Source organism: Pelophylax lessonae, assembly GCF_965119305.1.
Source record: "Pelophylax lessonae genome assembly, chromosome: 5".
Classification (NCBI taxonomy): Eukaryota; Metazoa; Chordata; class Amphibia; order Anura; family Ranidae; genus Pelophylax; species Pelophylax lessonae.
In genome coordinates, this window is record NC_138772.1 from 340,319,720 (window position 1) to 340,608,077 (window position 288,358).

General features: G+C 44.2%; 2 protein-coding genes across 2 annotated transcripts; both read right to left on the minus strand.

The window, feature by feature from the left end:
- Positions 1-5,870: 5,870 nt before the first annotated feature.
- On the minus strand, positions 5,871-160,476 carry DTNBP1 (dystrobrevin binding protein 1). Its single transcript, XM_082258421.1, has 4 exons — positions 160,190-160,476; positions 65,060-65,215; positions 55,598-55,741; positions 5,871-6,738 (listed from the first exon to the last, which is right to left on the minus strand). Exons 1-4 carry the CDS (start codon positions 160,230-160,232, stop codon positions 6,482-6,484), a joined length of 600 nt encoding a protein of 199 aa, XP_082114547.1. The 5' UTR covers positions 160,233-160,476; the 3' UTR covers positions 5,871-6,481.
- Positions 160,477-208,822: 48,346 nt separating this feature from the next.
- On the minus strand, positions 208,823-269,784 carry LOC309556516 (dysbindin-like; the record flags this gene model as incomplete). The annotated part of the gene is made up of 6 exons (XM_082258964.1): positions 269,624-269,784; positions 253,231-253,284; positions 253,041-253,091; positions 245,261-245,321; positions 234,160-234,292; positions 208,823-208,974 (listed from the first exon to the last, which is right to left on the minus strand). The coding sequence occupies exons 1-6, from the start codon at positions 269,677-269,679 to the stop codon at positions 208,823-208,825; spliced, it is 507 nt and encodes a 168-aa protein (XP_082115090.1). The 5' UTR covers positions 269,680-269,784.
- Between the last annotated feature and the right edge of the window lie 18,574 nt (positions 269,785-288,358).

The window sequence follows — 288,358 nt, forward strand, 5'->3', positions numbered from 1 at the left end:
TCAACCAGAATGAAGGTAGCTCAATTTGAGCTGGAAACCGGCGAGTCCACTACAGATGGAGTCCACCTGTAACATATCCTCATAAGAATACCGCAAGCAAAAAACGCTTAGCAACCACTGCGTTTTGGACAATCACACTGTTTTGTGACAATGTTGTCAGGGTAAACAGAAAGAGGAACACCTTTGCCACTTTGGAGGGCCTGTGGGTGGCAAAAGTGCCTCCGATGTGGCATTAGCCACATCCTCCATTTTTAAAGTTTCATGCACTGACAAAAACAGTGCATCCACCACCCCATACTTAAGCGTGGCTAGAGGAGCAGAGGAATCATCCTGAGCACTCAGGGTGCGTGGACGCAGACCCAGTGGGGTCCCTATACACTAAGCTCACCCCGAAAAACATAATCAGGGGAGGCCGCCGACTGCGATCTGGCAAAGGAGACACAGGCCAATTGCCCTCCATCGAGGACATAAGACATAGACCCCTAAAAGAGGGCTGCCCGCCGTGACACGGAATCGCAGGCAGGGTACCCTCCCTAAAACAGGGCAGGCGTCCCACACAATAATGGCGGCAAGGCTGTCATTAAAAAAAATGAAGTGTCCCCACAACACTTTCCCTTCCAAGGGAGGAGCCAAGCTGACCACATGGCCTAGCAGGCCGCAAAGCAAAGAAATTTTTGTGGAGGCCCAGCCGCAATTGCATGGATCCTCAGCCTGGCAGGTGCCCAAAAGAAGAGTGGGGGCTTCAGCTACACACACTGAGGCCAACGCCTAGTAGGCCGCAGCCTAAATTTCAAAGGCACCCAGTCGCTAGGACACGAGCCCCAGCGGAGCCAACCCCCCAGGGATAGCGGAGGGGAAGGCGGATGCCCAAAGAAGAGGCAGTGGCATAAGCCACCCTCACAGGGGCCGCCTCACAGTTTTCAGAGAGTAGGCCGTGTGAGGCATGTACCTGCGGATGTTAAAACATCCACTCCCCCAGCCCAACAACCACCGCAGGTAGCCCAGAGGACATCCCTGCCTTAGTCACCAACCCCCAGGGTGGCAGGGAACCCTGCTCAACCCCCCCCCCCCGTTGCGCCCCTGAAAAATTCGGTCATCAGCAACTTCAACCAACCCCCCCTTCAGAGCATGTGGTGGCAACAGCCAGCTCATAACCTCACCCAGGGAAGGGAGAGGGGTGTGTGGGGGCACAAAGTCCTAGAGTGACCGAAATTTTAGAGGGGCTGGGGGGGGGAGCATGGGAACCCGGAGGTCTGACCATCCCAGAAGGGGCCCACGTCCACCCCAAAACCCTCTGGGGGTAGTGGGGAGGGACAGCTACCTACCACACCAGGAACAGGGTGGGTTCCGGACAGGACACCGCTCCATTGTAATGTGGGTACCGTCGGCCAAGGAGGAGACATTGCGACTCAGGCCGAAGCCAGTTTGTATGTGCCTTCCTGAGACCTTTAACTCGCAGGTCAGCCGCCGTCCAGTGGGGCTATGTCGCAGCTGACCTAGCACGAAGTTGCGGTCTGGGTGTGCTCGCTGGCCGAACTGGGGCATCCCTAAAGATCTATATTATCCAGTTAGTTGCCCAGTCCAGCACTTGATTGTAGCTCTCACAGGAAAAAAATAATAAAAATAGGAAAATATTCCATGTAAAAATAAAAAATTGCAAGGACCTGATATCCCAGCAAGGAACTAGGTCCTTACTCCTGACTAGGTAGAAAAAAACAGAATACCTATCTGGAAGTGGGAGTATACTCCCAGGGACTGCCCCATAGGCATGTTCAAGCTTTTTCTCTGCCTAGTCCCCTACTCCTGTAGGGGGAAGTATAACCCTACAGTCAAGAAGATGAAGAGCTGTGTCCATCAATGAACAAAAGAGAAAGGTTATTTACACTAATATGGTCTGTTCTATACATTCTCTATATAATAAGATATTTCATGGAAGACGAACATGGGTCAATTTATTACTGACGCCCTTCTGAAAATGCCAGTTACTCAGTTATGCTGACCTATTGACTACAGTATATTCTGAGTCACTGGCCAAGATCAGGTATTCAGGTCAGGCATTTTTAATTAATTTTCTGCACTTGTTCTAAGTCAGTAGTAATAGTAATGCGGCGCTAATCCTATTAATGAAGTCCCAGATAACAACTAAATAAAGCAGTCCTTCAGTGTCCACTTCAAAAAGAAAGTGTAGAAAGCCACAGCCCCGGAGAACCGCCACCAAGCACACTAATCACACCGCCTCTTACCAAATATGGATGACCCCCATTACAGAGATCTGGTATGGCCAAATGTTTAAGAGCAGAGAGCGATCCTCCTACAGATGATACAGGGCTCACAGGTTCAACCGTATAGAGGCTCATAAAATAAAAAGCAAGACACTCCTCATAGCGCAGACTGCATATAACTTTTTAATTGCACGCATGGTTAAAAGCACTTACAGTATTGTAAAACATGATAAGCATCTTAGCTGGTGATAAGCGTTCCTCTCCGTGCAGCGCTGTGTGTCGAAAACTGCTGTTTTTTGGGCGGTTTTCGACACACATCGCTGCACGGAGAGGAACGCTTATCACCAGCTAAGATGCTTATCATGTTTTACAATACTGTAAGTGCTTTTAACCATGCGTGCAATTAAAAAGTTATATGCAGTCTGCGCTATGAGGAGTGTCTTGCTTTTTATTTTATGAGCCTCTATACGGTTGAACCTGTGAGCCCTGTATCATCTGGAGGAGGATCGCTCTCTGCTCTTAAACATTTGGCCATACCAGATCTCTGTAATGGGGGTCATCCATATTTGGTAAGAGGCGGTGTGATTAGTGTGCTTGGTGGCGGTTCTCTGGGCCTGTGGCTTTCTACACCTTCTTTTTGAAGTGGACACTGAAGGACTGCTTTATTTAGTTGTTATCTGGGACTTCATTAATAGGATTAGCGCTGCATTACTATTACTATTTGCTTGGATCTGTATATTATTCCAGATTTGTGTGGCTGCTTTCCGTTTTTAGTCATTTTAATTGTATTTTATGTGTTTTAGTGCAGCAATACTGTTACATGTTCTAAGTCAGTGACTGCAAAGAATTGAAGCAGATGATCATTGTCACTGCCAAACATAGTATTTTCAGATAGAGGTAAATAATGGCCGCTCTCATGCTTTAAGGACAGGTCTCCTTTAATTACTGTATGTGACTTTTCCTCATGTCATTGCTGAGCAGGGATGAACCAGCAAAACACAAAATAGCTGATTTCCCTTGAACTCCTCTTTCAGCTCTATGGAGCCTGTGCTGTTACGGTTTGGTGACCTGAAACAGAAGTACAAAGATAAGATCTAACTTTTTTTTCATGACCAAATGCTTGTTTTGTCCGTGGCTCAAAAGCATTAAAGTCACACACAGCTAGGCAGTTCGCATCTTCAAAAAAGGGTCAGCAATGGCAGCCCACAGTCTTTAAAACATCTAATCATGTGCATGAAAGTTTTTTTTACTCCAATCCCCTGTTCATGATCTGTGCTCAGCAGAGTTTTTTTTTTTCACTTGTTAGAAAGACAACCACTTGTGTTTATTATTTTTTCAAGAAACAATCATTCAAGCATATGCGTTTCATAAGTAGATTTTGGCAAAATGGATAACCATATATAAATATATCACTTAATATTGGAAATTCTGAACACAAATGAAAACACTCAATAGAACTATACTCACCTCCACGTCAGTGATGCAACATCCACAAGCTCCCACGCTGAAGCGGACATCATCTACCCAGTTTCATTCAGGATCTTTGGTCATCTTGATTGGCCGGTCCTGGATAACTTAACTCACATGCATACGTATGGCAGTTCATGTATCCAAAACCTGGCAGAAAGATTGAATATTGCAAACAGGATGATAAGGCTTCATGTACACTACAACTGCTAAACTGAATTTTAGGAGCAGTTGGGCATTTTTTCAGCAGCCCCTGAACTCTCCTCTGTTATCTTATGTGTACATGTACACTCAGTAGTTTGGAGGCAGTTGAGGTTACAGGAATTTTTTTGGAAAGCAGAAAAATTGCATTCAATCCTGTAGTTTACCTGCATTTCAAACGCCATATGCTTGTAACCGCGTTTATGAGCGTTTGTGTTTATAAGCGTTTTTAAAAGGGGAAAAAAAATTCTGATAATTTTTGACCATATAAAAATGTTGAAAGAACACAAATTTCAGCACATGCTGTTGCCTGCGTCAATGGATGAGTCCAGTAGTGATGAACTCTGATCCTCTCATGCAATTTTCCACGTCTTTGGAGCCTCAGCAAAATCAGGAGCATTTCCTTAGTGCCGGTTCACATTAGTGCGATGACAGAGATCGCATGTAATTCGGAGCGCACTGCTCCTAAAATTACATGCGATGTCTGTGCGGTGCAAATTCAGCCAAACAGTTTGTATAGCTGAATACGCACCGCAATCGCATTAAAAGACACACAGGACCCTTTTTTTGGTCCGCAGCAGAATCGGATCGCATGGTTATTCACACTAGCGCGATCCTATTCTGTGCGAACTTACAGATCGCACTGCGATATGCGATCTTATCTGGGGGTGTCGTTAACTTTTAATTGACACCCCCAGTGTATCACATATGGCAGTGTGAACTGCCAGGGGTGCGGATGCGATGCAGGAACACGCTGTATATTCGCAGCGTTCCCGCATCGCACAAATGTGAACCGGCACTTATACATGCTCATGATGGGTTCCATAGTGAAAACACAGAAAAAAAGGACCGCTATCTACAAGTGCATCTGCTGTTGCTGCTCTCTTTTCTCACAGAATGGCTGAAATAGTTAAAATTTTAAATATTTTTCATGCATTAGTGGACATTTGGGAGGATCTTTAAAAAAACACTTTTAACCTCAAACGCTCATAACTGCTGCTAAACTCCAAAAACGTGGTATGTAAAAGCTGTAAAATGGACATTTTTCACCGTCAGTTTCCAGGGTTCTGAAAAGGTTTTTTTAACCGCTATAGTAAAGCTGTCCATACACTAACCGAATTTTAGCCAATACCCGTGGATGGTTCTGGGGTCACATACCACTTAACAAAAGTAGATTTTTTCAGAAGCCTTTGTAGAAGAAGTTAGTCTGAAACACTCAGCCGAACAGTAATTGCACCCCATCAGATTACAACACTGGTATTCAACAGCCAAACAGTGATTGCACCCCATCAGATGAAAACACTGGTATTCAGCAGCCAGACAGTGATTGCACCCTATCAGATGAAAACACTGGTATTCAGCAGCCAGACAGTGATTGCACCCACTCAGATGAAAACACTGGTATTCAACAGCCGAACAGTGATTGCACCCCATCAGATGAAAACACTGGTATTCAGCAGCCAAACAGTGATTGCACCCGATCAGATGAAAACACTGGTATTCAGCAGCCAAACAGTGATTGCACCCTATCAGATGAAAACACTGGTATTCAGCAGCCAAACAGTGATTGCACCCTATCAGATGAAAACACTGGTATTCAGCAGCCAAACAGTGATTGCACCCTATCAGATGAAAACACTGGTATTCAGCAGCAGAATACAATAGTCAGCAGCTTACATTCCTCTATCTATGCTTGATTGCCATGAATGTGGGAATCAAAGGATTTTAATATGGCCAGCAGTCCAATAGACACCAGAGCTGTCACTTATTTACAAATTTGTGTAAAGAAAAAAGTATTCAAATTAATTTCTATGTTAAAATCCGTGACATACAACAAGGTGAGGGGGTACAAGGGACAGTAAAGAGATAAAAAAAAAAGGAGTGAGACTTCCGCTGAGCTTTCATCATCTGATTTGTGCTCTGATGGTAGCACACTGTAGATTCTGATTTGTGATCGATTTAGAATAGAATAGGCCAGGATTTGTGGTATGAAATTTTATTCATCAAGGAAAAGTACACAGTAATTGGCACAGGAAAAATCTAATACTGATTTAATGAAGTGGAAATTTTCCTCAGGCTTACATCCCTGATATTCATTACAAAACTGAATTCCCATGTGCCCTCTCTCAGAAGACGTTTATCTTCCGAGGTAAATGAAACACTATCTGAGTACATACGGCGTCACAAATAATTATCTATTGACTGTAGTTATATATTTGGATTCATTTCCAATTGTGCAAATCCACAATTTCTGCGCCCGATGGCACTTGGCCATATTGCTAAGTATTGAATTCAGCCTTCAGTAGACAGCAGTACAACATTTCCCTTGTAATCTAAGCAAACACCTGCACTGCTGGAACAGTACATAGACAGATCTGCCTGCCTAGAGAGATTCAGTTGTCACCGCCGCCTCCTTTCTACACAGCTAGCTTTATTTCAAACACTCTTATCCTCATAAAATGACCCCAATACACAATCGTTTGTGTAAATCAGTAAAGGGAACCTTTGAACTGTATGTGAGCAGGTGTTTGGACTTTAGGGATGTATTAGTATAGGCTAGCTTTTGTTTCCAGAAAACACTGAGATGCTTTTCATGCTGTGTGCGAATCACTTTCATCACTGGCATCAGAATGGGTTTTTACAATATGGCTAACATTTAGAAGTACAGAGTCCACATGGACGTCCTCCTCATCTGATTGGATAACCGGTGACTCCTCTCCATCTTCACTGTTTTCCTGACTGGCTGAATCAGTGCACGTGGAGGATAGCGAGGACAGTTTCTGTCGAAGCTCTGCTTGGCTGGGGACCTGAAGAGTGATTTCATTGTGGCAGGAATCAAAATCAGGGCCTTCAACATGAGGAGAGAGCACAAAAGAGGGGTTGTTAAAAAATTAATTTAGAAGGTTTAATTAAAGTCTGTTATAATGCTATATGTAATGGCTCATTCACACTGCCTGTAAAACACTCCATTTCCATCTTGCACTGCAACAATGTATAAATGTACAGTAAAGGTCCCCTATAGGATATTATTATTTCAGGCACTTATATAGTGACATCAATTTATGCAGCGCATTACACATATATTGTACATTGACATCAGTCCCTGCCCTCAAGGAGCTTACAATCTAAGGTCCCTAAAGCTGGATACTCACTATACAAATTTTCTTTAGATTTTTTCCTTTAGACTTAGCAAAACCATATAATATGAGGTCAGACCTAAACACTTTCAATTTGTATGCAATCAGGCAGGCCCTTGCACTACATAGTTAAGGGTAAATCTAATGGAAATCTACCAACAAAAGTCGTATAGTATGTATCCAGCTTTACTCACATTCATACATACACATTCTAGAGACAACCTACCAGCATGTCTTTTGAGTGTGGGAGGAAACTGGAATATCCAGGGGAAACCCATGCAGGCACAAGGAGAACATGCAAACTCCAGGCAGGTTGCACCATGGTTGGGATTTAAACCAACAACCCAAGTGCTGCTAGGTGAAAGTGCTAACCACTTAACCACTGTGCTGCCCTGTGTGTACCAAGGTCATATAAAGGAAGCTCACTAATAACAGCAGGTTAGTGTGTACCCTGACTTAAGCAGGGTATACGCTGACCAAAAATCGTCCAGTTCAGCAAAAAACAGAAAATGTAGGTCAGTGTGTATTGCCGACTGTTCAACAGAAGCCGGTCTAACACCTGGATTCTGTTGAACAGTTCTGCTTGAAAACCAGCATTTGATCAGTGCTTTCAGCCAATTGCTGCAGCTCTGATTTGTGTATTCTGACATTGGGGAGTCCATGCGGATGCAGAGAGATCTCTGCATCCACATAATTTGTTTTAATGTGAGTATTTGTCAGTTTATTCTTTTTGTTCAACCCAGTGGTTGAACAAAATAACAATTGAACGTGTCTGCACTGCTTTACTTCCCTCCAACTTCCACCCATGGATTTCTAGATAAAAAGTGTATGAACAGAACAGTCTTTTCCATCTGGGTTTGATGTATAGCCCATTACATGTGTTTAATGAGAGACACCTTTACTGCATAAAGCTCTCATTCTAGTTTACTTGCTGCAGGTGCTCAACTGTCAGTGAAGAATGTGTAAAGTGAGGTTTTAACAAGCTTTCCTATAGCCCCGAGCTGGATTATTTGTGATAACATTATCCAGTTTATTTGCTGTAATATATTGCTGTATGTTGCAATACACAGTCAATGAACTATTAAACTGTAGACAAACATATATACCTCAATACCACCAAATATGTGCAGCACTATTTTCACATGTATAATAAAGTGCTAAAAGTACTATATATGTGAAAACAGCGCCGCACATATTTGGTGGTATTGACATTTAGATTACCCTTCACAGGGTAATCATAGAGCAGGCAGATATAAGGATACATACACCATAGCACAGGGTTTTATTGTTTTTATAAACAAAAATATAAACACCTTTTAATATGAGAAATTCTTTTTGAGACCTTAAGAGCCGCATCTTCCACTCATTTTTGGTGGTCCAAATGCCACCCTTAAAGACAGCTAAAAAGATCTCTGGTGTCACTTTGACCAATGGCTTAGGCTCTATGCAGGCACCAATAATAAATAGGAGGTCAATCAGTGACATCTAGAGGAACCCTAGGGTTCCACAGAATGCTGATGCCATCCTCATTCACCTTACCAATTGCTCAGTGTCAGCTACTCCTCTATCAATCTCTCCCCTGGCTTCCGCTCACCCAACAAATTATATTCAAAATACTAACTACAAAGCCATCCACAATTTAGCCCCCAGCTACATCACTAGCCTAGTCTCAAAATACCAACGTAATCATTCTCTTCATTCCTCCCAAGACCTCCTGCTCTTTAGCTCCCTCGCCATCTCCTCCCATGGTCGCCGCCAGGATTTTTCTAGAATCCTATGGAAGGCTCCAATTCGTTTGATTACCTCCTACTCTATTAGCTTTTAGCAGATCCCTGAAAACCCTCCTCTTCAGAGAAGCCTATCCTACCTACACCTAACAACCGTACCATTTTCTCTATCAGCTAATCCCCCCACAGCTATTACCTTTTGTTTTACTTAACCCTCCTTCTTAGATTGTAAACTTTAACGAGCATGGCCCTCTAAATTCTCCTGTATTGAATTGTATTGTAACTGTACTGTCTGCCCTCATGTTGTAAAGCGCTGCGCAAACTGTTGGCGCTGAATCAATCCTGTATAATAATAATTGGCTTAGAGTGTTGCTCTGATTTAAAGGTTAAGTTCACTTTTGGAGCATGTTACACTCATTTAGGATGTAACATACTCCTGCACCTCCTCTCCCCCCACCTTTCAATAACTTTCTAATATGTTATTATTATAACTAGTGCATATGTGGTAGGTTGTTTTAACTGAATGTTGCAGCACCACTTGTGTGTGGAAAAAAATAGCTCTCTACTTGATACATTTTCCAGAAAAAGAATTCCACTTCCTCAGTAGTAAAAATTAGGTGATATTCTATATTAGAAGAGCATACTACATTATAAACCGCATACATGAAGAGTTTCATATGAGGATGGGGGTCGAATTCTATAGGTGTCCAACTTTTAAAGCTCCTTTTAGGGTGCAGACACAGTCCCTTATGAGTTCTGTACTTGCACAGGAACCCCTACGATGCTGCCCCATGGCATCCTCTGCCGTTCATTATAATAGTATGTGCCCATACATGGCTTTGGTTTCTATGTATTCATGCTACAGGATCTACAGTATCTCACAAAAGTGAGTACACCCCTCACATTTTTTGTTTTTTGCCAAGCATGTCTACAGGCCTAAACCATATTGAGCATCTGTGGGGCATCTTCAAACGGAAGGTGGAGGAGCGCAAGGTTTCTAACATCCACCAGCTCTGTGATGTCCTCATGGAGGAGTGGAAGAGGACTCCAGTGGCAACCTGTGAAGCTCTGGTGAACTCCATGCCTAAGATTGTTAAGGCAGTGCTGGAAAATAATGGTGGCCACACAAAATATTAACACTTTGGGCCCAATTTGGGCATGTTCACTTAGGGGTGTGCTCACTTTTGTTGCCATTAAAGGCTGTGTGCTATTTTGAGGGGACAGCAAATTTACACTGTTATGCAAGCTGTACACTCACTACTTTACATTGTAGCAAAGTGTCATTTCTTCAGTGTTGTCATATGAAAAGACATAAAAAAACATTTACAAAAATGTGAGGGGTGTGCTCACTTTTGTGAGATACTGTATATGATAGGATCTATGACAGCATCACATGCTGTGGCTTACGAACACCGCCATGATGGAACAGACCAGTTATAAGGAGGGATGAATAGAAAGCTCAATCACTCTTGGGGCTCCAAGAGGTGAGTGCCATATGAACAGCTTTGAGATTTCCTAACTGGTTGCTTGAGGTCAGTTTGGCTCTGAGCTTACTAGGTACAGTGCCTTGCGAAAGTATTAGGCCCCCTTGAACTTTGCGACCTTTTGCCACATTTCAGGCTTCAAACAAAGATATAAAACTAATTTTTTTGTGAAGAATCAACAACAAGTGGGACACAATCATGAAGTGGAACGAAATTTATTGAGCTGAAAGTTTAGAGGGACGGCCAGGTCTTCATAGATTTACAGTGGTCTGATACTCCTTCCATTTCAATATTATCGCTTGCACAGTGCTCCTTGGGATGTTTAAAGCTTGGGAAATCTTTTTGTATCCAAATCCAGCTTTAAACTTCTCCACAACAGTATCTCTGACCTGCCTGGTGTGTTCCTTGTTCTTCATGATGCTCTCTGCGCTTTAAACAGACCTCTGAGACTATCACAGTGCAGGTGCATTTATACAGAGACTTGTTTACACACAGGTGGATTCTATTTATCATCATTAGTCATTTAGGTCAACATTGGATCATTCAGAGATCCTCACTGAACTTCTGGAGAGAGTTTGCTGCACTGAAAGTAAAGGGGCTGAATAATTTTGCACACCCAATCTTTCAGTTTTTTATTTGTTAAAAAAGTTTGAAATATCCAATAAATTTCGTTCCACTTCATGATTGTGTCCCACTTGTTGTTGATTCTTCACAAAAAATTACAGTTTTATATCTTTATGTTTGAAGCCTGAAATGTGGCAAAAGGTTGCAAAGTTCAAGGGGGCCGAATACTTTCGCAAGGCACTGTATTTCCTATCAGTAATTTAATTTACATGGGTGCAAGATCTGTGTTGTTTAAGGCCCCTTTCACATGGGGCAGATTCGTTTTGACAGACTGCTTGTTCAGTGGGGATCGCTCCATTGATCCCTGCTAAGCAGGCGGATGACAGGTCTGTCTCCGCTTACTGAGGAGAGACCTGTCAGATGGGGAGATCAGATGAAAACGGATAGCCTGTCTGTTTTCAACCGATCTGACCTGAATAGCTAGAATAGCTAGCTTGTTTTCAGCGGATCTTGTCGGATCAGATGCCAGGCGGATGTCAGTGGACACATGTTCACAGAAATCCGCCTCCACATAGAAGACAATGGGTGGCCCAATCGGGTCCACCTGAAAAACAGACAGGCAGACCCGATCGGTCAGACCGTGTGAAAGGGGCCTTAGATGTGGGTGGAGTGATTCATCTATTAATCTATTATTCTGGGAATTTAACTGCAATACTTTTGGTTGCTTTTTGGTCTATCTGTTGTCTGGCTGTTATCAGGTGAGTGAATCATTTAAGCAATAGCAATAAGATACTAAATATCCTAAAAGAGATAGGTTTCTGGGATTTTGTGCATACTGAACTTCAGCAGGTACTGATAGTTATTATATAATGGACATGACCATCTCAGCATAAAATCATACTATGAAAATGCCCTCTTTCTCTGACCCTTGGAAATTTGACAAATACTAATATATATATATATATATATATATATATATATATACACACACACACACACACACACAGCGGGTAAAATAAGTATTTAACATGCTGCAATTTTTCTAGGTAAATATATTGACATAACATTTTCACCACGTCGGTAACAAACCATGCAATCCATACATACATAGAAACAAAAACAAATACGTTCAGAAATTAAGTTATGTGTAATAAAATGGAATGACACAGGAAAAAAGTATTGAACACATGAAGAAAGGGAGGTGTAAAAAAGTAATGGAAAGCCAAGACACCAGCTGAAATCTGTCCGTAATTAGAAAGCAATCCTGCCCCTTGTCAGTGCAAAGTAATATCAGCTGTTTCAGGCTGGGTTTACACTTGTGATTCGCACCACATTATTGTGCAGATCACATAAGATGTTTGTGCGATTTCAGCCATACAAACTGTATAGCTAAAATCACATCACATTCGCACCAAAATGGTGCAGGACCCTTCTTTTGGTCCGCACTAGAATTGGATTGAATGTGTGTTCACAACTATGCTATCCTATTTCTGCACCATTTCACAGTTGGCACTGCAAAACCGATCTGGGGGTGTCATTAACTTTACATTGACACCCCCAGGGGTTTGCAGATCACAGTGTGAATCAGTGTGCGATTCAGGAACTGGCACTGAATTGCAGGATTTCCCACATCGGATCAGTGTGAACCGGCTCACTCGCAACTGATGGCCTATAAAAAAATAATAATGTCTCATTAACAAGGTGTCAAACAAACATCTCATAATGGGTAAAAGCAAAGAGCTCTCTAAAGACCTCCATAGCCTTATTTTTGCAAAGCATACTGATGGCATTGGTTACACTAGGATTTCCAAACTTCTGAATGTTCCAGTGAGCACTGTTGGGGCCATAATCTGAATGTGGAAGGAACATCATTTCACCATAAACCGAACACGACCAGGTGCTCCTCGCAAGACTTCTGACCGATGAGTGAAAATACTTATCAGAAGAGTTGTCCAAGAGCCAAAGACCACTTGTGGAGAGCTAGGACCTGCAATTAGCAGGTACAATTGTTTCAAAGAAAAACAATAAGTAATGCACTCAACCTCCATGGCCTGTATGCATGCTCACCATGCAAGACTCCATTGCTGAAGAAAAAGCATGTTGAAGCTCATTTAAGGTTTGCTACACAACATTTAGACAAGCCTGCGAAATACTGGAAGAATATAGTCTGGTCAGATGAGACCAAAATTTAACTCTTTGGATGCCATAATATACACCATGTTTGGAGGCCAAATAGCACTGCACGTCAGCCTAACAACACCATACGAACAGTGAAGTTTGGAAGTGGGAACATCATGGTGTGAGGCTGTTTTTCAGCATATGGTACTGGCAAACTTCATTTTATTAAAATGAGGGTGAAAAAAAATGTATCAGGAAATCTTTGATAAAAATCTGCTGCTATCGACCAGTATGATGAAGATAAAACGATGGTGGGAATTTCAGCAAGACCATGATCCCCAACCAGCCAAGGAACCTCTTGTTTCAAAGAAACAAAATAAAGCTGCTAGAATGGCCCAGCCAATCACCTGACTTGAATCCAATAGAAAATCTATGGAAAGAACTAAAGTTTAAGAGTTCATAGAAGAGGCCCACGAAACCTTCAAGATTTGAAGTGCATGCGACTAGTTTCTCCATACAGGAGGCGTCCTGAAGCTGTCATTATATAAATGTGAGAAAACTTTCTGCGCTATCCCTGTGTATAAACCACCTATTACTCAACTCTATATACTATAGGAAGCAGCTAGCACCACCATGCATCCAACTACTTGTACAAAATGCAAGAAATATGTATGGTCACAAAAAAGTGCAGCGCTCTCCTTCAATAAAGTGCATATATAAATATGAAAACAGTGTAAAAATCATCTATATATAAAAAATATACATGAGTCCATCTTTTCTTTTAAATATATATACAGTTCATTAATAAATGATTCAATGTCTGTGAAAAAAGTGCAGTCCCATACACCAGAAACTCTTCAGTAAATGCCTCTGATCACCACAGTGCCCTTCAGCCAACCTATGGGTGCCTTCTCAACTGCTTGAATGGACGTCACTAATTAAAAGAGGTCTATATGCGCTTTGCAATGTTATAAGTGTCACCGCTCCCGTGTTAATCATATAGGAGGCAAGAGGAAAGAACAATAGTTCAAGTTGCTACTAAAGTATTTATTTCATATAAAAATCCACTCACATTTCAGAAGTAAAAAAACAGGCATTTCACAATACAATCCTCAGCATACACAGCTCCACCTAGTCCCAGCGTAGTTACATCACCGCCCACCTCCTGTGTAGCGCCCAATGGGCTTTCTCAAAGGTTCAGGCTATAGTGGACTGCATCACGCTTCCTGTTTTTATGCAGCCCAGTTCCCATTGTCACTGCCAAACAGCTGCGGCCATGATACCGGAGCCTCACAGGTCTTATTAAACTAGATACAAGCTATCCGGGCAGACCATATACCTATATTTAATATCCTAGAAGCTGATAACCTTACTGCTAATATCTAAAACGCAGTGTCTGTAACGATATGTTCCTCTATCACATGCTCTGTATATATAATGTGTGTACTAGTTCCATCTAGTGGTTACATATTAAATAGTGTATAGCCCCATGTACTCCATATATACCTCACATCGTTTCTAAATGAAGCATAGAAAGATAAAAATGTAATATATATTTTTCGTTATTTTTTTTGTTTTTCTATGCTTCATTTAAAATTTAGCTATGTGATGCAGTCTACTAGCCTGAACCTTTGGGACTGGGTGGGACTAGGTGGAGCTGTGTATGCCGAGGATTGTATTGTGAAACGTTTTTTTCCTTCTGAAATGTGAGTGGATTTCTATAATACTTTTTATTAGCAATTTGCACTATGGTTCTTTCCTCTTGCCCCCTTTATAACCGACATCACGATGAGAGCTACGGATTTGGAGTGGACAGCCACGCCACTTATAACACTGCAAAGCGCATATAGACCTCCTTTAAATAGTGAGGTCCATTCAAGCAGGTGAGAAGACACCCATAGGTGGGGTCAAGGGAACTGTGGTGATCAGAGGCAATTACTGAAGAGTTTATGGTGTATGGAACTGCACTTTTTTTCACGAACATTGAATCATTTAAAAATGGACTGTATATATATTTTAAAGAAAAGATGGACTCATGTAAATTATATATAGATTATTTTTACACAGTTTTCCGATATTTATTCATGCACTATAATTTAAATGCACTTTTTTTGTGACTGAAGCTGTCATTACCAACAAAAGATTTTGTACAAGTATTAAATACATTTCAGTTAGCGTGTTCAATATTTTTTCCTGTGTCATTCCATTTTATTACACATAACTTAATTTTTGAACTTATTTGTTTTAGTCTCTTTGTATGTATGGATTGCATGGGTTGTTACTGACAAGTGATGAAAATTGAATGTCAATAGCACCTCTAGAAATAGATTTACCGTGTGTGTGTGTATGTGTGTGCGTGTGCATTTTTCTTATAGCAGTTTCCTGGCAATACATTATACTCTACGGCTTTTAATCCATATTAGTGATGTCCACCTCCATATGTTCCTCTTTGGCACTGTCCCAGTGCTTGCCCCTGAATAAAAATGCATGTAGACTGTAATTATATATTATAATATTGTTCATATTGAATCTTACCTGTATGCTCTTTATAATGTAGTGGCATTCAATTTGACAACTTTAAAATATTCTCAATCTCAAAAAACAGTTCCTGATTTCTGCACAAATCACTTTTTAATGTTAATGATCTTCAAGTCATAAAAATTAATAAAGCTAGTTAAAGTCTAATTATAGACTTGTATAATAAAACAAAAATATTTTTGCGCTAGACCCAAGTGATGTCATGAATTGCTACAACTGGGATGGATCCTCCAATGCCAGGAGATGCCATTTTTTTGGGAAACGCATCAAGTGGAGTGCACGTGTGACGCCATTCGGGCTGGCAGGAAAGGTGACACTGCGGCTGACTTTCATTACTGCTCGTGTTTCTATGCCTCTATGTAAGTGCAATTCTTTTTATCTAATAAATTGGTCAAGCTGATTTACGCTATGAGGCTTCTTTCTCTCTGTTCATATTACAAACATGCTCCTGTGGTGAGCGAATCTTACCCAAAGAATGGGTTACGCTGCAGTGAGAGGGCCGTGAAGACACAATCACTGGGAAGCATTTGCCGTGGAGATTGATTGCAGGCTGTGTTTGATCTCGTAATGGAGATCGATTCAGTTTGGTAGGAGGCCATTTCTCCACTTGGTAGCATGTTTTAATATGGTGTTTAATCATGATAGGCTTCATTTGAATATAACCACATATGCTTGATTGAGATATTGTTTGTATATTAATTTGGATCTTTTTGTCATATATATTTGCACAGCACATTAGCACTTGCACTTTCTTTGCATGGTTTTAAATATTTTTATAGTTATTTACACCATTTTATTAAGATTTAAAAGGAACAGTGCACCGTTTTTGCATTTATTAAAGACTTGGCTGAAGCAGGTAAGCTTCGTAATGGCAAAGTGTGTGAAGAATATCTAGTAACCTAATAACCATTGAAGCCAAACCCGTTTAGTAGCTGCTGATTATATCTGTAATCGGTATTTTTGCCCATTTATATATGCAAACAAAATGTTTCATGCATGTTTGTGGGACATCTTGCTTTAGCCAACATCACAAAAAGACAAAACAGCATGTGTCTATTCAAAGTAAAGACAACTAAAAGGTGTGAAATGGTAGGGGCAAGGAATTATAAAATAGAAACATTCCAAAGCACTTAGCCCTGTGAACCTAAAAAATAAACTGAAATGAAAACCTTGGCAATGACTTTCTCATGAATTCTCAAACAGTGAAAACTGTATTTTTATTGAAATATTAGAAACAGATATTAGGAATATGTTGCCATCTACAAGAGCCGAGTGTTGGGGTAATTTCTGTATTCTATTAAATGCATCTCCCATTTTGCATATTTGTAGTTGGTTTTAAACTGATTTTGCAGTTGTGCTGTTTAGGGTGTATACATATTTAAGGTGTGCAGCAAATTGTGGTGGCCTCCAGGAAAGCTTACTCAAAAATAATAGCTGATATATATGGCACTATGTGGGTGCTGCCAATGGAGACCATGATGTTTGTAAGTTTACAATGGTGCACAGCTTTCCATATATTTAAAAAAAAAAAAAAAACCCACCCCTGCCTTCAGTATTTCACTCTGTATTTCTTGTCTCCTCTCTTAGCAGCATTACCCTTCTACTGACTTTTGCCTCCCTGTCTAGGATCCCCTACATACTATACTTCTCCATCTCCAGTATCCTGCCAGGGAGAACGCAGCTTGCCAGTCGCAAATAGTCTTTTACTGACCTCATCACTGATAATACCCCTGACCAGTGCCTGCCCAATCACTATACCTTATAATGCAGTATTTATGTGCATACATTTTTCAGTTCATTACATTTTTTTTCTTTTGTTTCTACAGGAAGAATGCAAAGGGCGGAATAGTGGAAATGTTAACTAGGAATCAATACTTGTGGTCAATACTAAAAGACGTCACCCCCTGGTAAGGACAGTCGGTGTGGTGTGCCTGAACCGACGTAAGGGGGGTAGCCTGTAAATAAAGAGGGCACCCCCAAGGGAAAGAGGTAGAGAAAAAAGGGTGAAGGAGGGTGGGGTGACGATCCGAGGCAGCAGGCCGGTCAAGGGGAGGGGCGGCGCTATAAAGCCCGCTAGCTCCTCCCACAAATACCGGCCTGCGGCCGCACACTTGTGGTCAATACTAAAAGACGTCACCCCCTGGTAAGGACAGTCGGTGTGGTGTGCCTGAACCGACGTAAGGGGGGTAGCCTGTAAATAAAGAGGGCAAAAGAGTAAGCAAAACAACACACTTTATTCAAAATATCTAGGACACAAGCTTGCGAAAAGCCAATCTCAATTCCTTCTCTGGGTGCGGTATATACACTTGGAACGCGTCCGACTCCCACCTACCAAGCCTTTTAATGATATGGCCTGGCGTATTATTCCCTGAAGCAGCCGTAGCCGCTCCTATCCGGAAGGAATGGCCAGAGTGCGCTGCCGGGTCCCACCCCAGTCTGATGCAAAGAGAGCGTATGTAAAAAATGAATTTGGACGTAGTGAGGGGAACGTCCAGGAGCGCAAAGAGCGGTGCATGGCTGGGACTGCTCAGGGTCTGAGCCACGAAAATATCCAACACTCTGACCGGGCACCAAAGATTCCCAGACGGGTAAAACGGGATGGTAACGGGGTGGCCCACCTGCCTGGTCTTGGTGCTCTGCAGAGTCAAAACATAATGATCCCCCCATTTGACGAGATCTCGCTTGAGGAGACACAAACGCCCCTCAGCTGCGGAAGCTACCGAAAACTCCCCGGGTCTGAGAAAACCGTAGAAAGCCAGATACATTGCCGCTTTGACCACAGCATTCGTGTATGGCTCAAAGGGCGACGTGTCCAGTAAGTTGGAGAGGGCCCTGAATTTCTCTCCATCTATCGGCAGCCGCCTGATGGGGGAATGGTGATCCAACCTGCCAATGCCCTTCAGGAGGCTCTTCAGAGGATACGCCCGGAGGAAAGGCAAGGAGTTTGGATGGTGCGTCAGAATGTGGTGTTGAACACCCGCCAGATATAGTTTAATAGTACTGACAGATAGCTTGAGTTGGAGGTGGCAAAAAGCAGCGAAGGCGACCATGGTCTGCACTGACTGGTCATCCAACCCAAATTCCACTAAAAACCTTTGGAAGATGGCCAAGGCTCGGTCATAAGCCTTCCTGGTGTTGGATGACAGAGCCATGCGGGCCAACTCCCGTCCATGCGCCATGATGCGGGCTAGTCCAGGAGCAGATCCTTGAACTCCGGGGTCCGCGTGGGACATCTGTCGGCCGTCGGGTGGAGAGTGAAGAAAACCTGCAATTTGGAGCGGGAAAGAGCGTCAGCGGCTAAGTTGGTATGACCCGGAATGTGCTCACAGAAAAGAAAAAACTGGTAAGTGGCAGCTACCAAGGTCAGCCTGCGGACCAGCCTCATAATAGTCAGGGACGATGAACGGCCTTTGTTGATGATATCACAAGCAGCCATGTTATCACTGAAACATTTGACTGCCTTCCCTGACCAGTACCTACCCCAGGTGACAGCAGCTGCCACAATAGGGTATAATTCGAACAGCGCTGAGGTCTCCCGGAAAGCAGGTAAGGCTAGAGACTCAGCCGGCCAACTATCCCTGAACCATGAGTCCCCGAAGATGGCTGCGAACCCGGTACTGGCGGCCGCATCCGTCCAGAACACAGGGGACTGGGCAGAGATGGGCGGGATGAACATGGAGATACCGTTCCAGCTTTCCAGGAACTCAACCCACATACCTAGGTCCGCCCTGGCAGGGGGATCCAGGTGGGAGATGACACCCTCCGGAAGACCTGGCAACAGCCGCAGCAACCGAGAGATAAAGGACCTGCCCTGGGGGATGATACGCATGGCAAAATTTAATGACCCGATCAAGGACTGCAACTCCTTCCTGGAGAAAGTCCCTAGTTCCAGGAACCTGCCTACCACCCCACGAATACGTTCAAGTTTGTCCACAGGGAGGCTGGACTGCATGGAGACAGAATCCAGGGTAATCCCCAAGAAATCCAGCCTGGTGACCGGGCCGACCGTTTTGCCTGGTGACAGGGGAACCCCTAAGGTGGAAAATAAGGCCAAGGTACTATTTAGACTGACCGGCGTGCAGTTGCTATCCTCGACCAACAAAAAATCATCAAGGTAGTGCAACACCGAGGGGCACCTGGAGACATTCAGAAGGAGCCAGCAGAGCGTCTCAGCAAAGGTATCAAAAATCTTGGGGCTGCTTTTAGACCCAAAAGTCAGCCTGGAAGCGAAATAATATTTCTCCCTCCACTTAACACCGTGGATGTGCCATAAGGAGGGGTGAATAGGCAGCAGCTTGAAGGCATTGGCAATATCCGTTTTACTGAGCCAGGCAGCCCTGCCAGCCCCTAAAATGGCCTGGATGGCATTGTCCACGGTAGCATAGTGGAGTGAGAACTCGGCCGAAGGAATAAGGGAATTAAGGCTGGGGTTGGTGGAAGAATGAGGAGCCGACATGTCGATAATCAAGCGTTTTTTATTGGTGAATTTGCTCGTGGCAATACCGATCGGGTTGGTACGCCAAGAGGAGAAGGGGGGGGCCGGGAAGGGGCCTAACATGAACCCCTCCTGCACTTCCTTCTCAAGTAGAAGATCTACCGACTCCGGGTCCTCCGTGGCCGACAGTAAATTGGGACATTCCAGAGTCCCCGTGGGAAGAGACACCAGCCCCGTGTGGAACCCACCCAAGAACCCCTGAATCAGATACTCCACCAGGTGTGGAGACGGATGAGCCTGCAGGTAAAACTCCAGCACCTCGACCTTGACCCCGGTTAGTCATTGCTTAGGGTACATCTTGGATGGACACATGGATTTCGTGTGAGCCCTGAAACAGATGGAGCAGACATGGAGCAGCCTGCAAGCACTGAAGCTGCACGCCCCCCCATTGAAATTATTGCAAACCTGGGCTTTACCTAAGAACACTATGGGACGACCCAGCTTATCCCTAAGGCCACGCTGCTCTGACCTGCCAGCACCCCCCCCTGGGACCCCGGCCGGGGAGGATACAGCCTCCATGGGGCAAAGGCTGGCAGAATGTGAAGTGGAGGAGCATGTGGCACAGGAGGGAGGTGCCAAGCCTGCGAAGTGCCTGCAGAAGAGCTCGGTATCCAGTAGACTCCAATCCACACGAACATTGAATTGAGCCAAGGCTGCCGCCGCCTTGGCCGAGACCGACTTATGAAAGTCGAAGAAGGTAAAACCCCCGTATTTGTGCCCTAAATCCACTATCTTATGCAAGTAAAGATCTAACTCTTCCCGTCGCTGCGGGTAAACGGAACACAAAACGTCCCTGTAGATGCCGAAGGCCAGGACAAACTCGGGGATAGTGAGCTTCTTATTAAGCCTGGGGTCCCTGGCCTTCATGACTACGGACAAATCACCGTAATTGTAGACCTTACTTTCGACCATGTCCTGGGAGGCAATGAGGAGAGCCAATAGGTTGACATCCTTCCCCTCCAAGATATCCTTGCGGAGAGCCGCGGGGACCAAGTGGGCCGGGGTGATAATAGGAGAAACCGTGGAAGAAGGCAAGATGGGAACTGGGGGCCTACCCTGATCACTAGCGGGAACTGGGGTCGGGACCGGCAAGGAAGGAGGGGGACCCCCTTGAGCCGGACTGGCGTCCTCCAGCTTAGTCAGTCTATTGCCGATGGACTGTAGGGAAGATAGGATGGAGTCCAGGGTTCCTTGTATGGCAGACGAACAGCCCTGAGAGCTGGTGCCCAGTCCCGGATCTTCTGGATGTTCCATCATCAATCTGAACAGCTCCGCTTTCCTTGCAGTGGCCGGGAACGAGATACCCTTCTGGCGTAGGACCGCTAAGATCTTCGGAATAGTCCAAGACCCGTAAGAGCCCAGCGGAGAAGGAACCCGACGACCCCTGGGGGTACCGGACCTGACAGGGGTGCCGATCCTGGCTGGCGTGGAGGGGGAGGAAAATCCGTCTTCCAGGGTGGCTCCTTGAGGCCCGCTGTAGAAGGAAACAGAAAAAGTAGAACGCCCAAGACCGATTAACGACCGAAACGTATAGGAGAACCACTGGCTGGCTAGCTAGAGCCCAGAGGCGAAAAACTTAACTACCCCGTGACAGGTGAGGCCCTGCTAGATGCCAAGCGGCCGGAGAGAGGCTCTACCTATGATTTGGGCGAGGGGCGTGAGCCACTGACGTGGTGGCGGGAAAGATGGCCTCTCGGTGACAGTAAAAGAATCAAAACGTGTGGCCGTGACAGGTGAGGCCCTAACTATAAACCCCATGAGAAGGGTGGAGCGAGGCGCTAGCTTTGGTTTGGCCCGTGGGGCGAAATAATCTCCGACGAGATTGGGGGGTTGGCCTCGCGGGACCGGCTATGAAGGGGGGGGGGGACTAGGGCCAGCACCTGAAACCCTAACAGCCAGTAGACTAGCCCTACCAGGGAGGAGGGGGCAAAACATGACAGAACAACACAGCTGGAGAGCCACAACAGAGTAACGAGAAGGACAGACGACATGAAGAGCGGTAAGTGCACAGAGGTGATGAAGCCGTGACGGAGCACAGGAACCCAAAAACAACCGCAGGTGAATAACATGAGGAGTATACGGGCCTGAAGTGTACATAAAAGGGGGTGGCCACCGGGCAGCCAGACAAGGTGACTAAGAGTGTGGGGCCAAGTGACAGACCAGGTTTAAGTGTCTACGGGCGATGCCTAGAGAAGCGTCTGTGAAAATTAAATAAGCTGAGCCGTGAGGTACATGAAGGAACCTGAACCTGAAGTAGTACCTGGTGCCGGCATTGAAAGACATGGAGAGAACCTGAAGGGAAAAAAGGCAAACGGTCAAAAAAGGGGGGGGGGGGTGCGTGACCCCCCACTAGAGATACATACCTGTACCCGGAATGGAAAAAACCACACATACCCACAATGCAAAGAGACCCCCCCCACCAACCCTTAGGTACCAAAACCCCCCCCGCCCCCTCCCTCTGAAAAGGCCGGGCGACCCCCCCCCCAACCAAGGCAGCCATGGACAAGCAGGGACAAGCAGGGGAACAAGGGATGATGTACCCAACCTGACAGAGGCCGATAAGAGCAGGAGAACATAAAACAGGTAGCCGTGGCCTAGAAAGGCAGGCAGTGTGTGCAAGAGCCTGTGTACGGGGGTAGCCGTGGCCTTTCTGGAAGGCAGGCAGTGTGTGCATGAGCCTGTGTACAGGGGTAGCCGTGGCCTTCTGGAAGGCAGGCAGTGTGTGCAGGACTGAGTGTGAAAAAATAGCCGTGGCCCACAGAGGCAGGCAGTGTGTGCAGGAAGATGCCTCCTCCCCCCCTCCCCCCCCCATGATGACAAGTACCTGATCCCCTACTGAACAGCAGGAGAAGCAGCGGCGAAGCTGGTAGACACGGCAGAGAGGCTGGGCTGGATGGCAGCGGAGGGTGAGACACAGCACCGTCCGAGGTTGCTCAGGAACAGCCGAGATCCGCGCCACACGCAGCGCTTCCTGGTACAGCACCCGACCGGACGTCCGGTCCACGAGGAGGCGGTATTCGGCCGACGTCAGGTGATCACCCAGAACACCTGACCAAGCCGAGTGACGATCCGAGGCAGCAGGCCGGTCAAGGGGAGGGGCGGCGCTATAAAGCCCGCTAGCTCCTCCCACAAATACCGGCCTGCGGCCGCACACTTGTAATACCCAATTTCAGATCTGAGGACTTTGCTGCTTAATGACCAGGCCCTATTTTGCGATTCGGCACTGCGTAAATTTAACGGACAATATCGCGGTCGTACGATGCTGTACCCAAACGAAATTGACGTCCTTTTTTTTCCCCCACAAATAGAGCTTTCTTTTCATGGTATTTGATCACCTGTGCGATTTTGATTTTTTGCGCAATAAACAAAAAAATAGCGACAATTTTGAAAAAAAAAAAAATATATTTTTCATATTCTTTTATATAAAATTCTCAAAAAAAAAAGTAAAAATCAAAACTTAACATTTTAGGCCAATTTGTTTTCTGCTACTTTTTTTTGGTAAAAAAAAAAAAAAAAATCACAATAAGCGTATTTTTATTGGTTTGCCCAAAAGTTATTGCGTTTACTAACTACGGGAAAGATTTATGTCATTTTTTTTTTTTTTTACTAGTAATGGCGGCGATCTGCGATTTTTTGCGGGACTGCGACATTGGGGTGGACAGATCGGACCCCTAAATGACATTTTTGGGGGTACCAGTGACATTACTACAGTAATCAGTGCTAAAAATATGCACTGTTACTGTAATAATGACACTGGCAGGTAAGGGGTTAAATGTGACCCGAGGGGCGTGATTCTAAATGTGGGGGGGGCGTGGCTTGTGAAGTCATCACAGAGACATGTGATCCTATATAGCAGGATCACATGACGTCTGTGATCACGTCAGGGAGAAGTACGGACGGCTGTGTTTACATCAGCCGTCCGTCCTTCTCTGTCAGCGGAGGGAGATTGCCGGTGTCAGACGGCCATCGGAGCCGCCTGACACCTGCACTGGTGGCGCGCGCTCGCCCCCTAGCTCCTCCTAGGCGAGCACCGTACATGTACGGGGTCTTGCCTGGGAGAGCCGACCTGCCGCAGTACATCTGCGGCGGCTGGTCGGCAAGCGGTTAAATATGTTTCAGTTGGACAGACTGCATTGAGTAACACAAAAACCTCATTAACATACAATAAGCCATAAAATATCCCATTCCAGTATCCATTTAAAGCTACATGAAATCTGGAATACCAGAAGTCAGGACCTGGATCACTTGCTGGTGGCACTGTGGTTCCCAGAGCTGAAAAGTGTAGATCTGGTATCCGCCAGCAGGTGTCTTCCAATAGCTAGTAGATCCCAGTAGTCTCCACCTGATGCTGGCTGCTGGGAAGGTATACAATTCCTCCTCCAGCTGCCATCAACGCCTCACTCTTTTTTGCCTGTGTACCTTATACCTGGTTACTAATGTTCTGCTCCTGACCTGTTCCATCACCTGCATCCTGTACCCTACCTCCTCACCTGCTGCCCTTATTTCTGATCCACCTCCCTGGTTGTTCCTTGCATCTCCCTTCTTACCCTGTTTATCTGTTATCTTCCCTTCATTGTATATCTTGTAATACAGTTAGGTTGCTAGTTCGGTATTTTGTCACCTGGTTTACTGTTCACATATGCACTGCTCAACAAATATTATAGGAACACTTTTTAATCAGAGTATAGCATCAAGTCAAGTAAACTCCTGGGATATTGATCTGGTCAGTTAAGTAGCAGAGGGGGTTGTTAATCAGTTTCAGCTGCTTTGGTGTTAATGAAATTAACAGGTGCACTAGATGGGCAACAATGAGACAACCTCCAAAACAGGAATGGTTTTACAGATGAAGACTACTGACATTTTTGTCCCTACTCGTCTTTTCTGACTGTTTTCACTAGTTTTGCATTTGGCTAGGGTCAGTGTCACTACTGGTAGCATGAGGTGAAACCTGGACCCTATAGAGATTGCACTGGCAGTCCAAGTCCTCCAGGATGGCACATCAATACATGCCACTGCCAGAAGGTTAGCTGTGTCTCCCAGCTGAAGAGCATTGAGGAGATTCCAGGAGACAGGCAATTACTCTAGGAGAGCTAAACAGGGCAGTAGAAGGTCCTTAACCCATCAGCAGGACCGGTACCTGCCCTACAAAATAACCTCCAGCAGGCAACTGGTGTGAATGTCTCTGATCAAACAATCAGAAGCAGACTTTATGAGGGTGGCCCTGAGGGCACAACGTCCTCTAGTAGACCCTGTGCTCACTGCCCAGCAGTGTGGAGCTTGATTGGCATTTGCCATTGAAAACCAGAATTGGCAGGTCTGCCACTGGCACCCTGCACTTTTCACAGATGAGAGCAGGTTCACCCTGAGCACATGTGACAGATGTAAAAAGGTCTGGGGAAGCCATGGAGAACATTATGCTGCATGTAACATCATTCAGCATGACCGGTTTGGTGGTGGGTCAGTGATGTTCTGGGGAGGCATATCCATGGAGGGATGCACAGACCTCTACAGACTAGACAATGGCACCCTGACTGCCATTAGGTATCTGGATGAAATCGCTGGACCCATTGTCAGACCCTATGCTGGTGCAGTGGGTCCTTCCTGGTGCATGACAATGCCGGGCCACACGTGGCGAGAGTATGCAGCCAGTTCCTGGAGGATAAAGGAATTGATATCATTGAATGGCCCCCACGCTTGCCTGACCTAAATCCAATATAACACCTCTGGGACATTATGTTTCGGTCCATCTGATGCCACCAGGCTGCACACCTCAGTGTGTTGAGGTGCTCAGTAAAGCCCTGGTCTAGAACTGGGAGGCATTACCCCAGGACAGTGGTCCTAAACTCCGGTCCTCGGGCCCACTAACAGGCCAGATCTTAGGTATTACCTTGGGGAGATGCAGACTAGAATACTGCAATCACTGAGCAGCAAATTAGATCACCTGTGATGTAATTTAGTTATCTTGCAAACCTGGCTTGTTAGTGGGCCCCGAGGACTGGAGTTGAGGACCACTGCCCTAGGACACCACCTGTTTTATTAAGAGCATGCCCCAATGTTGTCAGGCATGCAAACAAGCATGTGGGGTAAAAATATATAATATATAAACTGCAGAGTACCATTTTTAGTTGCTGTAACGAAATTACAGCAAAGTGGACTATCTTGCTGCATCATTTTTCCACTTAGATTTTTAGGGAATCTTTGAATCCAGCCCTCTGTAGGTTGATCATTTTAATTTCCATCAAACTGTGTTGCGCCCTTTCGTTCCTAACACATTATCCAGTCCAAATAAGTATAGATATCCAGCATATTTTTCCCTATTGAGATCTAATGTGTTTTCAAAGCTTTCCTTTAATTTTTTTTGAGCAGTGTATTTTCACTCTTGCTGTGTATTCTGTTTTCTGGTGTTGGATGAGTTTTTGCTTCATCATTAATAAATCTTACTTTCATTCACAGTCTGGTTTTAGTTTCATTAACCACCTGCTGCCATTAGGATGTACCAATATGTCCTAGGGTGTCAGCGGTTATACAGGGGCCATGACTGCAGCTGCAGTCTTGACCCAGATATTTTTTTTATTTATTTTGAGCAGGTTATGCTCTTTACTGTAAAGGTGATCTAAACAGCTAAACAGCCACTGAATTACTTTTATATGTGGCGGAAGGTGGTCTTTCCCCCTCCCTCCACCTTCTACTGTTCTATCTGAGAACTCGGGAACGAAGCTGGCAGTTCTGCTGGCTGACTATAGAGAGGAGGGAGGAACTAACACTCCCCGATTGTCTCTGTGGTCTATGAAACCAAAAGCGACCAGGATTTTAACATATCCGTTTTTGTTTTTGATCTGATCAGATGTTTTTGAAGGCAGATGAGAGATCTGAGGTCTAAGACCACAGATGTCTCAATAAAGAGAACCTGTCACTGCCCATGCTATCACAAAGGATGTTGTTCAACATTCCCGCAGATGTGACCAGTGATTGTACCACACACATTAAATATCGCTACAAACATTATAGCGAAAACAATAACTCTAGCACCAGAGCTCCTGTTTAACTCTAAACTAGTAACCTGTAATGCTCCATTCACATACTGGCGTATTGGATCGCGGGCAGAACTGCCGCGATTCTGGCCACAATCCCGAATCATTGCAAATCGGGGGACGCCCCCGCGATTGCCGTGACTTGCCATGGCACCTCGAACGCGGTCCGGTTTTGCTACAATTGTCGCCTAACGAATCATGGTAAAAGGGGAGGGACCAGAGAAGGGGAGGATACAAGCTGCTCTGTGCAAAACCAACTGCACAGAGCAGGTAAGTAGAACATGTTTGTTATTTAAAAAAAAAAAAAAAACGAGCCTTTACAAAATCACTTTAAGATAACTGTAAATTTAGGTAAACTATGGAATTAGGATAACTGTGATATCCTAACATTGGCAAACTGCAAAAAAATGGGATTTTTGACTTACCGCAAGATCCATTTCTCTGATGTTCATTGACGGACACAGCTCCTGATCTTCATAACCATTGGGTAATACTGCCCCCTACAGGAGTAAAACACTAGGCAGAAAAAGAATCTGGCTATGCCTATTGGCAGTCCCAGGGGGTATACTCCCACTCTCTGCTATAGTTACTCAGCTTTGTTACAAGCAGTGTCAGAATTACAACTCCACAGAGGAGTGGGTGCTGTGTCCGTCAATGATCATCACAGAAATGGATTTTACAGTAAGTCAAAAATCCCATTTCCTCTTTCGTTCATTGAATGACACAGCTGAGGATCTTCATGACCATTGGGTCCTCCCAAACCAGTGTTAAACATGAGGGGTGGGAACAGCAAAAAAATTCCCAAGGCTAAACAGTAGCCAACTAGGCAACAGGAGCCCACCTGAAAAAAACAATACACCCTCAAAGAGGATCAGGTTCCCTTAACAGCAGCCTGCAAAACCTTGCGGCCAAAAGAAGCATCCGCAGATGCCAACACATCCATTTTTTAGAACTTTGTGAAAGTGTGCACCGACGACCAGGTGGCCGCCTTGCAAACCTGCGTCACTGACGCCTAATGACGGAAGGAACCTGACCCCTGATGGAATAGGCCTGAATAAACCGTCTGTCTGATCCATCTGGAAATGGTTGCAGAGGAAGCGGACAACCCTTTCCGAGGCCCATCCATGAGCACAAATAGTGAGTGACTTCCTAAAAGACTCCGTAGCTGCCAGGTACACCCTAATTGCCCAGACCACATCCAAGGCATTTTCCTTTGCATGTTTTGGCCTGGGACACAGGGAAGGCAATACAATGTCTTCATTCAATTGAAAACCAGAGACAACCTTTGGGAGGAACAAAGGACAGGGCCAAGAACCACCTTATCTCTGTGAATCACTAAGTAAGGTGAACGACAGGATAATGCTGCCAGTTCCGACACCCTACGCGCAGAGGTGATAGCCACCAAAAAAGCCACCGTCTGAGACAGATTAAGCAAGGGAATCTCCCGAAGATTCTCAAAGGGAGGCTTCTGGAGGACCGAAAGCACCAAATTGAGGTCCCAAGGCAGCAATGAAGACCGCACTGGAGGAACCAAATGTCGGACCCCATGAAGAATGGTATGCACCAGGGAGTGTGGCCAAGGGTCATTGGAAGAAGAGAGCCAAAGCCGACACCTGGCCCTTATGGTACTTAAGGCCAATTTCTGTTCAACCCCCTGTTGAAGGAAGGTAAAGATCCGAGCCACCAAGAAGGAGCGAGGATGAACCTCAAGAGACTCACAGCATGCAATGTGCGTCTTTAACGTACAATGGCAGATCTTCCTAGAAGCAGATTTCTTCGCTTTTAACAGCGTTGGAATCACCGACTCAGACAAAACCCTAACCTCTACTGTGCAAACATTCAACAGCCAAGCCGTCAATGCCAACGACTGTAAAGCTGGATGGAAGATTTGTCTTTAGGACAGCAGATTCTCCCTGAGAGGAAGCTTCCAAGGAACGTCTGCAACCAGCCGTACCAGATCGGCGTACCAAGCCTGGGGAGGCCAGTCCGGAGCCACTAAGATGACTGGAATCCCTTCTGCCTTGATCCTGCGTAGAAGTCTTGGCAGAAGCTTGGGAGGAAGGGAAGGCGTAAATCAGATGATACTGACCCCACGTGGCAACAGCGTGTATACGGCGTCCGCCAGAGGATCCCGTCACCGAGCCACAAACCTCTGCCCCATTCTGTTAAGCCGAGACACCAAACAGATTCATGATGAAACACCTCTAGATAAAAGGGATCACTCCCCTTGGTCCAACGCCTGCCAACACGTAATCCGCCTGCCAGTTTTCCACTGCAGGAATGTGTACGGCAGAGAGGGTTGGAACGAACCATTCTGCCTACCTTAGAATGACAGCTATCTCCAGAGCCGCCAGGACTTTTTGTGCCCCCTTGGTTATTGACATAAGTCACGGCCGTGGCATTGTCTGACTGAATGCGTACTGGACATCCCTGAAGACGATCCATCCAATAGTCCAGGCACAGTCTGATCCCTCAGGGTTCCAAGACATTGATCAGTAGTCTGGACTCTTCCAGTGTGCAGAGTAGCAGAATTTTTGCTGAGGACGCCTCCCCAAACGGACAGGCTGGCATCCGTGGTGACCACTTACCAATACAAGGGGAATAAAGATTTACCCAGCCGAAGTGCCGTAGAGCGAAGCCATCATATCAGGGACTTCATTTCCCAGCTCAGCAAACCTGCATCACTGATGCCTAATGACGGAAGGAACCTGACCCCTGATGGAATAGGCCTGAATAAACCGTCTGTCTGATCCATCTGGAAATGGTCGCAGAGGAAGCGGACAACCCTTTCCGAGGCCCTTCTTCATTTCTCAGCTCAGCCAGATCTGATTGTCCAGAGACTGTGGAGTCTGGTCCCATTTGGCCAGAATCTCCCTTTGCAGGGACCTCATTTGGAACTGCGCAAACGGAACCGCCTCAAAAGGTAGGCAGACACCATCAGGCCCAGCCCCTGCATTCAAGTCCGGAGGGATGACCATCTGCTGGACAGCAGGAGGCGAATTACAGCCTGCAATTTCTGGAGTTTGTCCAGAGGAAGGAGCACTCTTGCTAAGGCCGAGTGCAGAGTCAGACCCAGATAGTCCAGCTTTGTGGACAGAACCAGAGCAGACTTATGAAAATTCAGAATGCAGCCGAACTCCCTCAGAATTCTTATGGTGATTTCCAGATTTTCCACCAGAGCAGTAGGAGATTCTGCTCGCAGAAGGAGGTCATCCAAGTAGCCCAGTGCCGCGATCCCCCATTGGCGTAACAATGCTAACACGTGGGCTAACACTTTTGTGAAGACCTATGGAGCAGAGGCGAGACCAAAGAGTAACGCCACAAACTAATATTGCTCCTCTCCCATGGCAAAGCGGAGAAAGGGCTGGTGACCAGCACATATCGGAATGTGAAGGTAATCATCATTGATGTCGATAGAGGCAAGAAAATCCCCGATGCAGGGATACCACCATTGTGCGAATGGACTCCATCTTGAACTTCTGCACCCGCACAAAGTAGTTCAGCGCCTTGAGATCCAGGATTGGACGCACCTTTTCCTTCCTTCCTAGGAACTGTAAACAGGTTTGAGTAAAAATCCTGAAAACGTTCTGAAGTCAGAACCAGGACAATTGCCCCTTGAAGTAACAGGTCTTATAGCTGGACCGATTGACTTCGTGGACCCACTTTTCTTGTATCAGTGAAGTCCACAGCTGTGGAAACCAGCGAAGACGTCCCCCCACCCCGATACAGGTGAGGACGCTCCTTCATGCTGAAGGAGCCTTGTCTGCGGGTCTGGAGAAGCCCGCTCTCGGCTTGCCATACCAGGTTTGTTTGGATCCTCCAGAGGAGGCCCTGAAAGACTTCGAGCCCTTGTCAGTCGACGAAAGAACTTATGAGCCGAGAAGGAGGGCCCAGGTCTACGACAAGGTTCCTTGCCCTTAATAGCCTGCGAAAAAAAAGTACTTTTTCCCCCTGTGACACCTTTAATGAGGTCATCCAGGGTAGCCCCAAACAGGCGATCCCCTTAAAAGGAGAAATCAGTCAAGGCCTTTTAGAAGTCTGGTCTGCAGACCAGCATTTAAGCCAAAAGACACGCCGAAGGACCACTGCCAAAACAGAGCCGAGGCACTAGGGGTGCCGCATCCAAAGAGGCATCACAGATAAACTGCAGCCCCTGAACCAGCTGGTCAACCAGCTCAGCAAAGGCAGGGGGGAGCTGTTCTCCCTCCAGGTCATGGAGTTAAATCTTAGCCCACTCGGTCAAAGTTTGTGACACCAGGGCAATGGTGAATACCTGCCTCAGTGCCGAACCAGGTCGGAGTGTACATATTGCGGGCCACAGCCTCCGCCTTCCTTTCAGCCGGATCCTTAAAGGCCGGGGACTCTTCAACCGGAATCATGGTTGTTCAATCTGGAAACCGGAGGGTCCACCACCACCGGAGGAACAGTCCACTTCTTAATAAGGGACTCCTCATGGGGTAACACCTAGTGAATCGATTAGGGACCCCAAGGAGACGCTTTGGTCATCCCCACACTTTAGTGATAATTCTGTCAAAATAGGAGGGGAAAGAAACAACTTTGCCACTCTAGATGGCTTGTGAGTGCCAAAGGGAACACGCGCCTTCGTCTTTTAGGTCTCAGGCACAGATACAATCAGTGCTTCCACCAGCGCCTTTTCATGCGTGGTTGCAGATGTGGAGGAATCATCCTTACTATCTAAGGACTCACAGACCCAGCAGGGTGACCCACTTTCGCGGCGGCCGAATCAGATTCAGGATATGATGAGACAGATGAGGCAGGGGAAGATGGGGGGCGCTTTTTGCTGGCCCGTTGCCTGAAAGCCAATTCAAGCTGGAACACAAAAGACTCCAGGACCGCCGCTAGTGCATCGATGCATGGTTGGGACCCATAGAGGGGATCAGGTGGGGAGATGTTCTCCAAGACTCCATGAGTCACCCGGGGGACCCCACAAAAAGTGTAAAACACTGCAAAGGGACAACCCCCACCGTGCTGGCAGCACCACCTGGTCACCAGGCACAAAGCACCAAGGGATCCTCAGCAGAGAGGGAGGGATCCCCACCAGATTCCCCACCCAGCAGAAACAGGCACCTGCAGCCACCAGGATAATCTGCACTCCAGGTGCGGTGATCAGGAAGTGAAAAGAACCAGGAGTCAGCACCAGGGGATGAGGAGGGGCTCCCACCGCCAAAATCACCGCTCACAGGGTTCCACTGTCATGGCTGCCACTATTTTCAATGGCAAACCACCACAAAATGGCCACCTGACTACACAAACATGGCAGCTGTGTAAAGAACCACACAGGCTTCAGCAAAATGGCGGCCCTGCGTGGCACCATGAGGCTCCCAGGCACCCAGGAGGGATCCCTAGGTCTCAAAGGCAAGCCCAGGAAGGACAGGGGGTTCTGGCAGGAGCCCCCATCAGGTACAACCCCCCCGCACAGCCGATCGTCGGGTCACCGGCGACGCACCCCCCGGTCCCCATCGCCAGCATAGCGCCCTGCCCCCACCCCAAGTGGTGGACCAGACCATTCATACAGCCCCAGCATAAGTGGAGGGGGGTAGGATGGGGGGGGGCCAGATGAAGGGTGGTGCCTGACGGGAAGGAGGGGAACCCAGGGGCCCACGTCCACCCCAAAACCCTCCGTGGGAGAGGGGGGACAGCTACTCACCATACCAGGAACCAGGCGGGCACCGCTCCAGACAGAACCTGCTCTCGATCGAAATGGGGGACTGTCGGCCAGGAGAAACGCTGCGACTCAGACCGAGACCCGGTCGTATGCGACCTTGCGAGGTGTTTAACTCACAGACCAGCCCCCATCCGGTTGCATCCGACCTAGCACAGAGCTGAGGTCTGCGCGTGCTCGCTGGCCAGACTGGGGTGACCACTGGATCTCGATTATCCAGCTTGTCACCCAGTCCGGCAGTTGATTGCAGATCTTACAGGAAAAAAAGAGGAGAAAACATTTTCTTTTTAGATAGAAAATTGCCAGGACCAAAGATCCCAGCAAGGAACTAGGTCCTTACTCCTGACTAGGCAGAAAAAAAACTGAGTAACTATAGCAGAGAGGGAGTATACCCCCTGGGACTGCCCATAGGCGTAGCCAAATTCTTTTTTCTGCCTAATGTCCTACTCCTGTAGGGGGCAGTATAACCCAATGGTCATGAAGATCAGGAGCTGTATCCATCAATGAACGAAAGAGAAAATATGTTTTCCAACCCAGATTGTCTCCAAAAGAAAAAAAACAAGTGGGGAGAGGGTGCTGCCTAAAAACATCAAAGCATGACTGCACCATAAAGTAAATCTCATAACAGGAAGAAAAGGGGAGAGAAATGTATGACTTGATCCACAGCTCCCAACTTTGTGCATACATTTTAATTTGAAATTGAATAAAAAAATATATATATATCTGCTATGTTATAGTGATCATCTACATATGTAATTGTGCCTAAAAAGTACCTTTTGTCTGCAATTCCTTTTGAAAAACAGAATTGCATTTCCTGGTAAGAGTATGCATACAGCCTCAGGGCTGTATACCTGCAGCGTGAGAATGAAGGCTCTGCTGCCTATGACTGCCTAGTTTCAGTAGATGTGGAGTGATATTGGGGATGTCACTACTGCACTGCTCACTGTTCTCTTTGCTGGAGGCTCTAAAATGTGGAAGAAAAGTCTGCCTGTACCAAGATGGATGCCTTCACACAGACGTTATGCAGAACAAGGCATGTTATTCTATTAAGGATAAAAAATCAAATGGATGGGAATCACAGGCAATACTGGTGACTAGTCTTTTGCCCTCTGCCTACCTATTTTAGCACAGCGTCTGCAGTTTAGTTCCTCTTGGGCACATTTTTCTGCTCGTCACTGTATTTTAATTTGGGCATTTTGGTCTTGGGTAGCATTATCAGTGTGCATCAGCATTTATGTATGACTGTGGTTTCCGAACTGCGGCCCTTTGCTTGCTTTATCTGGCTCTCAAAGCATTATTCCTGGCACTCACAACAACAATAGGGCACTATTTCTTCCACTGACAACAAGAATGGGGCACTATTCCTACCAATGATACCATTGATAGGGTATAATTCCTTCCACTTACAACAAAATAGGGGCACTATTCCTCCCACGGATACAAACTATTTCCACCTGTGATACCAAACATTGGGCATGGTTTACTCCCACTGGGCACAGTCTGGCCCCCCTAAAGCCTGAGGAACAGTAAATTGACCCTTTTAGAAAGATTGGAGACCCCTTATGTATGCACGTCTGCTTGATCATTCTATTTTTAAATGCTCTTCTACTTACTAACTACCTAGTCTAAGTGGGTGGAGCTGGTTTGGGCCTTCAGTCAATGATGCTTAGATACTTGGCAGCAAGCAACATTCAAGAAATCAGGGGTTAGGGATAATAGTGCATGCAAGGGCAGAATCACTGGTTGCAGTAAGATCATGAAAAAGAAAAGAAAAGCAAGAGGACCATATGTATTTCCTTGTGTGCTGATGTCACCCTGGATTTACAGGACAGTTGGTAGTGTTTGCTCCCAGGCCAAACATTTTACACTCTTCCCTAATCATGCATGCATTGCACTCAGGGGGTCTTTTAAAAAGGTCAGTTTATTGAAAATACACTGATGAGCTGTATTAGTGGCTGTGTTTAAAACATTTTATTTAGCACTAAACAAAAAAAATCTCAGAATTTACTACAAACATTTCAACAATCTTTGATGGTTTCCAGTAAAAAAAAAAAAAAAAAAAAAGATAAAGCAAATGACATTATAGTTTTAGCTGTAGTACTCGGTCTATAGTTGTAGATGTCCAGGCAACTTCTGGTGACAAGTAACAGTTAGTTTGGCCCATTCATCACATTTCCTGCTCATATTGGGTCTAGCCATTGTCTTCAACATCAGGTGCCGATGCTCCACACAATTCTATTTTTGAAAGACACTTCCTACAAGCACAGCATAATTCCTGCCTTAAAAAATTATACCAAATATATAGTAACACACTTCCTACAAGTGAAGTCCAATTTCTGCCTGAGTAACGCACATAGCAGCTATAAACACTAAAAATAAAGTACATCTTCTAAAAACAAAGCACAAATCCAGCCTATTATTATACAGGATTAATATAGCGCCAACAGTTTGCACAATATGTTTATCTCAAATAAAACACATAATGTGTACTACTGTGCAAACATTTTAGGCAGGTGTGCAAAATTGCTGTATATTAAGAATGCTTTCAGCAATCGAGGTGTTTCTTTTTATCAATTAACAAAATGGAAAGTAAGTGAACAGAAGAAAAACCAAAATCAATATTTAGTGTGACCACCCTTTGCCTTCAAAACATCATCAATTCTTCTGGGTACACCTGCATGCAGTTTTTGAAGGAACATGGCAGGTAGAAATAAAGTAAAAAGTTCCAAACATATTGGAGAACTAACCACCGATCTTCTGTGGAGGTAGGCTGCCTCAAATCCTTCTATCTCTTCATGTAATCCCAGACAGACTCTATGATGAGATCAGGGCTCTGTGAGGGCAAAAGCATCACTTCCAGGACTCTGTTCTTTTTGTGCCATTTTCTGCACCCCAATTTCTCTGTTTTCATACATAGTTGAGTCACACAGCCTTTATTCCTCAGCATTGAGGACACCATTGATTCTGACCAAATCTCCAACTCCATTTCCAGATTTGTACTGCTCTGGAGCCCTTTGCAAACAAACTGACTCCTGCTACAGCCAAATATTTAAAATTTTTATTAATCAGTTCAGAACACCTGCTACCATTTTCCTGCACACTAGGTCCATCGAATTTTGCATAGTTGAATCACTTAGCCTTGTTTCCACGTTGTAGGTATGGCTTTTTGGCTGCAATTCTTACATGAAGATCACTTCTGGCCAGACTTCTCCGGAGAGTAGATGGGTGTACCTGGGTCTCACTCATTTTGCCAGTTCTGTGCTGATGGCACTGCTGGGCAACTTCTGATGTCGAAGGGAAGCTTGATGTGGCTTCCATCAGCTGCATTAAGTTTCCATGGCCAACCACTGCATCTATGGTCCTTAACATTGCCTGTTTCTTTGTGCTTCTTCAAAAGAGATTGAACAGCACATCATGAAACCCCAGTCTGTTGAAATCTTTGGTTGGGAGAGGCCTTGCCATATCGTTAGACCTGTGACGTGAAACTGTCTTCCACAACCTCACCTTAGTAGCAGAGTTTGGTTGTTCCTCGCCCAGTTTTAAGCCTCCTACACAGCAGTTTCTGTTTCCCTTAATGACTGTTTCAACCTACACGTGGGATGTACTGGTCATCCCCCAAGGGTTAGAATAGGGGAACATTACACAGCAAAATCTAATCCCAATATAAAACAACTTTCCGTAGCATTCCATCATTTTCCTGAAGTCCACGAGGGAAATATGAAGAGTTTTGAATTTTATGGTTTACAAAAAGTTGGGAAGCTTGTAAGAAGGGGGGACACCCACAGAAGGTTGTTGGATTGCAAGGCATGGTGGAAACACAGACTGAACACTCAAATCCCTCATGGACTGAATCAACGCCAACGCTGGGATCGCAGTAATTTTTCAGTTATGTGTATCCATTACGCCTTGTTCGTTTTGTTTATCTTTGTTGATACTCTTGGTACATTTTGTCTCTTTTAGTTGTAACAAATCTGTTACTTTGTATGTGAATACTACCTGAGATTCAGTATATACGTGAACGATTTTAATTTTCCACACCTGATAATTAGATTCCTGATTGCCGGGGGGGGGGTCTTTAACTGGTTGCCGACCACACATCGCTTTTTTACTGAGGGCGAGCGTGCGCCGGCACGCTCCCGCCCATCAGTGGGGAAGACGATGCAGGGGGTTTACAACAGCTGACTGTTCTTCTCCCTGGAATGATCACAGAGCCCCTGTGCTCCTTCTATATAGGATCACAGAGCCCCTGTGATCCTTCTATATAATATCACAGGTCTCTATGGTCATTCCACAAGCCACACCCCCCAACAGTTAGAAACACGCCCCTAGCTACACATTTAACCCCCTTGATCACCCACACTGTTAACCCCTTCCCTGCCAGTGTCATTATTACAGTAACAGTGCATATTTTTAGCACTGATTACTGTAGTAATGTCACTGGTCCCCCCAAAAGTGTCAAAAATGTCAGTCAGGGGTCTGATCTGTCCACCGCAATGTCGCAGTCCTGCAAAAAATCGCAGATCACCACCATTACTAGTAAAAAAAAAAAAAAAATGACATAAATCTTTCCCATAGTAGACGCGATAACTTTTGCGCAAGCCAATCAAAAAACTATTGCGATTTTTTTTTACCAAAAATATGTAGCAGGAAACAAATTTTAAATGTTAAAAAATTTTGATTTTTACATTTTTTTGGGGGGGGATGTTATATAGCAGAATGTGAAAAATAACGGAATTTTTGTAAAATCTTACCTGTAAAATTCCTTTCTCTGAGTCCTCCGACAGTCGCCGCCTCTTCATATTCGTCACTAATGGGGTTATTGACCTTTGCTCCGTAGGAGTAGCTAGGCAACAGAATATATTAATATCAAAGCTTTTAGCATATCCCACCCCCAGGGGGTGGTCCCCTCAGTCAATACCTCCCTGCTTCCTGCATAACAACTCAGTTTCAGTAGAATAGCAGTAGAGTACATAAACAAACCCCAAAAGAGGGGCGGGGGCGGCGACTGTCGGAGGACTCAGAGAAAGGAATTTTACAGGTAAGATTTTACAAAAATTCAGTTTTCTCTTACGCCCTCCGACAGTCGCCGCCTCTTCATATTCGTCACTAATGGGGACGTCCCAAAGCAGTGTAGACATGAGGGGTGGGAAAACAGCAGCCGCGCCTAAAGCAACGCAATACCCACATCAGAGAAAGGAACCTTACCAAAGTAAGAGAACCAACTGGGCAACAGGAAAAAACGTGCTCAACAGGAGCAACAACCCAGGAAAAAACAAGTAACCCAGGGGTAAAAACATCCCAACAGCCAAGGGCCCAAACAAGGGACCCTAAGGCACTGCCGCACTAAGAACTTTACGGCCAAAAGAAGCATCTGCCGATGCCTGAACATCCACTTTGTAAAATTTTGAGAAGGTGTGAACGGACGATCAAGTCGCCGCCTTACACACCTGGGCCACAGAAGCCCGATGATGACAGGCCCAAGACGTACTCAAAGATCTGATAGAGTGCGCCTTCACAGGCACGGGAGGAACCTTCCCCCTCAAAGCATAGGCCTGCTCAATGGTCTGTCTGATCCATTTGGCGATGGTAGAAGCCGACGCCGCCATGCCCTTCCGAGGTCCCTCATGAAGGACAAAGAGAGAATCAGACTTGCGAAAGGATTTAGTCGATGACAGGTAAACCCTGATCGCCCTAACAACATCCAAGGAATGTAAAGCCACCTCCTTCGGATGCTTAGGCTTCGCGCAAAGCGAAGGCAAGACAATGTCCTCATTGAGGTGAAATTCAGAGATCCTCTTCGGAAGAAAAGATGGGTTAGGTCGCAAGACCACCTTATCCAAGTGAATCACCAAATACGGAGACTTGCAGGACAAGGCCGCCAGCTCCGACACCCTGCGAGCCGAAGTGATCGCTACTAAGAAGGCAACCTTCTTAGGCAACAAAGACAACGAGATCTCCCTGATATTTTCAAAAGGAGCATGTTGCAACACGGACAGAACAAGGTTCAAATCCCATGGAGGCAAAGGCTCCCTCCTAGGAGGGACCAAATGTCGCACCCCTTGAACAAAAGGTGCTAACCAAAGAGTTAGACGCCACAGGACGTTGAAAAAGAATGGCCAGCGCAGAAATCTGACCCTTAATCGTGGCCAACGCCAAACGCTGGTCCACGCCCGTTTGAAGGAAAGCCAACACTCTCGACACCGAGTATGAGCGAGGGGAAAACCCCCTGGACTCACACCAGGCAAAATACGCCTTCCAAGTACGGTAGTAAATCTTCCCTGAAGAGGCCTTCCTGGCCTTCATCAAGGTGGGAATGACCTCAGGGGAGAGACCCCCTATCCTTCAGGACCTGGCTTTCAACAGCCAGGCCGTCAAAGCCAGCGACTGTAAAGCAGGATGGAATATCGGTCCTTGAGACAGAAGGTCTGCTCGAAGAGGCAGACGCCACAGAGCGTCGATCGCCAGATTCACGAGGTCTGCGTACCAAGACCGGCGAGGCCAGTCCGGTGCCACCAGAATCACCGTTTTCGGTTCCGAGGCCAACCTGCGAAGGAACCTGGACAGCAGCTGAATCGGTGGAAAGGCGTACATCAGGCGATACTGATGCCAGGGCGTCACTAACGTGTCTGAGGCGTCTGCCCAAGGATCGCGCGTCCTTGCCACGAACCTTTCCACCTTGTGGTTTAGACGAGACGCGAACAGGTCCACATCTGGGGACCCCCACTTCGCGCACAACATCTGGAAGACATTCGGGTGAAGGGACCATTCCCCCTGGTCCAGGGTCTGGCGGCTCAGATAATCCGCCTGCCAGTTTTCCACCCCCGGAATGTGAACTGCAGAGATCGCCGGGACGTGCGTCTCGGCCCAAGATAGAATTTTGGCTACTTCCCGAGCCGCCTGGGCACTCCTGGTGCCCCCTTGGTGGTTGATGTAGGCCACCACTGTGGCATTGTCCGTCTGCACCCGAACCGGACGGCCCTGATGCCTTTCCGTCCAACGCAGAAGACAGAGATTTATCGCTCGCAATTCCAGAATGTTGATCGGAAGGGAGGATTCCTCCTCCGACCAAGTTCCCTGTGCGGACAGAACACCACCCCAGCCCGACAGGCTGGCATCCGTGGTGATCACCGTCCACGACAAAGGACGAAAGGACTTGCCCCCCGACATCGCCGGGGACTGGAGCCACCACAAAAGACCCCTTCGGCTGAGATGGCTTAACGACAGCCGCAGATCTAGAGATTGCGGACGCCCGTCCCACTTGGCCAGGACCTCAGCTTGAAGCACCCGCGTGTGAAACTGGGCGAAGGGGGATCGCCTCGAAGGCCTAAACCATGAACCCCAGACACCTCATACACGTCCGGAGGGACAAGCACTGATTGTCCCTGAGGGACCTGACTTCGCACTGAAGTGTCCGAAGCTTGTCTTCCGGCAGGAAGACCTTCGTCCAGAATCATCCCCAGGTAGGGAAGACGAACCGACGGACACAACGTCGATTTTGGAAAATTTATCGTCCAACAGAATTCCTGCAGAGTCTGCATCGTGATGGACAGGCCCTGACTGGTCGCAGACCGAATCAGGATATCGTCCAGATACCCCAGGACAGAAATGCCCTGGGCCCTCAACAAGGCCAGAACCGGCGCAAGCACCTTGGCGAAAAACCCGCGGAGCCGAAGCGAGACCGAAGGGTAACGCCACGAATTGATAATGATCCTCCGCAATGGCAAATCGAAGGTACCTCTGGTGACCCTCGAAAATGGGGATGTGTAGGTACGAATCCTACAAGTCGATGGAGGCCATGAATTCCCCCGGAACCAGGGCAGCCACCACCGAGCGCAGGGATTCCATGCGAAACTTGCGAACCCGCACAAAGCGGTTCAGAGCTTTCAAGTCCAGAATCGGACGTACTTTGCCCTCCTTTCTGGGCACAGTGAACAGATTGGAATAGAACCCCCGAAATCTGTCCCGATGAGGCACCTGAACCACCACTCCCTGGGCCCGCAGGTCCCGCACCGCTAGGTGCAGATCCTGCAAGCGCTCCGGAGGCAGTTGAAGGTTTGAGGGGAAAAATCTGCCCGCCGGCCGAGAGAGAAACTCGATCTTGTATCCAGATCGAACGATTTCCTGAACCCACCTGTCCCGAACGCGGTCCAGCCAGGGTTGAAGAAAACCGAGCAAACGTCCCCCCACCCCAGAAACGGGTGAGGGCGCCCCTTCAGGCCGCATTGTTATGGGCAGCGGATCCGGACTGGCCGGACTTCTGCTTACCCGCCCACGGCTTCTTCTGGGAGCCTTGGCCTTTGAAGGGCTTGCCCTTATAGTGCGACCGAAAGGCACGAAAGGACCCCTGAGAGGGCCTAAATGAAGCATTCTTCTTACCACGAACAAACTTATTCTTGTGAGATTGGGGCAAGAGAGTGCTCTTACCCCCAGAAATACCCTTTATCAGAGTATCCAAAGAGTCGCCAAAAAGACGAGATCCCGCGTAGGGCAAATTAGCCAAAGTCTTGCGAGAAGATTGGTCAACAGACCAACATTTCAGCCATATCAGGCGATGGTTCAAGACCGCCACACTAGAAAGACGCGCAGCCAAAGGGACTAAATCTAAGTCCGCATCACACAAATACATGACACCCTGATGAATCTGATCCACCATAGCCAAAGTTGTCGGCGGGGCAGAGTCAGCCACCAGGGTGCGCCTGAGCACCTGCGTCCAATCCGCAATAGCCTGGGCTGCCATAATGGAAGCAAAAATAGGCTTCAGCATAGAACCAGCAACCGTATAAGTATGACGGGCCAGAGACTCCAATCTCCTGTCCGTAGGGTCCCGGAACACCGGGGTATCCTCAGCAGGGATCGCAGTTGATTTATTCAAAATCGCCACCGCGTGATCCACCTGAGGCGGTACACACCAACGCTCATCAGTAGCCGGTGAAAAGGGATAACGCAGCTTGAACCTACTCGGCACAGCAAAAGGCTTTTTTAAATTGCGCCATTGCTCATGAACCGCGCGCTGAAATTCCGTAGAGCAAGGAAAAACCTGCGATGTTTTGCGTTTTCTCTGCGTCCCATAAGAGGACATCAAAGCAGGAGGACATGGTTCATCCTGCAAATGCAGCGTTTGCTTGATAGAAGCAACCAACTCATCCATGAGTGCAAGCTTTTCAGACGAGCCAGGGGGAGAATTATCAACCCCTTCCACCTCAGCCTCCCCGTCAGACCCCACAAGGTCCAGGGATGAGTGAGACCCTGAGAAGGGCACTCCAGCCATAGCAGCCCCATCGCCCTCTGAATCAGAGGAAATAGACACCCTGGGCCGTTTTGTGGATCGATCAGCCACCAGCATCTGCACCTGAGCAGCTAAGTTAGCCACAATAGTAGCCAGATCAGCCCCCTCGGGGGAAGCAGCAGCCCCTTGGCCCCCCACCAGGGTGGGAGGAAACTTGCAATCCTGAGAATCCATGCCCCAGCAAAGTAATTAATAAAGGGTACTGCCCCTTTAAGATCGCGGCGAGCGCTGCCCACCGCACCCACTGAACACACTGACCCCCACAGGGACAAGAAACTGCAAGGAATACAGGAAAAAGGGAGATATAAAACCTGGAGAGCTCACACAGGCTGTTGCACCGATCGCTGTCCCAGAGGAAAAGTAAGTGATGCAAGACTGACCGCCCCTATGAAGCCTATGCAAGGCTACACAAACATGGCCGCTGGCTGAGGAAAAAAACCCTGGGCAAAGGGAACATGGCGCCGACATGTGGTGATCGATCGCCGCTCAAAATGGCGGCGTTTGGCGCCAAAAAACGCTGTGCAGTACCTCACAGGACCTGCCACCATAACTTTTGCCCCAGAAAAATGGCGGATCGCCGCACAGCATGCTGAAAATCTGACTGCTGCATATGACACCCAGCAGAGCGGGAGAGCCCCCCCTCACAGCCCACACACAGGCAGCAAGTGCACACAGGAGCTGACAGGGAACACAGCAGCCACACAGACATGCAGGGTCACACAGTCCCAGACTGACACCCAAAAAAGACAGGTCCCCACATAGAGTCGCACTTACCAGTCCGGATGGCGTGGGGAGCCTGCTCCAGCAACCAAACCGCAGTACTGAGGACAGGGAGTGTCGCAAGCCTGACGCAGTGGAGTTGCGGTACGAAACCGCAATGGCGTCCAGTGAGGTAGCCACCTCACCGATAGCATCCCTGCAGCGAACAGGGATGGGTCGTTCAATGTGCCAGGGCAAAACCTAAGCTGAACGCTCGATGGCAGGCTGGGAAGTCCCTTGCTCTGAGCCCTGGGATCCAGGGTGGCCAGACTGAGACCCAGCGTCGCACGATCATCTTCATCAGAAGAACTAACTAACGCTGAAAATAAACAGCTAAGTAGAAGAAAGAGAAAAAACTTCAAATAAAATCAAAAAAGAGAAAAGTGGCTGAGACTAAGAGCCCCAGCACAGGAACAGCCTGCATACTCCTGAGCTAGGCATATGAAACTGAGTTGGTATGCAGGAAGCAGGGAGGTATTGACTGAGGGGACCACCCCCTGGGGGTGGGATATGCTAAAAGCTTTGATATTAATATATTCTGTTGCCTAGCTACTCCTACGGAGCAAAGGTCAATAACCCCATTAGTGACGAATATGAAGAGGCGGCGACTGTCGGAGGACGTAAGAGAAATATATTTTTTCAAAATTGTCGCTATTTTTTTGTTTATACCGCAAAAAAAAAAAAAAAAAAAAAAAATTGCACAGGTGATCAAATACCACCAAAAGAAAGCTCTATTTGTGGAAAAAAAGGACATCAATATTTTTAGGTTCAGCATCGCACGATCGCGGAATTGTCAGTTAAAGTAACGCAGTGCCGAATTGCAAAATATGGTCCGGTCCAGAAGTGGTTAAATTGGATCTGTTAACCTCCCAGTGCTATGACTAATGCCCCATACACACGTGCAGATTATCTGCAGACTTTTGTCTGCAGACGTACCTTTTTTATGTAGTGCAAGGGCCTGCCGGATTGCATACAAATTGAAAGTGTTTAGGTTTGACCTCATATTATATGGTTTTGGTAAGTCTGCAGACAAAAGTCTGCAGATAATCTGCACGTGTGTATGGGGCATTAGGCCTGCATAGGGCAGAAACCTGTGAGCGTGGAGGTCAATATTTTTTTTAATCCTGTTTTAATAAGGCATTGCATGTAACTCTGGGAGCGGGTGACGGTACTATGTGTTTCCAAGTGTGCAAGTGTAAGAATTGATGATGGTTTGAAACCAAAGGGTAGTTAAATATTGATTTGATTTAGATTTTTCTTCTGTTCATTCACTTTACATTTTGAAAATGGATAAAGTAAACAATTAAAAAATATATTTATGAAAGCATTCTTACTCTACAGCATTTTTTTAAATCGGCCTAAAACTTTTGCACAGTACCATATATACACAGTAAAAATACATCTAAAAACACAGCACAACACCTGCCTATCTCATATAAAGCACATAGTAAGTGTGTATAGTAAGTATATATTGTAAAGTGTATATAGTAAACATACCAAGATAATTTCCTACAAGCACAGCCCAATTCCTGCCTGCCTACCCACTATAATACACACTGTCAACTCTTGCCTACAGTGGCTTAGTGGTTAGCACCTCTGTCCGGCAACACTAGAGTTGTTCGAAATTTGCATGTTCTTCCTGGACCTGCAAGAGTTTCCTCCAGGTACTCTGGTTTCCTCCCACACTGGTAGGTTAATTGGTTCCTGTCTAAATTGACTGTATGTGTATGTATAAATGTTTGTTAGAGGCCTTAGAGATTCTCAGGTCCCAGAGGGTAGGGACTGATGTGAATGTAATAACTGGATTTTTGTATTACCGTAAAATCCTTTTCTTTGATGTTCATTGACGGACACAGCTCCAGAATCTTCTTGACTATTGGGTTATGCTGCCCCCTACAGGAGTAGGACATTAGGCAGAAAAAAAGCTTTACCACGCCTATGGGGTAGTCCCAGAGGATAAATTCCCCCTCCTTGCTACAGGTACTCAGTTTTGTTGCAAGCAGTGTCAGAAGAAATATAACTCAACTCAGTAGAGGGGTGGGTGCTGTGTCCATCAGTGAACATCAGACAAAAGGATTTTATGGCGAGACACAAATCAAATTTTCTCTTTTGATCATTGACGGACACAGCTCCAGAATCTTCTTGACCATTGGGACATCCCAAAGCAGTGTCAAACATGAGGGGTGGGAAACGCAGCAGAAAAAAATTCCCAAAAGCTAAACCTAGCTAACCATGTAACATGGAGCTCAACCAGGAAAAACTGGAGCTTACATGAAAAACATACGCCCTCAATGAGGACTATTTCTCTCAAACAGCAGCCTGCAAAACCTTGCGGCCAAAAGCAGCATCCGCAGATGTCAACACGTCTACTTTGTAAAATTTTGTGAAAGTGTGCACAGACGACCAAGTGGCTGCCTTGCAAACCTGCACCACTGATGACCGAAATTCCTGCTGCCTCAACCCTTCGCAGAAGTCTCGGTAGAAGTTTTAGAGGGGGAAAGGCGTATATCAGACGACACTGGCCCCAGGGAGCCACCAGGGCGTCTGGCTAGAAGATCCCGTGACCTTGCCACAAACCTCTGCACCTTCCTATTGAGACGAGAGGCCAACTGATCCACCTCGGGAGTTCCCCAGCGGAGACACAGCTGATGAAACCCCCTGGATGAAGGGACTATTCCCCCTGGTCCAATGCCTGTCGACTGAGGTAATCCGCCTGCCAAATTTCCACCCCTGGAAAATGCACAGCAGAGAGGGCTGGAACAAACGTTCCGCCCACCTTAGAATGCCAGGTACTTACCAAGCCACTAGGACACTTTTTGTGCCCCCTTGGTAGTTGACATATGCCACGACTGTGGCATCGTCTGTTGAATTCGTACCGGGCACCCCTGAAGACGAACCGTCCAATGGACCAGACAAAGTCTGATTGCCTGAATTTCCATTATATTGATCGGTAGTCTGGATTCCTCCAGAGTTCAAACCCCCTGAGCAAAATCCGTGTCCAAGACACCTCCCCACCTGGACAGGCTGGCATCCGTGGTGACAACCGTCCAGTACAGGGGAAGGAAGGATTTTCCCCGTCAAAGCCACCAAATCAGGGACTCTCTCGTACCCCGACTCAAGAGAATCTGATTGTCTAGAGACTGTGGATTATTGTCCCACTTAGCAAGAATCTCTCTCTGCAGAAGTCTCGTGTGGAATTGTGCAAATGGAACCGCCTCGAAGGTAGACACTGTCAGGCCAAGCACCCGCATGCAAGTCCTGAGAGAAGATCGACTGCTGGACAACAGAAGTCGAATTGCATCCTGCATCTTCTGGAGCTTGTCCAGTGGAAGAAACACCCTGGCTGAGGCCAAGTGCGGTGTCAGACCCAGATAGTCCAACTTGGTGGACAGAACCAGATGTGGAAATTCAATGTCCAATCAAACTCCTGCAGAGTCCGCACAGTGACTTCTAGGTTGTCCCTTAGAGCAGTCAGAGACTCTACCCGCAGAAGATGATCATCCAAGTACCCCAGTACTGCAATCCCCCCCGTCGCAACAATGCTAACACCAGGGCCAACGCTTTTCGTGAATACCCGAGGAGCTGAGGCGAGACCAAAGGGTAATGCCACAAATTGATAATGCTCCACGCCCACGGCAAAGCAGAGGAAGCACTGATGCCTGACATATATCAGGATATAGAAGTAAGTGTCCTTGATATCGATAGAGGCCAGAAGATCCTCTTGATGAAGGGATGCCACTACCGTACGAATGGATTCCATCCAGGACTTCTGTACCCGCACAAAGCGGTTCAGGGCTTTGAAGTCCAGGATAGGATGATTATTGCCTTCTTTCCTGGGAACTGTTTGAATAAAATCCCCGAAAACGTTCTGAATTTGGAACCGGTACAATCACCCCTTGCAGTAGCAAATCTTGTACAGTGCCAAAGAGACCACGCAAGTGATCTGGGGACAAATGCAGGTTGGAAGGAAAAAAGGAACCACGTCTGCGACCAGACTCCTTGCCCCTGGAAGTCTGTGGGAGGAGAGTACTCTTCTGTACTCTGTAAGCCCCTTAATGATTTTGTCCAGGGAAGACCCAAACAGGCGATCCCCCACAATGGGGAGATCCGATAAGGCCTTCTTGGAAGCTTGGTCCGCAGACCTGCATTTCAGCCATATTATGCGCCGAAGGACCACTGCTGTCACAGACAGCCTAGAAAAGAAGGGAGCCGCATCCAGAGAGGCATCACAGATAAACTGCAACCCCTGGACCAACTGGTCCGCCAGCTCCGCAAAAGCAGGGGGAAGCTGTTCCCCCTCCAGATCCTGGTGCAAAAGCTTTGCCCACTCCGTCAAGGTCTGGGACACCAAGGCAATGGTGAACACCAGCCTAAGGACTGAACCGGCTACAGTAAACATGTGTCTCTACTCTTCTATCAAAAAGCCGGAGACTCCTCCACCGGAATTAGAGTGGATTCATTCAGCCTGGAAACCTGAGAATCCACCACAGGTGGGATTATCCCCTTTTTCAACAGGGGCTTTTCAAAGGGATACATTCTAGCGAAATGCTTAGGTACTGCCAAATTGTGTTTAGGGCAACCCCACTGGCTCGCAACAATTTTGTCAAAATAGGCCGGAAAAGGAAAAACCTTTGCCGCTTTTGAGGATTTTCGGGTACCGAAGGTGACCGGCGCCTCCGACGCAGCTACATTCTCCATTTTTAAAGTTTCCTGCACCAATACAATCAATGAATCCACCAGGGCTTTTTCATGCGCAGCTGTAGTAGAAGAGGAATCATCCTCACTATCTAAGCACTCAGGGTGCGTGGACGCAGACCCAGTAGGGCAACTCTTGCCCGCGGCAGCCAGATCAGACTCCGGATTTAAAGCAGACAAAGGAGGCAGGTGAAGGCGGCGGGCACTTTTTGCTGGTTCATTTATGCAGGACCTTATCAATCTTAGATACTAAGGACTCCAGGGCCGTCGCCAATGCAGACAGGGTGGACTGGGACCAAGAAAGGCCCCCCGCCTCTGAGAGGGGATCAGGTGGTGAAATGTGCTCCAGGGACTCCATGGTTAACCAGGAGAACCTCGCAGGCACAGATGAGAAAACACTGTTAAGTGACCCCCCCCCCCCCGCCGCCACGCTAGCGGCACCACAGGTCCTAGCACAACCAGCTTTAGCAGAGAGAGGGAGAGCAACGAGGCACCCACAGGAACTCACCACCCCCCCCCCCCCCCCGTCAGGCACAGAGCAGAATGCCAGATGCTGCACACCATGCTGTGATCAGAGAGAAAGAGGAAGTCCAGGAGACAGTACTAGAGGTCCAGCGCTGCAATCACCGCCCATAAGGCTCCAAAAACATGGCCGCCGCGCTATTCAATGGGAAACCACAAGAAAATGGCCACTGGACTCCACAAACATTGCTGCCGATATATACAGGCAGCCAGCCATCCACAACAAAATGGCGGCTCCACGTGGCTCCCGGGATCCACAGGGGACATTTTGACAGAAAAGGGATGCCCTGGCAGGAGCCCCCACCAGGACAACACCCCCTAAAAAAAATGTGCGTTCGGCTGCCAGCAGCGACGAGCCCCCCTGGCCCCCAAAGCCCACTCGACATACCCAAAACGAACCTGGACAGGTATGTGCACACCGTGGGGGGGGGGGGGAGCCAAGTGTGGGTAGATGGTCAACAGGGGTCCCTGACATAAGGGGGGGAGGCTGTGTGGGAAGGAGGGGGAACCCGAGGGGGTTCGACAATCCCAGGGAGGGACCCACTTCCACCCCAAAAGGCCATCAGGGAAAGAGGGGGGAAAACACTACTTACCATACCATGGAACTGGGTGGGCACTGCTCCAGGCAGACCACCACACCATCGGAATGGGGGTTCTGGGGGCCAGGAGGAACACTGCGACTCAGGCCGGGACCAGAATAACGCCCTCGTGAGACGTATAACTCGCAGGCCAGCCCCCAACCAGTGGGGCTATTTCGCAGCCGACCTAGCGTGGAGCTAAGGCCTGCACGCGCTTGCTGGTCGGACTGGGGAGACCATAACGATCTAGAATATGCAGTCCGTCTCCCAGTCCAGCAGTTGATTGTAGTTCTCACAGGAACAGAAAAAAATTTAAAGAGGAAAAAAATTCAGTTTAAAAAATGAAAAAAATTCTAGGACCAGAGATCCCAGCAAGGAACTAGATCCTTACCGATTAGGCAGAAAAAAAAAGTGCCAGTAGCAAGGAGGGGGGAGTATAACCCCTGGGACTGCCCCATAGGCGTGGTACAGTTTTTTTCCTGCCTAGTGTCCTACTCGTGTGGGGGCAACATAACCCAATGGCCAAGAAGATCGTGGAGCTGTGTCCGTCAATGAACAAAGAGAAATATATATATATATATATATATATATATATATATATATATATATATACTGTACACACATGCACACAGTATTTCACATAAGTGAGTACACTCTTCACATTTTTGTAAATATTTTATATCTTTTCATGTAACAATACTGAAGAAATGACACTTTGCTACAATGTAAAGTAGTGAGTGTACAGCTTGTATAACAGTGTACATTTGCTGTCCCCCCCTCAAAATAACTCAACACACAGCTATTATTGTCTAAACCGTTGGCAACAAAAGTGAGTACACCCCTAAGTGAATATGTCCAAATTGGGCCCAAAGTGTCAATATTTTGTGTGGCCACCATTATTTTCCAGCACTGCCTTAACCCTCTTGGGCATGGAGTTCACCAGAGTTTCACAGGTTGCCACTGGAGTCTTCTTCCACTCCTTCATGATGACATCACGAAGCTGGTTCGAGACCTTGCATTCCTCCTCCCCCTTCCGTTTGAGGATGTCCCACAGATGCTCAATAGGGTTTAAGTCTGGAGACATGCTTAGCCAGTCCATCACCTTTACCCTCAGCTTCTTTAGCAAGGCAGTGGCCGTCTTGGAGATGTGTTTGGGGTCATTATGTTGGAATACTGCCCTGTGGCCCAGTCTCTGAAGGGAGGGGAACATGCTCTGCTTTGGTATGTCACAGTACATGTTGACATTCATGGTTCCCTCATGGTTGCCTACTGTAGCACTCATGCAGCCCCAGACCATGACACTCCCACCACCATGCTTGATTGTAGGCAAGACACACTTGTCTTTGTACTCCTCACCTGGTTGCCGCCAACACACGCTTGACACCATCTGAACCAAATAAGTTTATCTTGGTCTCATCAGACTACAGGGCATGGTTCCAGTAATCCATGTCCTTAGTCTGCTTGTCTAAAGCAAACTGTTTGCGGGCTTTCTTGTGCATCATCTTTAGAAGAGGCTTCCTTCTGGGACGACAGCCATGCAGACCAATTTGATGCACTATACGGCCTATGGTCTGAGCACTGACAGGCTTACCCTCCACCCTTTCAACCTCTGCAGCAATGCTGGCAGCACTCATATGTCTATTTCCCAAAGACAACCTCTGGATAGGACGCTGAGCAAGTGCACTCAACGTCTTTGGTCGACCATGATGAGGCCTGTTCTGAGTGAAACCTGTTCTGTTAAACTGCTGTATGGTCTTGGCCACTGTGCTGCAGCTCAGTTTCAGGGTCCTGGCAATCTTGTAGCCAAGGCCATCTTTATGTAGAGCAACAATCCTTTTTTTCAGATCCTCAGAGTGCTTTGCCATGAGGTGCTATGTTGAAATTCCAGTGACCAGTATGAGAGAGCGAGAGCAATTACACCAAATTTAACACACCTGCTTCCCATTCACACCTGAGACCTTGTAACACTAACGAGTCACATGACACCGGGGAGGGAAAATGGCTAACTGGGTCCAATTTAGACATTTTCACTTAGGGATGTACTCACTTTTGTTGCCAGCGGTTTAGTTATTAATTGCTGTGTGTTGAGTATTTTGAGGGGACAGCACATTTACAATGCTGTACAAACTGTACACTCACTACATTGTAGCAAAGTGTAATTTCTTCAGTGTTGTCACATGAAAAGATATAAAAAAATATTTACAAAAATTTGAGGGGTGTACTCACTACTTTACATTGTAGCAAAGTGTAATTTCTTCAGTGTTGTCACATGAAAAGATATAATAAAATATTTACAAAAATTTGAGGGGTGTACTCACTTTTGTGAAATACTGTATATAACAATAGAAAACATACTAAATGTTTAAAGCAGTATTAAACCCAAAAGCAAACATTATATGGAGGTACTAAGAACTGTGCCATTTTAAAAAAGAAATAAGGTCATTTTGAAATGGATTGCAGCAACACATCTCAAAAAAGTTGGGGGCAAGGCCATGTTTACCACTGTGTAGCATCCCCTCTTCCTTTAACAACACCCTGTAAATGTCTGGGAACGGAGATCAGGTCCTGGAGTTTTGGGAGAGGAATGTTGCAATTCTTGCCCGATATTGGATTCTAACTGCTCAACAGTCCTGGGTCATCTTTGTCGTATTTCTCATTTCAAGATGCACCAAATATTTTCAATTGGTAAAAGGTCTGGCATGCAGGCAGACCAGTTAGGCACCCAGACTCCTCTACTATGAAGCTGTGCTGTTGTCATAGATGCAGATTAGCATTGTCCTGCTAAAATATACAAGGCATTTCCTGAAAAAGACATTGTCTGGATTGGAGCATATGCCACTTCAAGTTCATCGACAGACACAGCGCTCCATAAATCATAACTAGGACTAGGCAGAACAAAAAACCCCTGGCTATGCCCATAGGCCGTTCTCAGCTGGTGTACAACCCCCCTCTCTGCTCTAGGTAATCATTTTAGTAGCAAGCAGTATTAGAAGTATCAAAACTTCATAGAGGGGTGGGTGCTGTGTCCGTTGATGAACTCAGAGAAATAAACTGCAGCTCACGGACCAACCAGTCCGCTAAATCAACACAAGCAGCGGGGACCTGCTCACCCCCCCAGGCCCTGGCGCAAAAGCTTGGCCTATTCAGTTAGGGTCGGAGACACCAGGGCTGAGACGAAGACTGGCCCCAATGTCAAACTAGCCAAAGTAAACATTGCTGCGTGCCACAGCCCCTGCTTCTTGTCAGCCGGGTCCTTAAAGGACGGGGATTCCTCTACTGGGATCATGGTTGCTTTATTCAACCTGGAAACAGAAGTGTCCACCACTGGTGGACTAGCTTACTTTTTTAAAAGTGACTCCTCAAAAGGGTAACGTACAGCAAAACATTTGGGGACCACAAAGGGTAATTTTGGTTGTTCCCATTCCTTATAGGAAAACCTGTCAAAATAAGGCACATAAGAAGTACGAGTGTACGATGCGTCTTGTGCGTACCAAACGTCACAGCCACATCCGTGGCTACATCAGCCTCATCCTCCATTTTTAAAGTTTTATCACTACCAGCGCTTTTTCATTCACTGCTGCGATCACTATCGGATGATCAGGGGATGTAATATTAAATCCCCTAGGACGGGCCAAGTCCACGGCGGAATCAGGCTCAGAATCAGAAGAGACAGCATGAGCAGGGGAAGGCAGGGGATGCTTCCTCCTGGGCATTTGCCCACATGCCACTTCCACCTGGGACACTAAGGACTGCAAGGCTGCCGTCAGTGCAACCATGGGAAGCTGGGGTTCCCAGGGACCTGCCACCTCCATGAGGGGGTCAGTGGGGAAGATGAGACCCTGAGGCTCCATAAGGAAAGGAAGACCTTGCAGTACAAAAACGATCTTTTGACACCACTAAAAAATTCCCTCAAGGCTCAGGGTACCTATCAGCAGAGAGAGATAACAGGGACCCCCAAAGACTCACCCCACCGACCAGAGGAGCGCCAAGAATTCGAACCCAGCATCATCATGGACGCTATCCCTGTTCATATGTCCCAGGCACAGGAAGAGGAAACTAAGGAGGAAGAGGAGAAGCTTCGGCATCCCCACGAGGCTTCAATTGTTTCAAGCATCCCCCAGACTAAGGGAAAATGACCTTCATGACATTACCTGGCTAGACAAACATGGCCACCAACCGGAGACCAGCCAGACTAAGGGAAAATGGCCCCTTGCCATCATCCGACTACAGAAAAATGGCCGCCAACCGGAGTACAGCCAGACTAAGGGAAAATGGCCACTATCAGCTACAAACACTGAAGCATGCTACCAAGATATTACCTGCACCCTCTGCAACACTGCACCCTCTGCAAGGTGACCCCCCCTGAAGGTAGGACAAGTTTAAGGGAGACCCTGCTGTGCATTTTGCAGCATTCTCTGCACTGGGACCCCCCTGCATTATACCCACACAGGGCATGCACCTAGGGGTCTCTTACACTGGGACTCCTCCAGACTACCAGGGCGGGGGGCACACTATCACAGGACCCTTACAGAGTGGGGATAGCGGGGGAGACCCCAGAGATCTCTGCTGCATTCTCCACCCTGGGACCTCCACCAGACTCTAGGTTCAAACAGGGGGGAATGGGAGTGGGGGAAGCCCAGCTCAGTAAGGGATTTGAGGATGGGAGGAGGGAACCTTCAGGCAGGTCTGACCATCTCTGGAGGTTTCCCGCATCCACCCCAAAGAAAACCACCAAAAAGGGGAGAGGTGGGACTGTACTTCGCTTTCCATGGTGCGGGTAATGCTCCAGACAGAACTCCACGCCACTGAAGTAGGGAAGCCGTTGGCCAAGGGATCGCTGCGACTCAGACCCAAGCCCGGTCGTATGCTTCCCTGTAAGGCATTTAACTCGCGGGCCAGCCTCTGTCTGTGAGACTATGTAACGGCCGACCTAGCACGTAGCTGCGGTCTGCACGCACTTGCTGGCTGTTGATTGTAGATCTCTCTCTCTCTCTCTCTCTCTCTCTCTCTCTCTCTCGAGAAAACAAAAAAGATGTAAGAAAGGAGAAAATTGCTAGGACCAGAGATCCCACCCGGGAGCCTAGGTCCTTTCTCCTGACTAGATGGATGAAAACTGATTACCTAGAGCAGAGAAAGGGGTAATATACCAGCTGAGGACAGCCCATGGGCATAGCCAGGTGTTTTTAATTCTGCCTAGTCCTACTCCTGGAAGTGGCAATATAACCCACTAGTTATAATTTATGAAGCGCTGTGTCCGTCGATAAACGAAAGAGAAACCTGCATTTAACTTTCAGCACTGATGGTGCCTTTCCAGATGTGCAAGCTGCTCATTCCATAAATTCAGACGTACTAGTGTACCCCATACCCTTAGAGATGCAGGCATTTAAACGGAGTTCTGATAACGAGCTGGAAGGTCCCTCTCCTCTTTAGTCTGGAGGACACGGCGTCCATGGTTGCCAAAAAACAATGTAAAATTTTGACCACATGACAGTTTTCCACTTTGCAACAGACAATTTTAAACAAGCTTTGGCCCAGAGAAGACGGCAGTGTTTCTGGATCATGTTCAGATATGGCATCTTCTTTGCATGATAGAGCTTCTTTACCTTCCATTTTTGGATTGCATAGTGAACTGTGCTCACAGACAGTGATTTGTGGAACTATTCCTGATGCCATGCAGTGATGTCCATCACAGAATCATACCTGTTTTTAATGCAGTGCCATCTGAGGGATCCAGGATCGCAGGCATCCAATATTGCATTTTGGTCTTTTCCCTTGCACACAGAGATTTCTCTTGATTCCTGTAATCTTTTGATGAAATTATGTACTGTAGATGATGATATCTTTAAAGTTTTTGCAATTTTATGTGGAGGAACATTATGCTAAAATTGTTCAACGCAGATTTTCACAGTTAGTGAACCTCTGCCCATCTTTACTTCTGAGAAACTGACTTTCTGAGGGGCTCTTTTTATACCCAATCAGGTTGCTGACCTGTTGCCAATAAACTTAATTAGCTGGAAAATGTTCATCCAGTTCTTCCTTGTTAGTACCACTTACTTTGCCAGCTTTTTGTTGCCTTGTTCCAACTTTCTGAGACCCGCAGCTGCCATCAATTTCAAAATTACCTTATTTGTTTCTTAAAACGGTACATTTTCTCAGTTTAAACATTTTATATGTTTTTTATTTTCTATTATGAACAAAATATGGGTTTTTGAGATCTGCAAATCATTGCATTCGTTTTTTTATGTAGATTTTACACAGCATCTCAAGTTCAGAATTAGGGTTGTACATAAAACACACAGTAAAGCTGGCCATACACTAACAGATTTCTTTAATTTAGCCTGGGGGGCTGAACAAAAGAAATCTAACAGATACCCCTATTCAAAGGAGTGGATGGCCAAATGCCACCCCACCCATTGGGCTATTGTATTCTGGCAGCCAGAGAACTGGCTGTCAATATACCTGAACAGTACCTGTAGCCAACTGGCTGCTGCACCATTCAGCCAACACATTTCAGCCTGGCTCCTCTACTTAGTAAACCAAGGTGGCCACTTGGTTGTCAGCTTATGCATTCACCAAGTTTTATAAGTATAAGGTGGATCAGTGCATCAGTTTTAGACGTAAAGTTATGCAGGTGATGTTTTCTTGACCTGTATTGTTTCCTTTTAAGATGGTCAGTATGGATGTGGAAGTTTACAGAAAAAATCCTATTTTTCTAGTAGGGCATTTATATTTCAGATAGTACCACCAAGGAGTATTTTAGCCATCTTGAAATTTCCAGGTACCAGTCGATTTAGCTATGCATCAGGGTATGAACCCAAATATATATCACAGAACACATTGCAAGAGAAAATATTTCTAATGCTTTGAAAATCTTTGCAAATTCCCTGTTCCTTTTCCTAGGATCTGAGTTAGACTAATCCTTGCCAGTGAGTTGTTGGGAGAATGCATATAAAAATGGAAATCATGGCTGTAAACTGCTGCATAGCTTGGAAGATAAGGATCCGTCACCATACACTATATGTGTAACTTTGATAGACTGTATATACAATGTATTGTCATGAAAAATAAGTAGCTAAAGGTTTAGTATTACCTAACATCGGAGACAATACACTGCTGTCTTCTCCTCCAGAGTTTAAGAAGACATCTAGTGCTTCCTGGTCAGACATGTCCATTAGATCCATCTGCTCCAGCATGTCTACATTGACTTCCATGGAGGACATACTTCCAATAGGTTCTATATCAAAAACATTTAAGGACAACTTACTAAGGTTATCAAGATTACAGTGCACAAAATAAATGCTTCTGAGTCAGATATGTAAATGCTGTGCACATAGTCAGCTGGTGCTAAATTGCAATTCACATAGAATGATTCATAAAGAAAGATTACCCTTAGACAAAAAATGAAGGTCACACTGATCAGTAGATCCAGAATAATGGACTAAGTGCCGGTTCACACAAGATGCGGTGCAAATTTGCAGCGAATTCGCAACCTGTACATGCAAACTGATTGCGGAGTGTAAGTTAAAGACACCCCCCAATCAGTTTGCAAACCGTAGCGTGATTTGCAGGATCCGATCACGTGTGTAAACACCCATGCGATCCGATTCCAGTGCGGACAAAAAAAGGGTCCTGCACGAGTTTGGTTTGAATGCGATGCAAATTTAGCTATACAGTTTGTATTGCTGAATTCGCATTGCACAGACATTGCATGTGATCTGCACAGCAATGCGGTGTTGATCACATGCGATGTTTGGCATCACACTAGTGTGAACTGGCCCTAAAGTGGTAAACAGATTGCAACTTGGTCTCACTCCTACCAAGCCTTTATATTGTTACTTTAACATGTTAGTAGGCATCCTCCCTGACCAATAATTGGTGAAGATCAGGGATTATAAAGTCAATATTTCCACATGACTTCAACTGCCTTCATCGTTGGATCTACTGATCATTCTGACATGCGGTTTTCATTAAAGGTAACCACAGCTTATGCAATTATACTCATATGATCAGTCTGAAACATCCAGATTTGTGACAAGTTTACTTCATATGGCATTGCTGAAAAGGATGACTGATCATTCTGTGATTAGTTTAACAGTGTATTACATAGATCATTTGTTGGCAGTAGCAGGATTTAAATAAGGGGACAATTAAACATATTTAAGAAAAGGGAAATAATCCACGCTTAGGATAAAGATATTGATGTGGAAATTGGCTGCAGCCTACCTCTAAACTGTTCACAGAATGTACAGTAAAGGTATAGGGACAACAAGGAGGTAAGTGGTGCTGCCAAAAAAAGCAAAACGGGGACAAAAGTAGTACTAAATTGTCCACAACGTAGATAACCAATTCCGAGTGAACATACAGATGTTCAAGTGACCTTTAGGTAACATACATACTCAAATATTTAATACATATTATGCAGAATAAATAGCTGATAAAAGCAATTATACTGTTAGTTTAAAGTGCATATAAATGAAGTGACTAAAAAACCTCAGTGGTAAAATAAATGATATATCCAATATAATTGGTGTACCATGAAAAGTGAAAAAAAAAAACGGTTAAGGTGTAATAATAAAGTGCTACAGTGTCTGTATGTGCATAGGCTCTATACAGAGCAAACCACACAAAGAAAAAAGGCAAGTGTGGGTATATTATTATTATTATACAGGATTTATATAGCACCAACAGTTTGCGCAGCGCTTTACAATGTGGGGGAAGACAATAGTTACATTACAATTCGATACAGGAGGAATCGGAGGGCCCTGCTCGTTAGAGCTTACAATCTAGAAGGGAGGGTCAAGTGAAACAAAAGGCAGTAACCGAGGGGGATGGGCAGATGGAGAAAATGGAGGTAGAGTTGTTAGGTGTGGGTAGGATAGGCTTCTCTGAAAAGGAGGGTTTTCAGAGATCACCTAAAAGCTAATATAAAGGTCAAAAGGAAATATATAACAGTGCAGGGACAGGTGTGGGTATATAAAGATAAATTCCCCATATAAAAAATAACAGTGCTGGATATAAACTGATGGTGAAAAGAAATGCGATACCAAATCGCATAAGTGAGGGTATATAGAAATCTATACCCAAAGAAATAAATATCAGTGCAAGGACAAGTGTGGGTATTTGAAGTGAATACCCAAAGGGAATAAGTAACCGTGCTTCTTATAAATAATAAATGGTGAAAACAAATGCGATGCCAAGTCGCATATGTGGCAAAAGAGGTGAATATTCACAAAATTTACAAAAAATGTAATATAGTAACAGTCATAAGTGACGTGAGGGGTAATCCTCAAAGGAATATACTATAATAGTAGTCCCAAGCACAGAAGGTGCTTAAATGCAGGGTTGTAACTTGATGCAATTAATATTGGTATGTTAGTCCAAAAAAGGCAAAATAAAGGGCTTCGGTGCAGATTTTCACTCAGTGCCGCTTCCCAACATGGGTGACTGATGTGACCTTGGTGACTCTCCAAGTGTGGCCGGTGTGATGGGTCAAGGTGCTCCCCACACTCCCAGGACCGCACTTACCAGATGGGGGTACACCTACAGGGGTAATGGGCCTAGACTCCAAGTTGGATATGGCTCCTATATCGCTCACAGGTCCTTATTGGGTTCCTCTGGTTCTGGTGTCAGTAGAAGTCATATCACCCTTGTTTGGTTTGGGAATATCACTGGGGGTCTTTAAAGTGGATACTCTCAAATGGCCAGGTGTGTCCGGGTATATGTAAAAGGAAAGAGACTTCTATAGTGAAGTACCGTTTGAATAGTAAAAAGTCTAATAAAAAATTGTACTCGCATATACACAGTTAAAATCAGGCAATGAAAACAGCATAAGCCGGGGATATCAGCTGCGATCTGTCAGTTCCGGAACGCATAGCGTTCTGGGAGTGTGGGGAGCACCTTGACCCATCACACCGGCCACACTTGGAGAGTCATCAAGGTCACATCACCCATGTTGGGAAGCGGCACTGAGTGAAAATCTGCACCGGAGCACTTTATTTTGCCTTTTTTGGACTAACATACCAATATTAATTGCACCAAGTTACAACCCTGCATTTAAGCACCTTCTGTGCTTGGGACTACTATTATAGTATATTCCTTTGAGGATTACCCCTCACGTCACTTATGACTGTTACTATATTAAATTTTTTGTAAATTTTGTAAATATTCACCTCTTTTGCCACATATGTGACTTGGCATCGCATTTGTTTTCACCATTTATTATTTATAAGAAGCACGGTTACTTATTCCCTTTGGGTATTCTCTTCAAATAACCACACTTGTCCTTGCACTGATATTTATTTCTTTGGGTATAGATTTCTATATACCCTCACTTATGCGATTTGGTATCGCATTTTTTTTCCCACCATCAATTTATATCCAGCACTGTTCTTTATTATCTTGGGTATTTATCTTTATATACCCACACCTGTCCCTGCACTGTTATATATTTCCTTTTGACCTTTATATACCCACACTTGCCCTTTTTCTTTGTGTGGTTTTCTCTGTATAGAGCCTATGCACATACAGTCACTGTAGCACTTTATTATTACACCTTTACCGGTTTTTTTTCACTTTTCATGGTACACCAATTATATTGGATATATCAATTATTTTACCACTGAGGTTTTTTAGTCACTTCATTTATATGCACTTTAAACTACAAGTATAATTGCTTTTATCAGCTATTTATTCTGCATAATATGTATTGAATATTTTAGTATGTATGTTACCTAAAGGTCACTTGAATATCTGTATGTTCACTCGGAATTAATTATCTACGTTGTGGACAATTTAGTACTTCTTTTGTCCCCGTTTTGCTTTTTTTCGCAGCTCCACTTACCTCCTTGTTGTCCCTATATAATTAAATATATTTGTAGCATATAATGGTTCCACAAACTGCAGCATATTTAAAAATAAGAGGTTCATCATTATTTAATTGGAAGCAACAATTACTTTGAAGTGTAGATGAGTAAAATCCCCTCTTCCACCCAACAAGCTGTCCTCTTTACAGCTACCAATATACCTTTGATGCAATCACGCCGTGTGGTCTGCCCATGGCTAGAGAGTAGTTACAAGTCTTGCCTCTGGCATATTCTTTAGCATGTGCAATGTGAACATTATATGCTATGAGAGGGCCTGGTGCCTGTGCAAAGGGTACTACTTGGTGGAGAGTACTTAGAATTTGGAACCTATAAAAATTATCCAGGGTTTGGCAGGTCTGATCGCGTATCTGGTATAATTTTAAGCATTGCCAGTGGTGGGTCTTTTTGAAGAGGTAGTTCACACTCTTTAAAGTAAGACTTTGGCCTAATGTTAACAATTTAGGTGTCAAGTTAGAATTTTCTAACCTGCAGTAGAAAAAATTGGATTTTTGTACTTACCGCAAAATCCCTTTCTCTGAGTTTATCGACGGTCACAGCGCTCCATAAATCATAACTAGTGGGTTATATTGCCTCCTACAGGAAAAGGACTAGGAAGAACAAAAAACAGCTGGATACGCCCATGGGCCATCCTCAGCTGGTATAGAACAGCCCCCTCTGCTCTAGGTAATCAGTTTTGTAGCAAGCAGTATTAGAAGTATCAGAACTTCATGGAGGGGTGGGTGCTCTGTCCGCCGATGAACTCAGAGAAAGGGATTTTTACAGTAAGTACAAAAATCCCATTTTCTCTTTCGTTCATTGATGGACACAGAGCTCTATAAATCATAACTAGTGGGACATCCAAAAGCAGTGCCAAAAGGAAAATGAGGGGCGCGGAAAAAAAACCAAGGGCTGAACATAAGAGCCTTTAACCAGGACACAGGAGCCTTAACCGGGTCACAGGAGCCCCGTCTGAAAAATAAAGTTTTAAATAAAAAAAAAACACCCCTCAAGAGGGCACAGCCCCTCCTAAACAGCAGTCTGCAAAACTTTGCGGCCAAAAGAAGCATCCGCAGATGTCAAAGTATCCACCTTATAGAATTTTGTGAAGGTATGCACGGACGATCAAGTGGCCACCTTGCAAACTTGCGATATTGAAGCCTGATGACGGAAGGCCCAAGAAGCACTCAGCGTCTGAGTAGAATGCGCCGTGACAAGGAAAGGTGGAGCATGACCTTTAATGGAATAGGCCTGCGTCACCGTCTGTCTGATCCATCTGGAGAAGGTAGCCGAAGAAGCAGCCAGCCCTTTTCTTGGTCCATCCGTAACCACAAAAAGCGAGTCTGACCTCTAAAAAGACTCAGTAGCTGCCAGATACACCCGAATCGGACGAACCACATCCAAGGTAGCCAAGGCAAATTCCTTGGGATAAGCCAGCTTGGAACACAAGGAAGGCAACACAATGTCCTCATTCAAATGGAAGTCAGAGACAACTTTGGGCAGGAATGATGGACAGGGACAAAGAACCACTTTATCCCTATGAACCACTAAATAGGGACTGCGCAGGATAATGCCACCAATTCCGATACCCTACAGGCCGAGGTAATAGCCATCAAGAATGTCACCTTCTGGCATAATGTAGGCAAGGGAATCTCCCGAATATTCTCAAATGGAGGTTTCTGGGGAAAGGAAAGTACTAAATTTAAATCTAATGGCGGCAAAGGAGACCATACAGGTGGAGCCACATGTCGAACCCCCTGAATGATGGTACGAACTAATGAGTGCGTGGCTAGGGGTCGCTGAAAGAAGATTGCCAGGACAGACACCTAGCCCTTGATGGTACTCAAGGCCAACTTCTGATCAACGACCTGTTTAAGAAAGGTTAAGATCCGAGCCACAGAATAGGATCAAGGATGAGCACCAATAGACTCACACCAAGAAATGTACGCTTTCCACGTACAATGGTATATCTTACTGGAAGACTACTTCCTCGCCTTCCCCATAGTAGGGATCATTGATCCAGAAAAAACCTCTATCCCTCAGTAACTGTCTTTTAATAGCTAAGCCATTAAAACCAGTGACTGTAAAGCAGGATGGTAGATGACCCTTGGGACAATTGGTATTCTCTGAGAGGAAGCCCCCAAGGGACATTTATAGCCACCAGGATGACTGGAAGATCCTTTCTCGATTCCTCGCAGGAACAGCGGAAGAAGCCATAGATGAGGATGACCCTGTGACCTCGTCATGAACTTCGGTATCCTTCTGTGGAGCCGAACCTGCTAAAGGAGCTGCATGTAAGACTGTGTAAACAGAATAAACAGAACTGTCTTGAAGGTGGATACCACCAGACTCAGAACGTGTATGCAAAATGGGAGAGAGAACTATCTGTGTGACAGCAGCCAGTAAATCACGGCCTGTGGTCCCTGAAGTTTGTGCAGAGGAAGGACCACCCTGGTCAGAACTAGAAACAGACCTAAGTAAATAAATTCCCTGGACAGGGATAGGGGGGACCTTAGGTAGTTCAGACATCACCTGAACCTTGGAGGAATTAAATCAGCACAAGGAGACTCAGGACCTAAAAAACCTAAAAAAGGACAAGCTTTGTCCCCCTTTCTGGGTACCCTCAAAATAAACATTTCGCTGATCTTGACGATCACCAAAGAAGTCCACAGGGCCGGAAAACAGCGAAGATGTCCCCCCAACCCAATAATGGGTGAGGGCAGACCTTCATGCTGAAGGAGTCTTGTCTGCTGGTCCAGGGAAGCTAGCTCTAGGCTTACCCGACCAAGGTTGCTTGGAACCTCCAGGAGAAGATCTAAAAGATCTATTTCCCTTATTCTCCGTCCCAGAAGCACAAAATCCTTTTCTATGGGCTGAGAAGGAGGACCCCTGTCTGCGGCAAGGCTCCTTCCCTTTCCTTGACTTTGGCAGGAAGGTACTCTTATACCAGTGATACCCTTAATGATGTCATCCAGGGTAGCCCCAAACAAGTGATCGCCTTGAAAGGGCAGATCAATGAGAGCTTTTTTAGAGGCTTGGTGTGCAGACCAATTCTTTTTTAAATCAAGAGAAAGATTCATTGAAAAAAATCGCACACATATACAAACAGTGCAACGAGAACAGAAAAACAATAACAAGGTAAGGCACATAATATTTTACAGATCTCAGCCATCAATCAATTATGCAGTAGAAAGCAGAAAACAACCTGAACCTAAGATTGCAATACTAGAGAGTAATCATACATCAAAGAGCAAAGCATCTCCCCCAGACCAGACCACCAGAGGTGCACACCACCCCCGCAATTAAAGCAACAGACGGTCGAGGATCAGGTCCGTAGGAGCCATCCCCGGAGAACTCAGCCAGACTCCCCAAACTTTTTGGAACTTAGCCGGAGCACCCCTATGCAGGTAAATATATTTCTCCATGTGAAGGGCGGAGCCCAGTTGCTCCAAAGACCAATTCTTAAGCCACAGCACGCACCTAATCACCACCGCTGAAACAGAAAGTTTGGACAGCACAGGAGATGTATCCAAAGCTACATCACAAATAAACTGCAGCCCATGGACCAGCTGGTACGCTAAATCAACATAAGCAGTGGGGACCTGCTCAACCCCCAGGCCCTGGCACAAAAGCTTGACCCATTCAGTTAGGGTCTGAAACACCAGGGCTGAGGCAAAGACTGGCCGCAATGACGAACCAGCCAAAGTAACCATGCTGCATGCCACAGCCTCTGCTTTCTTGTCAGCTGGGCCCTTAAAGGACGAGGATTCCTCTACTGGGATCACAGTTGCTTTATTCAACCTGAAAACAGGAGGGTCCACCACTCGTGAACTAGTCCACTTTTTTAAAAGTGACTCCTCAAAAGGGTAACATACAGCAAAACGTTTGGGGACCACTAAGGGTAATTTTGGTTGTTCCCATTCCTTACAGGAAAATCTGTCAAAATAAGGCTCATAAGGAAACACCTTTGGAGTATGATGCGACTTGTACGCACCAAATGACACAGCCACATCCGTGGCTACATCAGCCACATCCTTTATTTTAAAGTCTCACACACTGCAGTGATAAGTGCGTCTTCATTTGCTGCTGCGACCATGGAGGAATAATCCTCACTATCAGTTGGGTCAGCGGGTGTGATATTAAATCCCCCTGGATGGGCCGCGTCCATGGCGGCATCAGGCTCAGAAACAGAGGAGACCTCCTGAGCAGGGGAAGGTGGGGGATGCTTCCTCCTGGGCCTTTGCCAACACAACACTTCCACCCGGGACACAAAGGACTGCAGGACAGCCATCAGTGCAATCATCAGTGCCACCTCCATGAGGGGTCAGTGGGGGAGATGTGACCCTGAGGCTCCATAAGGAAAGGAAGACCTTGCAGTACAAAAACAATCTTTTGGCACCACTAAAAAATCCCCTCAAGCATCATCATGGACGCTATCCTTGTTTATATGTCCTGGACACAGCAAGCGGAAACTAAAGAGGAAGAGGAGGAGTTTCGGCATCCCCACTAGGCTTCAGTTGTCACCAGCATCTCCAAGACTAAGGGAAAATGACCCCCGTGACATCATCCTGCTACACAAACATGGCCGCCAACTGGAGACCAGCCAGACTAAGGGAAAATGACCACCATCAGCTAAAAACACTGAAGCATGCTGCCAGGATCTCACCTGCACCCTCTGCAATGCTGCACCCTCTGCAAGGAAACCCCCCCCCCGAAGGTAGGACACACGTTTAGGGGAGACCCTGCTGTGCACTCTGCACTGGGACCCCACTGCACTACACCCACACTGCAAACAGCAGTTCATGCACTTAGGGGTCTCCCACACTGGAACCCCTCCAGACTACTAGGGCGGGACATACACTATCCCAGGACCCTTATAGAGTGGGGATAGCAGGGAGACCTCAGGGGTCTCTGTTGCATTTTCTACCCTGGGACCCCCACCAAACTCTAGGTTCAGACAGGGAGGAATGGGAGTGGGGAAGCCCAGCTCAGTGAGGGATTTAAGGATGGGAGGAGGGAACCTGCAGGCAGGTCTGACCGTCCCTGGAGTTTACCCACGTCCACCCCAAGGAAAACCTCCTAAAGGGGACAGGGGGGACTGTACATACCCTTCCATGGTGCGGGTAATGCTCCAGACAGAACTCCTAGCCACCGAAGTAGGGGTGCTGTTGGCCAAGGGATCACTGCGACTCAGACCCAAGCCCGGTCGCATGCGACCCTGCAAGACTTAACTCGTGAGCCAGCCTCTGTTCGTGAGGCTATGTTGTGGCCGACCTAGCAAGTAGTTTTGGTCTGCACGTGCTCGCTGGCTGGGATGGGCTGACCACTGGATCTAGATAATCTAGCCCGTCAATTGTAGATCTCCCAAGAGAAAACAAAAAAGATGTATGGAAGGAGAAAATTGCTAGGACCAGAGATTCAAGCCGGAAGCATAGGTCCTTACGCCTGACTAGACGGATTAAAATTGATTACATAGAGCAGAGAGGTGGTTATATACCAGCTGAGGATGGCCCATGGGCGTAGCCAGGTGTTTTTTGTTCTGCTAGTCCTACTCCTGGAGGAGGCAATATAACCCATTAGTTATGATTTATGGAGCGCTGTCTCCGTCGATGAATGAAAGAGTAATTCTGGCTACAACAGGAATCTATTTTTCTTACACCACCCCAAGAAGTCAAGAGGATTTAGTCACTTGCCTCGTCTCTCTGATATCTGTAGATACCCAGTAGACAGGTACTGCTCCATGTCCTGCTGAAAAGCCTCTTCAAAGAACTTCTGTCGTTCCTTTAGCTTCATCTGCTGGGCATATTCCATATCAAGGACTCTCTGTGCATGTTCTGAATCCAATTCAGCTAGGAGAAATACAAAGATTCTGAATGAATATGGTGCCTGAGAAAGCATGAAGACAACATCTGGCAAAGGACAGAAATTATACAGAGAAAAAAAACAGCTGATCTTTGGGATCTGTCTTACTGATTACATAATGGTTAGGACCATATTAGGCTATAAAGATTATGGCATGCTTTAGAGAAGGAGGAAATTCTTTATCAGTTTTCTATAACTACCAATCAGTGTAGACACATGATCAGGTCAGCACTTGCTGAATTGTGAAGTGTACATTGAACGATGCAAAAGGGGCACAAAACAAGAGAAATACAGCTTGTAAGCTTTGCTCAGTGACCTGTCACATTTCCTTCTTGCACACTGGGTTCCAGGCCAGCTGAATGCAAGGTTCTAATTTAAATGTAATGTGAAGGCACCAGCGGTAACTGGGGGGATTTAATTTTATGCTAATCTCTTCTGGCAGTGAAGTCCCTTATAGATTGCTTGGTCAAAGCAACCTCTATTGAGTATACAACAACTGAAAGAATCCAGCACTGCACATAGATTTCAGGCTTCATTTAGTAACATTATGCAGAGTGTAGTAACCAATACACCAACTTTTCAGTATGAACAAATACAATGCTACCAAATGGCATCATCGTAAAGGAAGGAAGAGTGTGTCTGTGTGATATATATATATATATATATATATATATATATATATATATATTATATATATATATATATATATATATATATATATATATATATATACGCACACACACATACATACACACAGTATCTCACAAAAGTGAGCACACCCCTCACATTTTTGTAAATATTTTATTATATCTTTTCATGTGAAAACACTGAAGAAATTACACTTTGCTACAATGTAAAGTAGTGAGTGTACAGCTTGTATAAAAGTGTAAATTTGCTGTTCCCTCAAAATAACTCAACACACAGCCATTAACCGGTTGCCGACCGCCGCACGACTATATACTGCGGCGGTCAGCCCCGGCCAGGCAGAGTGACGTATCGGTACGTCACTTGCCTGTCACTGACTTGCGAGCCAATTGCGGGCGGGCGCACGCCCGCCGTGGCTCGTTCACAGACAAGTCAGTGCGTGTGACCGGCGGACTCGATGTCCGCCAGTCACACTGCGATCGCTCCTGTGAAGGGAGAAAGACAGAGCGGCTTATGTAAACAAGCCGCCTGTCAGTTCTCCCTGTGTAAAAGTGAAGATCTGACCGTTCTACTATGTAGAACCGTGGATCTTTGCTTTTACACCAATAGCAATGTCCCTGCACAGTTAGAAACACGCCCCTAGGACACACTTAACCCCTCCCTGTCCAATAAAGTTAACCCCTTCCTTGCCAGTGTAATTTTTACAGTAACAGTGCATATTTTTAGCACTGATTACTGTAGTAATAGCACTGGTCCCCCCAAAAGTGTCAAAAATGTCAGTCAAGGGTCCGATCTGTCTGCCGCAATGTCACAGTACCGAAAAAAAAAAATCGCAGATCGCCGCCATTACACGTTAAAAAAAAAAACACCAAAAATGACAAAAATCTTTCCCTTTGTTAGTAAACGCGATAACGTTTGCGCAAACCAATCAAAATACGCTTTTTGCGATTTTTTTACCAAACATATGTAGCATAAAACAAATTGGCCGAAAATGTTAAAAAATTTTGATTTTTACATTTTTTTTGGGGGAATTTCATATAAAAAAATGTGAAAAATATTGTTATTTTTGCAAAATTTACGCTCTTTTTTTGTTTATAGCGCATGATCAAAAAATCGCACAGGTGATCAAATACCACCAAAAGAAAGCTCTGTTTGTGGGAAAAAAAGGACGTCAAATTCGTTTAGGTACAGCGTCGCACGACCGCGCAATTGTCCGTTAAAGTCATGCAGTAAAAAATCGCAAAAAAAACCCTGGTCTTTTAGCAGCCAAATCCTCCGGGGCTTAAGTGGTTTATGTCTAATTGCAACAATCACCCGAATTTATGGCGTGTATGTCAGATTTTTGATGTTGCCAGTATTTGATATTAAAAATCAATTCAATACATTATTTCGAGCTACTGCTGCTTAATATACCACAAGCATATGGCAGAAGCAGCAAGGGTGTGGTTCTATGAGGTTACCATTGTGGAGATCAGAGTCTCAAGTGAAGAAAAAAATAATGAGAGAAAATAAGAGATAACACATATTAACAGAGACAAAGGATCTCAGTGATGCATAACTATTTCATGTGAAATAATTACAACTGTACACCCATGCAATATTTATGTATGTATGTGAACTGTTAAAAAAAAAAAAAAAAGAATATGGTGAAATAGGGAACTTAAATACGGTATAACTCAAGCAGCTTACAAAATTGACCCTAAAGTCTGACACCATACAGTATCTGAAGGAGAATATAACATTCAATTTGTACTGTATAAAAGTCAATTTGACAAACGGATGATGAAATTACTCACCCCAAGGCCGGGGTCAGGCAGCGGTGCTTGGTAAGTTACATTCCCCTAATTACAAGTCTCTCACAGATTGCTTAGTCCCCAAACAGCACAGAAGGAATTAGACAGCACCTGGAGGAAGAGAAGTTTCTCCAATGACAGTGGAGGAAAGTGTGAGCCTTTTTCACACACACAAGTCCTCTTAGCAGAACACACTGCAGGAAATGAGTGCTCTGGGAATACATGTTTGACACCCGCGCTGTCATGTAGATTTATGTTGCCAACACAAAGGAAGCACACAGCAACAGACAAAGAATGCAGTGTGCTGATAAGAACATGACCAATAGCATGCACCACTGCCATCATCCTCAGCATAGTCCCATGACTTCAACAGTCACCCAGGAAGGTTTGTCTAAAAAAAAACGGCATTAAGAAATGCAAAATCCATAAAATGAGAAAGAAGCCTCACAAGGGCATATATAACTGCATACTTACTACACAGACCGTGTATTTATATTACTCTAATATTTATTATATGTCACAAAGCTTCGGGGCTACGTCTTCTAAGTCTAACAAGAACAAGCACTTATCAGTTGCAAAAGTTCTGTCTAGCAGCAATTAAAGCTTAAAGCAGAGCCAAAATGTGCAGGATTACTAGTTGGGCAAAACTTGTTTACTTTACACATTGGGGACTTTCTAAAACCATTCCATGCTATCCAATCACTGTCTTCAAATCATTTCCACCCAAAAGATATCTTAGTTACTGTTGGGCAATAAGGCATAGAATCAGCCTCTCCTAATATCTCTGAGAGGCCAAGGATCATTTCTAAATGGCCAAAATGGTGTCTATGGGGTCAATTCACTAAGAGGTAAACAACAGCGAATAAAATGTGGTAAAGTACAGCATGCGGTAACAATTGTGAAAGTGTTAAGTTCATTAAGAATTTTGAGTTAAATACTGAACGCGGCATTTGTTTGATTTAGCAGTTATTACCATATTATTTAATGCAGTCCCCTGACCCCTAGGCTGTTTTTTGACAAATAGCACATGTAAAACTGCCAGCAAAACCCTGGTGGTAATTATCGCATGCTTTTTTACTCTACGGTCCTTTTGTGAATTGGACTTAAGAACTGTTTATGCAATATTTACTGGCACATTTTTTTTCCCTGTAAATATTGCATAATATTTTTTTTTTTTGCGAATTGGACTTAATTTACCGCATGCAATAATTTATGCAAATGAGTAATCTGATACCCCTATCGCATGCGGTAAAGCTTTGTGAATTGACTCCTATATGATGAAGAATCCATACAAAAAATGAATCCTTTGGTTTGCAAAATTGAGAATTCTGCCAGTCATAGAAGCGCAATAGAATTATAATCATTTGGGGTTGATTTTAAAAAACTGGAGAGTGCAAAATCTGGTGCAGCTGTGCATAGAAACCAATTTTGCATTCTCCAGTTTTAGTAAATCAGCCCCACTGTGTGATTAATTTTGCTCTCAACCACGTAGACCTGAAATATATCCACGTTAGACTTTAGGCGAGGATGGCCTTTAAAACTTCAGCACTTGACTTCTGTTACTCGCCTCTTCAGGGCTTAACAATCATCTTTTCATGTCATTGCACTTTTTAATGTGTTAAAAATATTGGACTTTTATGCTAGATATTGTACTAGCAAAGGTGGACGTGTTCACAGTATGAAATTTATTTTAATGAGCAAGATACTGTTCATTTGTATAAGGAGGTAAAAGCAGCATCAAAAACGCGCCTTAAGCTGCGATTTTGCAAACGCTTTTGGGCACGCTTATATGAGTTTAGGCATGTTAGGCGCTTTGGCATTCATTTATTTATTTGGCCAGAATAATAATAATTTACTCTGTCTATTGAAATTAATGAACGCTAAAGAGTTTGCAGTGCCTAGCACTTAAGCGTGTTTAGATGCGATTACATCGGGTGTTTTTTCTACCAATATGCTGCATCTGGACACAATATCAGTGGGTTTTTTTCTTTGTCTCTAAACCTGTCTGCCTCTAAACACCCATGTGTGTATAGACACATATGTTAGCATTGAGGGGCGCTAAATGCCTGTAAAACAGAGGTTTTTGAGCTGCAGTGTGCATTAACCACTTGCCGACCGCTCACATTGAGCGTACTGCTGCAAAGTGGCTCGATTCCGCCCAGCGTTGTAAACCTACGTCGCTGGACTCCTCCCCTTGTGGGTGGCGTGCGCGCGCCGCCGGAGGCTCGCTTCTGCTGTATTCAGACACAGCGGGAGTCGGGCCAGGGGAGGAGAGGCGGTGATCACCGCTGCTCTTCCCCGATCGTCGGGGATCGAGTGAGGAAATCCGCCCGCTTGTGTAAACAAAGCGGGCGGATCTCCTATGTGACAGGCAGGGACAGATTACAGGATTCAGCATAGCTGAACCTGCGATCTGTGTCACACAATCCCCTCCCCCCCACACGTCAGTAAGCACCAGGCATACATTTAACCCCGTGATCACCAATAAAGTTAACCCCTTCCTTGCCAGTGTAATTTTTACAGTAACAGTGCATATTTTTATCACTGATTACTGTAGTAATATCACTGGTCCCCCCAAAAGTGTCAAAAATGTCAGTCAAGGGTCCAATCTGTCCACCGCAATGTCGCAGTCCCGCGAAAAAAAAGAAAAAAATCGCAGATCGCCGCCATTACTCGTTAAAAAAAAAAAAAAAAAAACAATAAAAATGACATAAATCTTTCCCATAGTTAGTAGCTGGGATAACTTTTGTGCAAACCAATCAAAATACGCTTATTGCGATTTTTTTTTACCAAACTTATGTAGCAGAAAACAAATTGGCCTAAAATATTAAAAAAAATTGATTTTTACATTTTTTGGGGGGTATTCATATAAAAAAATGTGAAAAATATTGTTATTTTTTCAAAATTGTCGCTCTTTTTTGTTTATAGCAAAGTAATATAAAAAGCAAAAATCGCACAGGTGATTAAATACCACCAAAAGAAAGCTCTATTTGTGGGGAAAAAAAGAACATACATTTAATTTGGGTACAGTGTCGCACGACCGTGCAATTGTCCGTTAAAGTAACACAGTGCCGAATTGCAAAATATGGCCTGGTCAGGAATGGGGTAAAATCTTCCAGTCTTAAAGCGGTTAAAAAATCGCTCATTGAGAATTATTTTGTTAAAGACATGTAGCTAAATACATCTTGGCCTAAATATATGACAAAAATTGAATATATTGGATATATTTTTACTGTCAAATTAGAAAAATATTGTTATTTTTTCAAAATTGTCACTCTTTTTATTATTATCGCAAAAAATGGAAAGCGCAGAGGTGATCAAATACCACCAAAAGGAAGCTCTGTTTGTGGGAAAAAAAGGACGTAAACTTTGTTTGGGTACGACGTTGCATGACCGCGCAATTGTCAGTTAAAGTCGCACAGTGCCAAGTTGCAAAAAGTGGCCTGGACGTAAAGCAGGAAAATCCTCCGGTCCTAAAGTGGTTAAGGCCTTAGACTGAGAGACAGATTTATTATCAGCTTAATTTATAAATCCCCCCCCCTCCCAACATGTCAATATAAAGAATGGCCCGACTATTTCTTTATTGAGTGCATCTTAAGAGAAATAGTTTATGTCTCTGATGTTTGCAGCACTACTGCAATAAAGGTGAAAGGGATTTCAGAGGTAAAGAAAAACGACTAGGATTCCGAAGATGAGGCCTAATTTGCACTAGAAATGTGCCTGGTCCTTTTAGTAAAATGCTTAGTGAATCTCCCTCACTATAATTTGCCCACCTCTTTCCTTTGAAATAAAAAGGTTGACAGCCTGAGCTTTATGCAGCTCTATGCTAATCACTAATAGGAAAGAAAGCCATTGTCATCATACAGCATTTCTAATCACCAAATTACTGATCTCTGCAAGCACCACTCCAGATGAATGAGACCTACTGAGGTCCTTATTGTAATAAATACATATATGTTCTCCTGTGATAACACTGAATAACTGTACCAGTGATTGCCATGGTAATTCACCTTCTGGAGCAGAAGTACTTTCCTTCATGAGTAATGCTATGTTAGAATCCCTGTTAGACACATGAATATAAATTTTGCATGAAAACAGGAGTGTTTAAGCACTACATCCTACATGTCAGTGGGCACCAAATAAATTAAAATAATCTATAAATATTAAAGCAGAACTTAACTCCCAACAGCATTTCTCCTCCCCAAGCAGAATTGAGGTATTTTTTTTTCCTACTTTTTAGCCCCCCTCCCCATGCTGCCATTCCAACCCAGCCCAGACTGACTTTTACCTGCACCTGAAGCCTCCTGGTATACCTACAGGTAAATAGTGCTAAAAACATGGGGGGGTTGGGGTAGTGGAGCACCGCTCTAGCTTTATTACTGGTGAAATCAATAAATATGGGCTAAAATAAAATCTAATCTTACTTTGATCCATGAAAAGAGTTAAAATTTAGCACATACCTTAAACACAGTGCTTTTGCATTTTTTTAATGATTGCACTGATCAATTGTGGCCAGGCAAGGTACAAAGTAAAGCAGGCGTCTGCCAGCATCGTCCTCCTAGAATCCCATATTTATCCATGTGTTTACACTAAAGAGTGATAGTCGCATTTAGCAGGTGCTTAGGTTTCATTCTCTTCTACAGGCGTTCTGCCTTTCATTCCTTACTGATTCTTTGCTAGTACACTTCAAAAGTTCTGGGCAGTAAGAGTACCTTCCACTAGTGATAATGGAATCTGCATTTCAGTGAATCTGCTACTGTGAAAGTGTCAAAACAAATGACGTTGGCCCAAGTATGTTGATTAGCAATCTCTCTATTTATATTCGCTGCCCAAAGCACCACAACAGGCCAAAAATCATGGATAAAGCATTTTCTGCAATGCACCAAGTTTGTGTGTTGTGCATACAATGCGGGAAAGGTGTGTTGAAGTGCCTTCAGAATGATTGCCACCACATTATGCCAATGTATGTTATCATATTGTAATGGTATGAGCAGCTGCTTTCTATTTCACCAACCCTGTAACAAATATGAAGTTCAGGAGTTCCGATTTACTAATGGCTTGCTTTAGGATCAATGAAGCAGAGATAGCCATTCATCTACCATATTTACAAGCAGATTGACATAGGTTGCCTTACATCTTCTTTAACATGCACGGTTTTCAATGCAAACACACATTAAAAAATCAAATCATTTATAAATCACAGATTAAAATGGTTACCTGTAAAACATAAGCTTTAAGGGTTTATTTTCCACCAGACACCAAACGTTAGCAATGCCGCTGTATGAATAGTGCTTGATACATCTGCACTGCTTGCTCCCAGCGGACACCACTGTGCGATCAATGAAGCTTGGTGTAAACAAGCCCTAAAGATGAACTTCAGGCAAACTTCTGAACACAGATAAAATACAGCTGCCAAAGTATTTGTAAGTGTCCATCCAATCCTGAGAGTTGCACAGCACAGCCTAGTCTTGAAGGGCAGGAGACCTAATTTTGCTGCAATTAAAGCAGAGCCAAACCCATCAATTAAACTTTTTCTCAAAACAGTTAAGCCTCATTCACATGGGCATACTTATTTGTACACCCCTGTGAAGGGCTGTCTTTTCCCGCACAGAATGCACAGAGGTGTTGTATGCAGCCAGTCCCAATATGTCTATTGGGTTGTGGCGGCTGAATGGACACAGATGCTTGTCACAAGTTGACAGTTGTGCATGTGTGAGTCCCTGGAAGTGTGCGTTTGGGGGCACACATACAACTGCGCAGCTGTGAAAATGGGTCCAGCATCTATGTCTATGCAGCCACTGCGGCTCAAAAGACTTGAATGGGTCTGCCTGCATGTGGATGCACAGAACAGCTGTGCACTCTGTGTGGGCAAAGACGCCCCTTTGCAGGGATGCACAAATAAGTATGCCTAGTGTAAATGAGGCTCACATTAAAGGCATGCTGTGAATGATAACGGTCACAGTTGCTTGTGCTCTAAACCAGTGGTCCTCAACCCTGGCCTACAGGGCCCACTAACAGGCCAGGTTTGCAAGAAAACTGAAATACATCCCAGGTGATATCATTTGCTGCTCAGTGATTGCAGTACTCTAGTCTGCATCTCCCCAAGGTAATACTTAAAATCTGGCCTGTTAGTGGGCCCTGAGGACCGGAGTTGAGGACCACTGCTCTAAACTGAACTATCAAGCCATCAAATGGCTGGTGTCCCAACTGATGTGCAATGCTATGGCAACTATAAATGAAACAGAAGGGTAGGAGGTTTTAGTTTAGCTTTAAGGAATAACTACAGGTCTACCTTTGAATGAATAGTGAAAGCAAAAACAGAAGACTGAAAAGTTCATGTCTCAGGCTCTCTTCTCCTTAGGCATGCGCACACCCTAATAACCTAGTTTGCATTAGCATTATCGCTCTGTGTAGCAGTGGGAAGATGGGAAAGATCTCCTGATTACCAACTCTGCCATGAGAGAAGTGCTTATGCACTTCTTTTACAGTGCCAGCAGGGAGATCAATGTGCCAGGGCCATGTATCTATCTATCTACACACGTGTGTTTGAGCTTTGGGGTGCACACCCTAATGCAATAGGCTGCGCACACCAATGCTCTACTCCTATCAGCACATTCTTTATATGGCAACAAAAAATACATTTAAAAGACATTTTTTAGGATTACAGAATTAAATTCTTTTGTGCCATTGCAGGAATTTAGCTATAGAAAAGTACTGTACTTTTTATATAGAAAACATCAACATTTTACAGGTCAGTGATAAATTTTATGACTTTTGGTTGTTTCGTTAAATCAATTTCATCTTCTAGTCTGCTTAGGGTTCTTTAATACACAGCGTGACCCACATTGCTAATGCCCCGACATCCTTCTACAGAACTGGCTGATACAAGCACTGCCTGTGGTCTTCAGACAATGCAAATCACCCGTCACTGCATTTCAGCATTAGGGGCCACAACGTCAGGTCATAAGCCACAGTCATAGAAAAATAAAAACAAAATTTCCCTTCTAGCTAAACAGAGCACTTGTACTTGCAGAAAAGAGAGCCATGAAAAACAGTGTAGCGTCCAAATGTGCTGAGTGCCATTTTCTCTTAACCGCTTTCCCATTCCAAATATAAATCTAACATTTCCTTTGAAAGTTAACCTTCACAATAGTAGTGATATTATTTCCTTCTGCCCTGAGTGAGCTGCTTCCTTTAAACAGAAAAGATGCTTTGCGATGTCTGTACTGCACAATGGTTCAGTAGCAACATAGCTATGCAATACATTACAAAAAGGCATACATCTTAAAGCAAACCACTGCAAAACCACGTACTATACTGCCCTTAGTGAACTGAAGATGAACTGATATGTCCAAGCAGAAAATTCAGGCAACCTGTCATTGCTGAACTCTCCTTATGAAAATACCTGGTATCATGATTCCAAAGCTTCCATAATTGCTCGGTCACTGACCTAGAACAAGTATACAGATTAGGATTCTGACTTTTCTCGTACCAAGTTAGCTGCATGTTTGTTGTGGATAAGTGATTAAAACTAGCCATTGTTTTGTTTTCTCTTGTTAAACCCCATCCACGCTAAAGAGCGAATGAAGGAATCTCCACTATTGGCTACAGTATTCAGGCAGCCATAGCACTGCACCTGCCTGAATACCCAAAACAGTAGCTGCATCTAAGGCTCCATGTACACGGGACGTTGTTAAAAGTCCCTTAGAATGCTGGAATTTTTAGGACGTTTGAAACGTCCGTTAGGTAGCGTTTGCACCCGCGTTTAGCGGGCGTTTGCGTTTAGAACCGTTCCTAGAGGTCAAAAAAATCATTCCCCTTTAAAATGGAAAACTGCGAACGCTAAACGTGGGTCATCGCGTTCGGTCGCGTTTTTGCGTTTGATACGCCGGAAAACACACGTTCGAACGCAAATAATTCCAAAAAACGTCCCTGAACTCAACTGCCTGCAAATGACCCTGTGTACATGGACAGATAAGATAACATGTAGGTGGGTTCAGGGGCTTCTGAAAAAAACGCCCAACTGCTCCTAAATGGCCATTTACAACGTCCCGTGTACATGGAGCCTTACAGGATGCAGTCAGCTTTTGGCTGTCAATTAGGGTCAGTTGATTTAGAAATTTAGGTTTGTCATGTCGGGTGGTGCTGACAGAGCCACCCATAGCTCAAATTTGGGCCAACTCAACAGGATCTGACTATGACCAGCTTAGGCAAGTATTATGATCAGAGAAAGCCAGGCAGCTTACATTTTCAGACAGAGGTAAACAATGCAAATGTTTATGCATTTTCAATGCTGATCATTGTGGCTCCTTGGTATTCCGGTGCTAATGTGCTGGAAAATGTTGTACCTAAAAATTTAGGGACTAGTAATGACAAGCCTGATCACAACGGATTGTAATCTTTAAAGTGGTTCTAATGGCAGAAGGTTTTTTTTATCGTAATGCATTCTATGCATTAAAGAAGAACTATAGGCAAAACATTTTTCATTTTGGATAGCGCAAGGGAGGGTTATAACTCCTGTCAGATTTTCTCCATCTGTGTCTCATTGCGGAGATTTCCCTTCACTTCCTGTCACATAGCCAAACAGGAAGTGAGAGCAAATCCCTGCAAATTAAAGGAAATTCCTTGGGGACCCCCAGCTCACCAGAATTAGTGTTCTCATTGGAAGATTTCCCCTTTATTACTTTTCTGGGGACAACTCAATATGTGGGATTTTCTTTTACTTTCACTTTTAATGATAATGGTAAATAGGCCAAATAGAGAGGGGGCATCTTCCTAACAGAGGCACAGACAGCAATAAAAACTGACAGGTGTTCTGATCCATCCCAGCACTATCCCAAAAAAAAAAAAAAAATGGATTTTTGTAAGAACTTACCGTAAAATCCTTTTCTCTTAAGCTCATTGACAGACGTAGTCTTCTTGATTCTCAAGAGCTGGGTTATGTTGTCTCCGCAGGAGTAGGACTAGGCAGAATGACAAAAACGTTCTGGCTCCACCCTAGGGGGCAGTCCCTGAGGGTATATCCTCCCTCTCTCTGCTACAGGGAATCAGTTCTGTTTAAAGCAGTACAGAGAATTTAACCCAACCCAACTCAATGATAGAGGGGCGGGTACTACGTCTGTCAATGAGCTTAAGAGAAAAGGATTTTACGGTAAGTTCTTACAAAAATCCATTTTTCTCTATCGCTCATTGACAGACGTAGTCTTCTTGATTCTCAAGAGCTGGGACATCCAGAAGCAGTGCCACAAATGAGGGGTGGGATTGACAAAATCAAATCCAATCTAGTAGGCCCAACCGGTGCCAAACTAGAAGTTTTAAAGGCTCATTATAAACAAAGAATGAGACTAAAAGAAAAAATTTTCCAACGGAAAAAAACCCTCGAGGTAGACCACTGGTCTCCTCAAATTGCGGCCTGCAAAACCTTGCGGCCAAATGAGGCATCAGACGATGCCATTACATCATTTTTATAATGTTTAGAGAAGGTATGCACCGACGACCAGGTAGCCGCCTTGCACACCTGGACCACTGACGCCTGATGGCGAAAGGCCCATGACGCACTAAGTGCCCGAGTGGAGTGCGCCTTAACAGGGAACGGGGGCTCCCGACCCTTAATAGAATAAGCCTGCACTACCGTCTGTCTGATCCATCTGGAAATGGTCGCGGCAGATGCCGGCAACCCCTTTTTGGGTCCATCTGGGATCACAAAAAGTGAATCCGTCTTGCGAAACGAGTCTGTCGTTTTCAAGTATACCCTGATCGCCCGGACCACATCCAAGGAGTGCAAAGCAAATTCCCGAGGATGACTGGGCTTAGGACACAGGGAAGGTAATACAATTTCTTCATTCAGATGAAATTCTGAAACCACTTTTGGTAGGAAGGATGGATTCGGACGAAGAACCACCTTATCTCTATGAACCACCAGATATGGTGAACGACAAGATAATGCGGCCAGCTCTGACACCCTGCGTGCAGAAGTAATAGCCACCAAGAAGGCCACCTTCTGGGACAACGTGGGTAGAGGAATCTCCCTAATATCTTCAAAGGGAGGTTTCTGAAGAACCGACAACACTAAATTAAGATCCCAGGGGGGTAACGGCGCGTGCACTGGCGGAGCCAGATGTCGCACCCCCTGGATGAAATTCCGCACCAAGGAATGAGTAGCCAAAGGCTTCTGAAAGAAGATGGCTAATGCTGAGACCTGACCCTTGATAGTACTCAAGGCCAGTTTCTGCTCAACCCCTTGTTGCAGAAAAGCCAATATTCGACTAATCGAATAAGACCGAGGACGGAACCCCAAAGGTTCACACCATGCAATGTAGGACTTCCATGTGCGATGATAAATCTTTCTGGAAGTCGCTTTCCTTGCTTCAACTAGAGTAGGAATAACTGAAGCTGACAAACCTTTGTCCTTCAGCACCTGGGTCTCAATAGCCAGGCCGTTAAAGCCAGCGATCGTAAAGCAGGATGGAAGATCGGTCCCTGAGACAGTAGATCCTCTCTGAGAGGAAGTCTCCATGGGACGTCCGCCACCAGTCTGACCATGTCGGCGTACCAAGCTCGACGAGGCCAGTCCGGAGCTACCAGGATTACTGGGATTCCTTCCTCCTCTACCCTGCGAAGAAGTCTTGGCAGTAACGCGAGAGGAGGGAAGGCATATATTAGCTGGTATTGCCCCCACGGGGCGATCAGTGCATCTGCGGCTTCTGCTAGAGGATCGCGGGAGCGAGCCACGAATCTCTGAACTTTCCTGTTGAATCGTGATGCCAACAGATCCACATCCGGGGTGCCCCACCGTAGGCACAACTGGTGGAAAACGTCTGGATGGAGGGACCATTCCCCCTGATCCAGGGTCTGACGGCTGAGATAATCTGCCTGCCAATTCTCCACCCCCGGAATGAATACCGCAGAGATTGCTGGAACAAATCGTTCCGCCCAGCGAAGAATGCAAGCCACTTCTTTGGCCGCTCGGACACTCTTGGTGCCCCCCTGATGATTGACATAAGCCACGGCCGTGGCATTGTCCGACTGGATCCGAACCGGGCTGCCCTGGAGCTGCTCGGTCCAGTGAATCAGACAAAGTCTGATCGCTCTCAGTTCCAATACATTTATCGGTAACCTGGATTCTTCCGGGGACCAAAGTCCCTGGACAGATAACTGACCAAGAATTCCTCCCCATCTGGATAGACTGGCATCCGTGGTCACTATCGTCCAATATATTGGCAGAAATGACTTTCCCTGGCTGAGCATTGGAGACCGAAGCCACCAAACCAGAGACTCTCTGGTCTGTTTGCTCAATCGTATCTGATTGTCCAGGGATTCCGGATTCCGATTCCATCTGAGAAGAATCTCTTGCTGAAGAATTCGGGTATGGGACTGGGCAAATGGGACTGCTTCGAATGAAGCCACCATCAACCCCAGAACCCTCATGCAAGTCCGAAGGGAAGACCAGCTGTTGGACAGTAACAACTGGACTGCTGATTGAATCTTTCGGAGTTTCCCTACCGGAAGAAAAACTCTTGTCCTGACTGTGTCTAGAATTAGACCCAGATATTCGAGCCTCTGGGTGGGAACCAGGAATGACTTTTGCTGGTTCACCAGCCACCCGAATTCCTGTAAAGAAATCATAGTAATTTCTATGTTTTGTAGCAAGGTCTGAGGAGACTCTGCATGAAGCAGAAGATCGTCTAGGTAACCTAGAATCGATATACCTCTTTGGCGCAGAAGTGCCAACATTGGGTCCAACACCTTTGTGAAGACCCGCGGAGCCGTGGCAAGACCGAAAGGTAACGCCACAAACTGATAGTGGTTCTCCTCTACGGAAAAGCGTAGAAAACGCTGATGTCCTGCGAAAATGGGAATGTGAAGATAGGCGTCCTTGATGTCTATGGACGCTAGGACATCCCCTGGATGCAGGAAGGCTGCTACCGTGCGAATGGACTCCATTCTGAATCTTCTTATGTTGACGAAAGAATTGAGTGCTCTTAAGTCCAGAATTGGACGCACTTTGCCCTCTTTCCTGGGTATTGTAAACAGGTTTGAATAAAACCCTTGAAACCGTTCTGTCCAAGGAACGTGGACTACCACTCCTTGTTGTAGTAAATCTGTGACTGCTCTCCGCAGATCTTCTAAACGATCTGCGGATAGTCGGATATTGGAAGGGAAGAATCGCGCCGGTGGGAGAGATCGAAACTCGATCTTGTACCCTGACCTTATGACTTCGCAAACCCATTTGTCCGGGATTCTGGAAAGCCATGGATCCGGGAACCGGCGAAGACGTCCCCCCACCCCAGTTACGGGTGGGGGCGCACCTTCAGGCTTTGGATGGTTTATCTTCAGGTCTGGAGGGGGCGGGCTTTTGCTTGCCCGACCAACGACCCCTGACGCCTCCTGTAGGAGCTTTGGAGGACTTAGTTTTTTCACCCACTGGACGAAAAAACCTCTTGTGAGCAGAAAAAGAAGGCCCTCGTCTTTGACGAGTTCCTCTACCTTTAAAATTTTGCGGTAAAAAGGTGCTTTTTCCACCGGTGAGATCCTTAATGATCTCATCTAAGTTGGCTCCAAATAGACGCTCTCCTGAAAAGGGGATATTAGCCAATGCTTTTTTGGAACCTTGGTCGGCTAACCAACCTTTTAGCCACAGTGTACGCCTGAGAACCACTGCTGAGACTGATGCTCGCGCCATTAATGGAGTGGCGTCTAACGCCGCATCACATACAAACTGTAACCCCTGTATCATTTGTTCCAACAAATCTGATACCGCCTGAGGGACTTCTTCTAAGTCCCGGCGTAACCACTTGGTCCATTCAGTTACAGCCTGCGAAACCAGACCAATAGCAATTATTGGTCTGAAAGCTGATCCAATCAAGGAAAACATGGTGCGAGACATAGCTTCTATCTTGCGATCCACTGGATCTTTAAAAGACGGAGCGTCTTCTAAAGGAATAACCGTGGCTTTATTCAATCTAGCAATAGGTGAATCCACCACAGGTGGTTCTGTCCATTTCTTAATCAGGGTTTCCTCAAACGGATAACGCCTGTCAATGCGTTTAGAAATATTAAAGGTGCGTTTTGGCAGACGCCATTCTTCTTCGATTGGATTGCCAAAACATTTGGGCAATGGAAAAACCTTCGCCACTTTGATGCGTTTTTTAGTCCCAAAAGGGATCTCAGTTTCAGCTATTTCTGATGGAATACCCTGTAACCTTAAGGTCTCTTGAACAGATACAATGAGTGCGTTTACCAACGCTTCCTCTCGGGCTATGGCGGATGCCGAAACATCCTCCTCACTGTCTGAAGAGACAGGACCCGAGACACCAATACCAGATGAAGTACCTGCAACTGCAGAAATAGGCTCAGAGTCTGAATCCGAAGTTTCAGATAATAAGGGGTTAGGCGGGGGTCGCTTTCTTGCGCCCTGTCCCTGACAAGCCACTTCCACCCGGGACACAAAAGTTTCCATAATAGCTGACAAAGATTCAATTGTCAATGGGGTGCTGGAGGATCCCGCAGACCCCTCGAGGGGATCCGGAGGAGATACATGAGTGGCAGGGTCCATGTTAATACAGGACACCTTTGCCAGCAAAAACAAAAAAACTTTTTTTTTTTTTTTTTTGTGTGTCTCCCCCTAGCGCAATAGCGCCCCTCAGAGTACCTGCTTCTCGATCCCAGAGAGAGAGAGAGGGACCCCCAAGGCTCACCAACCGATGCAGTGCAGTTTCCAACAAACTGCATTCAGCGTCTGTCTTACACAGACTGGAAGGAGCTGTTTGCTTTTTCCCGGGCAGAAGGCGTGGCTCCGCCCCCTGTGTACGCCTTCCGGCGTTCCCAGCCCTCCACGAGGTAGCTGGGCTCACAAAACATGGCCGCCCCCATAGAAGAGACATAAGACTCCAAAAACATGGCGGCCGGCGTGACCTGAGGACATACAGGCATTCGGTCTACGGCAAAATGGCGGCGGACCGCCGATATCGTCTTCCCAGCACATCCACCTGCACTCTGCTAAGAGGTGACATATGGATCTACAGAAATACACTGCACATAAGGTAGGATTATCCCTCCTATGTCTGCTGTAATGTTACAGTCTGCTGGGTAGAGTGTTAGCTCTTGAACCAAGTCCACTTCCCACAAACACATGCTGTATTACAAGGGGGACTTGTAAGTATCAGATATATACTGACCATATATGGAGGGGCCCATAATATATACTGCCTCATAATGAGGAAAAAAGGGAACGTTTACTCACCATACCGAACCAACAGGCACCCTCTCTTCACGATACCCTCTCCACCGGGGTGGGGGTTTATGGACGCCTCGACTCTCTGGTACCTGGCGTCCAAGCGAGACTTTTAACTCGCAAAGTCAGTCCCTTTACTGGGACTCTGTCGCGGCCGACTCAGCGCACTGGTCTGCACGCGCTTTTAGGCAGAAACCGGGGTGACCACTGGATTTCAACATCCAGCCCGTCGCCCGGCCCCGCATACTTACTTGAATATGTCGCGGCCGACCAAGCGCAATGCCATGGTCTGCACGCGCTCGTAGGCCGGCTGGGGTGACCACAAGTGTCGCCCAGTCCGGCATTTTTGCTTGAAGATCTCACAGGAAAAAAACACTGGAGAAAACTACCTAAAAAATGTCTTTTTCTTAAAGAAAAAAAGTCTTGCCAGGACCAAAAGATCCCAGCAAGGAACTTAGGTCCTTACTCCTGACTAGACAGAAAAAAACTGATTCCCTGTAGCAGAGAGAGGGAGGATATACCCTCAGGGACTGCCCCCTAGGGTGGAGCCAGAACGTTTTTGTCATTCTGCCTAGTCCTACTCCTGCGGAGACAACATAACCCAGCTCTTGAGAATCAAGAAGACTACGTCTGTCAATGAGCGATAGAGAAAATATGTTTTGCCTTTAGTTATACTTTAAGATAAAAAAAACCTTCTGTCTTTAGCAGCCCCCCCCCCCCCGAATACTTACCTGAGCCAATCCTGACCAGCGATGTTGCAAGGGAGACTCGGCTGTTCGGGACTCTCCCTCCTGATTGGCTGAGGCACACAGCCATTGGCGCTCGCTGTCAAAGTCACTGAGGCAATGAGGAGAGAGGGGGCGGGCTAGAGGAACCCTAGAGGAGGATCTGGGCGGCTCTGTGCAAAACCACCAGAGTATGTAAGTATGACATGTTTGACATTTAAAAAAACAAAAATAAATAAGACTTTATTATCACTTTAAGGAAGAATGTAAGAACATAAAATACATATAGTAAACAACCATTTTGAACATGGCTATAATGTTTTTTATTGTAACCCTAACAGTAATTTTTGAAGTCTGCATGAAAAGATTCCTGATTTGTCATAAAATAAAGGAAGGTCTAATGTATAAAAATTACCTTTAGGTCCTTTCACACGAGTAATGTGCTCGGTGGACTCTGCTTTGCTCAGTGGGGAATCGATCCACTGGCAGGCGGAGGACAGGTCCGTCTCCGCTCACTGTGCTGAGACAGACATGTCCCGCTCTCCTCTATGGGGAGATCAGATGCAAACAGACCACTTATCTGTTTTTATTCGATCCTCCAGACGGATGGAAAATAGGGTCACCATCTGTCTGTATTTGGTGGACAGGATCAGATAGTGGCACATAGTGGACATTGCACCGCTGACATCCGCCACTCCATAGGGGTGAAAGGAGGGTACAATCAGGCCTGCCTGACAAACTGACAGGCAGACCTGTTCGCAAAAGCCCATGTGAAAGGGCCTGAAGATTTCCCTTCACTGGAACTAAAGGGCCATGCCCAACCCCTGGAAAACAACCCCACACCAAAATCCCCCTCCGCCCAAATGAATGGTTAAACATTTCCATAGACACACTCCTCAACCTTGTGGACAGCCTTCCCAGAAGAGTTGAAACTGTTAAAACTGCAAAGGATGGGCCAACTCAATAATAAACCCTACCGACTAAGACTGGGATGCCATTGAAGTTATTGGCATGCCATTGGGATGCCATTGAAGTTATTGGCAAGTAAAGGCAAGTGTCCCAATACTTTTTGACAATATAGTTGTAAATTCAGACTGGTAGGCACATACTGCTTTTACTAATGCTATTACTTAGAATTACTAGCACTTTATTTTTAACCACTTTACATCTGCCTGCAGTAATATTACTGCGGCAGAGTGGCTCGTTATCGTCTGACGGCGTAGTACTACGTCGTCAGACACTCCCCTTCCTCGCCGGAGGCTCGCTCCCGCTGTTTTCAGTCACAGCGGGAGTCGGGCCAGGGGAAGAGCGGCGGCGATCGCCGCCGCTCTTCCCCGATCGTCGGGGGGGATCTAGTGTGGAGATCCGCCTGCTTGTGTAAACACAAGCGGGCAGATCTCCTAAGTGACAGGCAGGGTCAGATTGCAGGGTTCAGCATAGCTGAACCCTGGATCTGTCCTTGTGTCACTCAGTCACCTCCCCCCACACACGTCAGTTAGCACCAGGCATACATTAACCCCTCCCTCTCCAAAAAAATTAACCCCTTCCCTGCCAGTGTCATTTTTACAGTAACAGTGCATATGTATAGCACTGATTACTGCAGTAATGTCACTGGTACCCCCAAAAGTGTCAAAAATGTCAGTCAAGGGTCCGATCTGTCCACCGCAATGTCGCAGTCCCGCAAAAAAAAAAAAAACGCAGATCGCCGCCATTACGCGTTAAAAAAAAAAAAACACCAAAAATGACAGAAATCTTTCCCTTTGTTAGTAAACGCAATAACTTTTGCGCAAACCAATCAAAATACGCTTATTGTGAATTTTTTTACCAAACATAGGTAGCAGAAAACAAATTGGCCAAAAATGTAAAAAAATTTTGATTTTTACATTTTTTTTGGGGAATTTCATATAAAAAATGTGAAAAATATTGTTGTTTTTTCAAAATTTACGCTCTTTTTTTGTTTATAGCGCAAAAAGTAAAAATCGCACAGGTGATCAAATACCACCAAAAGAAAGCTCTGTTTGTGGGAAAAAAAGGACATAAATTTCGTTTGGGTATGGCGTCGCACAACTACGCAATTGTCAGTTAAAGTCGCACAGCGTCGAATCGCAAAAAGTGGCCTGGACGTAAGACAGCAAAATCCTCCGGTGGTAAAGTGGTTAAAACTGCAAAAACCAAATGTGCAAAACACACTGGGAATAACAATTACTATACAACTGCTAACTTTTACTGAGACCTGGATTTTCCATCAAGGAGTAGGAAATTTAGATGTGTGGCCAACTGCAGAGAATGTGACTTTATCAGACAAACATCCTCTACAGATATGGAGAATCCATGCTAGTGAGCAAATGCCTGCCAAACTGATCATTAGTGCCTTAATAAATATCTCCTAGTCTGTCAGAATCACGCACACTGCTGAGCAGGAAAAAAAAAAAAGACTGTATTTAATGATTTAAACAGCTATTTGCTTAAAATAAATATCCTGTTTTGAATTAGACCAGAATTATTTTAGAATAAAATGCTGATAATTCTCCTTCATAATTTTAAATACCTTTTACTCTACCAGGCCATGTAATATTTATTAGAGTCATTTAATGGATTCCCCCAGATCGTAGTGGTAAACAAATATTTCACTTCTGTCTAAATTACTGAGCACTTGACTGATAATCTGTTTTTAATATCATCCAAATATGGTGAGAGTGACCTTGCCGTGTGGACTGCCAAAGGAAACAGAGAAATCTTGTTGAGAAAATGATTGAAATCTTTATATTGAATGTGAAATGCTGTCAAACTGATTCTTTAACCCTGTGTCAGTGAGGAAATGGAATTAGCTCAAAGGCCAACCCAGAGATGTCGTCTTGCTTGTCCTATAAATAGAAATCCATAGAATGCAGCGTTGTCTGTTAACGATCACATAAAGATGGTGGGAATTGTCAGAAAATGGGAGTTTGGGTTGTAATTATTATGTGGACAGTTCAGTATTGCAGAGAGCTGCAGCTGTTCCACTCCAATTATGGTTGCTCATGTTTTCTCTTTTGCGTTATTTAGGGTTTCCATAATCTGATGGCTTGTGAGAGCAGCTACAAATTATATTTTATTTTTTCTCTGGAATGAGATATAAGAAAATCAAAAGTCCTGCAAAATATTACAATAGGCATATGTTATCATTTTAATTTCCTCTGTAATTATATTCAAAGTTAAGTCGCAGTATGTGATGCTGCAAAACAGTCTGCCTACTATTGAATTGTATTGTGTTTTTTTCAATGTAAAGTAATGAATGTGCCATGTACTAAAGACGTTTAGCCTCTGCATACAGAAAGGTTTCTTTGCAGTAAGGGCAAGTTTACATCATCGCATTGCAAAACGCACACATTACCACAATGCACACAGATAGAGCAGTAACCATTTTACCTGCGTTAGGGGACCATTCGTTGTAACCCAGCACACAGCAATACACAATTAAACTTGTTGTGGTGCTTGCATTACCAAAACACATCCAGGTACAAAAGAATTTAAATATACTTTTACAGGAACTGGTTCTAGCCACCTCTATAGATTGCTTTAAAAAAAGACAAAAGAATCCTGGCCATTATTATTTATAAGAATTAACACTGCAGATTGTTGATCTAAGGAGTATCCGATTATCCTCAGACAATCAGGAAAGATTTTTCTTTCCCTATTAGAGTAAATTGGACAATGCGTCTAAAGCCCCGTACACACGCGTCGAAAATTGGCAGGGAATTTTCAGGCAAAGTCCGATCTGCCGATTTTCGGCTTGTTAGTATGATGCTTCTGACAACCAACTCCGACTTTTCGGCCGAAAAAAATCTGGTGTGCAGACTATAAAATTTTTGTTGGCCGTCAACACAACGGCCGATTTTCATGCAGTCAGCACAGATTTCGACAGGGAAAAATCTGATGAGCAAGTCTGGGCATGCTCAGTGAAGAAAGAACACAAAGAAAACAAACCAGCACATGACATCACTTCTGAAGTAGAATTTTGTTGGCCGAGAAAATTTGTGTGCAGTCTAAACACATTCCAACCAACAAAACACAACTTGGACAAAAGTCGGACGATCGGTCGGCCGATAATCGTTGCGTGTGTATGAGGCTTTAGTTCTCATTTACACTTTGGGCTTGGCAGTGGACTCCTGTTAAAAGAATCTGCTGATTCCTGCGGCTGAAATCCCAGGTGACAGTGTACAGCTGCAGATGGGAAACCTGTGCAAAGCAATTACAGGCTGACAGGAACCACGGCTGTCCACTGCTATTCACATCTTAACATCCAGCGGTATCCAGCAGTTAGATACAGACAGATTGGGGATACAAAAACTGGAGAGTGCAAAATCTGGTGCAGCTGTGCATAGAAACTAATCAGCACCCAGGTTTTATTGTCAAAGCATAAAGTAATAATAAAGTCTCTTAAAAAACATTTCATACTTACCTGCTCTATGCAGCGGTTTTGCTGATCCTCCTCTTCTCATGTCCCCCACCAGAGCTCCTGGTCCCTCCCTCCTGCCTCCAGAGCAAGCAGCTTGCAATGGGGGCACCCAAGCAGGCTCGCTCCTGAGCTGCAGCTCTGCATGTCCATTCACACACAGAGCTGTGGCTCGGCCCCGCCCCCTCTATCTCCTGATCGGCTCAAAGGCTGTGATTGACAGCAGCGGGAGCCAATGGCTCGCCCTGCTGTCTCAGCCAAAGAGGAGGCAGAGTTCCCAGAGAGCTGAGGCACTCATGCACATTGCTGGATCGAGATGGGGCTCAGGAAAGTATTGGAGGGCTTCTGCAGACAGAATTTTTTGTTTTACCTTCATGCATAGAATGCATAAAGTAAAAAAACCTTGAGCCTTTAGTACCACTTTATTTGAGCAAGCTGAATTTAGAAGATGATTGGCTACCATGCACAGCTGCACCAGATTTTTCACTCTCCAGTTTTAGTAAATCAACCCCATTGTGCTTAGGACCCTAAATGCAGGTAGCTGTGTGTATACGGACAGTTGCGAATCCTGTCAGTCTTTCATTGTTTTTTTCAGGTTTCCCAGCTGCAGCTGTTCTAACATGTGATTCCAGCCACAGGAATCTTCATATTCTTGCTACAGTAATCCACTAAAGGCCCTAATCACAAATTGTGAATGAGGCCTAGGGGGTTTTGGCTTCCTCTAGATCAACTGCAGCTTTAGGATTCCTAATTTATTTAACCTGTGTAACATGCAGTTTTCATACTGCCAATAGCCAAATATGCCTGAATCTATTGCTGACAAGACACATCGTTTCCACCCATTTAATAAAAAAGATTGTTTGGTTTAAAATTATTTCACAACCATTTTAATCTTTTTCAAATGGTTCTGAGAAGTGAAATTAAGTTCTGGTGCGATGTGGGACACCCTGCGATTCAGAGCTGGTTCCCGCATTGCACTTGAATCGCACACTGGTTACACTGACATCTGCAAACCTCTGGGGATGTCAGTGTTAAGTTAATGACACCCCCAGATTGGTTCGCAGATCGCAGAGCTAACTGTCAAATGGTGGAAGAATCAAATTGCATAGGTGGGAACACCTATGCAATCCGATTCCAGTGTGGACTATAAAAAGGGTCCTGCACCATTTTGGTGCGAATGCAATGCGATTTCAGCCATACAGTTTGTATGGCTGAATTTGCATCGTACAGACGTCGTATGTGATCTGCACAGCATTGTGGTGTGAATCACATGCAATATCTGTGATCGCACAAGTGTGAACCCAGCCTAAAGGTGAATATAATCAAACTGGTTGGCAAATTATGACTATTTTAATGCAGATCATGTCAGAGGAGTCAATCAATTTTCTACACTTTCACAATACCCTTGCAATAACAACAAACCATTGTTTAAGTTATCTGATTGATTAAAACAATAAGATTGATAGGTTGATAGCATGAAAAAAAATCATGTATTTGTTGACGACATCAGGAAATAGCTAGGATCTCAAGCCTGCGTCTACAGTACTGATTGCTATATATGTGGAAGCACAATAGGGAGTGTTTTTCTGTTGATTCAGGAGCTGTAAACTGTCTATTCAGTACAGCCTTCAGCGAACAGAAGTGACAAGCATAACCTTTAGAGAAGCATTAACAAAACACTGTACTGTATTAGAATACAGCACCTGTCACACTGCAATAGCAAGCTGCAGACTTCCTGGTAAAATCATAGCTATCACTGCTCTATGAATAAAGGGTTATAAATGATATCACAGCCCTGGCCAGCTGAACACATGATACATGTAAGTACAACTCAAAATATTTCATTTCACAGTTTCAGAAAATATGCTGCTGTTTTCTGGTAGTAGTGAAGCTTTCCATCTGCTGTCAGCAATACAGAAAGTCGGCCTGAGTGCTTCTTCGCCATTCAGGAGAAGCCTTATATTTTTACAATGAATACAAGGCTTCCCCTGATTGGCAGAGTTGGAGAGGCAGGCAGATGATGTCACGATCTCCATCTCGGCCAATCACAGGAACCCTTGTATTCACTGATAAAATGACAAGGCTGCTTCTGAATGGCAGAGAAGCACTCAGCCTGACTCTCTTTAATACCTGGAGCAGACAGAAAGTTGCCCATACTGGTGCTGGGACACAGCTCCGCTTAATATGTAGCTAATGCTACTACAGCACACACACACACACACAGTGTGTTTTTTTATGGAAATAGTTCATTTAAGCCAAATTGGCCCAAATAAACTATTTAAAACCACTTGAGGACTGCCCGCCCTCAATGTACTGTGAACAGGTGATGCACACAGGCACATCAATGTACTCGTACATCGCTTTCTGCTTCCAGGTTTAGTGCAAGTGTATGAGCCCAGCCCCCCCAGCCCCCCAACCCCACCCCGCCGTCACCCGCTGTGGTTGTACACAGTGGGAGTCTGTCAGCAAGTCCTGGCCAATCATTCACTGCCGGGACCTGCTGATGGCAATGTACAATCCCAGTCCTGTGTTGACAATCAACACAGGGCTCTGTACAGAGGGAATAATCTCTTGTGTACAAAGATCTGTAGTAAAAAGCAGCACACATTACACATTGTTAGGCACACATTTACCCCTTGATTGCCCTAGATGTTAACCCCTTCCCAGCTAGTGTCATTAGTACAGTGACCGTGTATAGTATTAGCGCTAATTACTGTATGAGGTCAGTGTCAGCTAGGTCCTGTCCCAGCGTTAGTTTTAGATTGCCCGTCCCACTATCGCAGTCCCATTATAATTAACTGATCACCACCATTAGTAGTAGAAAAAAAAAAAAAAAAAATTCCAGTATATATACCGTAGCTTGTAAGGGCTATAACTTTCACACAAACCAATCAATATACATTTATTGAGATTTTCTTTTTTTAAAGACATGTAGCAGAATACTTTATGGCCAAAATGTATGAAGAAATTTGAAAAGTAAAAAAAAAAAAAATTATATATATATATATATATATATATATATATATATATATATATATATATATATATATATATATATATATATATATTTTTTTTTTTTTTTAATTTTAGTTCTTTTTTGTTTTGCAAAAAAAAAAAAAAAACCCAGTGGTGATCAAATACCACCAAAATAGCTTTATTTGCATTACAAAAATTATACAAATTTTGTTTGGGTACAGCGTTGCAATAACCAGTTAAAGTGGCACAATGCTAAATAGAAAAAAAATGGCCTGGTCATGAAAAGGGGTAAAATCTTTTGGAGATCAAGTGGGTAAAGTGCAGTTAAACCTGGGATTCTACTAAGTAAACTCCATGATTTGCCCTGCATGATCAACTTTTAATACAGTGTTAACCAAATTGTTTATTTAATACTTTATGGTGTATGTTTGGTCGTCTGAACTGTGTTTTTGCATGCATGTTTATGTCCTGTATTTCCAGAAAAAGTAAGTTTAGCAGAGCTCAATTAAACATACAATACATGACTTGCGCTACCATTCATCCGTATTGAATACTTGTGGTTGTGTGCCTAAGTACAGTTTCAGAGCAATGTGCTATTAGTGAACAATAGTTAATTAGTTACATAGTTATGGAAGCCTATTAAACCTAATCCCATGTGAGAAATCAGCCAGGATAGCTAGGACAGCTGGTACAGCCATCAGCATCAATAGCATGCAAACAGATCTGTGGAGCAGCCCAGTGCTGAATGTAAGCATTTTACAGCAGAGAAGATCCCCAGTGTACAGTAAGTTGACTATCTGGCAGGTGGCATAATATGATGCTGAACACAGGAGGAGAGGATTTCTTAAATGAGGTTTTGTGACATGACAATTTTCCAAATTACACCTAATTTTGGACTGTATGTCTCAATTTATATACAGAAAATATATATTTTAAAATTCGTACATATATACACTGAACAAAATTTTAAATGCATCACTTTTGTTTTTGCCCCAATTTTTCATGAGCTGAACTCAAAGATCGAAGACTTTTTCTATGTTTCTCTCAAATATTATTCACAAATCTGTCTATATCTGTGTTAGTAAGCACTTCTCCTTTGCCGAGATAATCCATCCACCTCACAGGTGTGGCATATCAAGATGCTGATTAGACAGCATGATTATTGCACAGGCTGGCCACAATAAAAGGCCACTCTAAAATGTGCAGTTTCACTGTATTGGGAGGGGGGGGGGGGGGGTCCGAAAATCAGTCAGTATCTGGTGTGAACACCATTTGCCTCACACAGTGCAACACATCTCCTTGGCATAGAGTTGATCAGGTTGCTGATTGTGGCCTGTAGAATGTTGGTCCACTCCTCTTCAATGGCTGTGCGAGGTTGCTGGATATTGGCAGGACCTGGAGCACGCTGTCGTACACGCCGATCCAGGGCATCCCAAACATGCTCAATGGGTGACATGTCCGGTGAGTATGCTGGCCATGCAAGAACTGGGATGTTTTCAGCTTCCAGGAATTGTGTACAGATCCTTGCAACATGGGGTCCTGCCTTATCATGCTGCAACATGAGGTGATGGTCATGGATGAATGGCACAACAATGAGCCTTAGGATCTCGTCATATCTTTGTGCATTCAAAATGCACCTGTGTTCCTTGTCCATAACATACTCCTGCCCATACCATAACCCCATCGCCACCATGGGCCACTAGATCCAAAACCTTGACATCAGCAAACCGCTCACCCACAAGACGCCATACACCCTGTCTGTCATCTGCCCTGTACAGTGAAAACCAGGATTCATCCGTTGAGAGAACACCTCCCCAAAGTGCCAGACACCATTGAATGCAAGCATTTTCCCACCCAAGTCGGTTACGATGACGAACTGCAGTCAGGTAGAGACCCCGACGAGGACGAGTCAGCATGCCAACTGCATGCTCACTCAAAAATTGTGACATCTGTGGCATTGCGCTGTGTAAAAAAACTGCACATTTAATGGCTTTTTATTGTGCCCACTATGAGGCACACCTGTGCAATAATCATACCACACCTGTGAGGTAGATGGATTATCTTGGCAAAGGAGAAGTGCTCACTAACAGATTTAGACAGATTTGTGAACAATATTTGAGAGAAATAGGCCTTTTGTGTACATCGAAAAAGTCTTTGATCTTTGAGTTCAGCTCAAGAAAAATGGGGGCAAAAACAAAAGTGTTGCATTTATAATTTTGTTCTATATATATATATATATATATATATATATATAGATGTTGCTAGTCACTAAAGGCCTTTTCACGCCTGTGCAGCTTACTGCAAAAAAAACCTATTTTAGGGTAAAAATCCAATTCATTCTTAGGTCATATTCACACCGGCAATTTCAGCTGCTGCAGCTTTGAGCGGCTAGGTGTGACCGCTGGGCCCCGACCCTTTTTTACTATAATGACTGGCTGCCAGCGGCTGCAGCTATTCATGACTGTCTGCATGGCCAGGGATTACCTGCGGTGATCGCTGAGGGACACAAACTCGGTTCAGCAACGATCACTGCAGGTAATCGCTGGCTATACCGAAAACTGCAAATAGCTGCGGTTGCCAGCGACCTGTCATTCTAGTGAACGGGTCAAGCAAGCTGCACCTAGCCACAGCAGGAATCAAAAGATTCCTTCCCGCTGCAATTTGCACTGGTCTAAATCTCCAGCATGAATATAGCCTTATGTGGCTAGTTTACATCTGGGCACTACAGAGAGTTAAAAAGCTTTGCAGCATTTTTGTGCATCTGCACACATTAAGCAGGACCATAAAAATGAATGGTGAATGCTCAAAAATTGCATTATACGGAAAACAAACAAGACCAAGCCTTGCTCTGACATGTTTCACTCAAAAGGGATTAATCCCTGTTGGGAGAAACATGGCAGAATGAGACATAGTCTGGGCAGACTGTTCTGTGATCTAGTTCTGGAATAATAAAGCTTTGTGTAGGTCATTAGAGTGCGGAAGACTTGTTTATTCATTTTATGTGGGAGCATTGATGAGCTGCATTAACCAATACTTGAACCCACTGGGATAGGTAGATTGTGGGCTTTCTGGGGCAGTTCCATTTGGTACGGTTTGTATTATGCAGGTTTGTGGAACTTAAAATATTTCTGTAGCATGGAAAGTTCTACTACTTCCTAATATTTCCCTTCTCCCTCCCTTAGCAGAATACATGAACAAAAACACTAACATAAAATGTGTGCAGTAATGCTGCACACATTTTATATCAGAAACCTGTGTTAATTCATTGGCATGTAAAGGCCCTAATAGAATAAAAAAGTATTATCTTTTTCAAGTATCAATGTTTTCAAGTCCTTGGAAACAAACAACATGACCAGTATAATCTTTCCACAAAACTGGATGTTTTGAGAGTTACTTCGAAGCTTATACTGTGCTTTTTATTTTTAGATTTTGATAGAATAGGAATGATTAAATCCTGTTTTTTTTTTTTTTTGCAATTGGTGTACTATTGAGAAGATTTCCTTCCCTAGCTTCCTGTCCTGGTGACACAATGGGAAGTTTAGATAGATCTCACTGCGTCTCCAATGAATGATTTCGCCTATGTTCCCCTGACAACTATAACCTATTGGATTTCCATCGCTTTCTGTCCTTCTGACAATGGTCATTAGGACAAATAGGTGTGTGAATCTCTCAAGTGGGAACACAGGCAGCTGTAATAACCAAACCACCTTGAGTTTTGGCCTATAACACTTGGTAGATGTGCCCGAAAGTCAAGAGATTCTGGATCCGTACCTACAATTTAATTTATTTGCTTACTGGTATTAACCTGACCAAGTCCCCACACCAAGCGTTACTTGGCCGCCCAGTGGATGGAGCTTTGGGGCCTACATAATTGCATTTATTTTATGGCAGCGGGAATCTCAATTGTTAGATCATGGAAATCCCCTAAGATAGACTTTGACCTCCTGAAGGCTAAAATGTCTTGGATCATGATCAGTGGACAAAATGCAAATATCTGAAAAAACTTGGGACTTAAATATATCCTAAAGCCTACTGAGGCAGTCAGGGGGCTAACCACCACTACCTTTCTGTGTCCTCTTTTCCGTATCTCCTGCTCTTTTAGCTCCTCTAACCGATCAGGAAGAGTTTTGGTTATGTGAGGACCGCCCTGGGTATTCCATGAAATAAGTAAGACAATTCTGTTAATGGACGTAATGATTTTGTGGTATTTTGGGCCCCATTAGGGTATTCCGTGCACCTAGATGACTCTTCATAGAAACGTTTAATGCACAAATCAGGGAAAGTTGTAATTGTTGTTAATCCTTCTGTATTGAAGCACCAGTCTGCATTTGTCTACAACCAACACCACTTTCTCATTTGATGCCTTGTTCTCTTTTCTTTTATTGTATTTTATATTTTCAATAAAAACAATTGGAAACTAGAAAAGTTGAGCTTTGGCTTCAGACAAAATTTAATAAAACATTGTTTTGTCAAACTTCAAGATGAAAATTGTATTGAATTATTTTGACTTTTGTTTTAGTCAGTGCATCCTGAGAGATTTTATAGCAGATAGATTCACTAGTCTTCAGGAACCTTTTTTCAACAAGGTAATTTATTCTTCATGTTTGTGTATCTACTTTCCAGGGCACCTCATTCAACACATAATAGATTTCTGTACACAGTGAGCTGCTTAGAACATCGGTCTACATAGACTTTCTCGGTGTAGGTAGAGAGAATGTGCAATAACCGTGAACCATTTGTAATAAAGTGTGCATATCTTCCCATAATTCCAGCAGTATCCATGACCACATATTAATAATGTGCTCAGTTCTATTTATTTTTTTCTGTGTGCATGTCCTTATGGCATACCATCAATCACATGCTGAACAAACACTACAGTCTGCGGCTCTGAAAGGTCTCTTAGCCATCAGGAATGAAAAACAGAGCTTGTCAAGGACAACCCCCTCCAGTCCTCCCAGGCCCACATTAAGCTAGACAACCTTCGAACAAAGCCATTTCACTCGAGAATATATTTGCTTTACACAGCCCTACCAACAAATGTTGAAATGTGACATGAGTACTGCAAGGGAATAAAGTGTTCCAAGAGAAAGGAATAATTAAATATTTGAACCATGCTGCACTCCCAGATTACCTTGGAGGGTTACCATCTCATGCTAGTACTACAGCATTGTTATTTTGAATTCAAAGGAATCTTCCTGGCATTTTCAGACAAGCCTCAGCAGGAACAATGAATAAGCCACTTAAAGTGATCGTAAAGTCTCTTTTTTTTTTTTAAACAAACATGTTATACTTACCTGCTCTGTGCAGTTGGTTTTGCCAAGAGCAGCCCAGATCCTCTTCTCAAGTCCCTCTTTGCTGCTCCTGGCCCCTCCTTCCTGTCAAGTGCCACCACAGCAAGAAGCTTGCTATGGGGGCAACAGAGCCAAGCTGCAGCTCCATGTGTCCATTCAGACACAGAGCTGCGGTTTGGCCCTGCCCCCTCTCTCTCCTGATTAGCTAACCGACTTTGATTGACAGCCATGGGAGCCAATGGTACTTCCTCTGGATTCATAGAAACATACTTTTGTTTGGGGATGTACAATCTCTTGTTAAAGTGTCTTTAAACCCGGACTATAAAAAACTCATTACATGCTATAAAACAGAGTATATCACAAAGCCACTAACGCATTTGTTTTGTGTAGAGTAAAATATACTTGGTTGATCCTGCCTTCAGCTGTCCCTCCCATCTTCTCTGTGTCTCCACTGCAGCCTGAGATTGTGTAGACCAGCTGGTTTCCTTTACTGAGCATGCTCAATTTCAGTTCCCTTCTAAACTCCAAACTTCCTCACTTTTCCTAACTGTGGAGCTCACATGAGTATAGAGCCACACGTGTGGGCCTATACACAGTGGTAAATGACAGAACCCTCCTCCTCCTCCATGTCCTCCTATTGCTAAACACTATGAAGGCAGGATATAGTATGCTGATTACATGCACAATAAAAAAATAAAACCTTAGTTTTAATAAAAATCAGTATTATATTTATCAAAATGTAATTGCGGATACCCATAAAGTTACCCATAAAGTAAAAAAATATTTGGATGTAGATTCCCTCTGAACAAAGTGAAGTCTAATGTCAATCATCTTTGACTCCACCTACACCATATTAATGCACAAAAAATATACATCTGATGTTCAATAAAGATTTATAGGGAGCTGTAAATTATTATTTGATATTTTAAATCTTAAAATTGAATTTCTCCTCTGAATCTGTGTTTTTTTTTTAGTCATGATAATGTGAGTGGCACATCACCAATCAGGGCTGGCCAGACACAGACTCACACTGCAGAGAGCATAGGTCAACACAGTAATAGTCTATTGCTATCACAGGGGATATTTATGTTCCCTCGGATAACAAAAAAAAAAAAAAATTGAAAGGGACAGTGTAAAAATAAATATAAAAACAAGTGCTTCGCTGAGTGTAAACAAATGAAACGTGCAAAATAAATGCATATAAATGCAAAGTGCAAATTGTTACATAGTTACATGTAAACAACATAAAGTGCCAAGTACAAATAGATGAATATGTGCAGAGAAAAGTCCAAAAAAGTATGTGCAAATAAGTCCAAAAAAAAAAAGCTAAAGATGTTCCGTTTTAATAGTTGCTTTGAGAGACCACTGATGTCCACTAAAGGAGTCACCAGGGTACATGCATCTACCAAATAAATTGTGAAAAGGGTGCGCAAACAAAAAAGATGGGGTTATCAGCTGCTACCGAACCTCCAAACTGGGTGGAGTTATGTGAAATGGAAAAAGAATAAGTTGCGCTTGATATGAAGCGTGTACTAACTAAAGTACACTCTAAAGATGTGTAAAAATAGAGACAAAAATAAACACAAATAAATAACCAGATGTGACATGTACAATGACATAAATAAAAAGTCTCTTGTGAAAAAGGGCGAGTGGCAAATGCAAGACTCACAAATAAAGTCCCAAAAACTGGTGCAGATAAATATTCTTAGTGTTGAAGTGCTCATAAACCAAGGCACAGATGCTGAATACACAGATCTCTCATATCCCCAAAATATGAAGGAGGAAGAGGTACCCTTACCAACTGACAGTTTGAGCATGCATGAAAGATGTCATGAACCCATGGAATACAGCAAGGAATCTTCAGACCAAAATCCTTCACCCAGTGCAAGAAATGTAAATGGACTCTTACCAGATGTCACATGAACAATCGCTTGGATGAAGGGTTAAAGATGGACTGTCAGTGGACGCCTTCGTAAGGGAAAACGCGTCGGGTGGAAAAGCCGCGCTATCACTACTTGCGGAACGCACTGCAGAGCGGCCGCGAACATCTGTCACCTGTCCAAATTTTTTCCATTCATGTAAGTGCGATTCCTTTAATAAATTCCTGATCAAGAAGATAATGCACTATTGCCTGCTTATATTTTCTTGTCATATGGGGAGCTATCCTGCGGGCACCTTTGGGAGGCTATTCTAAGGAAGAGGTCCCTATGCTCAATATAAATAGGCAGGATCGTTTAAGGAACACCAATTCCTAGACAGCGGGGGATTCTAGACGTCCATCTTTAACCCTTCATCCAAGCGATTGTTCATGTGACATCTGGTAAGAGTCCATTTACATTTCTTGCACTGGGTGAAGGATTTTGGTCTGAAGATTCCTTGCTGTATTCCATGGGTTCATAGTTACATAGTAGGTGAGGTTGAATAAAGACAATAGTCCATCCAGTTCAACCTGTATAGGTGTGTTTGGCCGTCATCTCGCATACCCCTGAATGGTCCGATTCTTGAGATGTACGTCTAAGAGTCTTTTGAAAGCCACCATACTTCCCACAGAAACCACCTCTTGTGGTAGAGAATTCCACAATCTTGTAGCCCTAACAGTAAAGAACCCCCCTCGTTGCCTGAGGTTAAAACGCTTCTCCTCTAATCGCATTGTATGCCCTTTAGTCCTCATGCAATCCTTCCGACTGAATAGCTTTTTTTCTATGCTGAGATCACCATTGAGATATTTATAAATTGCTATCATGTCCCTGCTCAGGCGTCTCTTCTCCAGGGAGAATAAATCAAGCGATTGCAAACGCTCTTCATAAATAATTAAGGTCCTCCAATGCCCTAATTAGTTTAGTTGCCCTTCTCTGGACTTTCTCCAGCTCCAACACATCCCTCCTGAGGACCGGCAACCAGAACTGGACAGAATACTCCAGATGTGGTCGGACCAGAGTTTTATAAAGTGGTAGGATTATAGTTTTATCTCTGGAATACATCCCTTTCTTTATGCATGCTAATATTCTGCCGGCTTTGGCAGCTGCCGCTTGACATTGCATGCTATTGCTTAGTCTATCCTCTACCAGGACTCCCAGATCTTTCTCCATTTTTGATTCCCCCAAAGGTTCCCCCCCTAAAGTGTATTGTGCTTTTAGTCCCCAAGTGCAAAACCTTACACTTCTCCACATTAAACCTCATTTGCCATGTCGTTGCCCACTCCGTTATTTTGTCCAGGTCATTCTGTAGGATATCTGCTTCATGCTGTGCAGTTATTGCCCTGCCCAATGTTGTGTCGTCTGCAAAAACTGATATAGAGCTACTTATCCCGTCCTCAATGCTATTTATGGATAAATTGAACAGGGTTGGTCCCAGGACTGAGCCTTGGGGGACTCCACTTACCACCTCAGACCAGTCTGAGTATGCGCTGTTTATTACCACCCTTTGGACACGCCCTTTTAGCCAGTTCCGTATCCAAGAGCAGACATTGCGGTCGATGCCTGCAGACCTTATTTTATAAATTAAGGTTCATGACATCTTTCATGCATGCTCAAACTGTCAGTTGGTAAGGGTACCTCTTCCTCCTTCATATTTTGGTGATATGAGAGATCTGTGTATTCAGCATCTGTGCCTTGGTTTATGAGCACTTCAACACTAAGAATATTTATCTTCACCAGTTTTTGGGACTTTATTTGGGAGTCTTGCATTTGCCACTCTCCCTTTTTCACAAGAGACTTATTATTTATGTCATTGTACATGTCACATCTGGTTATTTATTTGTGTTTATTTTTGTGGATATTTACACATCTTTAGAGTGTACTTTAGTTAGTACACGCTTCATATCAAGCACACCTTATTCTTTTTCCATTTTACATGCATCTACTACCCACAGGAGAGATTGAACATTTTGTCAAACGAGCATGAGAAGCAAAATGCCTACAGGCTAGTGGTCTATGCAGCAACTTTAGGAATCTGACACCAAGAATCTGAAAGGCAGATTCTCTCGCTTGACCATGAAGTCCAAAACTCATAAAAAATAAAATGCCTCCACATAGTCTCAAACCATCTCTGAGAAATGTATTTAAAAAGTAGAACATTGCATCAAATATGAAGTAACAGGTATATAGTCAAAGCATCACCAGGACATAGTATTCAAGGTATTCAAAAACACAATGACATGGAAAAGACTCCAACCAACGCATTTTGTCTGCTAAGACATCATATGGGGTATCTTAGTATTGGAATTAAACATTGCTAACTTTTTCCTTTTTGGATTTTTTTGCACATACCTTTCTCTCTGCACATATTTATGTATTGTTTACATATAACTATGTGACAATTTACGCTTCGTATTTATATGCATTTATTTTGCACCTATTTTTATATTTATCACTACACAATTTTCTGTCAGATTGTAGTGCAGCTGCCCATATTTTTTGACATAAGCGCAGTAATTTTATTCGAAATGTCAAGTGTGTAAAAATCATTTAAAAGATTTTTAAAAAAGTGCCCTCATCCCCCAGTTTAAAGGTGAACACATGTGTCAGTCCAGCATGCATGCAAACAGCGATCGCACCACACGTGTGAAATATGTGTAAATCTAATGTGGTAACTTGTAAAGGCGTTAAAGCCTCACCTATGGATACTAAAATGTACGTAGTTTGTCACCATTGCCCGAGCGTGCACAATTTTAAAGAGTGTCATGTTTGGTATCTATTTACTCAGTGTAACATCATATTTTATATTTTACCAAACAATTGGGTATTATATTGTGTTTTTGTGCATAAAAATGTAAAAAAAGTATATATATATATATATATATTTTAATTACAATAAAACTGGGTTTGAAATTGGCTGTGCAAATACCATGTGACATAAAAAAAATTGCAACACCCACCATTTTATGGTCTAGGTAATCTGCCTCAAATATATACTATTTGGGGGTTCTAAGTAACTTTCTAGCAAAAAATACTGATTTGTACAAGTAAAAAGTGTCAGAAAAGGCCCGACCCTTAAGTAGTTAAAGAGATTGTAAAGGCAAAAGTTTTTTTTATATATTTAAGCCACCTGTGTGCAGCAGCCCCCTTTAGCCCATCTCTATCCAGCGATGTTGCAGGAGTGTTTTAGCTGCCTGACAGCAGCGCGGCTGAATGGCTGGCGCTGCTGTCATTCAAGGTCAGTCAGCTAATCAGGAGAGAGAGGGGGCGGGGGCGGGTCACAGCTCAGTATCTTAATGGAAACAGGAAGCTGTGACTCAACTCGGGTGCCCCCACAGCAAGCGGTTTGCTGTGGGAGCACTCAACAGGAGGGAGGGGCCAGGAGCACAAACGAGGGACCTGAGAAGATGAGGATCCAGGCCACTATGTGCAAAACCACTGCACAGAGGTGCTAAGTATAACGTTTGTTAATTAAAAAAAAAAGAAAAAATACTTTAGAATCACTTTAAAGCTGACCTGAAGAAGGGCCTCGCCCCAAACGCGTTGTCAGGATAACAGATTGTAACAGCAAGCTTCCCCTGCTCTTTTCTCCCTCCACATCTGCGCTCCACCAGTGGTTTCAGCCTTCACCACCAGTGGCTCAAGCCTGGTTTTGGTCGGCTTTCCTCTGAGAGCCTGACGTCACGTCCAGCTCTCGTCCTGGTGCAAACTCACCACAGAGCTCAGGCCCTGACACAGACACACTTCTTGCCCTTACCATGGGCATCTTGTGACCTGGATCTCCCTCTCTGCGTTCTTCCCCCTGGACACTTTTTCTATCTTCATCTCTACAGCTATGACCATAGTGAGGCCACCTACACTGCTGTACAGACCTGGCTGGTAACATGCTCCCCGCAGCGAGCCTGGTTACCTCACTCCTTTGGAGTTTCATACCGAAGTCTGGAGGTTTCGGTTTTTAAGCTTGTTATTGTCCATATACTGTCTTCTGCTAACCTTTTTAATAAACAATTTCTACACATCAAAAATGGGGTTGCCCCATCCTTGACTTTGTGTGCGGTTACTGTCATCACCTTTTTGGGCTCATCTAGCCCTTAAATGTGATTATTTTTGGTTTGACTATATGGTTCAGCATCCATCCTGGTGCTTTAATCCCACACAGCTGCTTTTTGATCCCCACACGCCAACTGTTTTATAACACCGAAGGGGCACAGGTCCTGTGATTTGTGAGCACCTGAGTATTTTAGTGCTTTAAAAAGTTGCAACACCCACCATTTTATAGTCTAGGTACTCTGCTTAAAATGTATACTATTTGGGGGTTTTAAGTAACTTTCTAGTAAAAAGTGTCAGAAAAGGCCTGGCCTTCAAGTAGTTAAAGAGATTGTAAAGGCAAAAGGATTTTTTTATATTTAAACCACCTGTGTGCAGCAGCCCCCTTTAGCCCCTCTAAAACTTACTTGAGCCCTTACTCAGCTGCCCTGGACTCCCCTCCTCATTGGCTGAGACAGCAGCGCGGCGCGATTGGCTGCCGCTGCTGTCAATCAAGGTCAGTCAGCCAATCAGAAGAGAGGGGACGGGGCTGCGTCACAGCTTGGTATCTGAATGGACACAGGGAGCTGTGACTCGGCTTGGGTGCCCCCACAGCAAGCTGATTGCTGTGGGGGCACTCAACAGGAGGGAGGGGCCAGGAGCACCAAAGAGGGACCTGAGAAGAGGAGGATCCAGGCCACTGTACAAAACCAACTGCACAGAGGAGATAAGTATAACATGTTTTTTATTTTTAAAAAAAGAGACTTTACAATCACTTTAAAGCTCCACACATATGAGAACAATGAAACAAAGATAATCTACAAATGTAACAAAACCTATACTACACACATGCCCTATGCTGCTTTACACATAACAGCCCAAATACATACTTATTTTGGTCTAGTCAAGTGGAAGAGTGTTTGTACATAAACAATTCAAAACAAGAGCTTTCTGAAAAAAAAAAAAAAAAAAAAACTTTGATTTGGGAATGTTTAATACATTTAAATTACATGGAAATGTCTGGTATGAAAATAAGCAACTATAAAAAGTAAAAATGTTTAAGGCAGAAAATAAAATCTTGCAAATATGTACAGAAATTTTATACGGTTTACATTTAGAATGAAAACTTTGTTTCCTTTTTTTATTTATAGGTTTTATAGGGATAGAACTACACAAAGCTCTGTCCTGTTTATAAAGTTCCACGGTTGTCAGTGAAACATTGTGACCACGGCATGATAACACCCCCCATCCACTACCTTTGTAGTTTAGGGAGGGCACTAAAAAAAAAGGGCAATTTTTTAACACCTCTCTTAACCACAAGTCTAAACAAGCCCTAAGAGATCAGAAAAAAAGCAGCAGCTGAAGATTTTCATGCATGTCAGTATTCTTATAGTCATCCTGACCACACCATAATGTCTTACATGAATAAAGTCAGAAGCAGGTAATAAACTGTTATTAAAGGATGTAGCTATTTTGAACACTGCTCAATCCGCTACAATCTTTATTGCAATACTCTACCAAGTCAGCCATAAGGGTCATTTCACACGGGACGCTGGTCCTTTCCACTGATCCCCGCTGAGCAGGCAGATGACAGCTCTGTCTCCGCTCTGTGTGCAGCTGTCAGATCCCCGCTGTCCTCTATGGGGAGATCAGATGAGAACGGACCACCTGTCCGTTCTCATCCGATCCCATCCAATCCAATCCTCCAGACGGATGGAAAATAGGGTTTCCATCCATCCGGATTTCACAGACAGGATCGAATCGGAGAGCAGTGGGTGTCAGCGGACATGTCACCGCTGACACCCGCTGCCCCATAGGGATGCATGGAGCATCCGATCAGGTCCGCCTGAAAAACTGACAGGCGGATCGGATCGCCCATGCGAAAGGGGCCTTAGCCTAAAACCATTTCTAGGTTTATCCTGATTATCCAAACCAGATCAAGCTATCAAATACAGAAGCACTTTTTTTTTCTTTCTTTACAAGAGAACATAAGGTACACAGATGCTCAAACACAGGTTTATGAAAGTCTTTTGTTTTCATGTCCTCTTATTGTGCATATTATATGTACTGTTAGGTTACCTTAGATACAAAAACCTGTCAACAGAGAAACATGACAGCAGTTATCCGAACTTTATTCAGTTTTTTTCTAATTTTAGTATGTGTTCCGAGCATGTGACTCAAAGTACACAAGCCAGAGGATCAGAATAATTTTTCTGTCAACACAAGTTTACTTTAAGTAAGAAGTATGAAAAGATCTGCATTTTCTAGGCAGCCAATTCTGATTGCTAGCACTGAACACTTTCTTCTCAGGTAAGAAAGAAAGCGAAGTATATAGAAGCTTGAAAAAAGATGACAGGCAGCTGTCAAACATATAAAAACATATAAGAAACTTCTCAATACTAATAAAAGTGCTGCAGTAATAGTAATGTGATAATCGGGTCAATAAATTATTGTGCTCTCATATATTCACATACTATTGCAATATTATTCAAAATATTAAAGTAAAGTGCACCAATTCAACATTGCTATCAAGATATAACACAAAAAAGTGTTTCCTCCTGGGCGAGAGGAGGGGCTGACATGAACCAGAAGTGACGCGATAGGATGCCTGGTATTTGGTTTTACCTACGTGCTTTAAATCGTGTTTTGATGTTTTTTAATGCGAGTATACTGAATATGTGGGTGCTGCTTTTTAATAAAACACTATGGAAGTCCTGTATCTTTGCTTCTTCTACTGAATGCTATGCAGAATGACTGCATGAATAAATAGGCAAATCTAAAGGCGCCGCATTCCCATCCTGCGAAACAAGGCAAAGTGATCCTAAGAGAGACCCCTGTGGACAGGAGGATAAAGTGCTCCTAATCTGATGAATACTATAGATAGGAGTTTGATACTGTGGGTGTATCTAAGCCAGCAACTACCCCTTCCCCAAAATATATGCAGAAAAAACAAAAAAAATGTCCCAGGGGAATTTAAATTGGGTAGAGCTGTAAATTAGTACAGTGAGTAAAAAAGTACAGAAGTAATTAAATGTAGTATTTATTAATACATTTTATTTTTAAAAATACACAAAGAAATGTACAAAGTAGACAAAATAATCATACACTACATTAGCATAAAAAAATAATAATAATAAAATGGGAAACTGTTTTTATGCTAATGTATTCTATGATTATTTTGTCTACTTTGTACATTTCTTTGTGTATTTTTTTTTAAAAATGTATTAATAAATACTACCTTTTAATTAATTCTGTACTTTTTTACTCACTGTACTAATTTACAGCTCTACCCAAGGTATTTTATGGACTGCATTCACCCGAGGAAACACTTTACTGAGTTACATCTTGATAGCAATGTTTAAATTAGTGTTTGTTTATTATTTTGAATAATATTGCAATAGTATGTGGATATATGAGAGCGCAAAAATGTATTGATCCGATTATCACATTACTAGCAGCGCAGCAGTTTCAGGCCTCTTGCACACGATACTCCTGTTTTTACTTTTTTATCTTTTTTTTTTTTTTTGTATGTATTTTTCGCGCATATGAGCAGAAATGTATTCATGTTCTTGTTCTGCACATTTTGTAAATGGCCATTTGCGCACATTTTGTGCGCAATCGCCCGTATTTGCACGCATGAGGTGTAAATTACTGACCAAAAATGCAGATTTTTCTATTTTGTTTTTACTGAAGAATGCACGGCGCTTCTGTACGCGTCTGTGTGCATAGGCACATTACAATTAATGGGCTGTATTTTAGTTCAGTAAAAAAAAAGCTGTACTGAGCTTTTTCCAGCTGCAATGTGCAAGAGGCCTTATTAGAATTGAGCATCATTGTATTTGTGGGAACACAAATTGGTGCTTGTGGCAAGCTTTGAATAATTGTTTTTATTTTTTACTTATTTTGACCTTGCAAATTCACATTAAGATTTATTGTTGGGAGTTATTTGAGGTCACATAGCAGATTTGGTAGCGCAAGAGTACTTGCACTGTTCACATATAAAAAAAACTGTACTCAACTGAAATGTAATGTAGGTATTTTCAAGTCCACATTAAATTGATAAAAAAAACCATAACAAACATTTATTGCAGCTCACAAATTCTTAGATGTGGTGACATCATTCTTTTTTATAGGTTTTTTCTTTTATTTTCTTTCACCTGACAATCTAACCAGTAACATTGTTCCTGTCTTAGGTTGCCCCACTCTGGGTAGGGAAGCAAAATAGCCACTTTTGGACAGCACTGTCTGGGAAGAGGGTAGTGTTCAATAAACTAGCAGATTTAGGCCTCAAACACACTGGGGCTTTATAACGTGGTTTTTCAGGTGCGTTAAGGTGTGTCAGGCACTTGGGAGTTTAATAATTTCATTGGCCAGAATATGAATTCATTCTGGTCACTCGAAATTACAAAACACTCAAGAGCTAAATGTGCCTAGCGTTTAAGAACGCCAGAGTTTTCATGCTCAAAAGCTCCTCTCCTGAACACACATGTGATGGGTTTTTTTCTGCCTCTAAACTCCCATGCCACTTAACTCCTGTAAATGCATATAGTTTGCATGGTTACATAGGTTAACATAGAGGGGAGATTAGAGGCAGAGGAAACTCAAACGCCTGTAAAAGCAGCATTTTTTGCATAGGGATGGATTTCACAAACAAATTAAAGCCACAATCCAGCTACCAGTTTTTAAGCAGCAACAGCAACAGCTTTGTTTCTTTTTGGGATGAAGGTTTTAAATGAATAAAAGATAATCATTGTCAACACCCCTGTCAGTGGTAAATGGCTTGTCTCAACTGTCCAACTGCTCCCTTATGCTAGACAGCTTGGACTCTTAAAGGAAGTTGAAAAACAACAGAGTTACTGGCTGGATCAACAGGTGAAAATAAAAAGAAAACAAACTAAAAAAAGAAAACTAATACAGGTCATCAAATCTAAGAATTGGTAAGCTGCAATATGCTACATTTTTGTTTTTGTGTTTAATACTTCAGCAAATAGCGCCAAATCCTCTAGCTGCCAAACAAACATCCAGGAGGCTCAGTGAACTGTACGTCAATTAATGTTATTACAGCCAGATGGCTCAGATTTGAGTAAGTGAAAAAACTGCAGGCTGCTTATTTTAAAAGGTAAAGAAAGACTGTCACAATATTAAGATTTTGTCTTGATTATCTAGTTACAGTTTCCTGAGTCAACTATCTTGATAATCTACGGTTTCCTGTGTTAACCCTCTTGAAGTGCTACCGTTCTAGTAAGCTACAGATACATTGTAAACGCATAGGTTTCAGAGAAATATTTTCACATATCCGGTGGGTTGATTGCATATAAGCCACAACAAACACAATTCTATGAAGAATGCCAACATTGAAAGCAGTTTCATTTTTTTTTTTTTTTACGTTTAGGTGGGAGTTGGGCAGGGTAGAATCTTCCCCAAGGTTTTTATCCACATTCAGGCCTGTTTCACACCTATGCATTTTTTTGAGCGCATTTTCAGTTTTGCAGAAACCCACTAAAATCCATGTAACTTGGTTTCCTATGGGTCACATTCACATCTGTACTTTTCTTTGGAAAGGGCTAGGGACTTTTTTCTGGTTTTTGGTTTCACAGACTTCAATGGATCAAAACGTGTATTAAAAAACACAAATTGCACCTGGAATATGCAATCTGCATAGGTGTGAACCAGGCCTCAGGCCGTATCTGTGCTTTCTAGGTCCCCATTTGGAATTCATTTTCTTTATATTCCATTAGAAAACCCATATTGGGATGGGATGGACAGAAGGATGTGTTAAAGCATGTTTTCAACGCTACAGTTTCAACTGTTTAACCAGTTACCGACCACCCTATAGCACACTAACTGTGTTATGCAGAACCACGTATACGAGGGGAGGCCAATAAGTTCTTACCCTCACTATGATCTAGATGTGCTAGGGATCTAAAATTTTGCAGGTTTATAGGTGGATGTCTTAGTAATATGCATGCCAATTTGTAGGTCGTTGTGAATTATAGTTAGAGCCAAAAGAAATGGGTTCTCAGGTTACGGACACCTTTCCAAAAACAGCGAGTGGGATGTGCCCAAAGCATTTTGGACCTGTACCACAAAGATGAGGGCTTTTAAACAAGTTTGGTGACCATTGATGAAAGCTTGGTATATCTACATGATCCAGAGATTAAGGAAATGAGTAAAACATGGAAACATGCTTCATCACCCATCCCCAAAAAGGCTAAGGTGCAACCTTGCTAGATGAATGTCATGTCGTTAGCTGGTTTTCCTCCAAATCTGCCTACTTCTACGCAGATGGTATTAAAGGTCTGCTCCACAGACGTGAGATGTGTCTAATCATAGGAGGTGGATATGAACAGAAGAAGAGTCAGTGGACTACATTTCAGATCCCTATATCATATGCCCGCTATAAGTCGTTGATCGATGCCATTACAAGTAAAAAAAATTAAAATAAAATCCATAAATATATCCATTTTTCCATAAATATATTGGGGAAACCATTCAATATACACTTATAGGGATTTTTTTACCAACAATGTGTAGCAGAATACATGTTGGCCTACATTAATGAAGAAATTTGATTTTTCGTTCAATTAGTTTTTAATTGAAAGTTTTTGTTTGTAAAAAATCAGAAAGTAGAAATACAATTAGGTAGCAAGAAAATAAAAATACAACAATATATCCTTAAATAGAAATTTGATTTTTCAAATATTTTTATTTGATGCGTTTTATAGCAGAAAGTAAAAAATATTTTTTCAAAATTGTCGATAGTTTTTGGTTTATTTATCAAAAAATAAACTCAGAGGTGATCAAATACCACCATAAAAAAAAAGCTATACATGTGGAAAAAAAGACAAAAAGTATATTTGGGTATAGTGTCACATGACCAAGCAACTGTCAGTTAACCACTTACCGCATATCAACGTACTGATACGTCGGTACACTTTGCGGGTTTATACCGGGATGATGCCTCTAGTTAGAGGCATCATCCTGGTACCGTGGTTTGAAGCCGACGGTCGGCTTTCCGTCGGTAACGACCGATGCGGCTCGGGAGCCGCTCGATGGTTACCCGGGGGGGCGGGAGGGGACGTCCCCCCCCCTCCCGCCGCCTTCCGTGGCTTTGCCCGGGGCTCCGTCCGCCGGCTGGATGGAGTCCCGATGAATGCCGGAAACGGCTTAGATCGGGGCTCCGATGACGTAACCCGGAGGCGGCGTCCATGGCGTCACTTCCGGGTTACTGTGCTGCAAAAGGCGGCAAATTTAAAAAACGGCTGTATGCAAAAATGCCGTTTTCGGCGTTTTGCATACAGGGAAGTGTAGTGGAGGGGTCTAGGGTATGTAAGTCATGTAAGTTATCGTGTGGTCGCCAGAGCGTGCGCAATAATTTAAAAAAAAGAGCTACACTCTACCTCTAAACTGGTAACTGTTAAATAAATTTAAAGCGTCGCAGATTGAGATCTCTATTGACCGTAGTTTGTCGCCATCCCACGGGGGGGCGCAATTTTAAACCGTAACATGTTGGGTATCTATTTACTCGGTGTGACATCATCTTTCACAATATACAAAAAAAATGGGCTAACTTTACTGTTTAGTATTTTTTAAATGCAGTGAAATGTGATTTTTCAATTTTTTTACAAAAAAATGGCGTTTTAAAGACCGCTGCGCAAATACCGCTTGACAAAAAGTTTTGCAATGACCGACATTTTATTCTCCAGAGTCTTTGCTAAAAAAATATACATAATGTTTGGGGGTTCTAAGTAGTTTTCTAGGAAAAAATACTGCTTTTAACTTGTAAACAAAAAGTGTCCGAAATAGGGCTGGGGCTTAGGTGGTTAAAGTAACTCAGTGCCGTATAGCAAAAAATAGCCTCATCCAGAAGGGGGGGGGGGGTATGTCAAGTGGTTAAAATATTTGTAAGTAGGGTCAAGAGCAAAATTAGGAATCAAACCTTGCCCACTTTAACACAGAACATGAAAAAAAATGAAAATAAAGATTTGAGTGGTGTTTAAAAAAAAAAACAAAAAACCCTTATCTGAGATCAAATGTAACACAGGTATATAGGAAAGATGGCAGTTGCTGCAGAGACTCTGCATTATACATGATTGTCATAGTCCGCTGCTTGAGAACCAGACTACATGCAGCCTTTTCAATAGAATTCTTTTAGTGTACATTGGTAAAATGCAGGATAATGCTGCAGAATGACAGTAAACACATGCTGTCAGGTGAAATCATAGCATACATTTGTGTCTAATCTCTGAAACAAATTATTTACTTCATTTCTGTACCAATACAACATTTCTACAACTGTAAAATGATAGTCTAAGGCCTTATTTAATTTTAATTCCTAATGGTCACACTGAAAGACTAAGAAGACTACATGCAGCCAAAATACACTATTTTGGCAAGTTTGCCAGTCTCTCTGTTGTCTGATCTTATGGAGATCATAGTTATCTCACAATGAATGACTAATAATGGAATATCTTAAGTTTTGCTTCCTACGTTAAATTGTAGTTGAACGTCATGAAGAAGTACTACCTCAGGCAAAGCAGTGAACTCCAAAAAAGCCTCATTCTGGCCAGTTTACAAATTTTATCATTTGAAGGATGCAATGCTATGTAGGTCTGTCAAACCATATATGCGTCTAAACTTAAAATAGACTCTAAATAGGCAACAGATGTAATGCCTAATGGATTTCTAACTGTGCTCTGGATTTCCTCCAGAAGTCCTGAGGGAACTTCAGCCACAGTAGCACAAAAGAGTCATTCAGTCTAATTGCAGTTTTGTAACTTCTAAAAATTCTCAACCTTCAAAAGAGACATCCCTGAGAGGAATCTATCAGAGGATAAAATATATTTAGCAAGATATAAACTTAACATTCTTGGAATTAACATGCAATAAAAAGAACATTCATTAGAACCTAATATTTCAGTCATTGGGAAAACATGGACAGGAACAGTGCTGTGATTTAGCACTGACATATAGAAACACATTGGATCCAGATTCCAGGGGAAGAGGAGTTTTTACGGTTAAAGAAATAAGCCAGACCACCGGGCATCCTAGATGCCAAGATAAATCTCCAATACAGGCTTGTTGGCTGAAACTTGGTCTACCCCCCCTTGGGCATACATGTGGATGCTGCGTCCAATTTTGAGCATTTGAGAACACCTAGTGGGACCTTTGAGTCCATTGATCCTTTCATTTTCTAATTATAAAAGGGGTGTAATCCAAAATTCTTTACAATATATGGATAGATTATGTACTATGAATGGATAATGGGCCCATATGAGATACTTAGAACCCTGTCTATGTTTGGAGGATGAATGAGGTGTTTCCATAACAAGGCGCCCTTATACACTTATGCTCTAATGATCTTTTCTAGTAAGGGTTTCCCTTGATGTTCCAGCTCCCGCCCAGGGATCTATTGTGCTGGTGTTACTCTGTGCTGAGATGAGTGCTGTATGTTTTCTTCTTAGCCCCGATGAAACAAAATCTTGGCGCATAAAGAACTGCTTTATTAGCATTCATTCTTTGGTGTATGCACATATACAGTGAACTCTATATGCACTATTATTGTTTTTAATTTTCCAGATGCATACATATTGTATTAATTTTTTAAACATTTGTTCTCTAATAAGTTGTATGATTTTATAGTATAAATGGTTTTCTCCTTGTGTGACCTGTAGAGTCCGAAAATCTTCTTGCTCTTCATTCATATATACAGACACACACACACACACACAGAGTATCTCACAAAAGTGAGTACACCTCTAACATTTTTATAAATATCTTATTTTATCTTTTCATGTGACAACACTGAAGAAATGACACTTTGCTACAATGTAAAGTAGTGAGTGTACAGCTTAAATAATAGTGTAAATTTGCTGTCCCCTCAAAATAACTCAACACACAGCCATTAATGTCTAAACCGCTGGCAACAAAAGTGAGTACATCCCTAAGTCAAAATTTCCAAATTGGGCTCAAAGTGTCAATATTTTGTGTGGCCACCATTATTTTTCCAGCACTGCCTTAACCCTTTTGGGCATGGAGTTCACCAGAGCTTCACAGGTTGGCACTGGGGTCCTCTTCCACTCCTCCATGACATCATGGAGCTGGTTGATGTTAGAGACCTTGCAAATTCTCCACCTTCCGTTTGAGGATGCCCCACAGATGCTCAATAGGGTTTAGGTCTGGAGACATGCGTGGCCAGTTCATAACCTTTACCCTCAGCTTCTTTAGCAAGCAGAGGTTGTCTTGGAATACTGCCCTGTGGCCCAGTCTATGAAGCGAGGGGATCATGCTCTGCTTCAGTATGTCACAGTGCATGTTGGCATTCATGATTTTCTCAATGAACTGTAGCTCCCCAGTGCCGGCAGCACTCATGCAGCCCCAGACCATGCCACCGTGCTTGACTGTAGGCAAGACACACTTGTCTTTGTACTCCTCACCTGGTTGCCGCCACACATGCTTGACACCATCTGAACCAAATACGTTTATCTTGGTCTCATCAGACCACAGGTCATGGTTCCAGTTCTTCAATAATACAGTGATCAGTGCTAAAAATATGCACTGTCACTGTACTAATGACACTGGCTGGAAAAGGGTTAAATATCTAGGATGATGTTTTGGTGTACTGTGTGTGGTGCTTTTACTATGGGAAGTAATGGATTTTTTGTAAAGAAAGTCCATTACTTCCCTGCTGACAAGACAGGGCTCTGCCTTGTTTACATAGGTAGGGCTCTGTCCTGTGTGAATTCCTGGCAATAATCCATTGTTCAGCACCCGCTGATCGACATCTACCATTTTTAATCACACCACAGCCAGCGCACACCTCTTACCCGGAAGTGCCGAATCACGTACTTAGTATATGATCTAGCGCAGGACACAGGATATGTATGCTATACAGTCGGCAAGCAGTTAAGGAAAAAAAAAAAAAAGCTGTCCAAACCTGCCTGTCCCTATTTAAAAAAAGTAATTGCCCCCAACCCCCTCGCTAAATCACAAATCAACTGTGATTAACTACTGGCCATACATTATACAGTGTTCTTATTCAACTTCCTTTAGTTTTACCTTCAACTATGTAGTGCAATGGCCTGTTAATTGCAAATAAAATGAAAAGGTTTACATTTGACCTCATATTGTATGGTTTTGGTAAATCTAAAGGAAATTGTACACGAAAATTTTACAATGTATGGCCAGCCTAAGCCATGCATATAAGGACTAAGGCCCCTTTCACACATACGGTCCGTTTTTCATCCATCTGTTGACGGATGAAAAACGGACATCAATGCATCTCTATGTAAAAAAGGATGACAACGGATGATCATCATTTAACATCTGTTTTCATCCGCTTCTGTCAATGAATGTTTTTTGGAACAGATGAGTGCCCTATTTTTCATCCGTCAAAAAAACGGATTGGACGAAAAACAGATGTAAACGGACAAATGGATACATTTGACGTGACTGAACCGATGAACTGAACTGAACGGACCGTATGTGTGAAAGGGGCCTTAGTGGTCGCTGGAGAAATCTGCACCTGGACATTTGTATACTACTAATGGCAGGTTAAATCCACCTGGAGACTGGATAACGTTGCACCTACTACCAAACCCGTTAAAGCATATATATATATATATATTTATATGGACAAACTCTGTTTTGATAAATCACAGGTTATAATATTCAGCTTGAGACCTTTCTGATATCTGGAGCATTCAAGTTTTTTGGACAACATTACAGCATTCATAGATTGGCTGTGTTACTTTGATGTGCTGGCTTCAACCATTTGATGTGCTACATCCTCAACACAGAAAGCATTTACTGAGCTCCCTTGAAATAAAATCTGTACAATATACCACGCTAATTTGTCCGTGGAAGTAGTGGATGTTTTATAATATTGTTTGTTTACTACACTACAGGTGTCCTAGTGATGGAAAGGTTCACCATTTTAGCCACAAAGCCTTGTAAGGAAATGCTGCTAATCTAAGAGAGAACCCGCCACTATTCTACGATTGTTATATGATTGATACATCCTTATCTGTACATTTGATATAGGTTTTTTGATTCATTCATTTATTCTGTAGGATGCATTTATATATGTTTTGAAGATAATTTTTGGAGTACCTTGGATTTTAGTAGGTATACCTTTGTTTTTAAAGTGTGTCTTTATACTTTCTATGTAATAAAATGTATTTGCTATACAGTTAGCTGCAAAAGAGTCAGATATTTTTCTTTTTAACCACTTGCCGACCGGCCGCAATGTATTTATTGCGGCAACGTGGCACTATTGCACGAAACGACGTACCCGTACACCAACTTGTTCAATAGCCACTAGATGGCGCCATCGCACCACCGGATTGGCTAGCGGGGATGTCAGCCAATGGGTCTGGCGGACCCGATGTCTGCCGGCCACCCGCGATCATCCCCAGGAGAGGCAGAACAGCGATCTGCCTATGTAAACAAGGCAGATCTCCATTCTGCAAGGGGAAGAGATGGAGATCTTTGTGATTCTGCTAAACAGGAACCCGGATCTCTGTCTTCCCCCGAAACAGTGCAACCCCCCAACAGTTAGTAAGCACCTCCTAGGGACACACTTAACCCTTTGATCGCTCCTGACATTAACCCCTTCCCTGCCAGTGTCAATAGTGCAGTGACGATGCATTTTTTTTTTTAGCACCAATCACTGTATTAGTGTCACTGGTGCCCAAAAAATGTTAAAGGTGTCAGTTACAGGTCTGATTTTTCCGCTGCAATGTCACAGTCCCGCTAAAAATCGCTGATCGCTGCCACTACTGGTAAAAAAAATAAATTAAAAAACAATTCCATAAAAATATTGCATCGTTTGTAGACTCTAACTTTTGGGATTTTTGTTTTACCAAAAATATGTAGCAGAACACATATTAGCCTAAATTTATGAAAAAATAATTTTTTTTAAATTTTATTAGTGTTTTATAGCAAAAAGTAAAAAATATTGGTTTTTTTTCAAAATTGTCGTTTTTTTGTTTATTGCGGAAAATATAAACAGATTTTGTCAATTGTCAATTAAAGGCAACTGTCGGTTAAAGTAATGCAGTGCCGTATGGCAAAAATGGCCTGGTCATTAAGGGGGTAAAACCTTCCGGTCCAGAAGTGGTTAATTATTGTCTTCTATATATCATAATGTCAGTGGAATCCATAAAAAGGTAGATATTTTGACAGAAGTTGTGTTTTATAATTATGTGCACGGCGGCAGCCTTTATCATTCTTTTTTATATGCTGACAGAAAAAAAAAATATTCTTGGCAGTTAGAATTGGTAGCTACTTACCACGAGATCAGGGTAATTTTTTTTTTTTTGTAGTAAGGAGGGTGAACTTTTTCTCAAAAGCATACGATTTGGTAATGCTGGCATGTGCCCTGCCAAATAATGTGAAATATTAATCTAAATTATATGCTGAATTTAAATATGAGATGTTTTCCCTGGCTCTATAAACACCCAGGGACTGCATGTAATTGGCTGCAGTCACTATTCAGCCAAAAAATTTTCAGGCTGCTCCTTCAATTTTTTTCAACCCAAGTTTGTTGACCTGATTGGTGCAGACAGGCCCACCCATGGCTTTAATTTCAACTGATTCAGCAGGAAATGTATGAAACTTGAGCCACGTATGACAGGCTTATTTTAAGATGCAATTGTCAAGCGGGTAAATTTAAGGCTGGATTCACATTGTTGCATAATGATAATGCACAGTAAAATAAGCATTTTACTACATGTCTCTCTGTACGTTACTACCCATTTTAAATGGCACCCTTAAAGGATATGTAATGTAAAAAAAAAAAAAAAATGTTTTTCTAGTTTTCCTTAGAGCGGGGAAAGATTAGAACTCCCATTGGGTTTTTACTGCAATCAAGGACACCACTGAAGAAATTTATCTTCACTTCCTGTCAAGCTGACCACATTTTACCAGATAGGAAATAAAAGTGTCTCTCCAACAGCAAAAGAAACAAAAATATTTTGTAAAAAAGAAGAAGGCTAGAACCCCTTTTTAGATTTTTGTCTGTGTCCCAGTGTCATCTGAAGAGCAATAAAGGGTCCTGGGCAATGCAGTGCACTGGGGCCCAGCCTACACAATCACCCACGAGAATAAAAATGCAAATTATCAATAAGGCGTTATTTATTGGTACAGCAGTGCCAGGCTAATGGCAGCTTCCAAGTTTGGCGGTTGGGTCCGGTGAACACACACGGACGGGAGTCAGACTCGACTGTTCTGTGTCTGCCTGTTCCCATAGAGGCAGACAGGCATTCCTGCAGTTGTGGGCTCCCCCTCCATGGCCCAAGTAGCCTGACAGCAGCGCAGGGCCGACAGGTGCTTGCCACCTGCTAAGTTCGGCGGCAGGATGCACATGGGAATCGGGACTAATGCTTGCTGGGGATGGGCAGGTGGGGCCCCCCCGAGCAACTTCCCAGCGTGCCCATTTGGTAAGATGGCCTGCTGTGTCCCTGTTGCAGTTCTTCCTCACTTCCTGTATGGTAAAACGTGGTCAGCGGGACAGAAAGTGAGGATAAATCTCTCTGAGCCCCGGATGGCAGTAAAAACCCTACGGGAGTTCTCCACTCTATGCAGAACATTTTTTGACTTGACATACCCTTTAACACACATACACAGCACACTACAGTGTAAAGATGTAATGACTAAAACACAGGCTGATAAATGAAAACTAACAAGCATGAAACCATTTCCCATAGCAGAGTATCTAAACCCTAAAAACAAAAATGATATATATAGAAACTTATTAGTCTTCTTAGATGGACAGATGTGTAAGTTTTCTTCAGGCTTTCTTTTTTTTTTTCACCTGGTGATCCTGCAGAGAATACACTTCTTTTTCATAGGTCCCAGAGTTTAATCTTTCACGTTGTATATGCAGGGCCGATGCTACCACTAGGCGAACTAGGCAGCCGCCACCTAGAGCACAGCTATAGCAGCTGGTTTCCGGGACCACGGGGGGAGGGGGTGCAGAGGCAGGGGTGGACTAGGCCAGAGGGCAGAGTGGAAACTACTGTAACTAACTTCCTCCTAGTGCTTAGCTCCACCCAACTCCTCCAGCATCTGTGGCGGCAGCTCCCTGCTCAGAGGGAAGGGAACTGCATTTGAGAAGGGGCGCTGAGCATGGAAGCTGTGAGGGAGCCAGGCAGAGACTCATACAGAAAGGATAGCAACTGAGCAACTGCTGAAGGAGGACAGATGACACCCGCAGAGGGATGGGAGGAAGAGGTCAGATTCTTAGATCTCAGGGGTTCATGCTGGGACATGTTGTCCTTAACTTTTTGGGACGTGACCACCAAAAAGTGAAGGACTAAAGGTCCCAGCATAAACCCCTCAGAAATGAGCACGTGACACCCCTCCCTCTCAACTAGTAAAGGTCTACAAGTCCCAGCATGAAACCCAGAGATCTAAGGGGTCACCATCCTTATGTCTCAAGGGTTCATGCTGGGACTTGTAGTCCTTCACTTTTGGGAGGCCACATCCTTAGATCTCAATGTTTAATGCTGGTACTTATAGTCCTTCACTTCTGGAAGGGGATCACATCCTTAGATCTCAGGGGTTCATGCTTGGACTTGTAGTCCATCACTTTTTGGGGGATATGACCCCCCCAAAGTGAAGGAGTGCAAAACCCACCAGAAACTCCTCAGAGCGAAGGATGGGACCCCCCCCCCCCCAACTAGTGAAGGACTACAAGTCCCACCATGAACCCTTGTAATCAAAGGACGTGATCCTCCAATCATATTCTTTTTTATATATTTTTTTTGGGGGGGGGGGGGTAGCAGATAGCTAGTCTTGCCCTGTGCGCAAAATAGTCTAGCAGCGGCGCTGTGTCTATGGAGGAGCCATGGTTGCCATCTAGGCTGGACTACAACCATGCCTGCCTTTCTTCATCTCCAATACACAAGGAATGGCTATATTACTAGATAACAGGAGGAAGGTAACATTTCTGGTTCAGCTCACAGGAGTGACTAGGACACTGAATTTCTGGCAAGATCAACATGTATTTCTATACTTGCTGAAAAAGGTTAGTGGTCTGAAAAGGAATACCACCACATCTAAAGTTAAACTGCAATACATGTTTTGCCCTTAGGTTAGGTTATCCTTTTATTTGACAGATAAAAAAAACTTATTGGATGCAGCAGCCAACTGCACTTTGGGCCCTAGTATGCAATCCTGCACACATTTATAAGACTTTTTCCGCTGTGCCAATTTCTAATTGTGCTGCTATTTTAGCACTTTGGCCAAATGCCTTTTCCAGCAGCAGTTATCCAGAAAAATTTCTCATTCGGACATAATGGATTAATAGGATGCTCGTTACAGATTAGACTTATTTTCATTAGCATGGTTCAGCAGCTAATAAAAGCGCAGAACACAGAAGTTTCCATCTACCTTGCAATTCCTTTAGGGCTTAACTCAATACTAAACATATAGCCCAACTCGTAGGCAGGATTTCCATTAAAGACAGCAATTACTAATGACAAGTATCAGAGCACCCAGGCCTTTCTAGATGAAACTGTATTGTATTTTTTTTTTTTAGTATACAGATATAAGCATGAGAAAAGTCTTCCCTACATTCTCTTTTCAGCAAGTCAGGTGTCAATCATTTACCAGCATTTGTGGCGTAAAGGTTCTTATGGTATTGTTTTTGAAAATGAGTATTGATGAAAGGCCATACACATATCTATGAATATGCTATAAAAACAAAGGAAAGTTCCCAACCATTAAAAACGGGCAAGAACAATGGCAAAAATAGCAGTCATAGAACATTTTTTTTTTTTTTAAATCCCTAGAAATGTATATGCTCAAAATCGGGAAAATTGTCCCAAAGAACGTCCGAGGCAGGGCCTAAGGTGCAAAGGCCCTACATCAGATAGAAATAAAAGAAAAAAGAGGGGGCAAGGGGAAGAAAGAGAAGGGGTGAACAGGGAAAACAAATGGGTCAAAAAAGGAGAAAATCGAGGGGGATAGTACAAGGAAGAGGAGAAGGAGGGATAAAGAGAAAAACACAAGTAGAAACTAGGAAGGGGGAAGAGGGGATGGGAAAAATTGGGAGGGAAAAAAGGAATGGAAAACGCAGAAGAGAAGGGGAAGGGATGGAAGCAACAGCAAGAAAATGTTGAGGGCTAGTGGGATTTTTTAGGTACCATATTTCAAGGATAAATGACAAAGGTATAAAAGTAGAACATTTATTGGTAAATATTAAAAGCAGGGTATGACACACAAAAAAATCATCATCATATTACAAATGACACATGTAGAAAAATAAGTATATGAGGAAAACGGGCATAAGGCAATAGTGTAAATATAATCAGGTCCAATGAGGATACATCAGACAAATCCCAATGGGATTTGACCCATTTGTTTTCCCTGTTCATCCCTTCTCTTTCTTCCCCTTTCTCCCCTCTTTTTTCTTTTATTTCTATCTGATGTAGGGCCTTTGCACCTTAGGCCCTGCCTCAGACGTTCTTTGGGACAATTTCCCGATTTTGAGCTCTCACAATACTATATTTTTAATGGTATTCCCATGCCTCTTACATGTACATGTGCACAAACTCTTCTGTCTTTCTGCACTGCATGCTAAGGATCCAACCTTACCCTAAACCCTTACCTAAGGGCAGAACAATTCTAAATGCCGAAGCGCAATTTTAACATATAATGGTAAAACTGTACATATCACAACTATTTTGTGCATCCAGATGGATTATATCTTGTTTCTTTGTTCAGGACAAATTGGACTCTCATTTGGTAGTAAATGGTTATGGATATCTCCTGATTTTTTAAATTTAATTTTATATATATTATATATAATATTTTCATAAATTTAGCTGTATTTTTCTTGTAACTACCACAACCTACCACCAAAGAACAACCAAAAATAAATTCTTCTATTTCTGGCGATCGCAGCAATATGCGTATGTTGTTTGTACCCGTAGTACAGGCGAAAAGCAATAGTGCACATTTTGTTTGCTTTTTTTTTTTTGTCCTACCTAAAAACATACCCACACTAACGGACCCGAATGCTACCTAAAAAAAAAAAAAAAACCTGCCCAAAATATACTGATCCTGACCCTTGGCCCAAACACTAACCCTGCCACCGACCTAGATTAAACCTTAATCTAGATATTTTTTATTTATTTATTTTTTTTTTTTTACACTTTTTTTCCCTTTCTTCCAGGAAGGAGAAAGTCAGAGTTATTACTTGATAGAACTCCCTTTCCAGGAATCCTCCAGGACAGTCACATGAAAGAGAAAGTTTCCTCCTCCTGCAGGAAACACAAGCACAGATAGATTTAAACGGCCGCCCACCAGCTGCCCCTCAGTCGTATAAAGATGACCTGGACAGCAAGGCCTAACAGCCAGATATATCTAGTTAATTTCCCATTAGTAAGGGTGGGGGCCCACCATCCTGGAGGATTCCTGGAAAGGGAGTTATCAGGTAATAACTTGGACTTTCCCAAGTCATACTCCAGGACGGTCACATGAGACCCCAATGATGCATACCTAGGGTGGGACTACTGCTTGCAGGACCTTACGACCAAAGGCCAGATCTTGGGTGGAAACCAGATCAATCCCTGCAGCATCTCACAAAAGTGGAGTCACTGGACCAGGTGGCTGCTCGGCAAAATTTCCTCGATGGATGCCCCAGCCTTTTCCTCCCAGGAAGTAGCTACAGAGCTATTGGAGTGTGCCTTCACAACTGGATGACTGGTATGGATTTGGGTTGAGTAGGCTGTTTCTATCGCCATCTCGATCCATCTGGCTATAAACTTACAAACAATATGAAGAGGTTGGACGCCTTCCTGAAGGGTTTACTGACCTCCAAATAACGTAGGACGCAGCTCCTAACGTCCAGTGTAGCGAAAAAAAATTGATTTTTGTAAAATCTTACCGTAAAATCCTTTTCTCTTAAGCTCATTGACAGACGTAGCCCTCCTTGATTAATATCAACTCGGGTTATACTGCCCTCTACAGGAGTAGGACTAGACAGGAAAGAAAACGTTCTGGCCACACCCTAGGGGCAGTCCCAGAGGGTATATCCTCTCACTTCCTGCTACAGCAAATCAGTTATGTCACAAAGCAGTGTTTAGAGAATTTAACCCAACCCAACTCAAAAACAGAGGGGCGGGTACTACGCCTGTCAATGAGCTTAAGAGAAAAGGATTTTACGGTAAGATTTTACAAAAATCCATTTTTCTCTGTCGCTCATTGACAGACGTAGTCCTCCTTGATGAATATCAACTCGGGACGTCCCAAAGCAGTGCCAAAAATGAGGGGTGGGATAACAGAAATCAAAATCCAGAAGGCCCAACCGGAGCAAACCAGAAGCATCAAGGACTCATTGAGCAAAAAGATGAGACCTAAGTGAAAAAAAAACCCAACAAACCCTCGAGGTAGACTAACGGTCTCCTCAAATTGCGGCCTGCAAAACCTTGCGGCCAAATGAGGCATCCGACGATGCCATCACATCAACTTTATAAAATTTTGTAAAGGTATGAACCGACGATCAAGTAATCGCCTTGAAAACCTGGACCCCTGACGCCTGATGGTGGAAGGCCCAGGAAACACTAAGCGCCCGAATAGAGTGCGCCTTAACAGGGAATGGAGGATTCCGACCCTTAATAGAATAAGCCTGTACCACCGTCTGTCTAATCCATTTGGAGATAGTCGCGGCAGATGCAGGCAACCCCTTTCTGGGGCCATCCGTGATCACAAAAATTGAAAACCGTCTCACGGAACGATTCCGTAGTCTTCAGGTATACCCTGATTGCCCGAACCACATCCAAGGAATGCAACGCATATTCCTGAGGATGATTGGGCTTAGGACACAAGGAAGGTAGCACAATATCTTCATTCAGATGAAAATCTGAAACCACCTTAGGAAGAAAGGATGGCTTCGGATGAAGAACTACCTTATTCCTATGAACCACTAGATATGGGGAATGGCATGATAATGCAGCCAGTTCTGACACCCTGCGTGCAGAAGTGATAGCCACCAAGAAGGCCACCTTCTGGGATAATGTAAGCAAGGGAATCTCCCTGATATTTTCAAAGGGAGGTTTCTGAAGAACCGACAAGCACCAAATTAAGATCCCAGGGCGGTAAGGGCGCGCGCACTGGCGGAGCCAAGTGCCGCACCCCCTGGACACCAAGGAATGAGTAGCCCAAGGCTTCTGAAAGAAGATTGCTAATGCTGAAACCCGACCCTTGATAATGCTCTAGGATAGTTTCTGCTCAACCCCCTTTTGCAGAAAAGCCAAGATTCGGGTCACCGAATAGGTAGGTGGGGGAAATTCCAAAGATTCACACCACGCGATATAAGTCTTCCATGTGCGATAATAGACTTTGCTGGAAGTCGCTTTCCTTGTTTTAATTAGAGTAGGAATAACTGAAGCTGACAACCCTTTGTCCTTCAGTACCTGGGTCTCAATAGCCAGGCCATTAAAACCAGCGACTGTAAAGCACGATGGAAGATCGGTCCTTGAGACCGCAGATCCTCCCTGAGAGGAAGTCTCCAAGGAGCGTCCGCGACTAGCCTGTCCAAGTTGGCGTACCCGGCTTGACGAGGCCAGCCCGGAATTTCCAGGATAACTGGAGTTCCCTCCACCTCTATCCTGCGGAGAAATCTCAGCAGCAATTTGAGAGGGGGGAAGACATACAGTAGCTGATACGGCCTTTACAGGCCGTTCAGCGCGTCTGCTGCGTCCGCTAGAGGATCGCGGGTGCGAGCCCTGTTGAGCCAACCTACCAACAGATCCATATCCGGGGTGCCCCAATGAAGGGACAGCTGGTGAAATACCTCTGGATGAAGAGACTATTCCTCTTGATCCAGAATCTGACAGCTGAAATAATATGCCTGTCCACCTCCGTGATAAATATCGCGGAGAGAACTGGAACTGTTCCCCCAATAAGAATGTTGGCCACTTCTATGGCCGCCAGGGCACTCTTGGTGCCCCTTGGTGATCGACATAAGTCATGACCGTGGCATAGTCCGATTGGATCTGAACCGGGCTGCCCTGGAGCTGCTCGGTCCAGTAAATCTGATCGCTCTCAGTTCCAACACATTTATCGGTAACCTGGAATTTATCAGAAGAAATGACTTCCCCTGGCTGAGCATCGGAGACCGAAGCCACCAGACCAGAGCCTCCCTGGTCCGCTCACTTAATCGGATCCGATTGTCCAGGGAATCGGGATTCCGATTCCATATGGGAAGAATCTCCTCCTTGGAGAATTCGGGTATGAGACTGGGCAAACGGTACTGCCTCTAAGGAGGCGACCATCAATCCCAGCCAGTTGACGGACAGCAACATCCGAATCATTGACTGAATCTTCTGGAGTTTCTCCGCATGGAGAAACACTCTTGCCAAGGATGTATCCAAAATTAGGCCCAGATAGTTCAGTCTCCTGGTGGGAACCAGGGATGATCTTTGGGAAAAGCAACAAAAATGCTGATGTCCTGCGAAGATGGGGATATGAAGATAGGCATCCTAAATGTCTATGGATGCCAGGAAATCCCCCTGATGCAGGGAGGCCACCACTGTATGGATGGACTCCATCTCTTCCAAGACCAAAATTGGACGCACCTAGCCCTTTTTCCTGGGCATTGTGAACAAGTTAGAACTCCTCCAAGTAAATGGGAACTACCACTGCTTGTTGTATCAAGCTGTCCCCCGCAAAGCTTTTTAAGCGACCCGGGGATGTTGAATATTGGAAGGGAAGAATCGCACCGGTGGAAGTGATCGAAACTCTATCTTGTATCCCGACCATATGACCTTGCGAACCCCTTTATCCGGGATTCTGGAAAGCCCTGGATCCGGAAACCGGTGAAGACGTCCCCCCACCCCAGAGATGGGTGGGGCCCATTCTGTCAATCCAACGGGATAACAGTGGTTTTATTTAGTCTGGAAATCGGTGAGTCCACTATTGGGGATACCGTCCATCTTTGAAATGAGGGATTCCTCAAAATGATAGCGCCTAGCAATACGTTTGGAAATAGCAGGGGCTCGTTTACGGACGACCCCATTTGGGCAAGGGAAACCCTTCGCCATTTTGGTAGGCTTGCTAGTACCAAAAAAGGAATACGAGTCTCAGCTACCTCTGCCGGTGTAACCTCAAGATTTAAGGTTTCCCGGACAGACACAACTAGTGCCTCCACCAACGCTTCTTGTGCTATGGCGGAGGCAGAAGCGTCCTCCTCACTGTCTGAGGAGACCGTACCCGAGACAACAACCCCAGAAAAGGGACTGCAATGACCAGCTCAGAATCCGTATCTGAGGTATGAGATGACATAGGGGTAGGCGGGGGTCGCTCTTCTTGACCCCCGTCCCTGACAGGCTACCTCCACCCGGGATACCAAAGACTCCAAAACGTTGATAATGCATCATCACAAGTGGGGTACTGGAGGGTCCTGCGGCCACCCTGAGGGGATCAGGTGGGGATACATGTGTGGCAGGGTTCATGTAACAAGACACTTGCCAGCAAAACACAAAAAAATTAATTGCAAGAAAATTTTTTTTTTTTTTTAACTTAGTCCCCCAGCGCAGTAGCGCCCCTCAGTCTACCTGCTTGGACCCCTCAGAAAGAGAGAGAGAGAGAGAGAGAGACCCCAAGGCTCACCTGATGCACAGAAGTTTCTTATCAACTTGCTTCCAGCACTGTCTGTTACAGACAGGAAGTCTTTGGCTTGCTTTCCCTGGGCCAAGGAGGCGGCTCCGCCCCTTTACACGCCTTCCGGCGCCTCCCAATTACTCCACGAGGTGTTTGGTTACCTCAAACATGGCCGCCCCCATGCTGGAGACACGAGGCTATGCCAATATGGCGGCCTCATGCGATCTGCAGGAAAATGGCGGCGGCCTGTGTAGGATAGCGGCGGCTTGCAAGCTAGCAGCGGCCTGGGGGATGTGTGCATTCGGCCTGTGCGGCCTGCGGAAGTGCCTCGGCCTGCGGGAGGTGTCCTCGGCCTGCGGGAGGCTGTGCGACCTGTGGAGGTGACCGGCTTTCTGGAGGGATGGCGATCTGTGGCAGCAGTAACTCAGGCATAGGCATCGGCCTGTGTACACACTAGACAGGTAGGATACCTCTATACCTCACTAGTAATGCCTTTTAGTAGTCTGCCACTGACTTCAGTCACCCTTACAGTCATATAGTGACTATATATGACTTTAGATCGTCAGCTCCCAAACCAAGCCTCCTGGTTTCTATTCACAAAAATCACACTCAAATTGGGGGATCTGTGACCTGTTATAGGATAGAGGGGAGACCCAGAAAACCAAGTGTCCGACCATCCCAGAGAGGGGCCCGCGTCCACCAACAAACCCGACAGGGGGAGAGGGGGAACATTCTACTCACCATACCGGAACCAGGCGGGCGCCAACTCCTGACAGAACCCCTCTCCACCGGGGTGGGGGGGCTGTCGACCAATACGGACGCCGTGACTCTGTTGGTCATTGGCGTCCAGGCGAGACGTTTAACTCGCAGGGTCAGTCCCCGTCCAGTGGGACTATGTCGCGGCCGACCCAGCGCGGAGCTATGGCCTGCACGCACTCGTAGGCTGAACTGGGGTGACCACTGGATCTCAACATCCAGCCCGTCGCCCAGTTTCAGCGTACTTGCTTGAAGATCTCACAGGAACACTGGAGAAAAAAAGCTGTCTAAAAAAGTATTTCTAAAAAAAAAATCCTGCCAGGACCAAAGATCCTAGCAAGGAATCTAGGTCCTTACTCCTAACTAGACAGAAAAAAACTGATTTGCTGTAGCAGGAAGTGAGAGGATATACCCTCTGGGACTGCCCCTAGGGTGTGGCCAGAACGTTTTCTTTCCTGTCTAGTCCTACTCCTGTAGAGGGCAGTATAACCCGAGTTGATATTAATCAAGGAGGACTACGTCTGTCAATGAGCGACAGAGAAACTGAATTTTTGTAAAATCTTACCGTAAAATTCCTTTCTCTGAGTCCTCCAACAGTCGCCACCCACTCATACAGTCTTCACTAATGGGTATTGCTTCCTCTCCACAGGAGTTTCTAGGCATAAGACATGTAAAAGAACAATTTATCTACATAGTCACACCCATGGGGGCTGTCCTGGTCCAATACCCCCCTGCAATAGCCATCCCAATTCAGTTTGGTCGCAAGCAGTGATAGTGTACAAAAAACCCCCAAAGAGGGGCGGGGGCGGCGAATGTTGGAGGACTCAGAGAAAGGAATTTTACGGTAAGATTTTACAAAAATTCAGTTTTCTCTTACGTCCTCCGACAGTCGTCGCCCACTCATACAGTCTTGACTAATGAGGATGTCCCAAAGCATTGTAGACATGAGGGGTGGGCAACGCAACTGCCAGAAAAGCAACGCAGTAGCCACATCAGAGAAAGAAACCTTACACGCACAGAAAGGTAACCTTCTGAATAACAAAAAAGGGCTCAACATGAGCAACAACCCAGGAAAACAAATAACCAAGGGGATAAACAACCCCAACAGCCAGGAACCGTACAAACCAGGGTCCCCTATGGCACTGCCACACAGAGAACTTTGCGGCCAAAGGAGACATCAGCTGATGCCAGAACATACATTTTATAGAATTTGGAAAAGGTGTGCACCGACGACCAAGTCGCAGCCTTGCACACCTGGGCCACCGAAGCTTGATGCCGGAAGGCCCAGGACGCACTCACCGACCTGGTAGAATGCGCCTTGACAGGGAAGGGAGGAACCCGTTCCAGCAATGAATAGGCCTGTACAATGGTCTGTCTGATCCATTTGGCAATGGTTGCCGCAGACGCAGCCATACCCTTCCGAGGTCCCTCAGGAAGTACAAAGAGAGAATCCGATTTCCGAAAGGATTCAGTCGACGACAGGTAAACCCTGATCGATAGGATGGAATGAGATAAGGTGAATACCTTCTGTTTAAGAGTTTACTGTGCCAAGTCTTGGAGCAGAAACAAAATAGGGGTGGGGGGGGGGGTTGGAGGGAGGATAGTACCTGGTTTTGACACATACCCGCTCCCACTTCTGCTTGCCTAGGCGATCTGAGCAGAGGTTCTCCTTTCCCCTCCATGCAGTCTTCTGGGACATGCCACATGTCCCAGAAGACTGAGGAATCACTCACAATGTGCAGCATGGCTCGCCTATTTGCATTGGGCAGCAGGCTGTGAAGCTTCAAGTTGTTATAGCCGGATACCAATAGTTAAGATGCCAGCGCCCAGGAACAAAGACAGTCCCCGGTTCACCCTCGGGTGAGCACAGTGGTGAATCCTGGGACAAGTGAATTTCTATTGAATACAGTAATATAGCTGCTGAATTTTAATTTTCAGAAAAACGGCTCGGCGCAAGGTGGCTCTCTCATTCTGTAAGACGTCATATGACATTGCCCCGCGGACACGGCACATCACCGATCTTGGTAAAGAGCCGAAGAAATCGGCTCTTTACCCATGTGATCAGTTGTGTCAAATCTGATCAGCTGATCACATGTAAACAAGGAAATATCGGTTATCGGCATTCTTCTCCTCACACTGACAGCGGGTGAGGAGAGACGATCAGCAGCATTTCCTCACAGGGGAGATCTGCACAGATGATCAGTGCCCTGATTTTTAGTGCATCCCCAACAGTGCCCAGCAGTAATGCCAATCAGTGCCTGCTCATCAATGACACCTATCAGTCCTGCATATCAGTGCCCATTAGTGCTACATATTAGTGCAGCCTATCAGTGCCCATCAGTGCAGCCAATCAGTGCCCATCAGTGCAGCCAACCAGTGCCCATCAGCGCAGCCAACCAGTGCTCATCAGTGCAGCCTCATGAGCGCACATCTGTGAAGAAGAAAAACAACTTATTTACAAACATTTTTAACAAAAACTTTCAAAATTTGTCTTTTTTTAATTAAATACCACCAAAAGAAAAAGAAAAAAAAATACCACCAAAAGAAGGCTCTGTCTCAAAAAAATGATAATAAGTTATTCTGAGTAAAGCGTTGCATGACCGTGCAATTTTTTAAAGTGCAACAGCGCTGAAAGCTGAAAATTGGCCTGGGCAGGAAGGAGTTGAAAGCGTCCAGTATCGAAGAGGTTAAGCAACAAAGCCCTTTCTTAACCACATCTTTTATCCTAGACATACATTGGCCATATATATGCAGAAAGCTTTTAAAACAATGTAAAATATCAATACTCTGTTTGTACCTTGGGTATAAAAAATATACAATATTGATTTGTACATTTGTATGATCCCTGAACCGAAGACAAAAAATAACTGGGCTGACTTGGATTAAAATCGAAATGGCACATCTAAAAACGAATGCCATTATGTGAACTATACATAATATCACAGCATGAACAGGTACACAAAAATCTCTCAGCCCAACGATGACCCAGGGGGATGTTTTGTTAAAAGAAGCACATCAGGCACTGTGAGTGAATTGCTCTGTGGTTAGGTGGTAGAACAGCAAAATATACAGGCTGCTAATTTGAGGGACAGGACTGGCTTTGACAATCACATGGCATGAGTTTATCAGCACAACAACATATAAAGGGCTGCAATAGTGTGTCATGAAATCAGCATAGCTAATCTTTGCTTAGGTTTGTGTCGCTCTTACTTTGACAGATTGCAGCAAATGCAGCATTTTTTTTGTAAAGTAAATCCGCAGCAACATCGACTTTATTACATTCTGCCACATCAGGATGTCCTAATTTCTACCACGACACACACCAAAGATACTTTCATGATAAAACATATTTGACAGTGGCAAGGCTCCAAAAACATCATCACTCGGGTTTAGAGTTTACATTAAGCAGCAATGCCCACAGTGGAATTCATGCATGTGTGATGAGGGATCATGTCCTGGGGAAGAAATACATTCTAGCAGCCAAGAATTTCACTGAACAAAAAACCTTTACTTGCCAAACAAACAATATAATCACATTAATTGGTAGAAAATATGATTTCCTTTGCAAACAACACTAACAGTTAAGTGCATATAAATAAAACTGGGAGAATCATTGATTTAAGAAATCAAGAGAGACCAAATGTTATGCATTAGGACTTTGTATCAGCGTTTTACATATCGAACTAAAAAACAAAAATGCATAAGCCCCCGTTCACACTGGGGCGACCTGTCAGGCGACCTGGTCGCCTGGCATAGAGAAGCTGTGGACCCGTTCTAATAGGAGCGACACAAGTCGCTCCGACTTAGAAAAAGGGTCCGGAGCTTCTTTGGGGCGACCTGGAGCGACCTGCATTGACTTCAATGTTATGAAGTCCGTGCCGGCCGCTCCGAGGTCGCGGTGCGAGCAGCGCGCCGCGACCCGTGAGGTCGCCCCGGGAAGTCGGATCGCCCCAGTGTGAACGGGGCCTTACATGGCTATCACAAAAAAGGAGCAAAGTAGAATCAAGGATCATATCATCAAATTACAGTGGTATTAACCACTTCAGCTCCGGGAGATTTTACCCCCTTCATGACCAAGCCTTTTTTTTGCTATTTAGCATTGCGCTACTTTAACCACCTAAGGACCAGGCCTATTTCTGACACTTGTTTACAAGTTAAATTAGTACTTTTTGATAGAAAACTACTTGGAAACCCCAAACATTATATATGTGATCGACCAATATCGTTTTTTCGTTGCCAATACCGATATTTTGACGATCGCATATCGGTATCGGCCGATATTTTCACACATTTAGAAATTACCCAAAAAAACACAAAAATCGACAGAAATCTCTTAATAAACATGTTAATCTTTATTAACATTTTTAACATTAAGTGCTAGTTCTTCGCACCTTAACTGCATAAAAACCAATATGAAAACTTCAATTCCAGAGACATTTGCTTTGCATTTCACATCCTGATTGTGCATTAACCACTTAAGCCCCAGCCCTATTTCGGACACTTTTTGTTTACAAGTTAAAACCAGTATTTTTTCCTAGAAAACTACTTAGAACCCCCAAACATTATGTATATTTTTTTAGCAAAGACTCTGGAGAATAAAATGTCGGTCATTGCAAAACTTTTTGTCAAGCGGTATTTGCGCAGCGGTCTTTAAAACGCCATTTGTTTGGAAAAAAATTGAAAAATCACATTTCACTGCATTTAAAAAATACTAAACAGTAAAGTTAGCCCATTTTATTTGTATATTGTGAAAGATGATGTCACGCCGAGTAAATAGATACCCAACATGTTACGGTTTAAAATTGCGCCCCCCCCGTGGGATGGCGACAAACTACAGTCAATAGAGATCTCAATCTGCGACGCTTTAAATTTATTTAACGGTTACCAGTTTAGAGGTAGAGTGTAGCTCTTTTTTTTTAAATTATTGCGCACGCTCTGGCGATCGCGGCGATACCTCACATGTGGGGTTTGAACAGCGATTTCATTCGCGGCTCGACTTGCGTATACGTTTTTTTTGTGCGCGAGCTAACGGTGACGGGGGCGGTGAAATTTTTTTTTTTTTTCCTATTTATTTTTTATTTTTTTTAAACTTTATTACAGGTTTTTTAAAAAAAAAAAAATCTGATCACTTTTATTGCTGTCACAAGCAATGTAAACATCCCTTGTGACAGCAATATGTGTGACAGGTACACTTTATGGAGGGATCGAGGGTCTAAAAGACCCTAGACCCCTCCACTACACTTCCCTGTATGCAAAACGCCGAAAACGGCATTTTTGCATACAGCCGTTTTTTAAATTTGCCGCCTTTTGCAGCACAGTAACCCGGAAGTGACGTCATGGACGCCGCCTCCGGGTTACGTCATCGGAGCCCCGATCTATGCCGTTTCCAGCATTCATCGGGACTCCATCCAGCCGGCGGACGTGCCGGCTGGGTGCTCGGGGCTCCCGGTGGGACGGGAGCCCCGGGCAAAGCCACGGAAGGCGGCGGGAGGGGGGGGGGGACGTCCCCTCCCGCCCCCCCGGGTAACGATCGAGCGGCTGCCGAGCCGCATCGGTCGTTACCGACGGAAAGCCGACCGTCGGCTTCAAACCACGGTACCGGGATGATGCCTCTAACTAGAGGCATCATCCCGGTATAAACCCGCAAAGTGTACCGACGTATCGGTACGTTGATATGTGGTAAGTGGTTAATGCATAAAACTGACTGCACTGCAGTAACATATTGCAGTGTGTGAGTCCACTACTGCAGCACTTTTATGATAAAAGTGCTGCAATAGTGGACTCACACACTGCAATATGTTACTGCAGTGCAGTCAGTGCAAAACAGCTAGAAAAAAAAAAACTAGGCAACAACAGCTACACGAAATACACATACAGTGGATTGGATGGACTGAAGTCAGTGGAAGAGGACTACCTCTGCAGTAAGGCACTGACTGCAACTAATGCAGTGCAGTCAGTGCAAAACTGCTAGAAAAAGAACAAGGCAACAGCTACACAATGTCACAGTGGATTGGAATGGACTGGAGTCAGTGGAGGACTACCCTCTGCAGTAAGGCACTGACTGCAACTAATGCAGTTCAGTCAGTGCAAAACTGCTAGAAAAAGAGCAAGGCAACAGCTACACAATGTCACAGTGGATTGGACTGGAGTCAGTGGAGGACTACCCTCTGCAGTAAGACACTGACTGCAACTAATGAAGTTCAGTCAGTGCAAAACTGCTAGAAAAAAGCTAGGCAACAGCTAGGCAGTGGATTGGAGTCACTCAGCGGACTACCTCTGCAGTAGGGAACTCACTGCAACTACAGCAGTCAGTGCAAAACTGCTAGAAAAAAGCTAGGCAACAGCTAGACAGTGGATTGGAGTCTAGTGGACACTACTCTTTTCAATACTCCCAGTTAAGTAGAACAATATTATAATGCAGAAAGCGGAACATTTTAGCATGTCCATGGTCACCTGTTAAAGGTCTTCTGTTTTGTTCAAACAATGCTCCAACTTCGTAAACATGCTCAGGAGTGGAGGACAGAGGAGCAGAGAAAGAGAGGTATCTTCTAGCATGGGAAGCAAGTCTTTTGTAGTGTGCCTCATTTTCTCTCCACCACTGAAGAGGATAACTTCTGTCAATTACGGCTTCTTTCTAATAGAGATGAAGTTCATCATCCAGGCTCATCGTTGCAGATTCAGAAGAAATTGAATCCTCCGCATGAGGCCCCAATAAAACACAGAAAATATCCTGATCAATTCGACGACGATGAAGCAGATTCGCTTCTGTTCATTGACGTATTTTTGGACATTTGTCTGTTTTTTCAGCATGCTGCTCTTCATAAAAGTAGTGTTCTGGACTTTTCTTTTTCGGCAGGAACCTCCTGCACCTCCATATCATCTGTCAGCCATTGTTTCGCCTTAGCCAATACATCATCAGAAGAGAAAGCATGGTTCTTGTATTGAGGATTCAAAAGACTTGCAAGCACATGTTTAATCCCTTCATGCTTCTCAAAACATATCAAGCAAATCTCTTTGGCTTGACAGACCATCATTTGAAAGTTGGAGGCTGTTGTGTGCCATGATGACATAGAGGTCTGACGTTTCAGCAAGCCTCACTTCTTTAGGCATGTTTGCGCCACTGTCTCTAAGTTGCGCAAGCATCACTCGGTCTTTGCTGATTCCCCATTCTTCAAGCATGCTTAGAAACATTTCTCTACTGTACTCAGCTGTGTGGGATCCTTGCATCACAAGAATGAGTAGTGACTCGGACTCCGTTTGTGACCAGCAGTCCATTGTGAATGAGAGCTAGTTGCCAGCATTCTCTGGTTGCAGCATAGCCTTTACTTTGTCAACTACCTTTTGGTGTAGCTTTGCCAGCATTTTGGTTCGATAATACTTCTCACTCTTCAGTGTGTAGCTTGGCTCAAGCACGGACATAAACCGCTAAAATCCTGAGTCAGACACCATTGTAAATGGCTGGTTATCAGTGACAAACATCTCTGTGATTACTCTGTCCAGCAGTTGGGATCTTTCATCTGAATCTAGACAGTGACGTCTGTTTTTTTTCACAAACATATCTCTTATTGTTGCCTGGGATAGTGGAGGAGGTATTTCAAAATCACATTGATATTCATTTTGTTTTTTCTGTGCTGCATGATACAATTCAATATGATGAACTCTTAGATGGGCCCAAAGATTTGAGGTTTTTTTTTTTTGCAGTTATTGATCCCATGCTTATGTTGCTTGTACATGTGTTGCACACTGCTGCTTTTCCTGGAGATGGTTGAGATGAGAAATAGTCCCAGACCACACTTTTACTCTCTCCCCCCTCATCCATCTCCATTTAAACTTGAAAGACACAAATTGCTTAAAGAAATGGCTTGCTGAAGCTGAAGTTGTTGCTGATGCTGGCACTAGCACCCTGTTGTGGGTTTGGTGGTGGATGATGCCTGGCAGTGTGGCTGACTTGGTGTCACCCTGTTCTGGGTGGCTGGCTTGGTGACTGGTGTCACCTTGTTATTGGTGGCAGGCTTTCAGGAACAGTCTGTGGTGTGGTGGCTGGTTTGGTGGTGTCACCCTGTTATGGGTGGCTGGCTTGCAGGAACACTGTGGTGGCTGGCTGGATTGGTGTCACCCTCTTATGGGTGGCTGCCTTGCAGGAACACTGTGGTGGCTGGTTGGATTGGTGTCACCCTCTTATGGGTGGCTGCCCAGAAAAGTGATCCTGCAGCTAATCCGCCGATGGGACAACTTTCATGTGAAAGATGACCGCTGGCCAAATAAGAAAATACTGGGGTTATGGCAGCTATTTGCTGCAATAACCCTGGAATTTAACGTCAAAGTACAGACGTAAAACTGCAGGGGGCGGCCTGGAAGTGGTTAACTGGTAATTGCGCAGTCATGCAACTCTCCCCAAACTAAATTTATATTTTTTTTTTCATACAAATAGAGATTTCTTTTGGTGGTATTTAATCACCACTGGGTTTTGTATTTTTTGTGATATAAATGAAAAAGCCTGAAAAGTTTCTGCCATAAAACACATCCAAGAGTTTTTTTTTTTTTTTTTTAATTAGATTTCTTCATAAATGTTGGAAAATGTCCTTGGTAAAAAAAAAAAAAAAAAAAAAAATCCCAATAAGTGCATATTGATCAGTTTGCGTAAAAGTTATAGCATCTACAAGCTCTAATATATATTGTATATTGGATTTTTTTTTATACTACTAATGGCGGTGATCAGCGACGTATAAAATGGGACTGTGATAGTGTGGTGGGCAATCTAATGCTGACTGATGCTGGGGGGGGGGCTGACTTTCTGCCACTGACATCACCACTAATACTGGGATCAGTGCTAATAATATGCACAGTCACTGTACTAATGACTCTGCCTGGGAAGGGGTTAACATCTAGGGCGATTAAGGGATTAAATGTGCCTAACAATGCTTACTGTGTGTTTTTCTAAGCAATGTGCCGGTTTTTAGTTTACTTGCATGGAAAAAAAAAAAAATAACAGCCCATTGTTGCTGACAGTAGAGAGCCCTGTGTTTATAAAGGGCTTTTTTCTGTGATTCGCTCAGCTGATCAGCAGGTTCCAGCCATAAATCATTGTCCGGGACCTGCTGATTGGCTTGTGCTGTAGCAAATGGCAGCACAGCTAGGGGTGGCGGGCATGCGTACGTACATGTATGTGATCCAGCGCAGCCGGGCTGCTCTTCTGTGGAAGGCGGTCCGCAAGTAGTTAAACCCAAAAACAAAAATTGCAGGTCAACAGTTCTTAGATGTAGTGGCTACACTGTTTTTTTTTTTTTCTTCTGGGTTTTTTTGTGTTATTTTCACCTGGTGATCCAGGTAGTAAATATGTTATTTCCCTTCCTTTAACAGACTAAGCTATCCAGACAAAGTAGCAGTTACCGGGTTGAGACAAACCATTTAACACAGACAGGGGTGCTTATAATGATCAGCATTTATTATTTATGTAAAACCTTTATCCCAAAAGGAAAAAGCTGTTACTATACATGCCTTTAAAGTGCTTTTGGGAGTTCAGCTTCAATTTGTTTGTCAAGTACATCTAAATCTGTTAGTCTTAAAAAAGGAATGCAGCCACCACACCTAAGAATTGGTAAGCTGCAATATATTATATTTTTGGGGGTTTTGGCTTTAATAATGCTTTAAAACCCCCTCAAATGCCACCACCCCATTATTCAACGTTTAAAAAAGCTAAAGTATTTGAGTAGGGCTTTAAATGTATCACCGAGAAGCCAGGAACAACAGTCACAAAATCTATCAAAAATAAAATATTCAATAAAATTGAGAAAATCTTAAAAACATATTTTCAAGTGTCTAATGTATATTAGACATCCACCTAATAAGACCATACTTGTACATATAGAAGACCTTCAGACAAATATTAATGCCCATGTTGGCGTGTTTTGTGGTTGTGTCCTGCTTCAGGACTGGGCTGTACAGTTGTACAACTAACCTAATATATGGTTAGATTGTCTGTAAGGTATATATATATATACTTTAATTAAAAGTACTGTCTCAACAAAGCCACAGAGATAACATATATAATAGCATAGAAAAGGCAAATCTCCCTTCAATAATATCTCCCCCAAAAGGGTCCTACAATGCTTTTGTACACAGAGTGCAATTCTTCAATTGTATAGCCCACTTTGATTCAATCAGCAATTCCATCTCTTCTACCGGGCCAGGCACTGGGGTGCCCATCACAGGCTCTGGCCTAGGGATCCTTTTTGAGGTGAGACAGTCTTTTCTATCCATACTAAAATATACGGTACCTCTGCGGCTTTGTTGGGAAAGCAATTTTAATAAAAGTATATTTACCTTACAGACTCAGGACTGCAGCAGTAAGGTGCATCAACATGGGCGTAGACAATTACATTTGTCTGAAGGTCTACTATATATTCTTGTTTAGTCTGATTTATGTTGAGTCCAATGTACAGTGAGGAAAATAATTATTTGATCCCCTGCAGATTTTGTAAGTTTGCCCATTTACAAAGAAATTAATGGTCTATATTTTTATCATAGGTGTATTTTAAATGATAGAGATAGAATATCAACCAAAAGTCCAGAAAAAACAAAAGATACAAATGTTATAAGTGGAGTTGCAGTTCAGTGAGTAAAATAAGTATTTTATCCCCTACCAACCAACAATAATTCTGGCTCCCACAGAACAGCTACAGTATGTGCTCATGTGGTACACAGATTAGTCCTGTCAATTTAAGAAGGTGCTCCCAACGACAACTACTTATGTGTTTAAAAGACACATGTCCAAAGAATCTCTTTCTTTCATTCAAACCTCACGATTATGGGCAAGACCAGAGAGCTGTCAAAGGACGTCAGAGACAAGATTGTAAACCTGCACAAGGCTGGAATGAGCTACAAGAACATCAGCAAGAAGCTTGTTGAGAAGGAGACAACTTTTGGAGCAATTATTTAAAAATGGAAGAAATACAAAATAACCATCAAACTGCCCTCGGTCAGGAGCTCCATGCAGGATTTCGCCTCATGGGGTAAGGATGATCATGAGAAAAGTGAGGGATCAGCCCAGAACTACACAGGTGGAGCTTGTGAATGATCTCAAGGCAGTTGGGACCACAGTCACCAAACTATTGGTAACACAATACGCTGCCATGAATTGAAATCATGCAGCGCCCTCAAGGTCCCCCTCCTCAAGAATGCACATGCACAGGTCCATCTAAAATTTGCCAGTGAACATCTAAATGATACACAGAGGAGGATTGGCAGAAAGTGTTTTGGTCAGATGAGAGCACAATTGAGCTCTTTGGAGGAAGAAAAATGCTGACTATGACCCTAAAAACACCATTCCTGCAGTCAAGCATGGAGGTGGAAACATTATGCTTTGGGCCGTTTCTCTGCTAAAGGTACAGGCCGACTTCATGGTATTGAGGGGCCAACGAACCAGAGCCGAGTATTGAAAAATCTTGGATGAGAACCTTCTTCCCCCCCATAACACTGAAGATGGGTTGTGGATGGGTCTTCAAGCATGACAATGACCCAAAACATACTGCCAAGGCAACAAAGAAGTGGCTCAAAAAGTAGCACATTAAGGTCACGGAGTGGCTTAGCCAGTCTCCATATAGAAATTTTATGGAGAGAGCTAAAGCTGCGAGTTTCCATGCAACCGCCAAGAAACCTAAGGATTTAGAGAAGATCGGTAAAGAAGAGTGGACCAAAAATCCCTCCTAAGATGTGTGAAAACCTGGTAACCAACTACAAGAAACGTTTTCCCTTGGTGCTTGCCAACAAGTTTCTCCACCAAGTACTAAATCAGGTTTTGCTTGGGGATAAAACACTTATTTTACCCACTGAACTGCAACTCAATTTATAACATTTGTATTATGTGTTTTTTTTGGTTGATATTCTGTCTCTATCATTTAATAAACGCCTATGATAAAAATTATAGACACTTCATTTCTGGGTAGTGGGCAAACTTACAAAATCTGAAAGGGATCAAATAATTCTTTTTTCAACTGTATATATTTGACAATATGCTTTTACGAGATGTGAATTTTTACCGGATGCATTAATAAATTTGATATATATCTGAAGAACATGAAGCATAATACGGTATAACACTAATAACCCCTGTCTAACAGAGATATGGAAGATGACAACATTTGGATCAGGTGCTGGCTACTATTAAACCTTAGTTTAGTACACCATAGCTAAACAGATCTGAAAAGGGAACCATAAAACCTCCTGTAGTAATACAGTGTGAGTCAATAGAAGCAATCCTTCCAGTTCTTCAAAGAAACTTGGACTAAGAGCGATATGGGTGGTTTCCATGAAAAATATTGGATACTTGGCTGCCTCTAGCTGGAAAAAACATGCAGGTTAGAGGGTAAGAGTAAAATCAACACTCTGTGTTCTTCACATTTGTTCCACATCTGTGACCTAAAGAATAAGCTCACCTTTGCAAAAAAAAAAAATGAACATCTATTTCGCAGGTTAAAAAAATGGTCATTGTTTGTTTTATTTTTCACTAGGAGCCTGCAAAGGATTGCCTCCAGGATCAGCAGATCATGGGCGCAATGCAGGGCTCCAGTAGATTGTCAAGCTGTCTGCTCGCACTTTGTACGGGCAGGGAGTTACACAATGACAGGAAGCATCAATGAACTACTTAAGAGCGCTCAACATCTCCCTGGTAGTTCATTGAGACCTATATGCGATCATCTGCAAAGGATGTTGGTACTTGTAGTTCTCCCATTCACAGAACTCTGTGAATAGATGACGTGGATGGGTGAGCAGAGCCCTGCACGGCCGAGTTTTTTTTTTAAATTGTGACAGCGAGTGCAGGGAGAAGATCCCTGGCCCGCTGTCACAATGGGGGATTGGGGGAGTGCGGGGGGCTACAGCAACAGTAACATTGAATACGGATGTAACATGTTACAAAATATTAACTTCTCCTTTAAAATGTACTGAAGACATTTCATCTACATGATGGTCAGATCACTAGAATTTCCAGATGCAAAAGTTATAAATGGCAACCTCCAGGTTTGCTTTCAGATGCCACTCAAACAGGTGGGTTTGGTTACAGAAAGAAGTGATCCTAAAGTAACTGTCAGATGTCTACAGTCCAGTTGCTCTCTGTGGTTTTTTTGCTGCCCAATACATTCAGACAATCAGAAATGTGTAGGCTGAAGATGCCTCTGGTGGCTTTGTTCTGCAAATGAGCAAAGATTTGAGGAACAGGCACTAGGATATCTAATTATAAGCAGGCTTTGTTGGAAGAGTAATTCTTTTCAAAATCAACAACAGAGGCGTTTTAAAGCAGAACTCCAGCCAAATGTCTAACTACACAATTTAAATATGTAGATGAGAATTGCTAACTAACATTAAAATATTTCTAATTCTGTTTGACCACACTATAGGAATACCACTATTCACTTTTGCAGCAAGCTGTGTTACCTAGCAGCTCACTGGACTATAGAAAAACCAGCGAGACACTGCTGAGATTCCTCCCTGAGATTTTCTCTTCCAGAAAGCTGTCTGAACACCCCACCCTCCAGCAAGATATGCTTGAGAAAACGCTAGACTGGCAGTGTTGTACAATGCAACAGAACCTGACAGTACATAACCTCTGTTGTCTGATTTCTGATGTTCATGAGAGTGTAGGAAGGTACTCTAAAAGAAAGATTCTCAGGCAGTTATACTGCTTTTATTATAAAACAAATGTAACCCGTTCATGCCTAAGCGTTTTTCTGACATTTGTTGCTTACAGTTTTAAGTTAAAATCAGTATTTTGTGCTAGAAAATGACTTAGAACCCCCAAACATTATATACATATTTGTTTTTAGCAGAGACCCTAGATGGCGATCGTATTTTAAGTCATTTTTGCACACGGTCTTTCAAATGCAATTGTCTTGGAAGAAAAATGGATTTTTGTAAAATCTTACCGTAAAATCCTTTTCTCTTAGCTCATTGACAGACGTAGTCCTCGGTGATTCAACACCCTCGGGTTATGCTGCCCTCTACAGGAGTAGGACTAGACAGGAAAGAAAACGTTCTGGCCACACCCTAGGGGCAGTCCCAGAGGGTATATCCTCTCACTTCCTGCTCTAGCAAATCAGTTATGTCACAAAGCAGTGTTTAGAGAATTTAACCCAACCCAACTTAAAAACAGAGGGGCGGGTACTACGTCTGTCAATGAGCTAAGAGAAAAGGATTTTACGGTAAGATTTTACAAAAATCCATTTTTCTCTATTGCTCATTGACAGACGTAGTCCTCGGTGATTCAACACCCTCGGGACGTCCCAAAGCAGTACCACAAATGAGGGGTGGGAAAAATGGAAATCAAATCCAATCTAGAAGGCCCAACCGGTGCCAACTAGAAGTTTACCATGCTCATCCTCAGTGATGAGACTCAACAGAAATTTTTCAACAGAAAAAAACCCTTGAGGTAGACCACCGGTCTCCTCAAATTGCGGCCTGCAAAACCTTGCGGCCAAATGAGGCATCCGCCGATGCCATCACATCAATCTTATAAAATTTTGTAAAGGTATGTACCGACGACCAGGTGGTCGCCTTACATACCTGGACCACTGACGCCTGATGGCTATAGGCCCAGGAAGTACTGTGCGCTCGAGTGAAGTGCGCCCTAACAGGAAACGGAGGATTCCGACCCTTAATAGAATAAGCCTGTACCACCGTCTGACTGATCCATCTAGATATGGTCGGGGCAGACACAGGCAATCCCCTTCAAGGGCTATCCGTGATCACAAAAGTGAGTCCGTCTTACGAAAACCACTTTAGGAAGGAAGGATGGATTCGGAAGAAGAACCACCTTATCCCTATGAACCACCAGATCTGGGGAACGACAGGATAATGCGGCCAGTTCTGACACCCTGCGTACAGAAGTAATGGCCACCAAGAAGGCCACCTTCTGGGATAATGTAAGCAAGGGAATCTCCCTGATATCTTCAAAGAGAAGTTTCTGAAGAACCGACCACACTAAATTAAGATCCCAGGCGGTAAGGGTGCGCGCACTGGCGGAGCCAGCTGTCGCACCCCCTGGATGAAATTCCGCACCAAGGAATGATTAGCCAAAGGTTTCTAAAAAGAAGATTGCTAACGCCGAAAACCTGACCCTTAATCGTGCTCAAGGATAGTTTCTGCTCAACCCCTTGTTGCAGACAGACCAAGATTCGGATCACCGAATAGGTATGTGGGGGAAATCCAAGAGATTCACACCACGCAAATATAAGACTTCCATGTGCTGGAAGTCACTTTCCTTGCTTTAACTGGAAGTAGGAATAACTGAAGCTGACACTCCCTTGTCCTTCAGTACCTGGGTCTCAATGGCCAGGCCATTAAGCCAGCGACTGTAAAGCAAGATGGAAGATCGGTCCCTGAGACCGCAAATCCTCCCTGAGAGGAAGTCTCCAAGGAGCGTCCGCGACTAGTCTCACCAAGTCGGCGTACCAGGCTCGACGAGGTCAGTCCGGAATTTCCAGAATAACTGGAATTCCCTCCACCTCTATCCTGCGAAGAAGTTCCCGCAGCAACTTGAGAGGATGGAAGGCATGCCGTAGCTGATACTGCCCCCACGGGACGATTAGCGTTTCTGCTGCGTCCGCTAGAGGATCGCGGTGCGAGCTACAAACCTCCGCACCTTCCTGTTGAGCCAAGGTGCCAACAGATCCACATCCGGGATGTCCCAATGAAGGGACAGCTAGTGAAAAACCTCTGGATGAAGAGGCCATATGCGATTGGATCCGAATCGGGCTGCTCTAGAGCTGCTCGATCCAGTAAATCAGACAAAATCTGATCGCTCTCAGTTCCGATACCCTATTGGTAATCTGGATACTATCGGAAGAAATGACTTCCCCTGGTTGAGCATCGGAGACTTCCTGGTCCGCTCGCTCAACCGAATCCGATTGTCCAGGGAATCGGAATTCTGATTCCATTAAAAAAGAATCTCCTTCAGGAGAATTCGGGTATGAGACTGGGTATACGGTACTGCCTCTAAGAAGGCCACCATCAGTCCCAGCCAATTGACGGACAGCAACATCCGAATCGTTGACTGAACCTTCTGGAGTTTCTCCGCAAGGAGAAACTCTCTTGCCCAGGATGTATCCAACCTTAGGCCCAGATAGTTCAGTCTCCTGGTGGGAACCAGGGATGATCTTTGGGAAAGCGAAAAAACGCTGATGTCCTGCGATGATGGGGATATAGGCCTCCTAAATGTCTATGGACGCCAGGAAATCCCCCTGATGCAGGGAGGCCACCACTGTACGGATGGACTCCATCTCTTCCCAAGTCCAGATTTGGACGCACCTTGCCCTCTTTCCTGGGCATTGTGAATAGGTTCGAATAGAACCCCTGAAACCGTTCAATGTTAGAAGGGAAGAATCGCACCGGTGGAAGTGATCGAAACTCGATCCTGTGTCCTCCAGAAACTGGTGAAGACAACCCCCCCACCCCAGAGATGGGTAGGGGCGCATCGGGCTATATTCTTCAGGCTTGACTGAGCCGGACTCTTTGTTTAGCCGACCAGCGCCCTTTGAAACCCCTCTAAAGGGGCTTTGGAGGGTTTCGCCTTATCGCCCGCCCTCGCGGAATGAACAACTCTTATGAGCAGAAAAGGAAGGTCCTCATTAGTTACGAGGTCCTTCTATCCTAACAGTCTGTGGCAAGACAGCAGGTGGTACCGTCTATCCTATAAAGAGGAATTCCTCAAACGGATAGCACCTAGCCATGCGTTTGGAAATAACAGGATTTCGTTTCAAAACGACCCCATTTGGGTAAAGGAAAATCCTTCGCCCTTTTGGTAGGCTAACAAGTACCAAAAAAGGAATCTCAGTCTCAGCTACCTCTGCCGGTGTAACCTCAAGACTAAAGGTTTCCCGGACGGACACAACTAGTGCATCCACCACTCTTGTGCTATGGCGGAGGCAGAAACATGCTCCTCACTGCTGAGGAGATATTACCTGAGACAACAGCCCCCTAGGAGGGACCTGCAACTGCATTGTATCTGAAGTATCTGATAAACAATAGGGGTAGGCGGGGGTCGCTACTTGACCCCCGTCCCTGACAGGCCACCTCCACCCGGGATACCAAAGACTCCAAAACTGCCGATAATGCATTAAAAACAAGTGGGGTACTGGAGGGTCCTGCGGCCACTTTGAGGGGATCAGGTGGGGATACCTATGCAGCAGGGTCAATGATTATACAAGACACTTGCCAGCGACAAAAAATGACGAAGTAAAAAACTTTTTTTTTTTTTTTTTTTTTTGTGTCCCCCAGTCGCAACAGCGCCCCTCAGTGTTACCTGCCTTTTTGGACCCCACAGAGAGAGAGAGAGAGAGAGAGAGAGAGAGAGAGACCCCAAGGCTCATCCCTGATGCACAGAAGTTTTCATCAGCTTGCTCAGTGCTGTCCTGTTACAGACAGGAAGTCTTTGGCCCTATTTCCTGGGTAAAGGAGGCGGCTCCGCCCCTTAACGCGCCTGCCGGCGCCTCCCCCTGGCTCCACGAGGTGTTTGAGTCACCTCAAACATGGCCGCCCCCATGCTGGAGACACGAGGCTACACCAAAATGGCGGCCTTGTGCGATCTACCAGACAATGGCGGCGGTCTGCGCAGAATAGCGGCATGTCTGCAGAAGGATCTCGGCCTCACAACCCTTCACCCTCATGGTGGTCAGCGTGGTCGGCGGTACCGGACCCTGGCGGGCCGTATGCGGTCCGTGGCCGTCGGGAGGCATCTGCTAGCTGGAGGAATGATCTGGGATGCAGTATACATGTATAGACATCGCCCTGTGGCTACTGACAGGTAGGATACCTTATACTATCACAGTAAAGTTCTAGTACTGCCAACTGACTACAATCATTTTCACATCTTTACAATTAGATTGTCAGCTCCCAAACCAAGCCTCCTGGCTTCTTGTACAAAAAATCACACTCAATTAGGGGGATCTGTGACATGTTATAGGATAGAGGGGAACCCATCCTTACCATTACAGAGAGGGGCCCGCGTTCACCACAAGACCCATCAGGGGGAAAGGAGGAACATACTACTCACCATACCGGAACCAGGCGGGCGCCAACTCCTGACAGTACCCCTCTCCACCGAGGTAGGAGGGCTGTTGACCAATACGGACGCCGTGACTCATGGTCTTTGGCGTTTCAGCGAGACGTTTAACTCGCAGGGTCAGTCCCCGTCCAGTGGGACTATGTCGCGGCCGACCCAGCGCGGAGCTATGGCCTGCACGCGCTCGTAGGCTGAACTGGGGTGACCACTGGATCTCAACATCCAGCCCGTCGCCCAGTTCAGCTTTCTTGCTTGAAGATCTCACAGGAACACTGGAGAAAAAAGCTGTCTAAAAAATCTTTTCTAAGAAAAAAATCCTGCCAGGACCGAAGATCCCAGCAAGGTATCTAGGTCCTTACTCCTGACTAGACAGAAAAAAACTGATTTGCTAGAGCAGGAAGTGAGAGGATATACTCTCTGGGACTGCCCCTAGGGTGTTGAATCACCGAGGACTACGTCTGTCAATGAGCGATAGAGAAAAACACTTTTGTGAATTAAAAATAACACAGTAAAGTCAGCCCAATTTTTTTGTATAATGTAAAAGATGACATTATGCAGTGTAAATAGATACCCAACATGTCCTCCTTTAAAACTGCGCACACAATCTCCATAGGCAACGCTTTAAAACATCTGTTTAGAGTTACAGGGGAGCATTCGCTTCTGCGCGTGAGCACGAAGGGATGGGACGCTTATTTTTTTTTTTCCTTCTTCTTTTTATTTTTACACTCTCCCTTTAAGAATTTTTTTTTTGATCACTTTTATTGCTTTTACAAGGATACATTGCTTGTGACAGTAATAGGCAGCGACAGGTACTATTTATGGAGGAATCTGGGGTCCAAAAGACCCCAAATCACTCCTCTGCACTTAAAAGCATTCAAAACGCCAAGTTTGGCTGTTTTGAATGCTGTCTTTATTTTAAATCTGGCACCTTTAAGGCTCCAGGTTTCTACATCTGAGACCCGATCAAAGCCAAAATCGGCTTTGTTCAGGTCCTCGGCCAGCCGGGGGACATCCCCTCCCGCTCCTTGTAATAACGTTCCATCAGCGTGAAGGGGTTAAAGGATTAGGGCTCATTTACACTTACTTAGACTTGAACACAAATTAAAGCGCCTACCACTTCAACATGCTTTTTTGATGTGTTTTTGATGCTTCGGTGATGCTTTTATGAAGCTTTAATCGCAATATGTATATATACTTAAAAGTGGTTTAACGGTATTGTTTTTTTTCTCAGCTGGCTTTCTCTTGAAGCTCAGGAGCTGTTGGAATGCTTTCAGAAGCAGCATAAGGGTGGAACCTGCTCCCCCCCCCACCGCTCAGCAGGGTTTCTCGGGCTCACAGTTTCCACTGGCTCGCCCGATAAACTATCCGATGGTGCGAATGGCTGGTCACAGAGGCAATAAAAGACTAGATAACTGCAGCACTGTCACAACATCACTTCCTGTCCAGGGTGGAAGTATTTTTTTTTGATCTTTTGCTTTTAAAGAAGAAAAGGAGAAGTACAGCCAGAGCTGGTTTGGCTGTACTTCTCCTGTAAATCACAGGAGTGCAGTTCGTTCTGCACTCCTGTGACCCGTTTCCAGCAGGCTGAAGGCATCAAAGAGCTGGCTTGGGAAAGATCGCGACCATTTGGTCAGGATCCCCCCACATGCCTGGACTGGCACCCGGCTCAACCTCTCAGCCAGCCGCTGTCTGACAGTCGACGACTCTCTGCTCAGAGAGCTCTGAGAACCGAGCTATGGGTGGTGTTTGATCGCTCGATTCTCAGTGTTAGAGCTGGCAGGGGACTGATGCTGCATCCACCTAGGCAAGTATGATTCTTAAACACAAATCCTTATGTATAGGAAAAAAAAAAGGATTAAAAAAAACGAAAGGAACAGTGTAAAAAAAAAAAAAAAAAAGTAAGGCGCCCCCATCTCCCATGCTTGTGCACAGAAGCTATCAAAAGGGGGGGGGGGGGGGGGAATAACTGCGTTACACTCCTAAAGGTAAGCAGCAGCTTAAATTGCAACAAACAACTAAACAAGATACATAGATAATAAGTTGCGCTAAAAATGAATAATATTATTAAAAATATTAGTCAAAATATGAAATATAGTGATGGTGAAAACCATACACTAAGCTGTGTGAAAACACAAATACAGTGTCCAAATGTTCATTAAATTGATCCAAAGATCTGGAGTCTGTATATATCCAAGAAGAAAATAGTGAAGCCACTAGGTGTACAAACTTCTTACCAAATGCAGGTAAATAATTTGCCCAAAACTCAAAGTAGCAATTCCAGTCGAACGGCTTCAAAGTGACTTCTCAGATTTGCATGATGTCTCAGTAGTCAAGTGCCAAGTGCATGTAAAAAAGGATAAAAGCTTCCATAGCAAAATATTGTTTCACCCAGTATTGTCACTGATAAATAACGCGAAGTGTATACCACCACCGATGCTAACTGCTTACCAGACATGCAGTGAAATTAGAGTGAATAATAAAAACCAGCACCCTTAGATCCAATCTGCTTACCAAAGAACAGATGTAACTAGCCAAAAGTCAGGAAGGGAGCAACCTATATTAGCCCACCAAGGTTTGAAAGGGACCACCACCAACACCACAGCCGCTTACCAGACAAAGGTAAAGGAAGCGCCAGTAACAGTCTGATGGGGAAGTCCTCCAAATATGGCCAAAATGACTGAACAAGATTCTCCAATGTGATCCAATAGCAGGTTATGCAAAGAAAACAAAGCGCTCCATAGTGTAAAACCATACATTTAATGATTAAAATAAAGGAGAGCAACTTACGTAAGTTGCTCTCCTTTATTTTAATCATTAAATGTATGGTTTTACACTATGGAGCACTTTGTTTTCTTTGCAACCCTGCTATATACCCTGCTATATACCCTAATAAAGGGCTCAAAATTGAAAGTCCTGAGCTACTAGCCAGGCCTTAAGGGTTACTCGCCACCAGTTGCCCCACCCAGCACAGACCGAGGGAGCAGCTGATGACCGAGAGGAGATGATTGGCGCGAGTACCGGCTTGACACCCCCCCGCACCCCACATTGGTATGCCACTGCTGGCCGGATAATGACAGAGTGCGGATCATCCCACTGTAACAGCTTTAATTGTAATTGCCGGGCGCTTGCCGACACACACACAGTCCCACCTCCTAGCCCACATTCTTTGATTCATGTCATACGTCCTGGTTGGCCAGGTGTTCTGTCTATCAAAGAAGCTGGGCTAGGATGCGGGACTGTGTGTGTTGGCGAGCGCCCGGCAATTACAATTAAAGCTGTTACAGTGGGATAATCCGCGCTCTGTCATTATCGGCCAGCTTTCCTCTTCCTCTCTTCCCCGGAGCAGCCCCACGCTCGCCCTACATAATTTTCCACTCACAAAATGCGAGCAGGCGAGTGGAAAATTTGAGGGCTGCCCTAATATTCTTTTAGTGTTTTATGTTAGCATTTCTACTTTCTTCTTAAATAAATTAGATCCTTGCTTTTTTTAAGCAGTGCGTTTATTTTATAGTTAGCATTGTTATTTTATCCTTACCATTAACCTTATCAGAGCTTTGATAGACTAGCCAACTATAGGAATAGATAAGAGAACACATTTATAATAAATAGGGGAGATCCAAAACCAGCCCACATTTATTTCAGGGGTTATAAGATTTTTCTAGCAAAAAACACTGATTTAAAAAAAAGTGCCAGAAAACGCCTGGTCTTCAAGTGGTTAATGAAGCTTGGCAAATGACCGGTGTGTGTTGATTATTTGTTTTAAAGGGCCCCAGTAGAGCCCTGGCTCAGTAGTACCCCCACTCAGCAGATCTCCAGCACATTAGTACTTCAGTTAAGCAAGTCCCCAGCTTAATAGTGCCCTCCTTCAGAAAATCTCCTGCTTGGTAGTACCCCAGCTCTGCTGAGCCCCCACTTAGTAGTAATTGCCAGCTCTACTAATCCTCTGGTTTGCCGATTGTCCTCTCTCTCCGGTCCCCCCTCACCTCCCTGCTATATTGCTCCCATGCTGCTTATCACAAGTGACATCTGCTAGTTTTTCTTTCTCTCCCCCAACTCTGCTGATCTTCTGCCTCTCAGTCCTCTCTCTCCTGTCCCTGCTCACCTTCTACTATAGTGTTTCCATGTTGCACACCACATCTGCCAGTTGCTCCACTCCTGTCCGGACCCTGCTAACCTTCCTGCTGCTCCACATTGCACACCAGATTTGGAGTCTGCACCAGACACTCCCAAAATATATACACATGAAAAGGAAGTGACTGCTGCTGTCTTTATGGTTCCCTTGTTGGTTTTCCAGTGAATCCTGGGATATCTCATACCTGCAATACCTCCATAACAAAGTGAAGCGAACACTAACGCTTTAACGTGCCAAAATAGTGACATGGGGCATCATTTTTGAAACTAAGCAAAGAAAAGCAAAACAAGCCCAATGTGTGAACAAGACTGTAGGGTAACCATTTTATTTAGTGGCAGGGGCTTTGATTGGTATATAGAGCGCTTTCAAAATGGGTGTCCATTGCCACATTTTGAAGCAAGTGTAAACAAGCCCATATAGTAATTTATGTACAGTTATTTACTAATCCCCAACAAAATTATCACCTGTCCATGCTTCTGCCAGATCCTAGTAGTGCACCCCTTTGGGAGCAACATACCTGCTTCAGAAAACTCCCCTGGTAGGTCAGTTTCAGTACAGCTACACAAGCAAAGAAAAAATAACATCAGTTCCTAAGGAGAAACAGCTCATTGTGTGTGCCAACTGTGAAAGCCTCTCCATAGGAATGAATCGGGTTTTGCTGCAGGAGCACAGAAGAATAAGACTGGTCAGGAAGGGTTACAGTAGCGACCAAATGAATCCATTATTCTTCACTTATTTTGGTTAGAACATAAGGAAAATACTAATACAAAAGCTCCATACAAGTGGAGCTGTGGGCTGGTAAAAGTAAAAAGTATAAAAGCATGCCTCCTCTACCATGAATCGAGTGGAAGAGGACACCGATCCTGCATTTTAGGTAATGATGACAGTGACAGGGAAGGCAACAAGCCCAGACAGACTAGCAAAAAGAAAGGCTTTACATGATTGGTTGTTGCAACTGAAACTGGGGAAGAGACTGCAGAACTGTAAAATATCTAGTTTAAGGCCCCTAGAAATAAAGGAGCATTTGAGGTTTATTGTGATGGCTTTGAAGAATGCCTAAAGCAGAAAATAGAGGCACCCCAAGTCTCCTCTGCTAAGGAAGGCACTTAGAGAGCTGCAACCTGGCCACATACAGTACAGTACAACCTTGTATATGTGCTTCAGAGAAACTGCATCATCCCCCTATGGGGCATAGACATCCCGCACTGTGATTACATTACAGACATTCCCTGATTTGCATAAAGCAAGCGATGTTTCCATGCAGTGTCCTTAATAAGAGCAGAACTATAAATGACACTGAGCTTTTACTCTTATAAGCTCCTTTTAAGCTTACAGCTAACATCTGCAGTGTAATATGCTCACATTTCACTAGCGGCAGAATACGGAGGTAATCATATGAAATGAAAACACCTTGTGGGTGTATTTTCTAAAGGTTTTGCCTACAGTTCACCAATGGCAACATCCAGGCCCTGGATACAATCACAATAGAACACTATTGCTCGGTTTTACTGTGCCAAATATGTGGTACACACAGAGGCAAAAATAAATACTGCTTGACATGTCTGTACCAAAAGGAAGCTTGTTTATTGCACACTGTCCCGACAGGTTTAGGCTGTTTTCACACTCTATTTGCATTCTAAAAAATCCCGCTTGCCGCATTTTTGGTGCATGTTTGGAATGGTAATAGAAAAATAACTGCACGGAAAACGCACCCACCCCCCCCCCCCCCATTAAAATTAATTGAAAACGTAGCAATAACGCATAAAAAATGATTTAAAAATGCACCTGTGTTGAGTTTTTTGAGTCACATGTCCTGTAAAAAATGCACTGCAAATGCAGTAAAATCATGGCAAAATGTATACATGTTTATAACACGTTTTTGCGGTGGATCAGTGCAAAAGTAGCCTTAAGGAGTGCAAGTAGGGCAGGCTCTGTTTACAAGTTGCAAACCAGCACAATGAACATCAGCCAACTCCATGGTATTGTACAACACCTTTGTAATGTGGTGTTAAACAATATTCTTATTCCTATTATTGCTTCTGCCTGTGTTTTTCTGCCTCCTTGTAACGTTCTCTGAAAGCTCCCGAATCTCCCCCTTTCCCTCTCGCTTTTGTTTCAAATTAACAGTACATGTTAGTTGCGGTCATGTCAGTTGCACTGCTCTGTGTACACTTCAAATCCCCAATCCATAGTCTCTAGTCCAACTTTGGAACGAGCACGAGAGGGTAGCTATGTTCCTACTTACAGTGGGATGATGGAGAATAAACATGGTGCAATGCATACTAGCACATTATGCAATTTCCTTTCAGGCCGCGGTTTACAACTGCTTTAAAAGATCTGCTACTGATGGCTTGGTGCCAGATACCACAGGATACCTTCAGAGGTCTAGTGGAGTCCAAACCTCAATGGGTCAAGGCAATTTTGGGGGCAAAAGGGGACCTACTCAATGTGAGGTGGATGGTCACAATGATATGGTTGATCCATGATGCATACTACACTATTTACCATACAGGCAGTCTCCGGGTTACAAACAAGATAGGGACTGTAGGGTTGTTCTTACGTCAGAACAGGTAGTTTAGTTTCAGCCAAAAGAATAATTTTTACTTTTTTGGATAGCATATGGAAGGGTTAACACCCCTGTGACATTTGTTTTGCTGTCTGTACCCCCGTTCAGAAGATTTCACCTCACTTTCTGTCCCTATGACAACTGGATTTTAAAAATGTTGGGTTGTTGTGGAAACAAGGATTGGTGATAAAGCTTCAGTGGAGACACCTTTTTCCTATGAGAACTCTTACAGGAGTGAATTTCCCCTCCTAGGGCTAGATTTCTCCTCACTTCCTGTTGTCTCCCTCCGTTTTTAAGTAGGAGTCTTTTGTAAGTCAGATGTTTGTAACCCGGGGACCGCCTGTACTCATAAGGTTATGAATATCTTAATAAATAAAATACGTTACCAATACAACAATATTGCAACTACAACCATAATAAGTTGCAAAGTAAAATTAACCAGCACTGCATGTTCGAGTCATATACCCTATATATTTATACATTCCACAAAGAGGTGCAAGAGGAAAGGATCAACAGAATGACTGACTAAAATAGAAGCATGCAGTAGAGGTCCTCGATTATTGCTTTATTTTCAGCAAGAACAGTGAAAATGAAATCGGATTCCGAATCTTCTGCGACAAGCTGTCAGAGGGAACAGTGCCTTTCACACCACAGATATATAGCTATGAGGCTACAGAAAAGGAGTGCCTAGGCACCCTCATACACCAGAAAGTGCACTGCTCTTTTTTGGGAGGAATTCAAAAGAAAGGTAGATCTTTCAGGCTACTACTTAAAGTCATTCTAAAGGCAGACATTTTTAATCCTAATGCATTCTATGCTTTAAGTTAAAAAACTTTCTGTGTCTAGTAGCCCCCCTAATACTTACCTGAGCCCCATCTTGATCCAACGATACTGCACAAGAGATTCGGCTGTCTGGGACTCTCCCTCCTGATTGGCTGAGACACAGCAGCGGGCTCAATTGGCTCCCGCGGCTGTCAAAGTCAGTGAGCTGATTAGGAGAGAGAAAGGGTGGGCACGAGTGCCCCCAATACAAGCTGCACTCACAGCAGACGGAAGGGCCAGGTGTGCCAGCGAGGGACCCGAGAAGAGGAGGATCCAGGCTGCTTTATGAAAAACCATTACATAGAGCCAGTAAGTAAAACAGGTTTGTTATTTTTTAACAAAAAAGAAATAAAAAATCAATATAAAACACAACTATTTCTATATGTTGTTTATAAGGTAGCAAATCTTCACTTTTTTAGTTCAGGTCTGCTTTAATTGTTGTACTCAAACCAATGACACCTCAGGAAATAAAGTGTGACTTTTCAATTTCCTGTTTACATGCCTTTCTGGACAGGAAGTCTGCAAGGCCACATTTCCTGTATATATGTCGATCTGTAGTGGATAAATCGGTCCTTAGTTGATGGGCAGGAAGCACTGATAACCTTAGAAAAGATATTGCTATGGATGCTATATTCATTGTTTGTATATAGGATATGTTTACCATGTCTGACAAAAAATTAATATAATTGAATATTTGACTTACTGTAGATCAGATACATGTGAAAACAGAGACTGGTAAGGTTCAAACTGAACTGCCAGCAGAAATAAAATGTTGTTAACAAAATTGTTAAAAATATATATTTAAATACAGCTGGTAAAAGCATATGAATCTCCCAGTATAAGCCTTCCACAATCCCCTGTAGAGCAGTACTTATGCTGGCCATATGCAGCTTGAATTTTGACCGATTCCTGCTGAATTGGCTAAATTCAAGCCTTTCGGCACCACCTGACTTGATAAACTTTAATCTGAAAATAGGGGCCATGTGGAAAATTCTCAGCCAAACAGTAATTGCAGCCAATCAGATGCAGTCACTGTTCTGTTGTTCTGATAACAGGCAGGGTAGATTCCTACATCCAGCCTGTTTAGCGTGGGTGACAGAATCTATCAATTTCTCTTATTCTGCCAAGTTTTAATGTGTATGGCTAGCCTTAGGAAGTTGGAGAGTCAGGACTATAGACTAATAGAATGTATTGCATTGCAGTATAACATGAACCTCAAAATGAGGACAGAGCAGAGTGATAGCCTTTTCAGTGTTCTGTTGCCCGATGTTTTTTAACTAGAACTATAATAAAGCCTATTTTGGGTTCAATCATTTTTAATAATTTAAAATAGAGTAACAAGGAAAAGCACCTAATCTGCCCACAACTGACATCATGAGTACAGTAAGGCTTACATGGTGCTGATGAAAAAGGAGGCATAACATCAATAATCAAACATGATCGATATAAAACACAAGGCATGAGAGGTCCAGGAAAGATCCCCATAGCGAACGGTTGTAGACCTGGATATACTAAGTTCCAGACAACAGTGCAATATACTATAAACCAAGGGGGCAAGCAGAGTCCCATGAAGAAACGGAGAGCAAAAGGCAGAAGAAACAAGAAAAAGGAGAGGAAGCAAGGCTAAGAGGGGGAAAAGGAGCAGGGACTTGGGATCATCAGCGGTGTCAGTGAAAGCTGTCCCACACTATTCGGGTTTTTCAAGGCCTGGGCAATCGTTCTTTTAGCTGATAAAATAAGGATGCCAATCTTTACGTTGGCAAGCAAATAAGCCCAGGATAAGGCAATGCAATAAAGCAAATTTAGCATCTTTTCAGATGTTCAAGTGGAACAGAGTATGCAATATGCCGAAGACTTGAGAGCAAAAGCTTACCAGTCATGGACATGTCCACCAGGTGTGCAGAACATCTCCACACTGGTCACATTGAAAGTCAGATTTGCATGGATGATTCAGGCTGGAGCCCAATACCACCGTAGGGAGCACTTGATACGCAGCTTCTAAGGTGGCAGTGTTAAACGAGCCTTTAGCAACAGAACACCAGGCTTTGCTCCAGTCTGCCGGGGTTATCTCAGACAGCAAGTCTAATTCACACTGAGTCGTATGAGAAAGAGAAGTGGAGGGTGATCGACGCATAGAGAGTGGAAATAAGGCCCAGAGAGTGCTGGCAGGTATGTTCAAATGCCGTTTTCCAGAAATGATAAGTAGAGGTACGTCAGAGAGAAGATAGCCAATGCCGTAGCTGAAGTTAGAGAAAAAATTCCAACTGCGGAGCATTGTGGGTGTCTCGGAGGGCGGCCCATGTCAGAAAAGACCAAGTGTCAGAAAGTTTTGCACATGCATAAGGCCATGAGAGGTCCAGCAAGAGAATGCCTGAGCCTAATCTATGCCAGGGGGGAAACTGGGGGGTTGTTGGTAATGGGTAATAGAGGCTGGAAAGGAGACATGAGAGAGCTTGAGTACCACACAGAATCCCATAATTTCATACTGCGTTGCATAAGTGGGCTCAGGGTTGTGGGTCATAGTTTATGTGGAAGCCATAGAAGGGTCTGCATGGTAAGCGGCACGATTAGGGAGCTCCAAAAACACCCAGAGGGACATCCGAGGAAGCATTAAGCATAGATAATATAACATATTTCACACACCCAAGGATTTTCCTGTCAGTGAGACCTAAAATTACAACTATTATTTTATAGTTAATAAGCTTCCAATTTTTTTATTATCATGTTCACATTAAGCAATATACTGTCTTCATTGTTTTTTTCCATTCTGAAGTTTACACTTGTTTTTGCACCTCTTTCAGAAATAGCAACTGGAATACCACCAAGCCCCCTAATTCTGGTTAAGTGCTTGAACTTGGTAAAATTTCTATACACCGCCCCCTTCCTTAGCTCCTACAGCATCTCTGTAGGGTAAATTATCAGGCTTGGTAAGTGGATAGCTAAACCAACCTATCTAATGTTCAGGCTGAACTCCGGGCACAACAACTTTAAAAATATTCCTCAATAGCCACAAATAATAGATCTGATCTGTGTGCACTAAATGCCATTGCAAACTCAGACATTGCCATGTATATGTAAAGGTGGCATAACTGTGGTGTACACAGTCTGTGCAGAGGCTAGAGATCGACTGATTATTGGCAACACCGATATATCGGGGGGCCGATATGCACTTTCCCTGATATATCGGAAATCGGCCCCTGAGGTTACCGATATTGCCGATATTTAGGGAAAGTGCATGTCCTGGGGTGATGGCTGCAGCTAAAGGCATCACCCCGGTACCGGTGTCAATAGCCGACGGTCGGCTGACTTGTAATGACAACCGATGCGGCTGAGAAGCCGCTCAGCTGTCATTACAAGGAGCGGGAGGTGACGTCCCCCCCTCCCGCCGCATTCCACGGCTCACCCGGGTCTCCCGTCCCACCAGCAGACCTGGGCATCCTACCTCCACCGCCGAAGAGAAGACCCAGTGTAGCATGAAGATGTGTCCCCGTGAAAGTCAGTATCCCTACCGCAAGTGCGCATGCGACGGTCTCCATGTAAAAAAAACAGAAGTGATGTCATGACATCACTTCCGGGTACCCGGCGCCGAATTAAAAAAACTGACAGCATTCAAAAAAGCCAAACTTGGCCAAAGCTTTTCAGAGGGGTTTGGGGTCTTTTAGTACCTTTAGAAAAAAAAAAGTTTTTTACATGTCCGAAAATATCAGCCGTTACCGATATCCGATGACCAAAATATCAGTATCAGCATTAAAAAACGATATTGGTCGATCACTAGCAGAGACCATTAAAGGAAGGATGGGATATTTAAAAAAAAAAAACACATCGAATCAGAGCGAAAAAACAGCGTGACTACTGATAGCTCGGCTCTCGTTCTGCTTAAAGCGGAGTTCTGGCCTCGGGGGTCAATTTGAGCTAAAAATACCCCTGGGACAGTCAGGGCTAGTACATTCCATAATGGATAGCCTCTGAACTGTCCCGAGTCGCACTTACCTGTAAGACGAAATACTTACCTAGAAAATTTCTTCTCCAGCGCTGCCATCTCAGGTGTGGGCAGCTGAAGCCACAGCGTCCCTCTTCGTGACGTCGGAGTCCCACAATGCACTGCACCGGCCCCGCTCGTCACTTCTGGTGCAGGCGCGGCATCCCTGCACAGCTTCTGGGCATGCCCAGAAGCTGTTTAGCAGTGAATGCGGTGCCTGCACCGAAGTGACGAGCGGGGCCAGTGCATTGATTCCTGGGAGCGATGACGTTTAGCTCCCAGGAATCATCGCAAACCGGACGTGACGGCGCGGGCCGCGGCCGCAGAGGGAGGAAATGGAAGGTAGGTGAGTATATTTTCTTCAATAAGAAGGTAAGTGACCAAAAAAAAAAAAAAAATCACCAGTCCATTTCTTTTTCAGGTTCCCCTTAGCAAGCGGATGGCCCAAAATCGATTTTATCGATTTTGAGGCCGGAACTACGATTTAACGTGGAGAGCAGTGACTGTCCATCTAGTTGCTCCGTTAGGGTTTCAGGCTGGGGAGGAGGTGGGTGCATTGGGCTGCGTGCTGAAAGAAAGATCCAGCTGTCAGACAGCCAGGTGGATCCCAACATTATTGTCGGGATACTTCCTGAGCCTGGCGTAGCTCTGCTCCATTACCTAATTCCTGCTTATCAACTGACTCTGGCTCAAAGGAAAACAAAATGAAATGTATTCCTGTGACCCTAAAAAAACTTTGTCCATAGTTGTCTTTTAATTTATGTATGTAGAACTCTATTTCTCTACTACAGGCTGCCAGCAGAAAATTACAGTGGGGACACAACACCAGTCACCCTGCACAAGGAGAGAGCAGCTGTGATCTTTATTACTGCAAAATCTTAAACATAGGAAAAGTGGAGGAGTTGTATGATGTTGGATAACTGCACAGATCTGGAAAGAAAATACACAATGGTCACCAAGATTCCGGTAGGAATAAATATGATTCTTGATTTTAGACATTTGCCTAGTTCGGAGTTCAGCTTCAAAATTGTATCCTCTATCCAATTCAGCTGTAACACTGTGCAGGGATGAGTATCAGCTATTGGCAGCACACACAGTGAAATGAAAGGTGGCACAAAAGTAAATACAGTAAACCCCCGCTCCATCGCGGTTCAGTTTTTGCAGTCCCGGTATATTGCGTTTTTTTTTGTAATGTTATTTTACTATAGAAATCATTAAAAATGAAATATTTTTGTGTTTTCCATAGCTCTTGCTATATCTCTCAGTATCTTTTATGTGTTTAAATGCGTTTCTATTGTTTTAAAAGTGTGTTTAAAGACCTTAAAATGCTTTTACACGTACAGTGACAGTAAAAAAAACATGCCTACAATGCATTTTAATAGGAACTATCCCCCGCAATGGAGGGGGGTTTACTGTATAAAGCTTTCTGGCTAAACCACATAAAAGCAGGCATCTTGTAGTGTTTGCTCTTGGCAGGGCTTCCACTTTTAAATCCACGTTTAAAATGTAATACAGGTCCACTAATAAGGTCAAATAAGTCAAATAAGGTTTGGTAGAAAACCCCTTCTGTCAGTGGATCAGTTCAAAGAACCCTTCGCGAACACTGACAAAAAGGTGAATAAAAAAGTTGCAAAGGCAGAAAAATAGACAGCAGACTGTTACATGATAACGTTAATAAAATAGGAATTTTAGTAGTGATAAATATATGATAGCACAAGTGCTTTTCTATATCCAATTAATACCAATTCTATAAAAAATCAGTAGATTCATTTAGAATTGTTTACCCCGGCATATAAAATAGCCTTTGAAGGCCTGAATATTGTCACTTGACCAGCACTGGGCAGCCTAAATTCATAATTATATTGTGCTATTCATATATTTAAACAGTACATTTTTCACAAAGAAATCCCATTTCCACCACCTCCATCCATAACCTTATACTTTTGGTCATTGTAAAAATCTTTAATCATTATTCATCTGTGAGGCTTGTCCAAAAATTTAACACAAGCTTTCTCACCATAAGTATGTTTTCATATAACGGTAGCTGCCCATCCAAACAATGTCAATGTATTACTCTCCTTGAGAGGGTACTATATTGAATTCGCAGTTGCCAGCTGAGATGGTTTGGCCATTTTAAAAACATGACCCCCCCCAGAAATAAAATGCATATGCCTTGGGGCAGACCCAGAACACAATATAATGATCACTCTGCAAAGAGCTTTCAATACTACAGGAAGAGCTATATTCTGAAGTTGGCCAAAATTAACTCTGGACCAACTTGCTTAGTCGGTTTCCCCTTGCAACACCTGCAAATTATGTTGATTTCTAGACTCCCAGGTAAGAGCAGGTGATCGCGTACATAACTTCAGTTGTTCCTTCCGCAAACAGAATTGTAAATTATTTTCAGTTCCCAACACAGATTTGCAATCATGTCCTAGGCTTTAGGAAATCCCGGGAAGTGGAGGGAACGATTGGAAAAGTAAAAACAGTATGAAAAGGTACACAATGACAAGGCAACACATTAAAGCCCCACAGAACTATTAGTTTAACTTCTTGCCAACAGCAAATTGAATATATGTGGCAGTAGGAAAAGTAGGCAGTAGGGCTTTAGAATTCAGCTGCTGCACATGTGTGTCCACGAGAGCATGAGGTTGTGTGCTGAGAGGATGCTCACAGTACACTGACCAAGCTATTACCTGAAACGTAGAAGCATGACTTCTGATCGGAAGCTAGAGGGATGGGCTTTCAATTATGTGACCGCTGTGAGAGCCAAGAGAAAGAGTTAAACTCTTCAGATTAATTAAAACAAAAGTTGTGCAAACTCTTAGGATCCTTTGACATAGGCGGACCAGTTGGATCTGCCTGTCAGTTTTTTTGCGGACCCGATCAGACCCTTCATTGCCCTCTATGGAGAGGCGGGTTTAAACCAACTTGTGTGTTTAGACCTGCCAACATCCGATTCTACCTGCTAAAAACAGACAGATGGGGATCAGTGCATATCCCTCTAGCTGATCAGATCGAATTTCATTAGGGTGTAAGCGGACAGGCGGTCTGTTTACATCAGACCGCCCATAGAGGAGAGCAGGCTGGGTCTATGTCCAATCTGCATAAGCGGAGCCAACAAAGACTTGCCATCCACCTGCTCAGCAGGGATCAGCGGACAGATTCCCCGCTGAGCAGGCGGACTCCAACAGATCCTGCCCTGTAAGGAAGGGGCTTTAACAGTTTGTTTTCTTTAGAAAGCAGCCACAGTGTGAGTAGAAATGCTTGTCTGATACTAACATGCTGCAGAGGGGGACCCTTGTTCTCCGTGGGAAAGCAGTGATCACTTTGTAGAGACCTGACATGCCCACTGCTGAGTATAGCGGGCAGAATGAGCTTTGCTGATAGAAAAGCTTTAGGTCTGACTCTTTAAGGGGGCATGTCAGACCTTTTCAATTATATCACTGCTTATCCACAGAGAACAAGGGTCCCACTCTCCAGCTTCTGGCACGGGACAGGCTTTTCTACTAAGCTTGTGGCTGCTTTAGAAAGAAAATGCACTGTATGACACTGAACACTTTTTTTATCCACCTGGAATGTATTCAGCTGACTGAAGGTTTAATTGGGCTTTAAAGTGGAACTAGTTGTAGCACCCTCCTAGGTAGGTGCTAGGCAAAGCATATATGTGACCCTGTTCTGCTTACCAGGAGGGTCTGATCTGCTTCCAGGTGTGACCCGTTGAGTCTGGGGAGTCTCCCCACTTTGTCCAATAAGGGACCTTGTTGGACAGTGGAGGAAACCTAGCCAATAGCACACCAGGGTTCATGACTGTCCCAGTGGGTGGGCATTGCTGCAATGCATCCTGGGATTGGGAATAAATCTGGAGGGGGCATGTGACAGGGTGTCTTTGGGCGGGAAGCCAGGTCCCAGGAGGAGGTTGACGGCTGTCTCTCCTCCTGTTGCTGAGGAAGTTGGTCCAGGCAGTCAGCCTAGGGACCAGGGGTTGAGCTGTGCTGCAGGAGGATCCAGTGTGCTGACCAAGTGGAGCTGCTGGGCAGAATAATTCTGGAAAAACAGTATTGCGAGTACTCAAGCATCTGCCCAGGGGTCTGCCTAAGAGAGGGGACCACTCCAGAGAGGTCAAGGGGATCAAGGAGCCAGCTAACCCGGAGTGTTAAAGTAAAGGGGGTGCCAAGTTGTAAAGCCCTGAAGATTAGGGGTTAAAGGGGGCGCCAGGAAGGGCCCTGAAGTTGCTCAGCAGTGCAATCTACTATTAAAGTCCGCTACCACAGGAAAGGAGTGCCTTACAAAGCTAATAGGACTTGTTCGCATTCAAAGGTGAAATACAGTAAGAGGCCTAGCTGTGACTAGCTCAATCAGCGTTAACCAGTGTCAGTCAGCATTTTTTGTACAGTCCCTTGCCTTTTTGTGCATAGTTCAGTTGTTGGAGTATGCCACTCATCCCTTCTCCTATCCAAGTTACAAATAAAAACACAAAAACCAAAGAAACTGGACTGGTCTTTGAGGTAAAATAGGTCAGAATGGTCTACTGTTACTAATGGTAACCCAGGGGAACCCACACAGCAGCTGCCATGGGAGTAGTGCTACATACAGATAGTTAAAAAAAAAAAAAAAGTCAGCAGCTCCAAATACTTTAATCCACAGTCCAGCATTGTCCTCACCCAGGCCAGTTCTTTGCTGGTCCTTGGACCCCTGGCACCGCTATCTTGGCTGTGGAAAGTCGGATGTGACTTACTGCTGTTTCACATCCGGCTTCCCACTGCGCATGCGTGTAGTGCTGTGCTTTCAGACTGGTCCCACAGCCTCCTAGGACTGTGACATGTCCCAGAAGGTTGCAGGCCTTGGCAAGAATAGTGGAAGTGGGTACCCGTCAGAAAAAGGCATCTGCTCCCAGAAGAAAAAAAGTCACCGCCAATAAAGGTAGGAGGAGGATAATTGGAACTTTCACTTTTAAGTGAAGTTCAGCTTTAGGTATTGGGGAAAAAATACATATGGCAGCCAATGTAAACAGAGAAAAATTCCTCATCCCATTAAAAAAGTGTGGACAGTCTGATTACAGAATATGAGGTAGGGAACACAGGCCACCTAAGAAATAGGATAGAATTTTCCTGGAGAGAAGCAATGCTCATGTAATCTGGTCCTTGGCCGTGCAGAACCGCAAACTGTTATTTCTGTACATAAGAAACAATTACAAACAGCAGTATTAAATTATATGACTCATCTCTGAAGGCTATTTGTTGCTGCTGCTATTTGCTGCTGTAGATTAGGCATGAATATAATGAAATGTGCAAGATATATCTCAGAAAGGGTCAATTAAAAACCGTCAAAGGAGAAATATGAGAAAAGCAACACCCAGGTAGTATTCATCAACAAAATGTATTGATCCGATATTGATCTGTCAAAAATCCAATTTCTAGGGTTAACCACCACAGTGCCAAGCATTAATTCTCATTCACCAGCATTCACTACGTGAAACACACCTTCATACTGCATCACAGGCCAATAAAAATAAAAGCACAGTTTCAAAACACAAATGTATCCTTGGCATGAGCATCAAGCCACTGACTAAGCGTAACCAAGGAGCTTAATAAATTGCGTAAAATAAAGGACTACAAGCTTTGTTACCATCCAATCCCATAACACACAGTTATACTTACAATTTTTTTTTTTGCAATTTACACAAGATACAAAGATTTGAAGTGGTTTGAAAAATGCAAAGCAATTTTGTAACGTGGAAAATTTTAGAGACAATACACATGCTCTGTCACCATATTCCAACTATCACAGGATACAATTCACTACCATACTGTATAAGCAACATCTCCCTTCTACTGGACCAAATCAAAGCAAGTCAGACAGCATGAAGCAACACGTTTCCCGAACTAGACACTGCCAACACTGCAGTGCAGCGCCTCTGCTCCACAGAACTTTACATCTGTACCTACAACATATACCCTTAAAGCATTCAAGAGACCACTGGCAAAGCAAAGTTGCACCTACAGGAATTTCTCTGGCTACTTCCATTGGATCCTGGAGATGACATTGCTGAGAGGTTTCAATGAGCAGACAGAAGATGGGAGCTGTCCAAGCCTTCAGTTACCAGGCAGCTCCACTGAAGTGCATCCTCTATGCTGAAGAACAAAGGGACTGGAGAAAGAGATGCAGACAGCCTTGCTTTTAAATGAATAGTGCAGGGCTCTACAGTTTTTCAATTGGTTTCTGATGTACATCGGCTCATAAAGGGACATTACCAGCTCTGCCTCTACGAAAGCTGAATGTGAACTGTCAGGATTGGTGGTGCACACAGATTCATGAATCTATTAGGAGAATGTACCACATGCTGGTTGAGAGAAAGGGGTGGGTTAAAAGCTCCACTATTATTTTACAATGGTGCACCTCACAAGCATCGCCTACATAAAATATATTAACCATTGTACATCTAGGAAAAATTTCATTGGGAAATATTGGAGCATTATATTAATATTTTGCAGAAAAAATCCTGTGTGTTAAAGTACCATCCCCCTTTACAGAAACATAAGCAGGTTTCCAAGGTCCTTCTTGGGGGTTTTTAACATTCTTGTCACTGCTCGTTCCGATTCTATATGAGGTTTTCCTGCATGTTCATGGAAAAAATAAATATAATACTGAATTAAAGGGATTCCAAGTTCTTGATATCTGCAGATCCACTGTGGGTCTGTTTTACTGGTCATTTATCATAAGCACTGCTATTTCCTGCCCAAAACAGAACATTATTTCATTTGTACAGCTTCATGTCCGGTTCACACCACATGCAGCCCAGTGCGTTTTTTTTTTCTTTTCTTCAAATCAAAGTTTATTAAACATACTAAAAGTGTTACACACAGCGACAGCAACAGTGCATTTTAATCTGCATCAAAAACACATGGACAGTAGTTAACATGGATTCCAATGGCATAGTTTACACTGGTGCAGTGCATTCCAGTGCAGTCAACAAAAGTAGAACATTCTCCATTTTTTTCTACATGGAAAGCACCTGAAAGTGGCAAGACGCATCAAAAATGCATCAGATGCATTAACTATAAAAAAAAAAAAATCTGAAAACTTTGGCAAAAAAAAAGTGGAAAAACCGCCCTGGAATCAAAAATGCACCGCAATACATCAAAAAATGCAGCCCCATGCTCTAGTGGTCTTGTGTCCTGATGACATCAAGCTAGGAGCAGGCTACATAGACCTGCTCTGGACCTGAGGACACCAGGAACAGTCCATTGGATTTTGGGGGAGTGCCGTTTTCAAGTGGAGCAAAGGATCAGGTAAATAACAGGCTTCCCCCTCTCCCCTGGACAAAATGAGCACCTACCTTTGCAGTGTGAACCCACTGCAATGGGAAACTTTTTACCTTGCCTGAGTTTAGCTTTAATACAAGAGCCTCTCAACCCAAAAGCATAACGTATGCAAATATTTTTTGCAAAAATATTATTAGGGTTATTTGCTTTTCACAAATTAATTTTTCCCCCCCAGTTAATAAAGTTGTTAAAGCATGGAACAGCTGAACTTACCCCACATTTTATTTTCTCAATTCTTGGAGGTACTTGATTGAAAAAGTGATTCAAAGTTTTTCCACAGAAGTTTGCTGCCTAATATTGCTATTTTCTGAATGACAATATACACTATATTACCAAAAGTATTAAGACACCTGCCTTTACACACACATGAACTTTAATGGCATCCCAGTCTTAGTGCGTAGGGTTCAATATTGAGTTGGCCCACGCTTTGCAGCTATAACAGCTTCAACTCTTCTGGAAAGGCTGACCACAAGGTCTAACTAAGGAGTGTGTCTATGGAAGTGTTTGAACCTTCTTCCAGAAGCACATTTGTGAGGTCAGGCGCCGATGTTGGACAAGAAGGCTTGGCTCGCAGTCTCCACTCTAATTCATTCCAAAGGTGTTCTATCGGGTTGAGGTCATCGCTCTGGGCAGGCCAGTCAAGTTCCTCCACCCCAAACTCGCGCATCCATTTTTTTTTTTAATGGACCTTGCTTTGTGCACTGGTCCAAATCATTTGGTGGAGGTGGGATTATGGTCTGGGGTTGTTTTTCAGGGGTTGGGCTTGGCCCCTTAGTTCCAGTGAAGGGAACACTTAAAGCATAACTCCACTTTTGTTGAGAAAAAATGTCCCCTCTGGGTGATTCATGTACATTACCAGGATTGTAACAACCTTTGTTGCAGATTCCTACCTTTTGTTAATCTGAAGAAAACAGTTTGTTCCTCTGTGCTGGGTGGGTCTAATGGGAGTGGTTTCATAATTATCTGTCAGCTGAGGAAGCTGCAGGGCTCTAACGAGAAAAGCTGCTGGGCCTGCATCCCTTTAGACGTGTTTCTATTAGGAGTATCTTACCAAAAATTACATTTTTGTTGCAGGGGATGCCAGAAATCTGACTTGTATCTTAGGCAGACTTCTAGGAAAATCTATGAGCCAATCACACAAGCAGGAAATTGTGTTTCTGGGGTGTGGTCAGTACACATTCTGTGTATAGAACAACTCAAGGTAGCCACATTGCATTGCATTTTCAAAAATTACAACAGCTGAAGATTAAAAAGGAAAGGTCATTTTTAATAACATTCAATTACAATATGATTTGTGTCGCAATTGTATACGTTATATTGTTTTTTTCTTTATTTGCTATTTTTTTCACCCACGAAAGTGGAGCTACCCTTTAAGGCATCTGCATACCAAGGTATTTTGGACAATTTCATGCTCCCAACTTTGTGGGAAGAGTTTGGGGATGGCTCCTTCCTGTTCCAACCTGACTGCACACCACTGCACAAACAAGGTCCATAAAGACATGTATGAGCGAGTTTGGGGAGGAGAAACTTCACTGGACAGATCAGGTCCATAAAGACATTATGAGCGAGTTTGGGGAGGAGGAATTTCCCTGGACAAATCAGTTCTGCCTGCGTACTAAAATCGGCAGGTGTCGGTGGACATCAAGCTGATCACAGCGGAAGCGAGCCACAGCCAGCGCGCATGTGGGCGCCCTACCCGGAAGAGCTGGATCATGTATATATACACGTGATCTGGCGCACAGCTGCCATCCTGTAGCAATAAAACTGCTATAGGGCAGTCAGAAAGTGGTTAAAAAAAAAAAAAAGGACTGTAGACACAGCCATCTTCGATGGCGACAGAAAACCACTTCATAAAATAGCAATTCATGGGATGCAAAAGGTATCAGTACTTAAACTATTTGTGTGCACTGGTTTTAGTAAATCTTCCACTGTATCTGCAATGTCTGCAACTGCCAACAGGTGGTTTGGCCCATTCATCTTGAGCAAACTTCTCCAGCTATCTTGAAGGAAGCCTTCTCCAAACTGCATGTTGCAGCTCTTGAGATAGATATTCAAAAGGATTCAGATCAGGGTTTGATAGGATGCCTGGCTCATAGAAACCCACTTCAGAACAATCCCAATGTTATGTTCTTTAGCCATTCTTGGGTGCATTTAGTTGCATTATTATGTTAGTCATCACAGTTAGAGGAACTACGACCTGCAACTAAGACATGGCTTTCGGACACTGGGCAGTACATTTCGCTCCAGAATTCCTCAACAGGCTTCAGATATCACTGTGAACTGTACATATTCATGGCACCCCTTTCCAGATGCAGCATAGTAGCCCCAAAACACAATCAAGCCTCCTCCATGTTTCACAGTAGATACAATTTTCCTTGAAGGCGTCTTTATTCATCTTTTCTTCAGAGCACTGATGTGACTTGCAAAAAAATTGGATTTTTGACTTACTGTAAAATCCATTTCTCTGATGTTCATTGACGGATATAGCTCCTCATTTTTCTTAACTATTGGGTTATACTGCCCCTACATTAGTAGGATACTAGGCAGGAAAAAGCTTGACTACGCCTATGGGCAGTCCAAGGGGGTATACACCCACTCTCAGCTATAGGCACTCAGTTTTGTTACAAGCAATGTCAAAAGAAAGCCAACTCCACAGAGGGGTGGGTGCTGTGTTCATCAATGAACATCAGAAAAATCGATTTTACGGTAAGCCAAAAATCCCATTTTCCCTTTCGTTCATTGACTGACACAGCTCCTGATTCTTCTTACCCATGGGACGTCCCAAAGCAGTGTTAAACATGAGGGGTGGGAAAAACATCAGAAAAATCAGGTAACATACAGCTCTACCATAAACAACTGGAGCTCACCTGAAAAACAATACACCCTCAAAGAGGATCAGGTCCTCTAAACTGCAGCCTGCAAAACCTTGTGGCCAAAAGAAGCATCGGCAGATGCCAACACATCCACTTTAAAAAAAACTTGGTAAAAGCGTGCACCGACGACTAGGAGGCCACCTTGCAAACCTGCGTCACTGATGCATGGCAACGGAAAGCTCAGAGGCACTAGGCGCCCTAATAGAGTGCGCCTTGACAGGGAAAGGAGGAACCTGACTCTTGATGCAATAGGCCCTAACCACCATCTGTCTGATCCATCTGGAAATGGTCACAGAGGAAGCAGACAACCCTTTGTGAGGTCCGTCCGTGAGCACAATATAGAGTGACTTCCTAAAAGACTCCATAACTGCCAGGTACACCCTAATTGCCCAGACCACATCCAAGGCATGCAAGGCAATTTCCTTTGAATGTTTAGGCCTGGGACACAGGGAAGGCAACACAATGTCTTCAGTCAAATGAAAGTCAGAGACCACCTTAGGAAGGAATGACAGACAGGGGCGAAGCACCACCTTATCCTTGTGACTCACCATAAGGTGAAGACAGGATAACGCTGCCAGTTCTGACACCCTGTGGGCAAAGGTGAAAGCGACCAAAAAAGGCCACCTTCCGGGACAGCGAAAGCAGGAAAAGCTTCCGAACTTTTCAAAGGAAGGCTTCTGTACAGCTGAAAACACCAAATAGTAGATTTCTTGGCTTTCAACAGTGTAGAAATCATCGACTTAGACAAACCTCTATCCTTCAGCACCTGGCATTCAACAGCCAGGCCGTCAAAGCCAGTGACTGTAAAGCAGGATGGAAGATTTGTCCCTGGGAGGAAGTCTTAGGGAGCATCGGCGACCAGCCGTACTAAATGAGCGTACCAAGACTGGCGAAGCCAGTCTGGAGCCACTAGAATGACCGGAATCCTTTCTGCCTCGATTCTGCACAGGAGTCATGGCAGGAGTTAGAGAGAACTGGAACAAAATCAGCAGCCCACCTTAGAATGGATTAGGGGAATACAGCCTAGCTAATTTAATACACACATTTGCTAAATTTGAGAAAACTGAATTTTTGTAAAATCTTAACGTAAAATTCCTTTCTCTGAGTCCTCAGACAGTCGCCGCCCACTCATACAGTCGTCACCAATGGGTATTGACCTCTTATCCACAGGAGCAAGCTAGGCATAAGACTTGTTAAAAACAAAGCAATTTACATAGACACACCTACAGGGGGCTGTCCCACTGGTCCAATACCCCCGGCTAGCCTCATTCCCAATTCAGTTTGGTAGCAAGCAGTAGATAGTCCATGAACCCCAAAAAGAGGGGCGGGGGCTGCGACTTTCAGAGGACTCAGAGAAAGGAATTTTACGGTAAGATTTTACAAAAATTCAGTTTTCTCTTACGTCCTTTGACAGTCGCCGCCCACTCATACAGTCTTCGCCAATGGGATGTCCGAAAGCAGTGTAAACATGAGGGGTGGGAAGCGCAACCGTCACAAAGGCAACACAGCACCCAGGTCAGAGAAAGGAACCTTATCTGAGCAGAAAAGGTAAAAAACTCTGGGTAACAAAAAAGCTCAACTGGAGCAAACAACCCAGGAAAACAAATAACCAAAAGGGGGAGAAACAACAACCCCAACAGACAGGGACAGGCAACAGCCTGACCCCATCAAGGCACTGCCGCACACAGAACTTTGCGGCCAAAGGAGGCATCTGCTGATGCCAAAACATCAAGTTTGTAAAATTTGGAAAAGGTGTGCACGGACGACCAAGTCGATGCCTTGCACACCTGGGCCACTGAAGCCTGATGCCGGAAAGCCCAGGACGCACTCACCGCCCTGGTAGAATGCGCCTTGACAGGAAAGGGTGGAACCCGTTCTTTAATCGAATAGGCCTGAACAATCGTCTGTCGGATCCATTTTGAAATGGTCGCCGCAGACGCAGCCATACCCTTCCAAGGGCCCTCGGGAAGGACGAAGAGAGAATCCGAAGGAGTCAGTAGATGACAGGTACACCCTGATCGCCCGGACCACATCCAAAGAGTGCAGAGCAAACTCCTTAGGATGCTTAGGATTCGCACACAGCGAAGGCAAGACTATATCTTCGTTAAGGTGAAAATCGGAAACCACCTTAGGAAGAAAAGATTGGTTAGGTCGCAGGACCACCTTATCCCTATGAACCCCCAGGTAGGGGGAGCGGCAGGACAGAGCCACCAACTCCGACACTCTGCGAGCCGACGTGATCGCCACCAGAAAGGCAACCTTTCGTGACCGCACAGGCAGAGGAATCTCCCTGATGTTTTCAAAGGGAGGACGTTGCAAAACGGACAGGACCAAGTTCAGGTCCCAAGGAGGTAAAGGCGCGCTCCTAGGATGAGCCAAATGACGCACCCCCTGAATAAAGGTGCGTATCAACGAGTTTGACGCCAAGGGACGCTGGAAAAGGACGGCTAGTGCCGACAACTGACCATTGATCGCTGTCAGCGCAAGACGCTGGTCCACACCAGTGTTAATTTTGGCAGCAAATTTCAATTTAGTTTTAGTCTTAGTCTTAGGACTAAAATGGCATTTTAGTTTTAGTCCTATTTTAGTCTTCTGCAAGTGTTTTAGTTTTAGTCGTATTTAGTCGACTAAAACTCCAGTATATTTTAGTCGACTAAAACGCCCTACATTTTAGTCGACTAAAACTCATTTTAGTCATCTATAATTGAATGGGTGTAGTTCAATTGTAATTTGTAATGCATTATTTAAGCATTTCTCTACAATTTCCAAACTCATTATATACTACTGCTGGTCCTGGAGTGAAAAATCGAATATGTTATTATTTATGCTTTGAGCATGCACCAGTGTTAATTTTTGGCAGCAAATTTCGATTTAGTTTTAGTTATAGTCTTTTGACTAAAATGCCATTTTAGTTTTAGTCGTATTTTAGTCTTAAGACTAAAATGCCATTTTAGTCGTATTTTAGTCATCTGAATTGTGTTAGTCGACGAAAACGTTTTAGTTGGTTTTAGTCGACGAAATTAACACTGGTCCACACCAGTTTGCAGGAAGGCTACAAGCCTCGCCACCGAAAAGGAACGAGGATGGAAGCCCCTGGACTCACACCAGGCAAAATAAGCCTTCTAGGTACGGTAATAGATCTTACCGGACTAAGCCTTCCTAGCCTTAAGCAGGGTAGGAATGACCGCCGAAGAGAGACCTCGATCTCTCAGGACCTGGCTTTCAACAGCCACGCCGTTAAAGCCAATGACTGTAAAGCAGGATGGAAGATTGGCCCCTGAACAGCAGATTGTCTCGTAACGGGAGCCGCCAGGGAGGCTCGACAACCAGTTGCATGCTGTCCGCATACCAAGACTGGCACGGCCAGTCCGGAGCCACCAGGATCACCTGCTTCGGTTACGAGACCAACCTGTGAAGAAACCTGGACAACAACTGAATCGGAGGGAAGGCATAAATCAGGCGATACTGATTCCAAGGCACCACCAGCGCATCCGAGGCGTCTGCCAGAGGATCGCGCGTTCTTGCCACGAACCTTCCTACCTTGTTGTTTAGCCTAGATGCGAACAGATCCACATCCGGGGATCCCCCATCTCGCACACAGCATTTGAAACACCTCTGGGTGCAGGGACCATTCCCCCTGGTCCAAGGTCTGGCGGCTCAGATAATCGGCCTGCCAATTCTCCACACCCGGAATGTGAACTGCCAAAATCGCCGGGACGTGTCTCGGCCCAAAACAGAATTCTGGACACTTCCTGGGCCGCCGGGGCACTCCTGGTGCCCCCTTGGTGATTGATGTAGGCCACTGCAGTGGCATTGTCCGTCTGCACCCGTACAGGGCAGCCCCGAAGATGATCCGACCAATGGAGCAGGCACAGCCTGATCGCTCGCAATTCCAAGATGTTTATCGGCAGGAAGGATTCCTCCTCCGACCAAGTGCCCTGGGCAGACAGAGTGCCCAGAATGCCACCCCAGCCCGACAGGCTGGCATCCGTGGTGACCACCGTCCACAACAACGGCCGGAAGGATTTCCCCTCCGTCAGAGCGGGACACTGGAGCCACCACAGAAGATCCTCTCTGGTCAGGCGACTCAAAGATACCCTCAGGTCCAAGGACTGAGGAAGTCTGTCCCATCTGGTCAGTATCTCCGCCTGGAGAGACCGCGTGTGAAACTGTGCAAACGGTATCGCCTTGAAGGCTGACACCATCAACCCCAGGGACCGCATACAGGTCCTAAGTGACGAGGACTCGTTGTCCCTGAGGGACCTGACCTCGTCCTGCAGGGTTCAGAGCTTGTCCTCTGGCAGAAACACCTTCGCTTGGGCGGAGTCCAGGACCATCCCCAAGTAGGGGAGACGAACCGAAGGAGACAAAGTCGACTTCTGAACGTTGATGGTCCACCCGAACTCCTGGAGCGTCTGAACAGTAGTGGACAGATCGCGCAGCAGGCTCTGACTGGCATTCGACCTTAACAGGAGATCGTCCAGATATCCCTAGATCGCAATTCCCTGCGCCCGTAACAGGGCCAAAACAGGAGCCAGCACTTTGGTAAACACCCTTGGAGCCGAAGCGAGACCGAAAGGTAACGCCACAAACTGATAGTGTTCCTCCGCGATCGCGAATCGGAGGTACCTCTGATGACCCTCGAATATGGGGATGTGTAAGTACGCATCCTTGAGGTCGATGGAAACCAGGAAATCTCCCGGGCTCAGAGAGGCTACCACCGAGCGGAGTGATTCCAATGCGGAACTTTTGAGCGCGCACGAAGCGGTTCAGAGCTTTCAAGTCCAGAATTGGACGTACCTTGCCCTCCTTTCTGGGCACAGTGAACAGATTCGAGTAAAACCCCCCAAAATCTGTCCCGATGCGGCACCGGGACTATCACCCCCTGGGCGAGAAGATCCTGAACCGCCAGATGAAGATCCTGTAAACGATCTGGGGTCAAATGAAGATTTGAGGGAAAGAACCTGTCCGCCAGCTGCAAAAGGAATTAACCTGATTGAATGATTTCCTGAACCCACCTGTCCGGAATCCGGAGCAGCCAAGGTTCGAGAAAACCGCGAAGACGTCCCCCCACCCCTGGAACGGGTGAGGGTGTCCCTTCAGGTCGAGGCGGACTGGGCCGCCGCTCCAGCCTGGACAGCTTTGGACTTGCCTGCCCAAGGCTTCCTCTGGCCACCATGGCCTTTAAAGGGTTTCCCCTTGTCCTGTGCTTTGAAAGCACGAAAGGATCGGTTCGGGATGGTTCGGTTTTAAAGGATGGTTCGGTTTAAAGGAAGGGGCCCGCTTACCGCGGAAGAACTTACCCTTCGGATTCTGGGGCAGCAAAATGCTCTTGCCCCCAGTGACTCCTTTAACCAATTCGTCCAAGGATTCCCCAAAAAGACGAATCCCCGCATAAGGGATGTCAGACACCGTCTTTCTAGAAGTCTGGTCAGCCGACCAGCTCTTCAGCCAAACCAAGCGACGGTTAAGCACCGCGACACCAGACAGGCGTGCGGCTAAAGGGGCCTCATCCAAGGCCGCGTCACACAGGTAGATAACCGCCTGACTAATCTGGTCCACCATCTCCAAAGTAGTAGGAGGGGTAGAGTCAGCCAGGAGGGTGCACTTAAGCACCTTGGTCCAATCTGCCACAGCTTGAGACACCATGACTGAGGCGAAAATAGGTTTCAGCAAAGAACCCGCCACCATATAGGCGTGGCGGGCGAGGGATTCCAACCGCCTATCTGTAGGGTCCCTGAACACCGGAGAATCCTCCGTGGGTACCAGAGTGGCCCTGTTCAATCTGGACACCGTGTGATCCACCTTAGGAGCCACAGACCAGCGCGAATCCGAAGGAGACGCAAAGGGGTAACGGAGTTGAAACCGTTTAGGCACCACAAAATTGCGCTTCAAATTGCGCCATTGTTCATTCACCGTCTCGTGAAACTCAGCGGGACAAGGAAACACCTGCGCCGCTTTTTGAGACCTGCGGGTCCCAAAAGAGGACCGCTTACCCGGAGGGTTGGGCTCATCCTCTAAATGTAGTGCATCTTTTACAGCAGTAATCAGCGCAGCCATAGCAGCGCGTTCTCTGGCCGTCCCAGGGGGGGAATCATCCCCCTCCTCGTCCTCCACCTCTCCTTCAGACTGGGAGGAATGAGACCCCTCAAGGGGTACACTATCTAAGGCATAGGTGTCCAACCTTTTGGCTTCTCTGGGCCACATTAAGTGTAGAGAAATTTTCTCAGGCCGCATATATAAAATATATACTATAGTTAAGGTATATAAGTAACAAAATGCCGCCGCGCCCTTCCCGCGCGGCCGCACCCCCACACTAATTTAACACAAATAGAGGATGATCAAATTAAATGGAATCAGTATATGGAGGTTTACTTCTTCTGAGAGATATTAAAGGAACACTCTAACCACCATTACCACTTCAGTGATTTGAAGTGGTCATGGTGGTAGGAGTCAGAAACACTGCACATGCTCACATCCCCACCCCCCCGAGGCAGCCTCTGCCTACTGTTAGTTGGAAGCTGCTGTGGCCATGCCCCCGACCCGACTTCCTTCCTCCCCAGCAAAATTAAAATTGTCAGGGGGCAGTGGGCCGCATTGCCTGGGGTTCCGGGCCACATGTGGCCCCCGGGCCGCATGTTGGACATGCCTGATCTAAGGCAACCATGTCAGACTCAGAATCAGAAGAGTGAGAAAACCTAGGCCTTTTTCTAGAATCCCGTTCAGCCATCAAAAGATCCACTTTGGACGCTAAAGTCGCAAGTGCAGCAGTAATCGCAGATGATTCAGAGGAGCCTGAATCATCCACCAAAGCTGGGGGAAATTTGCTGTCCTGGGACTGCATGAAAAACTTTTTTGGCGCTGGCCATTTAAATCGCAAAACACGGCGATCCCACCGCAATGCACCGCTATGAGAGACTATACTGACAAACCCCTCAGGCAGGAATAGAGCTGATAGCCAGAGATATTCCCCACAAAACAGCAAGAACAGACCCCCACAAGTGTTACCACATCTCTCTGTATGAGGAAAGAAGGGATGTCACACCGCATGAGGCTGAACAGGACACAGGCTAAGAGAAAATGGTTGCCCATAGAAAACAATGGGAGGCTCTGTGAAAATGGCCGCCGAACATGTGCAAAGAAGAAACACCTTGCCACACACAAGATGGCGCCCGAAGGCACCAAAAAACACTACATAGAGAGCTGCTGAAGTGCCCCCAGTGAAGCTAAGCAGCTGCCCACACCTAAAATGGCGGACCCGCGGTTTTGTACACCACTGCGGGGCGCCCATGCATGTCTGCACCCAGCACAGTCACAACAGTGTCACCGAGGGTAGGGACCCCCACAAACCCCCACATAGCGTCCTGGACGCGGTAGAGCCCCCGCAGGGATCGGGAGTAAGGCGAGCCCCAGACACACAGACATGAGGGGATAACACAGACCTTGCAGACTGCCATCCCCAGACAGAGGCCCCAAACAGAACGTACTTACCGTACCAGATGTTGTGGGCACCTCACATCGACGGGAAGCCTCCCACCCCAGGCGGTGGGGGTGCCGTCAGCCAAAAACACAGGACTCTAGCAACACACGGAACCGCGGTTGAGACGTCCAAGTGAGGTGGCCACCTCGCGGGCTTTCGTCCCTGAGGACACAGACAGGTCGTTTGCGATGCCAGGGCATACGAATAGCCCGCTAAACGCTCGATGGCGGGCTGGGATTCCATAAGATCCTCTGTCCTGGAGTACCAGGACGACCAGTCCGATTCCCAGCTCTACAAACGCTGTAGTCTTCCGGAGAACCGACTAACTAAGCGCTAGCAGGGGGTATTGGACCAGTGGGACAGCCCCCTGTAGGTGTGTCTATGTAAATTGCTTTGTTTTTAACAAGTCTTAAGCTTAGCTTGCTCCTGTGGATAAGAGGTCAATACCCATTGACACGGCCTGAAGAAGGAGCGCATGCTCCGAGAACGCGTCGCCGGCGCCATGACGTAATCACGCTTGCGGAAGTGACGACGGACGATCATCTGAGTGTCCCCGGGACGAGGAATTGCGGCAGCTACCGCTACAGCCTGTCTACTTGTCACCGCTCGAGCCATCCTGATCCATACCGGAGTGTGTTTATGAGCTGTTTTAATCATCCCCTTTGTGAGTACCCCCCTATATAGGGGTTTATCCTAATAAAAGTTTCAAGTTACTGCACTTAGAGTGGCGCCTGTGTTTTCTTCTAGTCAATACCCATTGGTGAAGACTGTATGAGTGGGGGGCGACTGTCAGAGGACGTAAGAGAAAATTTATTTTAGTAATTTTCTGACCTGGCCGAAGTAAATGCCCACGGTTAAATTTCTATAGGAATAACCCAATATGCTATCCATTCCCGATGATATAAAATGCACAGCGAAATACTTTTTTTCATTTAGCCTTCGGGTTATAATCGGTCGGGCAAACAGAGGGCACTTGTGTACACATGTCACACCAGGAAGCTCTCTCCTCCGTAGTCTCTACTCGTAGACATGAAGGGAAGCACACTGAATACAGGGTAACAACACTGCTAACATTTTAGAAGCAGCCTTGCAGCATTGACAGCCCTCCATAGGAAATTCTCACCAAGTAAGAAGAGGGGGAAGGAAAAGGAGCACAAAACTGCAGATTTTTATGGATGGGAACATGGAGGGATGCACAGTTAATATGCCAAAATTGATTTTTGGCTGTAATTATACTTTTGTGTCCACAATGGTGATTTTTTGTTTGGTTTTACTACTTAAAATTCTTCAGATAACACGAGATCCGATATGATGTGAAATACTGTTAATGTAGGGGGTTTGCTGAAAGGTATATCAGCAGCAGGTAACATGTTTTTTTCATTATATTAAAAAAATGAGTAACAATGCCATTAGAAAAAACTCAATACTTTAGTCAACCCAAGAAAAAGAAAAAAGCATTGAAAGTAGCTCAAGCTAGACAATGTGTTACACTAGAAAGCTTTTTTCTTAGAGTTAATTAAAGCTAAGCCTTTCTCGTCTAGTTATTTTGCTGTGTTGTGCTAGCCTTCCACATATCCCTGATCTAATTAACCTAAGGGTCTGTAGAAAACAGTGGGATAAATCTGCAGTCAACATAGATGCAATATAACATCACTCACATTAGCAACCCTTTTCTCAGCCTATGTTTAAAACAACATTACACTTAAAATACAAAATGGAAGGCACATTGAACTGGTCACATAGGTTAAAGATGGTTTTATATATTAATATTTTTGTGCACAACTATTGGGTCATTGGATAACAGTATTAGAACACATACAGTAACTTCTGAATATATCCAAGGATACCAAACAAATCAGCATTTTCATAAGATCTACTACCTACCAATCTAACGCTAAACCTAATCTCTGCCACATCCTAATCGATCTAGCCATGTAAAGAAAAGATTGCTATACTTACGCATTCTGCAGCCACTCTTGCCTGGTCCCACGCTGAGCTGTCAGCAGCTTTGGTGTGTGGGAGTGTGCAGAGGCAGCCAACAATTGAAGCCCCTTAGTAAGTCTATGAGTGACGTCACTTCAAAGGCATTTCCCAGCCGTTGTTGGCCACAGACAGGTACAGCGCTGCTTTAAAAAAATCCTAGGCACAGTGTCGATCATGTCTACATAAAACCCCTTATTGTGAGAAGTGCACAGCAAGTACCATCACTATGGTCAGGCCTGGTAATTGACCGCTCAGGCACACAGCATTACAACAAGGGAGTGTTTATCCCATATTGGAGTATAGGTTTTTCTCATGGCTTCAGTAAGGGTGCATTAATGAAGATAAGGGCATGAACCTTATGATGTATGCTATACAGCTTATGGTAGCTAGCATTTTTTTCACTAAATTATAGATCCACTAAGAATAATAATTAGTGGAACAATGCATTATTGCATATATCACACAATTAGTGATTTAGCACCAAAAGTGATTGTGGTTTTCTGTTTGCATAGGTTGTGCAGAGAAATAGGAAAATGGTTGGCCATGCAAATATGGTCCAACCATGCTCTAGCACAGTGTTTGTCAAGATTTTTGCAGTCAAAGAACCCTTTGAAATGATGCAAAATCTTGAGGCATTCCATTCTAAAATTCAAAAAACTAAACTAACAGTTTAAAAAAAAAAAACCAGCAACATCCACATATGTAGAGCAATTAATGTTAGAGGCGATTTATTCTTCCAAAGCAAATACACCCTAGCACACTGGTACTGATTAGTATTCCAGGGATTCTCTTCTCCCTCACTCAGCTAATGCGACCCCAGTGCTGACAGTGAGGGGAAGAGGAGGGTCAAACAAGGATGCTGTGCAGGCACCCAACGTCCTCCTTATCAACTGATGGCATCATTGGATGTTAGGACATCAGTGGCTGGAAGGTTGTAAAGGAGCACAATGCAAACCTGTGGCTTTGTGTAACTAAAAGGCAGGCTTCACCTCCCCCCCAGGCAATTTTTAGGCATTTTGCCAAGGCAAAATCAAGAACCTGAAGAGACCTGAAGGCACCCTGGTTGAAAAAAGCTGCACTAGCACCTGGCAGCCTCAAACACTCCATTAACAGGAACAGTCATCTTGACCATCAATTTCAGGAACAATCAAATGAAGGAAGTAGCTGACAGCTGACTTTACCCTACGACCATTACCTATCAAAAGCCGGTGGATAGCGTATTGTGCTGTACATAGCTGGCGTGGCTTGCAGTGCTGTATAATGTGAGTGAGCCAATTTTAGATTTTAAATCTATCCTTACAGAGAGCACTAGATGGTATGCATTTTGTTTTATATGGCCGAGTAATATACAAGCACCACATTAAGGAGAGAGCGGGATTCTGAAACCCCCAGGGACATCCATTCATCTACACAGAGCTCTATATATCCCTAAGGGGGAACAGCGTAGTTTGACTCTCTGGTGAAATGGGAGTCAAAGCTGGAGGGGAGTTGCTAGTGAACATTGGTGGTGGATTATACGAGCACCTGCATTTTAAATTGATCGTTGCACACAGAGGTGGCAAGAACACTAGTTTTTAGGATCCATTTATTTTTATTGGATGGTTTCATCATTTTGGACTTTTTTTTATTATTTATTCACCGATTTATGATTTGTGCATGTTTTGCCTATGAATTTGGAGTTTTCACTTGAACAAGTTTTTTTTTATTTTTGTCACACATTGTGAAATGTATGGAGGTTATATGTTTAGATATATAATTTGGTGATTCCTTATATATTGCACTATTGAGATAGAGGATTGTCCTGTATTATTTGACACTGAAATCAAATGGACAGGTTAGAAAACTGGCTATTCCTCCAGATCTAGATAGTTGAGGCATCCTATAGACATAAGCTTTTCTATAGGATTCCTCCACATTTTAGAATGATCAAAAGTCTCAGAACAGACATGCTACAAAACAGAACTAAACATTACCAAAACATGTTTATCACACCTTCATTCTTCATGCATTATATTTTCCAGTATGGAAGAGCTATTATGAGAGCAACTCATCAATTTTACAATTAACACTATTTAGCCAATCATTTCATAGTGTAATTATATGCCTCCTGCTTCAGTTTACCCATTTTCATATTGTGGCATATTAATGAGGTAACTATAGTTGCAAATTTATCTGCGTATAATCCAAATAAACAAGTAATTAGGGCAAGTCCTCATTGTGTAGTAGTTACTTAGCCTTGGTTCATGTTAATGGCAGTTTGTGTTTCAATATTGCAGTAGCAGTAAATGCTGAATTGTAATTAGTCTTACAGTTCTGTTCAGTAAATGAAATGCCATTTCAATTAGAACAATTTTATAAGCCCAGAGGGTGTGTGAAGAAAACACAATTCAGACTTGTAAAACTAAAACTGCTTATCCACATAGCATGGGAAAACACTATTCAGTATTGTACTTCCTTTATTGAAAACAGACACAAATTACCTCAATGTAATAACTTGGAAAACAAATTGCTATCCAAATAAGTCTTGTTGATAAGGAAAGAAATAAAGTTAATGAGTTTACATTTTCATTTTCCTACAACTATAGGCAAGTAGATTTAAGGCCCCTTTCACACTTGTGCGACCTAAAAAAGTTGCGTGATTTTAACTGGACTTGAAGCAATGCCTGTGTAATCTTGAGGTCTATGAACCTCAAAACGCATCAAAATCAAACCAAAGTAGTGCAGGGACTACTTTGAAGTCATACAGATATGAACGATAATCAGTGGAAATCATGGAGTAAGACGTGTCGTGTGACTGTGCAGTCCCAAGTCGCAGGACAAGTCGAACAAGTGTGAAAGGGGCCTAAAACATGGCCCACAGACTGGCAAATCTCTTATCTACAGTAATGGGAGACAAAGGAAACTTGTAATAAGAAGTAACGCAGGGCGCTATTGATCGTTTCTTTTGAGAAGTTCAATGGCTACATTGATGATCCAGTGGCTTAAAGCAGACTTTGCACCTGAAAAGCAATATCTGTCCATTGTTTACAATTCACTGAGATGAGTATATCCACTGACGAATCTTAAGTGTGATTTGGTGTACTCAGCATATCCTGGGACCTCGGAGGATAAAGAAGTCAACCCATGCACCAAAGGAAGCCAGAGAAAGGGTGAGTATAGCTTTTTTTTTCCTTTACAGATAGTTTTTTTCTAGAACTTTATTTATAGAGATTTAGCAAAGGGGAGAGGTGATCAAGAAACAACAGTAAAGTCTGCTTTAATTACATGACAAGAATACAGATTAGGAGTTTTGATCTACACACTTATTGCAGGTCAGTGTCTCAAAGTACAAAAGCCAGAGACAGGAAGCTAGGATTTGTAGGTGGATCAGCAATGGCAACCTTTGCATTTCTCTCAGTACAGGTGTAGCACTCGCCCCCAAAGGGGCTGCTGAAATTATATCTAGGTCCTCCCAAATAGCACAGAGGCTGCCAGTCACACAAGCACAATCCCACACACACACCGATAATTCAGGCTCAGTCTAGGGGATGCCTTTTTAGTATTTATTGCTGAAGAACTTAACAAGAGAGGGGTTCAGGGTCATAGGACACATCAAACTAATCAGTAGAAACAATAGGAGAACAAACTTCTCACTAAATTTCAAATAGCAGCTTTTTGGAAGGGAGCAGGGAATGCCCAATATATCTAGTAACCTACAGCAACAGTCCATATGACAGCCTCTGGCACTCAGTTCGCTTCTGGCACTTGCAAAACGAATAGTCCCCAGCAAGGCCCAGACTGCGGTTTCTTTTTTTTTCAGGCAACCTCCATGGGGCAACAGCCGAAAGAAGACTGGAACCCTCCCTTGAGGGAAAAGATCAATCTTCTCAAGCCTCCTGTGCATTAATCACCTCCCTAGCCACCATCTGCATGGCTCCTTTTAGGGATTGCCTGGGGCATAGGAAATATTCAACCGATCATCTGAATTTCCCAGTCCTATGCTCTGGAAACTTCTTTCAGAGGTGAGGGAGTAATCAAATCCTGATCAGACCAAACAATCAACAACTATTCCACTCCACTACAGTGGTACCAAAAACTAAATTTACCTAGCAGCCTAACTTAGAGGGTGCTACACAGGTTTCCCATAAAGGATCTACTCACCATTACCACACCAACAATGGCTGTGCTAAATAACACCAATAATCTGTGCACAAGCAAAGAAAAGTTTCATACTATTAATTGGAAAACCATATGATTTTTCATTAATCCTAGAAATCCTTTGGAAATTTCCATATGCCTTAACAAGCATTTCCGATGCTTGTCAACTTGATTGCTGTCCCTCATAAAAGACACCAATATACAGTCCATCATATATTGTAGCTATCATCTCTCCACCCGAGCATCCTTTAGTAATTTTTCAAGTTAAATCTACACAACAGCCAAAATTAGCCCCGGAATAGCCAAAGTAAAATTTTACCTGTACGGATATACAAGGACAGGACCTTCCATATGGTCCAACTGTAGCTGGCTATAATGGTATCGCTAGTGGCTGGTCAATGCATATATCTCAATGCTGGGGAAATATATCAGTAGGTGTCCCTCTCCTAAATCAATTAAAGTAACCTGTATGTATGTCTAATTTCGTTCCTTAGATTGAAAAAAAAAAAAAGTCCTCCATAAGCATCTCATACCTGAAAACATTTTAGACTAATAACGTGGTGCAATCCAATAAAGTCTGACTTGCTGCACATAACCTTTCAAGTCTTGATTTCCACTGTGCAATAGTTTGTGGGAAGACAGTATAAGGATTTTGGGCAAATGTACTTAAGACACATTTAATTGTGTCCATGCAGCGTAATTTCCAGCGTATTTCCTTCACCCGGGCAGCCCAGGCACAGTGTATAGCTTCTCATTGACATGAACGGTTGAGCACTTCTTTACTTGTGTATCCAGTGTTGCTATTGTAAACAAAAGTACAGCATGTGGAAAAAAATAAAAATACAATTTTTATTATGAGAAATATCAAGTCCATTAAATATACACACTTCATCTGCTCACATCTTGTACAGTCCGTATGGTTACACAGACAGTGGGATAAATGGTACAATGTCATAATATTCTGCCTATTTAACAAAGCTATTCCAGCCCTACATCTAGTATGCATGCTTTCCTCAAAGCAGAAACAGATTTAAATTCTCTTCCATTTCTTGAAAATCTGAGCATAAAATAAAGTTTCACAAAACAACAATAGATTGAGGGACACATTTCTTGGGAAAGCGATTTTGTTTTGACCATTTTTGAATCTGAAAATTAACTTTCTCTTACGTTCATCAATGGACACAGTGCTCTATGAACAACAACTACTGGGTTATATTGCCTCCTCTAGGAGTAAGACTAGGCAGAACAAAAAACACCTGGCTACGCCCATGGGCCATCCTCAGCTGGTATATAACCCCCCCCTCTCTGCTCTAGGTAATCAGTTTAATTCGGTTTAGTCAGGAGTAAGGACCTAGGCTCCTGGCTGGGATCTCTGGTCCTAGCAATTTTTTCTTCTTCCTTACATCTTTTTTGTTTTTTTCTCTTGGTAGATCTACAATCAAGCGATGGGCTGGATAATCTAGATGCAGTGGTCCCACCAGCACAGCCAGGGAGCACATGCAGACCACAGCTGCGTGCTAGGGCTAGGTCGGTCGCGACATAGCCTCACGGACAGAGGCTGGCCCACGAGTTAAACGTCTCACAGGGTCACATACGACCGGGCGTGGGTCTGAGTCGCAGCGTTCCCTTGGCTGACAGCTCTCCTATTTTGGTGGCGAGGATTCTGTCTGGAGCGTTACCCGCACCATGGAAAGGTAAGTACAGTCCCCCCTCTCCTCTTTTGCTGTCTTTTTGGGGTAACCCCCAGGGACGGTCGGACCTGGCTGCAGATTCGCTCCTTCCATCCTTAAATCCCTCAGTGAGCTGGGGTTCCACCACTCCCTTTCCCCGTCTGGACCCGGAGTCTGGTGGGGGTCCCAGGGCAGAGGATGCAGCGGAGAACCCTTTGGTCTCCCCTGCTATCCCCACTCTGTAAGGGTCCCAATATAGTGTACATACTGCCCTGGTAGTCTGGAGGGGTCCCAGTGAAGGAGACCTCTAGATGCATGCCCTACTGTTTGCAGTGAGGGTATAGTGAAGGGGGGTCCCAGTGCAGTGTGCACAGCGGAGTTTCCGCTAATGTATGTCCAGTTGCAGAGGGTGCAGGAAAGATCCTGGCAGCATGCTTCAGCATCTGTAGCTGATGGCAGCAATTTTCCTTAGTCTGGCTGGTCTCCAGCTATTGGCCATGTTTGTGTAGCCCGATGATGTCACAAGGGCCATTTTCCCTTAGTCTGGGAGGCGCCAGAAATGACCGAAGCCTCGCGGGGATGCCGAAGCGCCTCTTCTTCCTCTTCAGTTTCCTCCTCCTGTGCCCGAGACATATGAACAGGGATGGCATCCATGGTGATGCTGGGTTCCTATTCTCGGCGGGCCTCCAAACGGTAGGGTGAGTCTTTGGGGGTCCCTGTGATCTCCCTCTCTCTGCTGATAGGTACCCTGAGCCTTGGGGGGGGGGGGGATTCTTTAGTGGTGCCTAAAGATCATTTTTTTGGACTGAAAGGTCTTTTCCTAATGAAGCCTCAGGGTCACATCTCTCCCACTGACCCCCTTATGGAGGTGGCAGGTCCCTCGAAAACCCCACCTTCCCATGGTTACACTGACGGTGGTCCTGCAGTCCTTAGTGTCCTGGATGGAAGTGGCATGTGGGCAAAGGCCCAGGAGGAAGTGTCCCCCACCTTTCCCTGCTCAGTCTGTCTCATCTGATATGGAGTCTGATGCCGCCGTGAACGTGGCTCATCCAGGGGGGCTTAATATCCCACCCCCAGATCCATCCAATAGTGAGGAGGATTCCTCCATGGTCGCAGAAGCAAATTAAAAAGTACTGGTAGATGCACTTACCACTGCAGTGTGTGAAACTTTAAAAATGGAGGATGCGCCTGATGTAGCCACGGACGTGACTGTGTCGTTTGGTACACGTCACCTCGCACTCCAAAAGGTGTTTCCTTATGTGCCTTATTTTGACAGGTTTTCCTGTAGGGAATGGGAACAACCAAATTTACCCTTTGTGGTCCCCAAACGTTTTGCTGTACGTTTTGAGGTAACTATAGTTGCAAATTTATCTGCAACTTTTGAGGAGTCACTTTTAAAAAGTGGGCTAGTCAACTAGTGGTGGACCCTCCTGTTTCCAGGTTAAACAAAGCTACCATGATCCCAGTAGAGGAATTTCCAGGTTGAACAAAGCTACCATGATCCCAGTAGAGGAATTAAGGACCCTTTAAGGACCCGGCTGGCAGGAAAGCGGAGGCTGTAGCATGCAACAGGTTTACTATGGCTGGTTCGACATTGCGGCCAGTCTTTGCCTCAGCCCTGGTGTCTCAGACCCTAACTGAATGGGCCAAGCTTTTGCGCCAGGACCTGGGGGGTGAGCAGGTCCCCGCTGCTTATGTTGATTTAGTAGATCAGTTGGTCCATGGGCTGCAGTTTATTTATGATGCAACTTTCTGTTTCAGCAGTGGTGATCAGGCACGTGACCAAGCCTCTAAAAAAAGCTCTCAATCTGCCCTTTCAAGGCGATCTCCTGGGGTGGGGGGGTGAAAGACTACCTTTCTGCCATAGTCTAGGAATGGGAAGGAGCCTTGTCACACACGGCGGCCCTCATTCTCAGCACATAGAAAATACTTTTGTGCTTCTGGGATGGAGAATAGGGGAAATAGATCTTTTAAATCTTCCCCGGGAGGTTCCAAGCATCCCTGGTAAGCCTAGAGCTAGCTTTCCCGGACTGGCAGACAAGACCCTTTCAGCATGAAGGTCTGCTCTCATCTAATATTAAGGTGGAGGGGCAGAGGGACAGCTTCACTGGTTTCCAGCCCCATGGATCTCCTTCACGAGCTTCAAGGGGATCCACAAAATAAGTATTTTGGGGGTACCCAGAAAGGGGTATAAAGCTTGTCCTTTTCAGGTTTTTTAGGTCCTGAGTCTCCTTGTGCGGATTTATTTCCTGCAAAGGTTCAGGTGATGTCCGAAACTACCTAAGGTCCCCCCTATCCCTGTCCAGGGAATTGATTTACCTAGGTCGGATTCTAAATCTGACCAGGGTGGTCCTTCCTTTGGACAAACTTCAGGAACCACAGGTCATGATTCACTAGCTGCTATCACACAGATAGTTCTCTCTCCCATTTTGCATACAGGTTCGGAGTCTGGTGGTATTCACCTTCAAGACAGTTCTGTTTGCACAGTTCTACATATAGCTCCTTTAGCAGGATACCGAGGTTTGTGGTGAGATCACGGGTTCCTCTGGCAGACGCCGCAGGCACACAAGAGCCACAGTAAGACCAGTATCATCCTCGGCTCAGGCTTCTTCCGCAATTCCTGCGAGGAATCAAGGGCGAGGATCTTCCAATCAGTCTGGTGGCCATAAACATCCCTTGGGGGCTTACTATCAGAGAAGACCAGTTGTCCCAAGGATTGATCTACCATCCTGCTTTACAGTCGCTGGTTTTAATGGCTTAGCTATTGAATGCCAGGTACTGAGGGATACTGGTATATTTGGATCAGTGATCACTACTAAGGTGAAAGCGAGGAAGTCATCTTCCAGCAAGATATACCATCGTATGTGGATGGAAAGTCGATTAGCTCTCATCCTCGATCCTTTTCGGTGTCTCGGATCATAACCTTTCTTCAACAGGGCATTGATCAAAAGTTGGCCTTGGGTACCATCAAGGGTCAGGTGTCTGCCTGGCAATCTTCTTTCAGCGACCCCCTAGCCACACACTGTTTAGTTTGTACCTTCATTCAGGGGGTTCGACAAGTGGCTTCACCTGTACGGTCTCTTTTGCCACCATGGGATTTAAATTTAGTACTTTCGATTCTCCAGAAACCTCCATTTGAGAATATTCAGGAGATTCCTTTGCCTACGTTATCCCACTAGGTTGACATTCTTGGTAGCGATTACCTCTGCCCGCAGGGTATCGGAATTGGCGGCTGTGCCCGTCAATGAATGAAAGAGAAAATTGTATTTTTGTACTTGCCATAAAATTCATTTTTCTGAGTTAATCAACGGACACTGCACCAACCCTCTATGGAGTTCTGATACTTCTAAAATTGCTTGCTACTAAACTGATTACCTAGAGCAGAGAGGGTGGTTAAATACCAGCTGAGGATGGCCCATGGGGGTAGCCAGGTTTTTTTTGTTCTGGCTAGTGCTACGCCTGGAGGAGGCAATAAAACCCAGTAGTTATGATGTATGGAGCGCTGTGTCTGTCCATAAACACAGAGAAATGGATTTTATGGTAAGTACAGAAATCCCATTTTTAAAAACCCAGTACCTTACAGCCCAAAAGAAAGACAGCTAAAGCGAAACTGAAGTTTTGCTGTAAGAATTAGCGAGCAGCCAAGCTTTTTTTTGCTGAAGAGACATACACTGTCTCTTCTGCAATAAAATGCCCCTACCTGCCTGTTTGCTGTCTTCTCTGGCATTGTAAATGGAGCTGCCAATCAGCTTACAGTGCCAGCCTGATCTCTGAGTGCTGGGATGACTAGCTCCTGCACACACACAGGAGTAATGTCATTCCCCGCCAACCAATGAAGAGGCCTGAAGACCAGCACTCAGAAGAAGATGCCGGTGCGAGACAGGTAAGCATGCAAGACAAAATCAGAAAAAAATCCCAGCTCAATTCACCAACCAGTTTGCAGGGGTTTAGTTTGCTCACATTTTCAAACGCATGTGTAAGCTGCAGGGCACCCTGTATTACCTGCAGTCATAACTCCTGTAAATTTATGAGAGTCTCCACAGTGGTAGCACATGTGCTCTAATGGATAGATCGGGGGCAGGTGAGCCTGGAGGTAGCCCAACCCTCTAAGGTGAAGAGGCCTGAAGACCAGCACTCAGAAGAAGATGCTTGTGCGGGACAAGTATGTATGCGAGACAAAAATCAGAAAAAATTCCCAGCTCAATTCACCAACCGGTTTGCTTACCAACTGAATTAACCTGTCTAATAGTATGCACTAAAAACAGGGGTTTAGTTAGCACACATTTGTAATCGCATGTGTAAACTGCAGGTAATACAGGGTGCCATGAAGTGGCCCTGCAGCTTACACATGCGTTTGTCTCACATGCGTTGCCCTTCCATGTGCTCTTTGCTATGAAGGCCAGTTATAGGTGGGGGCAGGGGCCATTTTGTTCGTTGTTCAGGTAAGTATTCACCCTTTAGCTCTGTTTTAAGGACTAATTCAACCTACTGCATTGATCCGTGTTTTAGTGCAAATGTAAAACAAAGGTCAATGCAAGGATGTATGCATTTGAATGCAGGTCAACACGTGTACGGGGGAATTCACATTATAGAACACAGCCACCGGAGGATGGCTGTGGTAGAGCACAGTGTGGTCCGAGATTGAGCACATCACACAGCTCTTTTTTTTTTTTTTTTTTGCTTTGAATAAACTATGTGAAATGTAAAAAACTGGGCTGCGCTGTCTTTCATTGCAGTGCGATTTGGCACAGTGCGATAAAATGCAACATGCCTGCATTATACCGCAGCTTGCTACAGCGCAGCAGTAGGCTGTATTGCAGGTTGAATGGGACACCTAGGAAACAATTGTTTGCTGTATTTTCCTGCAGTGACAAACCTTTTACACTGCAGGAACACACAGGAAACAATTGTAAAATGCACTGTAAAATGTCTGTTACCGCAAATAGTGGGAATTAGCCCTCAAATGCAGGTGACCATGTTGGCTGACCATGTTGGATGCTTCTCCACCCTGCCCTGCAGATCTTGCTTGGTAGGACAGCGCCAAGGAAGATGTCATACACAGGATCGAAGTATCAAGTTGTGGACTGTGAAACGCGTCAGACCTAACAAGCAGGTTACAGCAACATTTATTTAATCTACACCATGAGAGGAAGAGAACCACTGAACCAATCTTGGATTTAACCCTTGCTGATCTCTACTCGTGGGCATTGACTATATGCGAGGTGTGCTCACTTATGAGAGTAAGTGAGCAACGTGATCTGGTGAGTGGCCATTTCTTATTGCCCCCCTGCACTTGGTGGTGGAATATTGGTGACCCTGTTGAACTACACGAATGATTTGCGGCTTGTGAATTGTTGGAGTTTCGGATTCTCAGGGGATGGATGTTTTGATACACCAACAGTGAATGACTTTATAGGACTATTCTCCATATGCTGGGAGGAGTTCAACACTTACCAGAGTGACATCTTGGGGGACTCTTTATGGTTTATTTTAGAGTCTTATTTTAGAGTCTTTTTAACACTGTTTCAAGCGCTACTATTATTCTTTATTTATCACCAAATATACTGCTTATTTGTTTAAGTAGCTGCTACATTGGTTTTAACTTTTACCAGTCGGTGTGCTGGTGCTTCCTCGAGCGCGGAGACTAATTCACAGTATAGGCGTAAGACTGAGGAATTTGTTTACATATTTATAGCAATGGAAAATAAAGTTTGCTTTATTTATTTTGTCCCTTAATGCGGAGTTCCACCCAAAAGTGGAACTTCCACTTTAGGTAGTCCTAACCCCCCGACATGCCTAGTTTTGACAGGCACCCGCTCCCACTTCCGCTCGGAGCTCCGCGGCGCCCTGAGCAGAAATTCTCCTCTCCCCCTCCCCTCCCTGCAATCTTCTGGGACATGTCAGAGGTCCCAGAAGATTGCCGGCCAATCAAGACACACAGCGCAACTCACGCATGCGCAGTGCGTACCCGGCTATGAAGCCGCAAGCTGTCACAGCCGGGTGCCCACACCAGTGATGACGGCGCCGCCGAGACCAGAGGGAGAGGATCGAGGCTTCGGGCGGCCGCATCGTTGGACCATGGGACAGGTGAGTGAGTGTTTATTAAAAGTCAGCAGCTACAATTTTTGTAGCTGCTGACTTTTAATAAACACAGAAAAGGCTGGAACTCTGCTTTAAAGCACCCATACCCGCAGCTATCTTTGGGGGATTGGAGAGTAGGTAAAAGCGTATGTGTGCAGAGCAGGTGCTTTCTAGTCAGAATGTCAGCATTTATTTATGTTGATGAATTTGTTGCCCATGTTCACGCACACAAAATCCTGTACGATCCCCAGCAAAAGGATTTCAGGGATAAACGTAAAAAGGGCTAAACGCAATCACAATGATTAGGGATGTTGTGCTAGACACCCGATTACAAAAAAAAAAAAAACTCTCCAAAAAGGAATGTGTCTAAAATGCATAGCATTTCAACGCGCATCAACGCAAATCAACGCACATTAAAATGCACACAAAATGGAAATGTACATCCATTTTCCCTGCATTTTACTGCAAGTCAGTGGGAATTCAGCCTAACTTGAATAAATGAACAGTAGAATTACAGAAGTAAAATAGTTAGGTTGAAAAAATACACAAGTCCATCTGGCTCAACCAATAATGTAAAGAAAACACAACCATACAATCCCATACACACAATCCCATACCCGCGGTTGATCCACAGGAAGCCAAAAACCCCAGCAAAGCATGAATTTGCAACAGCAGGGGAAAAAATTCCTTTCTGATCTCCCGAGAGGCAATGGGATATTACCTTGATCAACTTTACCTATAAATATTAGTACCCAGTTATATTATTTACACCTAGGAAATAATCCAGGCTCTTTTTAATGCAATCTAGTGAGCTGGCCAGAACAACCTCTGGAGGGAGTCTATTCCACATTTTCACAGCTCTTACTGTGAAGAAACCTTTACATTTTTTGGAGACTAAATCTCTTTTCCTCTAGACTTAAAGAGAGCCCCTTTGTCCTCTGTGATGTCCTTAAATTGAATAACTCAACACCAAGTTCACTATATGGACCCCTTCTGTATTTACCGTATATACTCGAGTATAAGCCGACCCGAGTATAAGCCGAGGCCCCTACTTTTACCACAAAAAGATGAGAAAAATTATTGACTCGAGTATAAGCCTAGGGTGAGAATGCAGGGTGGCTGGCATGGTACAGGAGAATGCAGGGTGGCTGGCATGGTACAGGAGAATGCAGGGTGGCTGGCATGGTACAGGAGAATGCAGTGTGGCTGGCATGGTACAGGAGAATGCAGTGTGGCTGGCATGGTACAGGAGAATGCAGTGTGGCTGGCATGGTACAGGAGAATGCAGTGTGGCTGGCATGGTACAGGAGAATTCAGGGTGGCAAGCATGGTACAAGAGGATGCGGGGTTGCGGGCATACTAGTGCGGCTGTGTTTCACTTACCTGTTCCAGAGGCGCCTTCATTTTAAAAATGGCGCCGCCCGCGCCGACACGTCATTGCGCACGCGCCGCTTGGGAAAGCTGGTATACGTTCGGCTATTTCCGACCTGTCCCGAGCGGTGGCGGCCCAATTCCGACCCCAATTTCTGCACCTTCACACCTTAGATCAGCTGAAATTCCTGCACTTTCAGACCTCAGATCATCCCTGATTACTGTACCTTCACAAAATCAGATCAGCCCCAATTCCTGCACATTCACACCCCAGATGACCCCAATTCCAGCACTTTCACACACAGGCCCACTGCTTACAGAAAACACCCCTTACTTGAGCTTATCACTGTGCACCTATTCCAGATACTTGTATGTGACATGACATACAAGAACCTGGGTTTACATCACATACAAGCACCTTAAATCATCCCAATTCCTGAACCTTCAGACCCCAGACCAGCCCCAATTACAGCACCTTCACACATCAGATTACCCCAATTCCTGCACCTTGGTAGCTCAGATCAGCTCCATTTCCTGCACCTTCACCCCTCAGATCAGCTACAATATCTGCACCTTTGCACCTCAGATCACTCCAATTCCGGTACGTCACACCTCAGATCACTTCAATTTCTGTACTTCACACCTCAGATCAACACACGTCCTAAATCTTCAGACCTCAGACCAGTCCCAATTACTGCAACTTGACACCTCAGATCACTGTACCCCCCCTGCCCATCTGTTCCACCACCGTACCCTCCTGCTCTTTTGTAACCCCCTGCCCATCTGTTCCACCACTGTACCCTCCTGCTCTTTGTAACACCCTGCTCTTATGTCCCATCACTGCACCACCACTGTACCCCTCTTTTTATATGTCCCAACACTGTACCCCCTTCTCATCTGTCCCACCACTGAATCCCCATTCTCATCTACCCCACCACTGTACCCCCTCCTTTCTCAAGCTGTATCTCACTGACACTTTCATGCGCCACACTGCAGATGGGGAGGGAGTCGACGTGCCAGCAAAGAAGGCTTCACAAGCCACTTGTGGCACACATGCCAGAGGGTTGCCGATCCCTGTTCCTGTCTTAGACCGAAGTGCTGGGCTGTGGAGGGGGGGGGGGCGGGAGCAGCTAGCTCAGGCTCTCAGCGGTGCACTAAAAGGCTGAGCCAGGTGCTAGTCCAGGGTTGTGGGTGATCTGACCATATGGTTGCGATCTTGCCACGGCCTGGACCGGCTCTGTTACGTTACATCAGCCAACAGCTGGATTTAGCCCGCTGCAGGCTGAAAACGGGTCTCAGGAGAAGTACAGCCAAACAAGCTTTGGCTGTACTTCTTCTTTAAGGTTATAACAAGGTTGACAGCTACATAAGAGTCAAAGGAAACATGCTGGAAGTGAGTCTACCATTTTTAGCTGAAGCGAAGTGTACTTTTATCAGGGACTACAAAGCAAAGTTGCTAAAGTTATCAGGAAATAGATTCACAAATGAAAGGTTAGGGCTTGCCTGCAGTTTGGGTGTAATTTTTTCTTTTTTGGGTGGCAGGTAGGAGGGCAGGGTGGTTAAAGGTACCTTTGGATTCTGCAAGTTAAGGTTGCCCAGGATGGAAACAGAATAATGAGTGCTCTTGTTGCTGGTTTGCCCAACCCCTCTCAGTAGCATGTTAGTTAACTGCAACTATAGTGGCTAGTTTGGGGAATTTACAGAAAGGAAAAAAGCAAACAATAAAACATACTACTGGAAATATGAAACACAAAATACAATTGATCACACCAAATGCTCTTTCCCGTATTTAATGTAGAAGGACTAAATATAAAAAAAAAATGGGTTATTGGGTTAATGACAATGCCTTGCATTACATTTTGCAATTAGGAAATATTAAAGTGTATGTTACCCCAACATTTCATATTCCTGATATATGCCTGCTGTACCATGTACTTGTGTTAAAATGTATCCTGTTCTATCTGTATTTTTTGCTTTGTGTGAAATACCTGGTAAAACCTGTAAGTCCCCCTGCATTCCTGTTTCAAACTGACCACACTAGGCATAGAAGCACATTCTTCCCAGCACAGTCAGTTATTTGGCTGTGCTGGGAGCAAAGCCTGCCCATCCTCCAATGGTCAGACCTGTGATAACATGACACCCAGCACAGCTTTTTACTAGGAAATGCAATCATCTCTCTCTGTCTCCTTCTTACACCTCCTCCCTCTGCAGTCTCCACCCCCACCTCTCTAACCCCCCTTATGCAGCTGAGAACAACAGTTATGTCATCACAAACATATACATATACATATATATATATATATATATATATATATAAATAAATAGACACAAACATTTTGCCTGGCATTATTATTTTAAAATCAATGGGTTGTTTTAGATTGTGAGGGTTTGCAAATAGTTTAATAGCTTGTCAAAAAGAAAGTGTATAAAATAATGTCATAATGCAAGTGTTTAAATATAAGTATGCAAATACATAAGAAACATGTAAAGCCACTGGTTTCGGTGTTATCTAGAATTGCAACCTCTGCACTTCTATGACCAACACCTACCTAGCTGCCAACTTAAGTTGGTCGTTACTAACTGAATTACTGCTGTCCATAACTAAAATGTTGTACACATACATGACACGTGAGAGTATATTTACCAAATATAAAAGTGACAAAATACAGGATCGAATTGGTTTCTAAGGGAAACGTGCGAAATCGGTTTGCGTCAATCCTCTAATTTAGCTAACACGTTCCAATAATCCAGACAACTGCTGTTTTCTTTTTTAGAGGACCAAATAAAAAAACAAACTAACGCACATCCTGTTATGTGACAGCAAACCAACCTGAACAAATCAGTGACTGCTGGAGGTGCACTGCCATTCCTCATAATTAAACTGCAATAGTCTTTTCCCTCCGGTTCTTGAGCTCTAATGTACCATGTGCAATTAAAGTAGCTATTAGTGAAGGAAGGTTTTAGAGAAAGGATCACTCTGTCACAATGCTGTATAATCACTCAAACAGCGCATAAACCAAAAAGAATACTCCATCTTGGATATGCTGTAGCTAAATACTTAACTACAAGCAACAGAATGCATCACCAATTAAAAACAATGAGTGGGGAACCACATGTACGTAAAAGAGGGGGGTTTTTTTGCACCTATTCAGATGCACATTAGAGAAATCTGGATAACACTATGGAAAAAAATAACCGATGTCTGAAAGGGAAGGTTATGTTTTCTTTACTATAAAAAAATTCTTCATGGAGCACTTTAAAGCCCATCGATGGGATTTTCAGCTGACTTTTTTTTTTTTTTATATTATTATTAAAACATTTGCAATCTATTATCAATGATTTAAATGCCTCTTTCTCGAGTAACCACGTTAGGGGAAAAATACACCAAAAAGATTTTGAGTGGTTATTGGGGTTGTTTGAACACATTTCTATGGCAAATGTGATCATCTAGTTCAGGGTTTTTCAACCAGGGGTCAATGGAACCCTAGGGTTCCTCCAGAGGTTGCTAGGGGTTCCTTGAGCAATGAGCACTTACTGCCTCTCAGATAAGTTCCTACTGACACTATTGATCTTTTTTAGCTGTGTTTAGATCTGGAAGTGGGTAATTCTTCCCAATGACCAAAAGTGTAAAAACATTCTTCCCATTGGCCATCACACTAATGCAGGGGTCTCCAAACTTTCCAAAGGGCCAATTTACTGTCCTTCAGACATTAGGCAGGACTGGGGCCAGTGGTAATAGAAAATGCCCCAGCATCAGTAGGAGTAAACAATGCCCCATCTTTGGTTTTAGTGGGAGTAATATTGCCTCGTTGGTATCAGTGGAAGGAATAGTGCCCTATTATTGGTATCAGTGGGTATAATAGTGCCCCAATGTTGATATCCTTGGGGGGAATAGCACTCTATCATTGGTGTCTGTGGGAGGAATAGTGCTCCATCATTAGTGTGATGAAACACGGTATCAGACCCCTGCTCTTCTCACCAACTTGTGACAAAGGACTGGCCAATCTAACACCTTGCTGTCGCTTACACAACAATGCCACTCTCAGCTGCACCCTGCACAAAGATTTTCCAGCAGCCTGGGAGCCATTGTCACTGGGTTAATAATTAAGCAATTACCCCTTTGAACTGCCACCACCACCTTTTAACCAAGAAGGAGGAAACTCACAATTTTTGCAATATCGAATATGATTTTAGAATAAACGTCTGTAGCACGCTGTCACCACAGACAGGTATATTGAGCGGTTTATATGACAGTAGCGCTCTTTAAGAGACAAGGTTTCTTTTAGCTTGCATTAGAGCCTTAGGGACCATTTCAACACTTTCCAAAATAGGGTTTAATAATGAAAAGGTCAAAATCGGGCAAATAAAGTATTTATAGAAAAAAGATGTTACAACAAAACAAAGACAAAGCAACAGAGAACAAATAAAAAGGAATTGAAAATGAATTACACTTACAATGTCTTGTTTCATCAGATTTCAGTTAATGAGCAAGGTATTAAATTGGCTCTAATAACTTGACAGATCTTCAGTTGCTTGATGGTACACAAGAGCTGTCACAATGTGCTGGCATTCCCCTTTTCTCTGGTATCAAAGGGGGTGTCGACAGAGGCCATCTGACCAATTAAGTGTCAGAGAAGGGTTTGCTGAGATGTCACCACATTTATGACCAAGTCCCAGATACAGTTTTCTATAGGTATTCACATATCTTTGAATACCTACTGTTTACAGTCAGTTAACTCGCATAATATTGTCCAGCATGAAATGGCTATAAATATGTTAGGTTTCGGATGTCCAGTTCGCCTAGGAGAGGAACTGGGCCAGTTCTGTTCACAGTACTCCTAGGTTAATGATGTTTGGGTTCAAAATGCTACAAATAAACTGAGGGAGGTAATTAGGTTGATATCCTGGCTGTGCTGTCATGATTTTACTGGGATGATGAATTCTACCGAGAGGCAGATATGTGTAGTCTATGGATTACAGCTTATTTATTTAAGACCCAATGTCTGTTAACTCTCCCGTCACTCAAGCAGGCAAGCCTGACAGTTATATGGGCCCTGAGAGATTGAGAAGAGATGCAGCTAAGGGTTGAGGATTGTATTAATTGAAAGGAGAATTCACCACTCCTGCAGACCAGAAATTTTAAGAGATTATGTGATCAGAATATGTGCAAGAAATGATCATGTACATAGTGTCAGAGTCATAAGATCAACATGCTCAGAAGTGCAAGGTTTTTCTTGGGGCTTCAGCGAAGTCAGAGCAGACATTGTCAACTGCCAAAAGTCACTCGCTAATGAATAGCAGGTGTGTTAGCGTGCCACTGGACAAACGGTCATATGAGTCCACTGAAGACTATTGGGGATGGTAATCTTGATAGGAGAAAGGACATATACATTCACCGGCAGCTCCTCAATGGGTATTGGGATGCCCTCAAAGGCATGCAACAAATAGAAGAGGGCGCCAGATCAGTATAAGCAAGATAAAAAGTGTAATTTATTAAGTATCACTTTACATATAAACAAGCTGAAAACTGCACACAGTCGAAGAGCCTTACGAAGGAGGCAGGGCTTCAGAAACGCGTTGCCGCCTGCCCCCACTCTCAATCTGTCTGCTTGTGCACTCCGCTGCAGTGACGTGCGTTAGAGCCCCGGAGGCCACCAACTCCCACCGATTCCTGGTCTGAACCTGTAATTGCTCTCCAGTCTATCTAGACCACTACTTTCATCTGAGCAACTATACCAGCCCTGTGTGCAGTTTACAGCCTGTTTACATGTAAGTGATACTTAATAAATTCCACTTTTTATCTTTCTTTTATTAATCTGGCGCCTTCTTCTATTTGTTGCAGACATTATTAACCCCCTTCTAAATATACTAGTTGTCTGGCTAGCACACTGATCCAACTGCCAGAAGATTTGATTCACTGACCTGGAACAAGTATGCATAAAGTTAGACAAGAGACACAAAGTATTAAATGCAAGAGTGTAAACATGACAGCGAGGAACCAAGAATTTGAAGAATGAGAGGTAACAAAGGCAGGCTCTAAGTCTCTCTCAGAAAAGGCCTCCTTTAAGGAAAACTCAAGGAAAACTCTGACATTGTGAGTCCCAATGGGAGAAGGATCATATGTCTATACACATTGACAGTCTTTAGGATGGGTGTTTGGTCCTCTAGAATGGGTTCAGGAGCTCAGAGACTTTGTAGAGAGTTGGAAGGAAAGAAGTCTTAAATCCTTAATCCATGTTTTGCCAGCAGCAAGCACACTGCAAGTGTGCACAGTCCTTTTAGAGTGGGTATTGGCAACAATACCAAACTCCGCCCAGAACAGAAGAGGTTTCTGCCCAGGGCTCTGGGCGGCAGCCAAGTGCAACTAGACAAGGATGTGTGCACAGAGTTTTGGGTTCTGTCTGGAGGATAGATCTGAGAGCCAGAGCAGCACGGCTGCAGAATAAAAGCAAAGAAGCTGAAGTATTTGCTTCTGGTAAATAGATGCTGAACAACCCTAGTGGGTAATCCTTTTGTGTTTTTGTGAACCAGTTTTTAAACAAAAAGTAGACAAAACAGCCCTAAAAAGAAAATGTTAGAGATCGGACTGCATCCTTGAAACCAATACACTTGAGCCAATTTCCCACAACACATGATAAAAAATATGAACATTTTGAAAAAAAAAAAAAACAGCTTACCTTTAACACTTTCCAGCTCCTTCCTGTAAGAAAACAAATACATAGTTGAGCAAATTTTAGAACTGGGCACAGAAATCATGGCTGCCTAAAAAACACTGTTTTCAATGTAAACCTGGGCTAAATCCCAATTCAGTGAGCTTAAATAGAATACAGATAAACACAGTTAGCAAGCTGTACAGATATAGTACAAAGTACAGTTTGAAGACAGGGAAGGATCACATGCTAAATACATAGTTTTGCCCCTTTAAAAACTCGCTGGCAGATTTTACTTGCAGAACAAAGACATGACAAAGAGCATTGCAAACTGGAATTATCTCACTTCCTGGCTCTCTGGAGCCCTATTGTAGCTGTTCTAATCCCGTCCACAAAGCTCAAAGTGTTCTATTCTTAAAGCAGACACATTGAGTCTTATTTTATATTAATTTAACAGCCTCAATTCTGCCTCTTTTAAGTCTAAATTAATAGGTAAAAAGCTATTGTGGGGGTACAATATTTTGAGAATAGTTATATAATTGGATTTTATTGCTGTGAAAGTGCTCATTAGTGGAAAAAGCAGAAGTTACAAATTCTTTATCTGTGGTTGGCAATTTAAACATTCACCAAGCTGAACTGAAGTGAATGCAGGCTGAATGCACGCTATCTGGTTTATTGGTATCCATAGTTAAAACATCTATGTTGTGAAAATAACAAAAAGAGGGCGCACCAACCTTGTGCCATACCCAAGTGGAGTTTTATTGGGTTCCCCCTGACCATAGGAGGGCAGCAAAATTGGTGCATATACCCGGAGCCAAAGAGACTCACTACAAAATACAATCTCCATTTTTACCAATGATTGTGTAAATCAGGCAGCCTGTTTTGCTATATTGGTGTTAGTAAAACTAAGGATTTTAAAAATCAGATTGGAAAATGTCTGGCCAGATTAAAGGGTAGGGGTCTTTTTTTCTACATTTTACCTACTTTAGGTCTTATTACACCACATGCATTTTTCTGTTTCAATTTTTATTGGGATTAAATTGACAGACAGTTGCAAGATGCAAATAAATATCTAGACCAACCAGTGAAATAGAGATGTGTCAAGTATACTAAATAACAAAACTTTGTCAGCAAATGACCAGTAGCAAGAGACAGTAGACACAGTTTTACAATAAATCTACAATGGTCTTAAGGCACATAAGGTCAACATCCCCTGTTGTTCAAACATATGAGGCTCAAGGCAATCAAAAGTGGAGGAAAGAGGAAGAATTTGAAGGAGAAAGAAAAAATTGGATTTTTGACATACCGTAAAATCTATTTCTCTGATCATTGACAGACACAGCTCCTGATTCTTCTTAACCATTGGGATATACTGCCCCCTACAGGAGCAGGACACTAGGCAAGAAAAAGCTCGACTACGCCTATGGGCAGTCCCAGGGGGTGTACACCCACTCTCAGCTATAGGCACACAGTTTTGTTACAAGCATTGTCAGATGAAAGCCAACTCAACAGAGAGGGTGGGTGCTGTGTCTGTCAATGAACATCAGAGAAATTGATTTAATGGTAAGTCAAAAATGCCAATTTCTCTTTCATTGAGGGACACAGCTCCTGATTCTTCTTAAATACTGGAACGTCCCAAAGCAGTTAAACATGAGGGGTGGGAAAACATCAGAAAAAAATTCCCAAGGCTAACCATAGCCAGCCAAGTAACATGGAGCTAAACCATAAACTGGAGCTCACCTGAAAAAACAATAGATCCTCAAAGAGGACCAGGTTCTCTAAGCAGCAGCCAGCAAAACCTTGCGGCCAAAAGAAGCATCCGCAGACGCCAACACATCCACTTTATATAAATTTTGTAAAAGTGTGCACCGACGACCAGGTGGCCGCCTTACAAACCTGCGTCGCTGGCGCTTTACGACGAAAGCCCAGAACACGAAGTGCCCTGAGTGCTCCTTGAAAGTAGGAACCTGACCCCTGATGCAATAGGCCTGAACCACCGTCTCTCTGATCCATCTGGAAATGGTCATAGAAGAAGTGGACAACCCTTTGTGAGGTCCGCCTGTGAGCACAAATAGAGAGTCTGACTTCCTAAAAGAGTCCGTAGCTGCCAGGTACACCCTAATTGCCTAGACCAGATCCAAGGAATGCAAGGCAATTTCCTACGGATGTTTTGCCTGGGACACCGGGAAGGCAACACAATGTCTCCATTCAAATGACAGTCAGAGACCAACTTAGAAAGGAATGACAGACAGGGGCGAAGCACCACCTTATCCTTGTGAATCACCAATAAGGATAACGTCGCCAGTTCCGATACCCTGCGCACAGAGGTGATAGCCACCAAAAAAGGCCACCTTCTGGGGCAGCGCAAGCTGAGAAAACTACCGAATATTTTCAAAGGGAGGCTTCTGTAGAGCTGAAAGCACCACATTAAGATCCCAGGGTGGCAATGGAGCCCGCACTGAATAAACCAGTCGGACACCCTGAAGAAAGGTACGCACCAGAGTGTGAGGCCAAAGGTCGTTGGAAAAAGACAGCCAAAGCCAATACCTGTCCCTTGATGGTACTCAAGGCCAATTTCTGTTCAACCCCCCGTTGGAAAAAAAAAAGGTTAAGATTCGATCCACCGAGAAGGAGCAAGGATGAACCCCATGAGACTCACACCACGCAATGTACGTCTTCCAAGTACGATGGTAGATCTTCCTAGAAGATTTCCTAGCTTTTAACAGCGTAGGAACCACCAAATCAGACAAACCTCCATCCTTCATCACCTGGCGTTCAAGAGCCTAGCTGTCAAAGCCAGTGACTGTAAAGCAGGATGGAATATCTGTCCATGGGACAGCTGATCCTCCCTGAGATGAAGACCCCAAGAAGCATTGGCGACCAGCCGTACCCGATGGCGTACCAAGACCAGGAAGGTCGGTCTGGTCGGAATCCCTTCTGCTTTGATCCTGCACAGGAGTCATGGCAGAAATTGAAGAGGGCTGGAACGAATCGGTCAGCCCACCTTAGAATGCCTACTTGTGCTCCCTTGGTGATTGACAGACCACGGCCGTGGCATTGTCCAAATGAGTTTGTACCGGGCACCCCTGAAGACAAATTGTCCGATGAGCCAGACAAAGGTTGATTGCTCAGATTTCCAGAACAATAATTGGCAGTCTGGACACTGCCAGAGTCCAGACCCCCTGAGCATATCTGTGCTGAGGACGCCTCCCCACCCGGCCAGGCTGGCATCCATGGTGACAACTGTCCAGTACAGGGGGAGAAAGTATTTTCCCTGTCGAAGTGCCAGAGAACAAAGCCACCTCTAGAGACCCATTTCACCAGAATCTCTTTAGCAGAGATCTTGTGTGGAACTGTGCAAACAGACCACCCCAAGGGTGGACACCATCAGGCCCAGCACCCGCATGCAAGCCTGGAGAGATGACCTTCTGCTGAACGACAGAAGCTAAATTGCCTCCTGCAATGTCTGGAGTTTTTTCTGAGGAAAAAACACGCTGGCTGAGGCAGAGTCCAGAGTCAGACCCAGATAGCCCAGTTTAGGTGGACAGAACCAAAGAAGACTCCTAAAGGTTCAGAATCCAATCAAATTTCCTCACAGTTCACAAAGCAAACTCCAGTTGTCCATCAGAGCAGTCGGAGACTCAGCTCGCAGAAGATCGTCCAGGTACCCCAGTACCGCAATCCCCCGCTGACTCAAACAATGCCAGCACCGGGGCGAACACTTTTGTGAAGACCAGAGGAGCGGAGGCAAGAACAAAGGTCCATGCCACAAACTGATAATGCACCTCGCCCACGGCAAAAAGGAGGAAGTGTTGGTGACTGGCACATTAAAATGTGCAGGTGCATCCCTGATGTTGACTGAAGTGAGAAGAAATCCCCCTGACGTAGGGACGCCACTACCGTGTGAATGGACTCCACGTGGAAATACCTGTACTCGCACAAGCAGTTTAGCGCCTTAAGGTCCAAAATTGGACGTACCTTGCCTTCCTTCCTGGGAACTGTAAAGAGGTTTGAGTAAAAAAAACCTGCAAATGTTCCGAAATCGGAACAACCACCCCTTGAATGAACAAGTCTCGCACTACCAAAAAGAAACCCATAAGTGATCTGGGGACAAGTGCAGTTTGGAAGGGAAGAACCTTTCTGGAGGAGAAGACCGAACTCAATCTCATAGCCTGACCGAATAACCTTGTGGACCCACGTGTCCTATACCAGGGAGGTCCATGGATCCGGAAACCAGCAAAGACGTCCCCCCACCCCAGATACAGGTGAAGGCACCCCTTCATACAGATACAGCCTTGTCCGCAGGTCTGGAAGAACCCATTCGCGGCTTGTCAGACCAGGTCCTTTTGGAACCTCCGGTGGAGGCCCTGACTTTTGATCCCCTGCCTTGAGACCCTAAGGAACGAAAAAAAAACCTCTTATGAGCCAAGGAGAATGGCCCACATCTATGATAGGGCTCCTTGCCTTTGGTATCCTGCGGAAGAAGGGTACTCTTCCCCCCTGTGAGACCCTTAACAATGTCATCCAAGGAAGCTCCAAACAGGCAATCCCCTACAAGGGGGAGATCAGATAAGGCCTTCTTAGAATTCTGGTCCAAAGACCAGTATTTCAGCTAGATAATACGCCGAAGGACCAATGCTAATACAGACAGCCAAGAAATTAAAGGAGCCGCATTTAAAGAGGCATCACAGATAAACTGCAGCCTTAGACCAACTGATCTGCCAGCTCTGCAAGACAAGGGGAAGCTGTTTCCCCTCCAGGTCTCGGTGTAAAAATTTAGCCCACTCAGTCAGAACTTGCTACACCAGGACAATAGTAAATACCAGCCTAACTGCCGAACCAGCCACAGCGAACATGTGTTGGGCCAGAGCCTCCGCCCCCCTATCAGCTGGGTTTTTAAAGGCCGACGACTCCTCAACCAGAATGAAAGTAGCTATATTTAACCTGGAAACCGAGTCCACTACAGGTGGGACCATCCACCTTTAACGCAGTTAATCCTCATAAGGACACCACAAGCAAAAAGAGCTTAGGAACCACTGCGTTTTGGACAATCCCGCTGTTTTGTAAAAATTTTGTCAAAGTAAGCGGAAAAGGGAACTCCCTCGCTGCTTTGAAGGGCTTGTGGGTGCCAAAAGGGACTGGCGCCTCCCAACGCAGCATCAGCCGCAACCTCCACTTTTAAAGTGTCACGCACTGACACAAAGCATGAATTCAAAAGTGCCTTTTCATGCGTGGCAAAAGGAGCAGAGGAATCATCCTCACTATCTGAGCACTGACTGTGCGTGGACGCAGACCCAGTAGGGTCGCTATATAGTAAGCTCATCCGGAAAACATAACAATCAGGGGAGGCCGCCAACTGCGATCCCGTAAAGGGAACACCAACCAAGGGCCCACGAATGGACCACCTACTGGACCCCGCAAAAAAACAAGCCGTGGCCTAAATTTATGTGGAGACCCAGCCGCTTGGATGCGAGCCCCAGCGGAGCTGACCACCCAGGGGCAGCAGAGGGGAGGGGGTGCCCAAACGGGAGGCAGTGGCACAGCAGCTGCCTCATGTAGTTTCTGACTAGTAGGCCGCAAAGCCACGGCCTAAATTTTCGGGAGGATCCGGCCGCGTTAGGTGCGTACCTGCGGATGCTAACCTAGCCACTCCCCCAGCCCAACAACTGCTGTAGGGAGCCCAGAGGACCCCTGCCCCAGTCATCAACCCCCCCCCCCCCCGTTGCGCACCAGGAAAAACCTGGTCAGCAGCAACTCCAACTAGCCCTGCTTAAGAACACGTGGCAACAACCAGCTCAAAGACCCAAAGTGACCACCGCTCCATCATAATGTGGGTGCTGTCGACCAGGAGAACCGCTGCGACTCAGGCCGAGGCTAGGTCGTATGCGTCCTTGCGAGACATTTAACTCGCAGGCCAGCCTCCGTCCAGTGGGGCTACGTCACTGCCGACCTAGTGCAGAGCTGCAATCTGCACGTGCTCACTGGCCAGACTGGGGGGATCCTCTGGATCTAGATTATCCAGTCTGTTGCCCAGTGTGGAAATTGATTGTAGATTCTCACAGGAACAAAAATAAAGATAGGAAAAATTTGCCAGGACCAGAGATCCCAGCATGGAACTAGGTCCTTACTAGGCAGAAAAAAAAACTAAGTGCCTATAGCTGAGAGTGGGTGTATACCCCCTGGGACTGCCTATAGGCGTAGTCAAGCTTTCTCCTGCCTAGTGTCCTACTCCTGTCGGGGGCAGTATAACCCAATGGTTAAGAAGAATCAGGAGTTGTGTCCCTCAATGAATGAAAGAGAAAATATGGAGAGGGGGAAAAGAGAAGGGAATTCCAAATAAGAGAAAAGAATAAGTCAGAGTAAGAAATGTTGCTCCGCCCAACGCAACGTTCCAACTCCCCCGATAGACCACCCAGCGAGATGAGCGAATGCAAATACTGTATCTGATCCATGGATTCGACAGGTATCGGTTCCCCCCCAAAAAGGTGCCAAATGTGGCAGCGGAGGACGGAAGGAGCAGACAAGCAGCTCCACTTTAACAGAGATCACAGAATAAGTCAGATTAAACGCTCTGATACAAAATTGCTTGATTTTCAAACAGATCCACTAAATATTGTACACAGCCCCCTCCCTCCTGTCCGCAACCCCTGAAAAGCCGACAAGAAGCATCAGGGTAAATTTTAGTAAGTCTCATTGGCACCATGTATCAGCAAGATAGGATCTTGTAGTTCGCTTTATGCACCATGGAAGACCATCTAGACCAGTCCTTCACTTCTCTGTCTGTCTGAGATAGGGGTCCCGATCTAAGGCCATCTCGTAGGGTAACTGTCATGGGTTCAGAGGGAAAATGCACATCACTGATATAACTCCTCTCGAGCCAGTATCTAATGTACACCTGTCTTCAGAGCGTGTTTGATGAAATATCATCTGTGGATTGCTTAAGAGAATTTAAAAAATAAAGTATTTGACGGAGGCTAAAAGTTTCCATCAAGGGTATCTCAAGACTTGAGAAAATATGCTGTCAGCTTTATATCTTTACAAGCAATAAAATGTTGAAGCGCATGTGTTTTACAGATAGAGTCCCACAGGTGGAGGGAATGCGACCAAGTCAGGAATAGGATTGCGCTACAGTCCTTGGCAGGGATCCACAAAAGCAGATCCATGGTGAGAGGAAAACCTGCTTTAGCTTCTAGCTTGACCCAATTGGGTTTATATCTAGTGGAGATTTGTGTTAATTGGACTAATTGAGCTGCCTTGTAATATCTCTGAAACTGTGGAATCCCTAGGCCACCAACCGATTTTGTAGCATATACAGTATCTCACAAAAGTGAGTACACCCCTTACATTTTTGTAAATATATTACTGTATATTTTTCATGTGACAACACTGAAATTACACTTTGCTACAATGTAAAGTAGTGAGTGTACAACTTGTATAACAGTGTAAATTTGCTGTCCCCTCAAAATAACTCAACCCACAGCCAGTAATGTCTAAACCGCTGGCAACAAAAATGAGTAAACCCCCAAGTGGAAATGTCCAAATTGGGCCCAAAGTGTCAACATTTTGTGTGGCCACCATTATTTTCCAAGACTGCCTTAACCCTCTTGGGCATGGAGTTCACCAGAGCTTCACAGGTTGCCACTGGAGTCCTCCTCCACTTCTCCTTGACGACATCATAGAGCTGGTGGATTTTAGAGACCTTGTGCTCCTCCACCTTCCGTTTGAGGATGCCCCACAGATGCTCAATAGGGTTTAGGTCCGGAGACATGCTTGGCCAGTCCCTCACCTTTACCTTCAGCTTCTTTAGCAAGGAAGTGCTCTTCTTAGAGAGGTGTTTGGGGTCGTTATGTTGGAATACTGACCTGCGGCACAGTCTCTGAAGGGAGGAGATCATGCTCTGCTTCAGTATGTCACAGGCCCCCAGTTGAAGTCAGGAAGTGACGAAACGCGTCGGAGCGTGGCCAGACGACGCACCCAATCGAAGTTTACGGCAGCAAAGGACATCCGGAACTACCCGATTTGGCGTGGAGCCATATCGGATGAGGAGAAGGGGTCCCGATACTGCCTTTATGAGAGATGCTGTGATTTATCCAACTACAAGTGAGTGCATTATATGTTGTTTTACTTTGCAATAAAGCTTTATGAGACGTATTGCACTAGTGGAGATATCTGTTTATTTTCCACATATTTGGGAGACATTGGCAGAAAAAGGGACGCTATACTGGATTGGGAACCATCTCTTGCTTGATTTAACCTATCCTATGGTGACATGTGGATGTGTGATCATTATGCGAGTGGTGCTCACTTATGAGAGTAGGTGAGCATATCTATCCGGTGAGTGGCCATTTCTTATTGTCCCCCTGCACTTGGTGGTGGATTTGTGGTGACCCGACCAGATTACACAGAGGTTTACAATACTTACCCAACAACTACCGTCAATAACATTGGACTTTCATGTTTATTGAAGATCTGGAAGGAGGATTGATGTTTATATTCACCCATTAATAGACTTATGGTATTAGTCAATTAAAGACTGTGAGGACTAAGTTTTTACCACACTGTTTATTTAGTGGACATCCACTGTCTATTTTAGGAACTCTTAGATAGTGTTTCAGCGCTACTATCATTCCATTTACAATGTCACAGTACATGTTGGCATTAATGGTTCCCCCAATGAACTGTAGCTTTCCAGTGCCGGCAGCACTCATGCAGCCCTAGACCATGACTAAGAGGCTTCCTTCTGGGACGACAGCCATGCAGATCAATTTGATGCAGCATGCGGCGTATAGACTGAGCACTGACAGGCTGATCCCCCACCCCTTCAAACTCTGCAGCAATGCTGGCAGCACTCCTAAGTCTATTTCCCAAAGACAACCTCTGGATATGACGCTTAGCACCTGCACTCAACTTCTTTGGTCGACCATGGCGAGGCCTGTTCTGAGTGGAACCTGCCCTGTTAAACTGCTGTATGGTCTTGGCCACTTTGCTGCAGCTCAGTTTCAGGGTGTTGGCAATCTCCACATCCACAAGTCCCCCTTCAAGGAGTTGTAAAGGGTGTAATTAGCCTGAAGCACCAAAGATATGTCCAAAGTGAGTTTAATAAAGTATGGAAGAAAACCTGTATACCACTTGAAAGAGAAAGATAGCTTCTGAGGCACCCAAACAAAATTAGGGATGTTAAGTGCTTCTGATTTATCTGGACTTACTTCGAAAGCCAGAGATCTCCAAACTCAGTTAAGACTTTAAGGTTAGGCAAGGTTGTAGTTAGAAATGCGATAAACATCAATAAGTTATCCACAAAGAAACCCCTTTTATGCTCCATTTGAGAGCTTAAATCTCTGGGGTGGATCTGAGCACTATCACCAAACTCTCAATAGTAATTAAGAATAGTAATGACGACAGGGGGCAACCCTGCCTAGGTTCTGTCTGTATGTGGACTAGGTCAGATTTGTAGCCGTGTATAGCAATATAGGTGGGGGGTTAGAATACAAGGCTTGTAAGAGGGTCAGAAATTTAGGGCCAAAGTTCCATTTCTGACGGGTGTGGAAGAGAAGGGGGTAAGACAGGAAGCTAAAGACTTTCTGGAGATCCAAGATAAAAGCATCCCTTATCTGTTCACCAAATGCATTTTTGATGAAACTTCTTGGACTTATTAACGTCGATTTAAATTGGTTTGTGCCAACACACTGAATAAAAGTGAAACAAAAAAAAAAAGACATGCTGGATGCAATTTCAGGACGACAACCTGTATTTTGCAATGCTAGTAAATTGAAAAGGATCCTTGGCATTGTGGGTGAAAAACAGGTCTAAAATATACACACCGCCCACTTTATTAGGTACACCTGTTCAATTGCTTAGTAACACAAATTGCTAATCAGCCAATCACATGGCAGCAATTCAGGGCATTTAGGCATCTAGACATGGTGAAGACTTGCTGAAGTTCAAACTGAGCATCGGAATGGGGGAGAAAGAGGCTTTAGGTAACTGAGCGTGGCATGGTTGTTGGTGCCAGACAGGCTGGTCTGAGTATTTCAAAAACTGCTGATCTACTGGGATTTTCACCCACAACCATCTCTAGGCTTTACGGAGAATGGTCCGAAAAAGAGAAAATATCCAGTGAGCGGCAGTTGTGTGGACAGAAATGCCTTATTGATGTCAGAGGAGAATGGGCAGACTGGTTCGAGATGATAGAACGGAAACCGTAACTCAAATAACCACAACCAAGGTATGCAAAATACCATCTCTGAACACACAGCACATCGAACCTTGAAGTAGATGGGCTACAGCAGCAAAAGACCAAACCAGGTGCCACTCCTGTCAGCCAAGAACAGGAAACTGAGGCTAAAATTCACAGGCTCACCAAAATTGGACAATAGAAGATTCTAAAATGTTGCCCGGTCTGATGAGTCTCAATTTCAGCTGCGACATTCCCATAGTAAGGTCAGAATTAGAAGTAAACGACATGAAAGCATGGATCCACCCTGTCCTGTATGAACGGTTCAGGCTGTTGGTGGTGTAATGGTGTTGGGAAATTTTCTTGGCACACTTTGGGCCCCTTAGTACCAATTGAGCATTGTTTAAATGTCACGGCCTACCTGAGTATGGTTATTGAACATGTCTATCGCTTTATGACTACAGTGTACCCATCTTCTGATGGCTCCTTCCAGCAGGATAATGACCCAAATCACAAAGCTCAAATCATATTAAACTGGTTTCTTGAATATGACAATGAGTTCACTGTACTCCAATGGCCTCCAAAGTCACCAGATCTCCATCCAATACAGCACCTTTGGTGGAAGATGGCAGGAGATTCACATCATGGATGTGCAGCCGACAAACCTGCAGCAACTGCGTGATGCTATCATGTCAATATGGACCAAAATCTTTGAAGAATGTTTTCAACACCTTGTTGAATCTATGCCAGGAAGAATTATGGCAGTTCTGAAAGCATAAGGGGATCCAACTGGTACTAGCAAGGTGTAACTAATAAAGTGGCCGGTGAGTGTACATGCGCATGGGGCTTTTCACAGCTGGAATAGTAATTAGATTTGTAAGGTAAAATATATATATTTTTCTATGCAAAGTCCATTTCAAGAAGCAACATGTACACACAGTACTGAACAAATTATGTTTACACTTTTTCTGCTTTCTACAGACATACTACTGTTTGGCCTGAGAGGCTTCTTCTTTAAATAAGATATGCTAGAAATAGTCTGCATTGAGGTTTTGAGGCTTTTGGAGGCTGCCCATCCATTGCTGGTTATACTTTGTGGTTAAAAAAAAAACACCACATTTACAGAAATGGTAAGACTTCCTGTAAGATGCTTTAGTATCCTAAACCACATAGGGCTCTTTTTTAATAAAAATTCAAAAGGTATATAAAACTCCTTGCAAAAGTATACCAAATAAGAAAATTAAAAATATGTAAATAATGTCAAAAAAATTTGATGAATTAAAGGAGTTGTAAAGTCAGAACGTTTTTATTTTAATGCATTCTATGCATTAAAATAAAAAAAACCTTCTGTGTGTAGAAGCCCCCCCAGCACACCTTAATACTTCCCTGAACCCCCGATCTCTGTCCACCAGTCCCTTGGCCGTCCTGGACTCTTCCCCCCTGATTGGCAAAGACACAGCACCATTGGCTCCCAAGGCTGTTAAAGTCAATCAGCAAATCAAAAGAGAGATGGGGGCGGGGCCGAACAGCAGCTCTGTGTCTGAATGGATATACTGAGATGCAGCTCAGCTCGGATGCACCCAAGCCGCTTGCTGTGGAGGGCACTCGACTGGAGGGGCCAGGAGCTGCAAAGAGGGACCCGAGAAGAGGAGGATCCAGGCTGTTCTGTTCAAATCCACTGCATCATGGAAGGTAAGTAGTATAACATGTTTTTTTTTTTTTCAAATAACAGAGACTTCACAATCACTTTAAGACCCCTTTCACTCTTGTCTTGACTGCAAAGTCGCATGCATGACAAGTCGAACTCCATGATTTCCAATGAGTACCATTCATATCTGTAAAACTAAGCCGCAACTACTTCAAAGTAGTCCCTGCACTACTTTGGGACGATTTTAATGCGTTTTGCGGTCCAAAGACATAGGCATTGCTTCAAGTCCAGTCAAAATCGCAGCAAAATCGTGGTAACATTGCGCGACTTTTACCGCGATTTTTTCAGGCGTTTTTCATTGACATCTATCAAAAATGCTGGTAATCAGCCCAAAAAGAAGCTCATGTACTTTTTTCAGCTACAGGCGTTTTGCAAAATGCTCAGATGTGAACAGGGGCCATTTAAATGAATGGGGTTTTACTTGTTGGGCGTTTTGGAACGTTTTTTTTGAGCGTTTTTGGACCTGAAAAACACTCAAAAACGCCCAGGTGTGAATGGAGCCTTAGGTTGCATACGTGTGAAAGGTTGTTTAATGTTTACAAACGGTCTTGCATTTGCAGGTACATGCTGAAGATAAACTAAATAAACTGCTTCTGACTTACTGATAAAACAGCCAGCTGGGATATGTTACATTACCATTATAGCTATGCCAAGTTCCACCTAGGAGATTTAGGGCTCATTTACACTTGCTGCGACTAACACACATTAAAGAGCCTACTGCTTCAAGATGCTTTTTTGATGAGCTTTGATGTGATGCTTCGGTAGTGCTTTGATGATGCTTTTTTGAAACTTTAATGAAGCTTGCCAAATGCCCTGCGTATGTGTGTTGATTTTTGGTCGCCCAGTGGAACCCCAGCTCAGTAGTACCCCTGTTCAGCAGATCCTCAGCTCATTGGTACCCTTGTTGAGCAGATCCCCAGCCTATTAGTACCCTAGTTTAGCCACTTAAGCACCGGAGGATTTGGCTGCTCAAAGACCAGGGCCTATTTTGCGATTCGGCACAGCATGAGTTTAACGGACAATTGCGCGGTCATGCAACGCTGTACCCAAAAGAAATTGATGTCCTTTTTTTCCCATAAACAGAGCTTTCCTTTGGTGGTATTTGACCACCTGTGCGATTTTTACTTTTTGGGCTATAAACAAAAAAAGAGCGACAATTTTGAAAAAATATTTTTTTTCACATTTTATATGAAATTCCCCAAAAAAAAAAAAAAAAAAGTAAAAATCAAAATTTTTTAACATTTTAGGCCAATTTGTTTTCTGCTACATATTATTGGTAAAACAAAAATCTTAATAGGCGTATTTTGATTGGTTTGCGCAAAGGTTATTGCGTTTACTAACTACAGGAAGGATTTATGTCATTTTTATTGTTTTTAACTAGTAATGGCGGCGATCTGCGATTTTCTTTTGCGGGACTGCGACTTTGCGGCGGACAGATCGGACCCTTGACTGAAATTTTTGAAACTTTTGGGGGTGCCAGTGACATTACTACAGTAATCAGTGCTGTACATATGCACTGTTACTGTAAAAATGACACTGGCAGGGAAGGGGTTAACTTTATTAGAGATCCAGGGGTTAGGTGTGTCCCTAGGGGCATGATTCTAACTGTCAAGGGGCGTGGCTTTTAATGTAACCACAGAGACATACGATCCTACATAGCAGGATCGTATGATCTCTGCAGTTAAAGCAGGAAGAATGACAGGCGGCTTTGTTTGCCTGCCTTTCTCCCTCTCCAGCGGGACATCGGAGCCGCCGGTCAATAGCGCGGTGATGGTAGTGAACGGGGGGGGGAGCGTGCCTCCGTTGGCGCGCACTTGCCCCCTATTGGCTCGCGGGCAAGTGACGTACTGATACGTCACTTTGCCCAGGAGGGGCTGACCGCCGCAGTATATGTACTTGCGGCGGTCGGCAAGTGGTTAGTAGAACCCCAGCTTATTGGTACCCTCGTTCAGCAGATCCCAAGCTTATTCGTACCCTCACTCAGCAAATCCCCAGCCTATTAGTACCCTCGTTTAGCAGAGCTCCAGCTTATTAGTACCCTCATTCAGCAGATCCCCAGCTTATTAGTACCTTCACTCAGCAAATCCCCTGCTCAGTAGTACCACCAGCTCTGCTGATGCCCCACTCAGTAGTAAGACCCAGCTCTGCTGACGCCCCACTCAGTAGTAAAACCCAGCTCTGCTGATCCCCCACTCAGTAGTAAGACCCAGCTCTGCTGATCCCCACTGAGTAATAACCCTCAGCTCTTCTGATCCTGTCTCTGATCCCTGCTCACCACCTGCTAGATCGTTCCCACACTGTGCCCCACGTGTGACATTGCCAGTTTCTTCTGCCCCGGTCTCCCAGCTCTGCTGATCCTCTGCCACTCATTCCTTTCTCTCCGGTCCCCGCTCACCTTCCGCTATAGCGATCCTATGTTGCACACCACGTGTGCTATCTGCTAGTTGCTCCGATACAGTCAGGACCCTGCTCACTTTCATTCTGCTCCCCGCTGCACAACAGATGTGATGTCTGCACCAGACACTTCCAGAGTTTATACACATAAGCTGGAGGTGACTGCTGATGTATTTCTAGTTTGCTTGTTGGCTCACCAGTGCATCCTGCGATATCTCATACCTGCAATACCTACAATCTGATACCTGCAATACCTACAAAACAAAGTGAAACGAAGCTGAATAAAAGCTTCCCAAAAAGCTGCAGACCTTGAAGATGCTTTGAAGCACCAAGAAAGCAACATGGGGTATATTTTTTGAAGCAAAGCAAACACAATGTGTAAACAAGACTGTAAGTTTACCATTTTATTTAGTGACTGGTGCTCAAATTGAATATATAAGAGTGCAGTACTTATATATTTATATATTTAGTTACAGTGAGGGTTTGGGCATATTTACCCTTAGTGCTAGCAGCTACCATCTTTCTGCAGAGCAGCGACTTTCTACATCGATAGGTCCTTTGATTGGCATTTAGAGCGCTTTAACAAAGTGTGCAATGCCACATTTTAAAGCAAGTGCAAATGAGCCCTTAGTGAAAAGATCTCCGTGGGCTGGCTGCATGTGAGAGAAGACTATAACACTAGACATTGGAAACTAAACAACATACTAAAACTTGAATAAAAAAGCAGGAGAGACACGATGGTGATGGTGCCAACACTTGTCAGAAACAATGACTTATAGACACATCTTGGTCATGATACAAACACTAACCTTTTCTTCTTCTTGTAGTTCTCTAGTTGCATATACTGTATGTGTTGACACCTCTGAAACTCACACTGTTCACACAGGTCCTCCAGTTCCGACAGACATCTCTCTACATCCCCAAAACTTTCTTCTAGCAAAGCTGTTCCAAACAGTAGCAAAAATACACAATTACAAAGAAATCCAGCATAAAAAAAATATTTTCATTCTAAATCATAAATGTTGAAAAAAATCAGTAAAATAATTATGGATAAAAATACTCGCTCACATTAAAATTGATCGAAATGGCACTTTTAAGGTAGGTGTACACTGCCATTTGGATGCCCAAGCCCTGCTGTGCACAGGACCACTTACCCACGGAGCGGAGGGCTGCTGTCCCATTATTTCAACGATTCATTTCTTTAGTACTGAAGCATCCCAGAACAATAGTATAATACAGTTGTCATTTCTCTGAAATCATATGGCTTATTAAAGGGTTAGTGTAATTTAAGTCTGTAAAATGTAAAAACCAAAATTTAAGAGTTTTGATCTTCAGTATTTTGACAGTAGGAGTGTGAAAAACAGTAGGAGTGTGAAAAAAAGTATTGAATGTTTTTGAATTATGCTTGTCATCCACACGCAGGGGCCTAACTAAATGTTTTAGTAGTGTTGCCATTTTATTATATGTGCTGCCAAAGTAAGCATTTGTTTCCCTTTTAAATTAAGAGGTAGTGTTTATCTTGAATGCTTCATTTCCCTTTTCTGATTGGTATTCTAATGCATTAATTATGAGCACGACCAGCGGAGATACCCCCCTCTCTGGGCTAAGCGAGTAGCATTATGTGTTTGAGAGAGACTGGTACTTCCAAAAAATGCACAATTATGCAGGAAGTAGGAGTTTAAGACAATTCCACTCAAATACCTGGCACGTCATTGTTTCTGGCCAATACTCGATGCACACCCGGTCTGTGACAGGCATGCAGCGTGGCTGATGGGTTTTATCTGCATATCACTGCCAGGCAATCTATTGAATACAACAGCTAGCAAGTGGATCTGAAGCATATTTATCTATCACCTTTGTGAGATAATTTTATACTACAGCGATCTTCACTATGTCACTGCACTTCAGGTGTTTTCGGGTTACAAAAGTACACTATAAAAGGGTAAGTTCACTTTTTGGAGCACGTTACACCCATATTTAGGGTGTAACATCCAGCATGCTCCAGACCTGTCACCCACACCCCCAATCCACCCCCCCCCCCCATGACAGTGGGCAGGGGATCTTCCCCCCACACCCGTCACATTTTGAAAATGGCACTGCTGCATCATTCAATTACAGAAATCTGTAAATAAAAAATAAAAAAAGACCAATGCAGCACCCAGCTTGTAGTTCTCAATGGACCGTGAATGTGCATAGTCCATTCACACTGCCTACAGCTCTGTAACAGAAAACCTGTACAAAGGTATGGGCAACAGAGCTGCAGGCAGTATGTGCAGGCGCTTGGCATAACACCTGCAAACCACAGGGGTGTTGTATGCACTGCTCTACAGGCTCCAGTGAAAAAAAGAATAAATACACTTTTTTTCCTGCAAAAATATGTGCATTTATAAGGTGAACTTCGCCTTTAAGCCAAAAGTTGAAGACACCTGCACACACACACACCTATATAGGTTTTATTTAGACATCCTCTTCCAAAATGTAGGACAGCCTTCACAGCCTGGAGAAGGGTTTCCACAAGATTTGGAAGTGTGTCTGGGAATTTGTGCACATGCAGTCAAAACAGCCTCTGCAAGGTCACGCAATCAGAGTTTCAGATCATTCTAAGTGTCAGTTTACAGTGTGTGTAGGAAACCCACATTCAGTTTAGTTCCCCTCACCGCATTCAAAACGCATTTGCAGCAGGTGTCAATGTTAAATTAACATCCCAATGGCAGGTCTCAAATGCAGTATGTTTTCCTGCAACAGATCACATGGTATAGGAGTACCATGTGATCTGTCTGCAGTGTGTTTTTTAAAGCAGTAGGTGCACTACATTTAGTTTGGTCCAATGTGACAAAATGAAGAGGCTCAAATTGCACAGGAACGAGCAGCGCACTCCTGTGCAATTCCTGGTGTGAACTGGCCCCAAGGTGTTCAGTAGGGTTGCAGTCACGGTTCTGTGTAGGTTACGCCAAACCAAACTATGGGGAGGGGAATGCATAAAGGGTGTCATAAACCTGTCAGAGACAGATACATGCATCTCTTGTTGCCTGGTATGGAGATCGGAGTGTCCATACTGTATACTCCTTCCTCAGTGTGCTGAGTGCTCCCTCGTCAGCCACGGTGTCCCAGAGAAGTTCTGAAGTAAGAGTAGGTGGAGTCTGATGTGGAACTGAGGAACTGTAGAGGAACTGTGCACTAAGGAATGAGTTGCCAGTATGGATACTTTGACCTGTGAGTTTCCAGAATTATGACCTTTTCTCTGACAGGTACAATCTTTGGGCTCCCCAATGAAATTCTAAAGGGTATCTAAAAGACTCTTTATGAACTCCCCCCATAGTATATAGTATTTCATTCAACATTGGGATGCAAAAGTATACTTAAAAAGAATAGGTTTTGGGGTTTAACTATAACAGTATGTGAACTATTAAACATTTAAAGAATAAGGGCCCTTAGCTTCAATCCCTGACTTAAGTTACCTTACCCACCCACCTTCTCAGCAGATGCACCTTTATCAGACAGCCTCTGCTTCTGCTCCTCTGTTTACATGCAGTGTCAAAAGTCTTTACTGTCCTGACCGTGTCTGCTCATTACAAACCCATAGACATCTCTAGATCAAGTCTTCTGAGGCTAGAGATGTTGGAGACATGGCCCCCATAGGAGAATATAGGACTGTAATGTGCAGGTGCAAGTGGGACACTAAAGACTTGTGGCACCAATTGCAAGCAAACAGTGGAGCAGCTGCCTTTAGACTGAGACAAGGTTGCATCTGTGAAGAGGAAGGGTGGGTTAGGCAAGAGAAGGGGAGATTAGGGGCCTGTTCAAAACGCTGTGGTCTGCTGTAGTGCATGGCATTAGGGCAGCCCATTCATTTTAAATCGAATATACAGTAAATTTGTAAGCATAGTATAGCACAAGTTTACAGTGTGCTGTAATAAAAGTGTGCTGAAAAGGTGCTTTGAGCTGCCATTCAGAATAAATGGCACCATATAGAACCAATGTACGCTAAAACACAATGAAAAAAAAAAAAAAAAAAAAGGAACTGCATATATTTTTAAATTCTTTTAAAAAAATGTTATATTAGGTTTTATATTGAAATACCATGCCGCAACGGTGAGACATGCATTTGGCTTGCAGTTGCTGTGCAGTTCCACTGACTTTAGTTGGTGCATTTGCCAAGCAAAATGCATGCCAAATACGACATGGGGAGTTAAAAATTGCAGCATTGTAAAAAGGCTGTAGCAAGGTTATTAGACCTAAGCGGTGACAACTACCTATTTTTGCTGCCTTAGCCTAGGTTCACACTGAGGCCAGTATAAAATCCTGCACAGATGTCTATTGAAATCGCCCCCTGAAGTCGCCAAAAGTGGTACAGAAACAGTGCCATTCCTGGCAATTGGCTTTAATTTGACATGTCCAATCGCATGTGAAAATGGACCAGGTGGTGTGAAAGTGGGCCTACTGTCACAATGACAACCATTTTACCAGTCAGGGAGATCTCCAAATCACATAGACAAGGAAAGGGAGGCATACATCAATCCCAACCAGCAATAAAGTAGAGAGGGGGTTGCTAACATACTTTTTGATTAAAAACAAGAAAATGTCACACCCTAACCCAGGGGTGGGCAACTGTGGCCCCTAGCTGTGGCAAAACGACACGTTCCATCATGCCTCTGCCAGTAACTGTCAATCTTCCATTCATGCCACTGCAAGCCATGCTTGTAAACTGTCAGTCTTTCAATGCCTCATGGGACATGTAGTTCCACAACAGCTGGAGGGCTGCAGTGGCACACCCCTGCTCTAACCACTTGGAAGAAACTAGCTACATGGTCACGAAGGAGAATACCTGACAACTGTCCCTAGTTATAATATACATTTTTATAAATATTTGTTTTATGTTTACTGATAAATGATGCTAACAACCCCATCTAAAATCATCCTTGCTGATCATTTGTAGCCAACACAGTAAAAAGACCCATTAAAATAAAGCAGTATATGCTTGTTGAAAATTCTGGCTGAACACAGATTTAAAAGTAAGATCTGAACAAATGGTGTTATGCTAGCTATGTGTCCTCCTGCTTTGCCACACTTGACCTGTATGTAATAATTATAGGAAGATCTTAAAGAAAACTGAGGTAGAAGTACGAATTCAGGATAACAATGAGAGCACAGGCAATCTAACAAAATCCTCCCCTAAAGCAGAGTGAAAGCATGTCACAGCAATCTACAAGATTTATTAATCCAACCAAAACAGAACATACACTGAAACAACAACTCATGGAAATGAGCATCACACAGACTGCCCACGCAACAGCACACATAAATTAAGCAAATCAATGTACAGAAAGGAAACACGGATGCCAGAAGAATAACACCATTAATTAAAACTCTAACAGTAAGCAATGCATGCAAAATCTCTATTTCTTTAAAAAAAAAGCCTTATTTCACAAATTACATTTTCCAGTATGACAGCAATATGTAAAACCCTAATCTGCTACTCCTAAATGCCCTGTCCACTTTCCTATAGGTCTAGGTCAAAGCATTGGTGTGTTCATTAGAAGCAACCTGAATATTGCACCTGTCATTCTCCAAGGACAGCTGGGAAACAGTGCTGGCTTAGCACTTTTGTATTGCTTGGGTTACTCTCAGCTATGAAAAACTAACTGGAAGGAAACGCACGTGCAGAAACAATTTTTAGAGTAAATTTGTGCTTATCCCTTTTCCTTGATGGTCCTGCCACTTAATTTGCTCATGTAAGAAATGAGGAAAAGTCCTGTGTAAGCACTATGTCACTCTTAGGCCTCATGCACATGGGTGCCTACGGCCATACAATGTAAACTTTTAGCCAATTTCCCCACCCAGGAGCCACAGATGCTGGGTTGGTGTTGGTGAACAATGTATGGCGCTGTGTTTAGCCAGAATGGCAGAACATAACCAGCATATTAGGATTAGTAAACTATGAAGGGCAGCAAAGCGTTTAGTGGTTAGCACTTCTAACTGGGGTACTCAATTTGAATCCAAATAAAGATTCTACATGCATAGAGTTTACATGTTCTCCCTGTGTTTGCTTGGGTTTCCTCTTGGTACTTTGGTTTGCTCCCACACTCCAGAGACCTACAGCTAGGTTAAAGTGTTACTAAACCTACAACAGTAAAATCAGTCTGTATATGCAGTAAAGCATGCTTGTTATACTCACTTTGGAACCTAAGGGGTTAATCCTCTGCATTGTGTAAAAAGGCTGTGAGATTGTGTCTTCTCTGATCCTCCCCTTTTATTGTTTCCATCTTCTGATATAGTACAGTGCCATTGGAGTCACTCTGCACATGCTCAGTTTGGTGTGTATGGCTAGAAAGTTTTTTTTTCTTTTCCTTCGGAGGGTGCATGTGATCAGAACAGGGTCAATCAGCACTGTCAAGACAGAGGGCCAGGGGTCATGCAGCCTCATAGGACAGTCAGAGGAGAATGAAAACATCTCCTACAAGCTTTAACCAGACCCGATAAAATTCACAAGACTGCTATATACTGCTTATCAGAAAAGGTATTTAGCAGTTGGCTATATGGGTCCTATTATGTATTTGTGTGCATAGTAGACAAAGACCATAAGATTGTCAGCTCCTTGAGGCCAAGGACTGATGTGAATGTACAAAATGTATTGATCTGTGTAAATTGTTGGCACTATACAAATACCTGTAATTAATAAAATGTATTGCCACAAAACCAAAGTACCAAGTCTTGGGGCTGCAAAAAAGCATCTTCCTCAAGGCAGTAGTTACTACTTCCTTGATGAAGGGATCCTTTGCAAACTTGGCATGGTGTAAATGGCCTTCAAACACTTTGGAGTGCACCCAAACAGGCACTTGAGCAAAAGACCAAGCAACAAATAGATTAAAAGTAATGTATTTTTTTTTTTTTTACATTCAGTGCATTTGAAAAGTATTCACATCACTTCACTTTTTCCACATTTTGTATGTTCCAGCCTTATTTCAAAATGGAGCAGGCCGCCTGGCCAAACTGCGCAATCGGGGTAGAAGGGTCTTAGTCAGGGAGGTGACCAAGAACCCGACGGTCACTTCAGTGTTTCTCTGTGGAGAGAGGAGAATCTTCCAGAAGGACAACCATATCTGCAGCACTCCACTAATTAGGCCTGTATGGTAAAATGGCCAGATGGAAGCCACTCTCAGTAAAAGGCACATCACAGCCCGCCTGGAGTTTGCCACAAGGCACCATAATTCTCTGGTCTGATGAAACAAAGACTGAACCCTTTGGCCTAAATAGCAAGCGTCGTGTCAGAGGAAACCACAACCACTCATCACCTGGCCAATACCATCTCTACAGTGAAGCATGGTGGTGGCAGCAACATGCTGTGAGGATGTTTTTCAGCGGTAGGATCTGGGAGACTAGTCCGGATCAAGGGAAAGATGAATGCAGCAATATACAGAGACATCCTTGATGAAAACCTGCTCCAGAGCGCTCTGGACCTCAGACTGGGGCGAAGGGTCAGCTTCTAACAGGACAACGACCCTAAGCACACAGCCAACATAACAAAGGAGTGGCCATGGGACAACTCTGTGAATGTCCTTGATTGGCCCAGCCAGAGCCGAGACCCAACATCTCTGGAGAGATCTGAAAATGGCTATGCACCAACACTCCCCATCCAACCTAATGGAGCTTGAGAGGTCCTGCAATGAAGAATGGGAGAAACTGCCCAAAAATAGGTGTGCCAAGCTTGTAGCATCATATTTAAGAGACTTGAGGCTGTAATTGGTGCCAAAGGTGCTTCAACAAAGTATTGAGCTAAGGCTGTGAATATTTACAGTATGTACATGTGATTTTTTTTGTTTTTTTATATTTAATACATTTGCAAATATTTCAAACAAACTTCTTTCACATTGTCATTATGGGGTATTGTTTGTAGAATTTTGAAGAAAAAAATGGAATATAATCCATTTTGGAATAAGGCTGTAAAATAATAAAATGTGGAAAAAATGAAGCGCTGTAAATACTTTCCGGATGCACTGTACATCATCTTTCTTTATAACACTTATGAAAAATATAAATAAATAAAATTAAAGTGGAACTTTAGTCCCAAAAAGGATTTGGTTCCGTTTTAACATCCCCCCCCAAGCAGAAAGTTGGGATTTTTTAAGATTAACTTTCTATGTTTTTAATTTTTGGTCCTTCTTTTCGCCACCATGTTAATCTTGGAACAGAATGACGGGTCACTGATCCTGCAGCCTCCTGTAATACTTACATCACATCTCCCAGGGAGCTGCAAGATCAGCACACAGAGCAGCCAGAAAAGACTGCAAACTGAAGAGGTCCAAGATGGCAGTAGGGGATCTGCTGTATTGTGCCTGAACAGTAGATCACAGTGGGACAATCCTGGATTTTCTGTGTTTTGAAAAGAACCCAGGAATAGAGGTAAAAGGAGAAAAATGTACATGTAAGGATGGGGGGAGTTAAGTACTGCTTTAACTTTTGTTTGTTGTTTGTCAAGTAAATGTGAGATATTACTGTACATATGACCATTGAATATATAGATTTATATACATTTACAAAGTTATTCTTATCAGTTCTTAATAAACCAAAAAAGCCCATTTACAAAGCTAAATACACTCAAACGAGAATTTATACACACAACTGAAAGGGCCAGATGAATGACCCACACCCCCATGTTACATTTATAATGGGCCTGATGACATTAGAACAGGGGTTTTTCAAAAGTTCGAAACAAAGAGCCAGTTTACTGCCCTTCAAGCTTTAGGGGGGCCAGACTGTGGCCAGCGGGAGAAAACAATGTCATAGGCGTGGTGGTCAGTGGGATTAAAATTTACATCATAGGTGTCAGTAGGAGAAATCGTGCCACGTCACTGGTGTCAGCAGGAGAATTAGTTTGCCATCTCTGGTGTCAATGAGAGGAACAGTGCTCTGTTGTTGGTGTCAGTAGGGGAAATAGTGCTCAGTCTTTTGTGTTAGAAGGAATAGTGCCCCAAGGGCCGGATAAAGGCAATCAAAGGGCCACATTTGGCCCACTGGCTGCAGTCTGGAGTAGCCTGCATTGGAATTAGGGCTCATTCACCCAAGGTTTGCTGATGAATGAATTGTGTGTATAAAAATACCTTTAGTCAACCCAAACCATTATACATTCCCTATAATGTGCTACAAACAGAAGTGTGCATGAACCTTTAGTAAAGGTCACAAAAAAGACAATGAGATTAGAAAAGCAAGTTAGCAGTTCTGCTCTAAATGAGATGTAATTTTTGTGGAGCAAAATATTGATTCCAACAGACAAACTGTTCTATTACAACATTAAACAGTTTAGACTTTGGAAGGAATAATCCGTGGGGATTAAAAGAAATACTGTATGAGGTATGGAAGCTGGTACGGCTGGTACACAAGAAGACTGATGCTCTTAGTTCTATGTGTTGAGTTGCCAGTGCCAGATTAATACAAACGCTTCAGTGTTGTCTTCAGCACAAGAGCAGCCGTAGGGAGAGGGGAAACTTCGACTGTTTATCTCTCAGCAGCTGAGCTTATAGATGTGCAGTGTGTAATTTTCGCTAACAACAGCAATTCATAGGAGTCTAAAGTCCATGTTTGGAAAGAACATCCTGAGAAATGACAGCCCTGTGCTATTTAGGATTAAGAAAATCTCTGCTGCCCGATAAAAACGCTTTCTCACATTTTCTATTTAATAACTGGAAGTGGAATACAAAAAGGAAGAAATGCTTATGACTTTTATATATTGCGCCTTGTGCACTATGCAGTTAAGAAAAATCACCTGCTGTGCCACATTCACCTAATACTCCGTCTATAAAATAACTTGGTAACTATGCTCATTTCCTAGCCAGCTACTGAGCAGAGTGTCATACTGTGTCGTGATACCTCCTAGGTTGGATTACTCTCTACATTGCAGAGCCACATCCAGGACATGAACAAGAGAAATTATTTTTCTAATATGATGATATGTCAGAGCAGAAGAGAAGCAAACACAGGTTTTGATAAATTGCATACATCAGCTAGCCATTGCCTGTAAAGTTATTAATTATGTAATCAATCTTCAGCTGAAATAACATATTGATAGGGTACCATAAAATATAACTGAACTTATCTTGCTTGTCATTTGAATGAAGTAAAAAAAATAAAAATAAAAAAATAAGCCTTGTTTTTTCCCCAGTATTCATAAAAGTTATATTTCATCTATTTCTGCAAGGCAGTGGGCATAGGTCAGTGCTTTAAGGAATGAATGGAGATATCAGTAGTAAGGATGAGATTGTAAGTCCTCTGAATCCAAATTGTTCTTTACTTCAGTCAGCTGCAGATCAGGTTATTCCCCACAGCACGCATAAACATAAGGGTGGAATGCTGATGACGTCAATGCAGTTATATAGATACATGCTCATATAAGGGCACTGATGTCACCAGCATCCCACCCTTTTGTTTACAAGTACTGCAGGGTGGGGTTTTGGTCGGTAACCATCTGGAGTAAAAGGCAGAAGAACTTTGATGCTCAGATAGAAAAGGGTTTAGAGGATGCCCATGCTAATTCGTAGAAGCACAGTTTAGTTTGCTTGAGTCGGCCATACGTGGATCAAAATTCGGCCAGTTCAGCATTGTTGGCCAAATTTTAATCAAAGTATGGGCACTGTAGTTGTACAGAAGTTGAATAACTTCTGTACAACTGCCCTGTTGGATTTCCTTGGTTAATCAGCGCTGCGGGTCTATAGTGTATCAGGGTATTCTCACATCACTGTTGATGTCTGCCTGGGGGCACCAGCACATATTGTTAGACCTTGACCTTGCCACCTGGTAGGCAGAAGCAATCCCTCTCAAAAACACATTGTGTAAGATTGTATCAAAAGTAGTTCCATAGGTTTTCCAAAACTGGTATTCCAAAAGAAATTTTGACAGGCTAAGAAACCTTTTTATGTCTAAAAGGTAGCCAAGGAGCCGTGAAAGATGTTTAAAATTTACTCACCTATGCACCTCTATACCAGTAGGCTGGTAGAAAAGTTCAAAAGTTAGGCTCAAACTGTTTCCTTCCCACGAGCGCATAACTAATCAAAAAGACGAATTCTTTCATACCAACGAACATTGTGAAAATGTGCTGCTACGGTGGGAAACCTTTAAGGCATACCTCCGAGGCCTGTTTATCTCAGAAGTGAAAAGAGTCAAGAGTAAATCATCCCTTCTCCTGGAGCAGATGGAGGGTCAGGTGCGCCAGCTCAAACTGTCCTATGTGATAATTCCCTCCGACTCCACGAGGGAGCATGGATATCAGCTCAGGATTCACTTGACCGGTTGAGATCCTCTGCCGTGGAACAGAAACATTTCTTCACAAAAATGGCTTACTATGAGGAGGGGGAGAAAACTGGTCGCCTGTTGGCCACAATTGTCAGTACACAACAATCCTCTCCGGTCACAGGAGCAATCCAGTCATCTACAGGCCGAGTGGTTAACGACCCAGACCAAATTATCACGGAATTAGCCTCCTTTTATTCTGAAAGAGTAATTCATCCCTTCTCCTGGAGCAGGTGGAGGGTTAGGTGCGCCAGCTCGAACTGTCCTATGTGATAAGTCCCTCCGACTCCACGAGGGAGGCATGGATATCGGCTCAGGATTCACTCGACTGGTTGAGATCCTCTGCCACGGAACAGAATTAGACTCCTTTTATTCTAAACTCTACAGATGCGCAGACAATTATCCCGATGAGGCGCTGAGGAGCTACCTCAGTGCAATTTCGCTACCCACTCTGTCCCAGAAAGCGAGAACAACCCTGGACGCCCCAATAACACTAGACAAACTCCAGAAGGCGGCCAATTTCTTCCCCACCTGTAAGGCCCCCGGAGGGGATGGCATCCCCAAGGAGGTATACACAACATTGTGACAATTTTGCCAAAGCTACTAAAGGTTTTCAACGCCTCAATTAAGCTACACAGCATACCGGTATCTATGACAATGGCAAATGTTCTATTACTTTCAAAACCAGGAAAGGACCTCCTAGACTCAGGCTCACATAGACCTATCTCCCTATTGCAGGGTGATGTAAAAATCTTAGCCAAGGTACTTGCATTGCGGGTGAACCAATTCATCCTCCCCATCATTCATCCTGATCAAGCCGGGTTCATGCGGCAAAAGTCAACGGCAACTAACCTAAGATGATTATTTATAAAACATGCAAACTAAGGCAGATAATATGGGTCAGAGGGCACTTGATGCAAACAAGGCATTTGATAGTGTCAGCTGGCACTATCTATGGGCTGTGTTATCCAAATTCGGTTTCGGGGATCGCTTTATAGCATGGGTACGACTGCTGTATGATTCACCGCAGGCGACCATTAGGATTTCAGACAGAATGTCACCTGCCTTTGCATTGAGCAGGGGAACTAGGCAGGGCGGCCCTGGTGTGCACAGATTCGTCCATCACCGGATTTAAATATGGTGGACTGCATGAGACCATGCTCTATGCAGATGATATGTTATTAGTCCTGGAAGATACCTCTCCCTCTCTCACCAGGGTCATGTCCATCATTTCAGATTTTGGACGTTTCTCTGGGTTAACTATAAATTGGACGCACTGATGATGTTGGATGACATGCCGGGGAGTCCAGATATACCCACCTGCCCTATCCGGATAGTATCCTCCTTTAAATACCTACGTATACAGATTTCCCCTATGATCATGGAATACTGCCGCCTTAACCTTCAACCCTTATTTACCCGCTCCCGATTAGAAATCAATATCTGGAAAAAACTTAAAATTCCCCTGGCAGGGAAGACAAATCTCATCAAAATGATATTGATGCCCTACACAACTCCCCTGTAGTTCTCCCCCTAAAAGTATTCCGGGTGATTAACTCCTTTTAGACATTTACTTTGGGGGGCTAAACCCCCACAGATCAAAATGGAACAGCTTCAATTTCTTAAAGACTCTCCCAAACCCCTGGATCTACTATTTAGCTGCTCAACTCCAACACTTAATAGGCCTTAGGCTCTACTGCTCACCTCCTACTAGCAGGCATGGGTGCCAACTCTATCCCAGAGGGCCTGGAGTCACAGATGTGTCACAAGTTCAATAAGCAAATGCCTACATATATTCTGCTCCAGAAAATTTGGACTAGATCCAACTACAACGAGTGAAGGGTTACACTTTATATAGTCCGATTTGGGATAATAAAACATATACAGAGCTAGCAAAAATCCAACAGGGCGTCAGATGGCGAGCACTGGGAGTGAACTTTCACCATCAGATCTTTCAAAATGGAAGGCTTAAATCCTTCTCAGACCTTCAAAGCCAATTAATCTGACCCCCCACATACTATACTATTACTGTACTTACAACTAGTGCATGCAGTGAGAGCCCAGGGTGAACTAACTAAAATGGGAGCTTTCCCCCACACCAATATTCCACATAATATAGAATGCTCCCAATATGAGAGGGTTTATCTCCCAATGCTACCACATGCTCTTGACGGAATATCTTAAAGCACACCCTACCAGAGCTATGTCCCAATGGGAGAAAGTCATAGGCTCGATCACAGGGGACCAATGGGAGGAGGCCTTTATGGCCGCAAATACAAGTTCACTTAATACTTCCCAGAAAGTATCCCAGTTATACATCCTACTACACTCCGCTCAAACATCATCGGATGGGTAAACTACCCGAACCACTACGTGGAAAATGCAGACAGGCACCGGGAGACCTTGTCCACCTCCTCTGGCGATGTCCAAAGCTTCACCGATACTGGAGCGGGGTCCTGTCCACGCTTACCAGGATTTTCCAGGTTTCGGTTCTTTTGAAACCTACTCACTGTCTCCTCGGAATTCTCGGGGCGGTCATCCCAGAGGAGAGGACAAGATTCACTTTTTCAAGGGCCCTATTCCAGGCCAGGAAAGTGATACTTCTCGGCTGAAAGTCAGAGACCCCTCCATCCATTAAAATGTGGTTGACCCACGTGGGCAATACACTAATTTTAGAAAACTATATATACACACCAACACAGGGGACGGCCAAACAAATTTGAAAGACTGTGGTCTCCTTGGCTTGACATCCCAGGGATGTCCCCCAGGGAACTGGTATTAATGAGGATCTTGCAATGTCACATGAACGTGAGTAATATGAGGGATTACCAAGGTAACATGCCCCCGAGATACATATCAATTGGGACTCTAGGTTCTTATACAGAACCTTTAAATAATCATTTACATGTAAAAACCTATCTGTATACAATATGTGAGAGGCCTTATGGAACTGAGACAGACTTGACACGAAGAGGTACTGATGCTTGAGACTGTTTACTGTATGTGTGCTACTTTCTTGTTCCTGGAATGTATGATATGTAGACACAAACAATGGTATTATAACTGTCCTGTAGGACAAATGTTCCCTATTATACGATCTGTACTGTACATATCTTTAATAAAAAACCTTTCTAAATTAAAAAAAAAAAGAAAAGTTCAAAAATTACCCTGAAAAGTATGCCTAAAAAATTTGCTGATAAGAATTGAAAAAGACTGGGACTTCCTGTTTCCATACTTAATGTTTTCAGGAAGGGATGTGTCACAGTTGTCCACAGGGTTTCCCGTTTCAGCTTTTGTACAGTAGACATCCCTGGGGACAACTAGATATAGCCCAGGAAACATGGGAGCAAGTGGCCCACTGAAAGGAATAGATTTCTGGCAAAGTGGCAAGGCCTGTCCAAAGGTTTGCACAGCTCATATGTAGAATGTTTCACATTGGGTAAAAGGTCTTCTGCCTAGCATGGAGGTTGGGAGGAGGAGAGGGGGTCCTTTGAGGCCTCATCTGGCCTCTGCTTAAAGAGGAAGTAAACCCTCCTCTGACACTTGTACCTATAGGTAAGCCTATGATAAGGCTTACCTATAGGTACTGTAAATATCTCCTAAACATGCACCGTTTAGGAGATATTTACCTTACATGCAGCCAGTGACGTCACTGGCGCATGCACTCTGAAGGGACGGCCGCTCGTGCCGTTTCTTCAGAGCCCCGTGCCGTGACTGTCGGCTCCTGCGCGCGTGCGCGGGAGTGACGTCACCGCGGCTCCGGCCAATCAGATGGCCGGATGCCGCGATCCCGGAAGACAGGCGACTGCATACTAGCTCATTATGTGTTTCTTTTACAGGTTCCAAAAAAAAAATAAAAAAAAATGATATGGGTTTACAACCTCTTTAAGGTGCACTATTTCTGACGATACTCCTTTATAAGGGTTAAGCAAGTCACACACACATTAGTAGCAAGCAACCAGGAGAAACCGCACTATCCAGATATAGGTGCTATCATGACAGTAACCAGATTGAAAGGCCAGTTGAGATGGTAAAAAGTTTATTGTGATAACCAGTCAGTGTAGAATTGGGTAAAAACTGAATTTTTGTAAAATCTTACCTGTAAAATTCCTTTCTCTGAGTCCTCCGACAGTCGCCGCCTCCTTTAAGTCATCATTATTGGTATTGACTTCCTATCCGTAAGAATAGCTAGGCATATAGACTTAGTCAAAAGACAAAAGGCATTAGCATATACACACCCATGGGGGCTGTCCCACTGGTCAATACCCCCCCTGCATCACCACTCCCAACTCAGTTTGGTAGCATAGCAGTAGGTAACAAGAACCCCAAAAGAGGGGCGGGGGCGGCGACTGTCGGAGGACTCAGAGAAAGGAATTTTACAGGTAAGATTTTACAAAAATTCAGTTTTCTCTTACGTCCTCCGACAGTCGCCGCCTCCTCCAAGTCATCACTATTGGGATGTCCCAAAGCAGTATAGACATGAGGGGTGGGAGACGCAACCGTAGAAAAGGCAACCCAGTACCCGCATCAGAGAAAGGAATCTTACATGCACCGTAAGAACCAACTGGGCAACAGAAAAAACAATGCTCAACAGGAGCAACAGCCCAGGAAAGCAAATGCCAACAGCCAGGGACCCAGAGAAAAATTCAAGGGTCCATCATGGCACAGCCGCACTGAGAACTTTGCGGCCAAAAGAAGCATCAGCTGATACCAGAACGTCTACTTTGTAGAACTTGGAAAAAGTGTGCACCGACGACCAAGTCGCCGCCTTGCACACCTGGGCCACCGAGGCCCGATGCCAACAGGCCCAAGAAGTACTCAAAGACCTGGTAGAGTGCGCCTTAACAGGGAAGGGCAGAACCCGTTCCTTCAAGGCGTAAGCCTGCTCAATGGTCTGTCTGATCCATTTGGCAATAGTCGCTGCAGATGCAGCCATGCCCTTCCGAGGTCCCTCAGGAAGGACAAAGAGAGAATCCGTCTTCCGAAAGGATTCCGTAGACGACAGGTAAACCCTGATCGCCCTGACAACATCCAAGGAATGCAAAGCAATCTCCTTTGGATGTTTAGGCTTCGTACAAGCGAAGGCAGGACAATGTCCTCATTAAGGTGATATTCAGAGATCACCTTGGGAAGGAAGGATGGGGGTGGTCGCAAAACCACCTTATCCCTGTGAATGATAAAGTAAGGGGAGCGGCAAGACAACGCCGCAAGCTCCGACACCCTGAGAGCCGAAGTGATCGCCACCAGAAAGGCAACCTTCTGTACAGCAGAGGCAAAGACATCTCCCTGATATATTCAAAGGGAGCACGCTGCAACGCGGACAGAACCAAGGTCAAGTCCCACGGAGGTAAAGGCTCCTTCCTGGGAGGAGCCAAATGTCGCACACCTTGAATGAAGGTGCGCACCACGGAATGAGACGCCACAGGGCGTTGGAAAAAGGACAGCCAGTGCGGACACCTGGCCCTTTATCGTGGCCAGCGCCAGGCGCTGATCCACTCCAGACTGGAGGAAAGCCAAAACTCTCGACACCGAGTAGGAACGAGGGGAGAACCCCCTGGACTCACACCAGGTGAAATAGGTTTTCCAGGTACGGTAATAGATCTTACCAGAGGAGGATTTCCTAGCCTTGATCAGGGTAGGGATAACCTCAGGGGATAGACCCTTGTCCTTCAAGACCTGGGTCTCAACAGCCAGGCCGTTAAGCCAGCGACTGTAAAGCAGGATGGAAGATCGGACCTTGAGACAGGAGATCTTCCCGCAGAGGCAGGCGCCACTGCCAGGTGAACAACGTCGGCGTACCAGGACCGGCGTGGCCAGTCCGGTGCCACCAGAATCACCATGTGCGGTTCCGAGGCCAATCTGCGCAGGAACCGGAATAACAACTGAATCGGAGGAAAGGCGTACATCAGACGATACCGATGCCACGGGCCACCAACGCATCAGAGGCGTCCGCCAACGGATCGCACGTTCTTGCCACGAACCTTTCCACCTTTCGATTTAGCCGAGATGGGAACAGATCCACATCTGGGGATCCCCACCTCGCACACAGCATCTTAAAGACGTCCGGGTGTAGGGACCATTCCCCCTGGTCCAGGGTCTGGCGGCTCAGATAGTCTGCCTGCCAATTTTTCCACACCCGGAATGTGAACTGCCGAGATCGCCGGGACATGAGTCTCGGCCCAAGACAGAATGTCGGACACCTCCCGGGCCGCACGAGCACTCTTGGTGCCCCCCTGGTGGTTGATGTAAGCCACGCGGTATCTTTGTCCGTCTGTACGCCAACAGGCAAGCCCTGGAGACGTTCCGACCACTGGAAGAGACAGTTTTATCGCTCGTAGCTACAGTACACGTATCGGGAGGGAGGACTCCTCCTCCGCTCAAGTTCCCTGGGCAGACAGGTTGCCCAGGACCCCACCCCAGCCCGACAGGCTGGCATCCGTGGTAACCACTGTCCACACCAACGGACGGAAGGACTTGCCTTCCGCCACCGACGGGGACTGGATCCACCATAGAAGAGCCAATCTGGTCCGGCGACTCAGGGAGACATCCAGATCCAGGGACTGAGGAAGTCTATCCCACCTGGCCAGGATCTCCGTCTGGAGAGCCCGCGTGTGGAACTGAGCAAAGGGGATCGCCTAGAAGGCCGACACCATCAACCCCAGGCCCCGCATGCAGGTCCTGAGTGACGAGGACGGATTGTCCCTGAGGGACCTGAGTTCGTCCCGCAAAGTCCGGAGTTTGTCCTCCGGCAAGAACACCTTTGCCTGAGCAGAGTCCAGAACCATTCCCAGATAGGGAAGGCGAAGCGACGAAGACAACGCTGAGTTCTGAACGTTGATGGTCCAACCGAACTCCTGGAGCGTCTGTACCGTGATGGACAGATCGCAGTAGGCCCAGGACCGGTGCCAACACCCTGGTAAACACCCTGGGTGCCGAAGTGAGACCGAAAGGCAACGCCACAAACTGGTAGTGGTCCCCTGTGATAGCAAACCGAAGGTACCGCTGATGACCCTCGAAAATAGGGATGTGCCGGTACGCACCTTTCAGATCTACCGAATCCAGGAATTCTCCTGGACTCAAGGAGGCCACAACCAAATGGAGAGACTCCATTTGAAACTTCCGAACACGCCTGAAGCGGTTCAGCGCTTGCACGTCCAGAATAGGACGCACTTTGCCCTCCTTCCTGGGCACAGTGAACAGATTCGAACATAAAAACCCCCGAAACCTGTCCCGATGAGTTACCGGGACAAACACTCCCTGAGCAAGCAGGTCCTGCACCGCGTGATGCAAGTCCTGCAGACGCCCCAGAAGCAGATGAAGACTGGAGGGAAAGAATCTGTCCGCCGACCGGGAAAGGAATTTGATCTGGAAGCCCGATCGAACGATTTCCTGGACCCACCTGTCCGATAGCCGGAGCAGCCAAGGTCGGAGGAAACCGCGCAAACGTCCCCCCACCCCTGAAAATGGGTGAGGGCGCCCTTCAGGTAGAGGCGGATTGACCCGCCGAGCCGGCATTGCCGGACTCCTGCTCACCTGCCCAGGGCTTCTTCTGGGTGCCATGGGCCTGGAAGGTCTTGCCCTTGGGATGGGCCCGAAAGGCACGAAAGGACCCCCGATTAGAACCAGACGCAGAACCCCGCCTGCCTCGAAAAGACTTGGTCTTCGGGTTCTGGGACATCATAGAGCACATGCCCCCCGTGACGCCTGTTACTAGGGTGTCCAATGCCTCGCCAAAAAGGCGAGAGCCATCATAGGGAGAATCAGCAACCGTCTCCCTTGAGGACTGGTCGGCCGACCAGCTCTTCAGCCAAATCAGTCGCCGTTGAAGCACCGCGACACTAGAGAGGCGAGCCACTAAGGGAGCCTCGGCCAAGGCTGCATCACACAAGTACATGACTCCTTGGTGGATTTGATCCACCAATTTCAGCCGGGCAGGTGTAACACCAGCAGACACAAGATTGCGCTTAAGCATCCTAGTCCAAGCAGCAGCCGCCTGAGCCACCAGAACGGACGCGAAAACGGGTTCGAGCAATGAACCCGCCACCGCATAGGAATGGCGAGATAGGGACTCCAACCGCCGGTCCGTGGGACCCCGGAAAACTGGGGCATCCTCAGTAGGAACCAAGGTAGCCTTGTTCAGCACGGCCACAGTGTGATCCACCTGTGGAGGCACACACCATCGTGATTCCGTAGCCGTATCAAAAGGATAAAGCAACCCAAACCGACTAGGTACCAGGAATGGACGTTTTAACGTGCGCCACTGTTAATTAACAGTGTTATGGAATTCTTCTGGGCAGGGAAAAACCTGCGCAGACTTGCGGGTCCTGTGCGTCCCAAACGGGGACACAACGCCCGGAGGACAGGGCTCATCCTCTAAATGTAAGGTGTCCTTAATAGACAATCAAATCATCCATGGTCGCCCGTACTGCAGGCGACCCCAGGGAGGGGGCATCAACCCCTTCCATCTCAGCCTCCCCCACAGACCCCAAGGGGTCCAAGGATGAGCGAGACTCTGAAAAGGGCACGCTCGCAGCAGCAGCAGCCAAATCCCCATCTGAATCAGAAGAGAGAGACAATCTGGGACTCCTACTCGCAGCCCGTTCAGACATCAGCAATTCCTTATTCGCCGCCGCAATTAGAGCGGGGCGCAGAGGGGCCACAGGAGAACTGGGACCCCCACTAGAGCTGGAGGAAACTTGCTTTCCCGAGAATCCATGGCTCAAGTTATCAGAAAACAACTACAGTGCAAAAAAGATGTAATGTCCCCTTTAACAGCGCTGCGGTGTGCGCAGCCCACCGCTACTGCAACAGTGATGAAAGACCCCCAAAGGAGAAAAGAAACTGAGCCAGAAGCGATATACAGAGGGAAAAACAGAGTGATAACCTGCAGAGCCCGCAGAGCGTTGCTACCAGTGTCCTTGCTGCTGATGGAATGCTGCTGGAGAGGGCTGGACTAAGCCAGGCCCCGGGAAAATGGCTGCCCCATAGGAATGCATTGGAGGCTACGCCAAAATGGCCGCCGACATGCGGTTGGACCGATCGTTCCACCGCCCACAAAATGGCGGCGGATGGCACCAAAATGACATGCATAATCGCCCCAGAGGAGCAATACACGTGTGCCCACAGTAAATATGGCGGACCGCGCGAAATTGCCCCGCTGCGGTCGCCGCACAAGCACAGACGCCTGCACCCCCAAACATGCACCTAAGGTGACACAGGGACAGGGACCCCCGGCAAACATACAAATCTGCACAAGCGAACCCCGCAGGGATCGCACAGGGAGTCACACAGGCACAGACATGGGGACACACAGCAACACAGACTGCCACCCCAGACAGAGGCCCCACACAGAATCTTACCTGTACCAGATGGCGTGGGGGAGCCTCTATGCACGGATAAACCTCTGTCCTCATCTGACAGGGAGTGCCGTGAGCCAGGGACATTACGCTGCAGCACCGCAGACGAGTCCTGTGAGGTAGCCACCTCACGGCTGCATCCCTGCAGCGAACAGGGATGGGTCATTCGTAGTGCCAGGGCGAACCATAGCTGAACGTTCGATGGCGGGCTGCGGGTCCATCTGACCCTTCTGCCCTGGAGAACCAGGACGGTCAGTCCGAATCCCAGCACCGCAAGATCCATCTTCATCCGAAGAGAAGACTAACACTAGAGCTGACAAAATAAACAGCTAGTAAAGTAAGAGAAAAACTGACATTTTCAAAGAAAATCAAATAAAAGATTAGGAAGGCTGAGACTGAAGCCCCAGCACAAGGGAAGCCTGACTATTCCTGACGCTAGGCAAAGTAAAACTGAGTTGGGAGTGGTGATGCAGGGGGGGGGGTATTGACCAGTGGGACAGCCCCCATGGGTGTGTATATTCTAATGCCTTTTGTCTTTTGACTAAGTCTATATGCCTAGCTATTCCTACGGATAGGTGGTCAATACCAATAGTGATGACTTAGAGGAGGCGGCTACTGTCGGAGGACGTAAGAGAAAGGTAGATTTAAATGCTGATACAATACCAGGCTGGCCTAGTCTGAAGGAGATCGGTGGATGGCTGCTGGATCCACTGGATGGAACAAGGAGGACCACTGGTGGAATGTAATGCTGCTAGGGAGAGCCGCTGACAAACGGGAGCCAGGCCGGGCCCGCTGGCGCTCCCATATGACGTTACCGCAACTCTAAAACACAAGGCAGAAGTTTCGTGCCCAGAAACAGGAAGCCGTTAGAACCAGCCCGGAATGCATGAAGGGAGCGTTGCCATGACGCCCTTCCACCTTGTGGTTTAGAGTCGCAGTGACGTCACGCGGGAGCGCCGGCAGGCCTGGCCCCTGTTTGGATCCAGCAGCCATCCACCGATCTCCATCAGACTAGGCCAGCCTGGTATTGTATAATTCTATACTGACTGGTTGTCACAAACCCTTTTCCTTTTCCACTGGCCTTTCCATCATCTGGTTACTGTCAGAGCACCCATATCCGGATAGCGCTGTCAGTCCTGGTCACTTGTTTGGTGGTCATTTGTACTTATTCCGACAGCTGCACCAGATTGGTTTGGGACAGTACACGGTGTGTTTTTTCATAGAGAGTTTAGCGCTGGGGACTTTTTGTCTTCACACTAGGAGCAGCAGTCTGTGTTTTTGGTTCTTTTTTTAGGTTTTTCTGTTTTGTTACCTATTATGGCAGACATTGTGATCTGCTCCCCTGCATGGGTATTTTTCTCTCTTTTCTTTTGTTTGTACCAATACTATGAAATTAAATAAACAGAATTTGCGGGGAAAAAAAGTGGCAAGGCCTCTGATGTCTACTACTAGGCATACTTGCCCAGAAAGAGAGCCTCTCCAAAATAAAACATGTTAACCTAATAAAACCCTGGAAGGATTAGGAGGCTCCCTCTGCAAATGGCCAACACTGAAGTATTACCAGCAAAAGGTATACCAGAGGTTAGGATGTCAGAAATTCTGTATATTGCTCACAAATTCAGGGGGCAAGAGTGTTCTTGCAGAAAAATAGTGAGAGGTTTTTGAGAATTACCAGGCCAAACTAATGTAATTTACCATTGCATTGTGCTCCAAATAAAGTACAACCAAGACCTTATTGGGTTACCTAAAGCTCAGGGAAAGCCATTTCAGAAGAGGTACAGAAAATGTTAGCCCTTGGGGTTACAGAGGAACCTTACAGGGCGTAATCAAGCCCCATTGTACAGTTCTATAAACTAATTAGCACCCTGGGATTCTGCAAAAACTTCAGGAAACAAAATCAAAACATGCAACTGTGATGCATTTCCTATGCTCCAGGTGGGTGGGGTGAAAGAAAAGGTTAGCTCCTGCAAGGTACATTATCACCTTTAATCTTTCCAAGGGTATTGGCAGTTTTTCATTGACAGGACAAAGGCAAAAGACTTTTTCTGAGACACCAGATGGGCAGCCCCAGAATGTTATCCTTCCATTCTGCTTGCCTGGGCCCTAGACTGCCTTTTTTAGTCCCATAAAGAATATTATACTTTATTTTTTAGAAGGTCTATGAAGTTTTGAATTTCATTTGTAAGGCCGGGTTAGGGTTAAAAAGTTTATTGTGACAACCAGTCAGTGTGGAATTCAAACCTATCATGCATCCAAAACAATGCATGATAGGTGTGAAAAAAGCCTGGTATTTGGGCTACAGCATTGGGTAAGAGTCAAAAGGCCTTTAATGGATAAGACTGAAGCAATTAAAAGTGTCATAAAACAAGTTAGGGAGTTTCTGGGGATTGCAGAATCGTACCAGAGGTTTGTGCCTAATTTAACAAAATCCATCTGGACGTAAAGATCTTACTACCTTGGTAAGCCACTGAGCTGTCACCTTATGGGCAGATGTGTCCAACTGATTATAGATCATTCTCCCATTCTGTGGATGACTAAGAAGAAAGGAAACAATGCAATAGTCACATGGCTTCTGGCTGTACAAGACATTAAACATTATGTAGAGCATAGGCCAGGGATCCAGCAAGAAAATGCTGATGGACTGCCATGCTGGCAAAGTGTGCTCCCACTTACAGATTTGAGCAGAAGGGGAGAGCATGTGAGGCACTGACGTGGAGAATAGTGGAGGTTAGGTCACCTGGCTTTCTCAATACACATGGTGAGGAGCTCCAGGGTTAAGGGTTGATGCAGAGAAAAGCTTTTTGTTTACACATATTCAGAATAGGTTCTGGGTCCTGCACTCTGAATGCTTTGTAGATCATTGGTGCTTTGTAGATCATTGGGTGGCATAGAGACTCTATTTATTGGTCCACATCTTAACAGGTTAATAATCAATAAATTATCAGCGCAACCAACTAGTGAAAAAACCAAAGATGGTATAAAAAATTGAAACAGCAAATTAATACTGGTGCAAATAAGTATACAAATATCAGTGCAATAATCCGGCTGCAAACACAAATTGTGTAACACCTCACAAATAATATGCAAATAGTAAAAAAACAAAGGTGGTCAGAAAATCATAAAAATTTCTTCACAAACACCGCTGTGCATCAATCCCACCACCGGCTAGATTGGTCTCTCACCTCAGCCACAGACCCATAAAGGGTCAAAAGATCGCATACATCAGCTGTAGCAGCCTGGGAATATCCTCTCCTAGCTCTCTCGGACAGCCCAACATAGATCACTCAGGTGGGGATGGATGAACTCCAATCAAACTCAGAAATCTGTGTTTATATAAAACAAAGGGGACATATATAGAGCGTACCTGACGTTGTACTTTCCCTTTGTCCCAGCTGCATGTGTATCTGTCTGCATTGCGTGCACCGCTGAGTGCCGCTAAATGTGAGTACCTTTTACTATATCTAATAAAGACATTGGTATTCAGACGGAGAGCACTATATATGTCCCCTTTGTTTTATATATACACCGATTTCTGAGTTTGATTGGAGTTCATCCATCCCCACCTGAGTGATCTATGTTGGGCTGTCCGAGAGAGCTAGGAGAGGATAACCCCCAGGCTGCTACAGCCGATATATGGGATCTTTGACCCTTTATGGGTCTGTGGCTGAGGTGAGAGACCAATCTAGCCGGTGATGGGATATATGCACAGCGGAAGAAATTTTTATGATTTTCTTACCACCTTTGTTTTTTTACTACCTTGTTGGTAGTTTCTTCTTTTCACCTTTATTTGGACACTTATGGACTTTATTTTAGACTCTTTTGATATTTATTACACCATCAATATCACCTGTTTATATATTGATTAAGTATTTCTGGCGCAGCACTTTTATAGGTATTTACATCTTACCAGGTAGCCAGACCTCAATATTAGTCTCAGCACTCCACAAGTCTTAAAGCAGATCTTCATGTTCAAGTTACCTCCTCTCAACCCCTTCTCTGCTTTACACGGTGAACATACAATTTTATTTTTTCTGTTTAGCCCAGCCCTGCCCCCTCTCCTGCCCCTTACACGTGATTCGCCTAGATGAATGACATGCACTACCCTCCCTTTGTCTCCTGGGATATGCATGTCACATATCCCAAGCGGCATAAATGCTCCATTGAGAAAGGAAGAGGTGGGCTTGGCTAGTGGGGCATTATCATGAAGCCCGGCAGCTGAACCTGGAAGAGCCTGCGGGCCTCTTGATGACATCATGTAAGAAGATGGCAGCGCGTGAACAGATCAGGGCAGAATTCTGAGAGGAATCTGCAAGACACCGCTGGATCCAATGAGCAGGTGAGTTCCGAACCAGCAATGACAGAAAACACAAAACATACAAGTGCTGCCTGTCTGTATTGGGGAACCACTTGAAACTGTGCTGAAAAAATGAAGGACAATGCCGATTGGTCAACTACAGGGTGTCCCTGTCTTATGCATGGTTTACCGCTGCTAATAACAGTTGAGCCTGTCTGCTTACAGTATCCATACACAAACTTTCTGAATACACACATTATGGCACAGCTCGTTTGAATACTACATAATATGTTGACACTAAAAAGACATAAGACAGTCTGCATGAAGTTATTAAATTAAAACAGATACCCTTGATGTTTGGAATTTCACTGAAAGACTTTAGAACTTTAAAGTGTATTTTAAACCACAATTTACTTTATAGCTTTGGGTAAAATGTGGAAGGATTAGAACCCATGTCAGGTTATTGATTTCGGAGTCCTCATTTAAGAGATTCATCCTCACAATTGGTTCTGGTAATTAAGGTCTATATTCTGTTTATTCCATCTTCTTAGCTACAATATCATTAAAGTGGATGTCCTGATTCATGAAATTTGATCTAAGCATATCAATCCGTAGTGTTTTCTTCTCGCCCACCAAAGCCTTGAGTCCTGTGGCTTTCTCTTCTGTTGTAAGCATTATAACTTCTGACAAGTTCTCCATCAACTGAGATAAAACCAGGCTGAAATTTGTGTACTGGGAGATTCCTTTAAATAGATTAACAGAGAGCTTGTCTTGTCACAGCAGAGCTCTTTGTGTTTCTGCCTATGTGGAGTGGGGGTGTGTGCCTTTCCACCAATCAGCTGTCACACAGTGTAAGGTTTCAGTACACTCCCAGTGCTGAACAGAAAGAGAAAATCTCTAACACAATGTGCATTTTCCTAAAGAATATATAAAGCTGAAAACAGCAGATATGCATGTAAAACTTATGTAGGGAGATTTTTTCATCTCTATGTAACATCTAAGGCTGTTCACTTCACTGGGTATATGTTAGGGCTTACATCCACTTTACGTTTACAAATTCCTAATTTAACATTCTCACATGGAAGATTACCTTTACTTCTAGCCAACAAGTTGTCATGACAGTCATACTTGCAGCCATCCTGTAAATACCAAATACTAAAACTGTGATACTTTGAGGTCTGCTTCAAGTGAACTCACCAAGTTTGGCAGTCACAGACTGTAGATCTGTCAGAAATACAGGAATATGTTGTAGCTGCTCCTGAAGCTCCATCAGACCACTTCTCTTCTTCTCCCAGTGAGCAGACAGCATCACCACCTCACTATCCACCTGCTGAAAGAGCAAAAGACAGTGTCTGAATGTTGCACCTCAAAACCTTAGACCAGTATTTTATGAGAAACATTGATGCCAACCATATAGTTTATTAAAATAATACAAAAAAAAAAAAAAAAAAAACGAAAAAGACAAAGAGAACCTAAATTCTCAGAGAACACAATGCAAAGTCTCATCGTTTTCCAACAAAATTGTTAAAAAAAAAAATGGATTTTTGTAAGATCTTACCGTAAAATCCTTTTCTCTTAAGCTCATTGACAGACGCAGTCCTCCTTGATTAATATCAACTCGGGTTATACTGCCCTCTACAGGAGTAGGACTAGGCAGAAAAGAAAAACGTTCTGGCCACACCTTAGGGGCAGTTCCAGAGGGTATATCCTCTCTCTCTCTGCTACAGGAAGTCAGTTATGTCACAAAGCAGTGTTTAGAGAATTTAACCCAACCCAACTCAAAAACAGAGGGGCGGGTACTGCGTCTGTCAATGAGCTTAAGAGAAAAGGATTTTACGGTAAGATCTTACAAAAATCCATTTTTCTCTGTCGCTCATTGACAGACGCAGTCCTCCTTGATTAATATCAACTCGGGACGTCCCAAAGCAGTGCCACAAATGAGGGGTGGGAAAATGGAAATCAAAATCCAATCTAGAAGGCCCAACCGGTGCCAACTAGAAGTCTTAAAGGCTCATCAATCAAAAGATGAGACTCAACTGAAATTCCAACGGAAAAAAACCCTTGAGGTAGACCACTGGTCTCCTCAAATTGCAGCCTGCAAAACCTTGCGGCCAAATGAGGCATCCGCCGATGCCATCACATCAACTTTATAAAATTTTGTAAAGGTATGCACCGACGACCAGGTAGCTGCCTTGCACACCTGGACCACTGACGCCTGATGGCGGTAGGCCCAGGAAGTACTGAGCGCTCGAGTGGAGTGCGCCTTAACAGGGAACGGAGGATTCCGACCCTTAATAGAATAAGCCTGTACCACCGTCTGCCTAATCCATTTGGAGATAGTCGCGGCAGATGCAGGCAACCCCTTTCTGGGGCCATCCGTGATCACAAAAAGTGAATCCGTCTTAAGGAACGATTCCGTAGTCTTCAGGTATACCCTGATTGCCCGCACCACATCCAAGGAATGCAACGCACATTCCCGAGGATGACTGGGCTTAGGAGACAAGGAAGGTAGCACAATATCTTCATTCAGATGAAAGTCTAAAACCACCTTAGGAAGAAAGGATGGCTTCGGATGAAGAACTACCTTATCCCTATGAATCACCAGATATGGGGAATGACACGATAATGCAGCCAGTTCTGACACCCTGCGTGCAGAAGTGATAGCCACCAAGAAGGCCACCTTCTGGGATAATGTAAGCAAGGGAATCTCCCTAATATTTTCAAAGGGAGGTTTCTGCAGAACCGACAACACCAAATTAAGATCCCAGGGCGGTAAGGGCGCGCGCACTGGCGGAGCCAAGTGCCGCACCCCCTGGATGAAATTCCGCACCAAGGAATGAGTAGCCAGAGGCTTCTGAAAGAAGATTGCTAACGCTGAAACCTGACCCTTGATAGTGCTCAAGGATAGTTTCTGCTCAACCCCCTTTTGCAGAAAAGCGAAGATTCGGGTCAACGAATAGTTACGTGGGGGAAATCCCAAAGATTCACACCACGTGATATAAGTCTTCCATGTGCGATAATAGACTTTGCTGGAAGTCGCTTTCCTTGCTTTAATTAGAGTAGGAATAACTGAAGCTGACAATCCCCTGTCCTTCAGTACCTGGGTCTCAATGGCCAGGCCGTTAAAGCCAGCGACTGTAAAGCACGATGGAAGATCGGTCCTTGAGACCGCAGATCCTCCCCGAGAGGAAGTCTCCAAGGAGCGTCCGCGACTAGTCTGCCCAAGTCGGCGTAATCGGCTTGACGAGGCCAGCCCGGAATTACCAGGATAACTGGAGTTCCCTCCACCTCTATCCTGCGGAGAAATCTCAGCAGCAACTTGAGAGGGGGGGGAAGACATACAGTAGCTGATACTGCCCCTACGGGGCGCTCAGCGCGTCTGCTGCGTCCGCTAGAGGATCGCGGGCGCGAGCTACCAACCTCCGCGCCTTCCTGTTGAGCTGACATGCCAACAGATCCACCTCCGGGATGCCCTATTGAAGACACAGCTGGTGAAATCCTTGGTGATCTAACTAAGTTACCACCATGGCATAGTCTGACTGGATCCGAACCGGGCTGCCCTAGAGCTGCTTGGTCCAGGCAATCAGACAAAGTCTGATCGCTCTCAGTTCCCACACATTTATCAGAAAATTGATTCCTATCGGAAGTGATAACTTTTCCTGGCTGAGCTTTAGAGACCGGAGTCACCGGACCAGAGACTCCCTGGTCCGCTCGCTCAACCGGATCCGATTCCTGGAGGGAACTGGGAATGATCTTTGAAAAAGGTAAAGAAAACGTTCTGCTCAAGGAACGGAAACTACCGCTCCCTGTAGCATATGAATGTTGGAAGGGAAGAATTGCACCGGTAGAAGTGATCGACACTCGATCTTGTATCCCGATTGTATGATCTCCTGAACCCCTTAGTCTGGGATTCAGAAAAGCCCTGGATCTGAACACCGGTGAAGACGTCCCCCCACCCCTGAGCTGGGTGGGGGCGCACCTTCAGGCTGTATTAGTTTTATCTTCAGGTTTGGCTGAGTCGGCCTTTTGTTTACCCGACCAGCGCCCTTTGAAACCTCCTGAAGGGGCTTTGCCCTTCACGCTCGCCCCAGCGGAGCGAACAAATCTTTTATGAGCGGAAAAGGAAGGTCCTCGCCTGTTACAAGGTCCTTTAGCTTTAGCAGTCTGTGGCAAAAAAGTGCTCTTGCCCCCAGTGACATCCTTTATGATCTTATCTAGGGTGGCCCCAAATAGGCGATCCCCTGAAAAGGGAGATTAGCCAAAGCTTTCTTGGAACCTTGATCCGCCGACCAACACTTTAACCACAGCACACGTCTGAGGACTACAGCTGACATCGATGCATGCCCTAACAAGGGAGAGGCATCCAGGGCTGCGTCACAGATGAACTGTAGTCCTTGTATAATTTGCTCCATCAAATCAGATGCTGCCGGGGGGATACTTCTCCCCTTTAAGTCATGGCGTAGCAATTTTGCCCATTCTGTCAATGTTTGTGAAACTAAACCAATGGCAATCACTGGTCTAAAGGTTGACCCTATCAGGGAAAAAAACAGTACGGGATTCCGCTTCCACTTTTCGATCCACCGGATCCTTAAAGGACGGAGCGTCCTCCAACGGGATAACAGTGGCTTTATTTAGTCTGGAAATCGGTGGATCCACCACTGGTGGTACCGTCCATTTTTTTAATGAGGGATTCCTCAAACGGATAGCGTCTAGCAATGCGTTTGGAAATAGTAAGGATTCGTTTCGGATGATCCCATTCCTCTTTAATTTTATTACCAAAACATTTGGGTAAGGGAAAAACCTTCGCCGTCTTGGTAGGCTTACTAGTACCAAAAGGAATTTTCCATCTCGGTTACTTCTGCCGGTGTAACCTCAAGTCTTAAGGTTTCCCGGACAGACACAACTAGTGCGTCCACCAACGCTTCTTCTTGTGCTATGGCGGAGGTAGAAACCTCCTCCTCACTATCTGAGGAGACATTACCTGAGACAACAGCCCCAGCAGAGGGACCTGCAGCTGCAATGACCATCTCAGAATCTGAATCTGAAGTATCAGATGAAATAGGGGTAGGCGGGGGTCGCTTTCTTGACCCCCGTCCCTGACAGGCCATCTCCACCCGGGATACCAAAGACTCCAAAACTGCTGATAATGCATCAATACTCTGTGAGGAACTGGAGGGTCCTGCAGCCACCTCGAGGGGATCAGGTGGGGATACATGTGTGGCAGGGTCCATGATTATACAAGACACTTGCCAAGAAATAAAAAAAAATTGCAATTTTAAACAAAAGAAAACTTTTTTTTTTTCTTTAGTCCCCCAGCGCAGCAGCGCCCCTAAGTGTTACCTGCTTTTGGACCCCACAGAGAGAGAGAGAGAGAGAGAGAGAGAGAGAGAGAGAGACCCCAAGGCTCACCACCTGATGCTCAGAAGTTTCTATTCAACCTGCTTCCAGCACTGTCTGTTACAGACAGGAAGTCTTTGGCTTGCTTTCCCGGGTAAAGGAGGCAGCTCCGCCCCTTTACACGCCTTCTGGCGCCTCCCAATTACTCCACGAGGTGTTTGGTCACCTCAAACATGGCCGCCCCCATGCTGGAGACACGAGGCTACGCCAATATGGCGGCCCAGTGCGATCTGTGGGAAAATGGCGGCGGGCTGTGGAGGATAGCGGCGGCTTGTGCAAGTTAGCAGCGGCCTGCGGGAGGTGTGCGCTCGGCCTGTGCGACCTGCGGGAGGTAGTCCTCGGCCTGCGCGGCCTGCGGGAGGCTGTGCGGCCTGCGGGAGGTGACCGGCTTATGGAAGGATGGCGACCTGCGGATGCTGTATCCAGGCATAGGCATCGGCCTGTATAGTGTCAGGTAGGATACTATCACCTCTATACCTCAACAGTAATGCCTTTTAGCAGTCTGCCACTGACTACAGTCATCTCCCTTACAGTGTCATATAGTGACTATAGATAGTCAGCTCCCAAACCAAGCTTTTAAGAGGGGGATTAATGACACCTGTTAGGATCACGTCCATCCATCCCAGAGAGGGGCCCGCATCCACCAACAAACCCGACAGGGGGAGAGGGGAAACATTTTACTCACCATACCGGAACCAGGCGGGCGCCAACTCCTGACAGAACCCCTCTCCACCGGAGTGGGGGGGCTGTCGACCAATCTGGATGCCGTGACTCCGCTGGTCATTGGCGTCCAGGCGAGACGTTTAACTCGCAGGGTCAGTCCCCGTCCCGTGGGACTATGTCGCGGCCGACCCAGCACGGAGCTAGGGCCTGCACACGCTCGCAGGCTGAACTGGGGTGACCACTGGATCTCAACATCCAGCCCGTCGCCCAGTTTCAGCGTACTTGCTTGAAGATCTCACAGGAACACTGGAGAAGAAAAGCTGCCTAAAAAAGTATTTCTAAAAAATCTTGCCAGGACCAAAGATCAAAGCAAGGAACTTAGGTCCTTACTCCTAACTAGACAGAAAAAAACTGACTTCCTGTAGCAGAGAGAGAGGATATACCCTCTGGGACTGCCCCTAAGGTGTGGCCAGAACGTTTTTCTTTTCTGCCTAGTCCTACTCCTGTAGAGGGCAGTATAACCCGAGTTGATATTAATCAAGGAGGACTGCGTCTGTCAATGAGCGACAGAGAAATATTGACTATCACTTTCTGGCCAGAAGCAGCCTAGACAGCTCACTGATTTCTAGAAGCATGTTGGAGATTTTTTATTTATTGTTTTTGTAATATGCAATACAGGAAAAAAAAAGAGAGAGAGAAAAAAAAAGAAGAAGAAGAACACAGATTCTTGCATCTCATTACTGAATACACAGAACTTTACACAGTATTCATGGTTGTTTCTAAGCTTCAGTGTTGATATAATGACAGAACTGAGTTAAAGCAGCATTAAACCCAAAACCAAAAATGTATTATACTGCAGCTTACCAATCATAAGAGGTTACCTGGTGATCTGGCCACAAACTCTGGAGGAATGAGCACAGAAGGCACAGCAGGCTACTTGTTGGCTGGATCACCAGATAAAAATAGAAGATAGAAATCCTAAAAAAGAAAATTATTGCAGCCATCACATCTAATAATTGGTAAGCTGCAGTATAATACATTTTTACTTTTGGTTTAATACTGCTTTAATCAAACTTTTCATTTATATACAATTGTTCTTGAGGAAATCACCAGGGTCAGATATGTTTTCTCAAAGTCCTTCCAGTCTTAAATTGACAAAAGCTGATTGTCCCATTTATCCTAATAGAGAATGACTTGCTTTGTTTTAGCAGACATTAGTACTGCTGTGAAATCAATTTGGTGTTACCTTATGTCAGAGGAGTTTGTTCTAAAGAATTATGAGATTTTTCCAGAGGTTTTTTATGGAAATATGTTTGAAAGGAAAGAATCCTTTTAAGGCTTCCTAAAACAAAATATTTGAATTAATCAGAACTATATATATATATATATATATATATATATATATATATATATATATATATATATATACATACATATACATATACATATACATATACACACACACACACAGAAAGAAGGAAAGTGCAAGATAGGTATCCAGAGTGATATCACCCATCAGAAAAGTGATAATGTTGAGTGCCACAATGTGCCTAATGTCATGCAACATCATCAGAGGACTGGCTTCTCCAGTAGGAAGGTGATGTCAGCTCATGGTGAGGAGAGCCACAATACAGTATGCCTTAGGTCCCATATCAACATCAGTGGGCTGGCATCTTCAAGCACAAAGAGGACTTTGACTCACAATTAAGAGGGCAACAATATGTCTTCTATTACGCATCAACATTAGCGGTCCAGCTTCTCCAAGTAGGAAGATATCAGCTCATTATGAGGAGTGCCGCAATATTCCTAATGTCCCATATCAAGATCTGTGGATTGGCATTTCCAAGCAGGAACTGTGATATCGGCCTATGGTGAGCAGTGACACAACGTGCCCAATCTCATGTATCAACATCAGTGAGCTGAGAAGGACTGCCACAATATGGTACCAGGTAGTTCTGGTAGAAAACACTACAGTAGCAATGCCCCTGCTTTAAAACCTTTTTTTTGAAAAGAAAGTCCACCTAAAACTGATATTTTAGCCCACTGGATCCATATGTCTATGAACCAACAAAATAAAAATATGTGTATTGTATGATGTACATTTTTATCATCAACAAGAAAGGAAAAAAAAACGCTTTGCATAATATTGATATATACAGAGCTCTATTGTTCAGCTTCCCTGGAAAAGCAGACGTGGACATCTAGTGGTAATAATTGTAACTGCAATGACAATTACATGCAATAATCTATAGCAACAAATAGAATATTCTTTTAATGCATAAATGTTTCCAGGCTGTGTGCTATGCACTATTAAAGCTCACAAATTTTCAGGTTTTGCTATCATCATTCTTAGTTTTCTGTGTAACAGTTTTTTTTGTTTTTGTTTTTTAAACATTGCCTAAACCAAAAATAGATAAAATTACATAATTAAATGATTTACGTAAATCAATATATAACCATTAACACAATATTAATTCATGCAGAGTTCTGTGTTTTCCCATAAACATTCCCCAAATCAAATAGAAATAAATAGTTTTAATTCACAAAGCTGTACAGAAGAATTAGTGTCTTAGTCTTTATATTCAGCTAGCTCTAATGAGATTTGACAATTTGCAATTAGCGCTCTCTGTTTTTACACTTTATATCTGCCTATGGATCCAGTGTTATCTGGAGCTCCTCAGGTTGTTTACCACATGCACACTCCAGATCATATAATGGTTATATTTTCACGTGGTCTGAGGAAGCAGATGTGATTTACAAAACATGTAACTGCCATTCCAAAACTCTGCTATAATTGGTGAAAAGAAAGCCTGTTTAATGTCATAACCTTTTTATTCGAACCCTTAGGGGTGATTGTAAACCTATATAAATATTATGTCGCATGTTTATGGTGTTACTGATAAAGTAACAAATTCGTTTATATGTATGTTTTATATGTCTTGAAATAATTTTACTAAATTGTGATTAATAAAAATGATATATTTAGGTGTATGAATAGCTTTTGTAGATTGAGGCAATACCTTAAAAGTCCCACTTTTTGGAAATGTATTGGATAATCCACTACTGTTGGGATGTGGTGTCTATATCTACGTACAATAGAAGGACACATTCGGTTTATAAGATCCATATTTTACAAAGTACTGATTTTTAGGAGAGCATGTGTCGTAGACTGTTAAGGGCCCAATTACACTGTTTGGTAAGTGTTGACGGGTTTTTAAAACCACTGCAGCCACCGCACTGAAAGACTGGTAAACTGTAATATATTGAAGTTTTGTTCTTGGGCTTAGATATACTTTTGATATGAAAAAATACGTACAGTATTTTGAATCCAGCATTCTATTTTAAACAGCAATTTATTTCTTGAAGCAGAAATCTAGGTGGACCTAAAACTAACGTTTTGATTGGCTCAATCAACTCTCTCTCTCCCAGCGTGAGTGCTACTGTGCAAGGGGATACGGGAGGTTGATATCAGGACAGATGAAAGCAAGCTTTAAACTACTTCTACATAAAAATAAATATTGGGGTGGGTTCCACCGAGATGGACAGCTGTTTTTGAGAAGTGCTCCACTCTGAGACTCAGCCTCTGTCAAAATCCTGGCTATTACCGGAAGCTCCTGGACTCGTGACAGACACTGGGCTGTACTCCTGGTACTCCTACACAAACATGAACAAGCATTGGCAGGATTTGGCAGAAGATCGCTTGAAGGAGTTTGCCCGCTCAGACAAAGATGGCAGGCGCCTGCAGCCCTCCTCATATCCAGAGCAGCAATGTGCCAGCCACAGACTCCCAGAAGACTTTGGGCTCCCAGGCTAATGGGCAACCAAAGGTTACTCTGGAGCAGGCAAATGCTCAGTTATCTGCTATTACCACCCGCAACACAACTTTAACAGGCAAGATGGAGGAGATCAGTGTGGACATAGGATTGCTGACACAGGATATGCAGAACATTAGAGATAAAGTAGTTGAAACAGGATTTCTTCACTGGAAGATACACCAGCCCAAATACCAAGAAAGGTCTGGTCAACAGAAACATTTCTTTCTGGTACCAAAAGGCAGATGATTTAGAGAATTGCATGAGATTAAATATTAGAATAATGAGCCTCCCTGAATAGGCTGAGGGTCAGAATCCTGGGGACTTTGTTGAGAAATGGCTGAAGTCTACCTTCTCTGCTACTGTATACTTATCAGCGTTTGTGGAAGAGAGGGCTGATAGCGTCCTTGCTAAGCCTCCTCCTCCAGGTGCACTGCCTACCCCGGGGGTCTTGAAACTATGGCCCTCCAGTTGTCCAGGAACTGCAATTCCCATCATGCCTAGTCATGTTTGTGAACCCTGGTTGAAAAGGATGCTCTATAATACCAGAACATGAGGGTATTTGACTTTTGTAAACGTGTGTGTGATGCAAATGACTTGTCTTAATGGAAGTGCAAGGGTTTACTCATACTTTGATAACATATGAAACGGGAGGCAGTGGTTTAAGATTTTATAGTGGTTTATTAGTTGTTTTTAAACCATTATTGTATGGAACCTATGCACCAATTTTGCATTCTCCTGTCACAGTTTTGTATTCTGTAGTTGTACTTATCGTGCAATAAACAGAGTTTAAAAAAAATAAAAAAAGTTGCCCAACACAAGGATTACATTGGATTTTATATACCTGCCTTGAGTTTGGCTGTATTGATATATCCAGGTAATTTTTTCTTATTTACCAGTTCTTATTATTTTAGTAAATTTGGCAAATTTGCATTTTCTAATATTGACCATAGACGTTCTATAAAGGACCTGTTCTGGGTGGGCACAGATACTTTTTATACACGCTTTACCTAAGTTTGTTTAACAAAATGTTGTTCTTCTGCACAAACAGCTATCTCTTTATTTAATGATTAATGATTTAAGTAATAATTTCTTGGTGTCTGATGTACTACATTGTGCGTCTCCTATTTTTGTCTCTTGGGCAGTTTTTGTCTACGGATTTTTAATGTTTATTTCTTCACTATTATTTAGTTTTTTAAAAAACTTAAATAAATAGATTATTGACTTCTGATGTAATGATAGCAAATGTGTCCAAGGGAAGAACTTCTGCATACAGTTCTCTTCATAGAAACCAGGTCCTACCTCTAAATGAAAGGAAAAATTAGACTGAATACAGTGAGGCAAACCAAGACAAATTTTCCCTTACACACTTGGATATCGATTGATACATAGTTTCTACCCTATAAATGTTTTAGTATTATTCATGAATAAGTGTACTGAATAATAAGGGCTAGTTCACACTTGCTCAAAATACTGATGCTTATCAAACTCGCCTATAGTGTTAATAGGTGCAGTTGTTAAACATTTAATGAGCATTAAAAAAAGCTCCCCCAAACGCCCTATGCGTGTTTGCGGCACAAATGACATACGTTTTTGGTGCGCTAAAACCGCACCACAAACGCCTATTATCAACTGTAAATGTACTACCGTGCCACAACAATCAAAACACGAAGTGTTGGCTTTGCTTCCAAATTGAAGCCTTATGTTGAGTTTTAAGGGAGTTGAAACACTTCAACTCCTTCCATTCAAATCTTTGGTAACGCACCACAAGCGTATGCCGTATTACCATAGACTTGAATGGAAGGAGTTGAAGAGCTTCAACTCCCTTAGAAATTAACATAAGGCTTAAATTTTGAAGCAAATGCTTCGTGTTTTGATAATGTGAACAGCACTGTGCGGTCTATTGTATAATTTGCATAGTCATTTGAAAACGTCCCTCATACACCTGCTTTAATGCCAGTGTGAACTAGGCCTTTGGGTTGCTATTCCTCAATAGGAAAACAAAATGAACACATTCAACACATTAAGTCAAGGACCTGGAACATATATGCAAAAAGAGAATGTCATAGAAAAGTCAGAACTCCCTATATTTTGTTTCAGGTTTTTCATACACTAAAGAAAGAGGGACAAAATGACAGCCAGGCAAATAGAATGTTCAGAAAAAGACATTTGGCAGCCTCCACGTCATTTGCAGGTCACGTTTACTTTAAAGCATTTATATATTGTAGAACACAGCAACCTAATACCTATGTTCACCTTTAGCTTAGTGTCCACCGCATTTGAGTGCATTCTGAGACATAAGAGTCATAAGACAATATAATTATCATCAACCAAAAACAAATGCAGTGAAATAGGTAAAATAATGTGTATTCCTGAAAAGAACAGTTAAAACACATTAAAAAAAGGTATACATTGAAAACCCTTACCTCCCCAGCATTTGCACATTCTCTTGCACCTTTGTGAAGGGAAGCCCAGGTGTCTTCATACCTGTCAGGATATAATTAGGATACTTTTAAATGTGCTTTAAAGGGGCTGGCTCATTTAAGTGTGCCAGTAGCTCAATAGCTTATAAAACAAAAAACAACTGTGTGTGCGCGTATATTATATATATATATATATATATATATATATATATATATATATATATATATATATATATACACACACACACACACACACACACACACACACACATACATATATTTATACATATAACACACATATATCTATCACACATACATACACACACCCCATTTAGCCTGACCTTAAAACTCTCAGGATGTTGCTATGACTTTGCTAAGTGAAGCTCAGCCATTACTGTTCACCTTCACCAAAAGAGTGAGCTTTCAAACTGAAAAAAGTGAGCTCAGAGCTACTGCATAAGGGAAGAGAAAGTGCATATGAGGGGGGTTTGAATCAGAGAAAGAATTTAGGCCTGTGATAGTGCAGGTGAACAGTAATATTTTGACCTCGCTTAACAATGTCCTAGCAACGTCCAGGGAGCTTTAAAGGTCAGAAAATAATTGGGAAACCTGGATCACAAAATCTTGCATGACAAAGCCATATCCGACTCCGAGATGGAAACAGACAAAGATGAGAGGATAACAGTTCCAGGCTGCAAACGTCAGCACCATCAGAAGGCACACCGCTGGCAGCTTCCGAACTGTTAGCAAAATGGGAGCTAGGAGCACCTGGTAAAGTGGGACCATCCCCCATGTCTAGAATCAGACATGTTGTGGTAAGGCAACATACAGGCTCAGGGAAAGAGGCAAGGTCTCAGGTACTCAAAAAAAAAAAAAAAAAAACAGGATATTTGGTAGCAGGTGAGGTCAGATAGCCAGAGGTGACCAAAGTCACTGTAGGCAGGCATCAATAATCAATCAAAGTTCCAAATGGCTGTTTTCAGGCAGGAGTAGCAGTGGGTGAATTACAAAAAAGAATTTGCTAGCAAAAAAAATAAATAATAATGTAACAGTGGAAAGTACAGCAATCCTACTAGGATACTACCATAAACTAAGGTTGGCCTAAAGTGTTTTGGTTGCCGGTGTCCAATCATCTTGTAGGTGGCTATTACAAATGGAGAATGTGAAGACTTCCAGTATCCCTCATTGAATGAGAAAGAAACAACATTTTACAGTTGTCAAGCGAAAGTGGGTTAGGATAAATCTTCCAGTGAGGAAACCTGTTCCAGCGACAAGCTATCCCCTCACTTTGGGGAGATTTCCTCCCACTTCCATCTTCAGGACATGAAGTGATGAAAAAGCTTTGCTCACAATTTGTTCATTGTCGGTTAGAACATCTTACTCTCTTGAACTCCCTCCAATTACGTTTATAAGGGACTCTACTGGTTCCTGCAGGGAAAGAATTCCTAACATCAGCTATTATCTACCTAGATCTACGTGGTTCCTACTCAATCTGCCTACAATGTGTATTACAACTTTTGTATAATGCTATCCATCATAGTTACACCTCATATGCTTACCCTTGCCTGTATGACCACGCCCCCTCTGAACTGTTTTGTTGTATTCTTGAGTAAGGATTTATGTTTACGATATCGTTTGTACGTGACATATGCTGTGTATTTTCTGCTTCTTTTTACTCAATAAAATTATTTTGGATAAAAAAAAAAAAAAAGGCAGGCAGGCTCTGAAATGTGTGACACAACAGTGCCTACTAGAGTTCATGGAAGTACATATGTAGGGATCTTCACAAAGGAAGTTAACAAATAACAAAATCCTCCAGATTAATAGGAGTAGACTATAAATAATTGAAATACAAATGTGGAAATTAATATATGATTTTAATTCTGGCCATAGATACACTTTAAGTAAAAGCTCATATACAGTGATGGTGATAGAAAGCTTGCAAATGCTGGGCAGTTTTCGGATGAAAAGCCAAAAGCTACACAGTGTATGGACAGCTTGCTAGACCATAGAAAACATGAAGAAGAAAAAAAAAAAAAAAAAAGAAAGCTGTAGGGAAATAAACGAGGTGTATAAAAATAATTACATTCTTCAAATAATTTGTTCATGCTTATTATATCAATTTACAAAACAGCAAAAGAAGAATTCATAAACGCTGTTGCGTTGGGAACAGACTTGTACATGCAAAAATTGGATCTATTAATAATAACTTGGCCACCGCTGTTAAGCTAGCCGCACACAACTAAGTGATTGTGACTGAAATTATTTCAGCACACTGTTCTCCCACAAGTAATTATCTCTGGCACAGAATGTATGGCTCTCCTAATCCTGCTCTGGACTGAAGCAGAAAGCATCCAGAATATTATTAGGATTTTCTAATCCTATAATGAAAATGCCACGTGACCTTCACCAGTTCGGAGAAGAATTTCAAGGAAACGGTAAAGATCTGTAACCCTTTTTTTTTTTTAATACAGGAAATCTGCAGACGCTATGACAAGCAAGAAAAGAGTTGGGTTAAAATACAGTTTGTAAATTTGACTGATTTTGTAAGGTAAGGCCGCATCTTCTACAAAAAAGCAGGATGGTGAAGATATGCTTTAAACTATTCACTGTCACCAGTGTAAGCCACACGGCAGAACAGAACCACTTTCAGCTGGAAGAGCTCAGCATCCCTTATGTTGGCTGCATTCTTCACTTTGCTATATAGGGTTGCTTTTTATCGGCCATAAACTGATATTAGAAGTGTACACTTGACTGTGCCAATTTAAAGGAGACTGCAGATCGTAGATGCATTAAAAAAGGTCCCCCCAACACAGATTCTCCCCATTTTTCACACCCCAGTGTTGGCAAAAGCTCCATTTTGTGTCCCCTGCGGAGCCTGCTGCCATTTTTAGGCCCCATTTACATAGAGCGGACTCCACAAGGAATCTGCCTGCTCGGCAGGGAGCATGCATGGCATACTAGCACATTATAAAACACTTACCCTTAGAACAAAGCATACGCATGGGAGTCATGGCCCACGGCATGTCTCTCAATGGACAGCTGCTGCTACTACTACTAGAGTAAATATCTCCTAAACAGTGCACATTTAGGAGATATTTACTGTACCTACAGGTAAGCATTATTTTAGTCTAAATTAAGTAAACAATGGGGACTACCATCTTTAACACCTGAACACAATTTTGAAACGTTCCCCATGTGTTCAAGGGCAACTACTTAGTGTATCGAAGTGAAATATACCTGTTTTTTTTTTTCAGGACAAACTGGGTTTCTACATGGTGGTAAATGGTAATAGATATCTCCTGATTTTTTTTTCATAATCAAAAGGAAAACTGGCACAAGAGGAAAAAAAGATCTCACTTACTCCTCGCCTAAAGAGTGGCCAAAAAAAAAGAAAAACGTCTGTCCATTTTTATTCGATCCAATCTTCCAGACAGACGGAAAATAGGGTTTCCATCCGTCTGGATTTCACGGACCACATCGGATCGGAGAGCAGCGGGTGTCAGCGGAGATGTCACCCCTAACATCCGCTGCTCCGTAGAGGTACAATGGGTACGGAAAGTATTCAGACCCCCTTACATTTTTCACTCTTTGTTATATTGCAGCCATTTGCTAAAATCATTTAAGTTCATTCTTCTTCCTCATGAATGTACACATAGCACCCCATACTGACAGAAAAACACAGAATTGTTGACATTGTTGCAGATTTATTAAAAAAGAAAAACTGAAATATCACATGGTCCTAAGTATTCAGACCCTTTGCTGTGACACTCATATATTTAACTCAGGTGCTTTCCATTTCTTCTGATCATCCTTGAGATGGTTCTACACCTTCATTTGAGTCCAGCTGTGTTTGATTATACTGATTGGACTTGATTAGGAAAGCCACACACCAGTCTATATAAGACCTTCCAGATCACAATGCATGTCAGAGCAAATGAGAATCATGAGGTCAAAAGGAACTGCCTGAAGAGCTCAGAGACAGAATTGTGGCAAGGCACAGATCTGGCCAAGGTTACAAAAAGATTTCTGCTGCACTTAAAGAGGTTGTAAACTCGTTTAAAAAATTTTTTTTTTTTTTTACAACCTGCAAGAGAAAGACATAATGAGCTAGTATGCATCGCATACTAGCTCATTATGAAATACTTACCTTAGAACGAGCCCCCGCCGTGCCGCTCTCTTACCTGTATGACGGGCGACATGACATGTCGCCCGTCTTCCGGGATCGCGGCATCCGGCCATCTGATTGGCCGGAGCCGCGGTGACGTCACTCCCGCGCACGCGCGCAGGAGCCGACGGTCACGGCACGGGGCTCTGAAGGAACGGCACGATCAGCCGTTCCTTCAGAGCGCATGCGCCAGTGACGTCACTGGCTCCATTAAAGGTAAATATCTCCTAAACGGTGCAAGTTTAGGAGATATTTACAGTACCTATAGATAAGCCTTATCATAGGCTTACCTATAGGTACAACTTCCTGAGGAGGGTTTACTTCCTCTTTAAGGTTCCTAAGAGCACAGTGGCCTCCATAATCCTCAAATGGAAGACATTTGGGACGACCAGAACCCTTCCTAGAGCTGGCCGTCCGGCCAAACTGAGCTATCGGGGGAGAAGAGCCTTGGTGAGAGAGGTAAAGAGAGGTGTGGCTGAGCTCCAGAGATGCAGTCAGGAGATGGGAGAAAGTTGTAGAAAGTCAACCATCACTGTAGCCCTCCACCAGTCGGGGCTTTATGGCAGAGTGGCCCGACGGAAGCCTCTCCTCAGTGTAAGACACATGAAAGCCCGCATGGAGTTTGCTAAAAAACACGTGAAGGACTCCAAGATGGTGAGAAATAAGATTCTCTGGTCTGATGAGACCAAAATAGAACTTTTTGGCCTTAATTCTAAGCGGTATGTGTGGAGAAAACCAGGCACTGCTCGTCACCTGTCCAATACAGTCCCAACAGTGAAGCATGGTGGTGGCAGCATCATGCTGTGGGGGTGTTTTTCAGCTGCAGGGACAGGACGACTGGTTGCAATCGAGGGAAAGATGAATGCGGCCAAGTACAGGGATATCCTGGACAAAAACCTTCTCCAGAGTGCTCTGGACCTCAGACTGGGCCGAAGGTTTACCTTCCAACAAGACAATGACCCTAAGCACAGAGCTAAAATAACGAAGGAGTGGCTTCACAACAACTCCGTGACTGTTCTTGAATGGCCCAGCCAGAGCCCTGACTTAAACCCAATTGAGCATCTCTGGAGAGACCTAAAAATGGCTGTCCACCAACGTTTACCATCCAACCTGACAGAACTGGAGAGGATCTGCAAGGAGGAATGGCAGAGGATCCCCAAATCCAGGTGTGAAAGACTTGTTGCATCTTTCCCAAAAAGACTCCTGGCTGTATTAGATCAAAAGGGGGCTTCTACTAAATACTGAGCAAAGGGTCTGAATACTTAGGACCATGTGATATTTCAGTTTTTCTTTTTTAATAAATCTGCAACAATGTCAACAATTCTGTGTTTTTCTGTCAGTATGGGGTGCTATGTGTACATTCATGAGGAAGAAGAATGAACTTAAATGATTTTAGCAAATGGCTGCAATATAACAAAGAGTGAAAAATTTAAGGGGGTCTGAATACTTTCCGTACCCACTGTACATGAAGTACACGGATAAATGTGAGTATAACTTTGAAATGTTTTTTAACTACTTGCCGACTGTCCAGAGTACATTTACTGTGGGCGGGCAGCATGAACAGGCAAAGCCACGTAACCCGTGCATCATTTTGTCTGTACAGACTCAGCTGTGCCCACCCCACGACCGTGGATCTTGGTGCTAGGTGACCCGTGATTGTCAACAAAGCGGTTATGAATGAATACGATTCAGAACATCTCTCCTTTCTTTACTAGTGAGCTGTGATTGGCCCACAGCTAACAAATAGTACCTGGGTCAATCTCAGCACCCTTTACCATGTGATTAGCTGTAGCCAATCACAGATCAGTAGTATTCACAGCGGTCATGAACTTAACCCATTTATGACAGTTCAAACCATTACTGGTACAATAATCTTTATTGTACCAGCAATCAAAGTGTATAAAAAAAAAAAAAAATCCCACATATACATACATACACACACACCATAGTTTGTAGACGCTATAGCTTTCCTACAGACTAATAAACCCTTATTGGGAATTTTTTCCAAAGACATGTAACAGAATACCTTTTTGGCCTAAATTTATAAAGAAATAGATATTTTTTGTTGGATATGTTTTATAACAGAAAATATTGTTTTTTCTTTCAAAATGTACAGTGTTCTTTTGTATATATAATAAAGAAAAGCCAGTGGTGATCAAATGCCAACAAAAGAAAGCTCTATTTGAGTGAAAAAAAATTATATAAAATTTAATTTGTATACAGCATTGCATTGCCAGTTAAAGTAGCACAATGCTGAATAGCAAAAAATGCCCTTATCATAAAGGCGGAAAATCATCTAGAGCTTAAGTGATTTTATGGAAAGCACTATGAAAGCGTGTAACATTATGTTTTTCTCTGACTGCTAATTCCTGGGAGGAGAAGAGGAGGGGCAGAGGATAGAAGAGTGGATGGTACTTTGCAAACACTATAAGGCCCCTTTCACACAGGCGGACCGGACCGTTCAGATCCGCCAGTTCGTTTTTTTGGCGGATCTGAACGGTCCCCCCATGCATCCCTATGGGGCATCGGATGTCAGCGCAGACATGTCCGCTGACATCCGATCCATCAAATCTGGACGGATAGAAACCCTATTTTCCATCCATCCAGCGGATCAGATCGGATGAGAACGGACCGATGGTCCGTTCCCATCCGATTCCCCCATAGAGATGTATGGGGCTGTGACAGCTGTGTCTTCGCACACAGTGCGGAGAACAGCTGTCATTCTCCTGCTCAGCGGAGGATCGGAGGATCGATCCCCCCGCTGAGAAAAGCGGAGTCCGTTTGACGGACAATATGTGTGAAAGAGCCCTTAGGGGAAAGGCTTGCTATAACCTTATAATATAAGTGATTAAACCAGGTGAGAGCACAAGTGACTTTGAGGGCGACTGCAATAGACATCTGTGCATGAACCCGCACAAATGTCTTTCAAGACGCCCCCGAAGTCTGACTGAAATGCTGCCTTGAAATTGCGTGAGTTCAGATTAAAGCCGCGTTTAACGTGAACGAGGGCCTAAGGTGGATTGCGAGTGATTTCAAGTTTAATTTCCAGAACATGGGACAATTAAAATACAACTTCTTTTGGAATTTTTTTGTTTTTTAATTTTTGGATTAAGGGGAAGTCTGTTATGGTGGATGGACAGCTAAGAACAAGGTGGATTGCAAGTGATTTAACTCCGCACACAGAGCGGAGACGGAGCTGTCACCTGCCTGCTCAGCGGATCGATCCCCGCTGAACAGAGAACGGACCGCGCATCATGTGAAATATTAATTTAATAAACAATTGCACAACTAAAACAATCCCTACAAAATCAGTATCATCAGTTTTCTATTCTACTAGATCTTTGCTTTTGGAGAAAATGTATGGTTCAGGGGGGGGGGGGGGGGGGGGTGCAGGGTCTGGCAGCGAAATAATGTCTCCTGCTCTTGTCTCATATCAGTCAGATGAATAGTGCCCCAAAGGGCAGATAAAGGCAAGCAAAGGGCTGCATCTGGCCCCCGGGTCACAGTTGTTCTAGATGAATACCTCAATGTGAGGAAGAGGACGGCTGAACCATTTGGCGAATGAGATATCTAGTGTGCATTCAGGTAAAAGTGAAAGGCACTGTAGGAAGTTACCTGCTAAGGAGTTCCACACCTGCTGGAAACTTGGATACTTGTTCAGCTTGTCTGTGTGTAAATAGGAACAAACAATATTAAGTATGAATAATTAGAAACTAGGATAGCAAGTTCAGACAAACATGTTTTAGCAGGATGCATCATGCAACTGACACTTTCCAAAGCCAAAAACAAAATATAAAACTTATACCTGCTCTGCTTTTTATTCTTCACATCTTTAGACTTGTCGCCCAAGCTCTTCAGTCTGTAATTCAGAGAGAAAATAATGGATAGATCATAGAAATTCACATAGTAGGTGAGGTTGAATAAAGACAATAGTCCATCCAGTTCAACCTGTGTAGGTGTGTGTGGCCGTAATCATTTCCCATACCCGTGAATGGTTTGATCTTTGAGATGTACATCCAAGAGTCTTTTAAAAAATAGCTATACTCCCCGCAGTTACTACCATTTGTGGTAGAGAATGCCACAGTCTAGTAGCCCTTACTGTAAAGAACCCACTGCGTAGCTTGAGGTTAAAACGCTTCTCCTCTAATCGCATTGTTTGGCCTCGTGTCGTCATGCATTCCTTGCGACTGAATAGTTTTTTTTCTATGTTGGGATCACCGTTGAGGTATATTTATAAATAGCCATCGTGTCCCCCCTCAGGCGTCTCCTCTCCAGGGAGAATAAATCAAGCAATTGTAAGCGCTCTTCATAATTAGGCCCCTTTCACACATACAGTCCGTTCAGTTCATCAGTTCAGTCACGTCAAATGTATCAGTTTTTCATCCGTTTTTCATCAGTTTTTCATCCGTTTTTCGTCAGTTGTCATCAGTTTTTCATCCGTTTTTCATCAGTTGTCATCAGTTTTTTATCCGTTTTTCGTCAGTTGTTATCCGTTTTTCATCAGTTGTTATCCGTTTTTCATCCGTTTTTCATCCGTTGTCATCAGTTGACATCAGTTTTTCATCCATTGTCATCCGTTGTCATCAGTTGACATCAGTTTTTCATCCATTGTCATCCGTTGTCATCAGTTGACATCCGTTTTTCATCCGTTGTCATCCGTTTTTCGTCCGATCCGTTTTTTTGACGGATGAAAAATAGGGCATTCATCCGTTCAAAAAAACGGACATTGACGGAAGTGGATGAAAACGGATGTTAACTGATGATCATCAGTTGTCATCCGTTTTTACATAGAGATGCATTATTGTCCGTTTTTCAAAACGGACAAACGGACAGCATGTGTGAAAGGGGCCTTAAGGTCCTCCAATCCCCTAATCAGTTTAGTTGCCCTTCTCTGGACTCTCTCCAGCTCCAACACATCCCTCCTGAGGACGGGCGACCATAACTGGACAGAACACTCCAGATGCGGTCAGACCAATGTTTTATAAAGTGGTAGGATTATAGTTTTATCTCTGGAATACATCCCCTTCCTTATGCCTGCTAATATTCTGCCGGCTTTGGCAGCTGCAGCTTGACATTGTATGCTATTGCTAAGTCTTTCTTCTACTAAGACCCCCAGATCTTTCTCCATTTTTGATTCCCCCAGAGTTTCACCCCCCTAAAGTGCATTGTGTTTTTGTTTTTTGTCCCCAAATGCAATACCTTACACTTCTCCACATTAAACCTAATTTGCCATGTAGTTGCCCACTCTGGGATTTTGTTCAGATCATTCTGTAAGATTCCTGCCTCACGATGTGAAGGTATTGCCCTGCTTAGTTTTGTGTCATCTGCAAAAACTGAAATCCAGCTACTGATCCCGTCCTCAATACTATTTATGAATAAATTTAACAAGATTGGTGCCTGGACTGAGCCTTGGGGGATCCCACTTTCCAACCCAGACCAGTCTGAGTATGTGCAATTTTAACCAGTTCTGTATCCAAGAGCAGACCTTGTGGTCAATGCCTGCAGACCTTATTTTATATATTAAATTTGTGTTTGTGGGCAGCTGAAAGCAAGCTTTTCTGCCTCTCCCTCCACTGGCTTTCAGCTGCTGCAGAGAGAGAGACGTACAGGGGGTCAGTTCTGTAATTGCTCCCTGTCGCCACAATCATCCTCTCTGTGGGCACAGCGTCCGAGGTGGAGGAGAGGGCACAATCTAGGGGAGTGCTCAGAATGTGCCCTCCCTAGATGCGACCATGCATAACAACAAAGTAGGGCTGGGCAAAAAATAGATTAAATCGATAAATCGATTTTTTAGTGTAAAATGATTTTTTTTTTTTCAAACTCGAGTTTTTTGCCACTATAGTTTTTTCCATAGCGCGATATGAGCCAGCCCCCGCCCCGCGTAACCATAGACAGTAATCACACACTAGAGGTCACTCGGGCCCCCATGGCCCTGCATGTGGGACACTTACCTGTACAGGCGGGCCGCCCTGGGCTCCGGCCAGCTCCTAGTCCGCTGCACACCGCACAGCCAGGCCCGGGAACCGGCCACAACACACCGAGAACTCCCCAGTAACCGGACCACCGCTGCTGCCCTCTCAGCTCAGAGTCTACGAGGAACGAGCCAATCAGCGGCCACCGCCAGGCCTGGATGTGGCGTCAGCTGCCGGGAGAGGAAGCAGGCGGTGCGTCTGAGGGGAGGCGGGGTTATACCTGTACAGGGGCTGTGATAGGTACAGACAGAGACTAGCCACACCTGTCCAGACACACAGCCAGACACAGATCCTCTTGAATGGTGGAAGCTGCATCAGCCCAACTTTCCAAGGCTAAGTTTCCTGGCTAAAAAATATATCTTTCTATTCCAGCCACTAGTGCCCCCTCAGAGAGGGTATTTAGTGTGGGTGGGGGAATAGTTACCTGCATTAAGCCAGAGGTTGTGGACAGGCTCATCTTTCTTGCAAAAAATGTTTAGAATGAGCATGCACAATGTTTCAGAGATCTAACAAGTACGTGTTTTGTTGTTATAGATAAAAGTTTACATTTGTTCACTCTTTGAGCAGGCTATATGTCTGCGCTGCCACAGGCATGTTTCATTTTTTATATTCACAGTTCACACTATACTGAGAAGAGTTTATTTTTTTAATTGTAATGTTATATGTTACAAAATTTGTAATTATCTGATTTCTTGAACAGAAAATTTAAGCTACTGTGAAGTTGTTGCACTTTTGCTTAAACCTGGGTTAAAGCTTGAAATTGTTGAATGACAGAGCCTCATCTACTTTTTGTTTTGGGATTCTACGCATTTTAACTCTTGAGGACAATCATAGCAATAAAGTTGCACTTTTGACACTATATCTGATGTCTGCAGTCATTTTGTTAAGTGCATTGAAAAAAAAATCGAAAATCGAATCGAAACTCGAATTATTCTTTAAAAATCGAAGATTTTTTTTTTTTAGGTAAAATCGCCCAGCCCTACAACAAAGTTTTAAACACTGAAACATTGGAAAGACTTTAGTTTCATATTTACCAGACTGAAGAGAGGGGCATATACAGTATATTACTTGCAGCTGACATGAGATTAAAATTTAAAATTAGGTCTTTGTTCTCAGGGCACGGATGCAATTACTGACAATTACACTACCAAATAAAAAATTCCTGACTTGTCACTTCCTCTTATACCAAAAACTGGAAACACAGCCCAACCAATTAATGTGCTTGGCTCATGGTCAGCCAGATTTGGTATTAACGAATATGCAGAGACAATAGGGTGGATTTATCAAAAGGCAAACAGACTGTGAACTTTGCAAGTGCAATTACTCCATGGCTAGTAAATGAGGAAAAGATCTTCTGACTTCCATCAACCTATCATGTGCAAGCACATTTTTTTTTTTTTATTTCCTTGCAAGTGATTAGGTATTATTTTGCAACTTCACTTGCGGAGTGCACAGCCTATTTGCCTTTTATTTGCCTTTAGTAAATCTACCGCAATGGCTCTCTACAACATGCTGTATCTCTTTCTTATTAACATTTTTAATGCCACCAGAGCCACAAAGATGTTATACTATATTTCTCCCTCTACTCTTCTATCGCGAGTAGGTTCCAGGCCTACAAAATCCTAACAGGACCGTAAAGAACCCTCACAGTAGAGCTGCAGGATTCTGTATAAAAGGAGAATCATGATTTTTTTTTTACTACAAAAAGGTGTCCGATAATATTAAGAAACAAAATAATATATTCAAACACTAGCAGCGCTAAATAAACAAACTAAGGAATAAAATCCAAAGTCCTTCAATGGGTATTTCCAGGTCATGTGGTGAGTTGGTTAAACGCAATCCTTTTATCACAGGGAGGGTGTGAGGGGTCCTGGCCGTAGCACCTGATTTCCACCACCACTTTGTGCTCCCCCCCCTATTCTTAAAACTCACCAGAGAATGGTGAATTAAGATCCTTCAAGGAATTCCACCACTCGATTCCAACATTGGACACTGGATCACTTTTCCTCTATTTGGCTGTACACTCTCCTCCGTTGCCAACAAAACATGTAAGTGAACAAGAGTGGGGCGACAATAGTGTAATTCCGCCAAAAACGTTTATTAAACACTAAAACAAACCAAAAGTAGCCCCACTCCCCTCAGGATGTCTACTTACAAGAAAAAATGAATAGTGAAGGCATTGAGTAAAATATAATGTAAATTCCGCTGGATCCCTCTGTACCAAACCTTGTGCAATCTGGAGAGGGCACCGGCGTAGTGTAGATGTCCTTATGCGACCGCGCACGACGGCTCTGACGCGTTTCGTCCTCCGACTTCCACAGAGAGCCCGTGTGCGCGGCGCGGTCGTAAGCTATTTATAAATGTGCCGGCAAAGGCGCACTCGCGCCAAAACCAGCGTCAACCGGAAGTAAATGCCCATTACGTACTTCCGGTAATGATCACTTCCGGCGTATAGACCCGCTCCGCCCCGCGTCACAACGTGGGACTTGCGGCACGCCGGAAATGCATCATTGATGTAAACATCCGGTCGGCTTTGATGACGATGCTATAGGAAGATACCTCCCTATGCTGAATGTCAAATCTCGCGTCTCACAGACACGAAATTCAACACATCCTCGCTCATGGGGGGTTGTCATCTAGCCGCATCCTTATACCAAATCACAGGAAATCCAGGATCTTTGGCCTGAGGTGTTAGTTATTTAGAGACATGAATGCAAAAAATAAATTTCACTAAATGCCATTCACCTCACACAAAATATATGTCATTATTAAAATCACACATATAAAACTCATAAATAATCATAAAAAAAGAAAGTTGATTGTAAATATGTGATAGATAAGGAAAACTTTAAATCTCTAATTAAAAAACAGTTGGAATTAAATTGTCTCGTTTGTCTAAAATATAGAGTAATAAATCAAGATTAAAATTTAAAATTAAAAAATTTATAATTAAAAGTTACATACGGATATAACATAATAAACACCAAAGGTACCTAATTTTATGGTGATCTCATACACTCCCAACAAAAGAAAGTTAATCATAAAACACTAGTCAAGTATTACTTTAAATAAATGTGCAAAGCGAGACCTCATATCAACTACTGTCATGTGTTTTTTTACTGTTCCAAGTGAATAAATATATTCTCCCAGGACATCAGTAGTTGCTTATAAAGCAGTTGATGTCTAGGTCGACATTGAGTCCATTTGGGTGCAGACTATCAGTCTGGTAGATCCAATTGGTCTCGCGTTTCGATATTTCGCGGACCATGTTGGATCCCCTCCATACTGGATCCACCTTCTCCACACCCCAAAACTTTAACATAGTGGGATCCTTGTTATGCACATTTCGAAAGTGTAGGGATAGATTATGATCTTTTTTTTTTTTTTTTTTTAATAATGTAGGTGTTAAATTACAGGAATTAATTTTGAAAAGAAAGAAATTAAAAATGAAGACTCTAGAAAAGAAAATTGCGGATTTGAAAAATGTTTTAGATAAGGATAAGGATTCACCAGTTGTTTTAAAATTTAATGCGGATATAAAGAAAAAATTACAGAAAATTGATAAAGATACACACAAAAAGAAGGTAAAAAAATACTATAGGGATTCAGGTGACTTTAAAAACAACTCTATATATCTCTGGCAAAATCCAGGGACAGTCTCTAATCAGAGGCCACCCACTAATGAAAGCATGCCAAGGGGACAATCTAATGTCCAAGTAACCACTTCAGGACCCAGTACCCCTAGAGTGGTGTCAAAACCTGCCCCTGGCTCGCAAGATGTACGCCCAAAAAATTCTAATAAAACTACTAATAGAGGAGCGGCAGTCGGTAATTGGAATCAACGATTAGACCCTGGTGAAGGACCGGGACATCAGTCTAATACGAGATGGGATTCCCCCTATAGGGTCCCCACTCAAAATAGATATGATCCCTTAACCCAATACAGTGAGTATAATCCTCCCCCCCCAAACCCTCCCCACCCTTTTCCATGGAGAGGTGGAAGAGGCAGGGGTGGGAGAAGGGGCGGCAAACCCTGGCGGGGGAAACCCCATTATTGGGGCCCTCCACAAACACAGGGAATTTACAACCCTCATTGGAGGCCACAATCGGATCTCCAGCCACCCATAAGAGACCGTCCGCGAGAGGATGTAGAGCAGGACGCAGGGAACAAAAAAAGAAGATTGGACAGCGATTAGATGGAATTTACAACTTGGCTGAAGTATCTCTGACTGATAAAGAAATTAACATTTTACATGCTGGTCTGAAGTGTGCTAAGCAAAGGCCCGTTAATAAGTTTAACGTGTACATAGATTTGCACAAGTTTGTAAGGAAGATTAACCTTAAAAAATACTATTTGAATCCCGCAAGAGTGATAGGAGCCCCCAAAGCTGGTTTGGCCAACTATACAGTGGGTACTGATAGCGGCCTTAAGAACAAATCGCTTTTTAACCCCCAACAGTCATCCAATCAACATATAGAGGTATTTAAAAACCTCGTAATTAAAGATCTGAGGCAAATACCCAATAAGAAGGGTGTAAATCCAAGGCACATACAAGAGGGGCTGGAGGCTCTTGAAAAAAGAAAGGATGTTATTGTACGGCCGGCAGACAAGGGAGGCGGGGTGGTATTACTTAAGAAAGAGTTCTACCTTACCCAACTTTCCACAATGTTATCTGACAAGGATACATATAGGATCTTACCAACTGATCCCACCGTACAATACAGACGAGAGCTGGGGACATTGGTGAGTAGTGGATATGAAAATCATATCTTAACTAAGAAAGAGAAACAATACCTAGTACCCAGCTTTAGCCGCATTCCAACCATTTACACGCTGCCCAAAGTCCATAAGGACCAGATTAATCCCCCAGCGAGACCGATAGTGAATGGAATCCAGTCAGTTACAGCTAGGCTTGGAGAATACCTTGACTCCTTCCTACAAACAAGTGTAATCCAACTTAAATCTTACTTGCGGGATACCAAAGCGTTCTTGTTAGCACTAAGAGAGGTGCAGCTACCAACTAACCAAGATGTTTTCTTGGTTACTGGAGATGTCTCCTCTCTATATACAATCATACAACATGACGATGCCTTATTAGCATTTAATTGGGCATTTAGCAAACGGGACGACATCCCAGATATCCAAAAGCGGTTTTTGAGGGATGTGCTAGACTTTTGTCTATCTCGAAATTACTTTTGGTTTGACCAAGTGTTTTACCAGCAGCAGAGAGGGGTTGCCATGGGGGCCAAATTCGCTCCGAGCTTGGCCAACATCTTTATGGGTGAGTGGGAAGACAGGTTCATTTATGCAGCCCAGCATGAAGAGCTGATCTTATATCGCAGATATATCGACGATCTGTTCTTCCTGTGGGCTGGTTCTGAGTCCTCACTACAGTCATTCTGTGACAAATTGAATGATAATCGGAACAACATAAAATTGGACTTTAATTGGAGCCGAGAGAGTGTCCACTTTTTGGATGTGGAGATATCCATCTTGGAAGGTGGGCTGAAGACTCAAGTTTTCTTCAAGCCCACCGACTGAAATGGGTATCTCCCTGTCCACAGTGGACATCACCATCAATGGTTATCGAATATCCCCAGGGGACAGTTCCTTCGGGTTAGAAGGAATTGCACTCTAGATGAGGATTATAGGACACAGGCACTAGTTCTGAAGCAGAGATTTGTGGAAAAAGGTTATCAAGAGAGCAAACTAGATAACACCATTAGAGAAATAGGTACTCTATCCCAAGATGAATGTCTAACAGACTCGGTGAAGGTTAGAACGCAAACACACGAATGGAGTTTCATCTCACAGTATAGTGCCCAATACCGAGAAGTAGAAGAGATTGTCAACAGGCATTGGCCGGTTCTGTGTATGGACAAAGTTTTGAGAGAATTTCTACCTGAGCGCCCAACCTTCATATATAAGAGGGGACCGACTTTTGGCGACGAGGTAGTCAAAAAAGTGTTGGACCCCCCCGTAAGACCGAAGATGTTTTGGGACAATTCTACAGGCTTCTTTGCATGCAGGAGATGTAAGTCCTGTAAACAGGTCAATACCCATCTAAGAAACTTCACAAGTTTCTCTTCACCATCAAATGGACTTACTTTTACAATCAAAGAGTTAATTACCTGCAACAGTACACACGTTGTGTACTGCATCCAATGCCCATGTAACCTATTATACATTGGAAGGACAAAACGTGCATTGTCGGTCAGGATATCGGAGCACATTACTAATATAAAAAATGGTTTCAAAGATCATAATCTATCCCTACACTTTCGAAATGTGCATAACAAGGATCCCACTATGTTAAAGTTTTGGGGTGTGGAGAAGGTGGATCCAGTATGGAGGGGATCCAACATGGTCCGCGAAATATCGAAACGCGAGACCAATTGGATCTACCAGACTGATAGTCTGCACCCAAATGGACTCAATGTCGACCTAGACATCAACTGCTTTATAAGCAACTACTGATGTCCTGGGAGAATATATTTATTCACTTGGAACAGTAAAAAAACACATGACAGTAGTTGATATGAGGTCTCGCTTTGCACATTTATTTAAAGTAATACTTGACTAGTGTTTTATGATTAACTTTCTTTTGTTGGGAGTGTATGAGATCACCATAAAATTAGGTACCTTTGGTGTTTATTATGTTATATCCGTATGTAACTTTTAATTATAAATTTTTTAATTTTAAATTTTAATCTTGATTTATTACTCTATATTTTAGACAAACGAGACAATTTAATTCCAACTGTTTTTTAATTAGAGATTTAAAGTTTTCCTTATCTATCACATATTTACAATCAACTTTCTTTTTTTATGATTATTTATGAGTTTTATATGTGTGATTTTAATAATGACATATATTTTGTGTGAGGTGAATGGCATTTAGTGAAATTTATTTTTTGCATTCATGTCTCTAAATAACTAACACCTCAGGCCAAAGATCCTGGATTTCCTGTGATTTGGTATAAGGATGCGGCTAGATGACAACCCCCCATGAGCGAGGATGTGTTGAATTTCGTGTCTGTGAGACGCGAGATTTGACATTCAGCATAGGGAGGTATCTTCCTATAGCATCGTCATCAAAGCCGACCGGATGTTTACATCAATGATGCATTTCCGGCGTGCCGCAAGTCCCACGTTGTGACGCGGGGCGGAGCGGGTCTATACGCCGGAAGTGATCATTACCGGAAGTACGTAATGGGCATTTACTTCCGGTTGACGCTGGTTTTGGCGCGAGTGCGCCTTTGCCGGCACATTTATAAATAGCTTACGACCGCGCCGCGCACACGGGCTCTCTGTGGAAGTCGGAGGACGAAACGCGTCAGAGCCGTCGTGCGCGGTCGCATAAGGACATCTACACTACGCCGGTGCCCTCTCCAGATTGCACAAGGTTTGGTACAGAGGGATCCAGCGGAATTTACATTATATTTTACTCAATGCCTTCACTATTCATTTTTTCTTGTAAGTAGACATCCTGAGGGGAGTGGGGCTACTTTTGGTTTGTTTTAGTGTTTAATAAACGTTTTTGGCGGAATTACACTATTGTCGCCCCACTCTTGTTCACTTACATGTTTTGTTGGCAACGGAGGAGAGTGTACAGCCAAATAGAGGAAAAGTGATCCAGTGTCCAATGTTGGAATCGAGTGGTGGAATTCCTTGAAGGATCTTAATTCACCATTCTCTGGTGAGTTTTAAGAATAGGGGGGGGAGCACAAAGTGGTGGTGGAAATCAGGTGCTACGGCCAGGACCCCTCACACCCTCCCTGTGATAAAAGGATTGCGTTTAACCAACTCACCACATGACCTGGAAATACCCATTGAAGGACTTTGGATTTTATTCCTTAGTTTGTTTATTTAGCGCTGCTAGTGTTTGAATATATTATTTTGTTTCTTAATATTATCGGACACCTTTTTGTAGTTGATCTTATCCTTTATAGCAGCTGCTTTGACGTCAAGTCGATATTATTGATTTTATTCTTGTGCCTTCTTATTGATTTTAGCGCAGGGTGAGTGTATTTATAGGATTTCATTTTTCATATATTTATCACTCCTTACTGTCCATGATTTTTTTTTTGCTTAGAATAAAGATTACGATTCTTGGCGTAACATCTTTTATATTATACAAAAATATTGGGCTAACTTTACGGTAGGGATGCACCGAAATGATAATTCTGGGCCGAAACCGAAAATGCAGGATGCCCTTGGCCAAAAACCGAAACTGAAAATGACTTTTTCCCCCAAATAATTTTAAATTAGATAGAAGAGGGGCATACGCCAAAAAAAGGCAGCGACATGCATCAGTGACCAGCAGTGGCAATATATTAACCCCCTCATGCTGCATAATACTAATACCAATGGTAAGCTCGCCTCAGCTTCCCCCTCCCCCCCCGCCTCAGCGTCCTTACTGTTAGACACTCGGCTCCTCCGGTGTCCTTCATTCAAAAGACGCGCCTCTGGCCGGCGGCCCACCTCCCAGTGATGTCACTACTACTACGATCTGTCCATGAATGAACTGACACGCCGGGCGGGCGAGCGGCCGCTAACAGCTATAACTATGTGAGCGCTTCACTTCCCTGCTAGAGGAGATACCCGCATGACAGGGAAGTGAAGCGCTCACATAGTTATAGCTATTAGCGGCCGCTCGCCCGCCCTCCCGCCCGGTGTCAGGTCAGTTCATTCTTCATTCATACACATCGTAGTAGTAGGGACATCACAGGGAGGCGGGCGGCCGGCCAGAGGCGGGACTTTTAAAACCAGCACTGCGCCCTCCTCCTTCCTCACGGCAACCATTAATTTCGGCATGTTTAACCCATTTTCGGCCGAAATGGGATAGGCCCATTTTCAGCCGAAATTTCGGTGCATCCCTACTTTACGGTTTCGTTTTTTAAATTCATTAAAGTGTATTTTTTCCCAAAAAAAACTGCATTTGAAAGACTTTTGCGCAAATGCAGTGTGGCATAAAAGATTGCAACGATCGCCATTTTATTCTCTAGGGTCTCTGCTAAAAAAAAATTATATAATGTTTGGGGGTTCTAAGTAATTTTCTAGCAAAAAATACTGATTTTAACTTGTATGCAACAGGTGTGAGAAAAATGCTTTGGGTCCTTTCACACGGGGAGGATCGTATTTTCCTCCGATCAAGAACTTTTTTTTTTTTTTTTACACGGACACGGACGGCACTCTGGAGTGTCCATTTCATATGTCCGTTTATCATCCCATCCGTTTGCGGATGAAAAACGGAGATACCGCTGACATTCGTTTTTGCGTCCATAACGTTTTTTTAAATGGAAGAGAAATAGGGTTCTCTTCCGTTCCAAAAAACGGAACTGATCGGAAAGGATGCAAATCGGATGTCAGTGGATGGTCATCCGCTGACATCCGCAATCCCATTGACATGCATTATGTCCGTTTTTCATCCGCAATCGGATGGGATGAAAAACGGACATACGGACCGCCCGTGTGAAAGGACCCTTAGTCTTTAAGAGGTTATAATGCCCTCACTGAGACTCGGTTCACACATATGCGATGCGGAACCCTGAGAATCCACTGCGGGTTCCTGCATCGCATTCAAATCACAGGCAGTTCACACTGCTATATGCGAATCGCTGGGGGTGTCAATGCAAAGTTAACAACACCCCCAGATCAGTTTGCATATCGCAGTGCAAGCTGACAGTTCGGACATGAATCGAATCGCATTGGTGTGAACCACCATGAGAACAGATTCTGCTGCAGACCCAAAAAAGGGTCCTGTGCGTGTTCAGTCCAAATCAGATGCAAATTCAGCCATAATTTGCACCGTAGTAATGTCACTGGTCCCCCAAAAGTGTCAAAAATGTCAGTTAGGGGTCCGATCTGTGCGCCGCAATGTCCCAGTCCTGCTGAAAAAATTTGCAGATCGCCGCCATTACTAGTAAAAAAAAAAAAAAAAAAACTATAAAAATGACATATATATCTTTCCCGTAGTTAGTAGACGCAATAACTTTTGCGCAAACCAATCAAAATACGCTTATAGCGATTTTTTTAACCAAAAATATGTAGCAGAAAACAAATTGGCCTAAAATGTTAAAAGATTTTGATTTTTTTTTTGAGAATGTTATATAGCAGAAAGTGAAACATTGTTTTTTTTCTTTCAGAATTCTCGCTTTTTTTGTTAATAGCGCAAAAAATAAACATTGCAGAGGTGATCAAATACCACCAAAAGAAAGCTCTATTTGAGGGAAAAAAAGAACATCAATTTTATTTGGTTACAGCATTGCACAACCACGCAATCGTCCATTAAAGTAACGCAGTGCCAAATCGCAAAATATGGCCTGGTCATTAAGGGGGTAAATCTTCCAGTCCAGAAGTGGTAAACTGATCCAACACAAGTCGCTCTGACTTTTATAAAGGTTCCTGCAGTACTTTGGGCTGACTTTGATACTACGTCAATGCCATAGAGTGTAAAAAGTCAGATTAAAGTTGGATCAGAAGTCGTGTGACTTTCATGTCGGGCCAGTGTAAACCTTAAGCAAGAAGCATTTTTGTTTATACTTCTGTCACCTATGATTGGTTTCTGCAACAACTAAACTAATGCAGAAATAGATGTAACCTTAACTGCAAACGGATATAAACAGAAGCCGGATGTAAAAACTTAAGTAAACTGAATCGGTTTGCATGACACTGGAAGATGCCCGTGTGAAAGGACTGAGCTGCACACGCAGAACCACTTTACTTTTTTCCCACCGCTGAGCCACGTGTAGGCAGCCCATAGAAAGTGAACGGGAACGCACCGGTGTGCACTCTCATACATGGCAGAGTTTGACAGGTATGCACAGGCGCTTGCACAAACCTGGAAGCACAGGGTGCTCTCTTTCAACAAGGCTATGATGGCAACAATTTGCTAACATACTGGGGACAAGGGAGAGCGCATGTGTTGATTTGTGGAGGAGGGAGAGGGCCGTGCCGATGTAATTTGTGGACAAGGGAGAGCGCACTGCGTATGTGTAAATTTGTAAACAAAGGAGAGCGCACTGCGTATGTGTAAATTTGTAAACAAAGGAGAGCGCACTGCGTATGTGTAGATTTGTGGACAAGGGAGAGCGCACTGCGTATGTGTAGATTTGTGGACAAGGGAGAGCGCACTGCGTATGTGTAGATTTGTGGACAAGGGAGAGCGCACTGCGTATGTGTAGACTTGTAAACAAGGGAGAGCGCACTGCGTATGTGTAATTTGTGGACAAGGGAGAGCGCACTGCGTATGTGTAAATTTGTGGACAAGGGAGAGCGCACTGCGTATGTGTAGATTTGTAAACAGGGGAGAGCGCACTGCGTAAACTGAATCGGTTTGCATGACACTGGAAGATGCCCGTATGAAAGGACTGAGCTGCACACGCAGAACCACTTTACTTTTTTCCCACCGCTGAGCCACGTGTAGGCAGCCCATAGAAAGTGAACGGGAACGCACCGGTGTGCACTCTCATACATGGCAGAGTTTGACAGGTATGCACAGGCGCTTGCACAAACCTGGAAGCACAGGGTGCTCTCTTTCAACAAGGCTATGATGGCAACAATTTGCTAACATACTGGGGACAAGGGAGAGCGCATGTGTTGATTTGTGGAGGAGGGAGAGGGCCGTGCCGATGTAATTTGTGGACAAGGGAGAGCGCACTGCGTATGTGTAAATTTGTAAACAAAGGAGAGCGCACTGCGTATGTGTAAATTTGTAAACAAAGGAGAGCGCACTGCGTATGTGTAGATTTGTGGACAAGGGAGAGCGCACTGCGTATGTGTAGATTTGTGGACAAGGGAGAGCGCACTGCGTATGTGTAGATTTGTGGACAAGGGAGAGCGCACTGCGTATGTGTAGACTTGTAAACAAGGGAGAGCGCACTGCGTATGTGTAATTTGTGGACAAGGGAGAGCGCACTGCGTATGTGTAAATTTGTGGACAAGGGAGAGCGCACTGCGTATGTGTAGATTTGTAAACAGGGGAGAGCGCACTGCGTAAACTGAATCGGTTTGCATGACACTGGAAGATGCCCGTATGAAAGGACTGAGCTGCACACGCAGAACCACTTTACTTTTTTCCCACCGCTGAGCCACGTGTAGGCAGCCCATAGAAAGTGAACGGGAACGCACCGGTGTGCACTCTCATACATGGCAGAGTTTGACAGGTATGCACAGGCGCTTGCACAAACCTGGAAGCACAGGGTGCTCTCTTTCAACAAGGCTATGATGGCAACAATTTGCTAACATACTGGGGACAAGGGAGAGCGCATGTGTTGATTTGTGGAGGAGGGAGAGGGCCGTGCCGATGTAATTTGTGGACAAGGGAGAGCGCACTGCGTATGTGTAAATTTGTAAACAAAGGAGAGCGCACTGCGTATGTGTAAATTTGTAAACAAAGGAGAGCGCACTGCGTATGTGTAGATTTGTGGACAAGGGAGAGCGCACTGCGTATGTGTAGATTTGTGGACAAGGGAGAGCGCACTGCGTATGTGTAGATTTGTGGACAAGGGAGAGCGCACTGCGTATGTGTAGACTTGTAAACAAGGGAGAGCGCACTGCGTATGTGTAATTTGTGGACAAGGGAGAGCGCACTGCGTATGTGTAAATTTGTGGACAAGGGAGAGCGCACTGCGTATGTGTAGATTTGTAAACAGGGGAGAGCGCACTGCGTAAACTGAATCGGTTTGCATGACACTGGAAGATGCCCGTATGAAAGGACTGAGCTGCACACGCAGAACCACTTTACTTTTTTCCCACCGCTGAGCCACGTGTAGGCAGCCCATAGAAAGTGAACGGGAACGCACCGGTGTGCACTCTCATACATGGCAGAGTTTGACAGGTATGCACAGGCGCTTGCACAAACCTGGAAGCACAGGGTGCTCTCTTTCAACAAGGCTATGATGGCAACAATTTGCTAACATACTGGGGACAAGGGAGAGCGCATGTGTTGATTTGTGGAGGAGGGAGAGGGCCGTGCCGATGTAATTTGTGGACAAGGGAGAGCGCACTGCGTATGTGTAAATTTGTGGACAAGGGAGAGCGCACTGCGTATGTGTAAATTTGTAAACAAAGGAGAGCGCACTGCGTATGTGTAAATTTGTAAACAAAGGAGAGCGCACTGCGTATGTGTAGATTTGTGGACAAGGGAGAGCGCACTGCGTATGTGTAGATTTGTGGACAAGGGAGAGCGCACTGCGTATGTGTAATTTGTGGACAAGGGAGAGCGCACTGCGTATGTGTAATTTGTGGACAAGGGAGAGCACACTGCGTATGTGTAATTTGTGGACAAGGGAGAGCGCACTGCGTATGTGTAATTTGTGGACGAGGGAGAGCGCACTGCCCACGCGTAGATTTGTGAACGAGGGAGAGCGCACTGCGCATGCGTAGATTTGTGAACGAGGGAGAGCGCACTGCCCACGCGTAGATTTGTGGATGAGGGAAGAGCGCACTGCCCATGCGTAGATTTGTGGATGAGGGAGAGCGCACTGCCCATGCGTAGATTTGTGAACGAGGGAGAGCGCACTGCGCATGCGTAGATTTGTGAACGAGGGAGAGCGCACTGCCCATGTGTAGATTTGTGAACGAGGGAAAGCGCACTGCCCATGCATAGATTTGTGAACGAGGGAGAGCGCACTGCTCATGCGTAGATTTGTGAACGAGGGAGAGCGCACTGCCCATGCATAGATTTGTGAACGAGGGAGAGCACACTGCTCATGCGTAGATTTGTGAACGAGGGAGAGCGCACTGCCCATGCGTAGATTTGTGAACGAGGGAGAGCGCGCTGAGCGTATGTAGATTTGGAGATTATACAAGAGTCCCATACTCAATCCTGTGATGATGGAGGCGCAGTCAATGTACTCTCATACAGGACACCAATCACTCATTTTTCCATTCTGGCTTTGAGGAACCCATGATTGGTCTCAAGCAATGTCAGTAAAAGGAAGTTGCATTCCTCTACATGGCTCAATGATTTGGAAACTAGCAGGGTTCCTTGGCTGCACTGCAAAGTTTACCATAAAGGTACAGTAACCCTCTAACATGGAAAACTTCTCATTGAGAGAAGGCAGCAAGCTAAGGGTTTCCTCCACACAGGCCCCCACACAAACACGGACATTACAATGTCTGACAGGGGAAAGCCACCCTGACAAATCATTAACGGAGCATGCAGGTGAGCAGAGGTAAATACAGGAGGACTCCAGAGAATATAGAGGACATGGCTTTACCCGCTAGTGAGGTCTTGCTGGACAGTGAGCAGCCGCTCCCGAAGGTTCTCAAACATCGTGAGCTTCGCTCTTCACTCTCAGTGTGTACACTGCACCATGTCCTCCTCCTTCCTCATAGCATCACAGTCACGAGCTGAGAGGCGAGGCCAGGCCGGTGTGCCCTGAGGAGGCATCCCTGCATCCCTTCAGATGGGATCTGCTAATACCTACCTAGCTAAACTTAGGTTACATGTACATGACCTGTATTGGATATTACCATTTCATCTTTCAGATTTACCCCCCTTTCATGACCAGGCCGTTTTTCTGCGTTACTTTAACTGACAATTGCGCAACCGTGAGATACTGTACCCGCTGTCTTTTTTCCAACAAATAGAGCTTTCTCTTGGTGGTATTTGATCACCTCTGTGTTTTTTATTTTTTTGCACTATAAGCAAGAAAAGACCGACAATTTTGAAAAAAACAAAAAATTATATATATATATATATATTTTTTTTTTTACTTTCTGCTATAAAACATACCCCCCCCCTCAAAAAAAAATCTAATTTCTCCATCAATTTAGGCCAATTTGTATTCTGCTACATATTTTTGGTAAACAAAAATCCCAATAAGTGTATATTGATTGGTTTATGCAAAAGTTGAAGCGTCTACAAACTATGGGATATATTTATTTATTTAATTCATTTTTCTACTAGCAACGATGGCGATCAGCGACTTATAGCGAGACTGCGATATTGCGGTGGACAATCGGACACTAACTGACACTTTTTGGGGACCAGTGACACTAATACAGTGATCAGGGCTAAAAAAAAAATATGCACTGTTACTGTACTAATGACACTGGCTGGGAAGGGGTAAACACCAGGGGTGATCAAAGGTTAAACTGTGGGGGAGGTGCTTTTACTGGGGGGGGGGGCAAAGATCTGTGCTCATGCTTTGCAGGAACACAGGATCAATGTCTTCCCTGTGGAGGGTATGACAGTGGCTAGTATTTGCAGGAGAGGAGTGTGGAGGGTATGACAGTGGGCAGTATTTGCAGGAGAGGAGTGTGGAGGGTATGACAGTGGGCGGTATTTGCAGGAGAGGAGTGTGGAGGGTATGACAGTGGCTAGTGTTTGCAGGAGAGGAGTGTGGAGGGTAAGACAGTGGGCGGTATTTGCAGAAGAGGAGTGTGGAGGGTATGACAGTGGCTAGTATTTGCAGGAGAGGAGTGTGGAGGGTATGACAGTGGGCGGTATTTGCAGAAGAGGAATGTGGAGGGTATGACAGTGGCTAGTATTTGCAGGAGAGGAGTGTGGAGGGTATGACAGTTGGCAGTATTTGCAGGAGAGGAGTGTGGAGGGTATGACAATGGCTAGTATTTGCAGGAGAGGAGTGTGGAGGGTATGACAGTGGGCGGTATTTGCAGAAGAGGAGTGTGGAGCGTATGACAGTGGGCAGTATTTGCAGGAGAGGAGTGTGGAGGATATGACAGTGGCTAGTATTTGCAGGAGAGGAGTGTGGAGGGTATGACAGTGGGCAGTATTTGCAGGAGAGGAGTGTGGAGGGTATGACAGTGGGCAGTATTTGCAGGAGAGGAGTGTGGAGGGTATAACAGTGGCTAGTATTTGCAGGAGAGGAGTGTGGAGGGTATGACAGTGGGCAGTATTTGCGGGAGAGGAGTGTGGAGGGTATGACAGTGGGCAGTATTTGCAGGAGAGGAGTGTGGAGGGTATGACAGTGGGCGGTATTTGCAGAAGAGGAGTGTGGAGGGTATGACAGTGGGCAATATTTGCAGGAGAGGAGTGTGGAGGGTATGACAGTTGGCAGTATTTGCAGGAGAGGAGTGTGGAGGGTATGACAATGGCTAGTATTTGCAGGAGAGGAGTGTGGAGGGTATGACAGTGGGCGGTATTTGCAGAAGAGGAGTGTGGAGCGTATGACAGTGGGCAGTATTTGCAGGAGAGGAGTGTGGAGGGTATGACAGTGGCTAGTATTTGCAGGAGAGGAGTGTGGAGGGTATGACAGTGGGCAGTATTTGCAGGAGAGGAGTGTGGAGGGTATAACAGTGGCTAGTATTTGCAGGAGAGGAGTGTGGAGGGTATGACAGTGGGCAGTATTTGCAGGAGAGGAGTGTGGAGGGTATGACAGTGGGCAGTATTTGCAGGAGAGGAGTGTGGAGGGTATGACAGTGGGCAGTATTTGCAGAAGAGGAGTGTGGAGGGTATGACAGTGGGCAGTATTTGCAGGAGAGGAGTGTGGAGGGTATGACAGTGGGCGGTATTTGCAGAAGAGGAGTGTGGAGGGTATGACAGTGGGCAGTATTTGCAGGAGAGGAGTGTGGAGGGTATGACAGTGGGCAGTATTTGCGGGAGAGGAGTGTGGAGGGTATGACAGTGGGCAGTATTTGCAGGAGAGGAGTGTGGAGGGTATGACAGTGGGCAGTATTTGCAGAAGAGGAGTGTGGAGGGTATGACAGTGGGCAGTATTTGCAGGAGAGGAGTGTGGAGGGTATGACAGTGGGCAGTATTTGCAGGAGAGGAGTGTGGAGGGTATGACAGTGGGCAGTATTTGCGGGAGAGGAGTGTGGAGGGTATGACAGTGGGCAGTATTTGCAGGAGAGGAGTGTGGAGGGTATGACAGTGGGCAGTATTTGCAGAAGAGGAGTGTGGAGGGTATGACAGTGGGCTGTATTTGCAGGAGAGGAGTGTGGAGGGTATGACAGTGGGCAGTATTTGCAGGAGAGGAGTGTGGAGGGTATGACAGTGGGCAGTATTTGCAGAAGAGGAGTGTGGAGGGTATGACAGTGGGCAGTATTTGCAGAAGAGGAGTGTGGAGGGTATGACAGTGGGCTGTATTTGCAGGAGAGGAGTGTGGAGGGTATGACAGTGGGCAGTATTTGCAGGAGAGGAGTGTGGAGGGTATGACAGTGGGCAGTATTTGCAGAAGAGGAGTGTGGAGGGTATGACAGTAGGCGGTATATGCAGCAGAGGAGTGTTTTTTTCTACAGCCAGTAAACTCCCCAGCATGTTATCCTATGCGTCCTTGCACAGATAGGCTCCTTTCACACGGTCCGCTGTCAGGTGCGGACCAATCTCTGCTCAGCGGGGATCGATCCGCCGATCCCTGCTGAGCAGGCGGATGACAGCTCTGTCTCCGCACTGTTTGCGGAGAGGGAGGTGTCAGAGCCCCGCTGCTCTCTATGGGGAAATCGAATGAGAACGGACGGTCTGTCCGTTCTCATCCGATCCAATCCCCCGGACGGATGGAAAATAGGGTTTCCATCCATCCGGATTTCACTGCTGACATCCGCTGGCCCATAGGGATGCATGGAGGATCTGATCAGGTCCGTCTAAAAACTAACAGTCGGATCTGATCGGAGCATTCATGTGAAAGGGGCCATAGGCTGTTATCAGCAGTTTTTGGCAGGGGCATTTTCTGGCTGGAAAAAAACCCATAACTAGTGGGTTTTAGGAGGCGTTTTTTGAGCTGTAAAAATGCTATAACTCTGATAAAAGCTTAAAAATGGATGAACGTTTTTGAGCCATAAGATTTTGTGGGAATATAGTTTTACTAGAAAAAAGCTAAAAAATGCTACAGCTGAAAAAAGCTAAAAAACTCTGAAAAACGCTACTGCAAAAAAGCTGAAAAATTCCTTCTACAGCTACAGCTTTCTACTGACGTTCTGATAAAATCCAGTGTGCATGAGGCCTTAACCACTTGCCGACAGCGGCAAGTACATATACTGCGGCGGTCAGCCCCGTGCAGGCAAAGTGACGTACCAGTACGTCACTCGCCTGTGAGCCAATAGGGGGCGAGCACGCGCCGCCGGAGGCGTGCTCCCGCCCCCGCTCGTTCACAGACACCTCCGCGCGAGTGACCAGCTGACCCGACGTCCGCCGGTCACTCGCGATTGTCAGTTACAGAGGGAGAAAGGCAGGCAGCTAATGTAAACAAAGCTGCCTGTCATTCTCCCTTGTGTAACAGCAGAGATCATACGGTCCTGCTATGTAGGACCGTAGATCTCTGCTGTTACATGAACAGCCACATCCCTGCACAGTTAGAAACGCGCCCCTAGGGACACATTAAACCCCTCCTTCTCCAATAAAGTTAACCCCTTCCCTGCCAGTGTCATTTTTACAGTAACAGTGCATATGTATAGCACTGATTACTGTAGTAATGTCACTGGTACCCCCAAAAGTGTAAAAAATGTCAGTCAAGGGTCCGATCTGTCCGCCGCAATGTCGCAGTCCCGCAAAAAAAAAAAAAAGGAAGATCGCCGCCTTTACTCGTTAAAAAAAAAAAGAGACAAAGAAATGACCCTCAATTGTTTGGGACTGTGAATGCCACTTAACACTGAAAAGAGTATACACCAGAGTATTTAAAAATAATAAATTTCATTTATACAAAAAGACAAAAAACAGAAAAAAATGTGAATTTATAACAAATGCACATGCCAACCAAAAAATTGACTGGATATGCATCAGATTTAAAATTGCATGCAAAGACAGACCATCCTCAGTGCAGAAGACTCCTAGGTACCCCTTTGAAGAAGGGTTTATACCCGAAACGTGTAGGGTCCTGTCCGTTTCTCACCACCAGCTGTACCTAGGAGTCTTCTGTGCTGAGGATGGTCTGTCTTTGCATGCAATTTTAAATCTGATGCATATCCAGTCAATTTTTTGGTTGGCATGTGCATTTGTTATAAATTCACATTTTTTTCATTTTTTTTGTCTTTTTGTATAAATAAAATGTATTCTTTTTAAATACTCTGGTGTACTTTTCAGTGTTAAGTGGCATTCACAGTCCCAAACAATTGGGGGTAATTTCTTTGTCTCTACCTACTGGGATGATGGCCACTAACACTGGGTACTAGGTGATATGATTCTATCTCTCGTTAAAAAAAAAAAAAACACAAAAATGACAAAAATCTTTCCCGTAGTTAGTAAACGCAATAACTTTTGCGCAAACCAATCAAAATGCGCTTATAGCGATTTTTTTTTTACCAAACATATGTAGCAGAAAACAAATTGGCCAAAAATGTTAAAAAATTTTGATTTTTACATTTTTTTGGGGAATTTCATATAAAAAATGTGAAAAATATTGTCATTTTTTCAAAATGTACGCTCTTTTTTTGTTTATAGCGCATGATCAAACAATCGCACAGGTGATCAAATACCACCAAAAGAAAGCTCTATTTGTGGGGGAAAAAAAGGACGTCAAATTCATTTAGGTGCAGCGTTGCACGACCGCGCAATTGTCCGTTAAAGTCATGCAGTGCCGAATCGCAAAATAGGGCCTGGTCAGAAAGGGGGTAAAATCTTCCGGGGCTTAAGTGGTTAAGAATAAGTGATAAAAAAAAATACAATACGCAAAAATGATTGCTTAAAGTGACCCTGTCACTTAAAAACAAATTCTATAAAAGTTCCCCACAAAAAAAAACTAGTTCCCCTCCAGTTTGCAGCGAGACTTTACCACTTCAGTATATTTAATACCACTCTTTTTCCCCCCTACCTATGCTATGTAATGCTAGTAAAAAAAGATCTGTTTAAATACCTTATTTCAAGCTTGCTCATCCGTTATTTGCACTCCCTCCTCTCCTCTGCGACTGTCACTCCATGACACAGGGTATTCTGAGCTTTTGTATCACTTGACCAGATCAGATAGGATTACAAAAAGGTATTAACACAGATCTTTTTTACCAGCAGTAAACAGTATAGGTAGGAGGAGGGGGAGAAGCAATGGCTTTAGGCACATTTATATGTAGCCTTTACTTCCACTTTTAGGTTAAGTTCATGCTTGCAAAAATTCAAACACTGACACTAATGAGAACCAATGTGCCTATAGTGTTAATGCAGATTTTTGACACGTTTACCCCAGACACCCTCCAAGTGATTTTTTCTTATTTAGAGGAAAGTGTCTTTTTTCCACCTCATTGATATTTGATAGGTGCTTGTCAAACACATTACATATAGTTACATAGTTACATAGTAGTTGAGGTTGAATAAAGACAATAGACCATCCAGTTCAACCTGTGTGGTGTGTGTGGATGTATTAATTTCCCATACCCCTGAATGGTTTGTTCTTGGAGATGTTTGTCCAAGAGTCTTTTAAAAGTAGCCATACTCCCCGCAGTAACTACCATTTGTGGAAGAGAGTTCCACAATCTTGTAGCCCTTACTGTTAAAAACCCCTTGTGTAGCCTGAGGTTAAACCGCCTCTCCTCTAATCGCATTGAATGGCCTTGTGTCCTCTTACACTCATTGCGACTGAAAAGTTTTTTTCTATGCTGAGATCACAGTTGAGGTATTTGTAAATCGCTATCATGTCTCCTCTCAGGCGTCTCTTCTCTAGGGAGAATAAATTGAGCGCTTGTAAATGCTCCTCATAATTAAGGTCCTCCAATCCCCTAATTAGCTTAGTTGCCCTTCTTTGGACTCTTTCCAGTTACAGCACATACTTTCTGAGGATTGGCGACCAGAACTGGACAGAATACTCCAGATGTGGTCGGACCAGGGTAGGATTATAGATTTATCTCTGGAATATATCCCCTGCCTTATGAATGCTAATATTCTGCCGGCTTTGGCAGCTGCAGCTTGACATTGCATGCAATTGCTTCCAGATCTTTCTCCATTCTTCAATTTCCCCCAGAGGCCCCCCCCCCCCCCAACGCGTATTTTGCGCTTATGTTTTTAGTCCCCAAGTGCAATACCTTTCACTTCTCCACATTAAACCTCATTTGCCACGTAGTTGTAAAAGTTTCGTAAACACGCTGTAAATATACTGTAAATGCCGGAGGTTTAAAGCATGTTACTATAGACTTGAATGGAAGGAGTTGACAAGCCTCTTTTCCTCTCAGACCCGACATGTAGCTTTATATTTGCTGCAAAGCGACACAAAGCAATGCAAACTCTACCTGTTTTTTAAATGTGAACAGCTTCTGGGAGCAAAAACACGTCCCAAACATCTGGCTTTAATGTCATTGTGAACAGGGCCTAGAAGTTACAATTTTCAGCAGAACCTTCATTATCTCAAACTTCCAGGAGTGTCTGATGTCTATGTACCCCAACACATTTGGTTTTGGCACCTACATCATTCCAGGCCATAGTGGTCGGCAGAAAAAAACACAGCGCAAAGTGGGGAACCAGCCATTTACCACACATTTAAGTGTCTTGGGTTTGAAGGTTCTGCTGGAGGCCAAGGTTTTTCAACAGAGCTAAGTGCCAGAGAGGTAGGTATGAAGAGTCTTCTTTAGCAGGGCGCTTTTATTTAAATTTTACTTTTTTAAGCAGCTTAGTTGTTATAAACCTCAATTTCTTTTTCTGCCACTGCTTTTTCCATTATACTGATTTTTTATAATACAGAAAAAAATAATAATTTAGTAGTAGGCTGCATGAACAGTTGAGTGTAGTACAACACTTTTTGTAGTTAAATAGTTACATTTTTTATAGATTTCTAGAACTAGAACGAGAGACAACTGCAGAGGAAATAAGCACAAAGGGAATTTAATGCAAAAGAGGGATCATCCCTACAAATAAAGGACAATTGTAGGGTATGCAAACTTTATGTCTGAATTCCCATGTTACCCCTATACCTATCATATTTCTCTGGGGAGTTCCATTCTATACTGGGGTTGATGGTGGCTACCAGTAATTTGTTTTGATATATGTGATGTAATACAGATATGAATCTTTTAATACATTTTTGTATAAATATTTACATTTAATGATATTTGAGTTCTGTTGTGCCATTAAAGTCCATTTTTTCTCTGCTTCAAACTTACACTTATGCCTGAATTCCCCACAGTTCCCAAAAACCTGTCCCCCTTGGGCTTAACAGGTACCCCTTTTCTACACTACTTTCCACACAACACCAATGCTAAAGGACTGGAAATGTGACAGGTAACAACCTTGACGGTGACAACTAAAGTCACAGGCAAGTATTTGGGTTTCTTTTTTTAACTTTAGCACAATGTGCACAGCACAGGAACAGGTAGACATCAAGGCAGTCTCTAACTTTAGGTTGGCTTTATGAGTAGCTGTGACAGAGTTGATAAATATCATGTTAATAGCCCAACTCTGGGTGTCCCCCCAAAAATGGTCTCCTTTTTTGTGGCCCCTATTGGTCCTCAATTTTCTCCTCAGTGGGCTGGACAGGCCATACATTGACGTAATGACATCAATGCTGCACCAATAGAGTGTAAATAAAGGGCGCTGTGGTGGCACCCCCTTAGTGGGCAGGGCCATAACACCCTACATTGATGGTTTATCAAGTGCAATAAAAAGTAAAACATACACTAAATGCGCTATAGTTGATTTTAGAACACACAAGCACAATATATTACCCATTTTTTTCAGAAAAATATAAGAGTAAGTAACAAACATGTCAAGTCTCAAAATGATGTGCACCTGTGAAATGGCAACAAAAAGCCCCTACAGATCATCAGTTTAGAGTTAACTCTGAATAATGACTCTAGAATTATTGCTTTCACTCTGGCTTGCATAGTCATAAGCAACATGTGTAGCACAATTGACTTTCTCAAATGCAGGGGCCCTGGTGCATGTGTTTATGTTGGTGTGGGGGGCTCAACATTTTTTTTTTTTTTTATGGGGGGGGGGGGGTAGGTGCTTGAGTATTTTTACTCAATTTTTTTTTTTTTTTCACAAAACCTTATTTTAAATTATATGGGGGAAATTCCCTTATGCAATACTATTTTGTTGTGACAGGTTCTTTTTAATGAGACCTTAGGGGCCCTGATGTTTTACCTGCTTTCCGTTGGAGTTGATGTAGCATACATCGCAGTTTATTAGCTTTTTCCCCAGCCACAGCAGTCAAAGTGCACATCACTTCCGGGATCTTACAAGCAGTGCTTTAAGTGGCCCAAAAGAGGTGCCGGTACTCTATTATAGCCTATAAATTTTGTCGCCCCCCCAACCCAACATCAGGGTCCCCACAGAGCACCCCCCTGGTCTGGGCTGGGACTCCAGAGCAGGGGGAGTCACTGGTGGTGACTGGTCTGGCTTTGGAGTGGGAAATATTGTTGGGGGGGGGGGGTACCAGTGCATACCTGCCCACTTAAAGCACTGCTTACAAGGTAGGGGAGATCAGCGATTGGACATTCACTGGTCTCCCTCCCTTCTACCTGGCAGCACCCTAATTCTGGTCCCAGGTTTGCATTTGGAACAGAGGAGCCCAAGAAGCATGGTTAGGGGTGGGGGGATATTGGGAATATACCAGGGGCCATTGGAGGTGATCACAGATTTGAATTAGTAGAACATAAATTGTAGGGACATCCACCAATAGGGACAATTATTTTGGTGACAAATGGATGTTAGAGATTTTGCGCTCCTCCACCTTCTGTTTGAGGATGCCCCACAGATGCTCAATAGGGTTTAGGTATAGAGACATGCTTGGCCAGTCCATCACCTTTACCCTCAGCTTCTTTAACAAGGCAGTGGTCGTCTTGGAGGTCGTTATCATGTTGGAATACTGCCCTGCGGCCCAGTCTCCGAAGGGATGGGATGATGCTCTGCCTCTGTATGTCACAGTACATGTTGGCGTTCATGGTTCCCTCAATGAACTGTAGCTCCCCAGTGCAGGCAGCACTCATGCAGCCCCAGACCATGACACTCCCACAACCATGCTTTACTGTAGGCAAGACACACTTGTCTTTGTACTCCTTGCCTGGTTGCCACCACACACGCTTGATACCATGTGAACCAAATAAGTTTATCTTGGTCTCATCAGACCACAGGACATGGTTCCAGTAATCCATGTCCTAAGTCTGCTTGTCTTCAGCAAACTGTTTACGGGCTTTTTTTGTGCATCATCTTTAGAAGAGGCTTTCTTCTGAGATGACAGACATACAAACTAATCTGATGCAGTGTGCGGCGTATGGTCTGAGCACTGACCGGCTGACCCCCCACCCCTTCAATCTCTGCAGCAATGCTGGCAGTACTCATACCTCTATTTCCCAAAGACAACCTCTAGATATGACGCTGAGCACGTGCACTCAACACCTTTGGTCGACCATGGCGAGGCCTGTTCTGAGTGGAGCCTGTCCTGTTAAACCGCTGTATGGTCTTGGCCACCCTGCTGCAACTCAGTTTCAGGGTCTTGGCGATCTTCTTATAGACTAGGCCATCTTTATGTAGAGCAACAATTCTTTTTTTCAGATCCTCAAAGAGTTCTTTGCCATGAGGGGCCATGTTGAACTTCCAGAGAGAGTGAAAGCGATAACACCAAATGTAATACATCTGCACTCCATTCACACTTGAGACCTTGTAACACTAATGAGTCACATGACACTGGGGAGGGAAAATGGCTAATTGGGCCCAATTTGGAGATGTTCACTTAGGGGTGTACTCACTTTTGTTGCCAGCGGTTTAGACATTAATGGCTGTGTGTTGAGTTATTTTGAGGGGACAGCAAATTTACATTGTTATACAAGCTGTACACTCACTACTTTACGTTGTAGCAAAGTGTCATTTCTTCAGTGTTGTCACATGAAAAGTTATAATAGAATATTTACAAAATTGTGAGAGGTGTACTCCCTTTTGTGAGATACTGTATGTCTGTCAGAAGTCAGGGGTTTAATCACTACCTATTATATCTAAATACAAAAATAAAGGGTTAAGGCTTCAATTACACTTTTTCCAAGTCTATGCACCAGACTGCATCGTGACGCACTGCCGTGAGGGGATAAGCTGTGTGGCGAGTTGTGCTGCGTAAAAATATCTGTGCACTGCGCCTGTGTCAATCTACACAAATCAACAAATATGGTACGAACAAGCCTTTAGCTTTACATATACTTTAACCACTTGCCGACCGCTTACTCGAGCTCTACTGCGGCAATGTGGTTAGTTATCGTCCAGCAACGTAGACCTAAGTCGCTGGACTCCTCCCCCTGTGAGCGGCGTATTCATTCACAGCGGGAGTCGGGCCAGGGGAGGAGCGGCGGCGATTGCCGCTGCTCTTCCCCGATCGTCGGGGAATCGAGTTTGGAGATCCGCCCGCTTGTGTAAACAAAGCGGGCGGATCTCCTAAGTGACAGACAGTGAAAGATTGCAGGGTTCAGCATAGCTGAACATGCGATCTGTCCCTGTGTCACTCAGTCACCTCCCCCCACACATGTTAGTAAGCACCAGACATACATTAACCCCTCCCTCTCCAATAAAATTAACCCCTTCCCTGCCAGTGTCATTTTTACAGTAACAGTGCATATTTAAAACACTGATTACTGTAGTAATGTCACTGGTACCCCCAAAAGTGTCAAAAAAGGCCGGTCAAGGGTCCGATCTGTCTGCCGCAATGTCGCAGTCCCACAAAAAAAATCGCAGATCGCCGCCATTACTCGTTAAAAAAAAACACCAAAAATGACAGAAATCTTTCCCTTAGTTAGTAAACGCAATAACTTTTGCGCAAACCAATCAAAATACGCTTATTGTGATTTTTTTTACCAAACATAGTTAGCAGAAAACAAATTGGCCAAAAATTTAAAAAAATTTTGATTTTTACATTTTTTTGGGGGGGAATTTCATATAAAAAAATGTGAAAAATATTGTTATTTTTTCAAAATTTACACTATTTTTTTGTTTATAGCGCAAAAAGTAAAAATCGCACAGGTGATCAAATACCACCAAAAGAAAGCTCTGTTTGTGGGAAAAAAAAGAACGTAAATTTCGTTTGGGTACGACGTCGCACGACCGCGAAATTGTCCGCTAAAGTCGCACAGTGCCGAATCGCAAAAAGTGGCCTGGACGTAAGACAGCAAAATCCTCCGGTGGTAAAGTGGTTAATCAGCAAGTGTCTGTAAATCGGTTTTCAAAAAGTCACACTAAGGATAACTAAGTAACTGTAAAGCTTGAAAACATAGAAAGGCTATCAGGATTCAGGAATAATCTGAGTGTGCACATCTAAAGAGTTTCTGGGGATGTCTTTTTTCACAGATCACCAGAAAACCAGCCAGCACTCTAGCGCCCCTGCTGGCTGTCACAGCAAACAGTTCCCGGAAAATGCTGTGCTAGTAAATGGATGTGCTTTTCACAGCATCAATACTACCTCTCTATCACTAGATGGCAGCAAGAACCTTGAAAATGTGAATACATACACATACTCCTAATAGCATGTGTCTGGATTGTGGGAAGGAAACCCATCAAAGCACAGGCTTAGCTCAGTGTACTATACAGCAATTTCTTCTAGATGAGGAATCGGGGATATTGCTAGAATTTTGAAAGGTTTTGGGCACTCCGATAACAATGTATTAGTCTTGTTTGATGTTCGCGGCGATGAATAAATGCTTCATATGCTTTGACATACATCGGAGTGCGGTCTCTATCTTTTTGTTTTGGCACTCCGAGGACAGCTATAATGCAGTGCAAGTAGCTAAAACAAAGACAGCTAAAAAAAAAAAAAACATTGGATGTTTAAACCATTTACTAATATTTATTGTAAAGCAAGGTACAAACTAATGGTGCTTTATAAATCCTGTATAATAATAATTTGCTACAGAAAGTCATCAAAATGGGCAGGCAATAGGTGGTCAGTGGCAGTATTATTTACAATTTCCCCTACTGAATAGGTCATCAGTGGCAGTTATAGTTAACCATTTCCCCCTGCATAGGTCATCAGTGGCAGTTATATTTAACCATTTCCCCTACTGCATAGGTCATCAGTGGCAGTTATAGTTAACCATTTCCCCCTGCATAGGTCATCAGTGGCAGTTATATTTAACCATTTCCCCTACTGCATAGGTCATCAGTGGCAGTTATAGTTAACCATTTCCCCCTGCATAGGTCATCAGTGGCAGTTATATTTAACCATTTCCCCCTGCATAGGTCATCAGTGGCAGTTATATTTAACCATTTTCCCCTGCATAGGTCATCAGTGGCAGTTATAGTTAACCATTTTCCCCTGCATAGGTCATCAGTGGCAGTTATAGTTAACCATTTCTCCCTGCATAGGTCATCAGTGGCAGTTATATTTAACCATTTACCCCTGTAATGGTCATCAGTGGCAGTTATAGTTAACCATTTCTCCCTGCATAGGTCATCAGTGGCAGTGATATTTAACCATTTACCCCTGCATTGGTCATCAGTGGCAGTTATAGTTAACCATTTCTCCCTGCATAGGTCATCAGTGGCAGTTATATTTAACCATTTACCCCTGCAATGGTCATCAGTGGCAGTTATAGTTAACCATTTCTCCCTGCATAGGTCATCAGTGGCAGTGATATTTAACCATTTCCCCTTGCATAGGTCATCAGTGGCAGTTATAGTTAACCATTTCCCCCTGTGTAGGTCATCAGTGGCAGTTATAGTTAACCATTTCCCCCTGCATAGGTCCTCAGTGGCAGTTATAGTTAACCATTTCCCCCTGCATAGGTCATCAGTGGCAGTTATATTTAACCATTTACCCCTGCATTGGTCATCAGTGGAAGTTATATTTAACTATTTCCTTCACTGTATTTGGTCATCAGTGGCAGTTATATTTAACCATTTCCCCCTACATTGGTCGTCAGTGGCAGTTATATTTAACTATTTCCTCCACTGCATTGGTCGTCAGTGGCAGTTATATTTAACCATTTCCCCCTGCATTGGTCGTCACAGGTAGTTATATTTAACCAATTCCCCCTGCATTGGTTGTTAGTGGCAGTTATATTTACCAATTCCCGCTACATTGGTTATCAGTGGCAGTTAAATTTAACTATTTCCTCTACTGCATTGGTCGTCAGTGGCAGTTATATTTAACCATTTCCCACTGCATTGGTCGTCACAGGTAGTTATTTTTAACCAAGTCCCCCTGCATTGGTTGTTAGTGGCAGTTATTTTTACCATTTCCCCCACTGTATTGGTCGTCAGTAGCAGTTATATTTAGCAATTTCCCCCTGCATTGGATGTTAGTTATTTTTAACCATTTCCCCCTGCATTGGTTGTTAGTGGCAGTTATATTTAACCATTTAATCCTGTGTTGGTTGTTAGTGGAAGTTATATTTAACCAATTCCTCCTGCATTGGTCGTCAGTGGCAGTTATATTTAACCACTTCCTCCTGCACTGGTTGTTAGTGGCAGTTATATTTACCCATTTCCCCCGCATTGGTTATTAGTGGCAGTTATATTTATTCATTTCCTCCTGCATTGGTTACCAGTGGCAGTTATATTTAACAATTTCCCCCTGCATTGGTGGTCAGTGGCAGCATTGAGTGTCATTGGCAGTGCTGTTAACATCCCCTCAACTCACACATTGTTGGTAAAGAACGTGGAAACAAGTTTTCACACTGATGCTATGTGGTTTGAATGCGCCGTGGGTTCAGGGTAGTATATCCTTGGGTTTGGTGAAGGTTAGCTGCGCTGTCCCATTGAGGTCTATTATGTCCCATGGTTTTGTCTCTTTCAGAAAACACACCAAAACCAAAAGACATAATAGACGTCAATGGGACAGCGCACCTAACCTGCACCAAACCCACTGGCAAACTGCACTACACCCACAGCGTAGCCAAACCTCACAGCATCAGTGTAAAAGGACCCTTAGTGACTCAGTTACAGGATCCATAGGAGTTTTTAAGCCACCATCTTCTTGCCTAGCTATCCCCCTCCCCCCCTGCTTCTACACCAGATTGGCATGTCATACACTGATTTCTCAAGCTGGGGGTGGGAACAGGGTTTGACAGAAGGTAGGACCAGCAGGCAAAGCTGTAGTCACTGCTTAGACCAGGGGTGTCAAACTCCATTTCATCACGGGCCGCATCAGCATTATGGTTGCCCTCAAAGGGCCGGTTATATCTGTAGGATTAGATGTCCAGAGCACCCCATGTCCTGGGGGGGCAAAGAGGAGCCTTTCTACAGCTGCACAGAGGAGTGCAGGATTTGGCAAAGGAGTTCTGTCCTCTCTGCTGTCGACTACAGAGACAAGGTGGGGACACAGACAAGGGGAGTGCCGCAGCTGCAGGAGAGGTGCGAGGGCCACATGAAATGGCCTTGGGGGCCGCATTCGGCCCGCGGGCCTTGTGTTTGACACCAGTGGCTTAGACTGTGGGCAAGCAGGTGTCTGGACTACTGGGCAATGCTGTTGCTTACGTTCTAAAGAAAGCAGACATGCCAGCTAGGGCTTTCTGGAGTGGGTTTCAAACAGCATATCTCTGCCTTTATCTATGCTCCTTCATTTAGAGGCAAATTAAACACTAAAACACTGAGCCTGTACTAACTGTGACATTTCCAAATATGAGGAGCGGACTTCAAAAGGTACAGGGGCTCCCGATTCGTTGTCACTAGTCATACATCCCCTTTGCAGGCTGTGCAGTAAGAAGTATGTATTTGGGTAGGTTATAGAGTTATTGTGTGCAGAAGTACCAACAATTATGTCATGATATTAAATATTGTGATGGTCAATATTATTGCTATTATGATTCTTGTTTTTTTTTGTGGAGGTTTTACACTGGGGCTCTGAGATGCTGAAAAAGACAAATGAGCTACTGAGGACAAGATATTTAGCTGGAAACTGGAAGGTTAAAAGTTATTTCCATGAACTGATGCCCCCCTATTCTCTAATACCTTCTATCCCCAGCACTGGTCCACAGTTGTGTTTGGTCTAAGCTGACATCTCTCCTGCTATCTCTTCCTAATATAGATATATCCTTCATGTTACCCACTTGCTGACCACCCTATAGTGGTTTCACTGCCACAGGGCCGGAGCTGTGCGCCAGGTCACAGGTATACAAAAGGGAAATAATTATTTGATCTTCTGCAGATTTTGTAAGTTTGCCCACTTACAAAGAATTGAAGGGTCTATATTTTTTATCATAGGTGTATGTTAAATAATAGAGACAGAATATCAACCTAAAATCCAGAAAAAAAAACACACACAACAAATGCTATAAATTAAGTTGCAGTTCAGTGAGTGAAATAAGTATTTGATCCTCGAGCAAAACATGACTTAGTACCTGGTGGAAAAACCCTTGTTGGAAAGCACAGAGGTAAGACATTTCTTGAAGTTGGTTACCAGGTTTGCACAAATCTCAGGAGGGATTTTGATCCACTCTTCTTTACAGATCTTCTCTTAATCCTTAAGGTTTCTTAATTGTCTCTTGGCAACTCAAAGTTTCAGCTCCCTTCATAAATTTTCTAAAGGATTAAGGTCTGGAGACTGACTAGGCCACTCCAGGACCTTAATGTGCTTCTATTTGAGCCAACCCTTTGTTGCCTTGGCAATATGGTTTGGGTCATTGTCATGCTGGAAGACCCATCCACGACCCATCTTCAGTGTTCTGCCTGAGGGAAGAAGGTTCTCATTCAACATTTTACAATACATGGCCCATCCATTGGCCCCTCAGTGCAACAAAGTTGTACCTTTATTGGAGAAACAGCCCCAAAGCATCATGTTTCCACCTCCGTGCTTGACTGTAGGGAAGGTGTTCTTAGGGTCATAGTCAGCATTTTTCTTCCTCCAAACACGGCGAGTCGAGTTAATGCCAAAGAGTTTAATTTTGGTCTCATCTGACCACAGCACTTTCTCCCCAATCTCCCAAGTACATGTGCCTTCTTGAGGAGAGGGACTCGCCGTGTTTGGAGGAAAAAAATTGATGACTATGACCCTAACCACACCATCCCTACAGTCAAGCATAAAGGTAGAAGCATTATGCTTTGGGGCTGTTTCTGCTAATCACACAGCCTGACTCTGCTGCATTGAGAAGCCAATTAACAGGGCCATGTATTGTAAAATCTTGGATGAGAACCTTCTTCCCTCAACCAGAAAACTAAAGATGGGTCATGGATGGGTCTTTCAGCATGACAATGACCCAAAACAAACTGCCAAGACGACAAAGAAGTGGCTCAAGAAGAAGGTCTTGGAGTGGCCTAGTCAGTCTCCAGATATTAATCCTATAGAAAATCTATGGAGGGAGCTGAAACTTCAAGTTATCAAGCGAGAGCTAAGAAACTTTGGGGATTTAGAGAAGATCTGTAAAGAAGAGGGGACCAAAACTAACTACAAGAAACATCTTATCTCTGTGCTTGCCAACAAGGGTTTCTCCACCAAGTACTAAGTCATGTTTTGCTTGGGGATCAAATACTTTTTTAACTCACTGGACTGCAACCTAATTTCTCACATTTGTTTTATGTATTTTCTCTGGATTTTTGGTTGATATTCTGTCTCTATCATTTTAAATACACATATGATAAAAATGATAGACCCTAAATTTCTTTGTAAGTAGGCAAACTTACAAAATTTGCAGGGATCAAATACTTATTGTCCCCACTGTATACACATGATCCGGCTCTTCCAGGTAGCTTGTGCAAACGCACGACGCAGTCGTCTCGCCCCCGCTGTGATTATACACAGCGAGAGCCGATCAGAGGGTAACATGTGCTCGATGTCCCCTGGCACCTTCAAATCATGCTGCAGAAAGGCAGAACGCTGCCATTACTAGTAAGAAAATAAATAAATAAATAAATAAAAATTCCATAAATATATCCCATAGTTTGTAGACACTAAGGCTACATTCACACCTGAGCGTAGCGTTTTCGCGCGTTTTTTACTGCAATTTTTACCGCGATTTTACCGCGATTTACGGGCGTTTTTACAAGCGTTTTTTTGTGCAGGCGTTTTTAGATTGAATAGAAACCAATGGAAAACGCCTGTAATCTGCCCAAAAAGAAGCTCATGTACTTTTTTGAGTGTTGGGCGTTTTGCTTACAGCGTCAAAACGCTCAGATGTGAACAGGGGCCATTGAAATGAATAGGATTTGTCTTGTTGGGCGTTTTGAGAGCTGATCCTAGAGCAGAAAAACTCCCCAAAAACGCCCCAAAACGCCTAGATGTGAACGGAGCCTAAAGCTTATTGGGATTTTTTTGTTTACCAAAAATATGTAGCAGAATACATATTGGCCTAAATTGATGAAAATAATTGATTTTTTACATTTTATTAATAGATGTATTTTTTAGAAGGAAGTTAAAAAAATTTAGTTTTTTTTTTCAAAATTGTTGATCTTTTTTTGTTTATAGCACAAAAAAAATTTAAAACACAGAGGTGATAAAATACCACCAAAAGAAAGGTGGTCGACCCCTCAAGCTGCTTCTAAAACTGAACCAGCAGCTAATCAGCCACTCGGATCGCTTTTAGCAGAAACAGGAGCGCCAGCTGTAAAAAGCAATACCCGCTAAACAGCTTCATACCTGCAATGTACGTATATATACTTATTGTGGTCTTGAAGTTTGATACTAAAGGCTTGAATGTTTTTTCTAAAATAAAAAGAGGTTTATACTTACCTGCTCTAGTGACCTCTTAGCTCCCCTTCTGAGGTCCCCCGCTGGCACTCTCCGCTCCTCCTTCTTTCTGTGTGCCTCCATAGCAAGCCAATTGCTATGGGTGCACACATGCCGTACACTCCCAAGTAGAGCTGTGTGCATCTGTACAAAAAAAAAAAAAAAGAAGCTACCTCAAAATAACGGCACATAGACACATATCTTGTTCAAATATAAAATGTATTACAAAAAACACATATTTCTTAAAAACAGTACATTGATAAAATCATGCCTCTCTATGCATAGATATTTTATACTGACAACCCAATTACAGTATACAAACTTCTCTCCAGTTTTTATCTAATCTTTACTATATATTTCGTATTAGTTTCTCAGCAAAACTCAACGCGTTTCCTGGACTTTGGTCCACTTCATCAGGAGTTAACTAAAGGGGCATGTATATGTATTCTTCACTAAATGAGGTTGGGCATGGGGAGAGAGAGGAACCTGACCATTGTCCCT

Bases quoted from the DNA above. Each gene is read 5' to 3' on its own strand.
- DTNBP1 (XM_082258421.1), bottom strand. From the start codon at position 160,232: ATGTCATCTCCAGGATCCAATGGAAGTAGCCAGAGAAATTCCT. The intron at 55,742-65,059 runs GCAAGTGACTAA...TTTTTGATATAG, and splicing joins ACAGATATCAGAGAGACGAG to AACCTATTGGAAGTATGTCC. The intron at 6,739-55,597 runs GTAATACTAAAC...CTCATGTTGAAG, and splicing joins TGTATTGTCTCCGATGTTAG to GCCCTGATTTTGATTCCTGC.